Source organism: Epinephelus lanceolatus, chromosome 19 (genome assembly GCF_041903045.1).
Source record: "Epinephelus lanceolatus isolate andai-2023 chromosome 19, ASM4190304v1, whole genome shotgun sequence".
Taxonomy (NCBI): Eukaryota; Metazoa; Chordata; class Actinopteri; order Perciformes; family Serranidae; genus Epinephelus; species Epinephelus lanceolatus.
In genome coordinates, this window is record NC_135752.1 from 19,100,048 (window position 1) to 19,343,014 (window position 242,967).

Here is a 242,967-nt window from a genome sequence, read left to right on the forward strand (position 1 = left end):
AACTGACCAGGGATATTTCAAGATGAACTAGATCCAGATGTGTTGGAATTGTATTAATTTTAATGATTTTATTCTGCAGTATTCCAAAGTATGACCTCATGGTAGATCACACCTGACCTAATTAATGAAATATTTTCAATCTAACATATTTTTAATATCATTTTGTAATTCTGTAAATATTTTTAAGAATAATTTTATGTTTCTTTAAATCCAGAGTGCTGACCGCTTTAGTGTGCCCCATGCCTGCAGCTCCACCAAGACCTGTTGGGGGAGGAGGACCACTGTGAGGTAGGAAACAGGGGGGGGGGGGGTCATCAGGAAGTTGGAATGTGGGTCCCTGTGTGTGATGTGATTGTTAGCAGAAACGTGTCAGCCCCAAGCCCACCGTCACCAACCCACCACCACCACCAACCCTGAGCCCACAGCCCTGCTCAGGTTATGAAGCAGAGCTCTGTACGTGAACATGCATGTGTGCGTATTTGCGTACACACGATATACCTCTCAGCTCTGCACTGCTATGAAGGCCCAGATACCTTATCATTGCCTTCTCTAGTGGAACAAGGGTAAACTCACTCACGAGGTTGAGGGTGAGGGTGAGGGTGAGGGTGAGGGGAGGGAGGAGGCGAGGAGAGAGACTCTGGGCAGTAGGCAGACCACAGGCCCATGTGTGGCCATGCAGGGTGAACCATACTGGATTAGGAGGGAGTTTATAGCTCTCCATCTTTTATGTAGTGAAAGACAGAGGAGGATGGTGGTAGTGGTGGCAGAGTGGGAGTGCTCCTCACCAACAAGTGACGCATCAATCAGTGTACATCACTTTCCAGTCATTATAATAACCCAACCTGTAAATTTAACAATGTTTAAATGACCTCATGGCTTTTTTTATGCTTCCAGTCTTTAAGGTTAAGTCATGTAACGCTGTCAGCTCCTATTTCAAGCACAAAACTATATGCCAGATTTTATTTAGTGTTGCTGCTGGCAGTTTGGGTATGTTAGATCCAGGGGCTGGACGTTAAAGGTGCAGTCTGCAGAACAGAAATTAGCCTCTACTCTCATTACATTTTTCTCCTCATTTCACACTGGAATGTTTGAATATACAAACAGCTGAGTGCTGAGTATTCACAAGCAACTGGGCTTTATCCGCACAAGAATGACTCACAATATTCCTTTGTTTATGTCTTAGAAATTGGCCATAAAGCCCACTCCATGCTTGTGTTAGAGCCATTGATAGCAAATGAAAACACATTGCAAGCAAGACTGAATTTATACATCTCTTAAAGGAAGAGACTTCACATGCATACTTATTCTGTCGAATTAGGCGACTCCTCAGTGCCACCTGGAAAAGTTCTAAAGAAAAATGCAATCTCTGCAGCTTTTGTTTTCCTTCCCTCTCCCCCTCTCTCCTCTGGCTCAGCAGCTCCATGAGAGCCAAATTGTGGATGGTTTTCAGCCACAAACCTCACAGCTGGTCTTTGGTGCGGAGCATCTGGGCAGGCTCCCCTCCCTGATCCAGGAGTCCTGGCTGGACTGGTGGTTAGCCACACCAGCGCTTTCACCTGCCTGTCTGCTGAAGTCTCACCAGACTTTAAGCGGCTCTAAACAAGCGGTAACATCAGACCACACACTCAATAGTACTGGACAGCCAGGAGGTAGGGAGTATGTGTTTAATCCCTGTGTGTGCATGTGTGGGTGTGTTGCACTTGCACACAACTTTCCCAGCATAAAATTCACAAGAAAACTGCTCATGTTTGTTTTCTTGTAATCCTGCAATCAGCTTTACTTTTACCTGAAGCTTCAACCTTGACATTTGCACCTGGATGAATGGGATTTGTAGCCCAGGAGGAACTTTTCGTGCCACACAGTGTGCTCTTAAGATGTGACTTTAATGCGCTTTAGTCACTGTTTGCATCCAGTGCTTTGATTTTTAATGCTGCAGATTTACAGTCTACAGCAAGAGCAGTGGTGAGACTGTTTAGATGCCACCGGTCAGCATACTGTTGCTCACTGACTTCTGTGGTCCATGCATTGTATGTCTTCCAGGCTACATTTAGATTTTATGTTTCAGAGTAAATACTAATTAGCCAGCATGGTCACGCAACATGAGAGTTATTTTTTTTAGAAGTGAGGACAGGTTTTATGTGCTTTACAGTCTACATAAACAGGTTCTTTGAGAGGCTCGCTATGTTCTACCATAGAAAGGATTTGATTCAGTTTGTTAATGCAGAGAAAGTTATCCACAGATGCAGGTCTCCTCTGTGCTGCGTTGTCATCAGATGCATCAGTTTGCTTTCCAACATGATTACAGTTCCTTTCATTTAATAAAAGCATTTGCATTAAATGTAATGCATTAAATTAAATGCATTTATATATCTGTAACTTTACCTTTGATGCTCAGTCACTGTGATTTTTTTTAATCCTTAGAGTTAGTGAGGGGCTTTTTTGGGGAAAATGAGGATCTAATGTTTTGATGTATGATTTTATAGATGCAGTGTGTCGCTATAATTCTGTTTTCCGTGTGACGCATGGACCTCACAGCTTTGTGGAGCAACTTGTTTCTTCCCTTTTTTCACTTCATTTTACTTCAGTGTGACTTTAATTGCACGTATTGTATTAGGTAGCATTAGAGCTCATTTGTTTAGGCATTTAAAGTCTCAAATTCACACGTATCATGTGATTTCCTAATGAGGCATTTACCAAATGTAGTTAAAGGTGATGTGTCTATAATATGCAAATACCGTGAAATTGCTGTTTGTTTTTTAAATTTACTGAAATGTGTAGCTGCAGACACAGATGGACGCATAATCGAAGGTTTTTAAATGTGTTTTTAAAAGAATTATATTTTAGAATCATACGTTTTTTACTAGTGGATTTTATTTACCATTTAGTTTCGCTTGTTTTAATTAATTGGTATCATGTTGAATGTGCTTTTCTTTTGTGTAAGAAAGTTTTCATGATCAGCCATCCATTACTGTGGCAGAACTCCTGAACTTTAACCCGTCCAGGCCCATTTATTTTTACACCACTTGTATAATTCAACATGCATTGTTCTTGTTCGTTCTTCTTTAGTTTTTCTCGCTAGATGACACCTAGTTTGCCAATACACTCATAAATATTTTAGTGCAATAGTTGTCGAATCATTCACACAATAAAATCTTGGTTATCGTACTTAGGCTGTTTTTGTTTGTTTGTTCGTTTGTTTTTTAACGAATGCGTTTTTCTAAATCGACCTGCGTGTCTATTTGATGTCACTTTCATACCTCGTTAAATGTGTCCCCTCGTTAGGTTTTGTTTCCAAAGTTACATGTATTTACTTTTTACTTTGCTTCAATGCCATTTTTTTCCAGCTTTTTTCCGCCCAGATTTGATTTGCATGACGCACCATTAACGCGTCTCTTTGGAGGCTGCAAGTTGATTATAGTGTGAAGCTTTTCACGCTGCACCTCCACATCCACGTCATCTGTCTGTGAGTATTGCCTTTGACTCTTTAAAATGATCAAAACGTTGCATTTTGGGGTTGTTGAGCCGTAGTTTTTTTTTAACCCCTTTTACTCGCTCATTAGGCCTTCAATCAGCCTCCACCACGTGGTCTTTTCCTCTTAAATGATGAGTTGCACTGCTGGAGTGTGTTCACAGTTTGAAAGCCAATGAGCATTTTTCTTTCTTTATTCTTTCTTTTTTTTAAGTATTTGGCACTTTGCGTTTTTACTTGGTGTACTTTAACCTACCACTTTTATGTAGATGAATACAATATCTCACCTGCATAAATTATCATGCCAATTAGTCCCTATATGGCTAAAACGGAACCATGAAAAAATATAGGATTACATGCGCATACCCATCTGCAGCTGGGCTATGTAGATTAATACAAAATCTTACTATTGGAATTTGGATTCATCTTAACCGCCGATGTTTTATAGACTTTTTAGACGTTTTCAACTTTATTATGTTGACCTTACATTATAGTGACTTTAGTTTCCAGGCCCGTGACACATGAGCCTAATATCTCATTTAATTTCTATTGACACAAACTGTATTTGTTGTTGTAACGAGTTTTGTAATCCCTCCTCCATTTTTCTGTTTCGTATAATGCCATTTTCCTTTCCTATATCTATATTTGTCTTTTGTTTTTTTTTTTACCAAGTTTACCTTGGCTATTATCATGCACTAAAACAAAGTATGGCCACAACCGATAGTCATAAGTATTGAGGGATCGCGGGCCAATTTTTAAACCTATATTCTAGTTATATTTTCTCAGAAAACAACATTAGTGCGATGGAGGACTGCTCTGTAGCCTGGTCCAAGTCTTGCAAAGCCTACGTTATTTGTGTTGGTACAGTAATGGAGAAGCATGCTGTTCGGAAGTCCCTCAGAGATCTGTGTGCAGCTGCGTGAGTGTGTGTGTGTGAGAAAGAAGGAAAAGAAAGTTTCTCTGTACCTTAAAAACTTAGTTAAGTATTTTAAATATTGGAAAATTTTTACGTGAGACTGATTTCAGAGCCTCTGTTTCGTTTTTTCAGCCTCTTCGGTAAATATGTATGTTTTTGATAGAAGGGAAAGAGATATTAAAATTTGAGAAACTTTGTCGTTTGTGTGTGTGTGTAGGCTGTGTGTTAAATGTAGTTCTGGTACCTTTTCCAGGGGAATGTTGTTGGACAAAAGCCATTTAGAAGTTGCATTCTCAAAGATAGTCAGTAATTAATTTAGTCTATTTGTTTTCAATATAATTTCAACAACAAAAACAAAAATATGTTAATTTCACCCTCTGCTTTCAACACCAGATTCACGCCTGCTACTGATCGATCATTAGCCTTCTCCGCGTTTCAGTCCCACCCGTCATATCTAAGGAGTGTTTGTATTGACAGCTTGCTAATGGACAAACATCCACCTCATGCTGTCTCCCTGTATCACACGGAAGAAATGGGAAATTGACTCTGTGGGCGCGTGCGTAATGAGATAACAGCCTAAAATGCAAATGAGACATTTTACGCGCACACTGCAAAAAATGTCAACTTCAGCAAGTCGTATGTTGTCCTGTCTTTCTCTAGAATTAAATGTTCTGCGTATGGGCTGCGTTCCGTCTGTTGTTTTTGATTATTTGCTAACTTCAGGTGGAGCAAGGCAGGCCAGAGTTCAGCTCCATGCACTGAAATATAATTCAAGGAATAACGCTAATGAAAATGAATTTTGGATTGTAAAATATCAAAGGACTGAGGCTGATTTCTTATTTTACTTTTTCAACGTATGCAAAATTGAAGAGTGGGATCTGATTGCAGTGTCTCTATAAGGTCATCTATATGCGCCTGCTGGCGTGTCCAACCAGGCGTCGTCGATGCAAACATGCCCACTTAGTTTCATCTCCATATACGATGTGTTGTAATCTTTACACGTCAAAATCTGCATCCCAGTGTCCTGTGAAACGGTCCGCGGTGTGTTGCTAAACCTGTGTGAAGCCACAGGCCTAAACATAGCCTCCACCGACTGACCCATGCTTGTGTTTTTTTTTTCTGTCGAGACAAATATATCCAGTTCCGATTTATCCTCCTACTCTCAGCTGTGGAAGCTGTTGTGTTTTGCGCGAGGATATGATGGGATAGTACAAAGTTCATTCATAACATTTAGAGTTAAACTGCTTTAAACGGCTAATTGGTTTTGTTAATTGCCCAGACGCTAATAGAACCAGGCAAAATTCTGGTCGATTAATCAGTTAATTTTAATCATTCCTTCGGCCATATGCACAGACATGTTGACCTACAAAACCTGATGATGCCCTCTGTTAAATTTAGATTAATGCTAATAAATGTAATCTCTTTCTGGAGGCTGTGACTTTGAGGAAGAGGAGGTTGCGCGTAATGGCGCATGCAGGAGCAAATATCGAATGGATTCCCTCTACCAGACTGGGATTATGGAGAGGTTTAGGAGATAAACTGGGGCGGGTGCCTGGAAGGAATTATTATTTGGTGTATAAACCAATGCTATTTCTGCGCAGACTGCTCCCCCATCGCCCCCACCCCGCCTCATCTACGTCGCGGACTCCGCTTCCGCTTCGCACGGTTGGTCATTGATGCGCAGTGGAGGGTTGGAGACGGAGCGCGCAAGAGAGAGAGAGAGGGGGGAGACTTATTGACAAGGCAGAGACTGGAAGAGAGAGGAGGGGAGAAGGAGGTGACGGACCTGCTCCTTTGGGACTCGGCTACAGCGTACTGCTAGGTGCTATCACCGGGCTCGGGCTCACAAAACGATCTTCGGCTGTAAAATGCACAATTAGTCACCGAGCAGCGCTTTGTGGCTGTCACCCAGGATCCTCCACGTTCGCGGGTCCGCTTGTAGGGAATCTGGACTAACTGTGAGAGAAGGGAAAAGGGATTCATGGAGAATCCGCGCGGCTTCATCGAGTAAAACGCCTGGATTATCTGACTTGGGACTGAGCATTTTAAAGACGGTGTTTCTCTGTTGCGCCCCCGCCGTGTCCAACTCTAGCCCACGACGTGTTTTTGTGTTTAGGTAAGATGATCCCGCTCTGATCCGGCTACGTTTGTTCATTGTTGTTGCTATTCATCGTAGTGTGGGCTACTCTACGGTGCAGGAGTAGCTGCTCACGCTCTCTCTGCAGAAGTGGCACCATTTATGAGTGTTTTTTGGAGGACTGCTTTACAGGAGGCTTCGTTGTGTTTTGGACCCCAGCACGTCTCGATACAACAATAACGCTCATGTCTTTTGTTTGGGGAACATGAATAGGACATCCTAAAAGAGAGGGGGTCTTGGGGCTGCTTCAGTGTGCAGCTGAATTCTCCCTAAATGAGTCAGCCATCACTTTTAATGTCAGGAATATTAGACTGTGTAATTATATTATTCAAATAATATCTCTGTTGAATGCGTAAAATAGACAATATTCATGAGAAGCATCTTGACGTGAGCTGCCAAACGCTCAGCTTACTTAAGCAACTTAAATTAGGTTCAATTATTTGGCTCTTACTCTAAAAACATTCCGTTTTAAATCAAGCTGATATGTTAATATCTTATACTTTCTTTTTTTAAGTCTAATTTGATTTTTAAGGCTGACATCCCTGAGCTGTAGTTATTAGCCTGCACCACACAGCACTTCCGAAAATGAATAACTTTCTGGTCACATATAGGACAAACTAAAGCTCATCCGTGCCTCTGTTAATAATTATACGTATTTAAATCACTCTAACACTGTTCATAAGGCGGTCCAGGCCCACACACTGACATCTCTGTTTGGGTCTTTCAGCTGGGACAGTAGTTTTCGGAGCTCCGGTCATGGCGGACCAAGAGGAGACTTTTGCCCTTCAAAACTCTCCCGGTGGCTCGGATTCAAGGGAATTACAGGCCGATAATAAATCAGAGAAACAGAACGGGACCTCAAGCAAATCCCCATCGTCACAGACGACTTACATTCAGCAGGTCAGTATCAAGTCAGTGTGTAGGCCTCAGTGTCACTGCTGCAGGCTGCGAGCCGAGGCTGTTTAGTGGGCTCACAGCCAAAAATATAGGCCTATATGTGTGTGTGTAAACGTTTGTAAATATAGTACTATAATGTCGTTTTGGTGTTAAAATATGAGTGTATAAAATATTACGGAAAATGGCAGCCAATGGGTTTGAGTAATTCTGCTAATTTACCTCCCTCTAACTCATGTACAGTGAACTTTTTGGAGCCTTTATTTAGTCTGTCAAATGTTTATGAAGACTTCTGTGTCACAGTGTGTTGTTCAAAGAAAGTTTAGAAAATTTGAGAAGTAAAATAGGAAGTTTCAAAGTAGTTTTCGCTCATTTGGAAACTAGATTTTATGACTGAATATGAGACCGTGTGTTATGTAGGAGAATATATTAATCAGACACTATATCTGGCCTTATTATACTATATATTGTTCGTAGTTTAAATGTAAATGCTAAAGGCCCAGCAGGATGACGCAACATCTTAAATTACTATATAAGCAAGAGTCACTACGTGCCTTATATTATTAATTGTTGCGTAAATGTACAATAACTTTTTTGCATGTGTCTTGACATTTATAATTAATATTTTAATTCAAAGCACTGGCACTTAAAATGAAATTTTTGGCAGCTGAAAACATGTTTTGACACCTCAGAAGGCCTCCAAGCCATGTTGGACACCTCAGCGTAAAACCTAAGCAGGCTTATTACAACGATGCTGTGCGCACTGTGGGCATTAAGATGCTTTATTTTGAAGGGAATGGAGGGAATAAAAGTCTACCTGCACGAGAGGGAACTCTGGATGAAGTTCCACGAGGTGGGGACGGAGATGATCATCACGAAAGCCGGAAGGTAAGAGGACAAATATAAAAATTATGTTTTATTTTTGTGAGAGGAGGAGGCCGATTATCAGAACAAGGGGATTATTGACTGTGTGTCTGTTTGCTGCAATGACTCCGAACGCATTTATTTTGTATGAATTGTATCTAGGCCTAGCATTAAAATACACTACAGGCCTGGCTGGAATTTCCTGGGATTTGGAAATATACACCGCGATGAACCACAGAGAAAACACAGAGCATCTGGTGGACGCTTTAGCGCGCTGAAACACCACCAGTGCATATAGCCTACATTTTAGTCTGGGTGGCCCTGTCGGGGAAATGCAATACCATCGACCAATCAGCCTGAGAGAGCGAAAGAACAAAACTGTCCTGCGGTGTGCTACAGAGAGAGTCTCAACATTCCTTTAATATTCAGTGAAATAATCGTATTGTAGGCGCGCATGTCTGCCTTTTACAACGCTTCCTTTGTACCATCTGTGTGTGTGATACACAGACACTTCTTACACTTGTGCAGCAACATGTTAGGCAGCGACTGCACTGCACATGTGTCTCGCTGTCACTTTCGCAGTCGCCCTCAGACTGCTTCCAGTCAAAATAACCCTCGTCAGCTGAGTGTGAACTTGCATGCATGATGATGACCGCTGGTGTCTTGCTCGTGTCAAAGTGGCCGCTGGGCTGACTCACATGAGGCTGTTATAAATGATGAATATTTTATAGTCTAACAACACGGCTACATTTCACTGTGCTCTCCAGTGCGGACTGAAGGCAGTTTGTTTTCACACAGCTGCATAAAGTCTCCATTATATTCCCGTCAGTCATTTCTCTCCAGGTTTTGGCGTGAAATGATGTTACACAGCAGCTCCCCTTCGTCCTCAGCCATTCCCATTGACTCGTGAGACTCCTCAGACTTATTCACATTATGTGTTTTTTTCTAAAACTATGACAGCTACCAAATATTCAAATGATTTTCAAAACGAATCCTGAAAAAAGCCCAAGTGAACTGCGTTTTTATGACACGCAGGCCCCCTCAGATCCAACGCCCTGCTTTTAAAAATACTGTTTACCTCTGCAAACCAAATTAAGTCATATCTATGAGATGTGTATGCATGTGTATGTATGCATTATAATTAGTTTGCTAATTGCAACAATAAAAAAACGACAGTCACAACTTTTATCTTGTAAATTAATTTGTTTTCGTTCACAGTTTTGTAATCCACTGCACCCGCTGATCGTTTCAAAGTGTCTAAAGTTGGATGTGATTTTTTCCTCTACAGAGCAGAAAAGCATGCAAACACACCACAGTCTATTTTTGCCTTCTTTTTTTCCCCACTGTTTGACAGAAAAACCATATCGCGCCATAAAGCGTGTTTTGTCCTCCACAGGCGAATGTTCCCCAGCTTCAAAGTGAAGGTCACGGGATTAAATCCCAAAACTAAATATATTCTCCTGATGGATGTTGTTCCTGCGGACGACCATCGATACAAATTCGCCGATAATAAATGGTATGTAAAAATACAGCACACAAAAAGTAATTTTTCAATGTTTTATCCTGCAGTGACAAACTTTTATTTCACTTTACGCGCACATTTCACAACAATGGAGGCTGTTGTTTGCTCGCAGCCCCGCTCCCTGGAGTTTATTCAAACAGGAAATTTTATATTGTTGTCCTGATGGATGAGAATCGGAAGTGAACATATTAATTCCTAGAGATGTATGAACTGTGTGTTTTCTAATGCTTGCCAAGAAATGTTGTCAGCAGGGAGAAATGTTTCTGCCGGAGCTGTTGGATGAATGTTGATGACTTTTCCTATAGCTATACCAGCCTATATGTGCACTGCAACAAGGCTGTCTTTCACGGTGGGGCATAAACATGATGGTTATTTGTTTAGTGTCATGTCGATCTCTCTAACCTTGGTCAGGAATGCCTCGTTTTGGGTCAGCGCCTTTAAATGAGCGGATACTTATAGAGGATAATCACATGCCAATACTGCCGATAATGACCTGTCCAAAGCATGTCCTGGAACTAATTCTCCTCTTGATCTAATGATGTTGGAGAACAATGTCTACCAGCTCTAATCTGACCTCTGACCACCCAAAACCAGCCTCCTTAAATTAGTATATATAATTATGATTTGATCTATTCGACTTGAAGAAGCCTTAAAGTTTTGAGCAGGAGGTAAACATCCTGAGGCTTAAAAACCAGTGCGTAAAAGTCTTGGATTAGATTCAGTTTTCACCAGCCTTAAAGTTTAGCAACCGTGTCCCACTAATTGGTCCTTTTAGTTTCTTATTTTAGTTTTTCCTGTAAGCGCGCTGCATGTAATTATCCTCTGAATAATTTCTAAATTTTGATAATGAAATAATAGCCTTCACATGATGGGCCAATTAACATTTTTACACCACGTCCTCCTACTTCAGCGCCTGCATATAGTTGATAGCATATGGGTGTCAGTCCAAGGTGTAACAGTGTGATTGTGTTGCTGTAATTCAGGTCTGTGACCGGGAAGGCAGAGCCCGCCATGCCCGGCAGGCTCTACGTTCACCCGGACTCCCCCGCCACCGGTGCGCACTGGATGAGGCAGCTCGTCTCCTTCCAGAAGCTGAAACTGACCAACAACCACCTGGACCCGTTCGGACACGTAGGTGCCTAGGCCCTATACTATTTAACCACATGTCTGTGAATGCTTTTACAACCATGGTGCTGCGTTGGTCGAAGTCTGGGAGGTGTATTTCTCGCTTGGTGTGTTGCTCAGTGGCACTTCGGCAGGGAGGATTGCCAGTGAAAAGCGGTTTTAGCTCAAGACGTCCCTTTCTTTTTATGTTTATCACTTTTATAACACAAGTGCAAGTGCTGGTGCCCGCAGCTGAACTTTGAGTGATGGTTGTTTGTGTCGTTTGAGTTCAAAACTTAATTATGCATTTGTGTGGAAATCACTCAGATAAACTGGAGGAAATACAGTGGCGTCAAGACTCACAGAGATGAATCTGAAAAACGACAAAATGTTACATTGTGCGCACTGCAAGACTGTTTCCTAATAATATTTATTATTATTATTATTATTATTATTATTATTATTATTATTATTATTATTATTATTATTATCATCATTATTATTATCATCATTATTATTATGATTACCATAAAAGCAATATAAAAAATGTGTAGGTGTGTTTCCCCATATATTTGAATTACCAATTACGCCCACACAACTGTTGCGCCTCAGAGTTTAGAAGTCATGATTTGAAGGAAAAAAACAAACAAAAAAAAAACTGGAGAGGATACAATATCCTACTCTCTTGCCAAAATAAAAATAAAATTACATTAACCATTAACCATTAAGGCTGAATTTTAGCTTATTATATTTACCTTAAAATTTTAACACACCAGAATTTCAGTCACTCCTCCACTTCTTCAGCATCAAGCTCCATAAACTCACTTTATGAAGTTTTCTTTTTGTCCTGCTCTGTAGTTTTAATATATTTAGCCTTTTCAAATATTTTTTAAACATCTCATATCATGAAATAATTCTGTCTTTGCAACATGGCTAAAGAAGGAATGTAGACTTTTGCTGAGAGTATTTAAACACAGATGATTACAGTTTATTAGGCTTGTGGATTTTCCTGAAAACTAGGCCTACATTAATAGCTGTTGCAAAGTTGTTTTGTTGTTGTTGTTTTTTTTTAAAGTAATGCACATGATAGATTTTAAGTTTTAGATTGACTTCCAAAATCTGGAAAAAAAAATATATATATATATTTTTCTATTTACAATTATGCAAAAAGTATTTCTTTTTTTATAATCTCAGAAAAAATATTTTGTTGACTGTCTTGATGAATTTTATAAATACACCATGTATTCTTGTGCTTAATTCTTCAATAAAAACAAAATCAAACACATGTAGGTTAAGTTAAAAGAAAAGGATAGTGGATAAGCTGCAAGAAAAATTAAAACAAATGTTTAAATTCAAATAATACCTGATGAACTTTTTAAAAAGAAGAAGCAGGGGGATGACTTAACCCCGCATCTATTTTTTTGCATGCGTCACTAAATAATTTTGACAGACTGAATTTAGGCCTGCATTTAAAGTACAGTATGTAATGTTCTTCTCACAATGAAAACAGAGTACATGTCCTGATGAGAGTCTCTCTGATGTTCACAGAAAACCTCAAGTTCTGATTTCTTAGCACAGAAGCATTTGAATTCCGACTCTGCCATTGTTGACTGTAAAGTAGAACAACATATTTTGGTTCCAGCGTCCTCATTTGGTACTTTTACTTGGCCAGGTTTATTATAGCACCCCCTAGATGCATTAAAGTTGCAGACCTCCTGGAAGTCTGCTCACATAAGTAGAGGGGAGCAGTTTTTGTAGGGAAAAGGAAAGAGGCAATTGCACCCCCACCCACCGCCTCCCTCGCCAGTTTGGGACTGTATGGTACCCATTTCCTAACTTTAACTCCTCATTATTCTACACTCACTATCTGGCCCCGGGCTTTTGTGATTCCTGTCTTACCCAAAACACAAACATCACTTACTTCATCAACAAATGGGCCTGTTGGCGTCAGGTTTTCATAAAATTCAAAGTTGATGGGCACACTGAGGCCAAATTAGATGTCTTGTTGTAGAAACGGAAAAGTCAAACAATTAGTTTGTGCACTAATAGGCTCAGTTATAAAGGGAAATGCAATTATGAGGCACATCAATAGCTGTTGTGTTTTCTAAGGACATAGGTTAAATTAGGTGGGGAAAAACAAAATAAATTTCAGTTAGAAACTCTTAATCATGATGTTGGTGAAGTGTGAAGCTGAATAAGGCTCAATCTGCAGGAAGGAGGTAGGTTGTGTTCCATAAATAAGAGGCAACACTCAAACATGTTATAATGATGATTAACTTATTGCAATCATCTCTCCCACTGGAATGCATATTGACAGTTGTTTATTCAGCTACTCAGCTTGAATCTAAAATGAGACCACATATGTACCTCTACACACACACACGCCACTATCTGTGCACATGGCACCTATAGTGGTTGTTGCCTTGCCAGAGCCCAGCTGGTGAAGTGAAACTGGAGCTCAGTCGGAATGCGAGCAGTGTTGTAAATTTTGGGTTAAAGTGCATTTTTGATTGGTTGCAGTGGTTCCTGGCTCACCCTCTTTCGTGCTGGGAGACAGCACCCTGGGATTCATAAATGAAACGCTGGTGGCGGGCCAGAAATGTATTCCATCGGCTTGTTGGTCCAGCTGGTTGAAATAACTTGGAGATGATTTATAATTACTAGCAGTGACAGAGTGAGACCGAAACATACTGCTGATGGAGAATGGACCAATTTAGGATGGGCCCGAAGCAGGCGTTTCTTTCTAGAAATGTCTGGTAATTAGACACACGTCAGCCGGCTGAGCTCACCAGCTCAGGACTGTTGTGCAGGAGTGTGATAGGAAACAAGGTTCGCTACGCCCCATTGGGCCTGTGTGTTTGCATACAGCTTGTTGTGTAGCTTACTTGTAATAGCAAAGAGTTTTTGTAAGACAAATTAAAGACGCTGCCAGGGTTAAGTTTTAAAGTGACATATCATGGTTTTGAAAAGGATAGTGTGTGGATAGTGGATAGTGAAGGATAGTGGCTTGGCATCACCGGGTATCTCTTGGACGTTTCAGGATGTTTAATCAAATAGGCACATTGATGCTGTATATCTTTGTGTTTTATTGATCATATCTTACTCTTAAGGTAAAGTTCTCCATGTAGTTTATTTAACTGAGCATTTCAGCCTTAAGCGTCTTAATGCTAAAGGTCAAATCAGTTTTATGTACCACTGCAGACATGCATGACAATAAAACACAGCAGTTTGGAAAGTAACAAAGTGCATTTACTCAACTAATTAAATACAATTTAAAGCTACTTGTACTCCAGAGTCCAGTGTACTCTTAAGCGCCATTTATTGGCAGTGGCGCTGCCAAAGGGTGGCCAGGGGGGGCCACAGTGATACAATCGCTGGCCCCACCCCTATGAAAACTTTCTGGGTGCCCCACTGTTTATTGAACACTTAGCTAGTAGTTACTTTAGCAGCTTCAGTGGTTTGAATGAGCTTCCCTACAACATTTAAGTGCTGCTTGAGCAAAGAAATAGGGAGTGTTGAACTGCATTAAGGCACTTGTGGTTAGTTATAAAAAATGAGGACCCTGATGAAGACTCTCTAGTGGAAACATGTTGGTTTATCAATGTATTGATAAATGATTATTAGTTACAGTAAGAGTGCCTTGATGCATTTTTGGGCTGCATGCCTGTACATGAGTGCATTTTGCTGTTAATACTTATGTACTTTTACTTAAGTAAAACTACACATGCAGTACCTTTAATTGTAATAAAGTATATTCAAAAGTAGTGCCGCACTAAGGGGTGTAAATATGTCTTAACCACTGTACTACAGTGCTATGTGGTCTTTTTTCCTGTATTTGGATTCCTAAAAATCATTTGTTATTGTCTCAGGTTTCATACCAAGCTGCAGTTTTTTGCTTTGATCTCCCTCTCAACTCCTGGAATATTTCTCAGTGTTATTCATCCCCCCCCCCCCCCCCTCAATTTGCTCCTGCACTCGTCTCCCTGTCTTCCCACACATGTTTTGGCCAGGAGGGTGGAGTGTGAGGATCGCACTGTTTATATTTGAATGGCAGTGTGCGATGAGCAATAGATGATGGTGTACAAAGCCCGCTGATCCTGACGCTCGGGGAAACTCTCTGATGTGGTGGGACTTGAAAGCAAAGGGCAGCGGCTCGAGACCCAGAGTGATCCCTCACTATCATTAAATACTATCATCCAGGGGCTGGAAGGGGGGCAGAGATACAGGGACCCAGGCAGGGCAGCGGCTGGGCCAGGGAGACGAGGCGTGCGCTGGGGCCCCAGTGGGTGGTCTACAGTTATACCCCTACCCCCACAACACCCCCCCCCCCCACCCCTTTCTGACACACAAACTGGACTTTGGGAACCCACAGTCAGTGGACCATGCTATCTTCCAGGGTTAAATGTGCATTTAGATGTTTCCATGCAACTTCCAGTGGCAGACATTTTTAGCCTCTAAATCCATGTCATGTGGTGAATGATATGTTGGCACTGATGGGATTGTTGTTGTGGTTTGTCCAGTCTTGGACACTTCCCTGCAGACCTCAAGTAAGCCTTTAATGAATGCATGCATTGGAAAATGTTTTGTTTAACCTGCTTTTCCTCCGCACTGTGCTGAGATCTTTTTGCAAAGCTCTTTCACTGAATGTTAATGCCTCATTTACAAATCCAAACAGTATGCTAGTGTTGCATGATAGCACTTGCACAATGACTTGACTTCACAACAACCAATACAATCCTACGCTTAGAAATAGCAATCAAAACAGAGCTATCAATAGAAAACAGCAAAGAGATTTTATTCCTCCCAGCCTGAGTTTTGGTAAAACTACTTGTACCTCAGATCCAAGTGTGCAGCCCTAAAACCCCTTTACTGCAAATAGTTTTATTTATGGTGGATTGTAAAATTTGCAAACACCGAGTTTCCATCTGCAAGTCATCCACTCTTCAACAGCCTGCTTATCTAACCAAAGTGATACACTCAGCTGATATTGTCTGCATGGGGTCAGTAACTTCCATTAAATCATCTTGCATCTACAAGGTGCATGGTGGACAGTTGAAACTCACTTTTACCAAAATGTCTGCCCCTTCAAAAACCTATTGCACCATGAAATTAAATCAAGTTCAGTTGGTAATTTGACGACTATTGTATCATGTAGACTCTATGGTTCACTCGGCCCTGAGAAAGGACTTAGGTTTATGTCTGCTTAGGATGCCCCCACAGGTACAAGAGGTCAGGGCGACCCCTTGTCTCTTCTCATGCTGGCAGTGAAAGGCAGGTACAAAAACAACCTTAAGATAACAGATAAGAGGAATGCCTGTGGGACAGCGGAGAAGTGGGGGTGTGTGGGTGTAAAAAGGTGCAGGGAGTAAAGAGGAAGGGAAGAAAGTAAAGTCCCATTTTGCAATCTTTTAATGTAGCTGGATCTGATGAAAATAAAAACCATCAGATTTCCTCCAGGCCCATGACTATGACTCCCTGGTCCGTCAAATCAATTAGACTTAAGACCCGCGGATGAGAGGGCCTCAAAAGAGAAGTTCAAGGCTCAAGTTCAGCTGCGCGGACCGCATCTTAATGTCGCCAAGCTATCCACGGGTAGTAGTCATCACTTGGCATAAACTAGGTTAGTCAGGTTAGAGGGGCAACATGTCGTCCTGTCACCTAACTGGGACTAGTCACCTCCTCTGTGTGACTACTGGGGCAGAGTAATTGTAGTATAGTGAGTTTTACTGTATCTGCAACGAGTTTGGAGTTACGTAACAAGTGATGTTTTGTTTCAGTTTTGGCTGGAGTGGAATCAGACCTTCTCTAAATGAGAAGAAAGAGGGATCAAAACAAAATAAGGGCGAACGTGGGCCAATTTTATTTGAAATATTTATGAAAGCAGTAAAACTTTAATTGCATTTTGTAGTGCTGTAAAAGTTTTACCTTTAGTCAAACGAGCAGTTTGCCCAAAAAAGTACAGTAATGCAGGTTTTGGCTGAAAAAGTTCATCTTAATTTAATCTGTTGAACCTCTGTGAGATTAATGAAGTAACCCAGGTAGCTGCCAAGCCTGTTTCTGATCTCTATTTCCTATGACGTCTGAATTTACAGGAGTGTATCACAAACTTCTACATAGGCATTGTTTTGGGGCCCCTACATTTACAGCTCATCCTAGTATCTTTGTGGCCCTTCAGCACATAAGGACATACTCAGTCCCCCGTGTTCCTGCACCCCTGTGACCCCCTTTAATCTTTGCTCAATATGCTCACCCATATCATGTTTAAGTTTGCATTTTGCACTTGGTGCACCATATAAAGATGAGGTGATGTTAAGCATTCTCAGCATATCCTGTTCAGATCCCCCATCCACTCCAATAGCCAAAACTTTTCTAGAATGTTTAGATCTATGATTACTGTTCTCTGACTTCACACACAGATTTATTTGATGGGATGTCTATAAGCCAATCACAGTGTTCCAAATCATTTAAAGTGGACTGCAGTTGAGCCACGCCCCCTTTTTTAACAAGCGTGGCCAACCATGAGACAAGGCACGTTTCAGTCTATTAATTATATTATTTAAGTTCATAACTTGTGTTTAAACTGAGTTTAAAGTAAATTTGAGATGTTATATTAGTTATTCATGTCATAAAATCATATGAAAGATTTATAGCTTTTCCTCAGGATTTTTTTTAAAATATCCATCCGAGAATCCTGAGTGCCACCAAAGTGTTTTTTTAATACTATTTTTAATAGTTTTGTGAATATATTTCAGAATTTGAGGATATTTTGAATATTGATGACAGAGACAATAAAAATATATATGTGCATTGTCTTGATATGAATCAGCCATTTATTAAAAAAATAAATAAATCCCTGTTTTTTTGTTGAAAAAAGGTCTGTTAAGACCAGTAATTGTCATTTTTACTATTAGTGATTTCTGCGTTCAGATCCTCCGTCCATTAGAATGGACAGAAAAATAACACATAATAAAGTATAGAGTATACTAATCAATGAATGTATTTATATATTTATTTTGCTAATGATGTATAAGTAAATGTAGAGTAGACATCCACCATTACATTTTTTTTAATTGGGTTCTGAATGGGCAATTTGTTTTGTATGAACACATGACCAACAACAACCCTAACCTACAAATAAAGTTATGCATGCTACCAAAGAGAGATTTAAGGGGAAGTTTCAGGGTTTTTTTTCCCAATGCAAACTGCTCCACAAACCTAATGTTAGGCTGTGTATCTATTTCTGTCTCTCCTGCAAGTTTTATTTTTAGAAAGGGCTTTTTGTTGTGATGACATGTAGGCCTGACTAATATCTCACACCAGGCTCCCATTTTCTGTTTTTTTTTCTAGATCATATTAAATTCGATGCACAAGTATCAGCCGAGGATCCACATCGTGAAGGCAGATGAAAATAACGGCTTTGGCTCCAAAAACACGGCCTTCTGCACTCACGTCTTCCCGGAGACGGCCTTCATTGCGGTCACATCCTATCAGAACCATAAGGTAAGTCCTTTATGGGCTGCTTTTGGATTTTGCTTTGTGCTTTTTTTTATTGCAGTCTGTACCGAAGTAAATAGCAACTTTAAATCCACGGCAAGATTTTTATGAGGCGATTTAAGTTTAACAGTGTTTTAAACTTTGCAAACAAGTAGCAAGAATACAAACAAGAGAGCCATTTTGCAAAATAAAATTGCCAAAATGCAGAATTGTGCAGAGGTTTTATTTTCCTTTCCAAATAAAATCATGCATTCAAGAGTTTAGTTGAATTTTGCCTGTTTTGCGGAGCTTTAACGGGTCTGGAGAGAATTGAAAGGCGCTGCTTTCTCTGTGAGGTTAAAGCTAAAGCCTTGTCACTGTCAGCTGAAAACCTCTGATATCACATTGAGTCACTGACAGACGAGAGAAAACTTCAGATACCCGACTAGACGACGTCTGACCTCAGGAGACTTTTTTTCCAAGTTGCAGGCCTGCAGCGCTTTGTAGAGCCAGACAAGCTGCAGATAAACCGGATAAACCTCAGCAGGCTTCCCTATAAAAGCTAAAAACAAAAACAAAACAGCGCATAATTATGAGTTTAATTAATGATGACGCGTTTATGCCGGTTTTAGGGATCTAAATAAATAATAGGCTGCGTCGTAATGCAGCAAAGCGGTGTTACATTATAAACACTTGGAAAAAGTTTGTGCCAATTATTTATTTAAAATTTGATGTGGTGATTTTAAGATAAGTTGATTACCAGATTACTGGATTATCTCTAGATTGCTATTTATATATTTATTTTATTTGTTTAAAATAGCCATTTACGTGTTGGAGACATGCGCAACAAGTTTTTTAAAGTTCATAAAAACAGAAATGTTGATTTGAAAATTATTTTAATTAATAAAACACATTATATTGTAATATAATATACTTAATAAAATTTATAATCGTTTCCTTCTATAATAATTTTTCCAGTGAGGTTTCTGTTCTGTTGTTGCAGTCAGTTGACGGTGCAATAACCTTAATGAATAATAAATTAAAATTGCTGCGGTGTTATTGCTTATGTGAGTGTTTAAAAGCTGAAAATCTGGAAGATTTCCTTGTTTTTTTTCTCCACACAACAATTTAGAAAAGGGTAGCCTATAATAACATTAAATTAGAGTTAAATGAATGTGTGATTTCTTGAGGCCAGGCAGCCGCACACTTGTTTATCACTTCAGTTAGACTTGAGGCAGAAATAAAAACTCAATATTTACTCAGCAGAAATTTCTGAGGAGGGAAAAAAATCTTGGGAATACAGATATGTGTAAACAGCGTCTGTTTAACATCATTTAACCGTGTAGGCCCTATATGTTCTTAGTTTGGGGAATATGGGAGAGAGGGGCGAAAGCTCATAATGTCCCCGCAGCCAATCCCAAGTCTCCGCGCTTCTGGGAACAGGAAGCGCAAATGACCGGCATGCTGTAGAAACCATTCATTATTTTCAAGCATGTTATTGGGGGGCTGAGATCGTAACCCCGGGGCTAATTATTGGGGCTTTCCAGACCTGCAGAAAAAAACAAGCATTTCTGATTTGCAGGCACTTTTTACCACAACTGTCTAATCAAACAGTCTGACATCTGCCAAAGCAATATGCGCTGCAGGCATGTGTCCAATTCACCTGTTAGTCTCTCAGCTAATGAAAATGCTCAGAGTCTCTGGTTTCAAGTGTTTCCTGTCACTGCTGTAATTAAAATATTTTCCCAAACTGAGTTTTCTTTTCGTCAAGAATAAAAAAAGAAAAATTAGAACTCCATAACTTGAGTTATATTTAATAAATTTAGGTTCAAATATCCAAAAGCATCTGGAAATATATTTATAAAAGCCTCAGTTATTTTAATGAGCATACTTTGGACACAGTAAATCTGCACAGTCTTTGAAGCAATGAATGAATTTTGCCCGATTGTCTTGAGTATACTCCCAAATTATTTTTAACAGTATTCTCTGCTCTGATTCTTTCCATCCTCTGAGCCCAAGTCAGGAAAACTCACATGTGTTTTGTAAAATATTTTATTTTCTTTCTCAGTAAAGTGAACTCAGGCTATCACTTTGGTATGAGTAATTGTTTGCGTAGCTGCTTTGTTTTCTTGGAACGCCCACAAGGGGGTAAAAAGAGTGCAGACTCTGAAGTTTTTTATGCTAAACTTTGGGGGAAAAAAGATGAAACAATATATAAATGCCCTGCCAGGCTGTGTGTATTAACAAGAAGCTAGCTAAGTGTCACACAAGAGATTTTACAAGGTTTGGTGAGAGTGTCAGCCAGCGTGCAGACAAACCTCCAGTCTTGTCAGAAAGCTGGAAGCACACAAGAGCTGCCAACTAATTACCTGCCAGAAACCACTGCTCATGAGAGGGATATCCCTGGATTGTGTTTAACCTCTTTGGGATTAACTTGCTTTTTCTGTGCCTTTTTTTCCTGTTTAATATTTACAAAGAGATTTTTACCAAAACATGAAGTCATGTAATAAATCACATTAGTTACGTTTGTCAAGCATGCGCCAAATATATTTTAAGCCAAAGACTGTCAAATGTAACATTGTAAATTATTGAGACATGCTTTTATTGAATTGTTTAGCTTAGAGTCCCTAAAAGCATCTTAGGTTTCTGGAGAGGTGATCTATTATTTCATTCCCATTGGGTAACTTGTGAGCAGTCAGATGCATCCAAAAAAACTTCAGAGCTTGTCTGTATGAAAACATGTTGTAATACTGTCATCGAATGAGCCTCAAGCTGAGAAAGATTTGTGTTTTGTGAGGGTGTAGCAGATACTGACATGTTGCATTTTCTTGATTTATCCCTTCTATTTTGAGGGACAAAACATGCTGATGCATGTGTGGGTTTTAATTAGGCCCATACAACTTTTTTAAATGCTGCATAGCTGAAGATCTTGTAAGTGACACGACCGCTCAACAACTGGGTTTCATTAGACAAGATGTTACTAATTGAGTGTTTTTGCTGTTTTAGATAACCCAGCTGAAAATTGAGAACAACCCCTTTGCAAAAGGCTTTCGTGGGAGTGATGACATGGAGCTGCACCGGATGTCCAGAATGCAAAGGTAGCTATAGAAAGTTTTAAATCTGTCTTTTTTTAAATGCACTTTATATTATTCATAATGATTTTCTTTATTGATGGCCAGCTTTGATATGTGGAAACAATGACACAATCTGAATGATGTCAAATGAGCAGATAAATGTTGCAGGAATTACTGACATCCTGGTCACACTGTCACTTAACAAGCCCCACTTTAATCCTTCAATCACCCAAATGCAAGCCAGTTATGAGTGTTATTTTCAGTGAGTGTTATTTTCAGTGATGTAAGTGTAGTTCTTGATCCTCGGCCAGTTTTCATGCTGAAGACTTTTATGGCTGATCTGGCAGAACCTCTGAAACACGACTGCAACATCTCCCTTCCACACAGCAGGATGTTCCAACTGCTTATGTGTCTGCTGCATGTGTGTGTGTTGAACTGGTGGTATGGCTTGGTCCGGCAGCCAAGGCAATACAGGACCACATTGCTCTCTTGCTATTATTCAGTCCAGATGAGGGATGGAGCATGCGTCCGTGCTGCGTGGAAAACACATTTTCAAAGGAGAAAATCTGGTTTTGAAACTCACGGCCCACTTGCGCCCCCCTTTTGGGCAGCAGATACAAACGTTGTGTGTATTCAAATGTAAAAAATCCCAAATCTGAAAAAAAGGAAAAACTGGCTTTTCCATAAGGTGCTAAAATCCTGCCTCCTACCCATAACCTTTATTCTGAGCCACAGCATAAAGGTCTTTGCAATTAGGCGTTTCAGATTAATGTCATGGTTTATGCTGTGGAGAAAAATCCCTGGAAATCCAGGGAGGGATTTCCATACTTTCAAGTACTGTTTAAAAATCGCACGCTTGATTGTATCAGACACACATTAAGATACTTTAAGTAGGTGCATGCCACAATTTAATGCGACGTTTTGAGTGAAATGCATTTCACCTTTCAAAACTTGTAAATGTATAGAGCATGGTTAGAGTCCAAACCACACAATCAATCTTACATGCCGTTGTCCAATCCTGCCGCGTACAGTAAGCTATGCACGTCTGCTCTTGGTTACAATGTTGAAGGGAGAGCTTATTGCAAAACCAGGTCACTGTTTCAACTGAGGGGATCCCTGAAATCAAAGACGCAAAAGTACCAAAATGATCTATTGACGGATCCTGTGGATTGATAGGAGTGAAATGCACGCTGGGGTTTTCCTCAGAGTGTATCACTGTGTGTCCTCAGTGGTTGTGAATGTTGTTGATTGTCTGTATGGACTGCACAGGAATTAACTGTTGATGTTGTTTCCTAATAAAACTGTTTTACACTAATATTCTAGAGGGTCACCTGCAGATAATTACTAAAACCTGCATTTGTTTGTGTGTGTGCCTGCACATAGTACCAAGGAGTATCCTGTAGTGCCTCGCAGCACAGTGCGCCAGAGGGTGGGTTCCAGCCAGAGCCCGTTCAGTGGCGAGGTCCAGGGCATGGCCACCCCGAGCGCCCTGAGCTCCCAGTACTCCCAGTGTGAGAACGGGGTCACAAGCACCTCACAAGACATGCTGCCTCAGTCGGGCTCCTACCCGCTGCCACATGAGCACGGCCAGGAGTACCACTGCATCAAGAGGAAAGGTAGGAGACAAACACAGCAGTCACTATCCATATCCATTGATGTTTACACAATGGTTCTATTACAATATGAGCTGCCTTTGCAAGCTGAGCCTTTTAATTAATTGGGTAAATACACAGAGTCAGCGGTTCTCAACCTTTTTCGTGTCAAAGACCCTTAAATTGTTGCACATTAGGTCACTGATCTCAATTTAATATGATTTCGCGTCAGTGACCTCCATCTGAAAACATTTGGGTTGTTAAATATGATTAAGACCAGAATATTATAGCTGTTAACTGCAGTTAATGAGCTAACCATGACAGAAGTGAAGCCTGTAATCAGAATAGTGAGTTAGTTTTTAACATTTGTGGAGGTCACATATTAAACTAAGATGTCTGGTGGTCCCTCTCCAAACATTTTGAGCATCCATCATTTCATGTCCTGCATTCTGGTGCATTTCTAGCAGCAGTTTGTGCTTTTTGTGCATCGGTTTATGGTGGAATTATCATGGGACTTCCTGCTTCAGCTGTGTATAGTTTCTTCATCTCCTTTCCATTTTATGCCAGATAACAATCATTGCTTTTGAGGCTGAAAACAGTCTCCACCTTCTTTACCGTTGGCGTTGTTGCATCTATGAGTCTGAGTCTATAAGTCATGTTCTGGCAGTTCATCAAAATAAAAGAACTATTTTTTTATTGGGGGGTACAAATGCACATGTTCTAAATACTGAGAGGATTGTGCCCACTGCTATTACAGTTTATTATAGATTAACAATTTCCCATTTTTTTGGGGACCTCCTGAAACTCAAGAACCCCTGATTTAGAAACACTGCTCTCAGTGATATGCAAAGAAAAATGTGTGTATTGTAATTTTCTCACTAATGACCCATATAACAGTAAACATTAGTAAGGGTCACATGTGTTATTTACAATCACCTCCTATATATATGGACACGTTTCATGTAGACTGTGGCCACGTTCACACAGATTTTATACAAAATTATGCTAAATGTGTATTTCTGTATTTTATTTTTTCAGGAACAGCACACATTAATTCAAATTAATTATAATATGAATATGCTTTTGCCCAAACTGACTAATTTTCATGTGCCGTCCCATATCACACAGTATAAATATGTGGTAACAAACACAAAACAATGTTTTATATAAGTAAAACACAGTTCAAATTTGGTATACAAGGTATATAAACTATGTGCATAAAAGGGACTATAATTATCCATGCAAAAAATATGTTACAAAATGTTTTAATATATTTTTAAAGCATGTAAATGTGCATTTTAACACTTGTATATTTGTTTTTCTTGATTACCTTTAAATTAGCAGAATAGTGGATTTTTATTTTTATTTTTTTGGTGTCACTGAGACATTAAACAGAATTTAAAAACAATTTATCGTTTTAAAATGGTTCATTTTAGGTTAGTGACATAAGGTGTCTGCACACTGTTTACATGACTTAGGGATAACACTTCAGTAACACTCTGTAATTCTGTCTGCAGTGGAGGATGACTGTCACTCAGGTGAGCACAGCTATAAGAAGGCCTACCTGGAGAGCTCGTCCAGTGAGGAGGACCATTACTATCGTCCTGTTGGCTACGCCCAGAGCCTCGGCCTGGCCGGTGGGCCCTACCGCAGTGAATCCAGCCAGCGGCAGGCTTGTATGTATGCCAGTGCCTCGCAGGGTGCAGAGCCAGTTCCTAGTTTGGAGGACATCAGCTGCAACACTTGGGCCAGCGTTTCACCCTATGGGAGTTGCTCCGTCACCACCATGCAGCCAATGGACCGGCTGCCCTACCAGCACTTCTCTGCTCACTTCACCTCAGGGTCTCTGGTGTCCAGACTTGGCGGGGTCGGGGGCCACGCCTCTCCGCAGTTGGGCGACGGCCACCACGCTGCCATGTACCAGAGCTCCATGACCCACCAGACTCTGGGCCGCCAGTGCAGTCCTGGGGCTGGGATCCAGTCGCCAGCAGCTGGCCTACAGGGAAACGAGTACCTCTATACACACGGCATACCACGTACACTTTCGCCACACCAGTACCACACTGTACATAGTGTCAGCATCATGCCAGAGTGGAACGAGAACAGCTAAAAGAGCTTTTTTCCCACACTCAACAGAGAAAAAATTCAAAGGAAAAACAAAAAAGGACCAAAATAAGGCAGGGTTTAGATGAATTTATATTTATATTTCTAGAGGATGTGTTGCTGATCATCTTAATAAGATCAGGGTTGGTTCACTGACAGCAGTGGATTTTTTTAAGATGGTGTTGAAGTAGGAAAGCAAGCATCTTATCACTTAACCTGTTGTGACAGCATCTGCACTTATAAGCAAACAGCATAAACATGAACAAAGAGGAGCTGGACCACAACATACACAGAGACTGCTCCAGTGCAGACAAAGTGAATACAGTGGGAATCCAGACCCTGAACAGAAGAACAAAAAATGCTTCAGATGCTTTGCCAGCAGCCCCCATGTTGATGGGCTTCTTGTGCGGTGGTGTTTTTTGGATGTCAAATTACAAAATGCTTGTTTTGTATTCATGTCCCGAGTTTATATTGAAGAGAAAAAAAGACGTTTGTCTTCTGTCACATTATCCTGAGGTTTCATTTTCTTTTAAGTTTTTGTAGCTAACACCTACTTTGTAGTCAAATTGCTATAAGTTAAAAAATGAATAAGCAGATGGGAGCTTTTGTTGTGGCTCTTTGGTGAATTTGCTTGCTCTTAAATCTGTCCTGTTGCTGGGTACATTTACATGAACGCCCAGGATTGAATCTTAATGCCATTATGAGAAACATGACAGTAAAAATCACAAGTAGGGCAGCCCTTCAATTAATTCATTTATTCATGCACAGAAAATTTCGGGTGGACACCCTTCCTCAGCGTTCAAACTGGCAGTAGTGTCACAGAACACAGATGAGCTCTACAAGATGAAGCACAACAATGTAGCTAATGACATTGTGACATCCCAGTTTTTGCCATCATATCCAAGATTTAATCAGCTACTTTTTACCTCTCAGTTTGCAAGGTGCACTGAATTAAAGTGCAGTGCAGGCATGCCATGAAAACGTGACTCAAACCCTGAAAAACTTTCAGCTTTATTCATACTAGTGAGAGTTAATGGAGTGGAGAAACAACTGATGTGAGTTATAATCCAAAGTGTAGAGGGCTTATTGCTGTCTTACAGGGATTGTTTTGGACCAAAAAAAGCTTAATTACACAAATTAATAGTGTAATTTTAAATTGGAACTATTCCCATTGGCACCAAAAATAAAATATGTCATGATTACCAGTTAATGAATCGGCATTGGTGAAGTAAGATTCAAAACACAGCACAAGCAACAAATGTGATTTCAACTCTAAATGTGTTTGTATAATAAAATATATTTTCCATGCCATTGTTTTAACATTTATAAACAAATCTGGTCTGAAAACAGGATACAGTAATGGATTCTAGCAAACTCTGTGCCTTCAAAGATAGTTTGTTGTTCTGCATTGTCCTGCTGCAAAACCTTGCCACAGTCTTTGCGTTGTGCATGTGTGTACCTTGTTACATTGGAAGAAGAATCTAAATTTTAGTATTTATTTGGATGGTATGATATAACACATGCTCCACTGGGCAACTGGCTGTGACATTTCATTTCATAGTACAGTTTGACAAAGGTCTTTGCATCTAAATATTTTGCCCTCTCTCTGACATAACAACCCTGCAAAGTTTGAAGGAGATTGTCTGTCTTTGTGTAAGTTCTAGTTGTGTGTTTCATGCAGTCTCATGCTGTACTCAGTGAATGTTTGTGCTTTAAAATATTTTGTATTAATCCCCAAAATGGCACTTCTCTGACAATCAAACTAAATCAACATGTACCACATACAGTAGAATGTAAATTGCAAACAAAATTGCCTTGACACACATAATAAAGCAAGTCAGTTTCACCATACAGATGAGTGTATGTTAGAGGTGTGTTTTACATGTGGACAAAGGCAAATTTCTAAAATGCGTATAGTTGATGGAATGCTATTTGTCAATAGTATTTATTTTTCAACTCTGTAAATCAGCTTGCTCCTGCATCAAAGATAAATGGTCCCATTTCTTTCTTTTTTTATAGCCTGCTTCTTATGATTGTTTATAGGATTTTCTAATCATACTTATATAGAAATCAGGAGAATACTATACAGCTGTCAGAAAGTATCAAAATAAGATTGAAAAACATGGATAACTTTGTAAATAAACATGTACATAACAGAATACATGCAATAAATTTAAAACATTAAAGCGGCATTCTTTTGTCTGTTTATGCTAAAGTCTGTTTGTGCTTATCTGACTCCCACCTGTATAGGCAAACTTTCTGTTGCTGCTGTCACACAGGTGGACACAGCGCTCTGCAGCCGCTCTCCTCTCACGTCTGCCTGGTCAGCACAAGCTAACACAACAGCAGCTGTTAAACCGTCCAAAGAAACTCAGACTGACACCGAAACAGCTTGAGTCTGTCGTTAAACCTGTTAATAACTGTTAAGTAACATAAGCCATGTGATGCTAACAGCCCTGTCACTTTGTGGGTGCGGGTGCACTCTCACCAACTGTCCCCAGTGCAGAGCTCACTTTTCCTAGCAGTAGCCTCCTATGGTGGTGAATGAAATTATATAGGCTCCATTTTTATTTCCATATAGAGATCCAATCAGAAGTGGTCACTCGAGACACATGGAGATGCATTCTAACACCAGGTGTCAACCGACAGACTTGAGCTGTCATCTTATGATCAGCTCACGCCAAGATGCATGTTAGTAAACAGACTCAGGGTTGCAGAAGTTACTGAGGTCTCACCAGAAAAGGAGTGAAAATTAGCGTGTCCCCTCGGGTGCCATGTTTCTATCACTGCTGATCGAAGCTGGAGCCGATAAATATCTGTGACTACTGGCAGAGTCATTTGTCCGGGGAATAAATGGTAATTGTAACCTTTCCCACTAAAGACAAAAGCCAGATGTTAGTGGGTGTTAGTGGGAAAAGAGCTTTACTAACGCTGCTTTACTGACTCTACTGCTTGCCTCGCTGCACCTGTCAGGGCAAGACAAATCAAGTCTTTATCATTGTTATTTGTACCTGGGGTCTGGTGATCTCGCATAATCTTCAAATGGCTCCGCCCACCTTCACGCTGAGCAGAGGTCGAATTGGAATGACTGAAAACAACTGTGTGGATGTGCAGGGCCTTTAAACTGTGCTGTACGTTGTCTGTAAACCAAACATTATTTGCCATAGGACACAGACACCATGAGATAGCACCAGATAAATGCACTTGCTGGTGGCAACTAATTACTGTATATTGTTCCTAGCATCCCTTAACCCTATAGATAATCCCAGGGATTAGACGTCTGCTGTCTGAACAAAGTTGTTTGCTAGCTCAGCCTTTTCCCCTCAGTTTTGTGTAAAAAAAAAAAACTAGGTCTGTACAAACACTGTTTATAAGGTTGATAGTTAAGCAGCCAACTGTTTGTGGCAGTTATCACATCGTGACTGTTTCTGCGGCTTTCGTGGGCTTTTAATAAGCTTTTAACTAGGAAGTTATGTAGTGTGTATCACGGTTGAGTGGACATGGGCGCCCTCAGTCACCAGCGAGGGGAGCGCCTCCGCTAAAAGCTACTAATTGAGTCACTGACAATGATAATACAGTATATTGAGTTTAAAGAGTCTGTGTAAAGTTGTCTTCATATATTTACCTTCAGTGGCAACAAGTGCAACATGCTATCTAACGTAATGTTCATTTACCTCTATCAGCATCTTGTCACTGACTGAAGCCAAGTTATATCCCTCTTTCTCTGGTGCCTGTTTTATATAATCGTGTAGGAAGAGAGTGGAGGGTGGAGTGGAGGTAACACATCCCACTTGGGGTAATGAGTAAGACTCATAATTAGCCACTGATGCAACACACCTGGGGGGTGTTGGGAGTGCAACAGTGAAGATGTGTTGGTTTGTAAAACAACAACAACAACAAGGCCATTTCATAGCAGATGTTTGCATGATAGGAAAAGCACAGGTGTAAATAATAAAATTTACAATAGCTGGATTCATTTAGGTGATTCAGTTTCAGGATGATGGTTTTGTGCATGCTTAACTCACTGCACACCACCATGGCTTTTTTTGGGCAAACCATTCCTCTTTGGTGGAGTGCTTTAGTTAACTTGAAGTGGAGGGCGTAACACAAATAAAATTATTTTTACAAAAGTTCCTTCATCACAAATTTGTGATAAGTGTGAAGAATTTTAGACCAGGTTTTAACAATGAAATTCTTTATAGCATCATTATTGCCCAGTACTTTAAATTGTTATAATATATGCTATATACAGTAGCTTATTAGTATTAATAGCTTATTATTATTATTTGCAGTCTAAGTTCATTTATCTAAACTTAAATTCCTTTCACCCATGTTTAAAATAATTTATTTACTGGTGAAAGAGTGAACTTTAAATATAACCCACGTGCCAGGAGGCAGTGATCATGTGACTATGTGCTTCAGGTTGTTGTGATGAGAGAAAAAGATAAGTCAGGAAACATTAGTATAGAGAGCGATGGAGTCTTCTTAGTAAAAAAGGTTGGGGTGATGGATGAGTAAAACAAACACAGGACTTTGACCCAACAGACCAAAGTTCATGTTCCGTGTGAAACCAAATATAAACATTGTTATTTTTGGTTACGTACCTTCATAACGACATGCTGTCACAGTAAAGTACACTGTCTTGTTATGTTGCATGTTACATTATGTCAATGCCCAAACATGATTCTTTCACTCTAAAAATGATTTATGGGGTTAGTGGGTAACACCTAGAATAAAGACTTTTTTAGCATAAAAAATTACGTTTGTTACATTAATGTAATTTAGTCAGTTGACAACTTATTTTAAGAAGTTGTTCAAAATCCAAAACACTTTTGACATTTTTCAGTAGCATGGAATCAAAATGAATACGTTGGAATATAAATAACAAAATAATAATAATTTGACAACCACATAAATAATAAAGTATAAACATAAAATAATAATAATTTGACCACTACACATCACCACAACTTTTGGATCAATATTAAGTTGATTCAACTTAATTAAGTTTTTCAAGGTCAAAGCAAAACATGTTGGATGTACTTAACTATTTGAGTGTGTCACACTATACGAGACTCATAGCATTGGCTCAATAATGAACTACTTAAAAAAAAATGCATGCAAATTGTTACATTAATTTTTTAATTGAGCTGAACCAGTGGACTCATCTGTACAGTGCATCCTAAAATGGTTCATGAGGTAAGTGGATAACGCTGAAAATAAATACGCTTTTCAGCATGAAAATTATGTTTGTGACATTTATTGTGTTTTCGTCAGCTGACAACTTGGATGAATATTATGCTGATTTAAATGTTAAATTCAAAGTTTTCAAAGTCAAAGCAAGTCATGTTAGTTGTACTAAACTAAGTGAATTCATCAGATTATACAAGACTCATAGGACTTACTCTATAAGGCCAAAGTTGGAACTACTTAAAAAAGATGCATACAAATTGTTACCTTAATTTTTTTTAAGTTGAACCTATGGATTCCTTTACAGAGTATAACCTAACCAGTAGGGGTGCTAATCAAACAAATTATGTGCGTCACTTTACTATCATATGAATCATTGTATTAGGATACAGACAGGTTAAGAAAAACAGGTCACATATGAAACTGAAACATTTACAGGAAATTAGAAAATGACAAACCCTGCACTGTCCATTTCCCTTCCCCCCATCCCTTGACCCTCACAGTCTCTTGCTTTCTCTCCTATTTATCTTTCACTGTCTCTACCCATCCCTCTGCCTCTTCATCTCCTTTCCTCCCGTGATCCTGCTCCCAATCCCTCCAACCTCCCCTCCACTCTCTCCACCACCCCATGGCCAAACACAGTGACCTAGACTCCCAGCCTCCTTTGATGTGAGCGATGTGACCCCTGCGCTCCAGATGCCCCTACACCGCCAGTCTTATCCTCTACGAGAGCCGGCACAGCCCACAGAGAGGGCCAGTCATTAACCCCGCACAACCTGGGCCTCCCCTCCACTGCTTAAACACATGATGTATCACAACACCCACCCCCATGCATCCCCCTCAGATTCACCCAAACATGCATGTGTGGGCGAGGGCCGATGATGCAATAGGCTCTTTAAACATTTAAAGAACGGGTCAGCTTTTCAAAGGGAGGAGCTGGAACCTTTGGCCACTGCTTCAGTTATCATGGTCAGTGGTTGAAAGTCTGGTGATATGTCATACGGAAACAAATGAATGTCTAATGAATGGAAAGCCTGGATGATAAATGAAACTTCACACTGGTACATCGCTGGTTTATTTGGATTATGAGTGTATATCTTTGCCATACCTGTGCTGATAGGGTTAGATAGGATGGAAAAAACAATCCTTTTATCTGCTATTGATGGAATATGATGAAATGCAGCAACAATCTTAGGAGAACTGTTTATTAAAATATGTTGACACTTAAATGAGTACAAGCACATTGGAACAGCACTGAATTGCTCATAACTACGTCAAGTATCTTTCAGTAAACCCTACATCTTTTTGTTACTTCAGCAGAGAGAAAATTAAAACAAGTCATCTCAGAGTAATGATGAGTCATGGCCTCAGTCAACCTTAAATCTGAAACCTAAACAAATCATAGTCTGGGTGCCCCGCATGACAAAGGAGAAGAGTGCAAGAACAAGAGCATTCCTAGGGGTAGAAAAACGAGGGAGGGGATTACTTTATTAAGATGTACTGAAACACAGATCACCACAGATGGATGAGCGCCTCGCACAAAGAGGGTTTTCAGAGAATCAAATCCATCTCGTGCAGGAGTCACAAACATCTGTTTGAAAAGTCAAACTGTTACAACTTTGGGTCTTTCATTAGAAGCTGGGAGCCTCCTTTTGAAAACCTTTGGACAACAAGCTAAGACATCAATGTCAGAGGGCTCTGTCTAAGCGTAAAAAGACAAAGAGAGAAAGGGACAAAGAGGTGAGTTCTCCTAATAACCACAGGGCTGTGCTTCTTCATGAAACTCTAATAAAGAGACTCCAACCTGAGCCTCAATCAACAGAGCATCTGGAACATCCACGTAAGGAGGCAAATGCTAATATTGCTCTTGCTGGCAGATAAAATAAAGTCTAGCACACTTTTCCTGGCACATTTCCAGGGCAGATGTTTGATGCTTGGCTTGAGACTTCTGGTGAGATGGCAGTGGGGGTCAGTCTGGAATTAGAAGAGCCCTCCATCAGATAACACATTTTCTGGTTCATGTAAAGATGTCCGGCATATCAACGGAGACATGCATCACAGTGATGGGAAATCTGTATCTGTGCACGGCGGCCAGTCTTTGCCTCCGCAACCAGCCGAGACAAGTCCTGGGATGGGAGCGCTGAAATGGGAGCACAGACCCTTCCATCTCCCACCATTCAGTCTTTCAGCACCACTCCTGGCCAGAGGCCTGGGAGAGAGTGGGAGGAGAAGGGGGAGGGCAGGGAGTGTCCTCCGAGAAAGGCAGATGGGGATGGTGCAGCAGTGATAGGGTGAAAACCAGAAAGTGTGTTGGAGGTACAAAGTAGTGTAAAATGTGTTAAGCCACATCTACACGGTAGCAGGGAACGTTTAACTGAAACTGCTGGCTGTGTGATTTTGCACATAAGTACATTTAAACAACCATCTGCCAATAAATAACAAAATGTCCTCACAACTACATGCCTTCAGGGAGATAATACTGTAATATCCACCAGCTGCAACAGTTAAGCTTTAACCTGTCATAGTGCAATAACTGTGCCTGTTATGGACATATACATATATATATATACTGTATATATCCATAACAGGCGCAGTTATACACACACACACACACACACACACACACATATATATATATATATATATATATATATATATATATGTATATATATATATATATATTTGTATAAAGAAAATAAATCTAAATATATTTATTATGTAACTATATTTACTTAAATTTACTTAATTGTTTAACTATATTAAAATAGGGTATAGGCCTATATCATTCTTGATATAAATGAAAATACTGGTATATTTGATACTTAAAATACTGATATGTTGTTAATAATAGGGTGCAAATGATCCAGCACCCCTTAAATTATTTTTGTTTCTTTCCATTCTTCTTTCAATACATTGCAATTACAGAGCAGTTCAAACAAGTTTTGGGATTTTCCCCTCCATCGATGGGGAAATAAACACAGGACGGATGACAGATTAAACAGATTATTTTAGTGGTCATACAAATTGAGACTTATTTCCTATAATTTTATCATGTCTCTACACTCAAAATACAAATGTAGAGAGGTGGTGAGAGAGTCTGTAACCATCACTCATTTGCCAAAAAAAGGGACACTTTGCACAATAAACAAAGGTAATGCTGACTTTGACTAATAGTTTTATTACTATTTAAATATTCTATAGTTGTCTCATTAATATTGTTATTGCATTAATATCATTATTGTGAACTTTTTTGGCCACGATAATCATGTAATGAAAATCTGATATCGTGCCAGTTCTTAGATAATATTTATTTCCAATAGGACATTGCAATATCCATGTTTATACTGACGATATCATATTGTATGCCTTACTGTAAACCTGCCCTTCTCTAGGTTACAGTCTGGTTTTGATGACCATGGTACATCAAAATGTCTAAATGTTCCCATTTCACAAGAGCATGAGCCACTTATATTCCTACTCTGATCCACACTCATGGTTTAGGAACTTGGTTAGATGGAACACTGCACTCAAAACCTTAAAGTTAGAGAAAAGTTTGTTTCTCCTCTTATAACTAAAAAACATTACAGTTCACAATTGCATGTACACATAAACTAGATTATGGAGATATCCCATATGTTTATGCTGCTTCCATTACTCTTTAACCACTGGAAGTCATTTAATGTAATGCCATTTGATTCATTTGTCAAGAAAACTCACTATTGTGAGTTCTATGGTAAGGTTGGATAGTCACCACTAATATGAAGAAGGCATCAGCATCCCTGTGTTTCTACTGCCTGTATAACACCCTTAGTGAAGTTCAAAATGAACAGCCACAACACCAGACCTTCGCATAGGTTAGCTTTAAAAGTAGAACCTGGGGAGTAGTGGTGTCCAGTACTATGCACCTTAGTACTGGACTGGACTGAAAAACAAATAAAAACTTAGAGACATTCATTCCTTGGAGGTACAGTTATTGTCAATGAAATATTTGCTATTGTTTTGATAAGTGATCTTAAGTGATTATTTTAATAAGTGTTCCTGATGTTAATGATCAAGATCCCCAGATAAATAAAGCATAATTAGCAAACTAACTACATTGCAGAGAGGACCAGCACATTAGAAAACTGATATGAAGACAAAAATGAAAGAGGCGGTTAAGAGTCTCAGTGCATTTTCATCTGACAAGAAACAGATTATGGTACTGGTGAGAAAAATTGTTTTTATCATGTAAAAGAATATTGAGAAACCCAGTGTGACTCTGGGCCAAATCGATTTACAGTAACTGATGAGAGGTCTCTCTATGACAGGTAAATTATGACTGTGCAACATTTCTTATCCCAAAAGCCAGTTCAGTTGGGTGAAATATGGTGCTCTACCAACCACGCTATCCAGTTTAGTGCAAAGAACACACATCTATTCATCAATTACACAATGACATCTTGGTGGAGACTCTTTTTAATCACAGCCAGCAATTAATCAGGATTTAACATTATGTTTTCATCAAACAAAAAGGGTTCACTGTCCTGCACTGACAGGCCATTTTTAACCAAAAGGCTGCGCTCAACTTCAGCTCTCCATGGAAGATAACCAAGAGCGAGTGAAATTATAGCATTTGCTCAGTAAAGCCATCATATCAGATTTGAATGAATGGTTAACATTGCAGATGTCTCATCCATCCTTGTCATGGTAAGACCGGGCAGAGTAGACCATAAGTGTTTCAATGTCAAAGCTGGGCCCAGCTGGAAAATGGCCTCCAGCTGTCTCATTATTAGAGCTGATAAGGCACCATGGCCAGGCTCCCTCCAGTTCTCACTCAGTCCGTGGGAATTACAGGTACAGACTGAAGGTACCGGTGAGTAGAAAACAACCCTTTCTCTCATCCACCTGGGTAGTAGTTTCTCCATATGGAACGCATTTAGACTTGTGTCAGTCCTCTGAGATCTTGAGCATGCTGGTCTTTTTCAATCTAAACATCTTTATCTGCTTTGTCCTGGAGAGATCTTAATGTATTTCCTATGTTTCACAGATTGTTCAAATCTGCTCTAACCCATGTTTTGCTTAGTAATATATGGTCTTTCAATGTTTTATATATGTATAATGTTTTCTTTTTCTGTAGACCATGGAGGTAATAAAAAGTAGAAATGAAAAGATCCCAATAAGCATTGAAAGGTAAATGACAGATGTTTGAACGTCCAATCAAGACGTCCCGTTATGGTTCAAAATAGTTAAGAAATGAAAGTCGTCCAGGGGCCACCCCCACATTACCTAGCTGTCAATTGGACGTCCTTCCTGAGTGTCCTAGCAATGTCTAAGTATGATGTACGTGACCAAATACTAGATAAACATTGACACACATGGGGCTCAAACCCCAGCCTCCCAGGTGAGAGCCCTGCTCTTTATCCACTCATCAACTATTGGATTGTATAGACTTTGTCACTTTTAATACTATGTCACCCTACTTTCTAGCAAAACATCCTAAATTCCCATATACAACCAAAGACAGATTGAATTAAGACTTTTGGCTCTGGCAAACACCACAGATTTAAAAGGATCAGACAGCAACATAATTTACATGTAGATATACATAAAAGGCAATAATGTGTTTTTAATTAAAAAGCCATTGAGTAATGCTAGTCTTTAGACATGTGGCTGTATGCTGCAGCCATCTGATCACAATCATTTCACAACCAAACAAATAAATTGTCAATAAAATTATGTTGTATTAAAGAAGACTAAGGGCTGCTGTGAAACTGCGCCTACTTAGGGCAACAAAAAAGTTAACCTTAGGTGCATCGGAACAATAGACAACCAAGAATGGATGGCAGAGGAGGTACCTGCACACCAATGCATCTGGGCTGGACAGACACAAAAAAGGTTCACTAATGATAGTCAAGGACCCAAACATTTACTGCTGTTATTCGCTTTTGTATTGTTTTTTTTTTTGTACTTTGAGCAGCCCTCTTTTTGTGCATGGATGAACTGGCTTTATTTTAGCACTGATCTCAGCCTGTGAACCTTTTTTGTGGCTGTTCAGCCAGTTGTACTGGTGTGCAGGTACCTCCTCTGCCATCCTTTCTTGGTATAAAAAAAAAGATACATGCATTTTGCTTTTTCATGGCAATATCACAACAATATGCTCAATATTTCCTGGTTTGTAAGAGATGATCTGACTGGACCATTATTGGATGTGGGAACAATGTCACCATCTGACTGTCTCATAAACACCTTGTAGTTTTTGGCATCTGACACCATTTTTGTCAATGGGCATCACCATTCAACCAGTATTTGCAGGCGATAAACAAGTAAACAGATGTTAGACAACACTGTGTAAAGTTGTTTCAGTTTATTAAAAACATTTAAATACAGCACTATTGACGCTGTTACTTTGGCTGTTGCTTTGTTAATTTAGACATGACAGATGGAAACGGTCAAATTATAAATGTTAAAATTAATTGGAAATTTTTGCTAAACAAGGTCACAGGAACACTGATCACACCTAATCTGATACCAGAGGGCATAAATAATCTCATCATACAAAGCTGCTGATTGTGCAGCACTGTGACAAGAGCACACCACGCCCTTGTGCAAAAACCGTGCTGCATATTACAAACCAGCTAAGGGATATCTCAGCTGTGACTGCAGCCATGGCTCTGTAGGAATACTCAGCAGGGAGCTCTGTAACTGCTGGGGGATCAATACCATGCCTACAGAGTAACTGAACCCAAGGGTAGCGAGGCAACAACCCTGCCTGACCCCTCTGTGCTTTCAGAGACAGTGTGCCAACACAGCAGGTCAATATGTCTAGAAGCAACAGTATGGGGCCATCACATTTTGGGACAGTAAGTTGACTTATCATGCGTGCCACAGCCAGACTTGTGAAAATGGTGCATTCAAATAATGTTTTATGAAAGGTTTGAAAATGCTGTAGTATGTGCTTTAATAACATTAGTTATCAAGACATTTAATCTACTTTGATTACTATGATTTCTGCAATTTTTTTATTTTTTTTTATTTTTTTTACAATAAAACAGTATCGATCTAAATGCATCAAGTCAATTATGTTGTCTTTCATACTGTGAACACTGTAACTATTACATTACAAGGTGACAGGAGTGGATGAGCCTCTTGTGGGATTACTACAATTTTTCTTTGAAACATAAAAAGAGCCAATTTGAGAGGAGAATATCAGAGATATCGGCTCCTTCTATTAACACCAGTCCCAAATCAATAAATGCTTTTCTCCAGAGGCCTTCTGAGATGTTTATGGCAAGGTATTGATCTCCCTAAATGCAGGTGTCTGCATGTTACTCTTGGAGAGACACTGTGGCCTCTGTGTGTGCCAGTTTACTACCCAACCCCCTCCCCCCATACTTTCTCTGCTCTTTGCTTTCACTCCCCGTCTCTTTCTCCTGCCACCCGGGCTAAGCAGCCAGCGTAGCACCTCCACAGAGGCCGATGTGTGACTTGATGCCATCAATAAAACCCTCATCTGAGATGGACTTCCATCGCGCCCCGCACAGTTAGTCAGGCCCTCTGCGATAAATCACCTTGATAGAGGCAGGCCCTCGAGGAGACAAACACTCAATATCTCACCAGTAGGTTTTCTCAAATCCATACCAGTTCATGTTTCTGCTTTTTTTTTTCTCCTGCTCTGTGCTCGAGGTCTTTAGGGTTCTGGGTTAGTCAGCAACAACACTCACCAGATAAAGGCATTGTGGGTTCAAAAGTAATAAGTTGTGAAGTGAGCAGTGGGTGAATGAGAGGGAAAAGTCAAGCAGAGAAGACAGGAAAGACTTCCTTCCATGTCTTCCCTCTCTGTTTGTCCTACTATCTTTAGTTAACATAATCAACACCCCTTTTAGTTAATTCATGTGGATATAGGTATATCTCTATTGTATTTCATGGTTGTACATGGTTGCCAATTTACTGCAATACAAATATAAAAATAATAATGATAAACAAGAAAACTTGACTTATAAGAGCTGTTGCAAAAGATGTTTTTAGGAACTGAATCAAATGATCAGGGCTGTGCATTTAGTGCACTGTGAAATTTAGAGCCAAGATGTTATAAAGCTGAGGGTAAAGGTGCATTGTGGGGAAAATGAGGACTACAGATCACCAAGCTTTTTGTGTCTGTGAATCAGCTGTTCTGTTTTTATCTTATCCCTGACAGGTTGTTTGGTTTTTGTAACAGCTTATTATCTACGCATGTGAAAAAGGTCACACTTTTGTAAATGTGTGTGTGTGTGTGTGTGTGTGTGAGAGAGAGAGAGAGAGAGAGAGAGAGAGAGAGAGAGAGAGAGAGAGAGAGAGAGAGGCTGTGATATCATGCTGGTGGTCTTTTTCTTTCTCGCACTTGAAAAACAAACTGGCCCTTCGGCAAAATAAATCCTTTATAAAGGACTTTTCCACTTTTACAAGATTAAGCATCAAGATGCCACTTAAGCAGATTGTGTAACCTTTGGTCTTCTGTGAGAGGATTTAGTAGGCTATCAATTGCAAAAGCATGAAAAAGATTTTTATGGCCTGTGAGGAACATACTCAGTAACAGTGAGTAAAAGCCCCTTTTACACAGCAAGGCAGGAATGTCATGCTGTTGTTCCACCTTGCCATTCTTTATAAACAATACCATTGCAGGATGGTGGAATAAGCTGGCAATGGAGGTAGTAACAGCACTGAAACAATGTCTGTGTAAAAGGGACAGCCAGCAGGGCAGGACCATGGACAGAATGGGTATGACATTGTGATGCAACCCACTGCCAGGAGATTTAAAAAGCAGCTAATATCAGTTAGCAGCTAACTCAAAGAAGAAGAACAGCAGCCGAAAAAGGCCACAAATTGGGAAAACTATGAGGTTCAGGAGCTCCTTAACATCTGAGATAGAACAAGATCAATTCAGTTCAGTTCAACAGAACTTTATTTATCCCGAAGGAAATTCTTGTACCAGAGAATGCTTCAAATTACAGCAACACTAAGTACAGTAACCACAATTTAATCTCCACAACCAGTAACAACCAGACAACCAGTGGGTTCCCTGGTCATGGTCATTCACTGGGCCCAGTTTAGAAAGAATACAGCATTAGATATCTGGTAAAACATACAAATATACAAGATAAGAAGTGTTTTCAAGGAGCAAAAGCAAAACCAGTGCCTAATAGAGTAACAAAAGGAGTAAGATAAGTACAAGAGTTACTAAAAACTAAACTAAAATGGTAGATGATATCACACCCATCATGTGTCTTTTGCTTCCGGGATCCCGGCATGCTATCTAAACTCACACACTTTGTTTGGTTCTGTGTAAAAATGAAAAAGGTGGCTTCATAGCAGCCATACAGCATGATTTCTGTGTCAATAGACTATAGACATAAATCGAACTGAGAACAAGTCTGGACCTCTTTTATAGTCAGTAGAATAATTTGCATGTTAAAAGCATTGGTTAACAATGTGAAACAAACACTTGACAGTTGACAGTAACAATATGGAAGACACCCCACAGTCCCATATCTTAACAGAGCGCCCTATCAAGATGGATGGGTCTGAAAGGACACTAAATGGCTAACCTGACTGATAGGACAACAGACAGACACCAGCCATGATAGCCACGTCTTTAAGTGCTGCACACAAACATAACTATAATCTCCAGGTGTCATTTGGATTATACTAGTCTGGTCTTGGTGATACATGAGCCACGAGTTTTCACGCCACAAGTGACCAAAGAAGTAACCAATGAGGTCTTCTGGAAGACAAGAAAAATTAGGTGCTGCATAGAATCTGGTGATTTATGCCATTAAAGTCTGTGAAAAGGTATGATGTTACAGAAATTCCCATCATAGTCACTGCTATGTCTATGTATATCCTTGCTGGTGTAGTTTAAACAATCGTTTTTTTCTCTCCTTCTAAGATCCAGACTGTAGGTAACCTACTTCTGCAGTGTTTGGGCTCTCAGGGAGAGAGCTGCTGCACCCGGCATTGGTCCAGAATGTAGCTGAGATGGATGAGTGTATGACAGCGCTCCCCCTTTGCTCTTTCTATGGGAGGCTCGCACGGAGCCACGCAGTGTGTGTGTGCATGTGTGTGTGTGTACTAGCTGTATAAACTCACCCAGAGGGACCTCAGGCCTGTGGGAGATAAAGACCTCTCCTAAAATGTAAACACTCTCTGAAGTGGCGAGCGGGGCAGCTGTAGTTGCACACACACACATTTAGAGAAATGCAAGCCCAAGGTCAAGGTTAAGCGGTACACTCTTTCAAAGCTCACTTTCCCTCTTGACCCTCCGTCTTCGCCATTGGATCTGCTCTGGAGTTTGGGTGCTGAGACATGGGACGTCTTGACAAAAGAAAAACGGTGGGAATGTGTAGAGAGCCGGTGTTACAGAGTGGAGGTACTGCTGGCAAAAACCTCCCACCAGCACTTTAAGTGAAAAACATTAAAGTAACGTGAAAAACATAAAAGTAACAGGTTTCTGGAGCTTTAAAGCTAATTAAGATGTATTTTAGGTGCACTGGCTAAAGTGAAGAAATGTGGGGCGTCTGTCATATAGCGGCTCGGAATTAAATTAAATGGCAGTGAAATTGTTTGGAGAAAGATGGAGCAAATCAAATCATGCAAATTATCTACAAGAGTGATCAAGTTTAATTTAAAAACTGTTTTTAATAATATTACAATAGAATCATGATCATTCAAACAAAAATTTCCACAGCCTGTATTAAAGTACAAACCATGTGCACGGTACAGTATAGTATAGTTAGCATTTGCAGTGCAGAGCATGTGGACTTAAATCCAAAAAAGGTGAACTTTGGGGACCACATTGAACAACAGCAAAATTATGTCAAAACATCTGTTTGCAAACACTCAAACAACTCCTGAAGTAGCCTATAATCCAAGTCTCATTTATCCAGTCATATGCTGAGTGCTTCCCCAACTACATTTTTGCTAAAAACATAACAATATAAAACATTTCTGCCTACAAGTAGCGTGCCCTGAGTGTGCCTGAGCACCCACGTGCATATGAGCTCCGCTAGAGCAGAGTTCAAACACACATACCCGGCCAGGCACGCTGCTCGGCTGTGCATGAGACTTTACTGAAGTATTTTAAATTGTTGTGTTTCAGCAAAATGCATATGTTTGGGAAGTCCTGAGCATACAACTAGATAAATGAGACTTGCATTACAATGCACAAGTTTGTAAATGGATGTTTAAATCTAATTTTGCTGTTGTTCAACGTGGTCCCCAATGACTTCAATTCATTAGGAATGTTGGCCTTTTTTTGGATTCTCCCTTCACTATGGAGGCATGAGAGAAAAACAAAGTGCTCCCCACAAATTCAAAGTAGCACATGGTGAGTAAATGATATACAGTTGCTCATTTTGCAGGTGAAGTATTCCTTTAAGTGAGGAAAAATGTCAGAGAACATAAGTTTGATTGGAGTAGTTCATGGCAACGTGATAAAATAAACAGATCAGGATTTATATGAATGACCACAGATTAAAGCCAAAATTCTCCCAAAACACAACAACAAAAAAAATAACATTATAGTTTCAGTAATAACCATTATCCCTTTTTTCGTACTCCCATTTGTATTTCAATGAAAAATCTGGCAAAAAGGTCAAAATATTATGCATGTTCAGTTTCTTCATTCTGTAACGCTCATCTTTTTCCTTTCTCTCTCTACATCTGACATCTAAGTGCATGTTTAATAGTATAGGACAGAAAGATAGGAAGTATTTGAATGTTTTGAAATCATTACTTTGCATTAAACCGAAATGAATTTAGTAACCGTGGAAAAATAAATCACAGTGTACAATGTCTGAATACAAAGGTCTCCAAAAAGTCATATACAGATATACACAATACCACTCACTCCAGTGCTGTGTAGGTGTGCTATTACCAGGGTGATGTTTGTGTACACAGAATAACACACTTAACAAGTACTTAACAAAGTACCTTCTGCTTAGCGAGAGTGCTGTGAAAAATGAGAGTGGGCTGGCAGGAATTGCTGGTAATCTTTGCTTGAGTCCATCTTTATTATCTTGGTCAATGGACAGAAGTGGATCCTGAGGTAAAAATACCCGAGCCTGCTTCTCATCAATGTGATGCTCTTATCTGACATTTGAAATACATTCAGCAGGATGAGCGAGTGCATGATGTATGGAGCCACAGTGGAGATTTGTCTACTGCATTTATATATGGTGGATATAAATATATCAAAGGCCCTTTGTAGTTTAACTTTTCTAATTTATTCGTTAATTTGCCTGATGAAATACATGTTATAATCACTCAAACTGACACTAAATTATAGATACAATTTCTCAGAATCTTTACTCGAAAAACAACAGAGAAGAATTTGCACCAAATGTTGTGTATTATTTGTACTCATCTTCAAATCCCACAGTTTAAAAGTTGCATTTTTAGAATGTTATGAATATTTTTATAGTGAGTTTCATTTACTGTGACATCCTGCTTGACTCAAGATCAGAAAGAGAACAATGAAAAGTGAAGACAAAAGTGAAACTGTGACATGAAAAGAACAATGAAAAGTTTTCAGTTCCAGGAAATTTCAAGCTATAAACAATTTAATCAATTTTACATTTTCTAAAATGCTTTCCATACACATCCCTCTGAAGGTAACCCTTTTGAAGGCGGTAAAGCTATTGTGATGAGGGTAATTTAAAGTTTACGTCAATCTTGGAACCTATCGACTATCAATCTGACGATGATGAGGCTCTGGAGGCGAGGGTCAATATGTTGGGCTGAGCTGGTGTAGCCAGTGGAGTTGTTTTTCGTGCACCCGTCACTTTGGCTAATCTATATACACAGATATCTTTATATGAATGCAGATAGATTAAGAAGAAAATCATTATATTAAAAGAAAAACTTTCTGTTGATGTTTTTGACTTTCATGTGCAGTGAAACCTATGATAAAAAGAAATGTGGCTTGTACTTAAAGTTTATTTTTGTGACTTACAAAAAAGGGTTAATAGGGAACTGTGTCCATCTATGAAGCAACAGATATCAATCCAGCACAAGGGGGAGGCAAGGGGAAACATTAGCTGTGTTTCAGAACAACAAGGTGAGAAATTGCAGCTCACAGTCTACAATAGTTCCACTCTAGTGAGCTATTGATTTTGTTCCCAGTTTTTCTCTGGCCCTGGACACTCAGAAGCCTTTGGTGGCACTCTTTCATTCTCCTCTGGGACACGGGATGAAAGGACGCCGCCACCGAACAAGTAACTTAAATGTGTTGCGAATCATTCAGGGAAACACGTTCAGAGATGGATGTCCTTTTTTAAAATGGAGACAGTAGTCCTCTTTGTTTGCTGCTGCATGCCTAAGCTGCTCAGGGATGCAAACACTTGCTTTGAGTCGGTCAAGTGCAAAGAAGAGGAGACAAGGACCTGAAAACAAATAGGTCTGGGATGAGGAAAATGAAAAATGCAGTAAGTGCACCTTGTATATCTGCACACACATCAGGAAGAGTGTCAGTGACATGAGAAGAGAAGTAAGGATGGAGGACAAAGGGAACAAAGATCAGCCACGTCACACAGAGAAGGACTAAAGCAACCAACATGTCACAACACAAAAAGATGCACTTAAGCTGCCTGAATGTTGTAGTGTTACAAAGTTTTAGGAATGTATATAAGTTAGAAGTTTATATATATATACACTGTATATAGTAAAAAAAAAAATCTCATTAACATGCAATAGTATGCAATAAGGCAGTTGGTGCAGGGTTTCGATCACGTATTGCTCTTCAGCCCAGACGCCAGAAAAAAATGTTGTCATCGTATGTTTCTGATAACTGTGGATACCTTAAATTTGTAAATTTCTTGCAAATCATATCAAAATTTCTAAATCTAGGTATTTGTAATTACATATGAGTTGACTGTGTCATTGGTGGAGGGGAGGTGGAATGGATGGTGTGACACTTAGGCGAGACAGCTACCAACCAAACAAAACCAGTTGTTTTGGGGGTGTTTTTAGCAAGACATTAGCGGCATTTCCAGCCGTGATTCTGCCATGAAAAGCATGTGTTTTAAGCCAAAACCTGATCTTTTCCAAACCACAACCAAGGGTTTTTTTTGGCCTAAACATAACCACACATTAACCACAGCTGAAATATAAAGTGAGGTAAAGTTTCAAAATATCCACTACATAATAACGGACAAATGTTACAAATATTATTTGTATATATATTTATTCTGCCGATTGAAGCCATGTTTACACGAAAAAGATCCGAAAATGGAATCCTTTCTCATTTTCGCTTTGAAAAAAGTTCCGCGTTCAAGCGAAAACGTTTTGACAACAATCGCCGAGCACAAAGATCTGCAAAAATGACCAAAAAGTTGCTACAGTAAATCTACACTTTGCTGGAGAAGCGTTGATAAATTCAAGAAGGTGAGCAGCACAAACAGTTTAGGAGTCCACCATTGTTGTTTTGATGGTTGACTTTCTCACGCATGCCTAGTAACTGGAACCATAATGAGCATGTATGAAAAGTCTCCGTTTTTAGAGGAACTGCATATTGCAAGTTTACATGGAGACAGAGCTGTTTCCAAAAAAATGCACCCGCTGTTTTCAAAATGGCACCCAAAGCACTGCTGTCGTGTAATCAGTCAGCTAAAATGCAACTACTGTTTCCGGTTGAAATAGTTGTCATATTAACAGGACCTGAGTTGTGTTCTTATATATTGTTACTGGGTCATGCTGACAAAACATATACACTTGCACAGGTGTCACTATAACACTTAAGTATCAGCCTGAAACTCTGGGTTTATCACATTGAGTAGTTTTAATAAAGTGGATGATGAATTTGTTTTCTAAACTGTATCACCAGGAGTAATGACAATACTGTTCCTCATATCTTATCATGTTCTTCTGGCTTCTTGTTGCTTTATTTTCTTCATAAAACAATTGATGTGGGCACAGTGACCAGCACTTACAGTAAAGAAATTTGACACAGTTTCAAAAGTTGCAGATAGAGGCCTCATGTCAGAAAAGGTGGGTCAATTAAATTACAATCAGGTATTCAGCACAACAAAAATACACTATTTCCAGCAGTGGTGGATAGGCGGCCACCTAGACCACCACCCAGAGGGGCTTCGGGCACTGAAAGAGCTAGGTCTGGCACTGATTGTCAGCAAACTTAACAGGAACAAATCAAAATTGACCATGTTAAGATCAGGTCAATTTTAATATGTGCCACATTAATCAAATTGATTTGTTTTTGTATGGCATATGACATAATGATTTACAAGATTAATCCCTTTGATATCTTAAATATTCTGTTAGCTGTATCATCTACCTCATCCCATTCCTATGCAGCAGTGCTGGTAACTATGATTTAGTTTCTTCAGAGCAAAAGTCATTTTTCCTCGAAGTGTTCTTTTATTGAGTCTCTGTACATTAAGTTGTCAAAAATAGTTAGAAGTAAAAATGGCATTAGCAATCATAAGTAACAGGTCTGATCATCAGTTTTTCAGCTCTCCGCAGACACAAGCAACAGAACGGCAGCAGCGGTGAGGGCATTAAGGCAGCAGGCAGGCAGACGGGCGGGCGGCAGATAAAGAGGACTCTATTAGTCTCAGCTCATTGTGCCACTCTGATTTCTTTCTACTTCCTAATTGGCTGGCTTCTGTAGGCTTGGCAGCCATATTTCAGTTTAAAGGGGAAGGCTCCGTGGGTCACTGGAATAAAGGGGCCCATTTGACAGGTCAGCAGGCTGATGTCTACAGCATAGTCTTGGGTCAAAGGTCAAACTAACATCAAGATAGGCCGTGGCAGTGTGGGTCAGCTCCTACACCGGAGAGCCCAATAAGTAAGTCGGCAGACTGACTGGAATGTTGTATCTTAGCAAGTATATCTTTGCAAAGACAATGAGGTAATTAATTTCATCTACTATGTTATTTTAAAAACAGTTTTGTCTCATAGTGTTTGATTTCAGAAGTAAGTTAGAGGCCAAATGCAGTTTTAGTTTTACAGATTTGAACTGTAATATTCAAAAAAACACTTAATCATTATCATCCTTCAACACTGATAATTATATTCCTTTTGATAGCATCTTTTATGACACAATATGATGTCTCCTGTTGCTTTGCATGAGCCTAAAATATATAACTTAAGCATGAGGTTTAACAAATTAGCTTTTAGTCCTCCCTTTTAATGTTCATATTAGCAAAACACACATTCAGCACACAATATTTACAAGGTTTTCTTACTATAACTCTGCATGATGCAGGGAGCTGATTGATTGTGTACTGTTACATCTAATAAAGTGATTACAAAAATCTCATTTGCAGCTGTTATACATTGCAGTTAATAAAAAGCAGCTGTGAGACATCAGGTTCAAGTAAGAGACAAAATAAAATGTTGAAATTACTCATTATTTTATAATAACAGGAGCAAAGTAAGACAAAAAATAACTCAAGTAATCCAATTATGAGTAATCCATGTACTGCAGTAGTCAGAGGGCTTAAGTAACTGACAACAGTCTTTAGGAGGGATTTGGTTTGTACAACAGATCACATTGGAATCAGCACCCTCCTAACTCGATTAGCATTAACGTTCACCTCTAGAAAATGAGTAGCCCCGAAAACATGAAATTTCACCATGCACATCTGCACACACGCATACACACGTATACGTGTGCACACACACACAAACGCAGGACAGTCTGCCTGGCACCAGACAGCAGTGCACGGCCAAATGAGATGTGTGAGAGCCCCCTGCTGCCAAGAGGCGGACAGGAAGAAGAAACAAACCCTCTCTAATGGAGACATGACATGCTCGCTGGGGCGGAAACTCAAACAAACGATTAATGGGCCATGGAGCCTTCAGTACAGCAGCAAAATACCCACCGCTGTTCCCCCTCTGTGGACTCCCTCGTTCTCCCCATGTCCCGTGTTGGCCGAGGGGGTTCGACATTTCAAGACCCAGGCCTCTGCCCCGAGGCGACATATTTCTGCCAACCCCTTACCCCAGTTCTACTGAGATCCCTGAACTGAATTAAATGGACAACACGGCGTCAATATCATGAACATCTCACAAGAACCCTCATGCACTGAACACGAGTGATTCAGCAGTAGGACAGAGGGATTTTACAGCTAAGATAGGAAAACTTATCTATATATGTGCTTGGCTGCCTGTTTTTTAAAGAACCAAGAGACAGAAATGCTCTTTCACTATCAAGACGAGACAAGAGTCACGAGACATGTCTTTTGGTAAAGAGCAGTTCTGCCCCGTTTGGCCCCCAGTGAAGGTGATGACCTAACAATGGTGATGCAGCAGCAAATGAGACAACACGGCCTGGGAAAAGATAGAGAGCTAATCCACACCGAAGTGTTTCCAGCCACAAGCATGGTGGAAGGTATGGTATAAACTTTTGGTGACATCTTAGACTCAAGCTCTCACAATGTTTCATCTTGAAGTTAGTTTGTTGCTGGTAGAGGCTGCTGGAACAGCTGAGGCGCCTGAGTGAGTCCAGGAAGTGATAGAGTGGGAGTCTTCCATTCTCACGGGGCCATGGAAGTCCATCCAGTCCAGTAGCTGGTTCATTGCCTTCCCCTCTATCTCCTCCAAAGCACCAGCTCAGCAAAGAGTAGCGAAAGAGTGAATGGACAGAAGGGAAGCCCCTTACGTTCATGTGTTTTGATTAGCAGGTAATGATCTTTGATCTAATGCGCTGACTGGGAAAGTGCGGCTCCCATTGAAATCCGGTGGATGCTTGGCCGACCTGGAGCCAGTGTCACTTCTCGTTAGGGCCTGCAGCTCCATGACCTCCCCATTGCCAGTCCCAGCCCCCACCTCGCAGCATGTGCACCCCGCGTAATGATATCAATAGCAGCAGGGGTGCAATGAATACAAATCCGCGTGCAGAATGTTTGGACAAGAATCCGCTCCCAGCCCTCCCTCCTCCTGCCGCCCCACTCACCACCGTTCAACCTCTATCCCCCACACAAAGGGCTAGGTTAGGCTGTAATCTGGATGGTTGATTTCACACAAAATAGTTGACTACTGCAAAGAACAAATGCCCCCTGCTGGCTGGCTATAACTGTATGTGTTTCATAGGTAGTCTGTTTGTGCACCGCCTCCATCACAATGAGCCATACTGGGCTTAAAAATCAGCGTGTGAAAATGTGTGTGATCGCACCGAATTGTTTAAATGTATTCATGCATGCAACTCAAATCATTCAAGCTGCAAAGTATATGATAATGACGGTTACATGCTTAACTGAAAGAATACAAAACTCAGTTGTCCATTTGCATGAAATAGGGCAGCTCACAAAAATCTTCCATCAGGAATACTGTTTGTTTCACATTGTCTCAAATATTCAGAATTTCCCCATGATGCCAGGCTAAAAGATTTATTATCTATACGCCAGAGGACTCACATGTTGTTCTTGTGACCTCACTGCAACAAAATATAATTTTATTACTGTATTTCATATCATAAAATATCCAGCACCCACTGGCTGTTGGAGAGGGAAACTAATATACAGTTCCGTGACCAGGCACACAACCAAACCCTATCGAACACTCTGTCCAGTGTTGGGCCTGACATGGCAGCCACCTGATTTCCGTCTCTGGTATTGACACAGCCGTTTAAAGCGGCCTGGCCACCAGTGCCCATAACAAAGGTATGTTCATGGAACCAGCCAACGAAATCAGGGAGGAAAAGAACCAATGCATTTCTCTTCTGAATTAACAAGACTGGAAAAGCTATAAAATCCCTGCTATGAGACCTGTTTATTATCAATTACTGCGGCTAAATGCAGCCACACTGTGAACATACGTACATGTGCTGCAGCCATGTGCCTCTCTGCAAGGTTTGCATGCCATGTGCACATGCCCCGTGCGCACACAGAGTCCTCTCTTCATCCCTCGCCTGGTTCATTACTGCCCTCTGAACACACCTCTGTTGCTTTCTACAAAGCTCTCGGTTACACGGTTCAGTGTTTAATGTGCTGTGAAATGCAGCGGTGTCAAGAACAATGTCCGAGATACCTGACTTTTAATTATAAGTTTGGGAGAAGGGATAAATGAAGCAGAGGAGTCACCCGAAAACATAAAATTATAAAAGTACCTCAGTCAATTTATAGTGATTTTAAACCTGGTATAAATTATAAGTGAAGGTTTTTGTCTAAAAAAATTTAACTTACTTTAATTTGTCAATGTTTTTAATGTATTTCAACATTTAAATTGCTCCACATTTATGCAAATTGTTTCCTATACTGTACCAAAACAGTATGTAGAGAATACTGCAGCAGCAAAACAAGAGTGATTGTCAAAGCTGTTTTGTTTTAACATTTGCGGGACACATATTAAGTGGGGGTTCTGAGGGTCGACCCCCAAGAAATTTTGAGCATCAAACACTTACGTTTCTGCACCGGTGAATTTTTATGCAGCAATTTGTGCTTTTTCTGCATCAATTTAAGGTGGAAACGTTGCAGTACTTCCTTCCTCAATCTGGCATAGTTGCTTGTTCTTTCCATTTTATGGCAGATTGCAGCCATTAAGGGGTGTGTGCCCCCGTTTACCCCCCAAAATATACGCCTATGGTGACTGTTGTTAGTTGCTGACCAGCCTCAAAGAAGATGTAGGTGCTTGTTACCAGACTTTTTTGTTTCTGTGGTGGACCACTTCTCTAAATGAGCATTTTCTCCTCTGACCAGCTAGTAGAAATGAAGTGAAAACCACGCGGTAAAAGACGACACTGGTCATGCTGGGCACTCCCTCACAACTCTTGAACCAAAGCGTGGTTTATATCATCTTGTGACACAGAAGCTGCAGGCACGACTCGTGTGGGTCTCCATATCCGAGGGGTGTTCCTTGCCACAGTCTGACAGAAGCTTCTAAGCATGTGGTCTGTCATCACTGAGGATGACACTATTTAAAATCTGTTAATTGCAAACACACAAGTGGTGTGCGCTGTCAATCTGCGGCATGAGAGCCAAATTTATAACTTCTCGCAGGAACCGCCTGTCCTCTGCTTCTCTTCTAAAATGCTCTGTGTGGAAATCCTGCACTTTTCTTATTTTTATTTTGTGTAAAAGATTAATATTTTATTAATAGAAATACATACATATTTAATAAGGTTTGTCAGATGTATCAAAGGTCAGATTTTAGATCTATATTTAAAGAGGAGGAGACCACAAGTCAGTCAATGTGGACTGTTAAATATTTTATTGTGTAATGTATAATCACTCTAAGAAACCCAGCATGACATTTACACCAGTGTGAGGAGTCCCATCTCCTCTGACTCAACACTCAGGGAGTCTTTGTCTCAAAAGCTTTTTATTCCAGTACATCTCAAATGCATTAGCATTAACACGACGACAGGAAATTAAATCTTCATGTGTACACGAGGGAGCTTCCTTGGGTCACACATCTTTTGTTATACAGTGTCTACTATTGCTGCACGGATTTTCTATTATTTTTGTTATTTTATACGTGGTGCTGACAATATAGTCAACACATCCAGATTATTTTCTCATAACAAGATGTTCTCCTGATGTTTGATAACGTAATGAAAAGTGAAATGGCCTCCAACTCCATCCAGTCTAAATGAGAGGAAAGATTAAGATAAATAGCTACATCTGGCTCTCACTTGAAACTCTAAAGGAAGTCGAGATAACCAAGGAGGGTCTGGTTATTCATCACCATCCAGACATGTGCCCGTACACAACTGTAACGGCTTAGAAAAACAGACACGGATAGACGGAAACTCACCAGCCGTGCATACCCCAAAGCAGCACCTGACTTAGGGTCCTGTTTTTTGAAAACATTCACATATTAAACTGTAGAGGAGCAGAAAAGGAAAGCAACGGATTGACAGCTGGGCCAGGAGGGAACCTGGTTAATTTCACCTATCATCCAGACCCTTAGTGCCCCACACATCCCCTTGCATCTCTCCCTCTTTTTCTCTCCACTCTTGTTCTCAAGGGAGCAACTTTTCCTCCAGATCCTGACTGACATAAACCCCAGAGCCTCAGACCCCAAACAGAATTCGCCGCAGACCCCGGAGCTGCTTGTCTTCTGTCTGCTTCATCTATCTCTTTCTTCCACGATTTCCATCCCCTTAACCATCGCTCCCTTTGTTCTCACAGTCGATCGAAGCACCATAACTCAACTGGCCTCTGGTGTTTGATGTCTGAGCTCTGGATATCATTTCAACCCTTTTTGCTGAACCAGTGAACCACACTGATAATACCATGTCTCACGAACGCAAGCAAATCATGTGTGCACACACACATACACTGACACTCATATACAGGCACAATGTATATACACACATAGTAATAAAAAAGATATTGAGACAGAGGGATAACATGAGGGGGAAAAGAGGCTGCGGTAAGTCTTCATACACAGTGAGCCTGAAAACAGTAGGTGATATGTCACAAGACTTACCATCCTGTACAGCTCTCGGTTTGAGCATAAAATAATGTTAAGTACCCTGAACGTTAAAACACTCGATGGTAATGTGATAAAAGCATTCCATCAGCAACAAAGAAAGGAAGATGATGAATTTCTTATGGTTCAATTAAGCCTCCTTTAGTCACATATTACATCATAGTAAGTTGTGCCCACGCCCAGTTTGTATCAGAGCTGGTAAATGGATAAAGCCAAGTCTTTATTCTAACTTTAATCAAATCGCCTTTTTTGGATTTGAGCAGGATCTCACAAAAGCTCAGCAGGGTGTGTGAAAAATGCATGTAATGGTACATTAACTCAAAAGATTTTAGTCGATTGGCATAGACCTGCGCTTTTTAAAACTTTATCCTTATTAGGTTTGCTGTATGATGATGCTCCTTTGCAGCAACATCCTGCCTCATTCTCATGTATAGTTACTGAACGATGCAGGTAAACCACAGTTTTACCTGTTGTTCAGTTCTGAGTTTATGTGCTTTGCTTAAGAGCACCTCAGCAGCAAACAACGAGCAAAGGGCAAATGCTGCTAACCAAGGGTGTGGCTTTTGTTTCAACATTGAAGGGAACACATATGAAATAGGTTTGGGGGTCCTCCACCAGACAATTTTGAGCATCATACACTGAATTTTCTGCATTCTGATGAATTTTTATGCACCAATTTGTGCATTTTCACAATCAATTTATGGTGTAAATGTCTTTAATTTTCCAGAAATAAAAGTCCTATGCTACTTTCATGTTTTTATTAAGAGAGATAAATGTATGCTGCTAATTCACCACCCCCTAAAGATTGAACCCTCAACCTTTTAAGCAATAGCTACCTGCCTCATGCGAGGAAGAGGTAAAACAGTGGGTGTAATTCATGCTGACGGAGGGCATATTCACAAAACAAGTAACCTGCATTACTTTATGCTAATTCAAGGAAATGGGACTGTAATTTTCATATACTTAATAGTGGATTTCCTCACCTCATTATCACAATATATTCCAAAACTTTTATTTAAGCTTTACTGCCCTTTATCAGTGATCAAAAACATACAAAACCCGCAACAGAATTTATTGGCCTGTAAATGACATATTGTCCTGTTTAGACAGTAGAGATCAACAGGGAAGAATTCTTGCTGGCTGACAGCAGTGGTGAAAGGACTCAGATGTTTTACTTGAGTAAAAGTATCAGTACTACAATGCAGAAATACTCTGTTACATGTAAAAGTCATGCAAAGTTATTAAATAAATGTAATGGGGTGAAAAGTACAATGTTTGCTTCAAGTAAGTAAAGTAGCATAAAATGAAGAGACTCAAGTAAAGGACAAGTACCCTGAAATTTGTATCAAGTACAGTACTTGAGTAAATGTACTTAGTTACACTCATACAATATCGTCATTTGCAGGTGTCATTTTGAAGAATGTGGTTATTTATAATAAATGTGCTAATATAAAAATATTCAAAACAATTCACAAAGTTATTAATAAACATGTTGAAAAAAAACTTTGAATGTTTAAGTACTTATTTCTGTCACGGTATGTACACCTTGTCATGAGAAGTCTCCACAACTATCTGACAGCTATTAAGGATTTTTAAAAAACAGAGCACAAACAGCAGTTATGTTTGTTAGTAGTAAAATAGTTGCTTAAATTAACCTTACAGTCACTTTCTTTCTGTGTGGAGTGTGCCAAACACACTGATAAATGAGACTGGAGTAATGCACAATAATTTTATTTCCCAAGCTTAAGTACAAGGTGTAATTTGATATAATAATCTATACAACTCAGCTCCCTCCGAGCAGGCTGCCTTACCAAGCCGTATAGCCGTGAGAGATCTGATTTGACCTATCATGTCATGAGATGGAGGAGTGTGTTCAGGTGCAATGAGCTGGGAGGGAGTGCAGTTGTCATGTTCCCTAACGTGTAGCAGGATGTATTGCTGGCAGAAGCAGCAGGGGAGATCCAGAGTCTCTCCTGAACACTCACAGCCTCATGAAAGAATGATGGTTGATTACCTGCAGGAGATGAGCTACGCGGGCCCTCCAGAGTCACAGGATAGCACTTTAGCGCTGCTGCAGAGCTACGCTGCTGAAGACGACTGATGAGGAGGAAAATCCATCTTTGTCCTGTTTGTAAATTGAGTTTTTTTATGGAATGGTCCAGAAAAATAAGACCCCACACATTTAAGGATTTAAAGCATGATCTTGCAATTTTACATTTATTACCTGTGCAGCTTTGAGTCCATGTGTATCTGTTTATGAAACAAATGTGCTACAAGACGCAGATTTGACCCCAGAATGTTGTGGTATGTGTAAACCTGCAAAAATGACAAAAGATCTAAAACTGTTCTTGAAAATATGGCAACTTTCTGGATGTTTTTCACAAATCTGTACATAAATATGAACGCCTGAAACTGTGAATGCTGCTGAACTCTTTAATCACTAAATGTTATTACCTGTTTACCTTAAACAGCTGTCAACACTGTTACCTGACGCTGCTTTTCCTGGATTAAAATGAAAATAAAGTCATATTTTCTTTATATCTTTATGCTACAGACTTTTCTGTCGATACCCTTTTTGTGCCACAGTCCCGCTCTCTGGGAGAACAAGGTCCAGATGGCTTGGGGGCCCCGTCAGTTTCCGTCCACCAGCCACTCTGCTTATCGGCAAGTTCACTTCACTTCAAGGAACCACTGACAGCTCTGTTAATTAGCACCTTTGGCCCTTTTTTTTCCCAGACGTGAACAACACAAAGACATTCATATGTCTATTAACTCCTGTCCTCTTCCCACATATTTAGCCTGTTGGGCCAGTCGGCTTTTCGTAGGTATTCTGTCATGCAAAAATACCAAAATAGTTGAGAATGACAATCTATTTTTCATATATAACTGCCTATTTCTCTGTTTCAAGACAGAATTGAATGAGTGGGTAGCTGACAGAGATCAGAGGTTAAATAAAATCATCATATGTGCAACAAGAGTGTGATTATGAATCAAAAAGTCAGAGTTATAATTATTAAACTGCTGATTTGCTCTGTTTTAGAAGTGGATTTTTTTTCTTTAACTGCACATACTTGAAGTCAGCTTTCCATTACATCCAGATGTTTGGTGTAATCACCACAACACAGGAAAAAATGACAAACCCATGGCAACATTTTGCCGCTCAGTTTTTCTTTTGACTCCTTTATAGTCAACATTAACAGAGACATACAGGAAGACAATCCAGGCACTCTAAAAATATATCAAAAAGGAAGGAAATATTAAAAAGCCTTAATTGTAGTGGCTAAATCATTAAAGATCCAACATGTTTTGACCAGTGAAGGTCTTCATCGAGGCATTAAAAACAGACAAGGGTGTGGCCACTCAATGGAAACCAATGGGAGGCCATCACATGACCCAGATAACAAATTGAAAATAGTAAAAGCATAAAATAAAAACACAAAACAACATGAGATGAGATTACTCAGAAAAAACTATAAATATACATCGTAGATGGAAGATATAAATCCACATATGCTGAGAAAAATAGGGAAGAGACTCAACTTCAAAGCATCCAGTTGATGGATCCAAAAAGCTTTCCTTTAATTTAATTTCTGTGTTCTGTCGCCCCAACAAAGATACAATTACCACAGCATTTGATACTAACAATGCATAAACTTAGGCCATTATAAATCCATCGTCTCTGTCTCATCATTATCATCACCAGTACCACCATCTCTACACCACTACTTGTCACCAAAGATCTGCTTTGTCTGAAACTGAAAGCCATAAGACACAGTTCACAGCACAGTGACATCAGTCCAGGGTCAGTCCCGGGCCCTTGGCCTCTACCCTCAGCGGAACTGAGTTCCTGACATGTCGGTCATTTGTCCGAAGTGCAGGTTAGACCCTGGACAGGCTGCAGAGGAGCAGAATCAACCCGCAGCTTTGATCTGCTGTTACCATGGATTGGGAGTAATGAAAGTGCCCCTGCTAAATTACAGTGGGGTTCAAGGGACAAATAAATAATCATGTCCATCAGCTACAGGTGACTGGGACAGATCTATACCACGTTCTGTGATTAGATAGCAAGAATAATTGCTGGTGGATCAATAGATATCTCTGGATGTAACACAGCAGTCCTGCAAATATACTCATCTTCTGCACCCGTTAGAACGTATTTCATCCAACCTGAAAAACTAACAGATCTTTCTTAAAGTTTTCTATCAATAAAATAAAAGTGGTCTCTGTGATCTATACATCTTTATTTTCTTATTGAGAACTGGCTGTAAAACCTTATCAGTTCTCTTGACCGTGAGTGATGCAAAAATAATTTGGTAATTTATATTAAAGATTAATAAAAGAGCTGGCCATGGGTCTAATCCTCCTGTGTGTTTGAAGTGGCCAGCTGGGAGGCGGGACAAAGGGTGTTGATTGATAGCCACTTGGCCTATAGGGCCGGCTGAGCTTCCTCCAGAAGGTCACGTCCTGTCTGGCCCCTGTCCACTGCACACTTCCACAACATATCCGGGGTCTCGGCCCTCCAAACTGGCTGACGCACACAACATACACACACACGTCCACACACACACAAACTCTGTACCCCCTCGGCGCCACGCTGCGGCGGTGGTCAGGGCCTTGCGTGCCATCCAGGGTCTGGTGTGAGGGGGAGGGGAGGAAGCATGAGGGAGGGAGAGAGATGGGAAAATAGTCTTCAACCAATCACAACTCTCAGCTCTCCTTATGGAAAAGGTTACAGCACTCCTCCTCCCCTTCCCCAGTCACTGTAACTGTAATTTTAGGTCACTCTGTCTTTCACATCTGTATTACTCAACGCACCAGATGTAAAGTATATAACCTGTTAGCTCTGCACCTGGCTGTGTATATATTAGGCTTCAAGGGACTCCGAACCATTCAACCCTACAATATTACTGAAAAGTGGTGGCCACTTTTCAAAGATGCTGCATAGTGTTAAGTCTGAGTGATCCCTGATGAATGGCTCCTTACACAAACTTTTCCACACTGTCCAGTTTGGCGGCCCTGACACTACGATCACTGCAAACCCACTCAAAAAACATCCAGAACTCAAACCACGATGGGAGGCCCAGAGAAGCTCACTGGTTTCTAGCCTTCTCTGTCTGACCTTGGACAATGGCTGTAGCTCCATCTTTTGGTTGGTAATTTAAGTGCAGGAGTAAGTGAGGAAGTTTGAAAAGGCTTTTCATAGGGATAACTTTTTTTTAAGTCATTTAAATGAGAAATTGCTTCAAGAATAATAGAAACAACATACCAAAAAATACATTTTACATGACATTTCATGACAGTTAAGCAAAGCATAGCAATAGTTTTATTTAATATTAAAAAGATATTTAATTATGTGGCCTTTTATCAGCTGAAGGAAATAAGTGTAATTATAAAACTGATATTAAAGAGACCTCCTCTGTATTACTGTTTTAGTACCATTGACAAGATCATTATAATACACTATATTAGAGCAAAGAAATTTTTTGATTAATGTTAATAAAATTAGGGTTCATCACTCTGGATGAATTCAAAATGCCCCCCAACATCAAAAACTTATAATTTTTTAAACCACAAAAATCATGCGTATTACCAGTTTAACCCAGCTTTCAGATTCTAGCTGAGAATATGAATTGGGCAACTCATTTTGCTCTGATATATCCCAAAAATGCCAAAGAGGAGTATCATATTTAGCACATTTAACTTGAATTTGGCAGAATTTAGCATCATGATGACAATATAAATTTTTCCCTGCATTTTGTTGTGGTTACCATAGTCCCTAAATGTGCGTAGAAAAGCAGGAAATGGGATTTAAATCACATTTTCTTTGTGGAGTAGGACCCCCAGACCTCCATTTTATTGTGTCCCCTCCTCCTCTCAAACCAAAGTTACACCCTTGGCTGCACACACAACTTTCAATATTAAACATAACTTATAAAAACATATGAACATATGAAAAGTGATCAAAAAATAAAGCGAAAATAATAAAATGTGCTTAAACAGTTTAAAGGACCCTGCATTACTAGTTAAATGTGACTGATACAATAACTGTTTGGAGTGGCCAGCATCTCCAGAGCTCTGTCTTAAAAGGTTTTGTCATCTTGTTATCCCTGGGTTTGTCTTAAGCTTTCTCCTACTTCAATGTCCAATGATTATTTTGATTTTCTGTGTTTCTCTGATCCTGGGGAAGACAAATGAAGTGCGTAACCACAGAGAGACAGAGCGCTCACAGAGGGTGAAAAGAGAGTCTGGGAAAACATTCCTTAGACGAGGAAAGGAGAGAGGGGAAGAAAAGGAAGAACGGAAAGATGTGGTAATAACACTTTTCAATATGCTCGGGCTTGTACAATATCGAACTAAATTTAATGGCCCAGATTAGTATGCAATGTCACCGCTTAAGTTAAACCAACTATAAAAAAGGGTAAATAAATAGAAAGGTTTTTTGGTTTGACACTTTCACTTCTGTGTAGTACAAATGCATGAACTAATACTGATTGCTGTTGCGTATTATCAGAGGTTTGACATTCTACATTATCACACTCACACTGAATGTGCATATCTTCATAGGTGCAGAGATTTTAGTTCAGCTTTACACTAAAATCCCATTAACCCCAAGGCTTTGTCATGATATGGTCAAAGCAAAACACACCTCAGCTCCTTCTGTTCATCAATAATGTAAAACAGATGAGAAAGGGGACATTAGATAGGGTTTAAAAAGGGTTAAGAAGAGTGTGGCTGACATGATTACAAACAGTAATAAATTATTGTATTTAATGTGAAATTGGCACTCAGAAAAATAAAGGTGCTGACTAGAACCAAGCTCGCTTCTTTAGAGTGAGGCCATAGAAGCAGTGGCATCCCCACAGGGGGGACCGAGGGGCATTGCTCCCCCTGGTACAGTTGCTGAGGACCCCACTGGCCCTCCCTGGTGAACATTTCTTTCTTTAAGAGGCTGTGGCACGCTCATTATTTTTGTGAAAGAACAACTGGCATGGCCATTTTCAAAGGGGCCCCTTGAACTCTCACCTTAAGATATCTGAATGAAAATGAGTTCTATGGGTACCCGTGAGTCTCCTCTAAACTTGAGATGGCTTGCTCCCAGAACATGTTTTGTTCCTTTTAATCAATGAACTCCTTGGAACAAAAGCTGTACATTTGTCTTTTTGAAGAAAAGGATAACCACCCTATTTGAAGAACAATGAATCACCTAATACATAAAGATACATAAAACTCAAAATGTTAACTGTACCGGTATTAGTCTATACACATCAGATAATTAGTAATATTAACTGTAAAATAAGAAACCAAAGTATATCAGTATGCAGTTTTTAAAATCTCCATACTGATACAGTTTTCAACGAGTCAATATAGGCTACTAAAACAGCATAATCAAATTCCTGAAATTCAGTTATGACTTCTGGTTTTGGCGGGCCACCCCAAGATTTTCAGTGGCCCCATCTGGCCACCCTTGTGAAAACCTGCAGGGGCCATCACTGCATGGAGACACCAATTTCAAGATAGTTATTTGTGGACCCAGCAGGTTCAATAAAGAACCCCTTTTAGGTTCTTTAGCTTTTCTTCCACAAGTAAATGGTTATTTGAATATTGTAAATTAAATTACGATGTGTAAGGTAACAAACAAGTACAAGAACACAGCTTTTATCATTAACTTACAGTTTATAACATTTCATTAACTCATAATGTTTCAGACAAGAAAATATAGAATATATGTATACAGTTAATATGGTATAAGAAGTAGAGTGCAAGAGGAATTGTGGTAGAAGTAAATGTATTCAAAGTGCTCTGTAAGGCCAAGGGTCGGTTTAGGATCTGTGCCAGAGAGGGGTAGGAGGTGCTGACTAGATGCAAACAAGTTGGCCCCATCGAGGAGCGACAGTGAAGCTGATAACCCACTTTCCACCCACCCAGAGAGGACCTCTTTATAAGGGCTTTCTGACGGGGCCCCAGGCACCTGAGCATCCCCAAAAATAACCCTCTCTGAGTCCTGATCAGATGGGCTGTGGCTCCATGCCAACATGTTTCCCTCTTGAACTCTCGGTCATTCATACAAACAAATCCTCTTATTTTATGTTAGCTTGCTTAATCATGGATATATTGTATTGATTAGAGAATTGAAGTAAACATTTTATGTGTTTTTCGTGGACCTGCAGGATAAAATTGTCAACTTTCAACAGACTGTCTTGAACTCTGCCCTTTGGATGTATATCTAACCAACTTCACCACACGTATACATTCATGTGGAATCCCAATGATGGGTCCATTTTTCCACTTTAGAATACACATAGCAGCAACTTCTATTTTCAGAGTTTGTGGTCACCATGACACAAAATATGGAAAGTGTGGGAAGATTTTGAGGGTAATAAAAACGAAAAAGAGGTGCAAAACAGTAAAAAAAAAAAAGTGGCCTTTGCGTGCCGACTGTATTTCATTTTCATGGCACAAAGGCAAGCAGCGGAAACACTGTCTTGCAGCTTGCTTTAGACGTAATAGTCCCCACTGAAAAGCCTCTTTTCCTCTCTCAGAGGGCGCATCCAGATTTACAGCTTGACAGCAGTAACAGATCATAGCAGAGACACGACTCTCTGGCAATGAAAGATGTTCTTTACATTACAGTTGGCAGGCGGCGGTTTCAGGCGGCATGCTTTTTCCTGTTTAATCAGAAAGCATAGGATCGGCACAATATTTATGCTGTACATCTGTAAATCCTGAGTGATCTTAAATTGTCCCTGACACTTTCAAACCCACAGGAAGTCACCAACATATTAAGTATATTTCAACCTTTTGCTAAACATCCCAAAATAATAATTACAAATGAGAAGGTCACTTAAGTCATACAAGTAGAGGACATGTCAACCAGTGCACACGTGCCTTGTTTAGCCAAAATGCTGAGGGTCAGGAGGTCCCTACTTATCAGGAATCATTGAAAAAGAGAGGGTTTTTTAAAGTTAAGTGGTCGATCGTGTCTCAAAAAGTGTATTTTCATTCACAGTGTTAAGTGCTGGTGCCATTTCTGAACTTCGGTTTGTCACACCTCATCATAGAAATTTCAAGTTTTCAAAGGGGTTCAGATCTGTGTGATCATATTCCCAATCTGGTTCTTATTCGTCTTACTGTAAATGGCCTACAGCCAACACAACCCCAACAGACGTTTCTATCTCTAATTAGGACGTTTCTGGCCCAGAGAAAGTCCCACTGACTACAGCTCTCCCCTTGTGATCAAGCTAATTTAAGGCTCCCTTTAAGCGTCTGCATGTAAGGTTGTTCCAAACATCTTCATGAGCTGCCTGTTGTCCAAAACAAAGCCACAGCACTGTAATTATAATATGACAATAAACCCAGCTAACCAGCAGTTGAACCTAACAACGTTGCAGCTCCACCCAATCTGAAAGAGCAGTGCTCTATGGCCTTCATAAAAAAAACAAAAACAACAGAAAAGTTCCACCGAAGACATTCGTTAATGAGTTGTCAGCAGTTTTGGAGCATGAAATTGCTGAGGCGAGAGCGGCTAATGTCAGTCATGTTGGCCCTGTCATTCCTCAAGTGGCCTTTTGCCTCGTAAGTGATAGCCTGAGAAAGGGCAGCAATCTTATCATCGGAAGGAGCACACAGAGAGGAGAGCCAGACTGCAGGGGACGGCTGCTCAGGACTGAATGAAACAGACACAACACACTCACATATCTGCGGACAGATAATTGTTTTGATAATGGATTAAGATTAATGAGATAACTATGGGAAAATGTTAAATCTAAAAGGCAACAAAAAGTCACTGTGTAAGGTGTTTGTTTGGTTTTTATTACAAAGCTTGTCCAAATTTAAAGAACCTTTCCAAGTCTTAATTTTTTAGACCATTCACGACACAAAATGTCTCTTTTACCTTATTACTGACAAAATCAAATCATAAGATAAATTCAGTATATGTATGCATTGCTTTTAATTTTGTATATAAGAGTATCAGACAGTGGTTTTCAGTTCTGCTATGATTGGTCCAGCAGGTCCAATCATAACTGGTGGCACCCCTAAATTCCACTCAGCTTAGATCTGTTGTCCTCCCTTGTGGACACTTTAATGTGCTATCTAGTGGTAGCAAAAGCACAGTACACTATTTCAGCAATAGTTACAAGCTAAGACCCTGGTGATTAGAAAGTACTCGTTTGAGGACATTGGGATTTGGATTTTATTATTGTATTATAGCAGTATTTCACACAGGCCATTAGGTGTGACAGACTGTTCCTTCAGACAACAACTGTTGCAGTGTTTTTCCGGCATTAAACAGTTTTACACTTTATAATACACCTGTGACTATTAAAAATTAACCCAATGTCTCCACATGAGGACTTTTTTTTTTTTTTCAAAAACTACTCAATGACAGTGAGCAGACAGACAGTGCTTTGTTATTTAAACTTATTAGGTCCTAATAATAATTGAGAGAAGACAGAAATCTATACCAAATAAAAGCTTAGCTCTTAGGAGGATGACTGTGATAATGATCCTTCTTCAATCAAAACACTGTTCTGTTACATTAAATTTGCTAGGAGTGATGAATAGCCTACAGCCTCTTAAAGGTTTTGCATATCTTCACTCAACTTTTTACCTTGATTTTCTTCTCCAATCAGGCATTATAGTTATAATTAATTTCACAATGTTATGAAAATCTACTTGTAAAGGCCTGAATGCAGATGCAAGCAGAGGCTGTTTTGAAACCTTCACTGTAAGTGCACTTTTAGAGAAGCAGCTGTCAGCTCATGAGCCATGATGTCAGAAAAGGAGACAAAGAAAACATGGATGACTGAGAGGGATAATACAAATCTAGTTGTTTCCTCAATAAAAAAAAGCAGACGTGTGAAAACTACGATGTAGGAGTGTCCTTTAAAGCACCAACATGGAGAGAAGACACTGAGATAAACAAATGGGTCAATCAGTGGGCCATGGTATGAGATGGTGGGCAAAACACTTACTAACAGTAGTGCAAAGTTTGCACAGATTTGTTACTAATGAGCTAAAACTCTATAAACTGTGTCCTTTTACATAAAAAGCTTGAGTCAAGTATTTCAATTTCAGGTCTGTCAATTTGTGGATAATGGTTAGACGTCCTCTACAGCTACATCCTGCTGTAACTACAGCCCAGCATTTATATCCCCCTGTTATGAGAGCAGCAGTGCTCTGATGCTCGGGCTCTTCAGCATATCTCAAGTGGATGCTGTGTCAGTCCTGGGAACCCTAAACAAAGATAAAGCTGCCGTTCCTGATGACTGGAGAGCTGCTGTAGCGCTAGAGAGTGCTGGGACAGAGAGAGGGGCCATCAGTTAGACGAGAGGGGGGTGAGGGATGGTTTCACAGAGGACGGGATATGAGGTAAAGGCAGGCTGAAGCTCAGTATCTCTGCGTGAGGATTAACTGATATCGTAGGCAACATAACCTCCTTCACTCCAGTTTGTTCTGGTTCCAGATAGGGGACAGACAGTCCAGATGCCCTATCTGCATGTTGTTCTACACAAATAACTTTTTGTATTTAATCAGTTTCTTTTCACAAAAACATATTTTTCATGCATGTGAACGTCCAATTATCCTACATTAAATCAGCTACTATATATTTGTACAGTCTGCTCATCAAAGATGATGAATGTATAGATATTAAAATGTCAGCAAATACCATGAATAACAGTTACTGATGAGCAATTTCAAAAGTAAGGAAAAATGTGTGCATTTAATGGATTATTTCTTGGAATACTCTCATACATCAAGGTATTATAAGATAATATACACTCAGTCCAGAATGTTTTTGGGCCATTCTGCCAAATCTGTGCCTTTGATGACATGCATAACTATGCATGAAAAGTATCTGTATAAATCATTACGTTATCAAGCAATATGTCCTGCACTTTGTCCTTGTTTTTATATACATACATAATGTAAATCCATAAAAAAACTACCTTGAAATACCTTTTTTATAGACATAAAATACATTTTTTTTCTCATTAGAAATTCATATGTTCATTAAAATATACATTTTAGTTGTGTTCCCAGATTTTCACTCAGCCCTGTCACCCTAATACACTTCCCCCTTTAAAAATTTTGGACATTACACAAGTCACATGATCAACAGGAGGTAGCAAAATTTGAGTCTCTTGAAGGCCACAGGAGGTTAGTGAAGTTAGTTTCCTCACTTTAATTTTCTGTACTTTTGATGATATTATTAGTACGACTGAGAATGTCAATGTCAATGTACAGTCCTGTTACTTAAATTATTTCTTAGATGTTTGTTTTTCAAGATAGTTTTGGAAAACTATGTGAAGGAGCCAAGCGTTCTCGTGCTATTAGCATTGCTGTCATGTGGCTACATTTCATGTATTTGCTAAAGCTAGGCTAAAAACTCAGTTCTTTTATCTGTATGAACCATTTTCCATTGAGAAACCTGTAAAAAAAATAGATATAATAAATAATAAAATGGCCTGAAATTCACCATTACACATTTTGAATGGTTTTGCATATCTGTTATGAGATACAGTGCTGAAAAACTTTTTAAAAAATAAGTTTAATTTCCAAAAGTTACAACATACAAGTGGCAAAGATTCAGCAGAATGTCTCTTTTATACCGTTTTTCTGTGGTATGAGATGTAATTACATACCTGTAAATTAATGTATAATACATGAAAGTGTACTTTTTTTTATGTTATTGTATATTGAACTTCCTCTACTGTATGCACATTTGTGCTATCATAGTTTTTCCATGTGGTTTGTTTTGTTAATATATTGACAATATTGTTTAAGTTATTATAATAACATCTAGTTTCCTCTATACGAATGAGTAGCCTAACTGTAACATTATATTTACTAGTATCAAAAAGTTGTGCAAATATATGAATAATACCTGGCATTAATAAGTTATAAATCCACCTTGGATTTGTTTTAATTCATACAATATTGACACAGCTGTGGCTTGTCACAAACTGCACAGAAACCTGGAACGTTGCTTGCTTTACCCCCTAGACAGAGTATCTGGTGTGTTTTATGAATGGAAGTTATTTGGAAGATCCCCCTACTATGAAATATGACAGTGCTCTGGTGTGTGTCCCGTGACAATCTCCATGGCGACTCTGCTGTGTTTAGTCCAAATACATTACCTACCTACCACCCATCTTCCTCCATCTTTAGCAGCATTCACACAGACAACTGCAAAACACAAATCTCAGCCCCGGAGTAACTGCAGCCATGAATAACCTATGATAGCGTGTACGCCTATCATCAAAAAAAAAAACAGCAAGCACTGTAACCACATCCAGATGGACTGAGCCACTTGTCTCCGTCACTTTCATTGGTGTTGTGCTGCTCTTTCCTCCGAGGCTGCTGTGCATGTGGTCATGTTTTCCACCTTCCCAGCAGCTGAAGAAATGAGAGAATACTCCTTTGCTGGATGATGGACTATTGTATCTTGTGCAGGAAATAAATTACAAGATCATTTGACATGTGGCCAGAAGAAAAAAAAAAAACAGTCGGATGTGATGCAGATGTGAGACAACCAGTCTATTATTCATGGCAAAAAAAGTTTGGTGTAATTTTGCTGATGAATATAAAAAATAAAGATTATTATTTTACAAAGTAAAGTTAACTAGCACAAACAATGTCTTCACGAAAATTAAATTAATGGCACAACTTGTTTAATTGGATTTGGTGTGGTGAAAATGTAAATACATCAAGCCTTGATATGAAACAAATCAATTGGAAAAGCAAAATAAGCCAGTTATTATTGCTACTAAAATCAATAATTAACAGTAATTTTATGACACACTTAAATCATAATACTTACAAAACATCAGTATAATACTAGACTTAAACAAGTTTTGTTTCTAAATGTAGTCTATCAGTCTCTTAAATTCTAATATTGCAGATAAATATGTATATATTTATAAAAGACGTATATAATTGTAAACTATAATTGACACCTGACTCGTAAAAAAAAAAAAAAAAATCAAAATTCTGTTTTTTATTGCTTTGTTAAAGAGTCCAAATTAAACCTGCATGCTAATATGTGAGGCACTGATGTTGCATATTACAATCTTTATCAATTTTCCCCTTTTTTCTTCCTTTTTTGCCCCTCTATCCTTGCCATACATGACCCATGGTGAGTAAACAGTGGGACACAGCAGTCTTGCACTTGCAATTGCAGTACTACTTTTCCACCAAAAGAGTGCAGTATTGTACCTAAGAAAATGCTGCACTATTTAAAACTGCTCAATTCTTAGCAGACGATCTTACATATCAAAGAACCGGTGACTTTACCTTAACTTTAACACATAATTTGGTGAATAACAACATAATTTTCACAGCGGATATGAATAATAAGGAGCTGAACATTTTAGACTGTGCAGTCTGCCTAAAAGAAGCAGGAAGACTACGATTTGAGGTTCACAAAAAAAAACCTCACACACACACCAGTGCGTCATTTTTCATTCACATCACCCACTGGAGCACAAACTGGGAGCAGTCCAGACTTAACACCAGCAGGAAGAAACGACATACCGACAAATATGGAGGCAGAAGACAGAGAACAAAGTCACATTAAACATCCTTTCGAAGCCTGTGGTTACCCTAACTGGGCTTTCATTTAAAAACAACTAAATGTACGAAAGGACATCAGATAGAAAAAGTCAGACCACAGCTCCCCTGATACCATACGCCTGTTTAATTAAGCTTTATTGTTATCCCATATGTAGCAAGTGTGTCTCACATCTTTAAGATTTTCTTCCAGACACAAGATTTTGTTTTTTTAAAAGTTATGGACTAGAACCAGTATATTCTTGTGCAGATCTGTTTCAGGGACACCTAACAGTAACACTTAACAGTAGGGCTGCAACTAAGGATTATTTCCACTGTCAACTGATCCATTAATTACTTTCTCGATTAAATGGATTAGTTGCTTGGTCTGGAAAATATCAGAAAATTATGAAAGATGTCAGTCAGTGTTTCCAGGGTACAGCAGGTCCACATTGTCTAAAATTTAATTTCTTAAATATTAGACCATAAAAGTCATAAAATAGTCTTGAATTTGTGAGGTTTAACTGCCACAAAAATTTTAAGTAATTTAATTTCATCTTCAAAATATCCTAAAAGCTCTTTTGCAATTACATCCACCACAAATTTGTACACGTACCACTGAATCTTATACTGTCTTTACTTTATACTTGCACTTATCTGCTTAAAATGTAGATTTTCCTAAGTCACTCGCTTAACCATAGTCCTAGACAGAACCTTCCACTGCACAGAGCTACAGTACATATATACTACTTACATTTATACAAGCTGAATAAGAAAAAGACGATTTGTCCAAAAATCTGTCTAAATTTGGTTCAAAATTATCTTGAAAGGGCCTTCAAGGCATGTGTCTGATACCTGTAGACACCCTGGTTTGCAAAGTCTGACGTCCTCAAATGACATCATCCTGGGTGAGGGTCATAGACCAAAGGCATCTCATCTCCCACAAGGCCTGATGGGAAAAGTCAGGTAATGAACAATGGCCAGATAATCCTCATTTATCGTACCTCAAATTGCACCTCATTGCACTGTGCTATCAGTGTGTGAGTATGTGTAAATTGTTAACTGAGTAGCAGGTGGAAGCTTGTATGGTCACCTTGTCCACCAGTGTGTGAATGACAAGATGTGCAAAAGTGCTTTGAGTGTAAATCCATTTACCATTGCAGACTAACCACTTTTTTCACTGATTAATCTGTCGATAATTTTCTCAATAAATCGTTTAGTCTATAAAATGTCTTGTTTTCTCCACAACCCAAAGATATTCAGTTTATTCTTGTAGAGGAGTAAAAAAAACAAAATATTCACATTTAAGAAGCTGGAATCGAAGAATTTTGACATTTTTTCTTTGCAAATTACTCAAATCAGTTATCAAATTAGTTGGCGAGTAATTTAATGGTTGTCCTCTCATCAATTACTTGAGCAGATACAGTGTATGAAACACAAATTCAAGACTGAAAATGTACATATTTTGGAAGGTCACATCATAAACAGACTTCTTTTGGTATCAATATATAACTGACTGCAAATAAAGACGACACAGAATATTGTCTTATTCACATCTGTATTTTTCTGTGTTAATAATGTGTATAGAAATATCTCACAACATGAATCCGCCAACACACTTGAAATCTAGTTCACTGGATCATTCTTACTCTGTGTCAAATTTAGAGTTCAGAAGGCAATGATGGAAAAAGGTGAAGTTCATCTCTGCTTTCCTCAACTCTTCTTCTCCTTTAATCCACAACCATCAAAGATCATGGTGCCCTCCGTCTCACGTCATCATCCCTCCGCGACAGTTCTCCCCGTGTCCTCCTCAGAGTTTCTTCCTCATCTTCCCCTTCTTTTGACCACCCCGTCCAAAACCTGACTTCTTAACCTCTCCGAGCCACTGTTTGTTCTTATTACGCAGGTTCTTCAGGCCTCCACTCTGCAGGAACTGGTGCTTCTGATTTTTCTTGCGTTGCTTCAGGATCTGCTCTTTCGTCTTCAGTTCTGAGCGCACTCTGCTGCCACCAGGCGTCTGCTGCGCTCTAATGGGGCTCTGGAAGTTAGGACCATGACCGCGGCCACGACCACGACCTCGGCCACGACCTGAGAGACAGATAGAGAATCGAGGATTAAAGACAAGATATCTTTAATATTATAGTTTATGTATTAATCTAATAATTTAACCTATGAATAACAAATTCAAAAATTCAAATTATTTGTAGACCTTATTACGTATGACTTTTTAGTCCATCAGATGTAATGGATTAGTTCTAAAGAGTTCAAGGTGAGGCTACAGATGCTCTCTTACCTCCTCCTGGTCTCCTCACTCCTCGTGCTCCTCCTCGAGCTCCTCCTGCTTCTCCATCTGAGCCAGATCCTCCATCATCAATCTTGTATCTCTTCTTCCACTCCTCATAACTGACATGTCATTAAGTGATACAACATTACAAAAACACAGCTAAATATTGTCAGAGTCAGAGAAAACAGTTAAGTTAACAAGTACAAAAAAAAGGATACAAGTTCTTCTTGTTCTTCTTGTTATCGATGACCTGTCCACCATCTAGTCTGAGCTTCTTCTTCTGGTCCTCCTTTCCTGCTTCTTTCACAAAGCGCTTCCTCTTACGGTCCCTAAAAATCCCAGAGAGACACAACGTTATGGTAGGAAGAATCACAAGCACGAGGTGTCAGAAAGAGGAGAGACAGATTTAGAGTGAATTTAAGTTTTTCACCATTTCATCATGTTCTTGTGCTGGTTCAACCTGTCTCCTTCATCTCCCATGAGGTCCAGGACAGCCGAGGAGGCCTGCTGCTCAAAGGCACTGCCCTCTCTGCCGAGACTTAACCTAACACCACAAGGCATGAATCACAGGTTATAATACGTAAACAACACATTTTAATCATGTCTGATGTCTACATAAAAAAAAAAAAATCAGATGCTTCAGGCCTCACCCTCTCTCAGAGTTAAAGTCTTTGGGTCTGTAGGGGATGTAATATTCCTCATCTTTGCCTGACTGTCTGCTTCTCTTGTTCTTTTGATGGTCTTCACCATCTGCATGCTGGCCTCTCCTTTTACCTCCTACCACTGCAGAGAACACCCCCTGGTGGTGACATGAAGAATTACATGTTAAACATCGACATCCAGGTTGGTATTTACAGTGCTGTGTTAGAATTTGGAACAATACTTATTAAAAAAAAAAGGTGCCACCCTGTTTTATAAGTAGTTCTAATAGTTTTAAAAGTATTTTAGAGCTGTACTGATAAGTTAATTAATGATTAGACAATCAACAGGACGTGGATCGGCAACTGTTTTGATATACGATTAATCTTTTAAGCAATTTGTAAAACAAAAATGCCAACATTCAATCATTCTAGTGTCTCAGTTTTGAAGGTTTGCTGCCTGTCTTTATCATGACAGACATTAAAGTGAACATCTCTGGGTTTGGGGGAACAGGTCAGACAACACAAGACATCTGATGACATAAATGGCTTGTGGGAAATTGCTATTGTGACATTTTATCAATTTTCTGACAAATCAATAAATCCAGAAAATACTCAACAGATTAATCAATAATGAAAGTTATCTTTTGTAGCCTCTGTGCCTTTTGCCATATAATGGATAACTATTTTTATTTTATTCCTACTTCAGGTGAATGTGGGACAGCAGTATATGTCATTTTTCCACCAGTATGAAATACGGGCGAGCACCTTTGGTTAAAAAACAACCCCAGATGAACATTTACCAGAGTTTTGGTGTCTGTGCTACATTCTCATGGCTCTTAAATCTAACAAAAATGCTCAAAAAAAACATGCTTTAAATGCTTGATTTGAAATCATAAAACCATAGAACAGGGCTAGGCAATATCGAGAAAATCAAATACCATGAGATTTTTGACCAAATACCTTACTGTCGGCATGGCAACGACATTGTAGGGTTGACTATTGGTGCTTTCACAATATATTTACACAGTACTTTTGATAGTATAATCATATGTAATGAGGATATAATGACTCAGTGTGTAGAGGCAAATAAATCACTTCACTGTAATTTAGCCTTTTAAAGCAGAAAAGGCAACACTCATGCCATATTACCACATTACAATATCCAAAATCTTAAATGATATCTAGTCTTATTCACAATATCAATATATTATCCAGATATTGCCCAGTCTACCACAGTGGCATGACAGTTTCTTACCTTTATATCGTCCTCGTCTTCGCCTGTGGTGTGTGTGAAATTATCTGCAGTGGAAGTGGAAGTGGATGGGTTGGCAGACTGGTGCAGTTGGCTTTCTTCAGCCAGGCTGTCTCTCTGTTTCTTGAATTTTTCCACCAGCCGTGTGTCCTTGGAGCGTTTGGTCCGCATCACCTCACCAGCCTGGGTCTTACTGTTAGAGTTGATTTCAAAGATAGTCTACAAGAGGAAGAAAGGAGATTTTTTTTATCAAGTGTTTTCAGGAAATTGCAGTGCTGTGAGATATCTGCATTATTTTCTTCAGTAACTCACAGATTTGGATTTGTAGCCTTTGATGGCATCGACTAAATGAAGGCGCTCAAGTTCCATTTTCTCTAGACCTGACCCTGAAACAAGATAAAACAAAACCTGTTAACACCTGCTGTCTGAGTACTGTCACCACTGCTCTCTTCACATTTCATCCTCCTCCAAACTGACCTAGGAATGGATGGACACCCATGCTGGACAAATCTGTGCTTTTAACCCTTCTGATGGACTCAGGTGAGGGGTTTGGTCGAGACTTGAGATACTGCTTGTAGGCGTTCTCCGAGACATGGTGCAGGTTTTGCAGGTCCTGGGAGTTCTCGTGAGCCGTGATCAGATGAGAACTTTCGTCATCCAGGATACTCTGAGGGACCCGACCAAACACACCCTCTGAATCTGGAGGAGGGGAGAGATTTAGATTGGTGACAGCAGAGCGGCAACGATTCTGACAACTAATCAATCAAAGAGTTCATTCATCAGTTGAAGTCTTGGCAGGTTATCTGTAAAGCATACCCTGTGTGTGTTCAGGTGTGGCGAACTGAACAGGCCTTCCAAGGAAGAGGTGAAGGTCATAGACAAAAGGCATCTCATCTGGACAAATCATACTGTAGGCTACGCCACTGCGCCCAGCACGTCCAACACGACCTGATGGGGAAAGACAGGTGATGATTGATGGCCAAATAATCCTCATTTGTCACATTAACTGTACAAAAATATAAACAAAAAATTCACAGCTAAGGTAGGTGCAAACTGAGATCATAATTCATTATAAGCCACTCACCAACTCTGTGCAAGAAGAGCTTGGGCTTGGAGGGGAAGTTGTAGTTGATGACATTGTCCAGCATGGGGATGTCTATACCACGAGCAGCAACATCAGTCACAATTAGCACCATGGCTTTCCGATGCACAAATTTCCCTATGTTGATTTTTCTGGCAGTCTGATCGAGGGCGCTGTAGATGTAGGCACACTCCACACCTTCTGAAATCAGCAGCTGGAGATCAGAATGGCAGAAATGTAAATTTACCACAAATCAAGGCTGTTGCAGAGACACACACCTAGAGTTATTCAGCTATTAGTACCTTACCTCCTTAAGGTACTCTACATGGTGTTTGGTGGCTACAAAAACCACCGTCTGCTCCTGAGGCTTCACCACGTTCCTTAACAGGTGGAGCAGGAGTGCCTGCTTGTCGTCCATACGCAGATGGAAAAATGACAGCTGAGGGAAAACAGGAGAAATTAAAAAAATGCACAGGGCAGACAGATATGAGGAGAGGATCTAGCTCCAAGCTTTAGATGCAACATGCACCGTAACAGTCATACTTATTTAAATTCTCAAGTTATCTTAACCTTAATCTGGTCACTGAGCTTTGAATCCACATCCAAACGAATTAATACGGGTTCAGTCAGCCCTGGAAATATAAAAAAAAATTGATGATTCATGATGATTAAGTGATGATGCTCCAAACATTTTCAATCATGATAGATGCATGTAAAACATGAGTTATTGTTGATCTCACCAGCTCTGGCAAACTCCACCAGCAGTTTGGGCAGCGTGGCAGAGAACAGCAGAGTCTGTCTGGTGTCTGGGAGCCTCTGGATGATCTCCTGAAGCTGCTCAGCAAAACCCATTTCAAACAACCTGAGCGGAGGAAGAACACCAACACGTTCACACATACATGGATGCAAGTGTGGATCCAGGCTGTGAAATGAAAATGTGACACCTTCAGACAACTCCATTTCTCACCTGTCAGCCTCGTCAAACACCACGTACTCCACATTCTGCAGCTTCAAGTTCATCTCCTTGATAACGTGCATGAGACGACCGGGGGTTCCAATGATTCTGGGGGAAAGAGCAGATATCAGGATTACTACATACAGTACATGGCTGGGGGGGAAATGACATCATGAGTTAGCGCTACAACAAAACACTCACATGTCAGGGTTCTCATGAAGAGCAGCAAACTGATCATCCATTCTGGAAAAGAGAAGAGAAGAGACATTTACATTTATTTCAGGGTTAAAAGACAAATCTATAGAGGTCAGAATATGACAGAAAATTAGCAGGACAAGAATACTGAGAGGTAACACACCTGTCTCCACCGAGGATCAAGGCAGTCTTGAGGCCGGTGAATTTCCCCAACTTTAAAACACACACCACAGCGAGAGACAGACATCAGGGACAGTGCTAAATAATAATCACAGAAGCTCTTCTGCCGATTAACTAAACAACAATTGACTTTTTAATACAAAAAATATAGCTACATTTGACAATGGCAAACTTGAATAAGCCTGTTCGTCTGACCTCTTTTGTGAACTTCATGGTCTGCAGGGCCAACTCTCTGGTGGGGGTCAAGATGAGGGCCCTGGCTCCTGTTTGGGCTTGAGGGGCCTTCAGCTTCTCAAACATGGGCACAAGGAAGGCAGCCGTCTTACCACTGCCAGTCCTAGCCATAGCTACCATGTCTTTGCCATCTAAAATCACTGGGATCGTCTAAAGAGGAGAAGAGAAGAATTGTGCATAAAATATTGTGCTGTTAAAAATCACAAATGTTTGAATACAGGATCCTGAAGTGGACTTACCTTTCTTTGGATTGGAGTAGGGACTTTGTAACCCTTCTTCATGACACCTTTATATACAGGATAACTGAGACCTGAAATCATACATAATGTAGTTAAACAACACTGCCTCTGGGGAAACATGATGTCAGACGTAAATCATATATTTTCTAGCTCAAATTAACATATACACAGGCAGATTTCTAATACTGGAAGCAACCAGTGGACACGCAGCCCTATTTGTGCACTCTTCCCGGGGTCTTACCCATGGACTGAAAGCCTCCAGACTTCTTTTTCTTCTTGTTCTGTGCTCTGACCAGCTCTCTGGTGTCAGGCTCCACATCTGACAGGCAGTCTGAAGTGGTCGGGAACCGCGGGAGTTTCCTCCCTGGCTGTGTGACCAGAGACACAACAATAGCGTGTTAACAACATGACAGTTACCAAAAAGCAAGGCATTTTGCTGAATTCATCAGTTGAAATAACATGTTTCTGATGTAAGGAGGAGTACACATTTTCCCTGACAAGATAACAGTTCTAAAGTAGTTGAAGCATCCAAACAGTCTCTGAATATGGAAATATTGTTTATTTCAAAAGCTTAATTGCTGAACACAGGATTTTTATGCTGGACCACAACTGGCTAGAATTAGTTGTGATGTCACAAAATCCTGTTCGTATATGCATGTGCTAAACTCAGATTTAAGATGAGCACAGAGAGACTTTCCACCTTCAGCAGATGCATATGAAAACAGCACTCTACTGTCAAACTCAGCAAACAAATCATTCTCCACAGTGAAGGTAAAACATCTAAAAGGTGCAATAATAAGCAAAACACATCTGAGTAAAGATGGATGTAAAGAGACTGATGGATTAGCTTAACTGTTACTTGATTTTCTGTTGACTAAACTAAAGGTCAACAGAAACACAACATAAATTCATCCTCAACAATTAGAATAAAAAATGATAAGTTTACATAATGTAATAAAGTTACCATCACAATACCATAGAGGGTATTATGCTATAATTCATATAAACAAAAGTTCTGACACTTGTAACAATAAGGCACAACATTAAAACCTCTGACAGGTGAAGTGAATAACACTGATGATCTTGTCACAATACCATGCCCTGATATGAAAAATTGGGTCCTGGCATCCCAATCCAATAAAGAGAACCACAGGACAGACACCACAGGAAACCCCAATAGGTCTTGAGTCCATGCATTGAGAGGTCAGAGGTCCCACCGTGGATCGGACTTGGCTCTGACCTGCAAGGCACAAACACTGGACCTCTGCAGTACCAGCACTTCCCACAGATGCTCAATCAGACTGGGATCTGGGAAATTTGGAGGCTCTTTGTCCCTTTGGGACAAGGCACATTATCCTTTTTTATTATTATTATTTTGATAGGGACAATGCAATTTAACATAGTTCGGATACAAAGTATGGGACTGATGTGTTACATAGAGAGTTTATAGCTATTGCTAATTCTCAACTCTTGTCCCTAAATGCTTTTAGATGTAGACTTAAATGTTATTAAAAATATACAGTTTAACAACATCATACAACCACAATACACTATAAACATAGCAGGCAAAATAAACCACAATCCACACACTACAACAGACATAAACTACACATACCACAACACACCAAAACACTAACACCCCTTAAAGGTTTGAGACCATTTAGCTAAGAGTGGGTACAGCTCTGGTTTGCTGTTGGCCAGCACGTGACCTTTGTTGTACAGGGTTTAAAAACTATAATCAGTTTGACATCAGCTGGTAATATGTTACAGAGTCAACTGTACTTGTCAGTGGTTTCAATGAAGTGGCTCATCAAGGTATGTTACATGCTAATGACAGTTTTTCATGCCTATAAAAAGTCTCTCAGACTACTTTGGCTTTGGCAAACATGTACACATAATACTCGACACAAGTTACATTTTATTATATAGTATATATGAATCATAAACCAAATTGATGAAAATTATTTTCAGGGGGCATCCGGATTTGAACCGGAGACCTCTTGATCTGCAGTCAAATGCTCTACCACTGAGCTATACCCCCAGACACGTACTACTTCATGGTGAAACCTATCGTACAATTATCACAAAGTGTGCTCCATTAAGAAAATGGTTGCTTCTAAGGCCTACTGCAAGTAAGTTGTTTCTTTTCCAAGTGTTGTTACTTACAGAGTCATCGTCTTTAATTTCAGCAGCCAGCTCAAAGTCTCCGCTGTCAGAGTCTGCCTCCGGCTCCCTGTTGGCTGTGTGTCTCTTCTTCTTCGTCAGTTTCTTCTTCCTCTGCGCCATCTTGACGCTTTAATTCTCTCTTAGGCTGCTTTCAAAGACTTTACTGTACAGTTTGTTGAATAAAACAGCGTCAAACTAGTCAACACAGCTCATAGCATGTCAACACACGTAAACACGGTGGGCAGACATGTTGGATACACGTGTGGGCTTCTTCTTCGGCTTCCGTCTTCTTTTTCCGGTCTGGTGTGTTGCGTAAAGCTCAACACCGCCACCTACTGCCACAGAGCGTGTGCTGCTAAATAGTCCTATAAAATTATGTTACTCCAGCTCCACTTCCTCTTATACCAATATATTGTAGGCTGTGTGATATATCTATCATCTTTAACTCTTTATAACACCTCTTCATATAGTTTCTGATGTAACAATGTCTCATTTCTTCATAAAGGATGCACATTGGGTGAACCACACTTCAAAGCCAATAATGCAGCAGCTAAATCTAATCATATCACACAATGTTCCGGTCTTGCTTTTTTCAGTTCTCCTCAAATTAACTTCATTAATCCTGTGAAGATATTTTGTTTGAAATCTATAAGCTCTGGTGAACAGAAGCTGAGGGGCACTATCCCATACTCTGATCTGCAGATGTCAGGCTCTTTTGGTTCATCTTTAAAAAATCTGCACTTAGGATCTCATGTGCTTTTTATATCTTGCCAAACTGCCTCATTTCTGTTTATAGTATTTAATCTGCTATTGCAAGAGCAGAGTGACATCTACTCTAAGTTTCTTCTCTCTGTTTATCTATCTATTTATTGCACAAATACCAGAGAGAAATGTTGCTGTTACAAGGCAGTTCTTTTGTGTGGCCGGCTTTTGATTTATGAGAGAGAGCATACATACAGCATCCTCGCCCTGCTGCATCTTATATTGTGTTAGCATCTCTGTGTGTGCACTTGAAAGGCTGGCACAGATGTCTCGTAGCAGAGTCTTTTTTTGAATCTCAATTACACCCTAATTTTCCGCAGCAACGTCTCTGATGCTGAGATGTATTATACACAGTCCAATACTGATTTAATCGCAGGAGGTGCTTTATCTCCCTCCCTCAGTCAGTATATATAAATTCAAAATCTTTGCCACGATAATTATCTTTTTGTTTTATTTGAACCAGCTGAACACTGAAATTGTTCAAGTGAGAACAGGGACAAGTCATGTACAAGCAGATAACACGATAAACATTATTTGTCTTATGAGTTAAATGAACTGCATTAACTTGGACTTGGATTATTTTATTCATCAACCCCTTTATCTACATTTGTTAATAATATATAACCCAGATTTGTCATTTCTATGTCTGTAGAGCATGATGTGACAAAAGGAGCTGGCAGTACCCATGTCTTGCAGTTCCCAGTGTAACACTGTGCTGTAATCTCAAATTAAGGTCATTAGGTTGTACATTTTGCAGAATAATCTCTTTTCATTTTATCTGTCTGAGCAAACTGAAGAACCTTCTTTAGACATGTAGGTATGAGAAAAGTAGAATACCTTGCCCTAACATGCCTTTATTGTGATGACTATATATTTATATAACTCAAAACTCACGGTGCAATCAGAGCTTTTCTTTTATGTTGCGTAACTTTTCCTGAAGTGACTGCATAGGACATTTTGGCAGGCAAAGCCTACCCATCCATGCAACAACTGTCACACTTATGCTACTGGAATCCTGAAATATGCTACGAGGTTTCTACAAAAAAAAAAACAGATTTTAGTCCACTGCACAAACATAAGCTCAAAGACTGAATGACTAGGTTTCAGCAGGCTTTATGCACTGTGCTAATTTTAGGATTCTGTCCTCAAATGCCATATTTATTACACATGTGCTCAACTATCGTGTCATTTTTTTAAATAGTGTTTGTGTTTCACACAAATCTGTGTTTCATCATTCCTTGTCACATAATACCATTGCAGATGATGTAACAAAACAAAGCTCTTCCCCCATTCATAAATATTGTCCTGTGAAAGCTTATGTGGAATATCCTCACTTGACAGTCTTGAATCCGGTTGAATCTGTGAAGGGGGATTAAATACTAATTTCTCACTTGGGTTCCTGTACTGATTTTGCCTAAAATGGTTTAGTATAAGTTATTTTATCAAAATGTGTCCTCTGAAGCCTCCTGTAATCCACGCATTCACCTCCAAGCAAGGCCATAATTATAATATACATTGGGGAGGACAATAAATAAAAATATAAATAATGGTCCCATGCCAATAGCCCACGTGGGTGGGTTTAAAGTGGGCCCCACATGGGTTACGCTATGGCTACCTGGGCACCAAGTGAGTATGGGCCCAAAATGGGCATCTTATCTGGGGCCAGCTTGGGCAAAACCAACTGGCATGGGACCACTGTGGAACCCTTGGATAATGCCACATGGGGCCCGTTTTTCAGCTCATTTACTACCCATGTGAGCCACACATACAAATGTTGGAGGGGCGCATTCCACTGTCTGATACAATAATAACCAAATGTAATCATAAATAGTTAAACTTAACATATTGCCATTATTGCTAGTGGGTCTAGTCATAGCCCGTATAATGCTGGCCGTAGCTACTGCAGTGTCACCCATTGGTTTGTGGACTCCCGTTTTGAAGCCTTGAGTTTGGCATTTTGGCTGTTGCCATGGTTGCCATCTTGGTTTTTTTTATGGAGCCAGAAGTGACCATATTTGGACTAGAAGGTGGGGCTGTGGAGGAGCAAGGGGTGGGTCTGACTCACAGAGTGTGTTATGCAGACAGTCTGTCACTCAAGCAGCCCCCTCAATATGCATACCTTTGGGCCTTAATAAAATGTAAATGGGAGGGTGATTAAAAAAAAAATTCACCCCCTGTACTGTTGTCATGAGTGTTGAAATTAGCTATAGAGACCAAAACCATTTTTGTACCAGTGTGGAAACGTGTTTATTTGTGCAGTAAATCTGGGCATTTTAACATGGGTGTCTGGGGGATTTAGTCTGTTTTGGAGCCAACCTTTGCATATTTGTTTTTCAGCTTCACTGTCTGTCGCTTTGTTCTAGTACTACTGCAGTTTTGCATGTGGTTTGTCCAAATGGTGTTGCCATATCCCAAAAGAACAGAGCTCACAGGTATATTCAGCTTATGTTAATGGCTTAATTATGTGAAATTCATCTGAGCAAAGTGTCAGTCATTTATGTGCGTGTGTAATTTATGTAGACACTAGTAGCTTTTGTTTATTGCATATGTGTATAGTATATGTTACAGCTGTATTTTCTTAGGATAAATAATATAATATAATTTTGAGTCCATGGCTACGGCCTTGCTTTCAAACATGTTGATTATTGGGCAAAAGTAAATCTAACTGACGTTCCTGCATGTGATTTCATTACAATGTGAGGCCAGCTGCTGCTCAAGAACACAGCTGCCCAAAACATTAAAAACCTAAATGAAATGAGATGTTAAGTATGTTACTCATTAGAAACCAATATTAGGAAAAATCTCAGCAATGTTTTTCTTCCCATTTTTATTAAATGTCGTTTCTGTCTTCATCTCATCGGAATTTTTTATGAAAACCAGTATATTAAATGTGGAGCTGATTTATTACATTGTAATAATGCACATCTTCTTTTGGTCAGTATTTCTACAGCTTACAGGACTTTTTGCATGAGCTCATAACTTTCTGTTGTTTATGAGCAGCCACAGTTTAATTTTTTAAATCACCCAGTGGAAATGTGTCCTTTGGATGATAACACTGACACTAATATGGCAGCCAAAACGTGTACTGCGCTGTTTGAAGTCAGTGGGCTGATGTACAGTAAATAAGTCAACACCATGGCAACAGCCCGGAGCTAATGCCATTCATATTCCCTCACAGAGCCTGGCTGCGGTGGCCGTGAGCCAAATCTGTTCAGGGAGCTGAGAGGGGATGACACACATGCAATAGGTGCCGAGAGCCACCTATAGGATCCGCTTTTTGTTTTAAAGGTGATTTAAGTGATAAAGCCTGAGGGGGATTAAGATATGGAGCTGGCAGCGATGGCAAAGTTGTGGTGTTTTCGACTTGACATTCAAGTAATGCGGGTGTTGGCATCAGCGTGCTATCAGGTCAGCCTCCAAAGCTCCTGGCAGTGTCTTAACTCTCACTATGTCAAGCCCTCATGTTGAAAACATGCAGCTGAATCACGCTCCACATGAGTTCATTTTCTGACATTGCTTATTATTCATGAGGCAGTTTCTGTTTCTGTCAATATGTATCATGGGCTATGAACGAAAACAGAGTAGCATGTTTTGATGTTCCTGTTTGGAGCATGGCTTGATAATGCCCCACCTTTTACATATCCACTGAGAGCTCTGCCATTGATTCCACAAAGTATAATGATAAGATCTATAAATGACATAGCCTACATGATACATGACATATTTAATACTTAATGTAGGCTGAACTAAGCTGCATACTGAGCTATAGGAGACTTACAGCAGAGTATCTGACCTTTCAAAAACCTGTGGTGTAGAATGTGTCAGTGATATCGTGGATTTAGATTGTACACAAATAGTTCGCTAAGCAGTCAGTGACTAAATGGGCACTAAATGAAAGTCATTAAGAAAACAGATGTCAACATGTCTCAGGTTGGATTTTTGTAAAGATGTTCTTCAGCAGAGTGTGTGTAGCAGATGCTGCCTCTAAGCCTTGGAGATTGGGGTGGATGTTTAAATTAAGAGATTATTGAGCTGATGGTTTGTAAAGCTAAGCCTTTAAATGGGGGTAGCAGTTAAATATTCTTCTACTCTATCTGTGTCGATTTAATTATTTATCAACCGCTCTTTAAAAGGGCTGGCCGTGGGTTCAGTGGACCTTTTAAAAATAGTCCAAACATCCAATTAGCATTGCGAGTGATGTGCTGCAGCATATCAGGCATGTCCCTCCAGCAAGCCTTCAAATGCTGGTTTGATTTTCCACGCCAGCTGCTGTACATCCAGGGGGCAAATTAATCTCGGAAATCTGATAGCAGCTCCTCAAAAAGTTTAAAATAGCTGTATAAGAGGAAATATCGGCTTTGGAGTTGCATCCCATGAAATGATTATATCCCACTTGTGAAATGTGAGATTAGCTGTGACTGTCATCACATTTGTGACTGTAATCTCAAATCTGTGTATGGATTTCAAATGTTTCAAATGTTTTTTCACTCAGCTAGGCTGTGCATTAAAGATTCAGTGTGTATGATTTAGGGGGATATGCTAGCAGAAATATAATGTCGTATAATATTATGTTTTCATTACTGTATAATCACCTCAAAATAACAGTTGTTGGGTTTTCTTTACCTTAGAATGAGCTGTTTATTTCTACATATATAGCAAGATTGCTCCATATGTAGATTGCCATCTTGCACCGCCATGTTTCTACAGTAACCTAGAACGGACAAATCAAACACTGGCTCTAGTTTGGGCTATTTGCTTGTTCTTGCCAGCAACTGTATTTAGAAGCCCCTCTGCAACAAGAGCGTCTGAAAATCACAAATCACGTGAAACTGCTTTATTCAGTGTTTTCAGCAGTTTAAATCACAGGGTACGTTTGTTTAGGAGAGGGGAAGACTTCTGCTGCAGATAATCCCCCCCCCCGAACATCTGGATCAGGAAGAAGGTGAGCACACAATAAGTTATTAGGGACATATGTGAGCATGTATCAGCAGGTGTTGGGCTTGCAGCTCATCAGCGGCATACCCAACAGTGTAGGGGAAACACTGATTTGTAACATGAAAATGTTTTATTCAGTTACCAGTTTTAATCACCAGATCTATTTGCTTTGGAGAGGAAGAGACCTCTGAGGATAATTCAGCCCCAGGTAAAAAATGTCCTGAACAATGAACACTGGCAGAATTCAGGAGTAGCTGCAGCTGGTTGCAGTCTGTAACACTGTTCCATTAAATCAAAGCCAATATTTTTCTGCAAGTCCAATACAAAATATGCCCCTGGATCGTAACCAGTGTGCATCATGTAGCTGTGAACAACCTGGTGAGGAAGGCAGTGGGTCTCAAGGCAGTGGGTCTCAGGGCAGTGGATGAAAGGGTCAAAGCCTGGTCTTAGGCTCACTGCGCTGGCATGGCACTGTGAACATGATCGTGCCACCCCCAGTGGCAGCAGCAGATGGTGAGAGGGCCTCTGGGCTTTACCCTCGGGGCTGCTGGGCAGGGAAACGGAGCAGCCATGCACAAAATACGAGGCCACTGATTGGACCGTGCGTCTTAAGTTGCCATGGGCTGATAAGAGGCTAAGAGGAGCAACGCTTACATGCTTGAGAAGACGTATAATTATTTTAACCCGGTAGTTTCTGTGGACCTTCCACTTACCCATCAGGAGAGAAAGTAGCTTATTAGGTCATTGAATTGGCATTGGCTGAAATGCAGTCTGTAAAAATTGTATGATTTTTGATTTAGAACATCATATGCACAAAAGATAGAGAGCATAGTGGAATAATTTGTGCTCCTGCATTCAAAAATGATTGCACACATGCAAAGAAACAAGCTGACATTTTATTAAATTGTGGAAATGTATCAGTCACAATTTGTCTATTGAATATGAACTCACGTGAAGCAAAAGAAATGCATTGTATCCTATGGAATAACTCCGCAAATAGAAAGAGTATATTTTGTAAACTCGTGTAATAAACCAGTGCATTGTAACAAAAATGCTGGGGGGGTCATCGTTTAAACAGTGATAAAGCGAAATTCAGAAGTGCTTACATTCCCACAACTGGAGCTTAGCCTTTTGCTGAGACGTCTCCTTTGCTGTATAAGGAGAATCCAGCTTTGCACTTCCTTTAGTGTAAAACTGCAGAGGCACATACATCTGGTCAAACTTTCAATTACTTGATATTCTGGGTGCTAAAAGGCAGTTTCCCTTCAAGGCTTCAGCAGTTAATCTTACAGCAAGTGCCAGCATTAAGGCGATAATCACAGGACATGTGACAAAAGCACAAAAACTGTCCTTAAAGGAAAGCGAAAGAGACCCCTGAGGATTTCTCCAAACAGCCAAACCGGAGGGCATCAAAGTCCCTGAAAGAGAAGTCTCAAACCTCGCTGATCTCCGTGCACTTTCTGGACTTTTGTTTTGATTTAGCTGCACATACCCTGCAGAATATCTTTCCATGTTGGAGAGTATTGTGGTCAAACACTACTGGATTACTGCTCATTAAAGCTGCAGAGAACCCGCTGGGCTGTGGTTAATACACGAGACTTAATGGCCATTTTCAGTTTCATCTCCTCTACTCTTTTAGGGGAGGGTTATATGTGATGACAGATGCCCAGAATTAAAGCTCACAGAGCAGAATTAACTTTTCATGTATTTCCTCCTCACATCCTTGTTGTTTCTTTTTGGTCATTGCTTGCACAGCCGCGGGCTCAGTTCTTCTTCTGGTGTCTTAATTGCAATTTCATCAAGAATTTAAAGCCATGTAGCCTTCCCTATTCTCGTCACTGTCACTCCAAACTAGCCACCGCAGGGGACTTCAAGGGTATTTAAAGCAGCTATTGTGTGTCATAAGATAAGTCAGGAGCAGCTTGGGGAAGACTCACTTTCATCATTGTAGTACTGCCGGACCTCCTCTTCCCGCTCTTCCCCCTCCGAATCCGTCCTTCCCTCACTCTCTCTTTCATGGATTTATCACTCAAAGGCTCAAGCAGCTCAGCAGAATATAAATGAACAAGAGCTGTAGGATGGGGAAAGAGGAAAAAAGGTCGAGACAAAAATTGTATCTGCACATCAGCACTAGGACTTCTACAAGGACTGCCCTTTCATGCTTCACACCACTCAGTTCGGTGGTGTGGGTGCAATATGAAAATTACACTTTATACATTCCTCACCCATGTCCGTGACAAATGGAAATCGCTGGATGTTGAGTTGTGCGGGTGTGTGGGTGTGTGGGTGTGTGTTTTTGTGAGTGTGCATGCCAAATGTGATGTTACTTTTAGAATTATACATCCCACAGGATAAGGCTTTTATTATGGGAAGAGTTCATGTTCAAGCAAAAGTTTGTAAACATTTTTTTCTTCCTGGCAGAGAAGAAGAAAAGATTTATTCTATTCTTATGTTTGTGGGCTAAAATTGAAGCTACAGCCAGAAGCTGGTTAGCTCATTAGCACGGAGACTGGAAAACACCTGGAGACAGCTAACCTGGCTCTGCCCAAAGGTTACAAAATCTGTGTACTAGCACCCTTACTAATTAAAGGGTAACTTTGGTACTTCTTAACCTGGATCCTATTTGCCCATATTTGTATCTAAGTGAATAATGGAGACAACAATTTATGAAATTGGTCTAGACAGTGCTGCAGCCAGCAGCTTTGAAACTGGCTGCAATGGAGCACTTCAGGGCATACAGCATTGCCAATTTATGTCCACTAAAAGTGTTTGTTTTTGCTACTGAGAGGATCACTGAAAGGATCCCTGTAGAGATAGACCTCTTTGTTAAAGAGATCTTTTTTGTTTGATCAAAGACCAAGCCAATCTCACTCCGAAGTCGTTGAAATTCAATGCTTGGGCAGTGACTTGTGGCTTCAGATGCCAACAAAAAAGCTGTCCTTTAACGTTGGCATGATACACGGCAGGCCGCCTTTATAATTTAACAGTGCCCAGCCACGCCAGGGGTAAACACAATGGGACAAGAATGAGAATAGACAGCGGAAGTCTGAGTTGGGCGGGTGGGAGAGATGTTGGATGGGTCCAACAAACACTGACTTTCACCCGGGAAAGAGGTGTTTGTGTCATGTGAGATTATAACGCCAAACCCTGTTCAATTTTCCTAAACCTAAGTCCATGCTTTTGTTGCCCAAACCCAACCACATGGGTTGGTTGCTGAAGGAAAGAAATGTCAATTTGTGTTGTGTTATACCAACATAGTGTGTTTATTTTGAAAGAGACATTGATATGTGACGAGGTCTGAGTGAGAATGTGGTGCAGAGACAGACCCAAAATCACTTTCACCAAACCCACTAAACTCCATTTAGTGAATGATAATTTTATCATTTTAAAACACACTTCATTCACAATCAATAAAAACAAAATTAAACACACAAAAACTGTATTGGTTCATCTTTTCACAGTTCCAACAATACTGTTACTACACAATTACTGTTTATTTCAATGGAGTCTGGTGGGTTTAGTGATAGCATTTTTGGGGCTGTTTCTGGTAAAAAAAAATGGTCTTACTCTTTAATAAAAAGCTCTTTCTCTGTAGAGTCCTTCCACAATGTAATCAGACACTTTGAATTATAATCTGAGCCTGTCAGTGGCAAAAACATCGTAATGTGGACATATATTGATGGCGCCAAATTCCCTGAGTGGTTGCATTGTAATCTGTTTCACCAGTGGTGAACATGGGAAAGGGAGTTCAGGATGTAAAAATGCATAAGTTATCATTCATTTGTTAAATCTGTGCAAAAAACAAAGAAAGACACAAGTGCATCAGTGAGCTTTAGAAGTGCTAGAAGACAGACAGTGTCAGTCCTTATGTTAAGCTACACTTCATGAGTGGTATCAGTCTCCCCATTTAACTCCCAGCAAGAAAGCAAATAAGTGTAGGCTATTTTTCCAAAATGTCAAACTCCTATTCCTTTAAGGTTTGCATTTGCATTGTGCACGCGCACGCACGCACGCACACACACACACACACACACACACACACACACACAGGAATATCGATTAAAACTAAGCTTAAAACAGCATCTTTTCCTCCTCACCTCCTCCTGCACACACACACACACAACTGTCCACATGACCCTCCCTACCTACCATATGCTTCACACAGATAGTACACACTGCTGACATTTCTCTTCCCTCGCCCTGTTTTTCTTTCACACACACTCACACACAAACAAAATGACTCATGAATAAAAGCACAGCGCGGAGACACAACTCACACACAGCTGCACACACTTACAAATGAAAAGAGGCACATATGTGTGTGTGTGTGTGTGTGTGTGTGTGTGTGTGTGCAGGGACAAAACAAAAAGATGAACTGCAGGACATGATTGGGCATTGTTTGCTCTGTAAATTAGCGCTGATGAAAAAAATAGCTTGTCTGCAATCCACTGTAATCAAAACTTATGTGGAGAAATCTGCACTTGTCACTCTAAATATGTCTTAATATGAATGACAGCGATCATTGGCAGCCATCTATCAGGCTGGACCATATGTTGCTTTGGGTGGGGAGGGAACGAGGGCTTACTGCAAAGCCTGCCTTATCCTCCGGCATTACAGTCTCTAAGAAAGGATTTACTCTTTAATTCTTGATTAGATAGAATTTTCTCCCCAGTGTGCAAGCTCAGTGATACACAGAGCAGAGATAACCTGCCCTATTGGGAAAGTGTGTGTGTGTGTGTCCTTTGGCAACGCTCCCTCGCTGAGAAACACACACATGCACTTGCTCATGTACACGCTAACCTGGCCCCCCTGGTGTGCCATCCCATTTAGAGCCTGGGCTTTTAACACATTGTGATAGGGCTATTATTAGAAGCGATGTATTATCAATCAGGAATTAATCCTGATTGATGTGTTTTCACCCAACTGGAAAAGGACCACTTGCTACACTGTTTGTTTTTATCTCCCTGATGAGAGAAAGTGGTGCTTTCATTTTTTTTCTCCATGGGATGACATGAGAGAAGAGATTTTTTTTCCTTCTCATGATCAAACCACTTCTTTCCCCAGCTTCTCCTCAGGACGTGAGGAGACCGCTGAGGAAGACATTCATTTATTTAGTTCCCTCACTCATTTATCTTCCTCCCCCTCGTCTCTTTGCCTGACTGGCTGCTGAGCTGACTGACTGCCTGGATGGTTGGCTCCCCCTCTCACTGGACACTCACTGGCAGTTAACTCACGCACTGCGTGAGCTTCGCTGAGGCTGGGGTGGAGAGAGACACTCGGGCTGCTCGGGCTTTGGAAAGTGGGACCTCTGTTAGGCTTCTCTCTCTGTCTGTTTTGGTGGACTGTTAGATGAGAGCAGAGGAAATCTCAGGCTCTCTCTGCTCCAGCACTGACCACTGACCATCACTACTGTGCTGCATCCATGACTTTACACACCTGGCTGGTGTATGGGCTTGGAATTATCTTGGTTTGGACACTCTGCTTGAAACAGGGTGAGTAGGATGATATTTTTGGTGTTGAAATGTATGGAGAAATATGTAGTACGTGTGTGTGTGTGTGTGTGTGTGTGTGTAATCCTCACCTACACAAGCCTTTTACAGGCAAAGCAATCAATAACATTAATGTACAGCCATACAGACAATGCGCTGTATACAAATGTGTCATAAATACAGTAAAGTACTATAAAAAATCAACTTACAACATTTGCAAAATATTAAAACAACGCAGCAGTAGAATGATAAGAAATGGGCTGGCAAATGCTCCAGATCAAAACCAACTGTATGGATCACATTAATATAATGAACAACCCTGTTGAAAGGTGACTCCAATAAATATGCCCTTGTTCTGCATTTAATTGACCTGGGAGTTCAAATCTATGTCTCCCAACAATAGGTGATAGCCATAGGTGGCAAACTAAATTTCCCTACAGAGCAATAAAGATTGACCTGATTCGGCTTGGCTGCAACCTTTGTTTCACTGGGGGCAAAACAAGAAGAAATTGGGGTGATGTTGTGTGCGGAGATCCTGCTTTGCTTGATTTATATCTCAGTATTCGGTCTGAGTCAGATCACCTCTGATCCCAACTCCAGACCAGAGGGCGAAGAGAGCTCCTGGCCAGACTAATGATGATCAATAGGGGAAAATCTATGAGGCAACAAATAGCTGGCATAGCTGTAACTGCAGTGTATTATAGACTAATGTCTCTAATTTTCAAATGAATGTTATTTCTGTTCAAAGCTACACAGAAAGTCAAAAAAGGTGTTAGTATTAAGGGGGTGCACTGAACCATAACCATCGAACAACAACGCCAGAGGACAGTGAGCTTAATACCATAATAGCACACAATTTAATACCTATTATGTGTTACATAATGCATGATTACAGTAATCATCTTGAATTCATAATTAGTATAATATGTTTATGGTGCCCTAAAAGCTCATTTTGAGCATAACTTCATTTTAAGCCCCACTGAAAAAGCAAAACATAATATATAATGAGACAGGCGAGCAGTGGTGACCTTTTCTGAATTAAATCCAAATGTTCTTATGATAATTCTTAAAATCATGTTTTGTTTGTCCTCTGTATGCTGCTTACTTTTTCTTTCAAGGTGCCTTCTTCTTGAAATGTTTCCCAGAAAAAATACATATAATATTGTAATGAATGTAATTGGCTCAGTATTGCGATGCAGATGAGCTTCACCAGCAAATTTGCATGTTAAATGTACTCAATACCAATAATGGATAAGATTAAATGTCATGTCAGTCATGATAGATTTTGATATATACAGAGTTAATCAACATTTGCAATGCATACTGGCACGGGCTCTGGTTATGATAAATTGCATTTGTGCCATGAAAGCTGGAAGTCTTTCCAATATGTCCTCATTATGTTGGCAAATGCTCACATCGGGCAGCTTTTCAGTGTTTCACGAGTGTGGTGTGCAACAACATAACATCACAGTAAATTGATTGATCAGGTTGTTTGCCAGATGTAAATGATCATTCCGCTGTGTTGTATTTCCACAACCATTACCCAGCTCTAATGACATACTCCAATATTTATAAGAGCTTTGACTGCATGGTGTATCACCAGCAGGGGAGTATGACACATCCCCTAAAGGCTGGCATGTGCTTTCTGTCCCTGTGAGGCTTTACATTGATTCCAGCAGATTTCTAAAGTGATTTTTGTAAGAGCATTTGCCTGGGATTAGTTTGCTCCTGAAAGCTCCATCAGAGCTTTTGGTGGGCTATTTAACAGAGCAGAGGCGGCAAGAGGCTCGCGTCCGCTCTCTGCCCTCGCACTGAGTCCACAGGGCTGCACAGATAAAGAGGGAGGATTGGTTTCAGCCAAAGCTGATCTTCCATCTTGTGTGTGGGATTTTGGAGGTCAGGCACAGGTGTGTGAGGGGTCTGAATCTGCGGACAATCCCTTTAAGCTCTGGTGGATTTGTTCTGTTTAGGCTTAGCCTTACTTTCTTGAGAGAGATAGGCATTGAGACAGTGGCACGGGAGAAAATGGAACCAAAGATGAAAGAGGTCTTTGGAAAATTTTGTTTCAGAAAAGATGTGCTTTAAAAATCCCCAATTGTATGATGATCTAATGTGTGCTAGCTCCTCTTTTAGCAGCACAGGGACCAAACCTATTCTGGCAAATGATTATGTTAACTGATGATTTTTAGGCACCAGTTGAGAAGGAAGTGTAAACAGCATAATTAAGCTGCATGTTGATTTAGTCTCTCTCGAGTCCCTCTCTCTGTACTGTAGCTTCCACCACTTATAGGGTGCTGAGTGGTGGAGACATGGTTTTGAGATCACAAGCTGGAGCTGGCAGGCAGACAGCTTGGGATGGGGTGTACTACTGAGGGTGAGTCACCCTTAAGCACACGCTGGAGGAGAGGAGAGGAGAGGAGAGGAGAGGAGAGGAGAGGAGAGGAGAGGAGAGGAGAGGAGCAGTTGAGTACCGTCAAGATGAGAACAAATATCAAACTCCAAAGCAATGGTCCTTGTTTGAACTGTGAATTGTTTAGAAGGAATCTTGATGCCTTTGAGATGTACTTCTTTCAAAATACCATGCAAGATGCTGTTACAGTTGAACTGAAGCATCACTTTAAAATTAGCTCATTTGCACTGTTTATGTGCTGCATAGCTTCAGGGAGAAGGGCTGTGATACTGCAATTTAAGTCTACATCTGGTTGTTATAAAGATCATTTATAATTGAATCACAGTCAATGTAGATGCTTCTGACAGAGACTTGGAGTCAAGTGGTTGTTTGGGTGCAACTTGGAAAAGTTAAGCTCTAAAGCAGCAATATCCCAGCATTACCAACATAGGTGGATCTGATTAGGTTGGATGTAATCCAGCAGCAATAGTCAGTTTTATTTAATGTGATGCCAAATGTGTCAAAGCACTAGCCAAAAAAAAGTAAAATTAAATGTGTCATCAGCAACAAATTAAGAAGTTACAGTCTTGAAACTTTAGTTAAATTCATTTAAGTTCTAGACACAGACAAGCTGATGGACGTATGGCAAAGGTATGCTTGCGCAACCCAATGTGACACACATTCAGGGCCACTAAGGGCAAGCTTTCTGAGGCTGAGCCGCTAGGAGGGCTATAAGCTATGTATGCTATAATGATAATCAAATTTTATTTTGAAATAAAATATTTGCCATTGCTCATTTAAACAACAAATTTACGTTGTACAATATTCATTATTGCTTTAGTAAAATGTACCCTGTTTAATAATGAAACCCCACCCTCATGAAAATAGTTTGGGTCATTTTTTTGTATGCAACTGGGAAAAAAACATCTAATTCTAAAACAACATTTAGGCCTAGATAATGAATAGTGAGTGAATTTCCTTGCTATGCCACAACCCGCACATACATTTTGATGCCAGTATAGAAAGGAGAAGAAGATGAAGGAGCTGAAAAGGGATTTAAACCCAAATAATGATGAAATGACCAACATTTTTCAGTCAGCTCAGAAAGCTGTTCCAAGCCAGGCTAAAGAGGCAAATGATAGCCAGGAGGCTAATGTTACAGCTAACATTCCTCTTAGCCAAGAGGTAGCTAGCATCAGTGAAGGAGCCAGGCCGACCATCACCTGTTAAAATAATAATATAGATGATAGTGCCTGTGTAGCCCCCACCACTGAGAAAGTCTCTCCTAATCTACATGTATGCATTGATATGAGTAAACCTATGGAGTACACCAAATTTTGGGAGGGCCTGTTCACTGGACCACCTTTGGGTTCCATTTTGTAGTCTTTATGTTGTTTTATCTATACTACTTAATCTCTGTATTTCCAAGTGTCCTGCCAACCAATGAAGGGTTTTTGGATATAGAATAAATCTGTGCCAGACAAGACACAGGCTAATGTCTTCATTTTCCAAATCTTTCTTCCTTTTATTTGAAATTTAAATCTTTAAATCTTTATATTGATAATTACAATGGTGGTGTGAGCAACGCCTAGGGTCACCATCAGTCAGGCATGTCCAAAGACCGGCCCACAGACCAATTTTTTCCATTCACCTCACAATGGCAGGACCATGATACAGTTTGAAGACATGCACCATGTAGGAACTATGCAGGTGGAACTAATGTGTTTTCATAAACAGACAGTAAACAACCAAATTAATGGTTACCTTTAGCAACAGACATTTCCTGCTACGTAGCAAATATAGCAACAGCAAAAAAGTGTAAAGTTGTCAGCAAGGGCCGCCACTTTCAGGAGTGGTGAAAAGTTATATGAAACTGTTGCATTTGGCTCATTTGTATGTTTGCATTTGTATTTTTTTGTTAATAGTCCATATGGTGTAAGAAGCAGCTGGCTCCCAGGTACTTTCACATTATTTAATCTGACCCCCATTCACAAAGTTTGGACACCCCTGCTATAGGTCCTGTGTGGGTCTCCTGCCTGGACAGTATCTGTGTACACTGTATGCTATTTCCTCCATAACCCCCAAATAGCAGCAAAGGCGCCATTGCTTATGCATCCCAGTGGCTCTCCACAAACAAGCTGCCACATCATCTTAAATTGCACCCTAACAAGTTGTCATGGGCTGTTCTGTGTGTCCCCTGCAGTCCAGGGTCTGCAGTGCTATGGCTGCAACATCATCCAGGGCCAGAGGTATGTGGATGTGGGTTGCTCCAACCCAGAGGTCATCACCTGCACCCACTCGCACAAAGGCTTCAAACACCGTTTCTGCATCAAGACAGAGAGCAGTGAGTAAACCTCCGTGACCAATATTTAATGACTAATCAACTGAAATCACAGTTTTCTCTCCTCTTTATCCTCTAACCCAGTGAGCTAATGCATCTCTGTGTGATACTTATTTGTAGAATATTTATGGGGGGGGGGGATTATAAAATCATGATGAATTCACTCTGGCATGCCACTGGACATTGGCATAATCACTTTTAATCATACTTTCATGTTAATGTTCTTTGTCCGCTGATGTGAATATTCCATTGCTCCTTCCACTGAGGATAGTTACATAACCCCACTTTGGTGTGCTTTGATGAGTAAATTATAAGTCACTCCTTGTTTGATGTTAAGTCAAATGGAGGATGGGGACACCCATGACAGGAGAGTGATGGTCAGATGAGTAGTTCTGCTGATATCCATGGAAGCGTGGACAATCCAGCTGTTCCTTTGCTTGATGTCTAAAGGAGCCACTCATGTTGAAAGGGCTGATGAGGCACCTTTTCCGTGCGCTCGGAGAAACAGCAAGCTCAGAAAAGGACTGACGACGGCCCGTCGGAAACACAATGACAAGCACTTGTGGGTCAAAATCTCAAAACAGTGTCTTGGCGGTAATCTGTGGCCAGTCAGCCTGTTAATCTTCATGTGACCCCGCCAAACCCAAATCTAACAGATGCTGGTAAAGTTCCATAAGAGTCTTAGAGTTCTACCCTTTGTCCTCAAAAACATGACATCTGTCCTTAATCCATAACCAGTCCAGTGTCCTTCTCTCCTGGGCAACGTCCTCTCACTTTTCAGCTGCTTCCAACATATAACAGAAGTGCAAAGTTTTTGACTGGCAAAAATGTCTAGATAGGCAAGACAAAAAGGTAAGTTCAATATCTTTAGTTCATGTGGCTAAATGATTAATGGGAAAAATGATTTTTGAAACTGGTCCAGCACTGAGTGAGAGCGCTGCAGCAGGGAGTGGCGAAACAGGCTGCAATGTAACCACCCATGGCAACATGCCGGCTGCAGCACAAATATTGTACCAGTTTCAAAAATTGTTGTTCCAAGTAGACATTTAGACTCAAAAACATGGGAATATGAGTTCCAGGGTGGAAAATACCAAATTTACCATCACGAATGATCGTTATAATTTAATTGAAGAAGACAGGTTGATCGTTTCATGTTGACCTTGCTGCTCTCTTGACCTGATCGCTCTTTGTTTTCAGCTTTGGGGGATTATAAATGACAGAGATATTGTGCCAGTCAAATCTCATCACAGAAACTACCTTAAAGGTCCAGTGTGTAGGATTTAAGGGCATTTATTGGCAGAAATAGTAGGCTATATAATATTCATTACTTTTTTATTTATTAGTGTATAATCACCTGTAAATACCGTCAAACGAACCGTTATAGCCATATCTACATACAGAGTGGGTCCTCTTCCACAGAATCTGCCATGTTGTTTCTACAGTAGCCCAGAACTGACAAATCAAACACATTCACATTTTTGCGTCAGCCACCGTAGTTCTACACACTTGGAGAAGTTTCAGGTCTGCATCCTCACTGCTAGATGCTACTGTGTCCTACACTAGACCTTGAGTTGAAAAATAGTGGAGATGCTGACTCAGGTATAGAACTCCTATTTGTTTAGATTTCGCTCTTGCCGATTACACTGCTCTCAGACCCAAATTTATGCATTTTAGTTTCACTGGTTTTAAGCTGTAAGGACTCAGAACAATCTATATATCTCACAGAGTGTATTACAGTGTTGGAAGAGAATGTCCAGATCATTTGCAGCTCTCTGGATTTAGATATAGGGTGTTCTTTTTTTTAAAAAAATAAAGATGGTACTGATTTTAAATACATACTTACATATAGTCTGAATTTCATGGAAGTGCACTGGAAAGGACACAATGTCCCGTTTGCCAGAGGCTTGGTTTCTCAGCTGTGAAGACATACGTGTGGAGTGTGCCTTTAAGCTCTCTAAATGTCTTCCTCATTACACACTTGCAGTGTTTGGTGCTTACATATGCATTTATTTTTCTTGCTGAGCCAAACACCAGCTCGTCACTCTTCACTGACTGGCTGTCTCCCCTCCTGTCCCTCCAGCGGCCCTGGGTATCGTCCTGACCAGCGGTTGTGCCACATCCAGACACTGCCAGCAGCACGAGTTGCCAGGGGTGCGCATCCACTGCTGTGACTCAGATCTATGTAACAGCGCCCCCTCCTGGCATCCGTGCACGCTCCACTACATCTGTGCACTGTTCAGCCTCTTGCTGCTGAGGATGTGGTTGTGATATGGAGTCAGCCTGGAGAGGAGCATCACATCTGTGGACTATGGGAGACACAACAACTCTTATGTCTTAGCTGCACATGTTTAGGACTGAATGAGAGTTTTACTCAGTGTGGTGTTACTGGTGAGCACCTTAGCTTTTGTCACACTGTTAGCTCAGACATACAGTCAGAGCAAAGGCAAAATAACCCTGTGAATAATCAAAGTAATGATGAAGCAGCTTGCAGTCATCAGTGAATTTATTGTGCACATCCACTCACTCAAATTTAACTTGAAGTATGGGATATTATGGGACATCTGTTGCCATGGAAGAAAGATCTTTGTCAGAGTCATAATGTCAGTTCATAAAAAGCTTTCAGCCAAGACACCTTGCATCAGCAATGCAGTTAGTCTACACACTGACTTCAGGTTAATAAAGACTTACATCCACTACTACTGTATGACATGAATCAGTTTTCTCTCTTCAGCAGTTCATTATCTTTATCAAGATCAAATCCTTGTGTGCAGTGTGTTCTTTTAAAGTCACAGGCTATTTATTTTGCAAAGTTAAAGTTACTTTTTTTAGTTTGCTGTCCAGTTCTCAATGCTAAGCTTGGGAAAGCACACTGCATGCAGTTCTGTGTAGGAGTGTAAGAAATATTGTACAGTGAAAGCATGTAATGTTGTGAATTATTGTATTAAAATGTTTCATATTTTTCAAAAGAAACTGCTCAGAACTCTGCATTTTTATTATACTGAGACATACCATGAATGTCACATGCTATACACATAATCATAGCAAACTGAACAGGGTTTACATGATTTCAAGAGAATAAATTAACCTGTTAAACAGTAGGCCACATGATATGAAGTGTTTTCATGTGTGTATGAAAATGTGTAAAGCTGACATGAAATAAATAAAAATAAAACTTTTTTTACACTAATTAGAATAAAACAGAGACAGAACAACAATAATGGACTGCTATCAAATGGTCATATATTCACTAAAATACACCAGTGAACATTTACACAATAACATTATTTTCATACAAGCATTTCATAGAAGGTTTTTGCTAGTTTATCATGTACTTACACTTTATGTTTTGTGTATCACTAACCTGTCATAAATAAAACATACTGCATATTAGCCTCTACAAGCCCATAAAATCTAAATAAAAGCAGCATCATTGCCAGAGCAGAATCTCACACGAGTCTTACACAAGGACACTATTAGTACATTTGGTACTGCACAGCTTTACATTTTTAATACACAGCACAGTCCACTTACATTATGCTGGTTATTTGCATGTGACAAATGTGTAAATAAATATATGAAATATACGAGAAAGAAATCAGCCAAAGCAATGCAATGGAAAAAACAGCAATATATTGAGCCATGTCTCACTGGAATAGTTTGCCAATTTACTTATTTTTACTAATTTTTAATATATATATATATATATATATATATATATATATATATATATATATATATATATATGCATTCTTTTAAGTTGGGAGGACTGGTTATTTTATAACTATACCATTTATTGAATGTAGTGTAAATGTAACATTTGCTAATTTTATGTATTTTCTATTATGGATCTCAGGAAGAGTAGCTGCTGCTGAATGAAGCAACTAGTGTGGATCCAATCTAGTGTGGATAAACAATGAATTGATTTTTAGGCATACAACATCTATTAGGCTAAACCTTGCATCTTTTGGTGAGATTGAAATGCTCTATACATGAAGATTTTAGGTCAGCAGCCCACCTGAACAGCATCTGAACCCAGGTCACTCAGGTGTAATCAAATCCCTGAACACTCAGTCTACTATTACATGATTTCACCTATGTGATGAATTCATAATCTGATACTCCACTTAATCAGTATCAAGTGGTGTAGCAGTACAGTATGCATGAGTGCACCTGTGCAGGTGAGACTGCTTTCCATTAAACCGTGCACACTATTGGTGCACACACCACAAATCGCCGCATATGATGCTCTTTGTCCCAGAAGCCCATTGTATACAGCGGAGGAAACCCTGTGCCGTGAGCAGCCATCTTGCTTGGATAGACAGATCACTTGAGCCAGGATAACCTGCATTCCTCATCTGAACAGCTCAAGATCACAAAGCTCAAAAGACTTAATATCTGGTAAGAACAGAGAAGAGGAAACACGTGAGCACACTCGTACATAAGAATACAACGTCTGATAAACGCAGAGACGTCGGTATTTAAATTTATAAAACGGCTGGAGCAGTTTAGCTAGCCTGTTTTGCCAGGAGTCAGCTAATTGGCAAGCTAACGATGCTAGCTAACAGATGGCTAATAGTAGGTTGTTTTTATCGTCGGCTTCCAAGATTGGGATCTATAACACATTGCACTATTAGAGAATACTATTGTAGGCGAACAATTACTTGCTCGGCGGTGAGTAAATATGGGTTGACAAGCTAACTAATCAACGTATTTACCATAATCCAACCCTCGCAGCTAACTGGCAAACTAGCATGCTAAAGCTATAGCTAGCTGTCGGTAGTTTGGTGTATGGTGGCTTTTGTGAAATTATGCAGAAGCCAGGTGAATTTTCTAACATAGCAACTCATATTAGACGATCTTGACTCGATTATCTGTGTGCTAGCAAAGGCAACCGATGTACATATTGTGATTTATGCTATTCGTTATCAAGATATATCCATTGATGTCAGCAAGCAGGTAACTAACGTTAGCTAGCTAACCCAAACTTAGCTGTCAAAACAGCTGAATTAGGGCCGTGATTGTTATCAGACACGATCGTGTAGTTGGTTACTAACCAAGCAAATACCAGGTGTTTGTTTCCTCTTTCCCTTAGTAACATTGCTAGCCTTTGTGTGCTAACTAACAGCAGAGAGTTAACCAAAGCGATGCTGTCACTTTGCCGGTTGGTAAGCTAAGCTAACCATCGCCGTCTGGAAGCAGGCATGTCATTACAGTAACATATAAAAGGGTTAACATTGGACACTCAAGTCAGATTTTTGAATGTAGCCTGTCCCTTTTTATTCTGTTTCTTGCATAGAAGTGTTCATCTGTTGTACAGGGTTACACATAAGGTCCCATATTTCCTCAGCTAACAGTGCCTTAGCCTCCCCTTTAGCTTTACTTTTCCAAACAACAGAGGTGTGTAGATTTAAATCGCAAGTCGGCGACGAAGTCGATCCTGTATGTCCTGAACTATTGCAAATTGGGATAGATCTGCATTTATCTAACATAAAATGCTGCATCATTTCTGTTTCTTGTGCCAGTGCATTTTGTGTATTTGCAGGCTTGATGTGATACTTAAATATTTATGTTATTTTATATGGATTTTTAAAATCACATATAAATAAAATGTGAAAGATCTTAAAATCTGTTTGTATACATGGTGAAATTGAGCTCTGTCTGGCCTGTATACGAGAGTAATGATCTCATTATGTTGTTTTTAAGGCTTGAAAGGAGTCACATGATTTGAATAGTGGGCCCGAGCATCATGGAGGCACTGTGACTATATATGTGTCATGATTTCCTGATAGCCCAGATTTGAGTCGTGCATCCTCTCCTCTATGGGAAGTGGCTGAGAGGAGGAAGAGCAGTGATAGTGTTTTCTCTGGAGAAAGATTCACTGTGTTGGGGAATAATGCTGAAGTGCTGAGGCTGCAGTCTGGTCACATGGTTTTGACTTGCCTTCTCCTTGACGGACATTTGTGGGGTTTATTTCGAGGAAATTAGCACTGGAAAAAGGAGGCTGGGTATCGCAGCTGAATCACATTATGTTTTTACTCTTTTTGGGGATACCCTCTCTGATAGCTTACCTAACAGAGCACTGAATATCATCACAGTACAGAGATGCCACATGAGGGTCATGTGACCTGTCACATGACCCTCATGTGGCAGCCTGAAAAAGTCCCTGAATATTACTCCAGGATTTTAAGGCATAGCAGTAGTGTAATTGTATGTTCATGGTCTCTGTTTCACTTTGAAACCCGCTTAGTACATCATTCACACATCAGTTGATTTCAAATGAATTCATTGAGTGATAGGAAAAAAATATATACTAGTGTCATCATTGAAATCAGCAGACACAGCTTTGTAGTTTAAAGAAGCTTGTGCTAGCAAGTGTACTGTGGTCATTAATGTGGTATCAAAGCCATGCTCTTAACAGAGTAGTACAAGGGCAGATACCCAGATAGTGTAAGGCGTCCACGTAGACCTCGCACAGGCTGCTTTTTGCTTCACTGAGGAAGTTGGTGTTAGCGGGGGTAATTACCAAATGTCAGGTCAAGTTGCAGAGTTTGTGGAGGACTGTGAGTGTGAGCCAAGTCTTTTCTGGGGGCACCAACAAAAATGCAGTCACAGCCTGCTCTGATATGATGCCTACAAGTTGTTTACATAGTTTGAAATGATAACATTTAGCAGGTTATGCTGTTATTAGGAAGTCACGTTATTCTTCAGGAAATTAGCAATACTGAAACATACTTTGAGTTGTCTTAGTTAATTTATTTTCATTTGATTTATCTCTGTACATAAGAGAGTATTGATGTTTTCATATTATTCCCTCAAAGCATTTTACCTGGAGTCAGTATGAGTGTCAGTATGCACCGCCATGAGGGTACCTAACCCAACACCATTTTTATTAAAGCAAAGATTTAGGTGACATCTCGACCTGAATTAACCTCAGCGAAGTTGCCCTGCAGGCCCTCCTCAGTTCCTGCCCAACAAATTAATGTCTCTGATCCTCTATATTTCACCCATTTTCTCATGCTACTGAAAGCCTACACCTCCCATCTGTCAATTTTTCATCCCTGTTTCTGAAGTCCTTTTCTTTTTATTCACTTGCTCATTTTTTCATTGCTTCTCTCCTAGACTCTCATATCACACCCATCCACATTTCTTTTGGCTGTGTCAGCATTAATCTGGCCAGTCAGACATGGTCACTGAACTGCAGATGCAAAAGTATGAGCATAACGCCAGCGCCGGCTCTGATGTGGCACAGTGATGTCAGTTTCCAGGAACTGCTCTATCTGCAGCACAGTTTTCACTGAGCTGCAGATCAGAGAAAAGCACTGGTTTAAAGGAGACCATCTTCGCCAGGGACACGGAAACCATCAGGCGGCTGAATGATTATGCTCCTGATTGTTAAGCCTGAATTATTTACCCCTCTACAGCAGTTACACTGTACGGCAGCACCTTGATACAGAATTACAAAGCAGCCTCTATTCAGCGCAAATACAACATGGCCTTGATGTCAGGAGATGGCATTGCAAAGTGAATGTTATGGTTGAAATTGTTCATGAGAGAAACCGCCTGCTTTCTAAAGCAGCTTCATTGATGTCGCACATGACCCGTCCCGATCATTTATTTATGAACAAATCTGTGCATATTCCAAAAGAGCGTCTCCCCATGGCTGTTCAGCAGCTGTATTTGTCTGAATGCTTTTCTTGATAGTGTGTTAAATCTGAAGGCTTTTCCCTGCATGCTTCGTCTGTGTGCTGTGAATGGAACGTGAACAATGAAGCATCAGTGGGTATCAGATAGGTGTCAGGGCTATTTTTAGCCTAGCTCTGAGCATATGATGCTGGAGGTGTTCTTATATGTAAGTGTTACACTGTTTACTTGTAGACAGACTGTGTGCGGTGCCATCAAAATAAGCCAGTGTCATTGTGCAGCTCTGTCATTATGAGAAGAGACAGTGCGTGCTGTAGGGATGTGGATTACTGGTGGTCTTTACTCGCCTTCTCCTTGAGCTTTCTTTACCCCTGTGTGTTAAAACTGATCGATCACCTCCATTGTCTACCTGCCTACCTTAGGCTGTTGTAAGTATGAATACTGCTAGTGGTTCTTTTTAAGACTCCTATATTTAATAAATGGAGTTGTGACTGGAGTTTTGTTTGTAGACCGAAAATGTTTTGGTTTGCAAGTTATTTTTACTGCCGTGTAGTAAGATAGACATTACGGGCTGTATAATTATATCTCAGTTATTGCCGTTCAATGCCGGTCACTCTTCTTAGTGGCTGCTGAGATTTCAACCTTTGTAATCAGGCAGAGAGCTCCATTTTTGTTGGGAATACTCTAATCACCTATGCCCCATGAACTATCCACTCCAGGCCACCTACCTGATTTAATTTTCTTTCAGGCCAAGTGAATGTTGGTGCGGCACGTGAAAGGTTGTCTGAGCTTTGAGCATGCTAAGTTCAGCTTCAGCGATAGCCCAAACAATGTGACACTGAATCACCAGAATCGGCTCGAACTAATTGAAGAGGAGGAGTATTGTTTGGCAAATACTAAACTTTATTAAAACTGTACATCAGTTGGCTAACAGGTGGTAAAGGGCTAGGCAGTATATTGATATTGTGACTTGAGATTAGGTATCTTCTTAGATTTTTAATATCATAATACCACAAGTCTTGTTTTTTCCTTGTTTTAAAGGCTGCATCACTATAAAAATATGTGACTTTCTGAACTTGCCATACTGTTTTAGCTGTTCTATTATTTGTTTTTACCCAGTTAATCATTATATCCACATTACTGATCAAAAATCCCATTTTGTAGTATTTTGTGAAAGCACCAGTAGTCGATTGTGATATTTGATTTTCTCCATATTGCCCATTCCTAAGGTTGAAGTTAAAATTGAAGTCTCGATATAGATTTTGACTCCACAAAGACAGGAGTTTTGTTAATTTTGTGGTATGGGTAAAAAAAGGACTCAAGGTCAGCAAGCTGTTAAAAGTACATGGCTGTGGTTGTTTTTTCCCCTTGCACTTATTTATGTAAGCAGAAATATGAAGTGTGTGGGATGTGCAGTCATAGCATCTCCTAGTTAACGAACTAAATGAAAAAGTGTTAGTGTTCAGTTTCATTTTTGCTTACCCCTACAGTCTCAGCTGTTGCGTCATAGCAATCTAAAAGGAAGCAGATTAGCTCATGATCAGATACGTTATTTCTGGTTTTCATCTAGTTTATACTTGCTGATTTTGATAAGCACCGTATGTATAATTGGGTAATTTAAAATTGCATAATATAATAAGGTAATTACTAAAATGGTGTAACTGCAATGTATATGTTTTAATGTGTTAATTCACATTCTTATGGAAGTATATTGTTCTTATTGCTGTGCTTCAGTGTGCGTCAATGAAGCATCTGGCCTTGCCGGGCTCACATTATTACAGTCCTGTTGCTCTGGTGGGATTATGGCCTTGTTGAATAACACTGGCCCTTACACGACCAATTTAAATTCAGATGTGCACAGTACTTCCTGTGTTTTAATTTGTATTTATTTGCGTATTACCTCTGTGTATTGTCTTTTATTCTTCTATTTCTTATTCATAAGATGTTTATTTTATTTATGTGGAGAGAGACCCTTACTTAAACCAAAATAACTCCCCAGAATGGATGTAGTCAGTGTTGAGTTTTAGTGTCACGAGGGACTGTAGTCATTATTTGTATGATAATTTTTTTAAACAGTTGTAGTTGACATTAAGGTATTTGCTCTTGCTTTCATTATCTGACCATCTATGAGTAGGAAAAGAGCAAGTTGCCTTTGCTGACATTTAATGTGCCAAATTTCTCCTTCTTTTCTGTCTTTCAGAGCCACAATGGCCACCGCACCGTACAACTACTCCTACATTTTCAAATACATCATTATTGGTAAGTAAGCAGTGCTCTACAGGGAGCCATGTTGATCAGCTTGTCCATTTCTAAAAGAAGGACCAAAGAACGATGATCTTTTCCAAGTGGATCCAGAATGTCTCAGTATATCTATTATTGCCATTTTTTTTATTTGATCTTTAATAAAGCACCAGCTTTAGAGGATGTTTCTGCATGCCTGTATTCATCTACTGAGAGACAGTAATACTGGACAAACAGACAGATGTATCAGTTAAATTGACAATTGCAGTAGTCCACTCAGATATTCTGTAGTCAATGGCTTATAATGTCTTATTATATCCTTTTAGCTGCCTAATTTCAAAATGAATCACTGATACCTAATGCACCTCTCTGTCCTGCTTATTAATGATCAGTTTAGCATACACTGCGAATGTGTGATGAATTTTTAAATACCTTTCCTCTATTAGAGTTATGTTCCACTTCTGCTGACATGTTTGTTTGCGTGGAGGCTGTAAGAGAACATATTGCTGCTCTTATTTGCACATACATTTACAGACAGACATATGCATAAACAAACACACCCATAGCTCTGGGCTATTTACCCCTCTCTTCTGTGAAACCTAAAACGCTCTGCCTCAGAGCTAGCAGTTATCAGATTTGATCTAAATGGGCTGTGTGAATGAGTCTACTAGAGCAGCCTGTGGCTTGCTACTAATTTTTGCTTACACTTTTTTTCCCCTTCACTGGAACAGTGAACGAAACTTTCACAGTTTGGTTTTGAAAAGGGAAGTTTTTAAGGTCTTGTGATCCTGCTTTTTGCAGTTGCCTACAGTTTTTTAATCTACTTTAAGTGTTCTAGCAGAGTAAAATAAACAGCAAACACCTTGGTGTTTGTATCCATAAGGTTTTTAAGCATTTATTGTGTGAGAGTATCCACCAAAAGCCTCAATAATAATTCCCTAAACATTGGCACACTTTGAATATGAAGGCACTCAGTCAAAAGTAGTGTTTTTGTCAATATTGTTCACCCCCAACGCACAGATTTTGTGATTTTGTTCGCTTGCAGCATTGCTTTTTATTTCACTGAGCTGCAAACAGAGGACTCGAGTCACAGTTACACAAACGAGTCACAAAATAAATGTACCATTAATGTCAAAATGGTTCTCAACATGTAGTGTGAAATTTGGTGGGACAGTACACATTATAGTCAAGTCTTTCTCTGTCTCTTAACGCTCCACATGAAATTTTCAGTATCATCGCTGACTGTCTCAGAGGGGCTGCTACAACATGCATGGCGGCGACACTGCAGGCATGAATAGAGAATTGTTGTTCTTCCGTTATTTCCTTGGTTGACCTGAGTTTCTGTCTATGCCTCTCTCTCCACAGGGGACATGGGGGTAGGGAAGTCATGTTTGCTTCACCAGTTCACAGAAAAGAAATGTAAGTGGCGCCCTGATTTTGACTCCTATTTTCGTGTGTGCTTGTGCCTCAGCGTATGTAAGGTTGCCAGGTTCAACTGGAGTGCCTAAATCGCTTTAGATTTCTTTATGCGCCAGCGGAAGTCGGCGGCATAGAAGTCAAGTGTGAGCTCAACAGTGAGAGACTCTTCTTCTGTGTGTGAGTCAGCTGCAGACTCCCATTACCATTCAGCTCCGTTTTGTTTAGTGCTACTATTAACGGGCCAGATGCTGTGTTCCTCATTCACTCGCCACCATCACATCCTGCAAACACACACACACTGGGGGGATTCAGAAAAGGTTTTCAGTGTCAGTTAAAAGGAATTTGTCGCTTTCTGGGTGTTGATACTTTCAATTTACAACTATGAGTATGACGACTCTATAGACTATGATTAATTATTGATGCACCTGCAGCTGCTGCCGCCTAACAATGGTGTGTGTCTGTGTGTGAGTGAGGGGCTGCACATGTTCACAAAATGTATATTACAACATTAGCATTGTAAGCTAAGTTGTAACTGTCATCAACCTGATGAAGGAAGAAAAAAAATACCTGAACATTGAGGGTATGAACTAACTGACCCAAAGAATCAAACTGAATTCATAGTAACCTCACTTCCTCTCCCCAGTCATGGCGGATTGCCCCCATACGATTGGCGTGGAGTTTGGTACAAGGATAATTGAGGTGAGCGGCCAGAAGATCAAGCTGCAGATTTGGGACACAGCGGGGCAAGAGCGCTTCAGGGCCGTCACCCGCTCCTACTACCGCGGGGCTGCAGGGGCACTCATGGTCTACGACATCACCAGGTACAGTGGGCCTGTTATGTGTTAATGTATGTCGGAGATATAGTGTGGTCTGAACTTTACACCAGAGTTTAAGTGGAAGGTTAATGGAAGCAAAAGCAACTGATAAATGCACAGTTTAACCCTACAAACGCCCTCTTAAACAAACATGGATAATTTATCCTACTGCTTGTGTCCGACCCTCTTGCCCAACTGTTAGATAGTATCAGCTGTGTGACAAATAAACACACTTCATCATGTGGAATGTCTGTCCGCACCACACCCAACTCCACTAAGGGTCCCTAGGGCCCCAGTTACAGTACTTAGCTGGAATAACTAATATAAATTGTTTACATGAATCACTGTTAATGTGGCCACCTACAGCTTCAAAGATGAGTGTTCAGTGTGTCAAGCATCATTTCTGTAAACACACAGCTGATAAGTCCTCATCCACATGATCCTGTAATTAAAGGGTGTGGCTTAAAAAAACAGTTTTTATGGTTGTAACATTTCCTGTACTTCAAGTTTCATAAATAAGTGCATTAACATGACATGAATAACCCGTTTATGAGGCTCATCCGGGTAATGAACACATACAAGATAGGGTGTTTACATGAGCACAGAGAAGTGTGGTTATCCATATTGCCCGTACACATGGAAAATACTAGTATTGCGGTTATTGTATTTGCATGAGATGCACTGACTCGGATCAGTTTTTCTGTCCCTGATCCGAGTCATTTGTTATTAAGTATCTGTCAATACTGAGTCCCAATCCCATACTTCTGTTTTCCTGAAGAATACAGCTGCACAGTGCGCACTTCAAGTACTTTAAAGTTATTAAAATCAGTCCAGTGGGTATGCTCGACAAATAATGAACACTGGAATACATTAAGAAAAAAAATCCTTCATTCAGACTGCTCAATTTTTTTTTTCTTTTTTAACAAAATAATAAAGGAGGCGATCCACCGTATTCCTAGTCCCCATGATACCTTGTGTGAATTATAGGCATAACTTCCAGTGCCAAACAAGAACCAGCATTTTCCAATGATAATGATACCTAACAGTATGCTAATCCTCTTTTCTAGAGCGATTGGGAGGTAGAGCATGTGAAACACACCACCTGTTACACCTCAAACTGGATAACACGATTTTACATCTATCATCTCTGACAGCCATCTCAAAACATTGGTTGTTTTCCTTTTTAACTAACGCACCTTGCTACTTTAGCATGTTAAATTTCACAGAGCCAAAGCTAGCTTATGCTAAACATCTACTACTTTTGGAAGATTGGTAAGGATTTCTTACAAATATATATTAACAGGCCTTAAGATATTTAGCAAACCAGTACCATAATTCTGTATTAATCTTAGGTCCAAAGTGAATAAACATGATGTTTACCAGCCAATGCTCTGCTTGTGTGCCATAAGGATGCAATTTACACATTTTTATAACTGCTGATTTATTAAGACAAGAGTTCTACTGAGGGAAACATAACGCTGAATTTAGCTGCAGATCTCAGTAAGCAGTACTAAAATAAATAACTTGAAGCATTCATTTAATATGGTATGAAAAAGTATGGTAAATCAGTAACACATTCTCAGCCTTGATGACTAAACATGTAATTCAAAGCATGCTGCTAAGTATATTTAATAATGGGCAATTTTCTATTGTAGGTTGAGAATGTAACAGAGTATTCTTTGATGCAGCCTTTTGCCTAAGTCACCTGAATGAACTGTATGCTGTTTAGTGTCTGTTTTCATTTTCTGTACATTAAGTGGATGTGCAGATTACATTAATAAATTGCTCCTATTGGCCGTTTGCTCGCAGAGCTTTTAGTTGAACTTGCAGCGTGGCCCTAAGCATCTGTGGTGAAGCATGCACCATATAGCTGATGACAAAAAAGCAAAATGTAGGATAAAGTGCCATGTTTGACCACGATACTAATCTTTGAGATTGGATCTCATTGGAGCTGTGACGTTACAAAAGCAAACCAACATTAGAGATGAGAGCGACAGGAAATATTAAAAACAAACTCAGTTTCTTTATCACTCCGGAGGTGAGACACTGTTGCTGCTGCCATTTTTTGTATTTATGTTTACTCACTTGGCTGAAGCCACGCCTGTGCTGGTAGTTGGCGTTGCCCAATAACCGGGATTTCCCAGTTTCTTTCAGAGTACTCCGGGTAGCATATTCAGATTTCTCATAAATGGGATGAGGTCTCGCCAGGTTCTGAAAACAGGATATGGTGTTTACATGCTAACACATAAATGGGATACTCCAAAAACCTGATCATAAACGCAGTATTCATGTCCGTTTAAATGCAATGTAGCATATGGTCAAGTCCAGTTTAGTGGGTACAGTGCAATGAACTCCAAATATTTTTGTGTCTGCTGGAAAAAAAAAGACCATTCTTCAAAGCAGCTTGAGCGAGTTTGGTCGAACATGACTCAACATAGTGGTGCTGGAGATAGTTACGGTATTGTCAGTTACAGACAGAAAGCTGCTGGGCTGAACAGGAGTTTGTATGTTTCACCTGTGGGAAATAAATAGCAATATCAGATTTATCTTTTCCTCACTCTCTGTAACAAAGTCGCCCTGCCTGCTCTAATTGTTACACCATCACCATCCTGATGTTGTAGCAGCTGCAGACTCTTTCCTGATCTCTCCTCCGAGATGTCAACATCCTGTCCTTGCCTGTCGTCATAGTAACCCCTATCTCTTTGTTGATGTCATGCAGGAGAAGCACGTACAACCACCTCAGCAGTTGGCTGACTGATGCCAGGAACCTCACCAACCCCAATACTGTAAGTACACAAATTAACATCTTTTCATTGTGTGTGCTCAAATTATTCTGTGTATGTCTGTTGCATCTCTATAGCTATATGTCCGTGCACATTTCAGATTTCCTTGTCTCTATATATTTTTTTACTATGTTGTTTTTTTTCCTGCTGTTTCATACATATCTGTCACATGTGTTGTCATTTCCACTGCTTCATTTCCTTTGTTTCCCCTGTGTCATTCTCCCTCTCCCCTGACTCTGTTTGAAGGCGCAGAGCCCTCTGTCCATTTCTTAAATTGGATTTCTTGGTAAATATGATTAGCTGTAAAACGGACGTACGGCTCTTATTTACTGAGCCGTGTTCCTTTTTAGAGAAGTGTGTTTCTGTAATATGCCTCTTCCACTTCAAGTTTTTAAACATCAATTGAAAAATGTTTCCCTGGTGTTTAAACAGCAGATAGGTTTATTTATATCAAGCTGTTTTCCTACAAATTTATGGGTGTCTTGTTCAACTATGTTTTCTTTTGCTCATTTTTATGGATAACTATGACCACAAAGTTGTTATGAATGTTAAATTAATGATGAGTTCTAGTGGCGTTCTTTCTTACACCTCTTAACAATAACAAAGCAGAAGCCTTTTAGCCTGAGCTGTTTTAGCCTGAAGTGTCGTGTGTTGGCCACGCGGGGGCAGTGTTGTAGTCTAGTCATGGCTTGCTGCAAGTGTCAACAACATGTGTTCTGCTTCAAGAAAGTTTATTTGGCTGCTGTTGTGCGAGATGGGGAAACATAATGAAGACATTATCTGATCATTCGACTGACACCGTAATCGTCATCTGAATGAAAACAAGAATTGTGTAAGACTTCTTGGAATTTGGTGAGAGCTTTTAAAAATCAGCTCCCACTTTTCCAAATAAACAGCCAGTAACTCAAAAAGTAAGAATTGGATTAGATTATGTTTGTGCCTGTGACTCTGTTTAACGCAGTGGAAATGGAGCACTCTTCTCGTGAAATTACCTGCAGTAGCACAGTGAGGATTACTGTGAGAAATTCTGGAATAAAATAGAAGAAATAGTTGTAAGAAAACATGAATGGTTTATGCTCAAAATGCAACAGTAGGAGTCTTGGGAGAGACTGTCCCTGCTCATTACATTACATCAGCACATTACAGGTCTAATTACATCACAGTTGCTAGGGGCACCATGTAGTGTTGTAGTGTGCTGATGCGGGGGTGTCAGTTCCTTAGTTTATCTCTGTATCGATCACTTAACAGACAACTCGGCAGCATAACGACTGCTTTAGGAACAGTCTTCCCACACTGCCCCCGGCTTTCTTAGCTCTTGGAGGAAAGCAAATTTGTCATACTGTCTCACACTTCTCTCTTCTGTCCCTTAGGTGATCATTCTCATAGGAAACAAAGCGGACCTGGAGGCCCAGAGGGACGTGACGTATGAAGAAGCGAAGCAGTTTGCTGAGGAGAATGGTGAGCTACATACAGAACAGCACGTTAGGAAGACAGGAAGGAGGATTTAGGTGGAGGAAATAGGTTCCCCTCTACATTTCACCATGCTGTTAGTCTCTCTTTCACCCTTTTAAACACCACCACAGCCAGTGTTACGTCCTGGTTTTTATCTAAGCTTTCTCAGAGAATGGGGGTGTGTGTGCGGTCATCCATCATCTTCCTGTTTTAGCAACGTGTTTTTAAGTTTTAGCACAGAGTTAAGTGCTTTGTCAAAAAAAAAAAATTTGGCAAACAGTGTGGCACATCAACACTGTAAGGAAATTACTATTAAAATATCATAAAACTGCCAAAATACACTGGAAAGGGGCTGTAAGGTCTCAAAAGCTCAAACGCATTTTGCAAAAGCATCTTTCAAAACTGTGACTGTTCCCAAATTTCAACAAAATGATAATCAAAGGAGTGCCAACAAAATGTCCAAATATTTAGAATTAAAATGAGATTTAGCCTCTGTGTTCTTCTCAGCATGTTTATAATAGAAGTTCTCGTGGTTGATTTCAAGAGACAAAAGTGAAGATTAATCTCCCTCTGTATTTATACTGCTGAGACAGACGGAGAAGGTGACTTGAGGAAAGCAGAGATATTGATTAAAAGAGAGGGAGAATGAGAGCTTGGTATTTGAGGTATGTGAGCTTGTAACAATGTTTTACTGACTCTGTCACTGCATCTGTTTTATGTTTAACAGGTCTGTTGTTTCTGGAAGCCAGTGCAAAAACGTAAGTCTGCTCAGCTTCAGTGGTCTCAGTGACTGCGGAACATGAAATATCCCTTTGCTTACATTCTTAAACTCCCAGTTGCCTCCTTTCTCACATTTGTGTTTATTCTCCGCGTTCAGAGGTGAAAACGTCGAGGACGCCTTCCTGGAAGCTGCTAAGAAGATCTACCAGAACATCCAAGATGGCAGCCTGGACCTGAACGCCGCCGAGTCGGGGGTCCAGCACAAGCCCTCGGCCCCTCAGGGCGGCCGGCTAACCAGCGAACCACAGCCCCAGAGGGAAGGCTGTGGATGCTAATGACCAAGCAAACCCCCTTCATCTTATCTTCCCCTCTCTCTGTCTCTCTCTCTCTCCGTCTGTCCTGCCCACCCTCCTTCAACCATCCCCCCTCCTCCATCCATTCCTCCACCTCCATACGTTCATCCACCCTCTTCCCTCACTGCACCAGGAGCTGCATGAGAGCAGGGTGTGGAGGGAAGGAACGGGGGATGGATACCGACTTGGGCCAGACTGAGCTGGGCTGTGTGGACTACATCTCTCCCCTCTTCTTCCTCCTCTCTGCCTGTCTGTCTCCCTTTGTTGCTGTCTCACTCCTCCTCTCTAAACTCTGTCAGTGTGTTGTTGTCCCATAACTCTCCTCTTTCGCTCCCCTCCGCTCCTCCTGCACCATTCAGCCTAGTTACCTCCCCCCCCCCCCCCCCCCCGTCATAGAATGGTAGACGCCACCATGCATCACACGGGTTACTGACACTTTAGATAGATGTAACGTTCATACGATAATGATAAACCGAGACTGTTTTTTATGTTTGGTTTTATAGCTATGTATGACATGTAAACACTGCATTAAGTTTCACCCGCCACTGATTAGTTCTGTACGAATCCAGTCTAAATTATACCCTCAAATTCCCAACGTCTCTCCTGCATCGTTTACCAGTTCAGCGTTTTATTGAGACATGTGGGTGTGATATGTCGCTCGTTAATTCTGGGGGGATCAGACAGTGAAGGCAATGAAGTATCATGCAGCCACACAGGTAAAGGCCCTTAAACGTGTGTCAAAGAATGTGTAGCCAAGTGGAGCAGGATTCAAACCCGCTTGTGGCTTTTGATTCTGCTTCTGCCGCTCGACACCAAGAAAGTTCCTTTGCCAGATGTGGCGACCCTGACGTTCTCAGGGGAGAGAGGGGAAAAAAATCGAGAAAACTCGGAATTACCCACAATTTCCTTGTACGCAATTCTTTGGTCTCTCCTCTGAGATATCCCAGGAAGGAGTACTGGGTGTTTTCCAGCTCGTCTGTGTGTGTGTTTGTGAGTGTCTGTGTGTCAAGAAGTTGGATGGAAGTTTGATTCGACTTAAAAAAAGAAAAGGCTTTTTTGTTTTTGATGGAAAGATTCATTCACATTGGTTTCTTTGCACCAGCTCTCCTTCTCCTCACCCGTCCGGCCCAAAACCCCCCCCCCCCCCGGTCATATCAACAGATTCTGTCTTTACCAGCAGTTTCTTTGTCATTGTTTGTTGCCTTATTATAATTAATGTTATTACTCTTTAATCTTTATTGTGTCGCTGCACTTGCTCTTCACACTGCTGTCGGGACTCACCCCGAGTCGATAAACCTACTCTTTTTAGATTAACGATTGCATTTTACTGGAGGATAACGTCAAAAATGCAAGCGGTGGCTCACACGGTCAAAATATCTCAAAAGTTATCAGCAGCATGGTCTTAAAACTGTCAACACTCCTTTATCTCAAGTGCTGCACTGAAGAGCTGATCTGTTGTTCATTTGGGCGGTTGTTCCTCTGCCTTGTATATTACAACACCAAGCAGCATGCCCCCCCCCCCCCCCCCCCCCCCCGAAACACAGTGACATTGTCGAAATCCAATTTTATTTTATTTTTTTTTTTCCAAGTACAATTTTTCTGTACCATAGAGTGATTCCCTAATTGGACAGCTGTATATATTGCTTCTTAACTATTGGTGATGACCTCGCTACTTGGGATTTAGAAATTTATTTGCTGGCTCTGCCAAGATCTGTACAGTTGATGTGCTAGTGGGTTGCCTGTAATTCATGCTTGGGAAATTCTGTAACATAGTTTCTATTAATAAATGTATGTAAAGGACAGACACCTAGACATCCCCCCTCCAACCACCCCGTCTGCACACTACTGTACCTGTCGATTGGTTGAGGGGAGAGGAAGTGGATTGAGATGATGTGCAAACTAGTATTTATGTCTGCAAACTCTGATTCCTCTCATTTCTGTATGGAGTGGAGAATGGGGCACTTTTATGTTTATAGTCTTTTTTTTTTTTTTCCCACCCCATCATCGCTCCTCCACATGGGAGGGGCCTGCATCGCTGTCTTAACTTTTGGGGAGTGGGGATTGGTTTGTTATTGTGGGAAGTTGGTGGGCTGGGTCTTCCTTTTTCCTGTGTCCCACCTCTTTGCAGTCCGAGTGACCACTTCCTGCTTTTGTCTGTCCACAAGTACAAAAAAAAAGTACATATGTATAAATTTTTAAGGAGCTGTGCTAACATTTAAATGCGTTCTTGAGTGTATATGATTTTAAAATGTTGACATTTTGATTTTAATGACAAAATACTCTAGACAGAAAAAATAAATTATACATAACCTGTTGCTGTGTGTCTGTTTCTGATCTGTTATTGCTTCTATAGAAACTGAAAAAAGCACTAGAGTCATTGATGTATTTCAAGTAGCACAACTGCTTTGTATTTTATTGCAACAAAAATTGCACCAAGGCTAGAGAGAGAGAGAGAGAGAGAGAGAGAGAAACAAATAGGAAAAAGAAAACATATTTACAAAGGAAAGTAAAGTTTTGTCTACAAAATTGGTGAGGAGGCTTAGACATTAAAGTAGAGTAGTGGTTGGTAAAGGGGCGGAATAAAAAAAAAACAACAAAAAGAAAAGCCAACACTGACAGTACCATGTTGAAGTCAAGGCAGCTTGCAGTTGACTTATGTCCTCAGGCATCGCAGTCAGTCGGGGCACATTGGGTGAGACGACTACAGCACGAATACTGAAAATGTCCGAGAGTTACTGACGAGCATAAAGGAACGTGTGATGTTACAGTGGAATTTTCATTGGTTCTTTAAGTCTATAATGGTCAGCTTCTCACTTATACAACATTTTGTAAGACAGCAAGTGACAGATCCATAAACATTTCAGTCCAGTGTTTCCCCCAGGAAATATATATATATATATATATATATATATATATATATATATATATATATATATATATATATATATATATATATATATATATATATATATATATTTTTTCTGCTGGGGTGGAAAGGCCTCTGAAACAGCATTTAGACCACGTGACATAAACCCTTCTCCCAGGCAAAGAGTCTCTTCAGTGGTCGGAGAAACACTGTTTCAGTCTGTGATCCCTCTTAACAGATCCAACAGCGTGCTGCTGCAAGGCCGAGCTGCTACTGATGGCTTTTGTGACTGGCATGTAAAGAAAGTTGAATCAGTTTTATAAAAATAAAAAAAAAAGAAGTCCAGTCTAAGGACAACACAAAACAACAGATCCACAAAGTCGCAGATCGTGCACCCTGGTCCCTCTCCAGTACAGACTGGAGACAAAGGTTTTTTGGTATGGCAATCACACATTTAAATCCTATAAACAAATCAACCCAGCTATTCTTAACCACTTGGCCACATCTCTGCACTTTTAAAGTGGCAAGTCTTAAACAGCTCTGCCAATAGTGTTAAAGGCACTATTTGTTACCAAAGTGTGCAGTGAAGCATAGAGATGAAGGCCAGAAGCTCATTCTGCCTCATTTGTTTGCTCCCATTATTATTTTATGGCACATGGTTGCAAATACTGCAAAAAAAAAAAAAAAAAAAAAAAAGCATTCATACAGAACAAACACTGACACGTTGTCATCACTCAGCACACAACCGATCACTGACGAAATGTTACAAAGCAATGGGATTTGTTGGAGATTGTTGTTGTGATTCCAGACGCTCCCTAAATCTTACAGGTGAAAATGGAAACTATGACATCAGTCGTTTTAAGTGTTAAAAGGCATCCTGGAACAAGATGAGGTTAAGTGTTTTGTTTTTGCTCATTGTCATTGATGAAAAATCAACAGTGATGGAATATCACAGGCCTCTTTTCTACTAGTGTCATCAATAAAGGGGAGAACACAACTAGAATACATAAGACATGATCATTTCAGAAATGACTGATGAAAAGTCATGTTGATAAAGAATTGGCCCCTCGCCTCTCAGGAGGGCCACAAGACACTGTTCATGGTTAAGGCTTTTCAATATTGCAAACTCTGACAACGTCTGCTGAGAGATTCCTCTGATTCCATCCACAGTAACCACAGGCTTAAGTGTTTCAGAGTGTACTGTAGTGTGAAACCTACACTCTGCTGCTCTCCCGCAGGCTTTACCCTCACATTTCCAACACGAGCTCGGCACGGACCGCAGTTCATGCGCATGCTCAGAAAAAAAGGGTAGTGTAAGATACAGTTCATATCAGTTTTATTTCTTGGTAGGTTGAGATTTTATGGCGCTACCTCTGAACAATGTCACTGATCTCTTTGACAGAGGACAGCAGCTTGCTGAAGTCCTGCTGTGCGTTGGCGCCCCCTGTGGCAGTAGGGCAGATTTGCAGCTCACGCAGGCTGCTCTCAAGCTTGTTTATGGCCTCGCGGAAGGCAAACTTGTTCCTCATCTGCTGTATGGAGTCAACGTAGCTCACGCAGTACTTCGACAGGTTCTTTCCAGCCTCCAGCACAGCGCTGTGGCTACCCGTCTGCTCAGAGTTGCGGGAGATGGCCGCGCGGAGCAGCTCGGTGCCTTCTAGCACCATCTCACGCGTCACAGCTGAGTTAGGGGTGCGCTCAGCAGCCTGGCGGGGTGCGGTCTTGCGGAGGGAGCGTCGGGTGTTCACTAGGGGGATGAAAGCAGTGGGTGAGCTCAGATCGCCGGGGCAGGTGAGGGAGGAAGAGAAACCTCCCAGGCTCTGGCTGGAGAGGGAGCTGGTCACTGAAGAAGAGGAAGCAGAGGTCTTTAACGGTTGAGGTTTGGAGGTGGAGCCCAGGGGCAGCTTCTTGGAGCCCTCACTGACGGATGAGCGGGCTTGGTCACTGGCAGTGGTTGTATGGTGGGGTTCTGAGACAGAGGGGAGACCCTTAGCTTTGATGTCTGAGGTGGTGGATGAGGTCGAGGGGAGTTCTTGAGTGGGGCTGCGGGAACTCTTGCCTGTTTTGGCATTTGTGGGTGGTGGAGGTGGGGCTGGCTTGGGTTTCTGTAACCTTCCTCTTTCCCTGACAGATGAAGAGTCCACACTATGTTTGTTTCTGCGGGCCCTGCACTCATCTCCAGCTGCGCCTAAAGCAGGGAACACATTGGGCTTGAGAAGCTCAGCGTGGAGAGCGCTGGTCTTGGAGTTCTCCAGTCCCGGCAACCCTGGTCTCCGGACCACCTTAGGTGTTAATGCCTGGGGACTGGAACCAGGACTGGGATCACTGTCTTTGGAGAAGGTGGAGGAAACATCTGATGAGATATTCAGACGTGGCGGGGGAGTGAGGGTGCCCATTCGAGGGGCGTTCTCGCCTTTTTGCTCACTGGTTCTCTTGCGTGGCAGAGCTGGCTTGCCCCCGAAGGTGCCTGAGTCAAAGTGGCGTTGGCCGAGGTCTCGCGGCAGTGTGACAGACTTCCATTCAGTGCCATCTGAGCCAGTGGGCATGCTGGAGGACCAGAGAAACCGCTTTGAGTTAGACATGGATTCCTCCTCACTGGGCGGTGTCGTAGCTGCTTTTCCTCCGGGGCCAGGCACCGCAGGAGCTCCCTTCTTCCTGGGAAACAAAGGTCCTGGATAGGTAGGAGCCCCGTTGGTGATGCCCCCTGCCCCATTATTGTTCCCTAGGAATTTTGCAGAGTCGAGGCCATGTGTGATGTCATTGATGGCCAAAGATGCACCGTTGTTGAAGCTGTCACTGTCTCGTGGATCTGGAGTCACGCCCCTCCTGTCAGGGTGGATGTCCATCTCTCTGAAAGAGGAGCTGCGTTTGGGCGGAGCGGGTGCATACTTTTTCTTTTTCTTTGTCTTTATGAGACTGAGTAAGCCACCGCCACGTGTCTTGTCCTTGTCTTTGGGCAGCAAGCGGTCATCCTCATTCAGGTTACTGTCCAGGAGGGGGCGCTCTTTCCTGGGAAGCATGGGTGATGACACCGCTGCCTCTGGCTCCAATGGGTCTGTGGAAGAGGCCAAAAAGAAACATGAGTGATAAAGAAGAATAACCAATTTTTGAACCACAATTACAAAATACTTTGAAAGATGGGAAAAATTATTTACTATTTTACAACAAGTTGTAGCAACTCACGCAGGAGTGTGTGTGAGTGCGTCTCACCTGGACTATCTCCATCCCGGTTGTCCATGTTTTTGCGGAGAGTTCTGGTCTTGGTGGGCAGCTCTGGAGCCTGCTGGATGGGGCCTAATGTTGTCTTCTTCTCTTTCTTGCCCAGCTCCTTTTCCACCTCTAACAATAAAGACAGTCAAGATTTAAGAGTCTTACCACCAACTCTGACAGAACCATTACATGGATATCTGTGGATATTAGAAAATAACAGCAACGAATCGAGGTGCTGTGGGTATCAAAGAAAGCAGTACTGACCATCAGAGATGCTGGACTCCTGGAACATGGTCTCAAAGGCTTGGTGTGTTTCAGCAAAAGATGGACGCTCTGAGGGGTTCCACCTCCAACCTGACAGAAAGACAAAAAAATATAAAAATCAACAATTAAAAGTCCTTCCAATAGAATAGAGTGCTTCTAATCATGGTCTGCATAGATGAGTTTTGCTACTCACAGTCCCTCATGAGCTCATAGACCTTCTCGGGGCAGCCCTCCGGTCGGTCCATACGATAGTCTTTCTCCAGCAGCTCGTACACTTGGGACAGGTCGATGCCGGGGTAAGGAGACATGCCGTAGGTAGCGATCTCCCACAGCAGCACACCAAATGCTGCAGATATAGGCACAGGACAGCTAGCTGTGTTATTCATACAACAATAAACAACTGAAACATGTCCAATGACTGGAACGTAAAGTCATGGTGGGACTATGTGAAATATTATAATTAGTAAAATCGTTTCCCCTTGTTGAATAAAGAACCTGAAAGAAATTAGCTATTCAAGCAGGAACATCAGGAACACATTTCAGCGATGAGATCAAACTTACCCCAGACATCAGACTTAATAGAGAACTTGTTGTAGGCCAGACTCTCTGGAGCGGTCCACTTGATGGGGAACTTGGCCCCAGCGTGAGCTGTGTAGGTGTCTCCAGTCATTAGCCTGCTCAGGCCGAAATCTGCAACCTTTACCAGGTGGTTCTCCCCGACCAGACAGTTACGTGCAGCTAAGTCCCTGCAGGAGAGAATACAGAGAGGAGAATGAGTGGTGAACAGAGGCCATGAGGGAATCCTGACTTTCTAAAATCAGAAACAGACTATAAACTACTCCAAAAATAAAAAGGCATAAACGTATCTGAGAAGAAATAAGAAAAAATCAATGGTATGTCTTGTTACAACATCCACTGTAATGTTGCAACTCTACAGATGTTTTGTGTGGAGCAGAGTCACAAGCAGAGTCTTGTCAGGTTTAAAAATTAAAATGCAGTTTGGCAAATACCGAAGACATAAATCATCTCATCCCTTCAGAAGGACCTCATTAAACGTGCCAGAATAAACGAGCTATGTAACATGGACTTGTCTGTGATGCAAGTCTGTCCTCCTAAGAGAGCAGATGAGAACAGAGCAGCTCAGGAATGGGGACAAAAGAGAAAATGAGGACAAAGATAATGTTTTCTTTAGTATTCTTGCAGCTCTGACTCAGACCACAGCACTGTAGATAGGCTGTCGCGCCTTTTACAATGAAAACTGAAATCAGTTATCTCAGATTCAATACTGTCCAACCTCTTTGATTAAATATAGACTTGAAAAAGTAAGAGTGAGATCTACACTACCTGTGTATAAAGTTTTTTTTCTCCAGGTACTCCATGGCAGAGGAGATCTGTGTGGCCATGTGGAGCAGCACCACTGCATTAACCTCCTCTCTGTTGCACTCCCTCAGGTAGTCGAGCAGGTTACCATGGGTCATGAACTCTGTGATAATGTAGAATGGTGGCTCCCGTGTGCACACTCCTGCCGAGGAAACAGTTTAGAAAAAAAATGTATTAATATCCCCTTTAAAATGAGTTGCTAGTTGTTATAGTTATGTGTTTATTTTTACTGCATTTTTAATTTTTGTTTTTAATCCAGTTTAGTCACTGTTTCCAGAGTGGGTTTGCTGGTTTCAGTTTAGTTTTTATTTTACAAAAATGTTCGTTTAAGTGTAGTTTTTATTAGTTTCAGTATTAGTTTTAGTTTCTTTTTATTATTATTATAAACATGGACAGTATTTAGAGGCATGATTTAGGAGTTTCAGAATATGTATTACATTACAAACAACACTTTGTGATGGCTCAAAATCAAGAAGACATTCCAGTCTTAATAAACATGCACTACTGCCTCCTGACGTTTGACCAAACTGACTAAGGCTAAAACTTTTATTTAAGTTGACTAAAACGTTTTTTCACACCTCGTTTTAATTTTTAGTTTAGTTTTAGTTAACAATAATAACTGTAGTTTGAGTGTTACTTTCATTAACTTTTAGGCAGGAGGAATCTTGAAAATACATCTGCTGCACTGGACAATAAAATGTTTAACATGCAAACATGAGTACCTCCGCAAAAGACTCCGGTTAATAGTTCATCTGAGCCAAAAGAAATCTATTCAAATGCATAACTTATACAATAGTATGATATAATATGCTTTTGAAAGTTTGCATACCTAACAGTTGTACCAGGTTGGGGTGTTTGATTTCTTTCATCACAGCGGCCTCCTTGAGAAACTCTTCCACCTCCATCGTATCCTCCTGGACAGTTATGAGCAAAAAAGTGAGCAAAGCCCTGGACTGGCTGCAGTTGCATCCACACGCCACCAGATGGTGGCATTATTCAGCCAAATTGCATATTTATAACTGACCATGTTAATATGTTGTGGTATTAAGTATCAAAATGTTTCCTCTTGACTTAATGCATATAGACATAAGCCCTTTCCTCATCATGTCAAATGTATGAGCTTATAAATCCAATCTGGTCTCACACAGACCTCTCCTTGTCCCACTTTCTTTCTTACCTTTAGTGTCTTGACAGCCACAGTGAGGTTGTACTTCTTCCAAACACCCTCGTACACTTCCCCGTATTGGCCCCCTCCCAGCTTGTGTTTCATGGTTATGTCAGTGCGCTCCATCTCCCACTTGTCATAGTTGGGAGAAACTCCGTAGATGGTGGGCTTGTTGCGTTTCGGCGCCGGGTAGTGCAGCGTGGTGATGAGGCCGTCGGCCACCGTGGAGTGGTGGTGCACCAGCTCCGCCAGTGTGTTGAAACGGCTTTCCGACGAGACGTACAGCTGGAGGAGAAAGAGATTCTACATTTGAGTAGATGTACATGAGAGGTCAGTTCAGTTTAGGACAGACAGAATTTCTTGCAACTAAGTGTGATGATAATGCTACTTCCTAAACCGAATGTCTATAAATTATTTTCAGTTGGGAGGAAAATTTTAAATTCTGCAATTAGACAGGTTAAAGGACGGTCAAAACAAATGTACATACGGCATCAATATGCATTAGGCATCGGCTAATACAGTAAATAAAGTTACTACATCATCTTCATTATTCCAAAGTAAAACTTAGACTCTATTTGTGACCTCCTTCCTGCTACTCTTGTACACAAGTTCTGCTTCTGTCCTGAATTATCTAACTATTGGAAATCTATTTTCCAAACTCTGTGCCATGTTTTTGGGCAGGTGATGGGGCCTGATCCTTTGATGGCTGTATTTGGCATCTCGGGAGAGGATAGTCCTCTTAAAGGAGCAAATTACAAGATTGCATCTTTTATGATGGCATTAGCACACAGGTTAGTTGGAATAACCCAAAAACCCACTTAGGTTTTATGGTTAAGAGATGTCATACAACACCTAAAACTCGTATATTTTGTGGTTTTGCTGACAAAGTTGAGAAAATTTGGCGTCCCTTTCTGTACTTATCTCCTCACATGTAGCTTGCAGACCTAAGGTCATTGTCATTATGGAAATGTATTATATTAGGATAAACCATTTTAGATGCATCATCTCCTTTTTGAGGGGGACTCAAAATACACATTCATAGAACAAATGGAAAACAGAACAGTACAGAACACACTGTTATAGGACTTAACAATGAATAAAACAAATATTAATACAACAAACTAATGAAAAGATAATGACTAGGAGGGAAAAAAGGAGTACAACTTTAGAATAAACACAATTAAAAGAACGATGATCAATCTCTAAACAGCATTATTGAAACTACTGGCAAACTGTTTTAAGATGAGAATACAAAACATTTTTATATATGTGAAATGATGACAGAGAACAACATTTAAAGGTAAATTAATCCAATCATTTTTGGACACGTCGCATCATGAAATCACAAAAATGTGATTTGCAATGAACTTATTTGGTAAACTAAAAACCAGTGAACAATTTTTAAAAAAGGATGGAAAATAGAAAAGAGTGCACCACAGCTGTTAGGATTTTAAATAAACAAATGTTACCAAATGTTTTCATTACATGATGACTTCTTGTGTAAAAATGCATTAAAAAGTTAATGCTGACACTCCATGTCTGGAAACAATAAGTGATATTAGGGAAACATATCAGACCAAAAATAACTGGCAGTGTGCCAGTAATACAGCATGAAATAATCTACGAAGTCTTAACAAAATGACACTAAAACATTTTCTTAATAAAGAACCCTGGGTCTCGGTCTCAGCCCATTCAGAGCTCACAAGGCATTAGTCAGGAAGCTAGTGGAGGGAAGGATATTGGTCAGGGCTCAGTGGACACAGTCTTTTCCATTGTCCAAGTCTTACATAACCCTGAAAATGATTTGCTCTACAATCTGCACTGTGCATTTCTTTACTGGTGAACGGGCTCTTTGAGGAAGCTGAAGGCATGCGGGGGGAAACTGGAAAAAGTGCAGTGAAAAGACCTTTAAAATCTAAAGAGGATTTAATGGTCAGTTGGCCGCTCTCCTGGCTTAAACCTTGACCATTTACTAAATTACGGGGGGAAAAAATCAGTTTGACTAACGTAAAAACCTAAGTTATTCGGAGCGCTGTTAATCACAGAGTCAGAGTGAAACAAAGCTGCAGCTCGGGGGAGTGCTGAGGTAATCTCAAATTATTGGAGAAGTCATACCAGACTCTTGAGTTGTAGCTCAGTGGGAGGATGGAAAACAATATGAGATGGGGAACTGTGTGTGTGTGTGCGTGCGTGTTCGCCCATTTGTTTCGTGTGTGTGTGTGTGCATACTTGGCTGCATCTGTCTGTGCTAATGCATGTCTTAGCATGGGCGTCAGTGTCTGGCCGGCCTTGCGTCTGCTGGCCATTATGAGCAGCACAGTGGTGGTTAGAGGCATTCTTGTCATAGCTAGAGTTCCTCGAGCTAGCTCACCTCACTGCATCACAGACAGGAGGGTGACACAGCCAAAATGGCAGCGGCTTCTCGATTGACATAGCAATTTGGGGGAATCCCGCGGAAGACATTCAGCCGTGCATACAAATATGGCATACACTTATGGTATATGGACGTGCACTTGTATGGAGCCTTTCTGGTCTGGTTTAGTCTTCCGACCCATCAAAGTGCTCTTATACCACCAGTCACATTCACCCATTCACACACATGTTCATACACTGGTGGCCAAGGCGACCATACAAGCTGCCACTTGCTAGTCAGTTTAACATTCACACACACACACACACACCAATGGCACAGCATCGGGAGCAATTTGGGTTCAGTATCTTGCCTAAGAGTACTTTGACATGCAGGCTGGAGGAAAAGGGGATAGCACCAACACTCTTCCGATTACTGGATGACCTATCATATTGTCGGACCTATCATGATGACCCCATCAGGATGCACCTTATTTAAAAGCTCTCACTGTAACCGTGTGCTCCACGTACCCTGACTTCTTTGTCCAACCTGAGTCTTAAGCTCTTCACATTTATGACTTCAAGCAATATATTATGCAAAACCTCATAACATTTTTGTAGCATTTTAGAGACACTAAAATAATAAAAATTTCCATCTTAAGTTCCGTCTTCGCATTGGAAGTATCAGAACGATGGAAACCTGTTCCCTCGCCAACGCTGAGAGAGAACAGAATAATGCGCTGATTTGTTTTTTCAGATATTAGTGTTACTTTGTGAGTCTGTGTGATGCAGTTATATATTTCTATTTCTCAATATACGATACTCCTTGGTCACTGCAGCTGAGTATTATGTTTACTTTATATAAGTCCTTACATCTGAACAACAGCTGATATAGAACACTGCGGTCCTGCCATGTGCTGTTAGTAATAAACAAGTAATCAACTACAAACCACATCTAAAGAGGAAGCACAGTCCTAAGATTAGATCATAACATACTATATGTAACAGCCTAATGAACCTTAATGGGAAATCATAATGTGTTTTCTTATTTTCTGTCATATACATAATGTTACAATGCCAAATTTTCATCAAATAACGAGGTAAACGTATGTAAAAGTAATCCCCCTGACAAAAACCTAGGGCTTTAGACAGTTCTGAATACTCTGCTTTCAACATTTTTTCTACTTTGGCTGCAAACTGATGTCAGATAGATGGTCATCTGCTCCAGAAATGCTACTGCAAATGTCTACATTATGTAGCTTTCACTGCTACATGTAGCTACATGCTAACGTCAGTGCCTTTGTTGTTAATTTCTCGCTGATTTCTGATTATATTCCTGCTGGAACATGTACGGTTAGGTTCTGAAGCTTTTATTGGTGATTTTTTACGTTAAAACTTGCTGTTATTCTCCATTACAGTCATTCCTGGCAGGAAAGACAGCGCAAAAGATGCTGAAATGCGGAAAACCCGGAAACCCTGGCCAATCAGAGCAGACTGGGATTTTTTGGCAGGGGGGCTGGAAGAGACAGGCACTAAAACTGAGCCTTCTTGCATACAGGTGTTCCAGCACAGACGGTATGGGAAGTTAAAGTGTTTCTGAACATTAAAGCATGGAAACATGTATTTTGAGTATGAACCTGAAAATGAGCATAACAGGTTTAAGGTATTTTTTCAGCTGTCAACATACAGTAATTACACCTTTATTATTAAGTAGACAGACGACATTCTTGGTGTGTGTATACAGTATGTGTTTATGTTTCCTGATGCCTACCTTGCCGTCAGATGCAGTGTTAATCCTGTAATGGTAGACTCTCCCCTCGTACCGCAGAGAAATGGACCTCTGGCCGGGGCTACTCTCACTCTCGCGCACCAGGAAGCTTCCGTTGATGCCCGAGCTGAGCAGGTACTCTGCAGCGTTGCGTGACACAGGTCCATGGTACCAGCTGTGCTTCTCCAGGCTGTTGACTGGGGTGATGTAGTTGGACGGCACCCAACCCTGGCCATTCTTGGTCTGTGCCTCACACCACTCGCCGTTGTGGTTGTAACCCAGCACTCGCAGCTTCTCTCCTAGTCAACGTGTGAGATTCAAAAATGTAAAAACTACCCAGGAAGTACCTTGTTGGCTGCATAGCCATACTTTAATGTTATCGTTATTGGTTACAGCTCATTCCTGTTATCCTGGAAGGAGCATTTTCATTTTCTGCCATATTCTTTGCATGAACAAGAGACTACAATGACAACACTAAACTAGAACTGAACTCAGCATGTTTTAAGTCAGACATGCTGGAATTCACTGTATCTGATGTCATGTTTCCTCACATCAGAAACCCTAGCAGGGGATTTTTCTTTTCCACCAGTCATTTGGTGACCTAGAGTGAAGAAATGCACTCACTTCTTTAGTATCAATTGGATTAAACAAAAAAACCCCAAACTTTTAATTACACATTAAATCCTACAAATTGCCAGATTCTGATGACCAAACTTCAAATTAGTCCTTTATCTGACAATATAGACCAAAAGTGAAATAAAAATCATATGCAACAGCTTGTATTTGAATCAAGTGGAAAGTATTGTTGTTACAGAACATTTTCCTGTTTTTTCCGGTGCATATGTTCTCTCCTTCCTTCCTCCGCTTGTCTGTATGATCCGTCGGTGGTATTGTTTTACAGTCAATTCACAGGAAAAAAAAACACGCATGAGACCATCCTCAGGAAGTGAGAGTCAGACGGGGATGAAGACAGAGAGGGAAGGAGACGGGAAGTAAATAAGCAGATCCCCAGTTAGATTCATGACCTAACTCATATCCAGTCACTTTGCATTTCACCTCCATCATTCAAAATTCATTGGTATTTCTGTCATATTGACTCAACCATACCTGTAACCCCTGTATCAAAATGGTCTGAATCATTCCTATCTGAACACAAACTACTCTATTTAAAATTATGAGAATAAATGGCCTTATGCTTCTCTTTTACTTACCCTTAGTAATGCTGAGTGTGTTGTCACCACTGGCCACGAAGTCATATAGTGCGACAAACAGGTTGGGGTCATTCTCGCTGGGTCCGGCCAACAGGTTCTCTTTGGAGTTCCAGCGGGCGGCTTCTGTCAGACCCTGACTCTCAAAGTCTGGTCTCTGGAGAGCTTCTGGGAAAAAAAAGAAAGGAGAACACATGCTAAAATATGAGGGAAAACATCAAACAATGCATCGCTGAGAGAGGCCTGAGAGAGATCTGTAGGCGTGTGTTCGGTATGCAGCGAGACTGTGAAGCAGTTTTCCCATGATTCAGCAACAGTGTCAACTATTGCTTCTCCATGTGTCATTTAAATTCTTCTGCATCCCCTTTGACTAGGCCTCGCTCCAACAAGCAGGTCATCAGTTGCGGTCCCAACGTGGAATTAGAGTAATAAACCTGATCATGTGACCCACTGTGTCCCCGTTGTTTTTAGAACTTTTCATTTCCTGGATTATCCCTGCTTTGTTTTCATTTTCTTGAATACCGAGACAACTACCGCACATCAGACCGTGAGAATGTGTCCCAGCATGAATCTTCACTGTGACTGTAAAATGGATGTGCTTGCACTCACAGGTAATGAGCCTGGGTTCACAGCGCTTCAACTTACAGTTATGTTAATTACAGACACAGCGGGAATTATAGCAATTTTAGAGCAGTAAAACTGATGGCTAAATTACAAAATGTGGAAAATGGAAAGAATGAGGGGAAAAGAAGAAAATGGTGTTTAAGAGGGAAGAGAAAGAAACAGAAGAGCGACGTTAGGAGAGAACTTTTAACTGCAGTTTGGCCTAAACGTGAGCTTGATTGTTCGGTCTGCTCAGCTGTTGTCACACATGTTTCAGAGGCATCTTACATTTCTCACCCCCCCCCCTCCCCCCCCCCCCAGCTCACAAACACCCACATCCTTCCAACAGAGACAACAGGCTACAGCTGCACCCTGTTTTCACCTTCCAGTATGGATTTCAGACTAAGGAAGATGTGAGGGGGAAATATTTTAAATCGATTCGTAAAAAAATAGCAATAGTATGAACGAACCAAACCCTCAAAAACTGATGAAAACAGACTGAATCTAAACTTACACTTCCAATTCTCCACAATCACAGCGTGACTGGAAAAAACAGTGTCTAACTATTGACGTGTGACAAACTTAAGTAAAACTGGCCAAGCAGAGAAAAGCATTAAAAATTGAACTGTAAAATAGCTTTGGGCCTCTACATTATTTTCTTCGCTTTGTTTTTCCAGAGTCTAGGGATTTGGTAACTGACTTCTAAATATGTTTATTTGGTAATCCAGCAATTACGCCCTTCTACAACTGTAAAATTAAACACTTAAGGTAATGAAACACAATCCAAAAGCTATTATTTTTCTTCCTGCAAAAATGACAAATGAAATTAAACATATTTGCAGCTGGAAATCATGACATCACTTCTCACACACCCTGATATAAATATCAAACTAATATACTTTCTTAAACTCGAACAAATAGACTGGACCTATGAATAGAACAATGGTCTGAGGGCGAAGTTTAGCTCCAGGGGACAAACTGTAGTTGTCATGAGAAAATACCACTACAAGTTTGCCAGCATGTCTGAAATGCTGGTCACCGCCTGATAAAACACAAAACCAGCTGTCAATGACAGTTTTTAAATAAAGCATGATATCATAGCTCTTGTACCGCAGGCAGGAAAATTGTGGCCAACCTGAAGCATTTCGAACTTGCATACACACACACACACACACACACACACACACACACACACACACACACACAACGATGGAACAGTTATCCATTACGTCATCTCTGTCAACTGAAAATCATATATCTTTAAGTTGTTATTTATCATTTTGTTCCCTCTACCCTTTAATCTTAAAAACTCATCAAAAAGCTATTGAATTCACCTGATCGTGTCTTAGATGCAGGTCACTGTCGAGGCTGTTTTTCCTGAAAATGTGACAGTTTGGAGATACAAGCTCTTCATCATATGGTGGAAAGAACTGGAGCTAAACCAAGTCCCCCAGCTGCATAATGCAGCAAATTACGACTTGCTCACCACATTTATTGCATAAGTGGATGTTAGCTGAGAAAAATTCCACAGATCTAGTCTGTTTCTGCAAAAATACATAACTAAATCAGGAGTGAGATCACCTGATGTGTCTTTTGCAGACATGCTTGCAGAAGGAGTGGTCAGATCTGTCTGGTCTGAAGGAGACCAAGGTATGAAAACAACCAAAAGCATCCAGAACCTGTATAGTGTACCACAACTGTGATTTATTCACAACATAATGATTGTTGGAGAAAAGGAGAATGTGCATGAAGTGATCGAGGCACAGCTGGATTTGGTGGAAACTCAGCAGAGAGCTGATTGAGCATGCAGCAAATGGGTGTCAAAATGGAGTAGCAAGCAACTATGGATATACTCAGGACAGTAAGAAAGATGTCTTAGATGATTTGAACGGTCTGGATGGTTCATAGTGTCGCGTAACATAGCCGCAGATCAGAAATGTATTTTGGCCCTCAACCATTCAGTGCTTTATAAAGCAGCAAATCAATTCAAACAAAAAAGATGCCAGTGTAAAGATCTGAGAACTGGAGTGATGTTATCCACACTCTTGGTCTTGATGCTCCTGAATGATTGAGTCCAGAGCCTTCCCTGTACTGTGTGTGAGCTCCGTCACATGCTGAGAGAGTTCATAGTTATCCAGAACACAATACATTTATTTAGTGCTGCTGTCCTAGAAGTTATCAACATCAAACTTAAAATCATAATATATAACAGAAGATAGACAGCTGTTCAGCAAAGTTAGCAAACTAGAATTGGTTCATTCTTTAGTCAAAGTGGAAGTTTGTGCCAAATCTGAAGAAATTCCCTAAAGGCTTTCCCGAGATATCGCGTTCACCAGAACAGGACAGATGCACAGACAACCAGGAAACATAATGTCTCCGACAATGGCTATCCCTGGCGCTGAGGCATAAAAAGTTCATCTCTTCTTAGGCAGCCTGAAGAGGTTTAAAAATGCAGCTCAACAAAGGGAATTCAATTGAAAAGCAGCATTTTCAAAACAAGCATGAAGCACCTCCTTTCTTATGCACTCCAGCTTTGCTCACAAAAGTTAGGAGAAGTTGGGAGGGTTTGTTATCTTGGTTTAGCCAAACTACAACATAAAATCAAGAATGTGTTTCATAATAAAATCATCAACTAAAAATGATTTGCTTGCCACAGACCTGCACATTAAGTCTATTAAAATCATTCTTTGCCAATTAAATGTTTTTGGTGACAGGGTTGAAGACAGACTTTGGGTGACTTGGAATTGATATTAAATTTGATACATCTAGTTGAGTACAACTTGTTCATTCTACTCCTTATCAAAACAACAATATGAACATGAAGTCCTGGAGAAGATTCTGCTTCTGGGCGCTGGTGTACAACCCCAAGTGTGTTTGTGTGATGAAGGAGCTTTACAGTCACATATAGAGAAGATATCCCTTGCGGGTCCTCAAAGAAAGAGATAAACAAAGGCTTTGTAGCACGCAAGACCAAATGTAGTATAACCCTAAGAAAGTAAAACACACCATATGCTGCACAGTCAGTCACGACATTGTTGACAAGTTGAAGACATCAGTGTATCAGGAGGCAGACGGAAGACTTTCACACAACCTTTCCTGCCAAGTTAGGCTCACCAGTCTCAACACAGTGAGACAATCAAAGCCAAATGTGGTGCTTCTTTTAGGCCTAATCACAAATCTGCTATTTTTCCTGTGAGAGCATGTCAGATTCAATTTCATCTGGAGCATGCTGCCTGGCTCATACTCTCATATAAACATGAACCAAATATATATGAGTTCCATGCTAGTATTATCAATGCATGGATGTTACTGTCTCATGTCAAAAAAATCTGAACTGCGGTTTTAAGACTACAAAAGAATCAAACACAAGTATTTTGGTGAAGACCGGCTAAATTAGCAAAATAAGATGAACTTGTCAAACATTTTTCAAATGCCAGTAAACTAAGTTATTGCTGGCTAGTCATTGATACCAGTCATCACTGTACAGTAATGAAAAAGAACCAAAAACGTAATGCTTTCTTGAGGGACCGTTTGGTTTGTTTTTTGGTTTGGTCTAGCTTTATTTTTGCATGAGGCACGAAGATATTTGCATCCTTGCCAGCTGGGGGAAGCACCCTTGATTGTTACTCCAAAATGCAACAGGTCTGCCTGTTTTCAAAAGAGGAATCCATCTATAAGCACAAGTCAATCAGTATACTGGTTCTCTGACACAATTTTAACAAAGTATTTGCATTTCTACTGTGTTGGATTGCATCATACAAGTGATTAGGATGTTCCCAAATCTATATTTTTCAGTATATATCAAAAACCAGCAGCCAAAGATTTGTCTTTTACTTTATCTTTTGGGTAAACAAACAAGAATGTCATGTTCCCAGTGATTATTGTAGATAAAAAGCACAAACACTATGATTGAAGTGAGAAAGACGGCTGTGTTTTATCAAATTTGGGCTTAGGGTTAGGCCAGAGATCAAGCAGGATAGAAAAAGAGTTCCACTAGGCAAGAGCAGACCTGAGTGCCAACAAGACATACCATAAGTCCAGAGTTTGGCCTGGTCATAAAGTGTGTGGGCAGCGCATTTTAAGCAACCCGTGCCACACATGTCCACTTTACGGGCCACAAATACCACAGCTCTTTGTGAAAGGGCGACAGCATACTGACACATGGACCGTGACAACACAAGCTCAAAGAGAGGAGAAAATAGAAGACATATGAAAAAGGAAACTCAGGACGCGAGTGAGAAACAAACAGAAAAAAAAGGCCCGTTATCAGAGTCATGCAGTGGGAGGAATTGCAGCATGTCCTGGCTGCATCACTGAGATGACACTCAAAATGATTAAATATGTGTGGAACTTGTAAAGCATTCAGAGCTATGACTACACTGCTATGAGCAAGAGGAATGCGCCCAAACTCACATACTGATGCAAGACAGAAATTTATTGAAAAAAGAAAAACAGACCACTTAAAATGAAATAAAAACATTATGTCTGGTTCTACTTGGTGCCGGTGACCACGAAGCCCTCTAGCATCTCAAATAAGCTGCCTTATGCTTTGGATGAAAATTAAACTAACTAGCAAATGAAAGAAACCAGCAGCAGTCTGAGTACAAATCTAAAGACGTTTTAATACCATGTTTTCCTTCCCGATACAGATACCCATACTTAAGCTCCCATATTGGCCAATACGAGTACCAATCCAATGCCATTGTGTACAAAAAAAAAAAAAAACATAACAAAAAATTAATAGCTGTATGCTACTGGCCCATTTGCCATGTCACAAAGCAAAATAAAATGATATATTTTACCTTCTGCACCGATCTACTCATATTTAGATGGATTGAAAGTCATGTTATTCCATTGCACATGTTCTATGGGATCAGCCTGATTTGTCAACAAACTTGTCCCAATGCATCATGGGATATATCTTCCACTTAGTAGGCTTCACCCAATGGCTAACGACAACAATAATTTCTTTCAATAAGGATAGATGGATAAATAATCACTGAAAACATACACCGTTGGATTTATAATGTTTAATGTCTCTAGAAAAGAAAACACTACTGTTCCATGCTGGATTACGAAGCTCCTGAGAGGGATAGGATCGCACTGGAGCTCTCCAAGATATAGTAAATAGAGCACCTTCATGGTATTTACAAAAATGACAACCTTGGGGGTTTAAATCAAATCTATTAATCAATTACGTGGTATCAGATCAGTGCATAGGCTCACTCACTCGCTGATATCCGATCCAGCATTTTAGGCACTATCGGAGATATTTCCAATACTGGTATCGGTATTGGAATATCTCTGTCCAAAACCATGAATGTATGTGGTCCTCTTTTCCATGAAGTTGACCCAAGTTTTAACCCACATACTTCTAAAGGAATGAGAGAGGAAAAATCTCTAGCTTACATATTTCTTTTGCATCACCTGTCATCTCCTGAGTGGGAGGTTGTGGAGAGAGCAAGGGGAACAGATTCAGATCATACATCTGATATGCCTGTATCCTCTGCAGGAGATTTCATGTTAATGAGAGGATGTTGAGACCAGAGCCAGGTGGAAAAAACAGGAGATAATAAAGAAACTAAATACGTCAGAACCACCATTTTCATCATTCAGAATAACTACAAGGTGTCATAAAATATTAAAATTGCACTTTCCTGCCATTAAGCTCATGAACTATCTTCATTCTAATGATGTCAAATTGCTTACTACTTAGGAGAAAAATACAAATGAGGCCTCCACCTCTAATGAAACAGTTCAGGTCAAAAAAGTTTAATTTGGGGTGGAACATCTCAGCGTGAGGTTTGCTGTGCCTTGTACCATATGGTCTGGAAATTAGAGACTCTTTATCACTGTCATCCACTTCAGTGGGGAGCGTACCATGACTATTAACTCTATTAAATCATTTGGTTGCGCAATCTTTGGCACACACAAGACTTCACTGAGTCTTCCATTGCCAATCAATTACTGTGTTGATCGTGTACAGACTCGATGTGCCCTGGATTTCTTCAAACTCCCCTTATGTCGCCTGCATACATCATGGGCAAATCAATTACCCACTTTAAGTGTGACCAGAACTGTGTGATTAGAAGTAATGGAAAAGAAGTAATCGCTCGGCTGCACACTACAAAGAGTGAGTCAGATATATAGATCTATTATCTTTTAAAATTATTACAGAAGCAGTGAACAAGATCCAAGTCCTGGTACATAGCAGAGAACTGAAAAGGGGAGAGCAGACTGAGATTAGATCCCCTCTCCTCATAAACAAAGTTAAGCGGGACAGGACCAGGAGTCAGATTTCCTTGTATTCTCTTCTCCGTCTCTTTTTCCACTTCTTTCCTCTTCAGCTAGCCAGTGTGTCTGGCCTCCCTCACCCTCCCCTGTGCTTACTCTCTGCTCTCCCCTCCCCATTCCTCTGTTTCCACAGTGCAGAAATCATTGTTGAGCCTTTACACTGTGATACTTCATCTTTTATCCTTTTCCCTGTGTCTCTTAAGCCCCTACCTTCAGTCTCTACTTTAATTTTCCAAAGTAAACTTAAAAACTTCACAGCCTAAGTTAAAAGACAACACTACAGCCATGACAAAAAGTGTTCTTACCTTCCAAGTAACAGCTGGAGGAGGACGAGAGGCCTTTCTTAGATTTACACCCCACCAATTTCAGGCATATCTCCAACATTTTCATTTGCTTTCTTTCCCTTCCCGCTTGAAAATGTTGTTGCTTGTTTAAATCAGGCGTCTCTTGAACGTTTCCCCTCTACATGTGTCCAACAGGAGAAAAGTTCAAACACAGGAAAAAAACTGACAAAAGGAGAAGCCAAAATAGGTGATAAAATATACTGGTTTTCTTTTCCTTGGTCGTTTTCGCTGGTGTAAATCCTCTTTCCCCTCACTCCTTTCCGAAACAGAAAGGCAGAGTCTGCTGTCCGGCAAAGTCTATCAACTTTCTCTTCTGAGCGTCTCCATGTTTTTTTCCCTCTTTTGCTTTTTTGCTTTTGGTTAGCTCCACTTTTTGTGAGATACAACAACTATCCAAAAGCGCAGATTTGGTCCAAAAGCTTGCTAGACCTGTAGATGTGTCAGATGAGTGGGCAGTAGGGCAGTCTGAGTGGTGCCATTCCTCTGTCCTGTCCCCTGTGTGAGTGTGTGTGTCTGAGGCACAGGGACTACTCGTGCTACAGCTGCCAACAAAGGGCCTCTTTCAGGCTCAGCCTGCTGCACTCAATGACATCAGCTGAGCCCTCCCACCTCCAGCAGCAAACACACAATGAGAGGGAGAGACCGCCACACACACATACACACACAGGACTCACCAAGAATACAAACAACAGCACATCAGCACCCTAAATTCATGAGAACGGATGGGACAAAAGCTGCCTGATTTCAAAACTTTGAAGTTTAGGTTGAGTTCAGACCTTGAATAGCTCCTCTTCCCTTCTGTTGAAGTCATGAGATGATTACAAAAAGCTCCTCCTCCAACTTTTTAACCAACCCTCCCCCCTCTGACTGTCCCACTGCCGCTCTCTCTTCTTTTTGACCATGCTTTTTCCCTCTCATCATTCTAAAATGTTTACAGGTTGAAGACTCAGTTCTGGAAACAGGGCTGCGTTGTTTAAGACAAAGCTAAAGCTCTCAGTCAAGAACAGACAGAACAGTATAACCTTCAGCAGTCTACTCTGGACATCAAACACAACTCAAACAGGCTTATTTGCCATAGGCTATTTCAAATGGAAATAAAGTAAGCAGCACCATATTTGAATTTATTAAAATGAGAACCTTTATCTTTTGATCTTTACAAAAACATGTCTGACCATGTGATTTCAGAGAGCAGTCGTGGCTTGGCCATATCTGGAAGGAACAAATAATCCTTGGCAGAAGCCAAGCTGTCTTGCGACACAACTTTTTTTGAAATCTCTTTTCTGTCTTTTCTCTGCTGTCTCAAAGTGTTGTGATGCACAACTGACTCAGAGGTTAAGTCATACTTATGAACTAAATCGATTGCAAGTAAATCCATTGAAAAGACAGAAAATGTCTCTACAGCTGTGCCTTGAAATGCATCTGAGAATGTTGATGGCATCTGTCAAAAAAAGTCTGACTTAACTCAACAATGCACACTTCTTAGCTGAATACAGATGCACCTATTTTCCTCTAAAGGCCTAGACACACCAAACTGTCATCAAAGAACTAGCGGCGACGAAAGCCAACTGTTTCATTGCCTCACGTTGCCCGTCTCTCGGCCAAAAAGTTGCACTGACCACACCTCAAAGACTAGAGCCAACATCCAGCTTGCATGCATATTATGTGCCTGCATGAGAGGAAATAACTCTCCATACCAGAAGGTGGCGATAGTCTGTATTCGTCAATAAAAAAGGGAAGCTGGAAGACCAACAGGGTGGATTAAAGGTGCTACTTAGGCTGTTAGCACATTAACAACACCACAAATTTGTTTCAATCTCACTCCCTCTTGAATTAAGGCGTTTGTTTACTTTCCTCATTTCCATTTTTTTTCTCGTGCATTGAGGCCTATGCCGACTCAACATACGGAACTGGCCAGAAAAAGGACTGACAAGGGCCAACAAGGGCCAATGAGGGCACACCACAAAAACTAGGGACATACACTCACCGATGGCCTGATTGACACCGTACACAGTACTACACTGTCGTACGCCATTTGCAGAGGATGGGGACCATCATTACCACCCATTCAATTGACTGCAATTCAAAAGTAGCCAAGCAACACAGTGTTTTTGTTCACTTATGTTTTTGTCGGATATATTATCAAACTCTTTAATAATTCATAGCCGCAATCTACTTTTGAGCAGGATATTGTTGTGCATTTCTGTTATTTTGTCCACTCATGTTATCTGGGCTAAAAGGACTGTGTAGTCATTATGCTACAGACTGAAACCACAAAAGAGCAGCTGTAATCCACTGACTATATCTAGCAAATATTTTTCCACTGAAACGACAAACATCATTCTAGAGATAAGAAACCCAGTCAAGTGGGTGATTACATACTGGTGGGAAGCCGGCCTGATGACACCATAGCACGTAGCATGAGTGCCAAACCAGTTAACAGGCTGACCTGGTCACTGGAATTTCCAATAAGGGAGCAGAAGCCCTGACTAAAAATATGCCATTACAGGAAAATATACAATGCACAATGGCTTTAACAGCTTTTGTTTCCATCTTATAACATGAGAGCAGTGACATCTGAGTCTTAATCTATGTCTGTAGCTGACTAACAGACATTTTATGTTAACCAGAAAGCCCAGTTTGCAAATACTGCTGGGGGATAGTTTCACTGGTCAACTTGGTGAGTAATACAAGGGGAGGAAAAAGAACAATAAACAAACGTGTCTGAAGACAAAACTGATACATGTGCAACATATAAGACAATGAGAAATACGAGGAGAGGAGAATAAAAATCCCCAGATAATTACTGTTTTTGTATATCCTCAGTTCGAGATGATTCCAGTCTGCCTGCTCAATTACAGAAGGTCAGTGCCTTTTCCTATTAGCTACATGCTCAGTTCTATTTATATGGCAGGATGTAACCCCTCCATCACACAGCCAATGGATCAAAGATGTGATGCAGAACACGAACCTGGAAAAAAATCAGATGCACCCTCCATTAAGAGATTTAATAAAATCTGGGAGTCATGAATAAACTATGCAAACTGTCTACCTATAAATGGTCCTATCTGTGCTTAAATACACTATGACGCTTTTTTTTTGTTAGTTTGCTTTCTGTTTTGTTTTGTGTGCTTCTCTTTCTTTTCCTTCCACTGTTCTTTGTATTTCTGTACATGTACACCTTGTGATAATAGCTTATGTAAGTGTCTTGTCTAATAAATGGAAAAAAACCCCCCCACTAAAAATAAAGCCTTAAAAAGAATAAAGATAAGGTGATCTCTGTCAGAGGAGATGTAGCCTATTATTAACTACGTTTATGAGCAAGTTTGCTAATGGCTGGGCGTGTATCACCAAGGGTTCATTTAATATGCCTCATTATGCTTGCTTCATAGGTCACATCTGACAGTCAGAAGAGTCCTTTAATTGTGAAAAGGCGCAGGAGTTCAGAAAAGGCGCCCTCATGAAGTTGTCAGACTGTTTCCCCGACCAATGGTTAGAAGTCAAGATTTTGAACTGGGAGGAATCCAAACAACACTACACACCCACATCTTTAAGTCTTGATACCTAAAGTTATTGTATACTTGTTTTAGATAGGCAGAGATGCTCTCGTTAGCAGCTACAGATATTCTTTAACATGGCGAAAGTCTCGGTCGCTTTGCATGTAATGACCTCAATACCCTGAACATCCAGTCACATGGCACCAGGCCCTGCATCATCGCTGCAGTGCTGGTATGGCAAACATTTGTGTTCCTCTCATGCACCACCCCAAATACCAATTAAGAAGAAATGCAGGCTTCCTCAAACTCTGAGAAAGGCCCATTAACTTACCGCAGTCACAAAGTGTTGTGGAGATGAGAGGATGAAGGGAAGAGGAGAGGGGCTATAAAAAATGGAGAGGGAAAGAGGAAAAAAGGTTGCAGATGGAGAAACATGAAGCACATTGTTTGGCAGTGAGCTCATAGGAGAATCGCTCGCTCGCGTTTTATAATCCGGGCCGTGTATGTTAACAGTTAGCTGACGTACATCCACCCACGGGATGGATTTTGGCCCTTTTCCTCTCATATACCCCCCCTCCTGCTTTTCCCGATTCAGTTCTTTAAATATTTCTGCAGAGAGAGCAGGTTGTATTCCCAAATTCTGAGGCAGCAACTGCACTACGACTGAAACTATACTAGTGTTATAGCATTTAGATGTTGACATGAATCTATATGTTACATCATATTTCAAATCCTAATTATCAATATGACACAGGCATTACTTTTACGCCAAATTACTTATTTGGAACCAGAATTCGCTGAGCAAAAATGCAGCTCAAAAATTAATACTAGGGCTGCCCAGTGGATCAATATTATATCAATATCTTGAGACTAGATATCGCCTCAGATTTTTTTCATATCGGCTGCATTACAGTAGAAGATGGGAACCATCAACTTTAACCACTTAGTCATTATATCCACATTACTTATCAGAAAAATCTCATTGTGTAAATTGTGAAAGCACCAATTGTCAACCCTGCAATATTATTACAATATCAATATCGAGGTATTTGGTCAAGAACATTTTTGATATTTGATTTTCTCCATGTCACCAAGCCCTAATTCATACCATTACATGATTAACTGCTACTGATATCTGCTTTAAACATTTTGCAACGTGCTCTGCAACTCATCTTGCAGCTAATTTTTTGTAGCATAGTGTAAATATGCAATGCTCCCATTAAAAAACATTCAAAACATACGAAGGCCACAGGAAAAAATGTTTCTTTTTTGACAAGTCAAGGGAGAGCTGTAATTGCAACTGCACTTATCACCATCTTCAATGTGTTATTGTTCTATCCTGGAAGGCATTCTTCTTCCTTCGGCGTTTAATGTTAGGCTTGAACACTTGTAAGTGTATATGTTGCCCTGTCTGGTCCGCAAGATGTGCATCCCTGGCACCTTTTGTACTGGAGAAAAACAAGCACTATCACGTTTTCAAAATTTTGGCATCGACTTGGTACCAAAGAATCAGTTATTGTGACTACAAAGATATTTGAGGACTGCCTGATTCCTGTCTTACCCACTCCACATGAGGGCACACACAAACACAATCACACAGTCTCACAATTTTAGAAATATATACCAGGAAACACTTGGCATAGGTCCTGTCCATCTAAGTCACGGACCATGAGTTATTACACGTTTAAACCAAGTAAGCTTTCTAATTACAGAGGAGGATAAGAGTAGGAGACAGGGAGAGAGATGAAGCCGCGTAGGTTCCAGCACATGGTTCATCATTCCACTGTATTGCTTCACAGTCACAGCCAAGAGTACTTAAATATCAGACACTCAAGAACAAGGTATGTATGTGGTGTGTGGATGTGTGTGTGTGTGTGTGTGTGTGGCTGTTTACTCTGGGCCTTCTGGAGAATGCAGTCAGAGTGTCTGAGTTGTGTAGACTGGCATATGAGGTTAAGGGGTTTAGAGTTCCACGTAATTCTCCACTTGGTATGTTCCACAGGGAGAGTGGACACTTGAGGACAAATCAATGGCTGCTCTGGTTCAAGGTTAAGGTCTCTAGCATCAGACTGAAGTGGTAATAAATTATCAATGTGGACAACAGTGAAACTAAACATACAGAAGTTCATAAGCAAACTTGCAAGCAAATTAAAATATTTTCCAAGGCTTCTGATGTGCAGAAAAACTACCATATGCACACAGAGAACAAAAGCCAAACAACAGCCTTTATATTTATTCTCTCTGGGCTTGTTAGAAGCTGTTTTCCCCAGTGTATTTTACATGGAAACAGTGAAACTGACCCAAAGGTCATTAAACACATTTTATGATGAATTCCACTTTATGTGCATGCTCTCGTGTATCTGCTCACACACAAACTCGTTCTCTCTCCAGCCAAATCCCTCTCATTTGAGGTGACCCGTTAACAGTCCACTGTCAGCTCAGCTTTACAGCCATCTTCAATACAGACGGGCCTGCTAGCACGCAGAGCAGAGACGGAGGGAGTTAAACCCCGCCGACCTATTGGAATGGGACAGGAGGAACCATTTTATCATGATGACAGACACAAAATAGGGCAACACAAACCAGGTGACTAAGCAGGGCCTTTGCTCATTTCTCCACACGATAGACTGCTGTAGGCCCAGACAAAACTATGTGGAGCCAAAAATATGCAAACCTTCGGAGAATAGAAACGTATGCATGCTAGCCCAGAGTTAAAATTTCATACTTTGAGCAAACAGAAAGCCAAATTGAATGCACACAACTATTCATTACTTGACGGGGATACAATGCTGCGCTAATCGTCGTGTTGAAAAGGTCTATGAAAATTAAGAAAGTCCAGACAAATGGGTTCTACTCAGAAACCTGTGTTTCTTTGTGTGTGTGTGTGTGGGGAGAGGAGTGGGTGCTAATCCAGTCATTTTCAGATTTTAGCTAAACTACTCAATTTGACCCAGTGTGCTGGAATGAAAGCACAACTTTTTATATTCCATTGTTTTATGAGTGTGCAGACTCGGGGAGCCAAACTCTTTCAGGAGGGAGAGAGAAAGCAGAAAAGAAAAGGGAGCGTGTGTACATATGAGTGGGAGGTTTGCAATGCTACAGCGAGGAAGAGAAAGCTAGAACTTAAACTTCTTCTATTACTTTGGGTCTAATTTATCAGCTCAAAAGCACAAAAAGACAGCACCTTAATAAGAGGAGACAGACAGTAAACAGGGCAGAGAGTGTGTTTTTAAAGACTCTTAACCTTAAATGTCTTTGAGATGTTATCTAGACGCCTGGGGAAAGACCCCATTTGTCTGTATGCCCATTGGGGTAAAAACAGAAACAGATACATAGAAGGGTGACTCTGGCTTTGAGGCTCTCGGGCTGCAGCAGTGGAGCTGCTTGGGCTCTTCTTTGTGTCTAAGTGGATCCAGATGCAGCAAGCATAGCAGGCCTCCTCTTATAGCGCTATGAAGAGGAGCTTAACACAACACAAAGGGACAGGACAGCATACCAGTACTGTATGGCCTGGACTGGTGAAGGGGGAAAAGCAAACCAGACAATAATGTAAGTGGCCAGATGATGGATTAGTGGAAAGGATTTTATTCATTCCTACTCAAATCAAATTTTTAAAATATTTTACAAAATATAGATCTCTAGATACAGGGACACTGTCATCAAAATCAACCTCATATAAGGCCTTTCTCAAGAGGAAGGCAAATGCCCTCAAATCATGCCCCCATTTTATCCTGTAATCTGCATGGGGAGGCTCTCTGACCGAGAGGGCCCATAAATGGCTGAAATTTTTACAAAAACTCAGAGCTGGCATCCTAGGTAGCAGGTTGTCTGCAGAGAAAACAACAGCTGCATCTGGAGCTGGGGCTGCCTGCTCAGGCATGGAGAGGGGAACAGGGGGTGTTTTTTTTTCTGTATGTGAGTGTGTGTGGACCCGGGTGGCGAAGAACTGCCACTCAGCATTCCTAACCCAAGTTGGAGGTTCTCGGCATGCGTGAGTATTGTGTGTACTGTATGTGCGTGTGGACAATGAGGGGATAACCAGCAAAAAGAAGAAAAGGAAGTGCTCATGCTCATGGTCTCACTGTTCTGACTGGAAGACAACAATGAATGCCCACATAACCAATATTAAAACAAGCCAACCTAATTTTAAGCAATCTATCAGTATAGAAAATCTGACTTAGTGACTGATACACGTGTCCAGCACACACAAGGACATTTCAGTAGATCATTTTCTTGTCAGAAACTGGGCTATCGCAAGCCCAGATTTCATAACATATACTGTTGCAGACAGTGAAGTGAATCCAAATAACAAAAACCAGGGTGAGAGTCAAAGACTCACCAGGACTGTTTGTCCTAAACCGACATGCTTACACTTTCAATTGTTCTGTGCAAAACACTGTGTACCTTACGTACATGGAAAAAACTTTGGTTTAAGCTGTTGTCTCTGCCTTCGTGATTTCGTGGGAGTTTTTAACCCTTCATATCAACTTCTTTACAAGCTGCTGAAATTTCTCAATTTTAGCATTTCATAAAAGCAATAAAATTCGTTTTAAAGATTTCAAAATTTTCTGGCTTAAATGTAAGATATAACAACTGTGTCAGATATGGTGCACTGCCATTATGTTACATCAATGCAAGAACATATATGAGACAGACATAAGGAAAATGTACTTTACATTTAAAGCTATAGTGCGTAACTTCTACATGTCCGTAAATGTCCGTTTCACGCAAGCCACTACTAGAGGAGATGACACAATGCTGATTAAGCCGATCGGCTCCTCTAACATCTCGCGGTATTTTTCAATATATATCATTTTTAGTTTGTGTGTCGACTAGTGACATTCCCACGCTGGCGCACAGGAAATGCTGCGTTTTACCTCACAACAAAAAGGGAGGGGGAGGAAGAGCGGAGAGTGTCTCATAGCAAGAGGTAGAGCGCAGGTAGAAAGAGAAAGCAACATGGCAGAGAACCCAAAGAAGCGGCCGAGACACGGTTCAGAAGTGGATCCTACCACAAAGAAAAAGCCTGGACGTTCGGCTGAAGTTCTATTAGCAAAGAAGGAAAGTAACCGACGGAGAAGGCAAACAAGGATTTGTACTGGCGTTGCTTTTCCTCGGTGGAGAGCCCTGAAGGAAGAAATTGGGCTGAGGGCAGACACGGATGTTGCCTTGCTGCTGTTGGATAAGTAAGTGACTTGGTTTATAATTATATTATGAGTAGTATGTGTTGCTGTTACATGTACTGGTCCTAGTACTTTATTATTTTCTTGGAAATGGTGATATGAACGTAATGTAATGTTAGCAGCCTGGTGTTCGCCCTGTGTGTAGCGTTGTGTACACGGTGTGAGGCGAGTGTTACTCTGTGTACATGGAAGTGCCGGCTCATTTGTTGTAATAATGCATTATCTGCTGGGGGGGCGACAGAAGTTACGCACTATAGCTTTAACTTATATGTGTACACCATGTTTTCATGAATGAAATTTATATACCCCACATATATAGCAAAAACATGTAGCTTATATATTCAAGTTTTTTACATGTAAAATTAGCTTTAAAAAGGATGTGACATACATAGATCCCATTACCTACACATGGAAATATGTCATATATGCATATAATATGGTGGGCATGTATGTTTGTATTATTATTATGTATTTGTATATTAATCAAATCAAATCAACTTTACTGATCCTTTCCAGGAAATTGATTTGTTGCTGCAGCAACGCCACAACAACATGCAACCAAAAAGACAACACAATACTTGTTCAATGCACTACAGAAAAAAGTCACTAAGAAAATACTAAAATACCAGGCATGGTAGTTAAAAGTAATTGATGATCAAATATCCACAATACCACAGACTTACCAGGTGATAAATAAATAAATAAATAAATAAATAAATAACTTAATTAACCGGAATGAAGGACCTCCTGTAGCGCTCAGTCCTGCACCTCAGCGCCATCAGCCTGTGGGAGAAGGTGCTCCGATAAATAACCCCCAGGGCATGACGGGGGTGTGAGGGGTTGGAGATGATCGCTCTCAATTTTTTGAGAGAGTGTTTCTCTCCAACCTGCTGCACTGTATCCAGCTCGGCTCCAGTGATGGAGCTGGCTTTCCTGATCATTTTGTCCAGTTTATTTTTGTCTGACATACGGGCACCTTCTCCCCAGCACGCCACAGCAAAAAAAGAGTGCTGGCCATCACTGTATGGTAGACGGTGTACAACAGGGGTCGGCAGATGTTAGATCTAAGCCTTCTCAAAAAGTAAAGTCAGCTCTGACCCCTCTTGTGCACCGCCTCCATGTGACCACTCCAGTCCAGCCTGTCACATTTGTACATATATGTTCTATGTATAAATAATCATATATGTGACATAAATGTCAAAAAGTGGGTCGCGGGTCAATTCTGAATGGACCGCAAATGACTCACGAACGTGTCAACTTAGCAAAAAACACACTTTATACTGAAGTACAGTGAATTTCTGGCACAGAGCTTTTGATATGCTGTTTCTTGCCATACATTGAGTGACTAAGGGACAGCTACTTGACAGAGACAGAAAACTACCTCAACCATATGGCCAAATGCAAGTTTGATACTGAGTATATTAAATTGTGTGGACCGTAAATTAATGAGTTCGGAGAAATCTGGACCCCGTGGCTGCACCAGTTGGGAACCACTAATATATGGAATTCAATATATGTACATATATTACATTTCCGTATGGGATAAATGGGTGTTGTAAACTCAGCTCTGAGAGAACAGTCTACAATATGAGTGGAAAGTGCATCTGCAAATTTTCAAAATAAAGATTTGCCCTTCTGAAACTCAAAAAAAGAAATGTATGGTGCATAGTTTAAAATTTTATGGACTAACCAAGGACAGGTATCTTAGTGTACGAATCATTTCATGCACACCAATTACATTTGTTTTGTCACACTGCAGCTATCAACAGGCTGCAGCTTGAAAGCAAACACAGGGTGGCTAAATATCAACCGTTCATAACATAACATGAAAAGAGGCCAACCCTGTCTTACATGACAGAAATAGTTGAGGATAGCAGTTAACTATTAAAAAATGAACAACACAGACCCAAGTAACTATATAGCTTAAAACAATGTGCTTATACTCTCAACCTCTACCCTATGAAAGCTGATATACTGTTACTAATGCTTGCTGCTTATGTTCTCTTCACTTATAATTCAATTTAGCCCATTGCTCATTTTTGCTATTGTTGTCCATGTCTATAAAATGCTCTGTGAAATGTAAAATCCACTCAATAAAAACCTTGAACGAGCCCAAGACAAAGAAACAGAGACAACAGGAAGGAGAGAGCAACAAAAAGAGGAAGGGAGAAAAAGAAAAGAAAGAAAGAAAAGGGGGAATGAAAGGGGGAATGAAGGGAGGGAGGGGGATTGCACCAGTTATTTGAGGGAGGAATGCACAAGAGGTCACATTCTTCACTCCACTGCTGCGGCTTGCCCTGTGTTCAACTCCCTCTCTCTCTCCATTTTTCCCTGTGTAAAATAGGCGATATTACTCAACACACCTCTGGTGCAACAGATTACACACAAGTGATTCACTAGAAAACAGAGCGGACCGGCTCAAGAGGCAGAGGATGAAGAGGCTGTAAGCCGGAAATCTATTGATATGTTCATACACGTGATCAGATAAGTTACTACATAATAGGCCTTGTTCATGAACAGCATTTTGACATGTCACAGTAGAGAGGACACAGGTGTGATTAATAAAATTAACAACAGCTGAATTCCATTTAGCTGTTTCAGTTTCAGGGTCTTGGTAATGTGCACACTGGCTCACTGTCACAGCTAACTGGGACGTTTGGATAAAACAGGGCCTTTGTTGTTGGTAACACCTGTGCTTTACCTACTATGGCAAACCAAAATGTCTCCTGTGGACTATGCTATTAACAGCAGGAACAAGAATTATCTTTTATCAATATAAAATACTGCAGACAGACACCTTGTATACAGGCATCTTTCCATTCCAGTCTTAGCCTACAATGTTCTGAAAACCTAGCACAATTCAACAGAAATACGGGTGATGTTAAATCTCCTCATCTCAGACTGTGAGATCTGACTAAACCTAAATTGTCATTAATCCAGGTCTTAAATCATCATTACTGTGCCTCCTACTGTAAACCACTCCTGTGTAGACAAGACTGTAATTAGACAAAGTAGATTAATCTGGTTCTGGTTTGCTGTGGGAAATGCGTGGTCATATGTGTCTTTGAGGTGAACTGACTCGACTCTATCATTCAGACTTGTACCACTAAAAGAGCTGGACATGACAAAATGCTGTATATTTGCCTTGCTTTGTCTGACTTTTTTTTGCACCAGCATATTAATACCCCGAATTCAGGCCTTGTGGATCTCGATTACAAGAGTGAAAAATAGGGAACTTGCCAGACACAGACTACCTTGATTGATAAACACAGCTGTTTTGACTAGTCATCAGCTGGGGTGGTAATAAAGTGGAGTCCTTTCCAGGTGGTCAAAACTTGATGAGAGGGGAAAACACTTACTAATTAACAGGGTGTCATCCGGCAAGGGACAAATGTGTCTCTCTCTCACACACTCACACTCACGCACTTTTTCTGACACATTTAGACATCATTGCTAAATTTTGCAGGAAAACTAGTCAACTTATCAACCAAACTACACCTGGCAACAGTATCATCGCACAAAGAGAAGCTTACATCTACTGCTAGCTCACTCGCACTTCTGAGCTAGCTAACATTACAGCTCAGCCAAGAGAACGCCATTAATGTTTACATCTTGTGCTGTCATAAGCCCTAGCTTCTCCTCCATGAGTAGATGCACACTTTCTTTGATGTGATGCAGTTGGCAGGTGTAGTTTGGTAGAAAGAAATCAGTTTCTCCATGAAAATGCACACAACAAGGTCTGTGGATTATCTTTAGTAACTGGGTCATGATTCCTGGAAAGAGACATTGCTGTTGAGTTTTTCAGATGTATTTTTAGCGCTTTGAGCACCACAAGCCAAGTGCCATCTAGTTCCATTATATTCAAGAGAAGGCAGACATCTCTATGGCTGATATCTCCAACACTCTGCAGCGCACACTAAAACAATCTAGATTAATAATCGGCACTACAGGTGAGAGGAAAAATATGTGGTTTTGATTTTGAGGAGAACTGTCTCTTTAAGTAGTAAACAGATTAGGTAAGGGATAAGTCCTTTTACTTGCACAGGGTCTGTGTGTGCGTGTGTGTGCGTGTGTGTGTCTGAGAGTGTGTGCCCATTAGACTGGAGACATGGCCAGCCACGGCGAAGGACAAGCCACCAGGGGCCTAACAGCTGGCCTGAATGAGCATTACTACGAGGCGCCTGCTGCATGGGTATGTACGTGGGTGTGCACGCATGCACCCGCACTCACACAGACACAGACCCCCTCCTCCTGTCCTCAAAACCCACAGGGATCATGGGAGGAGATTTGGTGTATAGACTGTATGGATTCCTTGAGTTCCAGCCAAGAAAGAGCCAGACAGGCTAAAAGAGAAATGGATTCACTTACTGCGTAAACGCCGAATGCAGCTGCTGCAGGAAAACACACACACACACAGAAGTCAAATGATGTCACTGAAAGGCTACATGAAAGGGGGAGGAGTTAGACTGTCTAACTTTGGCCCAAATTACAATTTTTAGAAGTACATCAACCGAAATCACTTAAAAATTAAAGCCTCTTCATATGTAATTATTCACGATCAAGAAACATTTACCTGCTGCACAAGATGAGCTAGATATTAACATGACATTGTATATCGCTGTCGTGTTTACAAGGCTGGCCTCAAATATATATTTAAACGCTGCCATAATCTTCTTAGCTAGTGGTAAGTGTGATTATTAGATAGAGAGAGAGAGACAGCAGATAGTGAGAGGAGAAAGATGGGGTGCTAACACGCAACAAGGATGCCTAGCCAAACTTGAACCGGGAATGTTGTGGGTCATGGACGGCAAATAAAGACCATGAACAAGCGGGGTGTCATCTTCCTTCAGCCACACATTATAATGTGCCTTGAACATACTTAAAGCTTTACCAGTCTAGCCTTCAGGCGTCAAACAGGGAAGAATTGTGGGGTGAAGCCTGTGAGTAAAAAGAGAAGCCCTGTAGTGCCCATACTGAAACCCATCCAAGCAAGAAGCAACATGCCAGAGGTCTACATTTTCTGTAACCTAACTCGTCTGGCTGCTGACCACAGGTTGGCACTGTTCTCCGTTTGTTGTCTACAAATGCAAGTTGGCTGTAGTCACAATTTCAAACAATGAGGGCAATCAGTAGCCAATCATATGCCAAAACCACTGTCTGTTAAATCCTTACACAGTTTCCAGCTGTTGTTGTTTTCCTGTGGTCCAGCAGTTTTGTGGGGATTTACAACTAATAGGTTAAGCTTCATACAGAGGTGCATTTTAATGAAATGCAAATAACTGAATAAACAGAGGAATAAACAGAAACTGCTCTCTTGAAATTTCATAATGATGTAGTACCTTGCTGCATAATTTGCATTAAAAGGTGCACTGCATTCCATCAGTGGTGAACTTGGTCAAAGACAGCCTCCCTCTTTCATTATTCCAACCACCTTCTTGAAAAGATCAGTGTTATGATATCTGTGCATATCCAAAAACCTGTTGATATCCAAGTATTTCCCAGTGTTTAAAAGAAGGTGTGTTTCTCCTTCTGATCGCAAAATGTGGGCTTATCTATTAGGTGTGCATCTCTAACCTGTTGGCGAGCTGGTTTGTGTACAATGCATCCATGAGGACCAACAGAGCTGACTAGTATCAGGCAAGATGCACTGTGTTGCAAACTGTGGTAAAAAAAAAAAAAACCCAGCTGAGACATATTCTGAATGCTCTGTGCACATGTTGTTGAATGCTCCTAAAACTCGCCTGCATATCCCAGATATCTTAATTAGAAAATACTGCATAAGGCCTTATTTGGAATACCCAAATGGAGTATGCTGTGAACATGACCCGTATCAAATTTGTAATATGGTCATATTAGAAATAAAAGTGGAACATTAGTGTGCATGTAAACGTAGTTAATGTCTTCTCTAGCTAAGCCTGACCACACACACAGAAATGGCACAAAAACAATACTGTGATATGGCTCTTTGTGGGTTTTAAACTTTCACTGGATCTAACAGCTTATATTTTAATAACTCAATGTCTAATTTTCAATGTGTGCATGTGTGCTTCACATTAAAAGCCTTTTATTGCTTTACTGGTGAAATGCATTTTACAAGAAGCAGCAACAGTGCTAGCAGCTGCATTAGTAACATGGCAAAAAGTGGGAGCAAAAATATGCGGGAGAAGAAATCTTAACGTGTTTTTGTTGTGGGACTGCATCTCTGGGACATTGTTATCTCCGAACGCTTAACGGAAAACACCCACAAAAATAACACTGAATAAATAAGCTCTGATTATACCATGCTATCACGTTCTCTATGATAAACTATAGATTAGGTGAAAGCAAAGGGGATTAATGAGGACACATATACTTATAAGAAGTATTCTTTTGGAATGGAAATGGTATCTAGGTCACAACTGATATGTACTCCATTACAACACACAAACCCCATAAACAAATGTAACCACCAGGGGGCAAGTATCCCTTTAACTATCAAATGTGGGCACAGGAATTGCTGGGCTACCTCAAAATCAGACAACATTGTTGTGATCCTCTTTCCTTTGAACCCTCCAACCTCCAAATCCCACTCTGCTTTCCTCTTTCCTCAGTCAGCCCTTTTCAGGGAATGGCAGGAAAACATATGAGAGGCATCAGTCCTTCGTTGAATACTTTTACACAGCAAGTCCACTTCCTGCATACTAAAATTAAAGGAGGAAGGAGGGAGGCGCAGATTTGACGGAACAAATTTCACTTTAGTGAGTGTAATAACAGAATCTCTGACTAAAGCAAAGCTTATTCTGACACTGATCAGGGTTAGACCATCTTTGTTGCAATTATTTTATTTCAGTTTAATTACTTTTCAACTTTCATAGCCAAAATTAGCACTGGTGTGGCAGGGACAACGTGCAGTCTAAAGTGTACAGATATAGTAATAATGGGTGACAAAGGAGAAATAAGTGTCTGATCATCAGCAATGACCGCAGCTGAACACACGTTGTCAAACCAAGATCTATTTTGGTATCTACAAGTAAACATTATACACAAGAGACATTTAGACTACAAAGCAGCGATCAAGTACGCTCTTCTGCTGTGCTCAGACCTGTTTCTTAAACAGGCCTGGTAACCTACTGCAGCTTGTAATCTAGTCCATGATTCATCGACTTTCATGGTCAACTTGGGGAGATACTCAGTTATCTAAACCACACACAGAGAAAAAAAAAAACTGGAAATACAGTGTGAGTTGTGGTTCCAGAAATTTACTACCCTGCACGATCCCTAAGATCTATGCTAGCTAGCCAGTGAGATCATACCTCCCCACTGTACAGTACACAGAGATGCCAAGAACAGAGACAGGTCTTTGCTTGCCCTTCACTGCCTCCGTCTCTCTCACAGGCAGCTGCATGCAGAGGTCTCAACCTGCCTGCTGAGAAGCAGCATGGCGCTGGCTAGCTGAGTGTTAACTAGTTGGGGCTCACCAGGAAGAAGAAAAAAAAACACATCGATGTAAAATCATGTGTTGATATTGCTCTCATCTTGCACTATGACTCACATCCCCTCTTGCAGTCTAACCTGCTCATCACAGGAGGAAAAGGGGCAGAGAGGGAAAACAAGTCACTGACCCTTTGCCAAATTCAATCCATTTACCGGCAAAGGCTTTCATTCTGTTTTTCTGACCTTCCCTGTCCTGTCCCCCTCTGTGTTATGCAAGACTTAGAGAGTCAGTGGAAAGTATTCCTGCCAAGGCATTCACAGCCCTACAGACACATTTGGTAAACTTATCAGTAAGCTGGATGCATGGCATGCATCCGGTTCAATGGCAAGTGATCATTTTAAAATGTCAAAACAGTTTAGCTCTATCTCTCAACTGATGCATTTGTTTTCCTGAACTGGTGGCAATTTTATATGAGAAACTGTCCTGCACTGATTAATATATATTCTGTTTACCTCCCAATACTTTTTCCACTTATGTCTGGAGGTAGCAATGTTAAAACTCACCCCTAGATCTTGTCATTTTATTGCCTTCACCTCCCTCTGAGTCAAAATCAAAGCTGAGGCAGTTCATTAAAAGACCAAGCCAAACAAAAAACATCTATTAGGTTTTTTGTTTTGATTTATGATAGAGTTTAGTACAAACCTCCCTGCACCTTGGTTATACTGTGTTGTGCTGTTCTTGGCAATATATTAAGACATAAACCACCATGAAGGCACTTTCATAAGCCAAAACTAGTAAATAACAAACCATTGACTCTAAAAACAAAAGTGAAGTAACCATTGATGTCACCACTGGTTTTATGGGTCATGACTGAAGCTACATAAGACTGCTTTCTGCCATGCTTCCTGCTTACTGCCATGCTTGTTTTAAAGATCGTCATTTGATGTGGCATTAAAAAGAACAAAAGCCTCTAACCAGGAAGGTAAACAAGGAAACAGATGCACTGCTTTATAGAGTCATAGACTGAAAAATACAAAAGCCAGAAAGGAAACATCACCAGGTAAGACAAGTGTGATACAGTGGATGCTGGGTCATTGCTTTGCAAAGCATGGTGAGGCCCTGTGCCAGCAGCAGGCTAGGCTTCCCCAGAGGCAGAAGAGGCTCCCTGAGGAGTGCAGCATGGGCGGGATTAGCTCATTCAGACAGGGCCATATTGCGGGTCTATCTGTGGCTGCCACAGATAGACCTGCCATGTCTGTCCAAAATTATCCACTAACAATTATAGGTATCCTTTTCTCTGGCAGCCATGTTAATTAAACATGCACTGTGGGATCATTTGAATATATAGGGCAAATAGTTCTTACTAGAGATTCACCAGCTTCTCTGTTGTGATTATTTGCTGCTTTTCTGTGTCTTATACAATAGTAAACAGACTATCCTCTTATTTGGGATGTTGGTCAGACAAAAAAGTCAAGATATCGTCTTGACTCTAGTAACTATTTATGGAAAATTTTGACTATCCACTGACATTTCATTAACAAGACAACAAACTGAATTACTTACAAAATAATCTACAGATGAATCGATAATGCAAGTACCTGGTAATTGTTAGCTGCAGCCTAATTTCAGACACAACCTGTATGTTCGCTGCCACATCCAGAATATCATACAGCATTCTGTAGCACACACTCCACACCATCCTGTACAAACACAGGAGGAGGAACTGTTGAGCTCTGCCACATTACACATTACAGGAGGTATTCCTTAATGATTGTTTCTGACTCAGTAGATTTAAAGGGGCAAGGGGAAGGATGGGAGCAGACTTATCTTTTACCATTTGCCCTTTGCTTAAAGCTGTCCCACAGCATCCTCTGTCCATATTATTAGTTACACAGGGAATAGCCTGAGTGCACTTTCCCCTACAAGACTGCTATAATTCTCTGTGATGGGAAGTTGTGAGTAGCCCATACATCGTTAAAAATGGAGTGTATTACCATAATGTTATATTAGTCCATCTATAATGCTTCAATCTATAATATTGCCTTGTATCGTCAGTGGAATTTTTGAAATAATAAACTTCTAAAATTGCACTCTCAGTGTAAATGAAACAGATAATAGAAGCTCTGAATGTACAAACAAAAAGCTTTTTCAAACTTTTTAAAATATATTTGGTGGCAAGAGCATGCCACTCTCTTATCGTGGTAAAAGTCCCAGAAAACATACACTATATTAATAAATGATACGATACTGCCAGATGAAAACTGTAAATGTACTCAAAGTCAATGGGGAAAAAAACTCCAACACAGAAGTTACTTCTGTTAACATTTACTGTTATAACAGCAAATATAAATCAAAGGCAGATAGTATTCATATCAACATCCTATCTTTTTAAAAAAAAAATTAAAAAAATAACAGGCTTTACAAAAGTATAGAGTTGGGGTTTAGTTACTTTGAACTGGTACCAGAGACTAGTAAGTCTATCAGTGTGTTCAAAACATTTGAAACAACGTGACAATGGATGTACCAGTGTAGGACGCTGATATAGAGTCAGTATGGCCCTCGCTGCACCATCACATTGAGTGTAACTCATTTGTATATCATTTTACCATGCCAGAGATACCAAGTGACCCAATGTAGCACTATAACAGGTTGCAGTTTACCGTTCATTACATGCTTGATTAAAGGCCGCCTTGCCAGCAGCAGTAAGTCGTGTGTTGTTGTGCAGCATTACAAAATGAAGCACACTCAGACAGCCAATCACACAGCTAATGGTACAGATTCATTATACCATCTCTAGGCTCACTCTGTGTCAAATTTTATGGCAAAACATTGTTTTATGAGCTGCTTGAATTATTAATGTGTGGTAAGTTTAATTGTAAGCTGTTAAAATGTATTATTGCATGCTGTGAAATGAACAGCACTTTCACTCCTTCAGGTTATGCAAGCAAGTCTTATATTCATTGGCAAGCTGCATTCTCGATGATGCAACCTCAGTAGCGTTGAGGCTATATGTAAACTGTTGCCATTTCTAATTACACATCCTAAGATCTTCTGCATCTTGGACTCTGGTGTTTTCACAACAGTGAATAACATTCACTTTGTTCCCTATACATTCTGTGGTCAAGCCAATGTACTTGTTTTCGCTATGTAATTTACATTTTTGAAAAGTAATGCTGCACACAGACTAGAACAGGGTGTCTCAACATTTGATCGTTGGCATGTGGGGGCACATGATGCTCGAAGCAAACAATTTATAGCATTAAACAAACTGTTAACATTTTGATGAATTTGCAGTCGATGAAAAGTAACCTTAGAGGAAATATTTTTCTTACCGTGCACAGCAAAAACGTTACAGGGTTGGGTCCCATGGCGTGATGACTCTCTCTTCCCACCCTTGATGAAGGCCGGCAGACTAGGTCTCCTCTGGTCCCCTACAAACTTCCCCGGCTGCTGCCCCATAAGGGCAGGGTGCCAGGCCGCAGCCCGGACTCTCCAAGCTGAACTCAGTTGCTCACCGTCCAACAGTTGACCACCAGGCTGGGAGGGGAACTGGAGAAGACAGGAACCCCTTTCCCTGGCTCAGCCTGTCCTCTCCTGGAGTACGGGTGATACAGGTCACCTATGCAGATCCGTGTTACTCCAGTATGTCTCTGTTTATCATGCATTAATAGATCCTGAGTGTTTCAGAGGTCAAAGAAAGGAAGTTCAAAGTAATCTAGAGGAGGGAAACAAACAAGAATGAATCACTGATGAAATCATCAAGAGTGATATGATTGCATTAAAACAGCTTTAAAACTATTCAAATTATCCTGAAATTTAAACTGCAAACACCCTCACACTAGTGTAGTAAGGGTTAAGCATGTGCATCCAAATGCTTTTCTATGCCAAATAATCTACTCTATGCTAAACTTGCTATAAGTATGCTCTTCCTTGATTTTCAGCAGTCGTAAACCTATATTACCTGTGCTTCCTTTGGTGTACAACCACATTTCCTTGTTATATCTAGGATATACACCCACTGGATTTCCTCTTTCTAATGCCATTCAAGCATTTAACCTGCAGGCTACACACATGACTATCAGGAAATTAAGTGTTGACAATAGCAAAGTGCTCAATACAATCATCAATAATCATCAAATCATCTAAAACATACACAATTGTACAGCAAAGAGATCACTGAACTGCAGCAGAGCATTAATAAGTGTTATGCTATTGTTCCTGTGCAACTTTTTCTTGCATCAGCAATGTCAAAAACACCAAATCACAGCCATGGGCTATAAAGTTAAAATGACACACTTCTATCACACAACGCAAACTTACACCATAACAGTTAGTTACAAACTTATGGGGTGATAACAAGTGACTGGAAACTTACATTGAAATATATATTTAGTTGGTAAGCTGGCGACCTCAAGCTAATGTTGAAGGTAGCCATGGAGGCTAACTAACGTTAGCTGGTGGTATGCAGCGCGAGACCCTTAACTGCACATCGAGCACTCAACAGTTGGTTCTTCCTGGGTCGCCGTTAACACGCTGTGTCATAAACGTCGGACAAGTGCACTCAAACGTCCCCAAAAAACACCACAGTTCAAAGCTTTGCAGCTGGTCTCCCCAAAGCCAGTGTTCAGTTTGTTTCAAACTTCCGTGTCCAGTCTTCGGAGTTTCTTCCCCCTGTGGTACCCGACTACAGAAGACACTTCAATCAAGGAGGTGAAGAGAAATCGAGGAAACTCTGCCGGCCACAGACCGACGACTCTTTCTGCCAGCCCAACCCTCTGCTTACACTCGCCGAGCTCTTCGTTGCCGTCCCCTCGGTTCGCGTACTTATTCATCGCTCTCACGTGAAAATCTCAGCAGTAAACTTTGGCCGAGGAGTAGTTGTGTCGCTGGTGCCGCCATACTTCCATAAGCAAGGTGGTTTACAGAAAAATGTGGGTGGGGCGACGTGTGACGTAGCGTGCGTGCGTAGGCTAGTACAGAGGAACCGGAGCAAAGGTTTTATTATGCTGGGAGTGCAGGACATAACACCTCCAACTCCACTGAGAAGGCATATTCAAGGAGCATAAACTGAAGGAAAACCTACCATAACCTACTTTCCAGACCACTTTTACTTTATATAATGTACTGGCTTCAAAGATGTGTCAGTTACAAGATGATATAGTATAAAAAATCCTGAAATGAACATCCTATGTGATGACAAAATTGGGAAGTACCTTAAGTGTTTTTCCTGAGCTGCAGACTGATACTGATAATAAACCAATATAATCCAAATATTTGGTTGGCCTCATCACTTTCACCAGCTCAGCTTTTAATAGTAATAAGTCAGTACTGACAGTCTTATTCAATAAAAAAGTAAACATTTTATGAGGATTTAAAGGGACAGTTCATCCCAAAATCAAAATTACATATTTTTCCTCTTACCTGTGCACTATTTATCAGTCTACATTGTTCGGCTGTGAAATGCCGAGTGTTGGAGATATAAGCCGTAGAGATGTCTGCCTTCTCTCGAATATAAAGGAACCAGATGGCACTCAGCTTGTGGTGCTCAAAGTGTCTAAAACATACATTTGAAAAACTCAACAGCAATGTCTCTCTCTCATGACCTGATTACTCAAGATAATCCACAGACCTTTTTATGAGGAGTTTCATGTAGGAACTATTTCCTTTCTGCCAAACTACACCCGCCAACTGTATCACTGCGCATGCATGCATCTACTGCTAGCTCACCTAGCACCACTGAGCCAGCTAATGTTACAGCTCAGCCGAGGAGGACACCATTAATGTTTACATCTTGTGCTGTGCTGTGCTAAGCACCAGCTTCTCCTCCATGACTAGATGCATACTTCAGTAGAAAGAACATAGTTCCTACATGAAACTGCTTAAAACAAAGTCTGTGGACTATCTTAAGTAACCAGGTCATAACTTCTTGAAAGAGACATCACCACTGAGTTTTCAAAGTATTTTTTTGGCACTTTGAGTACCACAAGCTGAGTGCCATCTAGTTGCATTATATTTGAGAGAAGGCAGACATCTCTACGGCTGATATCTCCAACACTTTCAACTCCCACCAAAACAATCTAGATTAATAAACAGCACTACAGGTGAGAGGAAAAATATGTATTTCTGATTTGGGGGTGAACTGTCCCTTTAAGTCTCCAGACATCTTTTCCTTTCTGTTTCTTCATTATTCAACACAACACACCACACTGACAAGTACTGGATATTTATAGAAAATGTATTGCATACAACAGTTTTTGTATATAACCACATATATCAAAAGTGTTCCACTATACCTCTGTACAATGTAAGAACAGCTTCTCTAGTGATTTCTAAATGCTGCAGAATCATCAAACAATAGTCAGCAGTCTTGTTACATCAAATACATTTGAAGCCGTTTAACTGCACAACAGTAAGGTCACAAAAGGAAGGGTTCTTTGAAAAAGGCCAGTTCAGTCCTCGGATGGGCGATCACTTCCTGACGTAGCTGCTTGATGTTAGGATTTGTGCACTTTAACCTTCCTGTTCAAGCAACTTCTGTTGTGTCAACATCACAATCTCCTCCATCACTTCTGGCTTCAAGATGTCCTTGACCTACAGAGACATAAAGCAGAGAATTATGGATCAATCACGGCAAGAAAAACATCATATGGATCATGGTGAACAATATTTTCATAGCACAGCCTTTATTAACAAAATGTAACAAAAACAAACCAGCAGAAATTATGCATACTGCACAATTACTCTCCTGTTTTTGAATGCAGTAATTCCTTCAGTGATCTTAGCATTAATGGTAAGCATATTTAATTTTGTTTTTTGTTACTGAGAAAAAATATAAAACAGTCTTTAGGAGTTATGTGTTCTTCAGTGTACTATGGGTTGCAGCTTAAGAGGAGACTCCCCATGAACCCATAAAACTGTGCAGATGCGTTAACAACATTATGGTGATAGCATATTTGCTAACAAACTGATATTATATAAGTGCAATATTTACGAGAAGCATTTGTGAATAAGTCATCAGTTCCCTGCCCAAAAGAGCAATGAAATCAACCACATCTTAAGAACAACAGAGTCAAAGTTGAGATCTGCAATCAATTGTTGCAGTAGGTTCTCAATGTGGCCACCAGATGGCACAATACATCACAGAAAAGGTCCACTTTTTTATTGTACTATCTTTTCATTGCCATCATTTTAAAAATAAGAGGCAGAGGGTGCAATTCAGAAACAATCACGTAATGTTGAAAGCTGAAATAAGTGACTGTCATTAGAGTCTCTCACTTTTTTCTGATTGCTTCCTACCTGGTGTTGAACTGAAGATTCGTAGCAATAGAGAACACTGGTGTCATACAAAAGGACCTTGTGTGCAGCCAAAGCCAGTAGGCAGTTTCTCAACCGTGAAATCACCTCTCGATCTGACAGACTAACAGGCTGAAGGGACAGAGACAAGACACAAACAAGTTCAATATATATACATGGAAAAACAGTTTGGATGCAGTAGATTAAAATTCATAAAAAAGAAGTGTCTCCTTTCTCTCGCAGGACCAGGTAAACTGTTAACTTCTTAATTTAAATCCAAGTTTGTATTCATTGCTATGATGACTTGTGAAACTACAAAATAATGATCTTTGTGTGTTTCTTTTCCCACCTCCAGGCTGGTGTAGAAGCCCCCAGCCTCCACTTCCTGTTGTTCCGGTGTGGGATACAACCACACGAAGCCGTTATTCCCGAGAATGATGGATGCACCACATGGCAGGTTGTGGAAATGTGTTTTCTGCCTCTTGATCAGAGAAGGAGAAAGCTGTACCAGCACTCCTTGACCCAACTGATGGTCCAAGAAAGTAGAAACAGGATATTAGATCAAATAAGGAAGAAGAAAAGTATTAATAGGGGGGGAAAAAAAGTAAAACTACAATTTGTAATGCAAAAATCATAGTACATATCAAGGTGCAAAATCACTGTGGTATTCTGTCTGTGATATAGAAATGATTAATTACACTGCTTTACGCCTTGCTTTAATTGTACAGGTCTTATTTTCATAACTCCCTGTATTCATTTGACCGTTTACAATTGTTTGACCTCTTTACTTTAATTGATGAATCTCACCAGAGTACAGAGGAGACAGCAATGACAAGTGGAAGATCTCTAAGTAGTCACCCATTTGGCACTCATGTAACATATTTAAACATTCATTATCATCTCCAAATAAAGGTGTAACTACCTGCTGAGTGAATCACTTCCTGTTTATAGAAATGTGTCTTTGATGTTTGTTTTATTTAATGAATTTGTACTCATCTGTCTATTGCTTGTTAGACTTGTGACATTGTTGAAAAAGAGAGATACACAGAAGTGTCTACATTCCCAAAATGTGCATATTATGGGAGTTCCAAAGTTTGCAAGCCGCATCTGTGACAGCACTGTCCACCCACAAGTTTGTGCTCGCCTTTTGTTTACATTCTGATTTGTTTGATTGAACCACAAACAGTGAGTCATAAAGCAAACTGAAGCATTATTTAGTGGTAGCATCACAGCTGTACTCTGCACTTGTCACTGTTTACACTAGCACTGTTAACTTACTTTTCCATACTTTAAACTACGGGTGTGCAGGGATAGGGCTCCATCTGCGAACACAGACTGCACCTCTGCCTAAAAGCACAGGAAAAGAGCAACAAGAGCATTATGAGTGAGAATAATAAGATGGTGTAGCCAATTAAATATCAAATACTGTCATAAAATGTGGGTTACACTGATGAGATCGCCCTCCTGAAGGTATTCTCTCATGGTGAGCTCATCTTCTGCTGACCGTCTCCTCTAGAAGAGAAAATCAAACACAGATTTTAAGCAATAAATCAAAGTTGACAAGACAAACTTCCCTGTCCAAACCCATTTCCCCTATCCTTTAGGTTAATGCTAGTTCAGCTAACAGTGTAATACACAGAATATTTCTCCCAGTAAATCACATTTCCTAGTATCTCACCAGCTCTCCACCAGGCAGATTGACAGAAGACAACAAGAGGACAGAATCCAGCCGGGAGTTGGTCTCCACCTTCCACCGTTTCTGTTGTACCTATACATATAACAAACAAAAAAACATGATAAGATGTCTTAAAAGCCAAATAACAACAGCATGTTCCAACCTTATATTTTTAGGGAAGACAGACATCCTATATAAGAAGATACGTGGCAGCTGTGCCTTACCTCTGTGATTCTGCCAACCACCACATCTCCAACCTCACCGTTAAACCTGCGATTCAAAAACATACCCCAAAAATGTAATTACTTAACTTCTGCAAAACCCACAGTAGTTAAAACATGCATGAATCAACTCAGTACAACTAGGCCCAATTGACTTTTTGACTGTAAATGTTTCACTTACCTGGTCTTGAGTGGTCTGACACAGATCAGCTTGTCTACTCTCTGCACCTCTCCAGCAACTGAAGCCGTCAGCTTTTCTTCATCAACATAGGTACCATGACCCCTGGGGATAAATAGTATATACAGATGATAATGAGAAACAAAGCCAAACAGTAACATGCTAAAGAAAATGCTTGGTTATCTATGACCACCACACAGTAATCACAGACAACATAGGCATGATTTAAATGGATTGAATCTTTCATAAATTGGTAAACTGCTAAACCAGTATTATTATGATCAGACTACAACCAGCATAGCTGACACTAAACCTTTATAGGGAGGTAACTGCCAGCTAGTGCAGCCAGCATATTATAATAATGATGCTCCTAATGATGCCAATCCAGATTATCAAACGCCTTGTAGTTTATTTCCTTTCATGACAGTATGGTGCGGTCACGATACACAGCAGCAGATAACACCACCAGTTCACTAACCGAATGCCTACCTCATGAAGCCGGTGTCTGATGTGATAACATCGCCGGGGACGACCAGATCTTTTCGGTCAAAAGCAGAAACTGATAAAGACACTGGTTTTTGAATAGTTGGTAATCTCATGTCAGCAGCCATGCTTCCTCTGTTGCTTCTTCTTCTCCCCTCTCTGGCAGTTGGGAAACAACGGTACGTGTTATACCGCCACCTACCGAGGAATGAGTCTGAATGTTTTTCTCTCTGACGTTACTTGGAGTTAAAACAGTTTAATGAGTGTAGAAACATGAGAGAAATGGAAAATATTCTGTAGCATTGAAATCGTCTTCTCAGAGATAGCGCTGGTCTTCTTCTTCTGCTTCTTCTTCTTCTTCTTCTTCTTCTTCTTCTTCTTCTCCTCACTAACGGCGTTAAAGGCGCATTACCGCCACCTGCTGCTTCGAAAGGTGTACCACAGATTTTAATATATCATTATTTACTCCTACTCTTTAATAACAAAAAAGAAAATACATGCGACACTTCCTAATGCATTATACAGTACACGAGCCTGTTAGATGCACCATTATCCTCTAAGAATTATCATAACAATAATAGTTATCTTTCTCTTCACCCTAATAGCAGTGGGATTTGGAAACGAAGAAAAATTAAAACAATACATCACAAAGTTCATATGTCTGCTCTCGCTTGCTTTATCAGCTTTTTAACGAGGACCTGAAGAATTTGCCACACTAATATAATCGTCTTCAGTCATATAATGGCACCATTCAGTGCAAATGTAATTGCATTTAGGAAAGAAAACTCACCCACCAGCTTCCTGTATGTCCTACTCAATCATGAGGCTCCCCTGATTAAGTAGGATCCTGATTAACACTGCCTTCGACACACCCTTTCTCGTCTACACGGCGCCTTATTGCATGAACAACAAACGCCTCCTTCATAATTTTCTGTTGTCTGTGATGACAATACAAAGATGAATATGATCAGAATTAAATTTAAATAACTTTAATTTTTTTTACTTAATTTAGAATAGAAAAAAAATGAATTTAAAAAAAAAACAAAGTTGAAGGTGAAGCTTTCAAATTTCCGACAGTCCTTCGACACATCATGTGCAACAAAGGCTTCTGTCAGAAATAAAAACAAGTCTGAGCTTAAAATATTGATATTTCATCAGAATCACTTTATTCTTCATCTTATTCAAAATTTGGCCAAAAATAAACTGTTGTGAAAATGTTTGTTTGTTTTGTTTTACTCCAAGATTTTGTCTTCACCTTTTAACTCCTAACTTTCAAACATCAAAGGGTAAGTCATAAAAATCTAATAACTAATTTATGGTGGAGGGAAGCTCGTGCATTTTCCGCCTGTCACTTAAGAATAAAAAATAAAATAAAAATATCTGTAGCTTCAGGGAGGATAAATAAAAAAACAAAAAAAACAAAAAACAAAAACGAAGGCACACCCCAGGCACATCTCTGATGATGACGAATTAGGTTTGATACAAATGAAGATGAATAGATAGCAGTCCCTAATGTAAGAATTGCATAATGAAGAACTTTATTCATTATACATTACAGTAGTTGTATTTCTAATTGGAAAGCGGTACTCTTTATAATCCTCATGTCCTCAGTTTTACATTATTATTAACTTGTTTATAACGGTGATAGATTGACAAGTCTACCAGTAGTACAGTATAATGTAATATAATGGTAGACGTGTCTTTTCCTTGCATGGTTTCACCACTAGATGTCAGCATCGTGCCACGTTGCCAATAACGCCACCGTGTTTGAACCGTGGTTTCACATAACGGAGTGCTGACGTCACATGTCAACACCACGCAGACGTCTCCGTCGTGGCCAATCAGCGTAGAGCCACACAGACTCTGGTAAAGATGGCGACGGTGAGGCACAGAGGAGTGAAAACTGGACACTGTACCGTTATTAAACGCCACTGGACCAGACACCGTAAAAACTGACAGGGCAGCGGGAGCGAAAGATAATCGACCTATTAGTCAGCAGCAGCTTCCTGTTTGGTCCTGCGTGACGTCGCTGCGGTCCTGTCCGCTTTTGTTTTCGGTTAGACTTTCGATGCCTTGGATAGCTCGTTAGCTTCAAGTTGGAAAGCGAATGCTAGCCCGGGCTAGCTGTGTAGCTCCATCGGCTGCTGGGAGCTCTGTGTACGGCATTCATGGATTGATAGCCCGAGCAGTGTGAACACACAGCATGTATGTACCTATGTAAAGTTTTAATTCGTACGGGAACAGCGCCCATGGCTCGCTTGGATTAAAAACACTCGAGGAGGAATAAGGGGCACCGACATTGCGACACTGTTTGGAGTGTCCAGGCGGAGTGAGTTTGCCGTCATGTATTTTCTAACCGGCTGGCCCCGGAGGCTGCTTTGTCCGCTGAGGAGTGAAGAGGAGCCCTTCCACATCCAGCCCAGCTCCCAGAGGTTTTACTTCGCCGTGCTGTCAGAGACTCAGCTCAGCATCTGGTTCAGTCGGGTAAGTGCAGTCAAACCAGCCGCAGCTTGGCTTCAGTCATGCTCACGAGCTCAGCTGTCCCGATAAAAACAATGCGCGCAGTGCTACTTTGATCCGAGCTATCATCAGTATGTTTCACACAGTATAACTTACACGATTGGACTTGCTTCTCCAGCTTTATCCGCCATCATTTTAGTTTCAAACGCGTTGCATAACTGCGTGGCAATCTGGCTGTCTGCCCTTCATGTTTATTAAAAAGACAGATATTAAACACAGAGCAGCAGTGGTGTTAATGATGATGGGCGATCTGGAGATATGAGTTGGCAATCGGTGCCACCTACACACCTATTACATAGATGACAGGTGACATTGTTACGCACCAAAACAGTTTGTACATCCGTATACGTGTGCTCTCACACAGGCATGCTTGTATCTGAATGGTATTTCACGTGCGGCGTTCCTCCCATTTACTCCCTCATTCATGACAACAGCTTTTCATCCTCTCAGCCGCAGGATCTGAATCTCACCTGATGAATGCTTTGTCAGGCAGAGAGTAAATAGTGTGCACTGGTTGAGATTCTCGTACGTTCAGTACTTGTGGTGACATTTTCTATTTTTATCACCCTGCCTCAAAATGCCTCTCAAGTCCAAAGTTTAAGTGACTATCAGGGGAGGATTTCCAATAGTGTTCATAACTAAAACTCACTGACCACGTGTAAACTGGTGGAGTGTCTTAGGTGCAGTCTGTGCTACTGGTGATTTTTTTCAATTTTAATCAGCCTGCCTCAAGTTCAAAGTTTAAGTTATCTTTCGCTGCAGTGTTTAATAGTGTTCAAAACAAATAATCACTGACCGCATGTTGTGGTTTGTTCAAGTCAGGCAGCAGCTCAACACGTAGTCAAGATCATTTAGGCTGCCAGAGTTAAATGATTATGTAAACAATTGTGTCAGCATGTTATGTGATCCCTTTATTTCCCCCCACAGCAGTATAATACAGAAGAAAATATCACACTGACTGAAAACAAAGTCGCTCTTTAACAACGTCCTGTCTACTGATGCATCATATTATCTCAAAATGTGCTCCATCTGAAGGCCAGTTTGGACTTACACTATTTTTCTGTTTATTATGACGGTCTTTTTATCAATAGGATCACTTTTTATAGGTACTCTTGACCCAAGGCCTTTACCAGAGGGATGTAAGTCATGAATTTAACTGATATGACTTCCCATAAGAGAGCATTGTGCTGAAACTGGTTCTGTAACTAAAGCTTGAATCCTTTAAAGCACTGTCACATCCAAAACTGCGGCTAAATTGATTCCAGTATGGCTCTGGATGTTGCTTGCCGATTTATTTAACCAGGAAGTTTCACTGAGACTGAAAATATCTTTTACAAGAGAGTCCTGGCCAAGGTAGCAGCCAGTCAAAACACATTTAAAATGCAACAAATACAACATATGATACAAAAATCCACAATGAAATTATTCACTATTCACATATAGTGACCTCTCAAGAAAAACAAGCACAGGTCTCTATCATCACATTCTTTATGATGCCTTTAAATTCAATAAAGTGTTTCTAATTTACATTTTTTGAAGATTGCTCCATGTCCAAGGTGCATAGTAAGAGAATGCAGTTTTCCCAATATCTGTTAAAACCCAGCATATATTAAAAAGAAACCACTTAGAGATGAGTAGCTGGTAACTGCTATAGCTGAGACACACAGAAAGGTGCAGAGGTAGGCGGGAAGTTTGCCCAATTGCTTTATATATCGCTTTATAGATAAAAAAAATATACCAGTGCTGTTGTCTGCGAGTGGTCAGTGATGTCCAACTCACCAAGTCATAAAGAATGCAGTGATGAGTAAGTGACTTTGCAAGCCAGGGGACTTGTGATGTATAGGAAATGATCAGCAGCACTGTAAGCCAGTGGACTGCAGGGTTGGAAATGAACTTTTTTGCCCCCCTGCCACTGTGGCAGATGAATTCCAAAATCTATCAGCTAATCAATAGATTATCATTTTTCAGGCTTGTGGGTAAAGCAAATCTAGCAGACACTTGCATATTTTACCAGCATTTGGCTGGTGGCTGGTGCTAATTTCCAACCCTGGTGGACTGTCAAAGAGATGAATGCTTTACTGGTTATCTTTCCTCTTTCTTTTCTCCTGTAGGAGGGAACAACTGTTTCTATAACAATGGAACAAATCATCAACAAGTTGACTCAAACTTTAAAAAGTAGCATTTACTGACTAGAAATGTGAAAAAGAGCAGTGGAACAATTCAGTACAGAAAATAGTTTTGATTATTTGTAGTCAGTATTTGGATAGAAGGTGTCGGCTGACAGGCAGTGAGGCGATGTGCGAGACTGTGGCGGCTACCACTGATTCTATTTTCACCACTGTCTATATTTATTAATTTGCTCATTAGATATTTTAGCTTCGCGAGAAAGAATGACCTATGGTCTCGGTGTGGCTGTCATGCCATTCATTAACAGGGAACTTCAGTACGGAGAAATAATCAAGTTAAAAATTTTGTGTAGTGCAGAATGGCTCCTGAAATATTTTCAGCACCAGCATCTGATGTAGAAAAGACCTGCGGAATACCATTCATAGCCCTGTGCACTCCCGTCCTCATTAGCTTGAATTCATCAGATTCTGCCAGGCTGATATGGAGAGGGGCTATTTGATTGGATAACATGCAGTTGAGCACATTGTTTAAAGCGGTCTGTTTTCCACACAGCTTTGTATATTATTGAGGTGTAGCAACAATGGATCAGGGTCACTGTTTATTTCCTGAGGCCCACACAGGATGTGACCATGTTTTCCTTCCCCTCTTTCTTAAGACCTTTGCCTGCCTGTGAGTATCAATGAGGCGTCCAGGAAGAGAATCATGTCAGGAATGTTGATCGGAGCAACTTCTTCCTCGTGACATGCACCCTTCACATCTGCTCTATCCATCATTTCATCTCAATGCATTATGTAGCCCAAGTCTGCACACAGGGATGCAGTGGAGGGTTTTGTTCACACAGTTTTCTCAAGTAATATATTTTCTTTAGCTTTTTGCTCAGGTTATTTAGTGAATCAAAGTGATTATAAATCTGCCGTTTCCCCTCCCAGCTCTCTCGCCCCTGTTGTTCTCAGCCATCGTTTTGCCACCAGGTCTATCCTCCTTAATCCCATCTATCCTCGACCTCGGCCAGTGCAGCCTGAGCCCGAGTAGTTCAGTCGAGGCGCTGTCATTTAATCCGTGTAGCCGGTATCTTAGCCTTGTAGTCGTTCTGTTCTGTCGCCCTGTCGCCCTGCCACGGCTGCATGGGAGCTCAAGATATCTAGGAATAGAGAGAGATGGAGTTTGATGGTGTGGTGGCGCTGTTATGCTGTAGTAGCACTGTAGTTGGCGCTGGGTGCCTGCGAAAATTAGCAACAGTGTGTGTGTGTGTGTGTGTGTGTGTGTGTGTGTGTGTGCATGTTTGGTTGCACGTACTGTAATTGCGTGTGTAATTATTTACACTCCCCTGGGATTTCTTCAGTTACACCAGCTGACTGCATGTAATTGTGGTGGAACATGGGAAATGGCAATGCGGGAGAAACACATGAGTTTGAGCCACGACTACCAGACAAACCATTTCAGTTTTAGCTCAGTTGAATTTATGCAGGCTGGTTGTTTATTTGGAATGTTGGCATGCAAACTCAGGTCCTTCGGTGTTTTTTTTTTTTTTGTGGGCAGGTGTGTTAGGGGGCAACACACCTGCCAACGCCAATGTTATTGATGGATGATAAGAGTTTTTTCCCTCAATCTTATTTATACCTTTAATGCAGATCAAGTTTGATGTATTTGTGTTCCAGAGACTGATCCTAAAATACTGTCAACAAGTGTTGGTTTGAATTTAATGACTGTAGAAATGATAAATTAACATAGTGGAGGAAGGGCTGACTCAGTGGAGTGAATGTGAGTGGTTTTCAGGTAGAGGGCAATGACCGTAGAATCTCAGACAAACTTTGGTATAGCTAGGCTAACTATTTGTGCAGCTGCAGAGAAGGAGTTGAACGGGTTTGTAATATATCATCTATAAGCAAACATATACAGTATGTCTGAGTTCATTTTTGGACCTGAGGAACTTTTTGTGTAAATATTTAAAAATCTTTATAAACTGTTATCACATCAATCGATAAAGGAAACACATCATTTTAGCAGATACTTTGTGTATGTGTTAGGAACATTTCGACAGTTTATCCGATGTTAAATTAATGGTAAAAATCATAATTTGAACCTCATTCACCTTGTTTAATTTCAAATTCAGTGTACTGGCATACAGAGGCAAAACAAGGCTACCTTAAAGGTGATCTTTCCTTTAATTTACCAAACACATAATGACATTGTTCAGATTATAATCTGATATCATTGCAATTACTAATGAGGAGAGAGGGTTCTCCTTCTGTTTCCCACGCAGCAAGCTTCACCAGTGCAGGTATCATTGGCATTATTAAGATTTCATGCCACGAAAGGCACACTATCGCGTCGACATACTTAAAACCCGCTCTCTCATTACGGCGACTGGGTACGAGGTCTAATGTTGCATAGCTGGAATTACATGAGATCGTCCCCTGCTTTTGTTACCTGATCATTCAGTGTTCTGTCCTGGTTTACCTGTAATGTCAAAGACTGTTACATGTCTGAAAACTCAATCAGTATTAATTCATCTCCAGTAGTAATGTGTGATATTAAAAATTGGATTAAGTAAAATTATAAAGGTCTATAACACAAATGAACCATGGATTATCTGCAGGGGGTTTCCACTGGTTGTTGAATAATGCCAACGACTCATGAATAAGGCTTTGCCAGGTGTTGAGGCCAGTGCTCCTCTTCAGAGACACCTGTTGACAGCCGTTGGTTGCAGTTACACATTTATAAATCATAAGTCACTCATTGATTCTCATTTGACTGCAGATGAATACACTGTGGCTTTATATTAGGGGATTGGAACGAACTGGTAGCGATGATTGTTATCAAGGCAAATATCTGATGTAGTGATTCAGGGGTAGAGGCAACTTAAGGGCAACTGCTTCAGGCAAAGTCTGTCTGTGTATGCGGGCTCATGTTTCTATCAGGGTTGCATGGTGTAAACAGTAGCCTGGCCTGAACATGTTTTTGATTGCTGGGCTGAAAGATATTTTTCAGAATAGATGTGCCTCACAAGGTGAAATAGCAATTTAGCAGGTATCGCAGTCATGGTGTTCTTTCAGGGGAGACTTTTATCTGTGTTGCTCCCTTTGCCAAAGAACCAATGTTTGAGGCAATGAGATGAGTGGTAACGAGTCCCCTTAGAGCACACTAGTTGGTAAACACAGATACCACCGCCAGCCAGTGCTGCTTTCTTTAAGGTTACTTTTCAGATTGCTCCAGCAGTCTCATTAGGACATGGAACTCCAATGTCTCATTAGGACATTGATTTTAGTTGTATTTTGGTTTTAATTTAAATCACAGTTTAAGTAAGAGCCTCAAGAAATGTATTAACCACTTGCCATAAATCACACTTACATTCAGACCTAGATTAGATTCAAACCTTATTAACTTTGTTTGTTATGTGTGGATGAAAGGGCCAGACTTTCATATCAGTCTACAGGCATTTTTGGCAGTAACAGTATACATTCTGATGTGGATGTTGTTTTTGTTATTATATGTATGGAGCAGTCAGATGTATGTGACTTGTGGTATGTTTAAAGTGCTCATTTTCTTTTCCATATCCCTGTTCTCCACCCACAGCCCAGTGTTTTGATAGTCAGCTATATCGAGTCTGCAAAGGCGGCTGCCCAGTTTGGCTTCTACCAGAAGGCAGAATGGAAACCAGACGACTCCATGATAGCTGTGGCAGTAAGTACACTACCTCACCGTCTCATCTCGGATTTGCAGTTTTATTGACGCCTTCTGCTCCATGTCAAAACACAAACAACATGTATGTGACCATGTAAAAGCCTTCAGTTTTACTTTAATCAGTTTTAGATACTCATTTGTTTATTTATCATCTATTAAATACCTATCATCTATTCAATAGTTTGATGGCTGCTGGACTAAGGACACAAACTAAATTTTAATTTCTCGCTGTTGTGCATGCAAGGTATACATGTGCATATAGATATCTGTCCACTGAATATCAGGCAACTTGCTAATGTCTTTTATAAATTTGATAATGGCACACGGATCTGGAAGTCACCATTTGTCAAAGTCAGTTTGTTCAGGTAGCATTTGTAATCTTTGGTATTTAATGCCTTCACATAGCTTGACAAACTATTGCGCTCCACCACACTTCTGTTGCACCCATACATATGTCATCATTGTTTTCAAACCTTAAAACTGTCTCTTCCTCTCTCCTCCATTTTGTTTTATTTCTACTTTCAGTAACTGTGATTTCCTCTTATCACTTTATAACCACGTTGATTTGTTGCATGTAGAGTTTTTCTCAGTGGGTAGACGAAGCTTCAGTAATCGATCAGGATTTTATTAGGATCCTTCTGTTATAGGAAACCACGGAAGCAGCTTCTCTGTAACTGCAGTGCATCACAGTAGATTGAGCATGACCAATGCTGGAAAGAGAAAAATGAAAGTGAGGCCGCACTTCACTAAACAGCAGAGTTTGTCCTATTTTTGCTGTTACGCCGAGCTCCAGATACAAGGAAGGTATTCCCGTGGCAGTGAGAGCGGAACTGAAACAGGCTCCCTGAGCTCTCTACGTCATGTAACAACTTCACTTTCAATCACACGGTCTTCCAACACAGCGAGCAACAGTGTGACATGAGTGTGAAGCTGCAGTTTTTAGGTGCTATGAAATAACTGTAAAGGCAGTGGAGTAAATGTTGGCCATAGGAGCTGACTGTTCATGAACACAAGGTACAGTGGACATCTGTGTGACCAGCAGTTTAATATGATTTCTTGGCACCTGCTGTGTGTTTTGATTATTCGGTACATGTGTTCATTGAGGAACTAGTCAAAAGTGTTTCATTCATTTTACTCCAGGTTTTTCCCTCAGTCATCATAGTTTATGATTTCACTGCCAATTTCAGATGTGCAAAAAGAATATACAGTACAGGCCAAAAGTTTGGACACACCTTCTCATTCAATGCGTTTTCTTTATTTTCATGACTGTTTACATTGTAGATTCTCACTGAAGGCATCAAAACTATGAATGAACACATGTGGAGTTATGTACTTAACAAAAAAAGGTGAAATAACTGAAAACATGTTTTATATTCTAGTTTCTTCAAAATAGCCACCCTTTGCTCTGATTACTGCTTTGCACACTCTTGGCATTCTCTCGATGAGCTTCAAGAGGTAGTCACCTGAAATGGTTTTCCAACAGTCTTGAAGGAGTTCCCAGAGGTGTTTAGCACTTGTTGGCCCCTTTGCCTTCACTCTGCGGTCCAGCTCACCCCAAACCATCTTGATTGGGTTCAGGTCCGGTGACTGTGGAGGCCAGGTCATCTGCCGCAGCACTCCATCACTCTCCTTCTTGGTCAAATAGCCCTTACACAGCCTGGAGGTGTGTTTGGGGTCATTGTCCTGTTGAAAAATAAATGATGGTCCAACTAAACGCAAACCGGATGGGATGGCATGTCGCTGCAGGATGCTGTGGTAGCCATGCTGGTTCAGTGTGCCTTCAATTTTGAATAAATCCCCAACAGTGTCACCAGCAAAACACCCCCACACCATCACACCTCCTCCTCCATGCTTCACAGTGGGAACCAGGCATGTGGAATCCATCCGTTCACCTTTTCTGCGTCTCACAAAGACACGGCGGTTGGAACCAAAGATCTCAAATTTGGACTCATCAGACCAAAGCACAGATTTCCACTGGTCTAATGTCCATTCCTTGTGTTTCTTAGCCCAAACAAATCTCTTCTGCTTGTTGCCTCTCCTTAGCAGTGGTTTCCTAGCAGCTATTTGACCATGAAGGCCTGATTGGCGCAGTCTCCTCTTAACAGTTGTTCTAGAGATGGGTCTGCTGCTAGAACTCTGTGTGGCATCCATCCGGTCTCTGATCTGAGCTGCTGTTAACTTGCGATTTCTGAGGCAGGTGACTCGGATGAACTTATCCTCAGAAGCAGAGGTGACTCTTGGTCTTCCTTTCCTGGGTCGGTCCTCATGTGTGCCAGTTTCATTGTAGCGCTTGATGGTTTTTGCGGCTCCACTTGGGGACACATTTAAAGTTTTTGCAATTTTCCGGACTGACTGACCTTCATTTCTTAAAGTAATGATGGCCACTCGTTTTTCTTTAGTTAGCTGATTGGTTCTTGCCATAATATGAATTTTAACAGTTGTCCAATAGGGCTGTCGGCTGTGTATTAACCTGACTTCTGCACAACACAACTGATGGTCCCAACCCCATTGATAAAGCAAGAAATTCCACTAATTAACCCTGATAAGGCACACCTGTGAAGTGGAAACCATTTCAGGTGACTACCTCTTGAAGCTCATGGAGAGAATGCCAAGAGTGTGCAAAGCAGTAATCAGAGCAAAGGGTGGCTATTTTGAAGAAACTAGAATATAAAACATGTTTTCAGTTATTTCACCTTTTTTTGTTAAGTACATAACTCCACATGTGTTCATTCATAGTTTTGATGCCTTCAGTGAGAATCTACAATGTAAATAGTCATGAAAATAAAGAAAACGCATTGAATGAGAAGGTGTGTCCAAACTTTTGGCCTGTACTGTATGTATGTATTTGTGTGATTCCTGAGGCTAGACACGCTTTGACTTGCACAGTTGTCACTTCAGGTGTACATCTTGCAAAAGTCCGCAAGTAGCCCCAGGCTTCATTTTACTAGAGAAGACTGGCCACTTACAAAACAATTTAAGCTTCGCATGTGGTGCTTTAGGCAAATAAGGCAGTACTTGAAAGTATACTTCTGGCTTTTGAAGTTATTACCTGCCACAGAACTGTGACTGACGAGGTAGTCAAGGTTAATTTAAAGGTACAGTTCACCCCAAAATCAAAAATACATATTTTTCCTCTTTCCTATATTGCTGTTTATCAGTCTAGCTTGTTTTGGTGTGAGTTGCAGAGTGTTAGAGATATCGGTCTTCTCTAGAAAATAATGGAACTATGCTCATTTTTTTGTGCTCACAGCGCTGAAAAAACAAAATTTAAAAAATCAACAGCGATGTATCTTTCAAGAAATCATGACCTAGTTACTCAAGATAATCCACAGGCCATGTTCTGAGCAGTTTCATGTAGGAACTATTTTCTCTCTACCAAACTACACCAACCAACCGTATCACAGAGTGGAAAGTGTGTGCATCTATTCATGGACAAGAGGCTTGTGCACATGACAGATGTAAACATTATAAGCATCCTACTTAGCTGAACTGTAACATTGGCTAGCTCAGTGGTGCTAGGTGAGCTAGCAGTAGATGCACACTTCCTTCTCCGCGTTGATGTGGTTGGTGGGTGTTGCTCGGTAGAAAGAAAATAGTTCCTACATGAAACTACTCACAACAAGGTCTGTGGATTATCTTGAATAACCAGTTCATGATTTCTGGAAAGAGACACTGCTGTTGTTGAGTTTTTAAAATGTATTTTTTTGGTGCTTTGAGCACCACAAGCCGAGTGCCATCTAGTTCCATTATATTTGTGAGGAGGCAGACATCTCTTTGGCTGATATCGCCAACACTCAGTGTCATGATAAAAGGATTAGGGTTTACACAGAAAATGCACGTTAAAAGCAGGGACCACAAAAACAAACTAAAGAGGTGATGAGGTGTGTTCATCAGTAGAATCAGTGGTGAAGGTGTGTGTCTGCATGAGTGCTGCATGTAGGGTGAGGTGTTGGAAGTGTGAAAGTAAAAATGTGTTGAGGAAAGAGAGCGTCTCAGTCAGAGTGACAGGGTTTTACAGCCTGAGAGCACCGGCCCTGGTGGTCATACTCAGCAACTCACACCAAAACAGTTTAGACTGATAAACAGCACTTCAGATAAGAGAAAATATGACGTACTGTTAATTTTGAGGTGAACTTCACCTTTAACTTTTGGAGGCTCAACATGCTGCCACAAGAAGAGAGCACGATGGAGGGAGGGGATGAGGAGGATTGAATTAAAAGGGTTCAGCAGTGACATCCTGAAATGGCAGCAAATTTGTAGCAGATAAATCAATAAAGGTCACAGAGCAAACTGGCCTTTAACATGTTGAGATAACATTTGAATGCTTCAGATACACTTTGCTCCCTATCTGAAGTCTTGTCATACTTTGTCCTGTGCTGATCATGGTACTTTCTATTTGACTGTGAGTCAATCAACTCAAAGTGAAACAGTAGCTCTCTATCAAACTCTGTTCACATATCAGCTTTAATTTAACTTTACGATCAAAGTCGGCAGATAACCTCTTTTGGTGCCTCTGCCCTTGAACCCTGACCTCATTCTTAACAGGTCAGGCTTGTGGCCGAGCACTATACTGGGAGTAGATTACATCAGTCTGAAAGGATCTAGCCACCTCAGCTCTTTTGGGAGATGGAGAGGGCCTCATTTTTGTGTGCTTTGCGAATCAATACAGAATAACCCAAAAGCTGAACTTGATGAGGGGATGATGCACAGCCTCTGTCAGCCTGATTTTTTTCTGTTTAAGTAATCATGAAATATCTCCCCGAGGATCTTCCTTCCTGTCATTATAGCCCTGCATTGTGTAAACTCCCCAGAAGGACCTACAATCAAAAAATATGGAAATTATCAGCCCACAAAGCTTAAAAGATGTAATTTTAAAAATTCATGCTCATTTCCATGGAGATGAAATGTTCTCGCCAGCATGTTGCTGCATGTAAGCCCACACAAGCTTACTGATGTTAGCTTAGCCAGACCTTTGCTCCACTGTCACGCCTCCATTCGTATCATCAAATCAGTTCTCTGACCATATCTATCACTCTTCAAAATCTAAAACGTGAAATTCAGGTATTGTTCATGATTAAGTTTACGTAAACCTGCTGTAAAATAAGAAGCTGTCAGTTTTTTGGCCTTTTTTTCTCCAGCACTGCAAATCAACACACCTACACTGCTTTGAAGCAAAAAGCACCACCATCCATCTTATATTCTGACAGCTGCACTGGCCTTGTTGTGTCCACAATTTACAACACAGGCTCCACTGAGGCTGAAGCAAACTAGGTATAATTTGCACATAATATGGCCTTGTTGAGAGAGAGACAGCAGGTTCCTGATACCTTCAGGGAGCAGAGTGTCCCTGAAGGCAGCAGAGTACATCACGGCTGGATTTATTAGCTGCTGTTATTTATTTTCAGGATTGAATGCAAATCGTTCATATCAAGTGTAATCCTTGATAACGGGCCTCATCTGTGTTGAGCTAATGTCTTAACACCAACCGCGGGTTCCGAGAGGGAGCAGACGGATGATGCATCTGCCGTGTCAAACAAATCGAAGCAGACAAAGAAGCGGTGGCGGAGTCAGATTGTTTATTTTCGGATGTTCATGTAATAAACGGAAAGCTTATGAGGATAAGTGTGTGACAGAAGCACAAATTCAGTTGGCATGTGCTGCTTGTGGTCTCATGGAGTTGTTTATGTTTCTGGTAATGATTGTCATCTAGTTTCAGTGTTCACCTGAAACAAAAGGAAAAAAAAATGCACCACACACCTTTTTGCAAAATTGTGAAAACTGTACTTCAAGCAACATCAGCCGCTGACATTCTCTGCTCTTTCTACCATTACTCATGATTGTTAGTTGAGCGCACTGCAGCTAAGATAGCTGTGTGAGGGAAGTGTCTCATTGAGTAATCTCACACAAGGCAAGCGCCCGAGTCAGCAGGTGACTCAATCGGCTTCCAAAGGCCATGTGATTAGCAACTCACAGGACTTCTGCCAAGACCCGGGACAGAAGCAGACAGCATCAAAACAAACAGCACACAGAGAATTGATTCATTAGAATCATTAGTGCTCACTGGATTGTTGTGCTGCTTTGTGTTTGTGTGTGCTTGTTGTAGCAATGCCTACAAGTGTGTGGACTCGGTGAGCTGCCTGGGGGACAAAAGTACGACTGAACATTAGAAAGTTTAACTTTCAGTGTAACCAAAAAACAAATGAACACAGCTCCCTCAGAGTGAGCATTTGTGTAAAATAGTCAGAAAATATCATTTAGGCAGTGTAAGCTAGAACAGAAACCCAGCCATGATTGATAACATAACTAATGCTGGGTTTTCCTCACCAAATAATCATGTCTATCTAATTAGTGGGGTATTCAGTCTCAAGCAGTGCTGGGTATGGTGTTGTAGTCATCCACATATTGCAGGACCAGGATATTTCCTGTGCAAATGTTTATGTTCTGTGGCCTAGTAATTTCTCCATGGACAAGCCATATTTGGTTTCTTTTGTATGTACACATGGAGGCAGGCAGACGGTGGACGGCAAACCGGATATCATTTTAGTGTTGGAGAGCAGCACGGTAATAAGAGATGAAGCTGGGGGAGAATAGCGGAAACATATAGATGTTCGAAGTTAAAATATGAAAACTTTTTGCCATCCCACGGGATGGAGTATACAGCTGGATGTTTCGTAGCACCTTCACACAAGAAGAAAATATAGGCAATGTGGATGATTACTGGACATTACTAGAATAATCATATAAAATATTGAACATAAAATAATATTATTAAATATATATTATTGCATTCTTTGTAAACAGTTTGCAGTATATCATCCTGCATGTTTTGTTTTTCCTCTGTGTGCCGTCTACCGTCTGCCTGATTACATGTAAATGCAGCATTAAATGCCGCTTTGTGGGAAAACAAATAAACAAATTGATTTAAGTGTTTAAAAAAGCATTTCCTTCATTATTTTACGTATGATCAAATCCCTCAGTCCAGCCAATCCTACATCTTTTTGTAAACACTGCTCGGAAGTATTGTCAAGGACACTGGAGGCTGTGTGGCAGAGAGGCGTTGATGTTTCTCCCAAAACATCACCATTTGTCCTTGATGCCATTCAGCTGAACATTCTTTATCAGGTGTTAAAGGGGCTACACACACATGCAGTAGTTTATTGTCAAATTGAATGTTACAGAGCACTTGAAGCAGAAATGTATTTCTTAAATATTTGTACTAAGGTCAGGAATGTCTTCAGAGCTCCAGATAATGCACCATTTATTATCAAGACTGTTGGAAAAATAATACAGAGAAGTCTAATGGGGTCATATAGATGCTTTAACTGCCAGTTCACGCCAACAAAAAATGGCAGATTGATTTATAAAAGTGAAGACACAACATAACTTGGAGAATATTAACACGATGACCTCTTGGCCTCTTGGAGTCCGTTTTGCCCCCCCTCTTTCTCCGTCCTTCCTTTCATCCCTGCCTCACCACGAAGCCAAAGTACACATGAATGAATGCTGTGAATGTGTCTGGGAAAGCAGTAAGTCAAGCTCAGTCCCAGGCCCACCCAGCCAAACACAACAGGGAGCAGGTGGAGGAGTTAAAAATAACAGGGCACGCTCGCACACTCACTTCCTGGGCTCCTCAAACACAGAGTTCGATTCTAACTCATGACTGGTGAAAAGTATTAAATGTTAATGTGGGGAGGGCTGGCTTTACCCCATGTGTGTGTGAGAGAGAGTGCAATGTGTTGACAAAGTTCATTTATGTAGCAAAACTGTGTATTGACAGGAATAACCGCTGTCACAACCACAAACTGTGCGTCATTTGCAGTAGAAATCCCTTTTTATGCCAACAGTGTTGCAGCCCAATGTGAGCTGCAGCTCTTATTGTAATGAGGATTACATACTCATTATCCTTCAGTCCCCGACGATTAACTCAACTGAAATCATTTCATTTAATCAAATTTGCCCTTTGGGAAGATAGTGTTGTTTTGCCTGGTGTTTTTGCTTTTCTTGTTTTTTTGCCACTTTCACTTCCTTTCATACAGGAAATGTTTAGGCCAAGAACTTGTGAACTTTTAAGCAACAGTTTTGAGTGTCTGCATACGGTTCTGTCTCAGAGCACTCAGTGGAAGTCAACTCATAATGAATACACCTCACTTGAGACTGCTCTTCTCATCCCAGTGACTAATAGTTGTATATCTAAAGTTGTTGCATTTGCAGACTTCCTGAAAATGCAATTGGCTCGAACATCTGGGTAAAAGGAACAAGTTATCCGGAGTTTAATATGTAATGTTGCAACAATCTTTTTTTTTTAAGATTTTCTTTTGACATTTCTGCTTTTTATTTAGCTGGTATAGAGAGAAATAGAGAGACAAGAAAGGCAGGGGAGAAAGAGGGGACAAAAGGCCGCTGGCTGCTGCAGTGACGACTTGGCTTTGATGGTATGCACACTACCTGGTGAGCTACCAGGTTTGCAAGCCGCTTCAATTTTTCATCTATCTGTTACTAAAACTGTAAAAAGAAGGCTTCTGGAACGGCGCCTTGAGTAAAAAAAAACACTATATTCTACAGAAAGAAGATGAAAACGTCTTTTGTAGCCAAGAAATGACAGTGGTCTCAGCAGAGGCTGTTGTCCAGTCAGAAAGTATTGAGAGAGAATAATAATATGCACATCATATAGGTGCAAGACTATCAAAAAACAGCATGTGTGGAAAAAAGTAACACCTGCCCACTATTTTATGCCACAGAGGTTTAATAAGGACAATGTTTCGATCCCTCTTCAGGGTTCAACGCTAAGGGTTTTTTTCACTTGCCCGGTCAGGCAAGTTGGTCAGAGATCTACTTGCCCGAAGTCAGCTTTTACTTGCCCTATAAAAATTGTTTAATTTAAGCGGCTATCAAATAACAAAGACTGCAGTTATTTTTATGTTATGTAATCTTTATTCATACTGTATTTATTAATTAAAACAACATATGTCATGTATTGTAGCTTAATTCCTACACAAATATGACAGTGTCAGGGCTTAAAGTGAAAAATTTGTCAATCGTTCTCCGTCTATAATTTTGCGCCCTACTTGAACTATGCCCACCTCTATTTATTTTTTACCCCTCTCTCCAGTTCTGCTGTATTAACACCAGGTTTAATATATTTTGCTTCCATCTCTCTGCCCTGCCCTGCTCTACTCTACTTCAACGCTACTTAGCTCTCTCTCTACTCTACCAGTAGACTACCACATTCACCTGTTGCACAAAATGCACACAGCAGTGTTTCCCCTAGGATGGAGTTGTAGCAGCGGAGGTGAAGCACACGCATGAAAAATAATTTTCACATGCGTGAAACTTTTTTGTATGCTTGCAAAGCACAGCCTGCTGGGATGTTTCTATGTCTCTACAGTACATGTGTGCACAGTAATGAGCAGGTGAAATGTCTGTCTAGCTTACATATGAGGTGTCTCAAGATTTAGGAACATACAATTGTACTGAATATAATAACAGTAAAAAGTCACATGACATGCTGCTGTTTTGTGCTATGACCTATTTAAGTGTTGGAAGTTGTTATTTACGTGACAACGCCTGAACGCAACACAAGTTCAGGCATGAGTGCCGTGCTACGCTGCTCATCTGTGCGTAACAGCAGTCTGTTGATGGTTATTTAGGCTACACACTGTCCATAACAATAACTTTGTCAGCTGACAAACTGCACCGGGCTCGGGGTCAGGTTTGGTCAGCGTGCTCACCTGTGTGTGTGGCGGAACTCCGCCGTGCGCGATACAGGGAGCAGAGGAGAATTGTTAACGCATGACCATGTAGAGACAGAAATGACACGATGACATAACACCATAAATAGTATATTGTTATGTTATTATATGAAGCGTCCGTCACGCAAAATAATATCAATGAGGTCTGTGGGCAGGACATTGAGCGCATTTACATGCACACTAATAAACCGATCATTATCTGATTTCTGGAGTTACCTGATTATTCAAGTGGCCATGTAAACAGCATAATCCGATAGGCTTTATTAGATAAAAGCCATTATCTGATTACGAGAAATCAGATAAACACATCTAGCTTTTTCCCCAATAGTCAGATTATTCAGAGCATGTATACCCTTTAATCTGGTTTCTTTCAGGTTTTGCTATTTTATACTCCCACTCCACTACATTTTAGAGGGAAATATTGTACTTTCTACTCCACTACGTTAATCTGACAGCTTTTGTTTCCTTTCAGATAAAGATTTTACATAAAATAATATATTTTTATATTCTCAGTGTTTAACTTGTCACTTTTATTTTATCTTACTTATATGTTATGCACTTTGTGTGACTTTTGTGTGAGTTTATATACAATACACTTGTATATTGCACTTGTACTTTTACTCCAAATCTACCCAAAGTATGTAAAATTGGCTCCACACTGATAAACTACACATTAGAATGCTCTCACATGTATTTGTTAATGATAAAAACAAACAGTTTTTTTCAAGGATATGAGTACCTACTGTAACAGGAAGTTTCAGTTTTATGTCATGTACTTGGGGAGAAATCCAACTGAAGGACTGAATCATGTAAACCAGGTTTTTCTGATTATCAGATTATTGAAGTGCACGTAAACGCGTCAAATCGGATTATTACCATTACCTGATTATTCCCAGTTATCTGATTATTGTGCGCATGTAAACGTGCTCACTGTTATGTGTGCCTGTCACTTCAGGCAGAGAGACCGCTGCATCAGAGCTGAAGGAGCACGTTTTAAAATACATTTATTTAATCAATTAGTTATTAACTTTTACTATTTTTAGCAACTTGCCCGATCGGGCAAGTGAGTTGTTAGTTTACATGCCTGACCTTGAGTTTTACTTGCCCCGGCCAATCGGGCAATCCTTATTGTTGAGCCCTGCTGTTGGATCAGTCAAAACATATTGCCACAAAAATGCTTTAATATTTAATGTATAAGATTGAAAGGGATATGCAGGCAAAAATGGAACATAGTATAATAAGTATATTTTCTTTAGTGTATAATCACCTGAAAATAAGAATCGTGTTTTTTATTACCTTAGAGTGAGCTATGTGTTTCTACACAGGAAGTGGGTCCTTGCCATGTTCACTGCCATGTTTCTACAGTAGTCCAGAACAGACAAACCAAACACTGGCTCTAGATTGGGTCATTCCCATTTTCACATTTTCATATCAGCCAACATAGTTAGAAGAAATTAGAATCTGCAATAAGCAGCATCAGAAAAACTCTAATTTGTAACGTGAAACTGCTTTATTAAATATTTTTATCGGTTTTAATCACCTGTGGTCTAATTTATAAACATTGAGTACACGCAAAACGAGCACTTAAAGAGGCGTATGCCATTTCCCACACAAAAGTTCTGATCTGTTAAAACAGACTTGATGGGAGAAACTTGCCCCCATGCTTACAAACATTTTGGAGATGGAAAATTGGAAATACATGTGATGAGGAGGAAGCCTAATTGTAGAAATTGTTGAATATTTTTTGGTGCGTGCCATTTTCAGCTTTTGTCTGTACATACATTTTTAGTATGGAACCTACGCACTGTTTTATAAGTGAGATCCCTGGTCCATTTGTTTTGGAGAGGAAGATACGTCTGCAGAATAATGAACTCTAAGGGAATTCTAACCAGAAGAAGTTTAGGCTGGTTGCGTTCTGCAATCCTCACAGCTAGACACCACCAAATCCCCTAAATTTGAAACACTTAACCTTTAAAGTCCCAATAAAATGGGTGTTGGAGTGTGTTAAGATTCCGTGCTATGACGTAGTTCCCACTGAAACAGAATAGGCTACTAGAGCACTGTACAGTTACAATAGGGATTTTAATCAAATCCTTTGCATTAGATTGGACTGCTAAAAAGTGGGCGGGCTTAGACTTTAGTGCGATTTGGAGCCACATTGGACTCTTGGCTTCACACAATCATCCCTCGCCTGTTGTTAGATCATTTGGATGAAGAGGGGTAGATGAATGAATAAGACCTCCGCCATGTTGTTTTGGACATGAAAACAAACTTTTTGCCCACTTATGTTAAAACCTCAAACACACATCTCCTCCTGTCTTATTCCATATTGTTCTGTTAGCTATTACAACCCACAAAGGATGAAGTGCGGTTTTAAATGACCAGTGTGGCTTTACAACGTGCAGGATGATGCATCAAACATTTGAATCTTTTTTACATGAAGAGAAAAGACAGACATTGATAAAAAAACAAAACAAAAAAAACTCAGATTCTGATTTTACACATGTATGTATTTAGATAAACAATTGACAAAGGGTCACAGGGTTTGAAGATAAAACAAGGAAAAGTAACTCCACAGCAGACAAGCTCATAAAGTCTACTGTAGTGGGAAATAAACCAGCTGAATCCGAAAGTGGTCCCATTGTCAAAGAATAACCATGATAGGGTTGATGTATGCCTTTATATTTGTTGAGCAGGCCTGTCATTCTGTCACCCACTCACTCTCAGTTGTCATAAATTCAGTAATATAACTCAAACTGGAAAGGTTTATGATGACATACACCCTTTTTACACATTATATTTATGCCATAAAAGCCATGGCATCTTAACATGTTGATAAGAAGCCAGTTTTTTTCCATCCAAGCACAAAAGGTTATGATGCCATATACACATCATGTCTGCTACGTCTATGTTGCATATAACCCGCTGGCTATGTGGTGTCTTGACAAGCTGGGTTTTTTTTTTTATCTCTTAGAAGCCATAACATTTCTCACCATCATTAGCATTGTAGTGTAATTATAGGGTGAGCAGACTTTTAGAAGTCAGGGACTGCAGGACAATAAAGTCCAGGGTTGCCCAGGCAGTAGTCTTCTTCACTTAAACTACCAGTTGTTTCCCAGATGTTTGGCTGCTCACACACCCTGCAGACCTTGAGGCTAACGTAATCACCCTCATAAACCATGCCTAGGACTATCTTTAGCTTGTGTGTGTGTGTGAGAGCAAGAGTGCAGGAGAGGCGGCTAAAGCAATTGACAGAGCGAGAGGGATGGACTTTTTCGTGTGGCAGGAATCATGAAAGGATCTTCAAACAGGGGAAATACTTTATAGCATTTAGCTCCTCTTGTGTGTGTTTTGGGAACCGTCCGAGGCCAAAATGTTCCTGCTCTGTTTTTAGACTCTCACTCAGCAGCGCTCAGGAAAGTGTTTTCAACCAAGATTTTTTTCTATGGCACAGATGTAGTTTCATTTACATATGAATGCATACTATAAGCTTATGTAAATATGAGCATTGCAAGTATTACGAGGTTTAAGGTAAAAAGAATAATAAACTAAGTATGCAAATATTTTACCGGCACTTTTACTTGTAATTAGTCGTTGTTCAGCTGGAGTCAACAGGGTGACAGAATGTTTGAAAATAAGAAGCAGACTCAAAATTCAGAGTCAGCATTTTTCTGCTGCAGTTAATGTTTTCTGTAAACAAATGCAACCCTCAGGTTCCTCAGGTTATCTCTAACACATACACACACATTCAGGATGTGGATGCAATAACAGGAGCATACCTCAAGCTCTGCAATAAACATAATTGTGCTGAGACTGCATCAGAGAGGATTTTCAACTCTGTATATTATTTAGGCTTTACTTTGTGTTGTGGCCGCCCTGGGTTAGATGTTTCTTCTCACCGTGTTCCCTCCTTGATCACATAGAGCCGGTAAATTCTGTCTTGTTGGAAAGGGACAGTAATATTTTACCTTCAGGTCTTAACTCCAGTGTATGTATCACTTCTTTACTATGTTAACGTTTTTCCTGTACTCTAATAATCTCCATCAAACATCAACTAATCTCAGCTTATTCCACATACTATTGGACCAATCAGCCTAATTTTTAGTGTGAACATTTATGAATTTATCTTCAAGGACCTCTTGTGGTTTAGGTGATTCACAATTGTTTAAAAATTTGCTCTGTGGACTGTTTTATACAGTCATAGACTGCTCAGTCTTCACGCCTTTAAACCAGCTGGTAGAAGCTGCAAATCCTCCAAAGTCAAGCATTTCCAAAAGCTGACATGCACAAGAAAGTTTTATCGTATTTTAAACCAGAACACTTGCAGATTAATTTTATACACAAAATGTTCTGATCCAGGAATGTTCCGCATGTTACAAGATGAAATAGCACTTGTTTTTTTCTGTATTATTTTTTGGCATTTGCCGTTAATAGGCAGACTTAAGCGTGAAAAAGGGAGAGAGAGGGAATGGCATGCAGCAAAGGTCGGCAGGGTGGAATCTAACACACAGCTGCTGCGGCAAGGACAATGCCTTTGTACATGGGATGCCCACTAAAACCAATGAGCTACTTGGCACCCCAAATAGTCCCCATTTTGTTATCTTCACCGCCATCTGGATTATAAGGAAGCCGGGAGGGACACTTCCATCAGCCACAGCTGTGCCGAGGTTTTGTTCCATCCTCCGCACGATGTCATACCACAGCGGGAGCGTTTCAGATGTGGAGCGTTGTGCCTGCCCAATTTTGTAGACTTGCAGACTTTGTAGATTTGGTGATTTTTCATGTTATGATCCACCAAAGTTAGGCATGATACGATATGAAATAGTCCCTGTTTTTGTTATTTTTGATTGTAAGGGAGCTGGGACGGACAATTTCACCGGGCGTACCTTCACAGCGTGTATTGCCTAAAGTGGTTGTGATCAGCTCCGGCAGCCACCTGGCATGTAGCTGCACTTTTCTAGTTAAAATTAAGAGTTTACTCTGGCTATCCACTTTTACTCTTCTGCTCCCGATGACAAGCAGGGATGATAGAGATTTATCTATCTACTGTACATAATTCCTTCCCTGATAGGAAAAATAAAGCATGACTGGGATGTAATGACTCATGTTAAACTCTGAGGAAGAATACTGATAAACTGGCGGAGATTGGTGATCATATATCTTCAGTCTTCTCATGCTTCAGGCAGGGCTTCCTGACAGCAGTGTACTTTCACATGTTGCAGTGATGCACACATTTGCATCTGCCATTGCAAAGTGGTGTAGCTGTTCCACAGCAAAACACATCTGACTTATTTTCACTAAGTTTTGCAGTGACAGCCACTGGCACCTAATATCTGTGAAGTGTGTGTGTGAGTGGTTGCATTTTTTTTTAAAGTGCACCTAATTTCAGGGAGCTACTGCAGATATCCACAGGCCACTGTGAGAGAGAGTGTGTTTGTGTGTGTGGACCTCCAGAGCTTGTTTAAACATGCAGAAAGGATGCCTCAGTATGCTATTACATGGTGTACAGTTTTCTGCTGACTTGCTACTTTCTCTGCGAAAACCGCTGCTTTCATTCTACTTGCAAGCCCGAACTCGAGTAGTTTCCAGTCAGCTTTTTTTCCTTCTTCATTTCTATTCATCTGTGTCTTCACAGCAGCATTAAGTCAGTCCTTTGATGTCGGCCTCTTTCAAATGCAGCATCAAGTTGTAATAGTTGGTTTGCGTAGTGTCGAAGTGCCAAGGGAAGAAGAGGAAGTGTTACGTGACAAGAGCTAAAGCCCTGTCTTAAATCCTATAATACAGTATCATTTATTATGTGCCTCTTATATGCCAGTTATTGAGTGTGGATATGTGCCCGTAAGTTGTTACGAGAAACCAGGCTAAAGCAGGACATCATAAAATACATTTTTGCTTCTACAGCATTGCCCTTTAGTCAAACGTATACATGGCCAGGAAATCATCCAGCTGTATTAACCAGATTTCACTTAATCCCTCACTTAGATTTATGGAGGAAACCCAGTTTATTGATTATATGACATTTTGAAAAACCAGGTCAGCATGATGTTAACATTGACCTCCAATGTAGCAGTGTTTTTTAGTGCTATGAGGAAGAGAGAGGGTAGGTCAAAATAGTGAATTGGCCACTTGAAACTGAGCTGGTCCTGGCATCACTCAGGCTCATGAGTGACCCTTGATAGTACCACCGGCTGGTTCAGGAGCTGCAGCTCTTTGTTGCCACTTCCATTTGTCATAGGACATAAAGAGAAAGCTTTTTAAACCCCCTCCTCCCATATTGAGCCACTGGATGCATTTTTCCTTTTGCATTTTAGTGCCCGTGTGTGTATTGGGCCTTGGTTGACAAAGGCTGGCGTCCTGCCTCTTCCTGCATCATTATCTCTGCATGTGTGAATGTGTCAAGAGCACCAAGAGTCCTGGAGACACGGGACATATCTCATCTGTGGCCTTCTCTTCTCTTATCTCTCATCCCTTTCATCCACAGTTTTTCCACATATTTGACAAGCTGAGTTGAAGTAAACCTGATCACAGTCCCATGAAGAGATGAATGGGTGTGTGAATGCTTTCACGTATCTAATGTGATCAAACTACAGATGAAAGGGATGAGATGTTGACAGTGGGAGACACTGCTGAAGTTTTTCCTAGGATGCCAGATAGTTTTCCTGCCCCTCCCCCACCCATCTTTGATACTTAACTGAGATTCCCTTCCTTCTGTAATTGACATGCTTTTGAAGTACAGTAGCTGGCTAGTCACACTCACATTTCCTCTCTGAGCCCCCTGCCGGGAAAGAAGCCTGTCTGATTCTGTGAATATAGGGGCACAGTGGGGGGCTCCTGGGATTGAAGACTTGACAGGCAGGACTTCAGACGATTTGAACTTTCTTTCCATCTTATAACTGGATATATGCAGGATAGAGTATTTCTGCTGGCCTGTGCACTGTTCTGCTGACGATGGTTGCCAATTAAAAACTGGTGGGGAGTAACTAAATGTAGATTTTCTCAAGAACTATACTGTAATTAAGTAAAAATTTTGAGGTACTTGCCATTTTGTTACTTTTATACTTGCACTCTACTGCATTTCTGAGTTCCAGTTTCACTGCACTGCATGTATTAGAGAGCTATAGATACAGATTAAGATTTAACATTAAAAACACAAGGTAAAACTTAACACACTGTCAAAATTAAACCAGTAGTAACCAGCCATTTGGCCCCTTACAAAAAAACATCTGGTAGGATCACTGTGAGTTGTTAGGAGTTCTTCTAAAATTCTCAGATGGTTTCATTTAATAACCATCGAATGTGAATACTCCAAAAAATAAAAACACATTTATGTAGCAGAACTTTCATCTTTACTCTCCCATTAATCATGTCATGACCCCTCAGGTTTATGTGGTGGTCCTCAGGAGGGGCAGCTGGACTAAACTACCTGACACGTTGTAGCATCAGTTTTAGCAAGCTCATATTGTCATATAAAACAATATCACAGTAACAAGGCATTTTTTGCAGAACCAGTAATGTTACTTGATGCTTTAAATAGATTTTGCTGATAATACTTATGTACTTTTACTTAAGCAAGATTTTGAATGCAGCGTTTCACCTGTAATGGGATATTTTTACATTGTTATATTGGTTTTCTGCAAGGGATGAGTTTAAGTTCCATCATTGTTTCAGCCCATGAGAAAACTGAATACACTGACAATTTTGCAGCCATTTCTGTTTAATTCCCTGTTTTAATTTCTTTATTCAGTTTTGTCATTTATATGTATGCAAAAGTGTGTATTTGTGAGATGCACATGTGTCTAAAAATCTCACTAATAAGTATAGTATATAATATAAGTCTGTTTAGATGCAGATCTGGAATCAGATGTAGATAAAAAAAAAATCTAAATATTTCCTATTGATTTAGCAAATATGGAGAACTGTGCAGCCATGGTGGAGATAGATAGATAGATAGATAGATAGATAGATAGACTTTATTTAATCCCCAGGGGGAAATTTAAAATGTCCTCAGCAGCAGGGGCAATAATGACAAAAAAGACACAAATCACAAGAACACAGCACACATACTGACACAAGAAAAATCCTAAAAGTACATAAGATCACAAGGTGTGAATAAAAGGTATAAAAAGGTGTATAAAAACAGTACAATAGATGTCTTTGTAAAAAAAAAAAAAAAAGGAGAATGGTTCAAAGTGCATATGAATTTGATCGGAGGGAGGAGTTGTACAGTTGTATTGCTGTGGGTATGAATGATTTTTTGTAGCGCTCTTTTGAACAGCGGCGGAGTCTGTATCTGGTGCTGAATGTGCTCTTGAGTGTGTCCAGTATTTTATGGAGAGGATGGGTGGTGTTGTATATGATCCTATTGAATTTGGCCTGTTGGCATCCTTTTTCTTAACACCCGCCCCCCAGCACACCACAGCAAAGAAAAGAGTGCTAGCTACAACAGTCTGGTAAAATATTTGCAGCATCTTGTTGCATACATTAAAGGACCTGAGCCTTCTCAAAAAATACTGCCGACTCTGGCCTTTCTTGTACACTGCCTCTGTGTTTGTGGACCATTCAAGTTTATTGTCCAGTAGGACACCCAGGTACTTGTACTGCTCCACAATCTCCACGTCACTCCCACTGATGCAGACAGGAGAAGCTGGAGGCTTTTTCTTCCTGTAGTCCACCACAGTCTCCTTTGTTTTTGCTACGTTGAGTAGCAGACAGTTTTCCTCACTCCACTGCACAAATTTGTCTATTGGAGTGAGGAAAAACTGTCTGCTACTCAACGTAGCAGATACACGCTCTACAATTATTATTTGTATTCTTATGTGGACAGCATGAGCATGTTGGGCTATATTAACTAACTAGGTCATTGTGATGAGACTGTGTCCTACTGTGATCATCTAGAGCTATATATAAAGTGCTTATGTGAATATGTTGAGGTGGCTATTTTATCTGTGCAAAAAACTTTTCACAACACACTAAAGTCAGTGTAACAGTGATTGTATCTCCTCCAAGTCTGTGATTCACTTAGACAGTAAAGGTCATGTTACAGGCACTTTATAATCAGTAGCACCTTGTTTGTAATATCATTGTTCATCACACCAAACTTTACTGACAGTGATTTAGTTAATTATCACGTCATTTTTTGTTAGTGATGTCTTTGAAAGATGGTGATTTTGTGCACACATGTGCAGTATCACTTTCATCATGTTTAGCAGTTTAGCATTAACATGGGGATCTAGTTTTGTGAGTATTGCCTACAATAAAAGATGGTGACTTCATATAGTGTGACGTCAGCTCAGTAATTCAGCTCACCCCATCTGGGTCTGAGCGGCTGATGGCTGACTGCTAATATGTATATGTACCCTGTCATTGATCTCTGTCTCATTAAAAATATTTGAACTGTAATATTTAAATATTTTTAGTGTCAGAGATGAAGCTTTGAATTAGGTATGGGATGATATAAATTTTTATGTCATGATTATCCTGGCCATAATAACTGAAATCCATGCTGATATCACTATGGTCACCATCAGTTATCGTCATCTCTTAAAATGGCACTGAAACATACTGGAATCAGTTTGCCTGACATTTAGTTGTAGGAAACAGATTTTTTATGCATCACAAATAGGACACATCTTTTTTGTGAACATCCTCTTGAGTGAAAAATAAACAGTCTTAATCTGGATAATGGAAATTCACTGTGTGACTTATTGTGTATGTCCACATAGCGCTTTCCTTTGGCAGAGAAGTGGTGGCAGGGCACTGGGAGTGCTTCATCCCACATGTGGGTTTTGTGACTATGATTACAGTATCTGGACATTAATGTAAGCCAGGTAGCTAACATAACGCTACATTAACAGAGGGTTGACTACACAGCTAACAGCAAGCTGACAACGCCTACAGTGATAAAAGTACAAGACTCACCAGCAACATTCAGTGTCCCGCTGATCTTCTCCCAGAAATGGGCTTTTCTGTTTTTGTTGTGACAGTTAGACAGTAGCCTAGCTAAAGGAGCAGCAGTGCTGTCGTCAGCGCTTTTCTGAAAAGTTTTGAGATTTCCAGCTGGGGGTGCTCGGATCAGCTGCACCAAAAAGCCGAAGCGATCTGAAAAAGAGACCTTCGACATGGTGTTTTTTCTTGAGGCAGCTGCATACACTTTCTCCTCATTGGGAACAGTTGAAAAAAACCACTATGTGGACACAGACCCTTATGGTGTTTTCATCACAATCCGCATTAAAAAACTAATTTGAATACTGAGCCACAACCTGTACATGATTTTTTGGAAATGACCATAATCACAGTTAACCTTTGTTGTTCTTTATATAATTAGTCCTCAACATTACCCTATAATTAATATGTTGAACCTGTATGTAGATTTAAAGTGTATTTTTTCACATTTAGATATGTTGTATTTAAAAGATCAAAAGGCTTTATGCTGACAAGTTGCACACTCCTCAGCACAAGCATTACAAACTTTTGAGTCACTGACAACTGGCATTTATTTTATTTTTTTAAGTAGATTTGATGCAGGCTGGACTGTTGTTGTTCGGCAGTTTTTGACTTTGTAGCTCATCCGCGTCTTTGTGAAGCTCCAAGGCTGTTGATGGGTTTAGCAGGCCTCAGCTTGGCTCTGTCTTTTCTCTGGCTGTGGCTGCTCTTTTCGAGTCAAGCTTCATGTTGCTGCTGGCTCCAGCCTCTCTGGTTTGGGTTTTCTTATTGCTATGGTAATGTGTTGGCCTGCTACTCAAAACAGTGTCACCACTCTCAAAAAGTCAAGGGTTACTCGAGTGCTCTGCCACCAACTATAATAGTAATAATAGTATGAGCAAAACATCATCCTACAGTGAAGCATAACCGGAAAAATACTGTAAAGAGTAGAATAATGGGTTGTGCATTAAGCTCACTCTAGGTGACTCTGTTGCATAAATGAAGTCCCTTTATGTGTAGCCATTGTAAACCCATGCTGCATTGCTGCAGACAGTGGAGTTAAGATCAGGTTTCGTGTCATGTTTCAGTCTACGGGCTCAGTTTCAGCACTGTGTGTCTGCATATGTGCGAGTTGTTGTGGAAAAAGCAGTGTTTCAGTATTGTACTCACATACAAGTATTGTGTTTTACTAACATCCTGACATTGTAGATAGTGTGAGCTTCCCCACAGAGGGAAGCCTGGAGCGAGTGTTTCGACTGTTTTAAAATGCTGACAAATTTGTTTTGGAGCATCATTATCAGCAACAGCTCAGCCTGCTCAGGATTGTGCAGTGCGGGGGAATGTCAACCATAATTCCCTTTGCATACAAATATTTTCTTAACTATGACAGCTGTTGAGTTGCAAATGCTCCCCATTTGTAACTCATAGCTAGGAGATAGAGAAAAACATGAAATATCTTAAAATGCAAGTAGTCATAGTGTTACTATAATTGTTTGTCAAAGCATGGACTCCTCTAAGACACATCAAACAGTATGGGTGTGGATTTTGTTTTCTTGAGATAACCAGCATGATTAGAAGGTCCCATTTTAACAAGGACACACAGCTTAATATTGATCTGTTGCCATCTCCTCTATGATGGTAATAGATGATGTTTTTGTTTACTGATGAACCCTTTTTCTTTCCTCCTGTCTTCTCATTAATTCTCTCTCTTGCTGCCTCAACAGGCACTGAGCAGCTTTGCAAATTTGCGATGACATTCAAAGTATAAAATATTAAATTCTCCTTTTAAATCCCCATTTGCATCTCCATCCATTTTACAGTTTCTTTATCTCGAACATGTCGTGGATTTTTTTTGTGTGTTCTCTTTCCATCTCTCTGTCTGATAATAAAGTAGTGGCTGAGCAATTGTATTGATGTTTTTTTTAATGACGGTTCTTTCTCTCTGTTTTCAGACTGCCAAGGGCTACATCCTCTTGTTTGATGTGCTGGGTGGAGGGGATGACAAGTACCTCTATGAGCCTGTCTATCCAAAGTGAGTACAGCACGCATACAAACTCTCATACATATTGATAAACATATGCCGAGGTAAAGGGAGCAGAGCTGGCAAAGCTGTAGCTTGTAGGGAAGTTACACCATCAACAAGGGCTGGGTGGTATGGACACAATCAAATATCACAGTATTTTTGACCAAATACTTCAATATCGATATTACAGGGTTGACTGTAATAATTAAAAGTTCAGAAAATGTCTTCACTCTACTGTAATGCAGCCTTTAAAAGCAGGAAAAGACAACACTTCAGATATCTAGTCTCGTATCACAGTATCGATATACTGATAGATTGCCCAGCCCTACCATCAAGAAATCATTTGTCCTTCAAGAGCCATTTAACCATCATTAATATGCATGCTATATCAGTCTTGAATGTTAGCTGTATCTGCTTAGGGTTACATTTGAACAGTTGAAACAGTGGACGTCCCAATATTAGCCCTGCTAACGTGCTGGTGTTATGACTGCACATGACAAATTACAATGACACTGCTGGTTAGAAACAACCACAGCATTGATTTATATAAACACTTAGTGTCAACTGCATTTTTTCCCCCCTCTTTCGGGATCGTTTGCCTGCTGCAGTTTGTCTCGTTAGCAATCACCCGGCAGCTGTCTGTCAGTGCAGCTGGTTAACTACGCCAGTAGGAATACATTAGGGCTTTGCTACTTAATCCTCTTATGTAATATTGTGTTTGCTCTTGACTAAATATGTAATACATCATTTCCTGTGCTTACATGGTTGATAAAGGCAGATAGGAAAATTTTAGCTGCTAATTGCTGTAGCCATCACTGGTTAATAAAGGTGACAAATACACTACATGGACATGGCAATATAACATCCATATCTGATTAATGAGTATCTCATTGTCAAAGCATGAGGAATCAATATGCTGCTTTAACAGCCTCCGATCTCCTGGGAAGGCTTTCTAAACGACCCTAGATCTAAAGTACGCACACGTGTGTGCAAAGGGGTGTCTGCATGCTTTTCTGTCTCTTTTACCAGTGCTTCCGTTGTGCTTTGTATCCGATGTCCATGCCTTGTGTGTATGTGGTGTTTGTATGCCGGTGTGTCAATAGTGTGTGCGGATATGTGTCTTTCACATTCCTTGACAGCATACCAGGCAAGTCAGGGCATGCTCAGCTATCTTTTTCAGCTCCAAGTTAAAAATAAGTTGCATTTTCTGGATTTCAACTGTTTTCCTTACACATCACACAAATATACATATTTGTGTGTTGTACAGAGGAAGTCCTCGTGTGAAGGTGACCCCGGGTTACAAGGAGGAGCAATGTGCCCCCGCTCTGTCTTTAGAGATGAAGAAGCCTGTGGATCTGGAGGCCCCCATCACCAGGTAGGAAAGAGTCATATCATCCTTTCGTCTCTTTCTCTGTTGTTCTCTCCCTGTTTGTGTTTCTCTCTGTTGTGTCTGCCCGTCTGCCATTCCCTCATATCGGCCCTGTATACACCTAGTATAAACATGCATCTTGGGTGACTGGATCACAAGTAGACATCTCAAAGTACAGGTGTGAGTGCACCAGACGTGTCCTCCATGCATCTTGAGATCTGATCACAGAGACCACATTCAGAGGGAGTCTGGGCTGCATATGGCCACATTCCTCTAGCAGTGTGTATGCTTAATGCCCCACTTGCACCAAATTAGCTCTGGTCCGTGAACTGGTTAAGTCTCATGGAACCTTGGTGCTATCTAGTGAACAAGCCTACAAGCCTTTACCAATTTTGGGTGGAACCATTGTAATCAAGGATGTGTTACAAACATGGACCAAGTATTACCTCAGGTCAAGGAACATTTGCTATTTTTTGGTTCTAGCTGAGAACAACAGGTTCTGAACTAATTTATTTTTGGTCAAAATGGTCTGAACAGTTAATATTAGGTTCCATGTTGGAAGAAAACGGGTAAAGGTGTACTGGGCCAGTTGAAGGCTGCTTACTCAGCTGACGTCCTGGCTTATCTGACACCCCGCAGGATAAGAAAAATTTCTGTTGCTGCCGTTACACACTATAACCACCAAAAGATATGCTCACTATGTATTTTAATGTGAGAGCTTCCTGCAAACTAAGAGACAGCACAATTGCTGCACTGGTGCACAGCTTCTTATTTCAAATAGTTCATGTCAGGCAAGATGTCTCCCATTAAAACCGTTAAAAACTACAAGTCAGAACAATGTCATGTTATTCCTGATATAGATTTACCACTACTGATGTGGATTTATACATTTTGTACATTTTAAAACTTGTAGCTTACACTTAGGATTTAAACTGCAGTTACATTGTCTTAGCTCACACAGCTCACCAGTGGATATTTCAAGAATTTCCATCATAGCTGCAGCTGTTAAAAGTGACCTGCTCTTTGTGCGGCTGTGAAGGGCATTTGGCTCAGAGTAAAAACTTGAAAAATTCTCTCCTTCCTCTCATGGAAAGTCAACATTGGCAGTGAGAGGCTAAGCTCCTCCACTCTGTCAGTTTTCAACACAAAGGCCTGCAGAGAGAAATACAGGAATCTGCAGAGATGGAGGGGCACTCGGAGAGAGGAGAGTGATGGGCAGATGAATAGAGGTGGGTGGAAGGGTTTAGTGATGATTGATTAAAGGATGACAGAAGGAACTATTTTAATTTTGGTTTAATTTTTGTTGCTTGGAGCATAACTGATTCAAATCAGCCTCGTGTTTTCTTGACAGTATTTACTCAGATGACAAACAAGGCATGTTGGTAATTTGGTTCAGTGAGATTGATTGCTTGTCTTGTTACCTCATGCTCGCTCGTTACAAATTCAGAATGTGAATGTGTTTCTGTTTTGTCTTCTGCGTTTCGTAGTCAGCTACGTAAAATGATAATTGAAGGAAAGACTTGTCACCATTTTGGTGGATTAAGCTGATTTTTACATTTTTAAATCAGCACCACCTGTATGAAGACAGATATATTTTCAGCCCCTACCTGTTGCAATGCATAGCGCTCAGGCCTGCCACCTCTCAGCATCTGAAGTGTACCTAAGTGAATCATTTGATTTTCCTTCAGGCCTATTATAAGTTGACTGTGCACTTAGAAATAAATATGGAAAAAAAACTCCTGTCATTTTTACCATAGAAGCTCTTGGCGGTTTAAATGAGGATCTCTGAGGGCCCTTAAACCCCAAGCCAACAATTGGTCAATGTCAGGCCATCGGTTAGCGTCTGTCGCCCTAGTTTGTGTGGTGTGTCCCACACTGTTGGCACTATTTGGCCCTTGTTGGCTGTTTTCAGCCAATTCAGTAGGATGAATCGGCAGCAGAGCCCATCGGTGAGAGGAATCACTCTGATACACTCTTGGCCATTCAACTGAAGTGAATCAGTGCATGAGGAACTTCAGTCAAGAAGGCTTGCGTTCAAAACATTTGTTACATTAGATGAGGGTTTTTTTTTTGCCATTGACGTCTTTAGCAGAAACTGTTCGTTGTGGTTTATCTTAGTTTGCATGCAAACAGTAAATATCACTAGTTCTTTTAACATTGGGTTGCGTTGTTAATGTGCTAATGGGCTAACTAGCTTCTTGAATCCGTCCTGTTGGTCTTCTTGTTTCCCATTTTGAATGATGACCACAGACTACCACCACCTGCTGGTGTGGAAGGTCATTTCTTCTCATGTAGGCGCAGAGCATACATGCTAGTTGGCTGTTGGGTGTAGTCTTTGCGGTGTGTCCATGTCCAAACTGACATGAACAGGCAATGTGAGGCAACACAACAGTCGGCCTTTGTTGCCACCAGTTCTTTAATGTCAATTTGGTGTGTCTGGGCTTTAAAACCAAGTCCCCAAATTATAGCAACATCGATGAGAAGAAATTATTAAAGCCAAAGAAAAACCCTGGAGTCTGTTAGATAAGAGGCAGTGTCTACGTCCGTCTTGTTTTCTTCCTGTGTGGTGGTTCAGTCTTTGCTAATTGCAGTTCTTTTTTGAGTGTCTTGTCTTCTTCTAGTTTTTCAGCGTCCTGATTATCACCCCCACACCCTCCAACTCAGCGTCTTTGTTTGCTGAGTGAAAAGAGTTATTCTTCTTTTTGTCTGTATTTTTGTTTATCTTGTGTTTGTATTGTTCGCATCCTTCATGTCCTCGTGTTCATCTGTCACATCTCCTCCACTGTGTGCACTTGACAGAGATTATAGAGTAGTCATCTGAATGAGAGCACTCTGCTGGCATTTCAAAGGCACAGCTTGATTGTGCAGGAGATGAGTGGGTGTCTCCTGCTGTGAAACTACAGTAAAAGTTGTTGCCTGCTTCACAGTTAAAAATCCACTGTGCTCGACACCCTCAACTCCCTGTCATTTCGCTCTTGCTTTCCTCCTCTTGCTTGTCTCACTGTGCCATCTTCGACCTCTCGTGCTATTTGAAAGACAATGAAGCGTTTTACACACACACAAATACAAACACACTATTGTTTGTTCCCTTGTGTGAAGACAGTGAGAGTTGGCATTGGCAGCTATATGGCCTCATCACAGCTGGAGGGTAAAAGTTTCAGGCTCCACTCAGAGGACACAGCTGGATGATGACTAGTCCACTGTTTCCCAGTACTGCTGCTTGTTATCTTGTTCCCACTCTTCCTACCTACCGTCCCCGCCTGCTCTGTCTCTTACTACCTCCTTCTCCACAGTTTCTTTCTTGTCTTTTGGACCTCAGCGCTCATTTCTGTGTTTCTTCTTCTTCCTCCCACCAGTCTGCAGTCCCTCCAGGAGGACTTGTTGGTGTGCACCGCAGACGGCTACCTCCACGTGCTGCACTGGGACGGGCTGGGCAGCAACGGACGCAAGGCCATCTGCCTCACTACAATCCCCTTCTCGCTAGACCTGCAGTCTGCTCGAGGTTAGAGAGGACTCGTGCACACAGCTAAACACAGGAGAAGAGAGCAGACTTTATGCTAGTTGACAAAGTTTTCAGTCACTTTTTAATGCTGGGAAATAAGCACATACATGTTCTGGCCACAGTTGCCCCCACCTTGTCCAATGTTTTAATTAACTTCAGCTCCAGATTCAGCCATTAGAATACTTCAGCTTCTGTATGTGTGTGTAGGTGGTCCTTCTCTTGACCTGGAAGGAGTGCATATCCGTTGTATGGAGTATTGTGTGACCCTGGACGGCTTCGCTGTGGTACTGAGTGATGGGCGCCTGGGCTTTATCACACCACTGAGCAACACCATCACAGCAGATGTAAGAATACTCACAGACACACACTAAGTTTAAACATGCACACAGTTTACTAAAGAGCAAACACAGGATCCAAACCCAGATTATGGAAAATGTATAATAGTTATGGCATTGAAGGCAGCTCTATAACTTAGGCCACCGATATGCATGTCAGCATATGGCATCATCCGACCCCATGACATCAGGAATCACCGCTGTCCTATTTTAATCAGGAAAATCCCGGATTGTATACTGATTTTTCTGTGAATAAATTGAATCTTGTCCTTGACTTTTGAGGAATGGCTCCAATTTGGGTATCAGTTAAGGATCAGATATAAAGACTAATGGAGTAAGTAATAGATAAATTGAAGCAAAGTGAACATATTGTGTTCTCTTTGGGTTTTATACAAGTTTTAAGATAAGTAATAGAGCTGTTAATGAATTTTCTTTTTGTGTTAAGTTTAATTTTATGACAAGAGAACCCGAACCTCAATGTTTCAGAGGAGAGATACACAGAAACAAGTAACTCATGATGCAACATAATCAAGTTAACAGGCTTTCAAATTTTATAAAAAGGCCAGCACAATATTTTTATTGAGGATTTATTGAAGATTTATTTTATTAATGTCATGATGATATGATTCAATACAGGGCTTGTGGCTATTGCGTTATTTTGGCAGGAGCTAAGCAGTAATGATATCTGTAAGATATCTGTTCACATCCAAGAACGCAAGAGAAGCTCACCATTAATGCGTTGTTCTAAATTTTTGGCTGAAATGATGCTCTTGAAATTGGAAAGTGGGTGTTGAGGTCACCATCAAGATACAAATGTGTCCAGATATAAATGTCAAATCAAAATCGTGACCAAGCCGTCTGCTGATACTATGTTCATTCTCTGCTGTAGAGTTTGATTTAGACTAATCAACTCATTTTGAAGTTAAATATAAGTGATGTGATTAAAGGAAACAGCAGGGGAAACACGCTCGGCTGACCTGCAACTGCCATCCTACACACATTCAGCTATTCATAAATGTTTTGTGTGCGTGTCCAGCAGCTGCAGGGCGTCTGGGCAGCAGATGTGACCGATGGCACCTGTGTGGCTGTCAACAACAAGTACAGACTGATGGCCTTTGGCTGTGCCAGGTACGTGTCTGCAACTGCCTCTCTGAGTGTATCTTTACAGGACAGTGTTGGGAATAAAACTTGTGTGTGCGTTTGTTTGCATCCGTGTGTTACAGTGATTGATTGTTGTCCATGCGGTGTGTGTGTGTGTCCAGTGTGAGAATCTGCCAGTTTGTGTTTGCCGAGGCCTACCTAGTGTGTGCTCGTCAGAAACTCCCAATGGATTGTGCAATCTGCCAGGTTGGCAGGAATCTCTCTTCCTCATTGCGCTCTCTTCTTCTCCCTCCTCCTTCATCTTCTTCTATGTTGTACCTCTCTGAAGCAGCACTCTTCATCTGAGTCTTTTGAACATTGTTTGAATAGACCTTTGAAAACCCTCCTTGATAAAAGTGCTTGTTATGCTGTTGTAGATCGCTGTGATTTTTACAGCTGAATGAGCAAGAGGTTAACAAACAGTCTTTAGTGAAGAAATTAGATTTAAGCCTCTGTGATTAATCATTTGTAATCACACACACAACAGAAATAATGACCTTGAGTTGTTCTTCTGTTGTTGGTATAGATGTATTTACCTGTGTGTATGTGCAGTCAACAAGAGGTGTAGCCTGGAGGCTCTGCTACAAATTACAGCCACAGGTCACTTGTAGTAGCTGTTTCTGATTATGTGTGTTACCCCACAGCCTTTACTCCCCCAGGCAACAAATTATGGCCGTTAAAATGTGTTTGTTTTCACCACAGCGGCTCAGTGCTGGTGTACATGATAGACACCACGACAGGATCCATGCAGTTGTCCCACAAACTGGAGCTCACGCCAAAACACTACCCAGGTATCACAGCACATACGCCCCATCTCACTCTTTTCTCCTTGTGGTCTCTCTGTGTCACAGCCCTGCACACATTCCTGCATGAGATAACTTGCATTCCTTCAGCTGTCTCTCTCTTGGGTGCACATGCCTGCGTTTCCCCCTAGGTCACATCTGTTTCAGTCAGACGCCTGTAATTGGACATAAAGCCATAGCTCCACCTAGTGGGGGAACTGGCAAGAGAGCCATCACAATTCTAACAGTCAGTCTATCAGTTTCCAGGGTATCTGCAGGTCTTTAAAAGTCTTAAACAGTTTAGTGTATGCAAAAACGGCCTTAGTTGGTATTAAAATGTCTTAAATTTAATTTACATAAGTCTTAAGTATTTTTTTTCTTGCCCTCTGTAGGCAGTAATATTAGTTATAGAATGCTTTTGTATCTGATTATGGGCTGCCGCAAGATGTGACACACTCATAAACTAAAAGCGGGATTGTGTATCGTTCCTACTGGTTTTTAGCGATGTATATCCCTAGATTCATCACAAAATGATATTACATTCTTGGACAATGATACAATATTTGCTGATATCACACAGTTTGTCAGGACACAATTTCGACTGGATTCGATTCAGGGGCCTGTGATTGATATGAAACACTATCAGTACATATCATTTCCATGCCCTGGCGCCAGCACTGTTAGATTGTTTGGGAAGTAGGTGTGCTTGGACGAGATTAGTGACACATACATAGACGCCATAGGAATTTCGCAATAAAGGTGCATCTTAAGGATGATTATATGTATTAATGTTTTCACTTAGCACAGATGATATTGGATTGTTGATCACTGAATCAGTATACGGATGCAAATCAATGTATTGTTACACCGTTACTGGTTTTCCGTTGTACTTTTATACTTTGGGCAGAATGATTGTGTAACAGGTCTTAAAATGCATTCTGTGTGTTATTAAAAAGGTCTTAAAAAATCTTAAATTTAGTCCAGCAGAAACCCTGGTTTATCCTCTTGATGTACAATTAAATCTTAGCACTAATATTTGAACACCTGCATCGTCTTAAATGTGTCTTATTTTGTTTGCAGTGCATAAAAAAAAACAAAATATAAGCAGCATTCTCCAATAGTGATGATCTCAGTTACTTTTTTATTATTATTTTTCAGTCCAAAAACAGATCCTGTGTTAATTAAGTTGTGTTTCATCAGAAAGTCACGCTCTAGAAAGCTGTGATCCATGTGGAAATAAAAAGTTATTTCGAGCTAGCATGCAGGCAAAAGGAAAGTGCATTATAAAACAGTTTGCACAGCTACTGCCAGAGTTTTCATCAAATAGTAATATCTCTCTGTAATATCAAGCTCTGTCCTGTCCTGCTAGTAAAAGGCCAGATATTCATAAGCTCAGTGCACAAAAAGAATCTTGGCCACAAACTACAACATGTGTGAATAAAACAAGGGGTGTTTGACAATGTTCCCAGATTACCCTTCTATAAAGAAGAGCACAGTATAACTTGATTCAGTGTCAAATATGAGACAGTGCTTCCATCGCACCATTTGCAGAACATTCACTTTTGTATTTTTAAGTACAACTATAAGAAAAGCTTTGTGAGCTCTAATAACGTATCTGCATTCTTTGCTTGTCCAGACACCTATAACAAGACGGGCCCAGTCAAGCTGATCTGCTGGTCACCTGACTACAGCGTTGCCATGGTTACATGGGAGTGTGGCGGCCTGTCGCTGTGGAGTGTCTTCGGAGCTCACCTCATCTGCACTCTGGGAGAGGACTTTGCGTAGGTGTACACACAAATGCACTAGTACAACCTTCATTCAGTGTGAATTCACATCAACCTTTTTCTTGGTTTTTTTTTTTTCATGTTTATTTTTTGTGTCCTCTCCTCAGGTATCGTTCTGATGGTACCAAGAAAGACCCCATTAAAATCAGCTCTATGGCAAGTGGATCTGTTTGTTACTGTCACACCATCTACATTTTAACATAAAAAAGGATATCTAGATATTTAAGTCCTGAATTTTAATGCTTATTTAAGGGATAATGATACTGAACTCCCTACACATGCATACTGACTTGCACTTCCCCCTTTCCAGAGCTGGGGAGCAGAGGGCTACCACCTTTGGGTGCTCCCTTACAAACAGGATAGGAAGAGGCAGGAAGAGCAGCAGGAGGAGGAGGACATGGACACACCCTCTCACCCCTCGCTGCAGGCCGGCATACTGCAGTTCCACTTCATCAAGAGTGCCCTCACAGTCAACCCCTGCACGGTGAGAGGAAACACAACATCAGTGTTTGTGAATACACACGTACGCACACGCACACACGCATTAAACATTCATGCTGTTTGTTCCTCCCTCCATAATACAGAGTAACCAGGAACAGGTGTTGCTCCATGGTGAAGACCGCCTCTACCTGACCTGCGGTGACCCCTCGCAGGTCCACAGCACCTCTGACACACACCCGCACGCACACTTACACCCACACGACGGCAGCCCGCTGCACCATCCCCCCAACCCCGACTCCTCTCTCTCTCAGGGACTCAGCACTTTACTGGGACACAAGCACTGGCACGTGGTCCAGGTAAGGATGCACAGTCATCACACCTGGTTTAGTTGGAGTTATACACCAGTGGCAAGAGTTTTGAAATATTTCTTGGTAGAATATTATATTTCATTGCAGCCTTGTTCAGTGGATTGAGGTATAGTTATTATCTTGTATTTCTCATGGCATGTTTATGTTCCTCTAGATTCACAGCACATACCTAGAGAGCAACTGGCCTATTCGGGTAAGTATGGGAATGTGTGTGTGTGTGTGTGTGTGTGTGTGTGTGTGTGTGTGTGTATGTATGTCATTTTGCCTCCGGGACACATGGGCATCTGATGCTACAAACATTATGTACAGATATCATTTCACCCATGTGTGCTCAGACTCTTGAAGCTGCGATATTGCTACGTTTACAGAGCAGTAATGTTTACAAAGTAAACTAACCATGCTGCGTTCACAAGTGTGTACATAAGCAGAATTATTGTTTTACAAGGTGTGGGAGCGAGAGAAAATGTATAGAAGTAAGGTATAGTCAAATTTGCCGTCTCGTGTCGGAGAGCTCGGGTTGGGTCGGGAACAGCTGCTGCTGTGAGCCTATAAAGCCCATTTTATATGATAGATGATTATACAAACAAACTAGACTTGTCAATATGTCAGTGTACTGGTAGCCAATAAAAATGTCTATAAAACTTAAGTTTTCTGTGTGTGTTTTTTAATCTGTGTCAATACATGACATATCATTTGCCTTATGGAAATCTGTGTGTTTGTGTGTGTACAGTTTGCAGCCATAGACACAGCAGGCCAGTGCATGGCTGTAGCGGGGAGGCGGGGTTTTGCACACTACTCCTTATTTACAAGGAAATGGAAGCTGTTTGGAAACATCACTCAGGTATGTGACATTGTAGACTGAAACATAAATAACATGTAACCTTCTCTGAAGGACTTAAGTAAAGTTCTCAATGAACAACTGGTGATAGGGAAGTGTTACCTCTGGGAAAAGTTTTGATATATTTGTGCACAAGTAAATAATTCTAACCTGTGTTGTTGCATTTCCCTATAGGAGCAGAACATGACAGTGACAGGAGGTCTGGCTTGGTGGAAGGACTATGTGGTGGTGGCCTGTTACAACTTTACAGACCAGCAAGAGCAGGTGAGACTGAAGCACCACTTACTCACTTCCCCACTATTTCATATAAATGCCCTTATTTCCTTCTAGTCATCGTCATTCTACTTGTGTAAAGTCTCGTTACAACCTCTCCCTCTCTTCTCCCTGTTTACACTAGTTGCGGCTCTATCAACGCTCATCCAACCTGGACAACGCCTTTGCATCTGTCACCAAGCTGCACTCAGACACTCTGTTGCTCAACGTGTTCAGAGACATGGTCATCCTGTTCAGAGCTGACTGCTCCATCTGCCTCTATAGCATAGAGAGGAGGAGCGACAGGTGAGCTACTGTGTGCACACATTATACTCTCAGTCTTGTCTTAAGAACGTAGCACTCACCGCTGCATATATGGCATTAATCTTTTCCTCAAGGATAATCTATTGTGTGCATTGTGTTAGGCTTTTATTTGTCTGACTTTGTCTTGTAGTTTTTTTTTCTATGTCAAACGTATTTCTTTTTCATGCTTTTAGGCTTTTAAGCAGGAGTGAAGCTCTCTTAAGTCTTAATCTTGAATAATAATTTTAAGTTAAAAAAGTAACAGTTTTATTTAGTTTTCTGTACAAAAATGAAGGAATGGCTGCTTAAAAAAGTTTTCTTACACCCCTTTAAGTCAAGAAGGCCTTGCGACCCCCTGTGAAGCTTTAGTGACCCCTAGTGGGGGTAGAGACCCACAGGTTGGGAACCAGTTCTCTAAACCTTTACCCACCGCTTTGGCAAAAAGAATTCAAACTGACAACTGGGCAAAATTCTCTGGATGAACTAAATACTAGTCTCTATGTTCAGCACACTGTTTTCCCTTCACACGCTCCAGCACCAGGGAAATCTCTGGCACCAGCAGTCATAATAGTGTTAGGTAATAGTGTTACTCAGCCACATTTTCCCCTGGGAAAAGAGACTTTAAGTTAACGCTATTGACCTAAAACCCATCACATGACAGAGCTGGGCCGCAGCAGTACTTCTCGTATTTGAGAGTAGACTTTGATTTTCGTGAGCAGTAGTTGACCAGCCTCAGAAACTTTAAACTTCATCAGAACTTTAAGGATTTCTGCTTACTTTAGTATTTTTAGTGACCTTTATTTCCAGTCAAGTACAAGGAATATATTGAATCAGGGACTCTACCTGAATAAAATATTTTAGCAAGCGGCATGCCAGCATTTTAAAACATTGACTGCATAGACGTTCAAAGAAAATAAGAGCAGTCAAATACTGTCACCTTTCGTACTGGGGATTTGTTCAAATACCTTAAAGTTAAAGTCCTCCAAGTCTTTGCCTTGGTTTTTTTCTTTCTTCATTAGTGTTTTTACCTGAAGGCCATGATACTAAATTATAATATGCTCACCTCTTTTTCACTATATATAGGGTACATTTTCAAAGTCAATAGCAATCCTGTGTAAATCTAGGGATATATTTAACCACGAGGCCCTGTATATAATTTACTACTCACTTATACTTCCTAATAAATCTCACTGTGTGGAATTTTTGGAAAATAGCTTACATTGCTAATGATGTAGGACAGGAATATACAAGCTTTTGCCTCTGCCTAATCCTTTTCAGTCACTACTGAATACATAGACTGTTGATTTTGTTTATACTGTTTGTGTTTTTTATACTTTCTGTATTATGTGTGATGATTAAATAAAACACTATACTATACTATGTTCCAGTCCACACCCGACAGCCAGCGTTGAGTTGTTGCAGGAGGTGTCAATGTCTCGCTACATCCCTCACCCTGCCCTCGTGGTCTCCGTCACGCTCACCTCTGTGCGCACAGAAACAGGCATCACATTGAAAGCCCCGCAGCAGGTAACACACGTACACACACACATATACACTGAACTTTCCTGTCTCTTTAAGTGTGTTCGCATTCATGTTTTACGTGTGTGTGTCCATCTCAGGCCTGCATGGCAGAGAGCATCATGTTGAATCTGGCTGGCCAGTTGATCATGCTGCAGAGGGACCGTTCAGGACCACAGGTACGAGAGAAGGAGACGCCTGCCAACAACAAAAAGCTGGTGAGTCTGAACAATAGGCAGTGCAGTGGTCTCAAGTTACACTTTTGTGTTGTGCACCAGTGCTTCAAGAACTTGTTTTTTCCCTCCTGTGCTTTTTCAAAAACAAAATGCAGGAAAAAATGCGGAACTAATATTAATGCAGCCTTCTTCAATTTTACAAACAATCAAAGTTGTGCAACATTTAACATTTAACACTTTATGTAAACTGCCTAACCAGCTTTGTATTATAACAATGTGGGTACTATCTGTAAAAAGATTATGGTACTCTTCCCTCCATCTTACCAAGAGCCAGATCTCGCTGCTCATCATCTCTCAGCTAAAATTTGCTGGACGACCTGAATACATAATCTGGCGGATTTTCCCAGGCTCTTGGGCTGTTGTTCAAAGTATTGTAATTCTGCATTTTCATATGCCCACCACCACAGACACAGAGTATAGAAGCAGCTCAATCTGTTAGTTGTTGTTTTTTTACCTCTTGAGCAAATGCCACAGCCCCTTTCCTCTGTTTTTGATGGTCATATAGAGCCAATTTCAGAAGTATTTGCGTCTTTCGACTGCATAGACAGTCCAGTTTTATGAAAAGACATCTTTTCAGCAGTGGAATACTTCTTTAAGGTGAGTCTTCTACAACCTCAAAGGGACTCTATGCAAAATTCAAAGCGTATGAGTTGGCAACAGTGCTGACAGAGCTAACGGTGTTAACTAGGGGGAACAGGAGGGTGGGCGCTAAGCTTTCACATCACTGTCACCTCGATATCAGTGTTAACTGCCGTATGTGCGCAGTGCAAGAGCGATGGGCGAGTCAGTGGGATACGCACATGCACTGACTGACAAACCACAGAGGAGCTGGGATTGCAACACACAGAGGTAGTTGAAGTCACTCTCTGGTCAGGACAACATTACTCCCCTGTACATTTGCATAGCAAATAGTGGTTTGCTGCTATTTTACATTCAGAACATGAATATAATATTAATGTCTGAGATTGTCTCTGAATGTCATATAGAATCTAAAGCAGCATGTTACCCATATGCTGTGTTACATTTTTATTATTAAATCCCTATAACACTTTCTCCCTTAGCTACCATTTTGTCCTCCGGTGGTGCTGGCCCAGTGTGTGGAGAATGTGTGGACCACCTGTCGCTCCAACAAGAAGAAGCGCCACCTGCTGGAGGCCCTGTGGTTGTCCTGCGGTGAGGCAGGCATGAAAGTCTGGCTGCCGCTGTTTCCTCGAGACCATCGCAAGCCCCACTCCTTCCTCTCCAGGCGCATCATGCTGCCCTTCCACATCAACATCTACCCTCTTGCCGTGCTGTTCGAGGATGCCCTGGTGCTGGGGGCAACCAATGAGACTGTGCTCTATGACGGGCTGCAGGGATCCTCCGAGCCACTCGAGGCGCTGTTTCCCTTCTGCACCGTAGAGAGGACTTCCCAGATCTACCTCCATCACATCCTGAGGCAGCTGCTTGTTCGCAACCTGGGTGAACAGGTACATGAGGCTTCCTATCTCATCCCCTCAGCTGGGTCAATAAGTGGTGGTGATACTACCTGTGGTTGTTTGCACACCTACAAAGTCCAATATTTCTGCTCTTTAATGTTCCCTCTCCCGCAGGCTTTGATGCTGGCTCAGTCATGTGCCTCCCTCCCCTACTTCCCCCACGTCATGGAGCTGATGGTGCACGTTGTGCTGGAAGAAGAGGCAACGTCGCGGGAGCCCATCCCAGACCCTCTGCTGCCCACCGTGGCCAAGTTCATCACTGAGTTCCCCCTCTTCCTCCAGACCATCGTCCACTGTGCCAGGAAGACGGAGTATGCCCTGTGGAACTACCTGTTTGCCGCTGTGGGAAACCCCAAAGATCTATTTGAGGAATGTCTCATGGCTCAAGACCTGGACACAGCAGCCTCCTATCTGATTATACTGCAGGTAGTGACACACATATTCAGTTAGCCTTCCACAGTGTAATGCAGGGGTTATCAGACAGCCTAGGACAGAAACATGAAAAAAGTCTCAGTCATACTCCCACCTCAGATAAAATCGTCGCCTGACTAAATCTGTTTAGGGTGTCATGATATCATAAAATGCTCACATAGTCTCCACCTTTCTCCGTCTCTTCCATTTATCCATCTGTAAAGAATATGGAGGTTCCTGCAGTGAGCAGACAACACGCCACTCTACTCTTCAACACGGCGCTTGAGCAGGGCAAGTGGGACCTCTGCCGGCACATGATCCGATTCCTCAAAGCCATTGGCTCTGGGGAAATGGAGACTCCGCCCCCGACACCTACCACTCAGGTAAAGAACTTCAAATAATCTCCGCAAACATTAATTTCCTTTTCTTACCACTTTTCGTAGACTGTCTATAGGTATCAGTTAAGGAAAAGTTATCAGGTCTTCAGGCAAATGAACTGAGATCACATGTTCAGTGTTTTCCATTTCAGCAGATCAGACACCCCATCATGCTTTGTACCGACAAACATACTGTAAACATAAAATAGTGAACTGTTAATTTTTGTCTTTAGGAACCCAGCTCAACAGGCGGTTTTGAGTTCTTTAGAAATCGAAGCATCAGTTTGTCACAGTCAGCAGACGCCATCACTACGGGCAAGTTCAACCTGCAGAAGACTTTCAGTATGCCCTCCGGACCCTCTGCTAAAGGGTATGGACACACACACACACACACACACAGTGACACAGAGTCCTGCATGGGTCTGATTTTGAAGACCCAACCTAAAGCAGGACTTTGCATTAATTCATATTTTAAGTACTGGTGCTCTTGTGTTTTGCTTAAATTGTTCTCATCTAAATGTTTCCACATTTTCTCTCTCTACCTCTCCTTCTCCCTGTGTTAATTCCTGTCAGTCGGGATGTGGAGTGCGCAGAGAACATGTATATCGACATGATGCTCTGGCGCCATGCCCGCCACCTCCTTGAGCAGGTACGCCTCCGCGACCTGGGTTGCTTCTCTGCACAGCTGGGCTTCGAACTCATCGGCTGGTTGTGTCGCGAACGAAACCGCGTGGCCCGCGTTGAGGATTTTGTGTCTGCATTGAAGAAACTCCACAAGGATTTTCTCTGGCCCTTCCCAGTTATTCCTGTGGGAAGCATCAGCTCACCTCTGAAGAACGGACGGTGTCGCACAGGTGAGTGACACAGGACTCAGGCAGTACAGAAGCTGCCCAGAAAAGGAACCAAATCTTGAGGAGTCTGTTTTTACAGAAGTGCTGTTTTTCAGCTATGTTGTTTTACACATCAGACATCACTGAAAGCTCAACATTGTAAACCTTAAATTTAGACTGATTAGTGGCTGCAGCAAATGAGGAACAGATTGATTTGTTAGCGAGCTAAAAAGCACACAGAAAGGGAACAAGCCATACTTGCTTTATTTTATACATTATTAATATCAATATGTGAACTTGGGTTTCTCTTTTCCAATATATCATGATGTTGTTTTCTTGTCACTGTCAGTGCTGAGCACACGGCTGTTAAAGTCGCAGTCAGCCGACAGCCTGTTGAACAGCGACATGGACACAGCACCCCCTCAGGCATCTCCCACCAACCACACCTGGCTGGACGGGCTCGGGCAGAGGCCCAAAGACATGGACACGGCCTCGTCCGCTCACTCCACCCAGCACTCGCCACAGACGCATGACGCGTTCCTGTCCCTGCTCACCAACAAAGGTAATAAGACTTGAACTGTTCAACTATTAACACTCAAAAAAGGGACTCACTAGTTGTCACCAGCTTTTATTTTCCATAACCGTCCTTCTCTTGTTCATTTTTTCACCCCTCTAGTGGAAGAGTACAGCGTCGGCTCAGCCACAGACTTGACAGAGACCAGCTCAGTGGTGGATGGAGATTGGACGATGGTTGATGAAAACTCCTCCACTCTGAGCCTGAGCCAGGCTGAGCTGGAGCACATCTCCATGGAGCTGGCAAACAAAGGACCACACAAGTCGCAGGTGCAGCTCAGGTGAGATATCGTCACTAAACCTCACTTCCATGATCCTGCTGCTCTCTTTGTTTGACCCAGTGTGAATCTAAAGCAGCATTTCTGTGTCCCTCAGGTATCTCCTTCATGTGTTTATGGAGGCGGGCTGTCTCGAGTGGTGCGTAGTGATTGGTTTGATCCTTCGGGACGCCGGCGTCATAAAGCAGGTGATCGGCTTCCTGGACAGCCCCGAAGTTCCCCAAGAAACTGTGCAGAGTGTTCGTAACGGCTTATTAGCTGTCGACGCATGGGTCTCCACTGACTGGTGAGTGTGGCAGTCATGTTTTATGTTTCTCTGGCTCCTCGTAGTGCTCCTAATGGCATTTGCAAGAATCCAATAATGAAGACAGCTAATCAGAGCTGAGGAGTCTCAAATGCAGCTGTTAATCAGCTGTGGTGGATTCTAGAAAATACCATCAGAAGCACTAGGAGGAGGCAGAGGATCATGATTTTTTTTTTCACAGATTATTTGTCTTATGTACTACTGTCAGGACATGGTAACAATTTCAGTTGTTTTTATAATGATGTGATGAATGTGTTCGGCTGTTCTGGTAAAATAAAATCTTATATAATGGTGAAGAACATATACCTAGTTTAACCTTTTCCCATCCTTTGTCCCTCATCTTTTTCCAGTCTGGGATACAAACCATTTCTCAACCTGATCCAGCCGCAGCTCCAGCAGCTGATGGATTCAGCAGCTGAGCAGGTGCAGCCCGAGGCCTTCCAGCCCACCAGCCAGAGCTCCAAGCTCGGTGGCTCCGAGGGGCTGGGAGGTGCTGCGGTACCACGTGCAGAGGACAGTAGAGGAGTAGCGGCTCCGCTGGGCCTGGCCCTGCCCTCTCTGGAACCTGCAGGGGGTTTTCCCCGTCCCCCCTCTGAGGACTGTCCTCCCGAACAGACAGAGGAGCAGGGGGATGAAGAGGGAGCCTACGACTGCACCTTGTCCTGAAGCCCGGAGCCTCCTCTGGACTCTGAACTGTGAACTCGAGGCAAATAGAGGAGGAAGCAGCAGCAGCAGTGGCTGACTGGAAATTTTTGAAGTGTGCGTATGCCTGTGTGTGTGTGTGTGTGTGTGTGTGTGTGTGTGTGTGTGTGTGTGTGTGTGTGTGTGCGCGCAGAAAGTACCTCTCCTGCAGGTTCTTACTCCAGTCAGTATTATCCACTCTCCAGAATCACCCTTTGTGTCCATTAGAACCCCCATGTCTGTCGCTCTCTTATCAGCTCGGTATCCATGGGGGTTCTAATCACCCTTTGTGTCCATTAGAACCCCCATGGATACCGAGCTGATAAGAGAGCGACAGACAGCCAGGCTGGCACAGAGACACCACAGCACAACCGGAGATAGGGTTCAGTCTGATGGTTCCCCTCTAACAGGCCTCGTTTTACCAAAATGTGCTGTTAGACAAAAGGCCGCCAATGTCAGTTTGTGTGTTTATACATCAGGTTGTGGTGTTTGGAGGCTGTAGACCAGCACAGGAAAGCACCAGTCTTTTTTTTTTTTTTTAATTATTATTCCAAGACAGATGTTTTGTGTGCGTAACTTTTCTTTGGCACTCATCCAAGTGCAACCTGGAGACTTTGAAATCTTAAGAGCTCCATTGTTTCCTTTGGTTTAATGCAAACAGTGCAAGAATCAGTTCAAAGACAAAAAAAACAAAACAAACCTGAGTGTATTTGCATCATGCTACATTGCTAAGCAAAATGTAGAACAAAGCTCTTGTCATGAACCATTTACAGGATGCACTGAAGTGTGTCTGAGCCTACAGTACAGCGTGCAGTTCTGTTTGTGTGCACAAGAGGTGTTTCATACTTTCATACCTCATATGATTTAAAAATATTTTGTGATACCTTTTTTCAATAATGTAACAGTGTACAAGATAATATTATTTTTCTATCAATTACAGCTTGTCCCTCCCTGTACAAAAGACAAAACTCATGGTATGAATTCTATGTAATTCTTGAGAAGTGACGACCTTAAGATTTCTAAGAAAGTGCTCTCTGAGAAGAATCCACTGTTGCGAGTGCAGACTAGTTTTTTACCACTGATCAGTACCTCTGTTCAGATTTTTTTCCCCATGCACCAATGCCCTGACTTTGTTGAAGTCCATGCCCAGAAGTGTCTGAGCCAGAATCAACCCGTCTGATCGTCTTCACAGTCCAGACTTTAAACAACAAGCAGATCAGTGCTGCGCCTTCACTAGGTGAGCATATTTGAGGCTGTAGTGTAAAAACCAAATCATGTGATGCTTTATCCAGCTTTTAAACACACTTTTGCTTTTCAGTCTCCATCTGGGAGATTCAAAATGTGTTTCCTATCATCAGAGAGGCAGATTGATAATACTGTGTTATTAAAGCCATCCTATTCTGTAGATGTTGTACCTATCCCTTGTTAAAAGAGCATCATCTCTGTCATCGGTAGTGTTAACGGTGACACGTCGGCATCATTTTTAAAGTGTGGATGAGATGGTTGTGTATTTGAGGAGTTCTTGTGTAGTTTGACCCTCATTCTCTGATAAGGACTTTATATTTCATCCAGTCCAATATGCATATCACATCCCTGAACCACTTGAGACAAGTAGATTAGCGAGCTTCTGTGTGGATTTATGAGTGTGTGTACCACATCGTATTGAGAACGTGTTGACATGTTTGGTGACTTTCATCGCATGCGAATTGATTTTATCGTATTAGTCCTGATCATTATTATTATTTATTGGCATCATAGCTGAGTGGTAATTACTGAATTGATGCTCGGTTGGTTTTTATGACTGATAACAGACTTTTCCCCCTTTAGTTAAAGGTCCAGTGTTTAGGATTTAGGGGGATATATTGGCGTACATGGTATATAATATTCATAACTGTGTTTTCTTTAGTGTATAATCACCTGAAACTAAGAACTGTTGTGTTTTCGTTACCCTGAATGAGCCCTTTATATCTGTATACGGAGCAGGTCCTCTTCCACGGAGTGTTCTACAGCAGCCCAGAACAAACAAACCAAACACTGGCTCTAGATAGGGCCGTTCACATTTTCGTGTCAGCCACCATAGCTCTGCACGCTTAGCACACAGGAGAAGTTTCAGTTGGTTGCAATGTTGCAATCTCACCGCTAGATGCCACTAAATCCTACACACTAGACCTTTAATCAAAGAAGTGTATTGGCGTCTACCACAAGCACTAAAAGGTTCATCACAGATTTGTCAGTATTATATTGTTCAATGTATTGAAATGTTACTCAGCTTTATTTTTTTATGTTCACTACTTCTTTTCCCCGGCAGATTGCTTTTACGTTTCACGATAGACCAAATCCTGTTTTGTAGATACATTTTTGCTCTCTTGTCGGCAAGTGCAAGACGAGTCGGGTGTGGGTGTCTCTTGGAATTTTCCTTTCTCCAGTGGTTTCTGTTTTATGAACTGCCTGTATTGTTAGAACACTCACTTTTCACGAAAGGGCAAAATGATGTACTGTCGTCACTCAACGTAAATCCCGTTCCAGCGGGCCCGCCTCCACTCTGAACAAGCCTACAGCCACACTACGCTGCTCTGCTGTAAGCTTTACTTGACTTGAAAACGGTAACATGACGAACCAAAGACTTTACGTCCAGAGGCCTTCTGTTTTAACTGGTTGCTTCGATTGAGCGTTTGATTCATTATGCAGAGGAGGGAAAAAAAAAAAAATCACACATCCTTACCCCATCCCTCTCATCTGAAACATAACCATTGATGCTCAAAACTAATGCTGACGGCATACAAGACAATTTCCTACGGAAATGAATATTGCAGATCTTTTCTGGTTTCTTTCTCTGCGGGCGAGGAGTGGTCGGTCAGGTGTGTCTCGTGGTACTCGGGTGTCACGTTCACTCAGAGGTGGACTGCGCTCCCTTCCTCCTGTGTACAGTTTAAAAAGTTTTGCCTGCTTCTCGACTCAGAGTATTATTTCTGGGGCAGCAGTAGCAAAGATCCTCAATGCAGTGTAAAGATACTCTCTTGTACATTTGCCTTTTCTACTCATGTTTGGTTTTCTACTTCATTTTTTTCCTTGTACATAAAGACCAATAAATTATTTTTAAAAATGGTTTGGCTGCCTGTGTTTCTAATTATAATCTAATCCGCTGTTTGTGTGTACATGTGGTGAATGCAATACAACCAACAACATAATAAGGGTTTTTAATTGCTGTACAAGTGCTAATTTAATTCAAGCATTTTGCATAATGTAAAATCATCCCGTCCATTCAATAGATGGATACCCTGTAACCAGATCAATCCCACTAATCCCAACAGTCATATCAATCACTTAATTCCAACAGACAGACAAATATGCAATCTTTAAAAAAGCAAAACAGCAGTTCAAGGAGTTAAAGTGTCAAATCAATCACAAAAAAAGAAAAACAATGATCAGTCATTTAAAAAAAAAAAAACACTCAATTTAACTCTCAGAACAAAAACTGAACAGCTAGAGAAGTAGGCAAGGGTGAAAAGTCAAGATGTTGTACAATAAAACACAGTATAGTACTATAACAAAACTGTTAACAAATTAAACATCTTTTTAAAAAATAAAAGGACATCCTCCGACAACAGGCATTAAGACATTTCAATGTGTATCCCAGAATAGATTTCAGTGAAATTGCTTATTCCTCGAGCTGATATGAACATCCGTGTGAGTGACTGATTTTAGTTTCCTTGACTGACTGTTACACTTGGACGTAGCTTTATCTTCATCACATGTGAGTTTACACTAAACAACAAAAAAAACGCTGCGCAGTGCATGGTCAGCCTTTCAGTCTTGACCATGTTACATTAATACATTAGATTTTGTCACAATTTGATTTCACTTTCTTCTAAAAGGAGTTTTTTTCTACGTTGAGCTCTCCAGCAGCGCTCGGTGTATGGTTCAGTCTAACAGTGGGAGCACCAACAGCGTTTACAGCAGTTCCTCGTGCATTCGTGCTTTTAGAATAACAACCCCATCTCTTGTTTTATATCAACCATCATCCCATTTAAAGGAGCTCTATATGATATTCAGAGCTTATCTGTGATTCAGAGGTTGTCTACACATGACTCTCAACATGGAGGTTTCTGAGCCAACGGCTAGCAGCTAACGGTGCTAACAAGCAACAGTGCTGACAGAGCTAATGGTGTTAACCCGGGGGGAGGACAGGAGGGTGGGTGCTACGCTTTTGTGATGCCATGGCCCTGATATCAGTGGTAACTGCCATATAAGAGCAGTGCAGAGCAGCAGCAATGAGCTAGCCAGTGGGCTTCCAATCACAACAAACAACAGAGAAGCTCAGACTAAGACACACACAGGGAGCGCGACTTCACCCTGCTCAGGACGCCATCACTCCACTATATCTTTACATAACAAATAGGTGTTTACTGCTGTATTAACGCTCTGAATATTGTATAGAGCTGCTTTAATATTGTAACTATAAACCACACTCAAAACAAAATGGCTGCCTCATCTTGAGATGATCTGTTAGAAACAAGTGGATTTTTAACAAACTGTGATGTTGGTGGAAATATGAACAACTTTAATACATCTGAAAAAAAAAACACTTTTAAACCCATCGTGTGTTTCCATGATGTCCTTTAGTCTCTTATAAAAATCAACCTCTTTGCCACTTTACAACAGATTTTTAGAAAAATATCCATTTACACTTGTTAATAAAGCTTTATCTCCCATAGACACTCTGCATATCAACTGAAGCACGTTCAATAAAGCAGATTTAGACCACTGTCTGTCACTTAAAGCAGCGTCTGTATCGCCGCCACACAGCACTTATGGATATCTCCTCACACTGATGTACAGTGAGTGTGTGTTTGTGTTTCTGCTGCAGACTGGTGTTGACTCCATTATGAACAGCTGTAGAGCAGCACAGAGTTACAGCGATACTTCAGATCCTTTAAAGTGGGGCTGTTTGAGGTACTTATTCATTGTGATTGTATTACCTACAGTAGATGGTGGTCAGCACTCTTCCAGTTTGGAGAAGCAGGCAGGAGTACCAGCGCGGAAGCTGAGCAATATACTGCTGTGGACAATCAGTGTTAGTTCAAGTGTATGCAATACTGAGAGTATTTTCATCACTGTACCTTCCTGCAGACGACCGTTTCTGACAGGAAAGCAGTTAACTGCTTCAGTTCCCCATCTATGCTCTTGTCAAAGCCAGACTGCATTGGCAAAAATAGTAATTTTAACTCACTGAACATGGAAGCTGCTGGTCTACCTCTACCTTGATCAGTTAGTTTAGTTGTTATATTTTGTGACTTCAGTGAATCTGACCTAACCCTTTGAAAGGCCAGAGTCACACAGTAACAAACAAACTAGAGATGCACGGTATTGTATTTTTTGTCGATATCCTATATGCTGATATGTAACAACTCATTTAGTCTGAGTGGGTGGAAGTTCACTGCATAGATCAGCCTCTCATTGGGTGGAACGAGCCACCCGCTGAAATCCCGCCCTACCACCTCCGGTTGTCATAGTCGACAAACGTCCTTTACTAACTTTTGCGGTGTTTGATCTTCGTTATTTTTGTGGGCGTGTTACACCAAATCTGTTTCCCTCTGGCAATATTTTTGCAAGCGCACCGTTGCTGTGGCACTGCCCAGAACGATTGTGATTTGTTGAAAGAAATAAAAAAAGCCGGGGCGTTTTTTTCCTCCAATCTTAAAGTGAGAGTTGGCGCAGCCAGACCCTTCTTTTCTTGAGAAAGGTCTGGTGAGCAAGACTACAACTCATTTGACCGATAACCAATATCAATATATCCACTTTTTTTCTCTACCTAATTTTAGTAATCATCAAGTCTCCTCTGTAGTGGAATTAACATCATACTTTGCATGCATACTCTTATTGTGATGGCCCACCAGCAGATGGACACATGAAATACAATACTTTTTAATAAATGTAACATTCATTCATTGCGCAATATAAGAAAAAGCGTGTTGGCCAATTCTGATAGTTAATTTTAAACCCGATTTTGTCCTATGCCGATGATGTACTGTTATTACAGGCATGTTGGCTGATTCCGATATTTTATTTTACAGCCAATATCAGCTGATACCAATGACGTCCCGATATTATCGTGCAACCCTAAAACAAACTAACCTACCGAGGCAGCGGTAGACCAGCAGCTGTGTGCTGTTTTTCTCAATGGAGTCTGGCTTAGAAGAGAACGATACAATAGCTTCAGTTCCCTGTCGGAAGTTGCCGTCTGATGGCTTAGTAAAGCAGAGAAAAAATTCTAAATACAGTGTACATTTAAACTGATAGATAAAAGGACCTTCTTTTAGGTAGCTTAAATACATTTTGTTGCTCACCTTTCCACAGCAGTACTTGCTTAGCTTCCATGTCAGTACTCCTGCTTCTCCAAACTGGGGGTGTAGCGACTGCCATCTACTATAGGTAATACACGGACTATGAATAAGTGCCGCCTCATATAGCCCCACCTAAAAAGATCCAAACTATCCCTTTAATGCAGCAACATCTGTTTCAGGAAGAAATGGTTAAAGATGGACCATACTATTTTCCCCCTTTGTTTTAGCACATTTACATTATAGCCGACTATTTCCCATGTACAGTATTTTTCCAGCAGGCAGCTTTCAGTCTCTGTTAGACATCTGGAAAAATATATCAAAGTGAATAGCATGTCTTGTCCCACTGCTGTCAAGGTTACAGTTATTTGACGTATATATGATCTGTGGTAAATGGCTGAAATGTACAACAAAAACAAATAATCCCACAGGTATGGTCCTTTAACAAAAACAGTGGAGGAGAGGTATAAAATCTCTAGTGTTGACAACTATTTCACCGGCCAATTAAATGTAACATCTTCTTTCCAGTCAAAGTCAAATTCGTAGCAGCAGTTGTCTAATGTTTTGCTTGTCGAAAGGACGCTAACATATTTTCATACTGCAGTCAGCTGATAAGACCATCTGGCTTTTGACAAAAACAATGTCACCTGCTCTGGAGCTTTCAATTGTATCACACTATCTTCCTCAGCAGATTGAGTTAGAGTACTTTGAGGACTTCTCGTTACACATCGTGCATAAAAGAAGGAGCATAGTAGGACGATCTGTTTTTCTGTCCGCCAAGTGCTGTCGAAGGCTGTGATGGATTTTACGTTCAAACTTTACAACAGACAAAAATTCACGTGCATAAAAACTCTGTACAGTGCAGCACCTGATAGCTTTTAAGACCACTGAGACGTTTGTGTCCACAACAGTAAACATTTTGTGTTTCTTTGGAAGCAAAATGTTAAGGCCTCCGTTATGTCAGCATTTCTTATTTTTGTGTGTGACTGAAGCCAAACGGACAACATGGATCACAACAACACGTCACCGGGTGTAACACAAAGTGGATGAAAGACGATTTTGCTCAGTTGATCTCCCAAGTGCAAACAATCTCCCAAGTCTTTTACAACCCGATGCCACCTGTGATAACATATGAGAGGAGTCAAACTGCTGACAAGCAGCAACGTGACTTTTGCGTTTAAAAGATTTCATCAGAGTGTGGGACTGACAGCAGGGAGGGGACGGTCTGACTAAGCGATCAAAAACACGATGGAACCACTCTGCTGTTAGCAGAAAACAGAGGTAGCCCAGAGACAAACATGATGATGCTTTATAATCCATCAATATAATCTCTCTCTAACATTAGTTAGCTAAGTCATTTAAATCTTTCCAACAGTAACATTCAAACCAGTCTTTACGAGAACATTAATAGCTGTTATCTTGGTGTCGGACACTAAGTTTGATCATAGTGGAGGTAGTGGTGACACTGAAGGGGCCTTTATACACTATCAGAAGGGCTTGTCAGATGGTCGCATATAGAGGCAAAGTCCCTTTCCTTCTGGCGGACCACCATGGCTCCTTATTTCGGAAAAAAATATGTATGGTAGTCAATGGCAAGAGACAAATCATCATCTGAATTGTAGCAATATTATGTTGCAGTTGTAGTTTGTTGTAAAACAGTTTAAGTATAACCCTACATTCATGTGGTGTAGGATATTCTGAAAACAGAGTTCCTGATTGGGAAAATTCCCATGACCACCCCCTCAAATCTGAATGACAATTTGGGAAGGCTGCAAATTTGGAACACAAGTTGCTGAGTTGATGTCATATATGCAGAAACATAGCAGATGAAAGTAAATGTTGGGTTGGTGGGAATATATTTGGTATTAGTTCACATTATGAATGTCAGTTTTTGTTTACATGTAACTTGTAATATGGTATTAGGTTATAACAGTCGCTGCCCACTTCGTGACCCAGATAAGCTAGAAAAGTTAGTTATTAGCAGTTATCAGGTAAAGCAATATTTCAGTAGTTTCGGGGGATGTGCTGGTGCAGCAACAAGTCTGGGACAAAATCACTTTATGATGTAAAGCTTCAAACTGTTGTCAAAGTATTGTTTAAATGCTCTGACACATCTATGTAATGGCTATGTTTTTCCACATTTCGACCTTAAGATCCTGATCACACTAAAGTCAGCGATACCATTTCCCGGCTCAGGAAATAGGATCATTGCAGAGGAGCACATGAGCACAGCCTTAGACTGTAAGAAGACATATTTAGAAGGACAACAGAGGATCGCCAAAGTCATGACATAAATTTCTCTCTTGATAAAGCTGTGATGACTCTGTGTTTTGTACCAGGATGTTCTCACAAAAGCACCGGCTCTTGCTTATTCTTGAACTTTCCGGTTGCTTAAAAGGCTTGGAGTCACTGGGTAAAATGCAGCAGGTGAGATAACAATACATTTGTGTATGGAACATAGCTAAGTTAGCCATAGCGTTGCTAAAAGCTAGCTAACTGGGGTTAGTTATATTGTGTGAGACGAGATCTACTTCACTGAGCAATTTCACACAAAACTAAATGGCATTACAACACTGTGACTTTCTTGACTTGCAAATTATCTTTTAAACTGGCAAACATCACGTGTTACTCATTGCGCAATTGACACAGGATCAAAAGTCTCTTGCCGTTGACTATCATATATATGTTTTCAGAAATAAGGTCCCATGGGGGACACCAGAAGTGGAGATGCTTCGCCTCCCCCGACACCTTTCTGATGCCGGGCAGTGGAATCTGTGTATGACCCTTTCTATAAGCTTCCAAAACCAGCATTAACACCCATTTCACACTGGGCCTGGTGGAGGTGAGAGAGGAGCAAGGGATTGACCTTTTCTTTAGCTCTCTTTTTTCATTCCTGACTAAACTATTTCTGTCACTTTTCATGTGAGCAACCAAGTGCAACACTATGAAGGCCTTCCAAGAGAGACTAACCTTTATCCCCATGTTTAAACAGCTAGCTTTTCACTCTGCCCTCCAGTGTGTGAAGACAACATGTGGTACAAACCACTTCCTTTCTAGTGTAATCCGGCCCTGACGGTAACACGGTGTTCTATGTGGTCAACTTTGTGAAGTAGACACGTAGCACAGGTCATATTAACAAGGTTGTGGTTGTGATACTTGGGCTCTAGACAATAAAAAGATGCAGCTCCACATGAGATGAGTGATATATAAAAAAAAATATTAGCAACACACACCATAAAATGAGTGGACAACAGTTACTGGTAGAAGCGTCCGCAGCAGCATCAATGCATAAATATACATTCACAGAACCATTTCAGCACAACTTGAAGGTCAGAAAAGTTACAGTAAATGAACAGTTTAGCAGAGTTCAGCTCCTCACTGGGTGGATGCTTAGCTAGATGTTTCTCAGTTGAGAGTTTACATGAGCAGAGTGGGCTAACAAGCTTCATCTACTGCTTCCCAAACGGATTACCGTTTTACAGCTCATTCTTGATTCTTTAACGCCGTCTCAATCATCTCTCTCTCTACAGATAAGATTATTTATGGTAAGAGAATTTAATTCCACCTGGAGCTATCTGCATATAACTGCTTTTCATAATGCTTTATCTTACAGGTCTGTTATTTCCTTATAATTTTCCATTTCCTGGAAATAACAATGCATTTTGGTACTAACATTGGTACTAACATTAGGGGTGTTAATCACAAGTTTAATCATGGTACAAAATGAAACTGATTGTTAAGAAAATACGATATTTGCTGATAGTACAAAGTTGGCCACTGTACTACTTTGATTCGATTCAATTCAATCTATATGAGATGATATCAGTAATTATCCTCAGTCTTTTTTTTTGGCTGCTTGCCATTATCGCCTGCACAGTTTGAATGTACAGGAAAGAGGTGCACTTGGATGGGAATGGTGACACAAACAACCTATGGGAATTTGAAAATGAAGGTGTATATTAAAGATGGCGATATGTAATGTTTACACTTGTTGATCACTGAATCGATATGTTGATTCAGATCGATGTATCATTACACCCCCAGTAAATATTCTTTTTTTATTATCTTATTCTTCAGATGTGTTGAAATGTGTGTTTGCCTGTACAATGATTTACACTTTTTGCACAGTCAGCTGGTAATTAAACAGGATTAAGTAATTGTGAGCATACTGATTGAACATGGTCTGCATAGTTCATTGCAGGATACTACTCGAAAATGATTCTGAAAATTCAGACCCATAAAATATAGCTTCACCCATTTTTTTTTCACTTGGATTAATTAAATATTTATATTGCTATATTGAGTTGTTGTAATTTGTATGTACATAGTTTTTACCTGGTTTAGTTTAGTTTATTAGGATCCCCATGAGCTACGGCATTGCAGCAGCTATTCTTACTGAGGTCCTGATGTTTAAAAATTTTGTTTTAATGCCATTTAAGTGAGAACAATTAACTCAAAATTCATAAAGGTCTGATTAACTTATCTCCATCTGCACTGGATAACTTTCCTCTAGGCCACAACTAAGGATTATTTTCAAAATTGATTAATCTTCTGTTTTCTCAACTGTTTAGTTTATGACACAGACATCCATTGGTGCTGCTGAGGACAGCTCGTAGCACAGACCAGAAGTCAAGTTTGAAAACAAGTACAAATACTTTTACAGTAAATGTCAAGAACCAACACCTCCACCTGAGACAGAACAAGCTGCCACTGGTGCTGTTAATGAGCGTGGAGTTGCATTGCTGGTTTCCCACCCAATCACCCTCAAGGCTCGGGAAATAGTTTTAAATCATAGGACATTCAGACGTTTCCCTGTGAGTTCTGGTCTCATCGAGCCCAAAATCACTACAAGTTTTCTTGAACACATCAGGCTGAAAACTTTAAGACCTCAACATTGACCTCTGCACAAAATCTTCAGGTAAGCTACTCCTTTTAAAGGACACATTGACATTTTGACTGAAGCCAGCTGTTTTCATTTAACAGGCACAGTTTTCTGCCTCTGCATGCCAGATTCTCTGACAATTAAAGCAGATTGTTGGCATTCCTCGTTGAAACACAGGCGTACGACTTGCTGCAAATCAGTGGTGTTATTGAGGAATGATAATGAGCGATTTCACAGTTAATACGAAAACTATTTGCTCAGAATATGAACAAGTGCATGTTGATGAAAAGTGACTTTTAAAGTGTCAAAGTTTCCAGTTAAAGTCGGAAGAGGGGTCGAACAAAAACTGCTCTCTTTGTTTCCCCTCCCAAACGGATCTATCAGTATGTTACTACACCTACAGTGCATATAGTGGTGGTGTCATTTCTGCAGAGGAAGCCAGAGACGCATCTAGTCTGAGAATAGCCCGAGTGGTTTGCTGATAAAGAGAGAGCAGGGGAAGTAGCCATGCGACGTTATTCATTCAGGAAGCATGAGAGAGGAAGAACAGGAGGAAGTGAGCAAGAGGGAAAGTGAGAAGGGGAGTTAGATGGATTGAGTAAAGCAAAGGCACGACAGATTGAGTACAAAAAAAAAAAAAAAAAAACTTAACCCCTTTGTTTCACTAACCCAGGAGTGAGCACGAGGCTTGCGGTGGCCAGTGCATCGGTCATCGAGTTAGTCAAGTCCGTAAGCGAATCGGCTTACCTCTGGCGTGTCTCAGCGCGTCTTCCTGCTTGGTTAGCTACTAAGCCTACTGACACAGTGATGGGGGTCTCTCAGGCAGGCTGGGAGGGAGCGTGAGTGTGTGTTAGAGTGTGCGTTTGTGTCAGAGAGAAAAGGCGTCAGGGCTGGTCCTCAGTATTGTTCCTTGAAATCTTTTCTATCTCACTCTGGGGCCCCTGCAACCCTCAGCTCTCCTCAGCGTCGGCCTCTGTGATGTGTGGCATCCTCAGTATCGGTACATGTCATAGGTACTGACCCAAGACGAAGGGAAAGCCCATGTGGGAAACTTGTGGAGGATTCCCTCCAGTTGAGCAGTCCTTCTATCTTGTCCAAAGAAATAGTGGGAAGAGATGGCAACAGAGATCATCCCCTCAGGGCCTGATGGGTCCGGATCTCTGGGAGGCTGAAAGAAGGAACGCCATGAATGTCAGACCAGCTGTTTAACCAGGCCCTACGAAAAATCACTTTGCCTTAGCTTTATTATGCTGCATGTGTTTCAGCTTATGCAATGGACTTTAGAAGAGTCTTTAAACAGTCATGGAGTTCGCTTGAACCCATGCAATTGTTAATGCAATTCAAATATAAGTCTCAAAAATTGGAGTTTAATGGTGTTCACATGACAGCAACACAGTCCAACTGTGTCCTGCCACGAGTTAATCTCCTGCAGACATCACTGACTGGGACCATGAGGTGAAGTTTTGCTATAGCTAGAGCTAGATATGCGAGGAATGAAAAAAATGGCATAAAAAACTAAGCATCTGTCTGGATACTTAAGTCTGTCAAAGGTGCAGCAGTACCTGAGGATTTATTGTGGGCAAGGAAAACCATCTTAAAGGGATAGTTTGACATGGTGGGAAATATGCTTATTTGAGTTAGATGGTTGTGTAGATATCTTAATTTCTTATTAATTTCTTATAACCAAAACTAACAGGTGACAGTGACAAACTGATGCTTTAACAGATTATCTCCTCTCCAAAAACAGAAAGCAGTTTGAATAATTCACATGACAAAAACACAAATAGCAGCAACATTAAATGTTAATAAGTACAACAAGTACAGAAAGCCCAGTAAGATGCAGACAGTACCTGTATTTCAAACCAGAAAGTCCACGTAGGGGCATCAAGGCCGTGGGAATAGAAGACAAAATATTCTCCGCTCAGGTCGAACTGAGGCGTCCCGTCACCGAAGGACCAGGTGGAGAGGCTGGCTCCTCGGTGAGGCATCAGATACAGGGACATGTGACTGGGACCTGCACAGGACAGGACACAAGTTAACATATATGCACACATACACACCTAGATCAACCAGCTGGATAATGAGTGTACACAAATGAAGCTGTTCTGGAGCTTTTGAGCGTACCACATGATCTTCCTCAGCAGATGGCGTTTGCTCAGTTGACGTATAAATTTGGGTGTTTACGATCCTTTTGACGAGATTTTTTAAAGCCACCACGGATGTGTTGATATGTCCTCACAGTGCTCAGACATCTACATCTCTATGACATCTCAGTGTTGAGGCTGTCAACTAATGTTTCCAAGATCAACGCTGAACTTTCAATCAATCATTTAACGTCTCAAAACGTCTCAACAGACATAATGTCAGTGCTGATGTAAACTCTCCATCCCATTTGATGTGTCTCTGGATATTTTCAGTATGCACAGCCACTGCTGCCTGCCCTGTCTGTGAATATGCTGCCGTCACCAGCCAAGATTCTTCTGCACTGCTCATATGGCTCAAGTCCAATTTAAGTCACGTAACATTGGTGTTGAGTTGCAAGTCTTTTTTATCATAGTGTTTCTCTCTACCTGCAAGTCCTAGAAAGAAGGCACCATTTTAGACGTAGTGTCCATCCATACTAACACGCCTGAAAATGCACATCACATGACTCATTTATTTGCTTGGAGTGATGACGAGTTTGAACTGTTACTGAAATTATCATAAGGCCGTCAAGGCAGCGGAAAACATAAACTGGGAGTTGTTACAAAGCAAATACGGCGACATATTGAAGCAGTACAGGGAGCATAATCCATCACCTGAGGGAGCTGTGGCGATGGGAAAGGAGCACTCACAATAAAAGGATGAAATTATAAAAGTTATGTTTTGGCTTGACATATTCTGTTACTGTTAAATTCTGATTGGGAAGCAAACATGGGTGTCTGCGTCATTGTTTTCCACCTATCCAGACTCAAACAAAAACCCCAGAGCAACCTCAGGGCAAAATGGGTCAGCCGTGTTTTTCAAAGGTCTCTGGTTTGGGAATGTGGACAAGCCAGAGAAGTTTGGACACTAGGCATAAACGTAGCAATAGTTATGCTTTTTAAAACAGAAACATATTCATGTGGATGCAGTCTTAGTGTATTTGTGTTGGTTTGGCGACATAAAGTGCTCCTGACCTTTCACACTGAAGGTCATCTTGATCGTCCCCCAGCTGGTCTCCTCTCTCGACAGCAGGCTGAACTCCACAGGAGAGCTGGGAGACACCTCTGGAGCAGGAAGGTACCAGTTCTTCCTGCAGATAGGAAGAATATAAAGTATTAAAGGTCCATATGTGAAGACAATTACATCAGAGCATGGAAACAATGCTGTCAGCTACAAGGCTGTGTTACTGACTTGCTGAGGAACTTCACAGGTAGGAACCAGGGGTAACCACAGAAGGGCCGGTCCTCACGGCAGCTGGTGCGAACGCTGTCGTTGATCTCGGGGATATGTGGTTGGATGTGCTGTATGCCTGTGTAGTCAAAACTATTGATCCACAGACCTGAGTCTTTGCTCTCCACCTGGCCCTGGAGATTGTGGAAGGTCCGTGTTGTATGCTGCAGGAAGGTACACGAACATTTTTCATTTATTTTTTTTTAGCGCACATCTTCCTCCAACCGGCCTTGTTCAATAGCTGTTTTAAAGAGTGACTTTCTGCCAAAATTACTCTCTGTGATTCACATCAGCAGGTGGAGGAGTGGAATCAAAGCACTTTTATTTTATCACAAAAACTCATGGAGAGATGTCATGGTGTGCAGCGTCCCAGTTACAAAAACATGCTATATACAGTAGAAGCTTTGTATTTCACCTGCTCCCAACAAAAGATTTTAATCATGTAGGCAGAGGCTGCTCTGCGGGATAGTCACTTGAGGCAGAACAAAAAAATTGACCGAACAAAATGCAATATAATTCTGCAGCAGAAGTGTTTTTTACAACATTAAACTGTTCATGTTGGATTTTTACCACTTTGAATACAATTTTTTTACAGAGCTGGAAAAGAAAATGGAAAAGACAACTTTAAAGAATCTGAATGGAATGTATGACTCCCATACTGTGGAGAGAAAAAATTTGAATATATGAGGCGTTTCCACGTCCTTTCCCGAACAAGATTTAGATGCATGTGTTTCTGTGTGTATATTTGTGCTTCTCTATGTGTGGTGTGACTCTGAACCTGAAGGAAGACTCGTTTCGGCCGCGGGCTGTCAGGATTGCCTGAATAAGGAAAGAGGAGGCCACAGGACATCAACAGGAACATGACGATGAAGACCGAGCCCAGGCCAGCCAGGATCCACTTAGTGCTCCGTACCAAGTAGATAAAATGCAGCTGAGCGAGAGAGAGAAATATATTATGTTACCAGAGTGGAGGAACAAGCTACGCTGCAGTCTTTTTGAAATTACAACAAACATCAAAACACTTTGGTGAAATGGTAGATTACACACAGAGGTTAGTTTGCTTATCTAAAGTCACACATTTAATGTCAATAAACTGCTCAAACAAAACTGCTGCCTTGAGCTTAATACAGTAAAACTGGTTTGGTCATGTGTATTCTGTCCTGAATACACTCTCCAATGTGATCTCAAGGTTATCCTGCTGACAAAAAAAAAACAGATTTGTTGTTCATTGTTGAATACTTACAAAGAAAGATGAGAGAAAAATGGTTGCTAGGGTGACCAGGGAGGCCATCACCACTTCAGGAGGTATCTCGGTGCCGCTGCGACCCATTATGGGTGTGAAAATCTCAAACACCACCCAGATGAGGAACATGAAGTGAACGTAAGGCAACGCCAGGCCCAACAGATAGAGCACACTATATTTCACTGATGCTCCTGCAGAAAAGACGGAGAGGATGCTGTTAGTCACAAAAAAACTGAACCAGACAAGGATCCTTTTGGTTGCCCCACAGCTATGAGAATCACGCTTAAAAGAATACTTCACCCACAAAGTGATCATTTGTATAGCAATTACGTTGACTTGAATGTTTTTCTCACATGTCTCCAGTTAAAAAAAGAAGGCAAAAAATGGGGAAACTTTTGATGACTTAAAGTCATACCAGTCCTCATTTAACACATCAAAACTTTATCAAAACATCCGTCTACAAAATCTCACACAACTCGTGCAGCATAATACAAGTGACATTTATCTAGTCATATGCTCAGTACTTCCCAAACAGTACGTCCCAATGAGGAACTGAACTAAAAGTGAAACTTAATCTGCACTCTCCTGGGGCGTCGGTAGCGTAGTGGATAATGCCAGCGCCCCATGTACAGAGACGATGCCTCGATGCAGTGGTCGCTTGCGGCTTGCAACCATTTACTGCATGTCACCCCCCGCTCTCTCTCTCTCGCCCCATTTCACTCTGTCCTATACATTAAAGGCAAAAAAGCCCAAAAAATAATCTTTAAATAAAAAAAATAAAAAAATCTACACTCTCTTCAAAACTGGACAACTTTGGACACAAACAGTAATTGTACCTTGCTGAACATGGGAGCTACTGGTCTATTGCTGCCTCAACTGGAAGTCTGTTTGTGTTATTGTGTGACTTGGTGTTTTTAAGGACTAGTTTGGATTCACCAAAGTCACACAATGACACAAACAAACTACAGATCGTGGCTGCAGTAGACCAGCAGCTACCGTGTTCAGCAAGGTAGAATCAGAGTGTTTGTTAATGGAGTCTGATGGCTTTGATGAGAGCGATATAAGGGCTTCAGTTCCCTGTCGGAAAGGGCTACCAACAGCAAGATGATGTGGTGACAATATTCTAAATGTAGATTTTGAGTGGGCCTTTTTTTTAGATGGCTACAGCACATTTTGTTGAGCCTCATGGACAAGAGGTGCACCTGCACTATTTTTGCGAAAATGTTTTAAATAGTAACATTTTAGCAAAAAAGCTTGTGTTAAGGAAATATTGAGCAAATGACTGGATTATACTGCACGAGTTGTGTCAGACTTCGTAAATGGATCTTTTAACATAGCTTTGTTTAACGCAGACCCCTATAACTTCAACTAATCAAGAATTTTCTCAGTTTTTGGATTCTATGTTCACCGTGGAGGCATGCCAGTTTTGTTCACTAATTCAATGTAACACAGGGTGAGTGAGTAACTGATGAAAAAATGTCATTTTGGAGGTGAAGTACTCTTGGAAACCTAATAAAACAGTATCATTAAAGTATCGTACACATGAGGATAGGGACACACACTTTCAGACAGTTGCTCCTCTGAGGCATTTATCGCATTTGTTGAACTTTGTTGTACACGTGTAAGTTATGAAAGTAGCTGTGTGATTCATAGAACAACAACAGAACATAATACTTTTATCTCTGGAGTCTGAAATTTAGGCATCACTTTTGATTCTCAATTGAACTTTGAACCACATGTCAATAATCTCATTAAATCCTGCTATTTCCACCTATGAAATATCATCAAAATTAAATCAGCTGTGTCTTTTCCAGACCTAAAAAAAAGCTTATTCATGCTTTTGTATTCTCGCGCCTTGACTATTGTAATGCACTGTTTTACATGCCTCAGTAAATCTTCAGTAGCTCGGCTTCAACTAGTACAGGACACTGCAGTTCATATTTCTAACTGGTATAAATCGTAGGGTCACATAACACCACAATTCTCACCTCCCTCCATTGGTTGCCAGTTAACTTCAGAATTGATTTTAAGATTCTTTTAATCACTTTTAGAGCTCAACATGGTTTAGCCCCAAGTTAAATAGCTGACCATGTGACTTTCTAGTATTTTTACATACCTATATATAAACATTTTTTGTAAATAAAGTTGAGTTGAGTGTTTACCTCTGTGTTTAAATTCTTTCGCCAGCATCAGTCTGGTGGCCAGGGGGAAGGCCACCATTAGCATGGGCACATAGGCTGAACACAGGCCCTGCTGGGTCAGCCACACCAGGCTGCAGCACCACAGCAACAAGCTCACGTCAAAGTAGAGATCGCCCAGCTCCACCAAACGGACACCCTGCACAGAGAACACATATAGCAGCTTAATATAGAAGGGATATGTATGAGCAGATTAGAGGAGGTTGCCCTATGATGCATGCTGCTTTGAGAGGCGAGGAACCAGCTGATGTGCATTTGTGGAAAAATCTAACTGTTGCTTTACGAGAAGAAAACTTGGGATTAAAATTTGTTGACATAGAGGAATGCTTAAAGTTTTTGTGTGTGTGCCATGGCAGCGCGTACTCCTCACTCATCAGATAAGCAGCCTCTGAAATGCATCTGTTTAATTAAGGAATAACACAGAGCTGCTGAGGTTGTTTTATCGGCTGCTCATGAGGAGATCGAGTGTGTTGGCCAATACCTGGTGTTTATATCTAGACTGTATCCTCAGTCCCGGCCTTATATACTTAACATCCATCACGAGTAATATTACATACACCTTTTTACAAATCACAAGACAATCACTCACTCATCATGACTGCTGTGTATAAATACTAAACAGGAACAAAGAATCAATGACCTGATTTGAAACTTCCCAGTTCCTACAGCAGGGACTTTACACCCTGGCCTCACTTGTATTCTGAAACTAAATCTATAAACTAAAAAGGAACATCATTAATTACTACAGGAAGAATTCACTGACCTAATTCACCATGCATTACTGTAGGATGACTGAGAGGCTTGCTGCAATATTTGGTTACGAAGCACAACATCCCACAAGTACACAAGGCAGTATTGTTCCACTAATATTAACATCAAGATCACAGCTTCACTGAGAGGCATTCATCCGGTTCCTCTCACACGTTGCCTTCTGGTTGAATGACTTTTTAACTAGATGTAATATAGAAACCCCTCTATACACAAACATAATCTGCACAGCAGCATATGGTCATGCAACACTGCCATGCAAATAAATCTGAAGAGGGAACTTTGTACAGCGGATTTTGGTCTTGACTGATGTGGGACTAGAACCGCTTCAACTCTCTGCATGTACTTTTGCAGCAAAGAAGTGATGATTTTTGTGTTACCTGCTTCAGAGCCATTGTGGTTAAAGCAGAACAGTGACTCTGAACCAGGGGTACTTGTACTGCAGAGAGTACTTCAGTAGTTGCCAGGGAGTGCATGGAATTATTGTGCTAGCTACTATGGTAAAATAGAATTTATGACTTGAAAAAAGAACACACCTACATATTTATTCGACTACATGATTATTTGTATCCCAATTACTCATCCCAAACTTTGTTTTTCTTCGCATGCCTTCTCAGTGAATTAAGACTCTAAAACCTAAGAAAATTCTTGATCAGTTGAAATAAAAGCGGTCCATGTTTTTTCAATGTCTCACACAACTCTGCAGTATAATCCAAGTCTCATTTTTCCGGTCGTATGCTCAGTACTTCCAAAATTGACAGCCCTTTCCAAAAGGGAACTGAACTGAAAGTAAAACTTACCCATGCTCTCTTCAAAACCAGACTCCACTGACAAAAACAGTAATTTTACTTCGCTGAACATGAGAGTTGCTGATCTACCGCTGCCTCGATCACTTAGTTTGTCTGTGTTATTGTGTGACTTTGGTGTATCCAAACTTACCCCTTAAAACACCAAAGTCACACAATAATACAAACTAACTAACTGATCGAGGCAGTGGTAGACCAGCACTCCTGTGTTCAGTGAAGTGAAAGTACGGTTTTGTCAATGGAGTCTGGCTTTGAAGACAGCCAGGCTCACCAGAGGCATGCAAGAAAAACATTATCTTCATAAATTTAACGTAACACAGGGTGAGTAATTGTTACACAAATGTTCGTTTGTGGGGTGAAATATTCCTTTAAGTGGTAGAAATACAAATGCAAACTTGACCAAACCAATCTTAACTTGGACATCTCCACTGAATGAAAAGAAATTCTACTATTCACCATTATATCCACTTTTATATCATTTAAAATCAATAGAAATGAGCACATTTGGAACATGATGGGTGGTGTTGATGAAGCAATACTGTACATCAGGCAAAAAAAGGTTGGAAACCACTGAATCAGATGACCAAATGAACAACAGCCAAAATTTTAGTCATTTATAGATGCAGGCATCAATTCATCTTCTTTTATGACTCATGTCTGTCTGTCTGCTTGATTCTAGACTCTTCTGTCAAAGAAAATACCATTTAAAAAATGAGGCCAAACATATATTGTGCTCTTTCAATAGAGATTTTGTTTCACTGGAGATGAAGCCTTATGTGCTCTGACTGGCACAAAGGTTAGTCTGTGTCCTTTTCTGGAAAATGGCCATGAAAAGCTGGAGTTCATTATGTGGTTAGCTCAGATGAAAATAAAGTTTCTGTGATGGTTTCAATCTCAAATAAACGCTTATATTTACTAAATGTCAGACGTACAATATGTCAGTTGAATTGCAGCTAGCTGCCCCTAAAATGTACAAAATGTACAACACACAGAGAGCTCTCTGACTGCCTCTGGAAATGCAAGAACAGGCTTTGCTATCAGCAGAGATGCTACCATTTGATAGCTGGAAAACCACAGCAAGACAGGTCCAGTGGCTCCCAGTCTCTTATCTGGCAAATGATTGTGCACATGTGACTGACAGATGACTGCTGATCAGACACCTCTACAATTTAGCAATCACACACAATGAGCTGTTGTTCTGTAACCACCAGGGACGAAGAGGAACTGGCTTTCTCCTCTCTGCACTTTAGTCCCCATTAAATGTGAGCTCAGTGAGTCAACATGAGATATTAGGCTCAAGTGAATAGTGATCTCGAACAATAAACAAAAATGCAACGGAGGAAAGTATCGCTTAAGATTTTGATCTACATCCAGCTGGTCGACATTCTTTCCACTTGAACTGATCAAATATGTTAACACTCTCCTTTTGTATAGACTTATGGCTCACACTTCATTTCCCTATTCAACTTTGAAGTTAATTGGCATATGTTATTTGTACTGAGGATTCAGTGAAGACTGACCAGGGGTACTCAGAGACATCATCTAAAATATTAGAAATTTCTGATCTTAAAAAAAAACAATCCCTACTATAAAACACAGGTGTAAAACCATCAAGTAGATGGTGACTTGAAATGATTCATATCTGAAATACCCACATCTATCACCTTTGCTGCTCTGTGTACTAAAATAATTTCATTTTATAATGCATGGTTATATTCTTGATTGTTTACTGTAAACTACTTAGCCAAAATTTTGCATGTACATAAAATGTCTGCTCTTAAAGTTAAAGTCCAATGTCAAAGAAAAGGTTAAACGTTTGGGGGAATAGGATTACTTGCTTTCTTGCCAAGAATTAGATGAGGAGATTGAAACGATTCTCATTTCTGTCTCTTCAATATGAAGCTGGAGCCAAGAGACAGTTAGCTTAACTTAGCATAAAGACTGGAAGCGGCAGCAGCTCCTTAAGGGATGGTGGAAGGTGGATTTTTTTAGGGGGAAACAGACTAGCTGTGAGAAAGAAAATAAATGTATTTAGCAAAATTTCTAACCACCAGTGGTAGGAGGCCCAGGGGTGCTGGAAGGATTATAACGCTCATCTGGCCTGGGAATGCCTCGAGACCCCCCAAGAGGAGCTGGAAAGTGTTGCTGAGGAGAGGGATGTCTGGACTATCTTATTCAGCCAGCTGCCCCTGTGACCTGGCCCCGGATACGCAGACGAAAACGGATGAATGGATGGATGAAAAATGTCGAACTATACTCTTTAAAGGGCCTCAATGCGAAATTCATTAGGTACCAGTTGTCTGGACTTGGTTCTCAATATGGAGGTGGCTGAGCCGGCTGCTAGCAGTTAACAGTGCTAATTACATTACAGCGCTACACAACGGCAACAGTCCTGACAGAGCTAACACTGTTAACCAGGGGGTAATAGGAGGATGAAAAATTCTGCAATGACGCTGTCCTGGTATCAGCACCCGCTGTATGAGCGCAGTGTAAAGTGGTGGTGATGAGCTAGCCAGTGGGATACATTCATGAACTAGCATGCACACAGACCCCGATCAGCTTACCACAACAAACCACAGAGAAGCTTGGATTACAACACTCACAGAGGTAGCTTGAAATTTTTTTCTGCTCAGGACACCATTACTCCACTATACCTTTACAAAGCAAACAGTGGTTTAAGGCTGTGAATGTCACATACAGCACCTTTAAAGGAATTCTCCACTTACTCCATAGTACACGTTCTTGGCCAGCGTGTGAACGAGGATCATCTTTCCCGTGGCAGCAGCACCATACAGGCAGATGGAAGCGTAGAAGTGGTTGTACCAAAACATGGAGCGGCCCAGCAGAGTGACAAGCAGAGCGACAATCAGCACTGACAACAGGGTGATGAACCAGCTCAGGACTGCTACGCCTGTCGCACAGGCCAGTTCTCGAACATAGCGTCCACCTGAGAGAGATGGAGATGAATGAAGTAAATGAAAACCAACCATACAAGAACAGCTCATCCAAATCTTCTAAAGAAAAATGACAAAACATTTGGAAAACTGGGATTGGACAATTCTTTTTCTACAGTTTGCAAGAAAAACACTTGAATAAGCCAAAAAATGGAAAACATGCAACACACACATCCAGCACAGGAAATGGCATAACATGCATAGACAATAGGGAATGGCGACCTACCTCCATTGCCTGGCAGTGAGGCTTTCTTTGCCAGATAGAGGAAGGTGGCTGTGGCTACCATGTAGTTGAGGATGGTGCCAACGCGGGCTGGGTAAGCCACCACAACCACACCCAGCAGGTCAAAAAACACCATATTGCCATGACGATACTCTGAGGAATCGGCTAACTTCTCTGATGTCACCAGGTACCTCAGGACTGCCAGGATGTTGTCGCCTGAAAACAGGAAGTGAGTTTCAAGGTGAAGAGGTTCAAAGCTGAAATGTAACACATTAAAGCTCTGTTGCATTTAGCTGCATTGTTTCCTGCAGTATAGAGCAGGAGTACAGCAGCTGGACAGACAGACAGTACAGGCAGGACATCCTAACTTAAAACCCAAACTGGATAGGACACAATAGGAATTCGTGGAAAGGGAAAAACTGGGGAGTAAATACTGAGCTTCCTCTATTGTGGTTTTTGGTTTCCACCATTTGTACATCTATCCCGACAATCAGGGGAAGGAAATGGTTAATATGACTGAATATGAACGTGATAACCTCACTGTAAAAAAGGCTTGATCTTATAGAGCTGACACATCATATGCAGTGGACACAGTTTATTGATGACTCAGTATAACCCTCTGTCCAGCAGGGACAGGCTACACTGAGGTAGTGGCCTTTTTCTTCCTGCACAACCATACAGACAGTGTTTGCTGCAGCAAAAAGACCATGTCTACATGAACAGTAATCAATATACTAGTAAATGAAGGTGTGTTACTGTGTACTGAGCCTTACAATTTCTGCTTTAATCCGCAGATACTTTACCAACTAGAGATGCACCAAGTTATCGTTCGAACATTAGTGATTGGCTGGTATTCTCCTTGCTGACTGCCATCAGCCAATAAGCAAATAAGATGACATTCACAAATGGCAGTGGCCAGTGTTCATCTATTACGTCACATCAATTTTGCACCAGCTAAATGTTGTTTTGGCTATTTGCGGAAGGACTTGGACAACCCTAATTCGAAGAAGAAGCAACTGGCTAGATGTGAATTTGCATTTCCTGGTATAACGAAACCTTTACCTTGCCACTGATTGGCTTACCCTAACGTTCTTAACCTGACCCTAATTAATCTCACCGGTCTCGCCTAAACCTAACCAACCCAAGCAACAAAGGCAACAGGTAATAGCCAATCAGAGGGAGAGTAGAGCAGGTCATGCCTTCATTATCCTAGGCAAAGCAAATTTGCTGACTGGACAAGATTCTGGTATGACATAAGAGCGAAACAGGTCCTGTGCAAACCTGTGGCTCCTTAACAAGTAGAAGTGAAAGCAAATATCAGCCACGTGGGAGCAGGTATTACAGAAAGAAAGATCAGTGACATGTTGTTTGCATAGTTCCCATTTCCAGAAAAGCGACCACTCTCGGATATTGGAGGAATAATCACCTCTTTTTTCTAGTACTGGCACAAATGGCACAGACATACCCATGTGCTCCATGCACCAGCACAGACAGTGAGCAGCTGTTCAGCTCAGTCTCACATCTTAGATGCGAAGAGAAGCAGATTAAGCTGCAACAAGGCAGAGATGCTTAAGGTATTTTTAGTACTTGTAGTTAGTATAGGTATATAGGTAGTTGTATAGCAGGCTAAAAAGGCATCTGAGGCTGTCATTTCCTGTGACAGATGACTATATTAAAGGCTGTTTCATAAATCTGTACAGCTGAAATTTTGCTCAGTCAAAGATAATGAAGGACTGAATGACTTTTTAAACAGTTTAGTTATTTTTATAGTGAAGATGTCTGTGTTTCTCTGGCACAAAAGGGGAATAAATAACACCAAAAACAAAATAATGAACGACAAAAAACGTCTGTGATGGCATCAGCTATGAGCCAAATTGTTAAGTTAAACACCAACATCAATACCAATCCAGAATTTCATAATCGGTGCATCCCTATTACCAACTATATTTACATTCAGTTCAAACATAACATGTATTTTATTGATAATTACACTATATAAACTGTTGTTGTTGTTGTACAGAAGACATCAGACTGTAAATCATACACTGCTCTAACAAACAGCTTTATGGTCTTGCACATACAACACTAAACTCTCCCACACACACCTCGAACACCCTCGTACATGTACAATAACACTCGGCATCCAGCTCTCCTTCTGTTCTCTAAAACAAACAACTATACTTTTATTATTTCCCATGACAGGATATGTGCAAGACGAAGCACAATTTCACTCACTCACACACAGTCGGCTGTTTCAGATACACTACACTGCCATGTTTAATGGTGTGTGTGAGAGTATGATGTGGGTGAGCAAATATGATTTTATGCCCCAAGCAGTAGAGTGCCAATGAATATAGCGGTGTATGTGTGAGGGCAAGTCTGATTTATGGCCTAAATGTTCCTCTCATAGTTATACAACAGCTGTACACCAGTATACGGGACACGTAGAGGACTACACACGGAATTGGCTAGAATCATGATGTTGAATGTAGATGAAAAATTTGGCGACGTGAAGGATCAGAGAGAAGTCGCTGTTTGGGTTACTGCTGCCCGAGGCCGAGTTTCTTTTATCTGTGTTGCCCTATGTACTGCTGCCTGCATGTCTGCACAGTTAACGGCACACACATACACAAACACACACACACACACACACACACACGAGACAAAGCTTCATTGTTCTTCCGCCTGGTAGGCTCACTGTGGCCTTAAAGTGTAAACAACTGAGTGTACAACATCTACTTGTTCATGTTGGGTTCACTGCTTAGCTACATGATTCTGCTTTGTGATTTACCCACGGCTTTAATTTCTGATTTCAACAAGAAATGACATTTTATTTCACAGTAACATTTACAACAGTTAGATTGCCATGCTCTTGTTCATATATCGCCACAATAGCTTTAAAAATAGATCCAGCTTTGGAACAAAAGTGAATCTACACTAGAGCAATGCTAGCCTTCAACTTTTCCCACTTATTGAAAAGCAGAGCTGGGAAAAAAGAGATATGAATGAGGCGGGTAAGGCCAAAAAACCTGCTGTGTTCATCAGAGGCATCAACAGAGCAGAGCTACTGGTGTATCTCCCTCCTCCGTTGCCCCTGTGCTGTACCTACTCTCCACCATACAAAACTGTTCTGCATCCTTCTCTACAGACTAAAAATACCTTCTACCTACCTCTGAAATTTCACTTTCTCTCTCTAATAATTCATGCCTTTCACAGTTAGTTACTGTACACAGAATGAGAGGAGGGAGATGTCCAGTAGCTGCTGAGGGAGAGAGGAAAGATGCCAACTGTCTCAGGTTTTTAGTGCTGACTGACTAGATTCTCTGCTAAGTAAAGCAAAAATAATTCAGCAACACAGATGCACGAGGTAAATGAGGGCAAGTGAAACAGTAAAAGTCTGTAGCTGCAATGTATATACGTGAATGCATTTCTTAGTTCTCGGGGAAATAATGAGATCAGCTGAGTGCACCAGTCTAATGCTGCAGTGACCGCTCTCTCCTTGACAATCGGGCACACCCACCCACTAACAAACACTCAATCTATTTGCAATGAGTGTCAAATAAAAGCATAAGGTGACACCTATTTAAGTTTGGCACACGTAGGGATACGTAGGTGTATGTGTGTGCTGCGTACCGGCTCTCTGTATCGAGTCTGTCAGAATCCTGTCAGCAGTGTCGTACTTTGTATGATAGATGAAACCATTTTCAATGAAAGCCAAGTCAATGCCTGTAAAAATGAAGTACAAACATACACAGAATAAGATATAAAACATGGAATACGGAGGGCGAAAAAGACAAACAATAAAAGCATCTCTGCTTTGCACCAGATTATCATTTTTCACTGTGACAAAGAAAGGCTCTAAACTTCCATTACTAATTTCTATAATGTACTCAATGTGTCTACAGCTTTAAACAAGCTAAATGTAAGACTTTTTAAGACATTTTTAATACCACTTAAACCACCAAAATTTGGGAACAAACTTATGATGGAAAGATGCACCAAAACCGAAAAATATTCTCCGTATAAGAAAATAAATTGATGCCAGTTTAAAATTATCAGTAAGGCAAGATGACACTGATGATACGCTATGTCAGCGGTTCCCAAATGGCTGGTCACGGTTCAAAAGTGGGTCACAGGTCCATTCTGAATGGACTGCAAGTGATTCGTATCAAGTCTGTAAAAAACACACTTTATTTTTAAATACGGTGAATTTCCGCAACAGAGTTTTTATTTTAAAGTGCTGTTTCCTGCTGCAAACAGCAAACCAACTCGATGGCATGCCCAAACACAAGTATGACACTAAACCTAATAAACTGTGTGGACCTTGAACTAATGACTAAGGAGAAATCTGGACCAAGTGGCTGGACCAGTTGGGAACCAGTGCTCCGTGTGCTTATGGCTCTGCATGTGCAATTCCACTGCCTTGACCCCCCCATTGTCCCAAGTTTGAAACACCTCTAGCATACAGTGCAGGTTACTTTGTATGCATTTCCAGGAACTAGTTACAATCACTAGAGGTAATCTTAATTCTCAAGTCATTTATCTTAAACTTCAATTTGACCATTTACATAAACTAACAAGCAGTCTAACTAACAAGGCCTCAGATAACGCAGTGGGTCTGTATCATTGAACTAAGTGCAAAGAGGGGGCAAAAACAGAGACACTGCACACATACAGGTGTGATGTCGAAGTCTATTCCCCTATCGAACAGTGTTTCCCTCCTGTTAACATGGTGTTTCTCAAAACGCCAACAAAGGAAGTTCACACGATGACATGAATCAAAAAAATTTAAGACCCATCCAATCTGAATTTAAGACAATATAATGCCTTTTATTGGTAAATATGTATTTCAAGACATTTTAAGACTTTGTCTGCATTACCTGGGATGTTACCAAAGTCCCTGTAGATGCGAAAGTCAGTGTCAGAGGGGATGATGCCACTCTGGAAGACCTCCTGGCCGACCACAGAGGCAAAGGGGTGTTTCGCTGCGTGAACGTAGGCCTGGACCAGCCACGGGTTCTCTGGACCTTTTGGGAAAAGAAAGAAAAGGTCTCTGGGATATTTTAGATAATGGACAGTTATCTCACTCTCCTAGGTTCTGTCAAAAAGAACAATCATTGTGTAAAAGAAGGTTTTACTATGAGAGTACTATAACTCTGCTTCCTGCTGTCTTAACTACTTCCTCTTCGTGGTTTTAGTGATGTAGGCATTTAAGCTTGTTTAATGTATAGAGTACGTGCATCAGATAGTGTCTAAAATATAAATATAATATTACAGGCACCTCAGGAATCATAATAAGGCTGCTGGTAATCCATATAGATACGGAATAGTAGTAGCATGCCAGAATGCAAATGATTTTAACAAGGGCGTTTAATGTACACTGCAACATTGTCTCAACGTCAGACAGTAGATCTCTGTAACAGCAAAAATGGCATTGGCACAAATGCAAAAAACATGCAAAATAAACACAGAGAACTCCTAAGAATAGAAAATGCTAATAAACAAACTGGAAAAGTTCGTTTGGTACAGTACCTGTCTGAAAAACAACTTCCTTGCCCCCAACACCTGCAGCCTCCAAGTTAATGAAAGCCCGCACCTGCTTGGCCCACGGATGCTGAGTAATGAAACCGTGACTGGCCTGATGGAGAAAAGCAACAAAAAAAAACAGAGCAAAGAGTTAGTGAGAGAGAAAATAAGAATGTAGCGGAAGAAATAAGACAAACAAAAAAAGACGGCACTTTTTTTCATATTAAATGACAACCCAAAGTGGTGACGACAGGCTTGTCTGACTTTCAAAGTGTAAAGCATGTGTTCTTGTCACTTCATTTCACCTGAAGGATATTTTCTTCTGCCCCATTAAAGAGGAAAATAACTCCATGATGAAGAGGAGTAGACTGGTTGGCCAGAGAATGGAGGACTTCCAGCATCACTGCACAGCTCACTGCATCATCGCTGGCACCTAAGACAAGGAAACCAGTGTATGTGTGTCAAAAAAGTACTAAAAGAAAACCTGCTCCTACCTGCTTTTCACATTTGTATCAGGCAACAGAAGCTCAGCTTCGCCTGGCATTTACACACAAAGACATGCGATCGTTCACCCAGATCACCTGCCTGTCCCGACACAGTGGCTCAGTTTGAGATTAGAACACATGCAGGAGATAGAGCCGATAACATTGATGTACATTAGACTAACACAAACACATGAGAATGAAGGGTGTAGGCTCTGAGTGCAAACATGTGAAGAATGCGCCTAGCTGGTAAAAAAAAAAGAGCTCCCACTGCTTTGGTGAACACAAAGGAAAAAGGGTAATAGCGAGAAGAAAAGAACACGTGAACAGGGCATGTGATGCAGAAAGATTAGACAGGTTAGTGGTAAGGGACACAGTTTACTGGGAATAAATGCCCAAAGATCAGAGAGTAAAACTGAGACATCATGTGCTGCAGCTTTCTGTCTTGAATGAGTTCACGAGGTGGGGGTGGGAGTCTGTTCGCTGTCTGTCTGGGTACCATTCATGCTCCTGTCGCTGTCACTTATATCAGCTACATATTAATCCTTGTCCCCGAAAAGCTCTGTGAGAGTTAAAAAGATGGCGGGTACAAATCAAACCTCAATGGTTCACCTGTGCACCAGAAATAAAGTAATCATAACTACTCTGACTTCTATCATCAGTGTGCTGTGCTGACCATATTTACGTGCATTAAACATGTGGACAAAAATATGTGCAAGACACAGAGCTATCCCTTTAGTCTTTCTTTTTTTCCCCTTTATTATTTTTAGCATAAAAAAGTGTTTAGAATTCCCAGGAATCAAAGGCTTGGCAGGCAGCAGTGGACGTGAATGTGTATCTTCCTGGTCCACACCTCTTGGCTGAATTTCCTTTTGCTGGTGAGGCTGTGTGTGCACGTTTGTGTGCATGTGTGCGTTTTAAGTGGGAAAATATGTCCCTCAAAAGGCTTGAGGGTGTGGAGCGAAGCAGTGAAAATTCCTGATTTAACAAAAAGACAAAGAAATTAAGACCGTGTTATCTATCATCAACAAACACTGTTATTACCGTGCGGTCTAGATATGATTCCCTTTGGCATCAGAATTTTCTGGATTGGCTACATTTCACAGTTTGGTCCACATGACTATAGTGCACAGATGGGGGTATTATCATCATAAAACACATGAGGACGTGCATGATGAAAAACACATGGCTTGTGCACACTGTGACAGGAAAAATGCAGGTTTGTCATGGAGTCCATGACACAGAGATGCTTAAACCTGTATGCTCATATCAGCATGCTAACAATGGCGAGGCTAGCATGTTGATATTCAGCAGGTATAATGTTAAACATATTCACCATCTTGGTTTTAGCGTGTTAGCATTTGCTAATTAGCACTAAACTCAGGGTACAGCTGAGGCTGATGGGAATGTCATTAGTTTGCAGGTGTTTAGTTTGGGGATGCACCGATCAGACTTCTTCAGTTCTAATATCAATACCTAGGCTTTGGTTATCAGCCAATACCAGGTACCAATCCAATACCAAATGGACTGCCTGGAAAATGGACTGTAGGTGTATAGTACCTTTCTAGTCTTCCAACCACTCAAAGCGCTATTACACTACGTCATATTCATCGATTCACACACACATTCACACAGTGGTAGCAGAGGATACCAAACATGGTGCCCCCTGTTACTCAGTAACCATTTACATGCTTTTGCACACTGAATTTAAATGCCCATATAAAATAATAGAGTAGCTGAAAATGCAAACATAGAATTGAATTGAATAGACTGGCCCAACTATCACCAATACCAGCTATCTGAGTCACTATCGGCCCGATATCCTGTATCAAGATTGTATCGACGGACCCCGAATCAAAGTATGTCTCAAAATTTTGATTTGATGATAGCACTAGATTAAAAGTGAAGGGATCAGAGTTTGAAGTGCATTTTCTGGGAACCACAAATGAGAACCTCATAGTGGCGCTACAGTAAAAGTCAGGGAATCAACAAAGTCAGTGTGCTTTATCCTCTGCAGAATATGAATGTCTGTACAAAATTTCAAGGTAATTTCTATAGCTGTTGAGGTATTTCAGTTTGTACCGAAGTGGTGGACCGACAGGCTGACACCGCTACAGTCATGCTGCCATGCCAATGCCATACAAAAAAACAAAGGAATTTTCTGTAAAGTGCTCTTTAGATGAGTCACAGGACAGGACACAGCAGTTAAACCCAAAATGAGACACAACAGCACAAGATAGCTCTAAAGAGTTGCAACAGCAGATTTGAGAAGTTATAGGAGATTGATGTTTGACAGCCCTTTTCTTTCGGGTAATTTAAGTTTGGCAGGTGTATGAATGCTTTCTGCATGTGCCTACATGCAAACTGAGTGCTGAACCTGTTTGTCTAAAGCTCAATATTCATCAGTGTCAGTGCCTTCTGTCAGAGCTCACCTACAGTAGGCAGAATTCTTCAAGAGAAGGAGGAAAGTTTTTGTACCTGGACTGTTAGCCACTGTGTCAAAGTGGCAATTGGCTAGCATGAGATGCTGCGTCCCACCCTTAGGCTCCAGCCTGACAGCAATGTTGGTGACCCGGTCATAGAAGCTGGTGAAGCCTCCAAGAAAGTCAATGGAGAAAGTGCCAGTGGGACGCTGCACATCCACCGTGAGCTGATGGGGACCCGCTGCGGTCTCTGCCCGGATGCTCTCAATCTGCTCCAACAAGTAGCTGACTGTCAGGACTTCATTCTCCTGGCTGCCCACTGGCCGAGGGCCGACGCTGGTGATCTGCTCCAAGTGCCGTCTAGATCATGAGGTAAGAGTGAGAACAGGGAGAGAGAACATTGGGATGCTGTTAAACTTTGATGGGGTGGAAAACCAAGTCTACTTGTTCCATCACAGCAGTGTAGCATCTTATTAATGTCCTGCTCTTCAATGTTACTATTGTTACAGACAGTGAATCATTGTACATATGTATGGACGGATGGCTGAATGAGGTCACAGTCCATAGCTTTGATTTTATAACTACCTTGAGGTTTCAAAACTTAAACGAGGTTACATACATTTCCTGATGGCGTGGGTGTTTTTTGCTGACAGACACAGTTTGCTCATGTGAGTTTGTGAAAGAAACACCTCTTCTAAATTTTACAGATGCACTACTCAGGAGAGAGGACATACTTAAGTGCAACAATTGCAGATACTTCTGCTTGCTGACAGTTAAATGACGAAATGAAACCAGGTTCAAGTTCAGATATCTCTACAGACTCGCATCTTTTTTTTTCACTTATGTCAGACAATGAAAGCTGTGCTGGATGTGATAACTGTGAGCACTTTAGCCAAAATACTGTTGTATACTCTAAATGAGGTTTTCTACAGGTTAGCAATGCCACTACATACAACACAGTCTGATATTAGAGTTTTATTGGTGACTTCAAGACAGTATACGTAACGCTGGATATGGAGGAACTTATGCTCTGATTCCGTCAACTAGAGCTGAAACAAACAGTTGCTTAATCCATTGGGCAATCAACGGAGGATAAACTGGAAAGAATTTTTGTAATTGATAAATCATGATCAATAAAGTCATATTTCAAGCAAAAATGACAGCCAATGTTGTGATTCCAGCTTCTCAAATATGACGATTTGCATCCTTTCAAGTAAATTGTGATAATTTTTATGCCTCTGCGCCAGTGATAGCCGTGGCCAAAGGCATTATGTTTTCAGGTTGTGTGTATGTGTGTCCGTCAGCCGGTCTCAGTCCCTATCACAAGAAAGGGATTTCTTTAAATTTGGCACAAATGTTCACTTGGACTCAACGATGAACTGATTAGATTATGGCTGACAAAGGTCAAAGGTCAAGGTCACTAGTACACCATCCGTCTCATTCTCATGAACATAATAACTCAAAATCACCCTAAGGGAATTTTTTCGTCCACTTGGACTCAACAATGAACTGATTAGATTAAAACTAAAACTAATTTCAGTGGTAAAATGTCACTGTGACCTCACAGGGCCATAACTCAAGAATTCATAGGCTAATAATGACAAAATTTCACACAAATGTCTAAAAGAAGTTATGATATTTTCTGTCCAAAGAGGTCATTTCTGGTCATTATTCAGTGTCATAACTCAGGGACAGATGGGGAGACATTTGGTTGAATACTGAATTGGTGACACTAATCTTGGGTGTCTTGAAACTGTGCTGACTGTACAGATCTTCTGTGCTGCCGGGTTGAAGATGTGTGTGAAGCATCCACGTTTTAGAGTTTGTTGTTTCTTTGCAGCACCTCCATATCTGAAGGAACATTGTCAACTGTCATGGCTACATATGAGTCTGGACAGACATTCTAGTTTTCACTATTTTCTAAACCAAACAATTACTCACTTCATTGAGAAAATAATCAGCAGATTAATAAATAATGGAAATAATTGTCATCTGCAGTCCTACATATTACATCAAAAGTTCAGGTTTTTTAAGAGAGAGTGGGACATCTTCACAAACACTGACTGGAGGTCTTGAAGTTGAGGGATTAGCAAATTGGGTGGCATCCCTCTTCGACATAATGAACTGAGAAGAGAGGATCTTTCCAAGATGAAAAAGATGACCCCACAAAAGACGGAACGAGAAATAAAATGACTTTTTTCAGATTGTTTTAAAAACAATCAGAGTCTGTCTTTGTTACAGTATGTTTTCTATGTCCTGAGTCTGGACCATTGCCCTGACCTGCTCAGGTTATAATATCCTATGTCTCTGTAGAAGTCTGACCTGATCTTCCTCGTCTCTGCACAGACTCCCTCAGGAGATAGAAACAGGAAATTAAGCCAAGCAACCCATATAGTAAGGAAAAACAGATGCTTTTCCTCAACTTTTCTTTAAAGAAGCAGCTGCCGGTCATGTTTGCTGCAGCTGTTCAAAAAAGGCCAATGTTACAGAAGCTCCACTGCCCACACCAGCAGAAGTGCTGCTGTGCTGGCTGATGCTCACAGTGGAGTCAACAATATAATGTCTGTCATCTAACCATGGTGGGTGAGGCTTTGTGTTGGTCTCATTACAAGCATCGATCAAATGCATCAAATGCTTGTGTTTCCTCTGCTTTTCACAAGTCCTCCCTAATATGTTGTAATATGTTTTAGCTTTGTTGTAGTGATTAAGTGGTACCAAATGACATTAAAGACATCTAAACTCTGGCTTTCATTTCATTTCTACAGCAGCGTCTGAGGCATTGTTTTATGCTCAGGCTCATAATTCAAACCTGGACTGGCAGGGCATGGACTCACAAAGCCATGATTGTGACCAAAGAAGCTCAGAGCCCTAATCAGTTCAATGCAGCATGCCTGACTCATTTATAGAGCAACCAGCCAAATGATGGCAAATCCCATCGCCAAGCACTTTCAAGAGCTCAACCGCAGCCCTGCGGACCTCAGATTCAGCACCATAATCCCCATCTCTCTTTCTCGCAGGGACTGGAAATCTGATAAAAGCTGTCGCCCTGTGCTTTTTAATCTGAAAATGTTGCATCTTCTTAGAAAGAACAGGATGTATAATGGTTTCTATAATCACACAGGCTGCATTGTATTATCTATTAATCTGTCTTATATGTGTTGGATTATTTTTTAATGTTCATATTCATGTTCTGTTAAATGTACGAGTACCTGAAGTGAGGCTTTGAAATTGCTCATTTTGTCTGAGAAGTCAGAAAAAACAAAGGCATTGGAGAGACAAATATGTGAAACAGAAAGACAAGTTTTTCCTCACCATTTGTGGAAGTACTAATAAACGTGCACAATTGCTGATTTTCACAATAAATTCTGTATTGTCGCTCAAATATAATAGACTACTGCCCATAATCATAGGGCAGCAACCACTAATAATGTTCATTATCAATCAACCTGGTGATTATTTTTTTAAATGATTGTATAATCACTTAGAAGATAGTAAGATATGACCATTACGACTACCCAGAGCCCATATTGGCATCTTCATATTGCAAGATATTTAGATTACAATGATTTTAAACTGATAACAGCAGAAATTTCTCACAAATCTTTGGGATTTTTAGCTTGATATTAACCTGAACAACTAACTACATGTAGATGCAAGAGCTATGTGTACAATGAGACTTTGATAAGCCTTTACGGTTTAGTTTTTATGCAATGACTCAAATAATTTATTGTCCTTTTCCTGTCTTTTTGATTTTGTTTATAACCCACTTCCTGTTTAATGTCTACCTACATTATGTGAGACACTTTGTATTTCTTTTGGGTGTGAAATCTGTCATAAAAATAAACTTGCCATGTTACGTTAACTGTCAAAACATCTATAACAGGTTTAAATTAAGTTTATGGAGTAATATTATTGTTATTGCATCATGGGGTCATTATGCAAGCTTCACGCAGGAGACTTTGACTTGATTGAGGCTACATTATTTAAAGACCAGTGCTACATGCTGCTGCACCTCCTCTCTCCTGAGCTGAACTGGTGTTCAAAACACCTGTCCGCCCCACAGGTTACCTTGGAGGTAATAGGTGGAGGTGTAGGTGGAGGGGAGGGGACACCCGGTAGTGGTTTCTAGGCGGGTCTGTTGCCCAACTAGAGGAAAGGTTAGCTGTGTCTCTGCTTCTTCGAGACCGTTAGCCAACATACAAACAGCAAAGAGGTGAGTGTTAGGTACAAAACTCACCTGGCTCTCACTGCGTTGAAGTCGCCTGTTGGCTTTCCAATGACGAGCTGCTGTAACGACAAATGAACAAGTCCCCACAGCACCAAAATAAACACAGAGACCAGGGAAGCTGCCAGCCCTTCCCGCAGCAGATATAGGCTCACTTCGGGCTTCCTCTTCGGGTCACCGTTGTAGCCGTTATCCCCACACCGGACCCGGGAACCGTCGTTGTCCTGCGCTACATAATTCTGTGTCCCGAAGGGTTTTATTCTCCTGACAGTGGTGTCGCTCTCCATTTTTGAGCCAGCGGTATATCAGCTGCAAGCGTCGCTCTCAGGCGTCGCTTTTTTTTTTTTTCCTCTAGACGACCGACGGATCGCACTGAGGGACAAACTTGAGTGAGAGGGCGGGCGACTGAGGCGCTTGAAAAATGAAAAGCAGAGGAGGAGAGATGATATTCCACACACTGGGATCTGGTTCTCCCACATGACATGAGCACAGGATAAAATTAAGTAGATAAGTAGCTGGCATTTGTCTTGTGACATTTTGACGGAATAGTTCGTCATAAAGGGAAATGTTCACTCTCTTGCTAACTATGCTAAATAACAAACTAGCCATCAGCTGTTTAGCTTAGTTTAGGGACTGTTCTTTACTTTCAGAGGAGGGGTTGTAACTGGGGTGACTTTGTTTTTTTTAAAAATTTATTTATCATTATTATTATCATATGATTATTATTTATTTATCTATTTTACTTGACCCTCCCTACCTACCCTCACCGAAGCGACACATATTTTTCCTTGAGCCTCCCTCAGTGGTAGGCAGAAAATGCATGACCCTCCCTCCACCATGAAGTAGATACTGGATTTTTAAATTTTACCCTTTGACGTATTGAAGTTTTTGTTTTTTTCATAAGTCAAATTTTGATTGATTTGGGTTCGGTTGGTACATGACGGTTCTAGATGTCAAATGAGACATTCAGTCTTGACCAACAAAAATAACACAAACAGGCTAATACAGATCCGTACAAGAGGGGATACAGCACCAGTCCCACTCCACCATAAAACAATCAAAATAATAAAATAAAATTTGAATAAATTAACACATTAAAATTGACAGTGAAATAAATATATATTAAAAAGGGAATAAAAACAAAAAATTGCCAGGGCAAGACAAAACAAAAATCACACTCACAGGCCCCCAAACCATAAAAAAATAATTATGTTTTAAAGTTAAGAGTTACATTTTGAAGATGAAATCCTAGAATTGAAAAAAGTCTTGGATGTTCACTCTTGTCATGCATGCTGGTTAGGTTTATTTTTGGCCAAATTTGAAATGAGACCTAGAATAAAGTGGGGGGTTCTGACAGAAGCATTTGTAGCACAAAATGTTAACTTCAGAAATGTGAAAATCCAAAAGTTATTTCTGTTTTTACAGTTTCTGGCCATGATAAATGGTGTAACTTTGGCGATTAAAAAAGTACGCCTGCAGGTTTTAAAAGAAAACGTGTTTGGAGGGCATGTTTTCTTTAAAAATTGGTGTTAAAATAAATACAAAATACCACCATTTTAATTTGTATGCCCCTCTCCTAAGATAGAAATTAAAAGCAAAACTACCTCCATAGTGCTTAATTTTTTTTTTTTTTTTTGACATGCCTCCCCCTTTTTGCACCACCCCCTCCCCCTTCATAAGTAACGAACAGTCCCTAACGGAAACGAAACCCACCTACTCCCACCCCGCAGCTCCAGGAAGTTACTGAGCACTTGCCCCACATGCCACAGCAATAATCTGGAACATAACTCCTGTCATCCCACACCTCGTCATTTTTACTCTTCCTCCCTTGTGTGGATCATTAAACAAGTAACATCTAACGTTAATTAGCGAGTTTTAGAGCTTCTGGTAGTAGGATTGTTTTTGCTTTGGGGCAAGCCTTCTTTGTCCCAAGCTCAGCTGACTGGCTGCTAGCAAGTTTCATGTAAATGATAATAATGCAATAATATGCAGTACACTCGGAAAGACACTATTCTATCTGCATAAAAGTTTCAAATAATTCAGTTTATATTAATATGACTCGACACATCTGGGCTTTTCTGTTGGATTGCATTAGCCTACTTGTGAAGAGGGGTTCATTGAGTTCATGTTAAAGGAACAATGCAAAATTTCGGAAAACATTTGAGAGGATATAAATAAGAAGAGTACTACCAGTCTATTATTAAGCAGCGTTTAATGTTGTAGGTGGTCTGGATATTTTCCTCTGAAATGTGGTGTAAGTACAAAGTTGCAGGGGGTGGAAATATTCAAGTATATCAAAATTAAAACGGTACTTTGGTACATATTTATATTTAACCTCATTACATTTGATTTTTGGAGTTGGAGTTGAAGTTGACTCACTTAGGCCTATTCTTTCATTTCAAGTCTGCAATGTGGTGTTTAAATGTATGGTAATGCATTGTATTGAAAGGTGTTTCAATTACTTTGTCCAAAGAAGTCGAACCTTTCTTTTATATTTGTAAAAAAAATATATATGAAATGTGCATTTAGTGGCCTTATATAAAGAACTGATGTCATTATAATTTAATTGGCTTGGATTTATGTTGTTGCTGGTTGAACTAAGATTATGATGTGATGTGATTTGACACTGGTGCGATGCAGTTTTCTGCTGCTTTCTCACCACCGTGTGGACGAAATGGGAAACGCAGACGAGAGGTACTGGCCTCACAATACACACTTTATTCATTACTAATTGAACACTGACTTTTATCATGTCACCATTTTGTATAAGTTTTAGAGTTCCAAGTAATACTTTAAGTTTGTTACACCTCATTATCGTCCATTTATGTGAGTAGAGTTTGTGAAATATAAAATATAGGGATTACAACCTGATAATTAAGTAAAATAGCAGCACCAAACAATACTACCTAACTAAAGTTGTCAAAAAATGTAAAGGAATAACTATATTATTTAACACTGAAATATAATGGAGTATAAGCACAAGCCTAAAATGACAATATTAAGTTTAGTAATGTAGGCTACTCCCCCACTGCAAAATACCAAAACACACAAGCTACACTGATAAATAAATAAACTAATTGCTTTTTTATGGGCTAAGTGTCCAAATGATACCGGGGTAAATAAGCATATGGAAATCATTGGCCTTTAATGTCTTTGTTTTTCCTCTGTGCTCAGTACTTTTCCATTAGACGCCGTCATGTAAATAGCTGCTAGGCTAACGGCGGCTAACACAGCGTAACGGCTAAACTATTTGTTTTGCTAAAGGGAATAAGCGAGAAGAGCACGTAGTTTGTTTTGACATTAAAATTAATTGAATTATATACATAATAAGCTAAGTTTAGCGACGGCACTCTAGTGTCTACTGTCTTTATTTTTTTTTTACAAGTGTTCATAGGACTGAGCCAGT

At 40.7% G+C, this 242,967-nt stretch overlaps 8 protein-coding genes, 1 long non-coding RNA gene and 1 other non-coding gene across 11 annotated transcripts; 5 read left to right on the plus strand and 5 right to left on the minus strand.

Moving 5' to 3' along the window:
- Window positions 1–6,081: 6,081 nt before the first annotated feature.
- Window positions 6,082–27,332, plus strand: tbx5a (T-box transcription factor 5a). The gene is made up of 9 exons (XM_033646415.2): window positions 6,082–6,501; window positions 7,250–7,422; window positions 8,210–8,304; window positions 9,677–9,796; window positions 10,786–10,933; window positions 18,254–18,406; window positions 21,386–21,477; window positions 22,837–23,069; window positions 24,563–27,332. Exons 2-9 carry the CDS (start codon window positions 7,279–7,281, stop codon window positions 25,153–25,155), a joined length of 1,578 nt encoding a protein of 525 aa, XP_033502306.1. The 5' UTR covers window positions 6,082–6,501; window positions 7,250–7,278; the 3' UTR covers window positions 25,156–27,332.
- A 40,502-nt stretch (window positions 27,333–67,834) lies between these two features.
- ddx54 (DEAD (Asp-Glu-Ala-Asp) box polypeptide 54) lies at window positions 67,835–75,817 on the minus strand. Its single transcript, XM_033645962.2, has 20 exons — window positions 75,521–75,817; window positions 73,596–73,722; window positions 73,355–73,425; window positions 73,077–73,265; window positions 72,865–72,914; window positions 72,708–72,749; window positions 72,519–72,614; window positions 72,292–72,413; window positions 72,122–72,183; window positions 71,859–71,990; window positions 71,555–71,765; window positions 71,287–71,418; window positions 70,948–71,169; window positions 70,783–70,856; window positions 70,474–70,689; window positions 69,228–69,376; window positions 69,008–69,121; window positions 68,796–68,906; window positions 68,587–68,696; window positions 67,835–68,381 (listed from the first exon to the last, which is right to left on the minus strand). The coding sequence occupies exons 1-20, from the start codon at window positions 75,638–75,640 to the stop codon at window positions 68,104–68,106; spliced, it is 2,628 nt and encodes an 875-aa protein (XP_033501853.1). The 5' UTR covers window positions 75,641–75,817; the 3' UTR covers window positions 67,835–68,103.
- On the minus strand, window positions 75,324–75,395 carry trnac-gca (transfer RNA cysteine (anticodon GCA)). The gene has a single exon. It is a non-coding gene; the product is annotated as a tRNA-Cys (tRNA).
- Window positions 75,818–86,465: 10,648 nt separating the features above from the next.
- On the plus strand, window positions 86,466–94,406 carry LOC117270054 (uncharacterized). The gene is made up of 3 exons (XM_033647479.2): window positions 86,466–86,709; window positions 91,299–91,439; window positions 93,517–94,406. Exons 1-3 carry the CDS (start codon window positions 86,640–86,642, stop codon window positions 93,702–93,704), a joined length of 399 nt encoding a protein of 132 aa, XP_033503370.2. The 5' UTR covers window positions 86,466–86,639; the 3' UTR covers window positions 93,705–94,406.
- Window positions 94,407–95,692: 1,286 nt separating this feature from the next.
- Window positions 95,693–111,175, plus strand: rab14l (RAB14, member RAS oncogene family, like). Its single transcript, XM_033647284.2, has 8 exons — window positions 95,693–95,834; window positions 101,278–101,336; window positions 102,684–102,737; window positions 103,381–103,558; window positions 106,272–106,338; window positions 107,706–107,793; window positions 108,515–108,545; window positions 108,665–111,175. Exons 2-8 carry the CDS (start codon window positions 101,285–101,287, stop codon window positions 108,840–108,842), a joined length of 648 nt encoding a protein of 215 aa, XP_033503175.1. The 5' UTR covers window positions 95,693–95,834; window positions 101,278–101,284; the 3' UTR covers window positions 108,843–111,175.
- A 1,779-nt stretch (window positions 111,176–112,954) lies between these two features.
- abl1 (c-abl oncogene 1, non-receptor tyrosine kinase) lies at window positions 112,955–150,011 on the minus strand. 2 transcript variants are annotated; one of them, XM_033647177.2, is made up of 11 exons: window positions 149,735–150,011; window positions 123,074–123,238; window positions 121,866–122,161; window positions 117,758–118,030; window positions 117,410–117,494; window positions 116,545–116,722; window positions 115,762–115,946; window positions 115,394–115,546; window positions 115,201–115,290; window positions 114,937–115,065; window positions 112,955–114,781 (listed from the first exon to the last, which is right to left on the minus strand). In XM_033647177.2, exons 1-11 carry the CDS (start codon window positions 149,859–149,861, stop codon window positions 113,094–113,096), a joined length of 3,369 nt encoding a protein of 1,122 aa, XP_033503068.1. In that variant the 5' UTR covers window positions 149,862–150,011; the 3' UTR covers window positions 112,955–113,093. The 2 variants fall into 2 exon arrangements, with proteins under 2 accessions (XP_033503068.1, XP_033503070.1); XM_033647179.2 differs by lacking the exon at window positions 149,735–150,011 and adding an exon at window positions 130,273–130,826.
- A 2,605-nt stretch (window positions 150,012–152,616) lies between these two features.
- On the minus strand, window positions 152,617–156,623 carry exosc2 (exosome component 2). The gene is made up of 9 exons (XM_033646433.2): window positions 156,259–156,623; window positions 155,773–155,874; window positions 155,595–155,640; window positions 155,374–155,463; window positions 155,142–155,207; window positions 154,974–155,042; window positions 154,045–154,221; window positions 153,699–153,827; window positions 152,617–152,993 (listed from the first exon to the last, which is right to left on the minus strand). Exons 1-9 carry the CDS (start codon window positions 156,378–156,380, stop codon window positions 152,913–152,915), a joined length of 882 nt encoding a protein of 293 aa, XP_033502324.1. The 5' UTR covers window positions 156,381–156,623; the 3' UTR covers window positions 152,617–152,912.
- Window positions 156,624–158,098: 1,475 nt separating this feature from the next.
- Window positions 158,099–207,181, plus strand: ric1 (RIC1 homolog, RAB6A GEF complex partner 1). The gene is made up of 27 exons (XM_033646693.2): window positions 158,099–158,736; window positions 164,476–164,583; window positions 186,206–186,285; window positions 187,544–187,651; window positions 191,002–191,147; window positions 191,355–191,491; window positions 192,519–192,610; window positions 193,325–193,413; window positions 195,041–195,185; window positions 195,296–195,344; window positions 195,499–195,672; window positions 195,773–195,985; window positions 196,152–196,190; window positions 196,728–196,838; window positions 197,010–197,099; window positions 197,233–197,393; window positions 198,779–198,917; window positions 199,010–199,126; window positions 200,206–200,613; window positions 200,737–201,048; window positions 201,258–201,416; window positions 201,644–201,780; window positions 201,984–202,264; window positions 202,590–202,802; window positions 202,917–203,094; window positions 203,189–203,377; window positions 203,746–207,181. The coding sequence occupies exons 1-27, from the start codon at window positions 158,596–158,598 to the stop codon at window positions 204,059–204,061; spliced, it is 4,332 nt and encodes a 1,443-aa protein (XP_033502584.1). The 5' UTR covers window positions 158,099–158,595; the 3' UTR covers window positions 204,062–207,181.
- A 76-nt stretch (window positions 207,182–207,257) lies between these two features.
- ermp1 (endoplasmic reticulum metallopeptidase 1) lies at window positions 207,258–239,898 on the minus strand. Its single transcript, XM_033647392.2, has 15 exons — window positions 239,574–239,898; window positions 235,392–235,696; window positions 232,737–232,864; window positions 232,438–232,543; window positions 231,786–231,932; window positions 230,539–230,631; window positions 226,909–227,121; window positions 226,455–226,675; window positions 222,119–222,293; window positions 219,957–220,147; window positions 219,492–219,644; window positions 218,675–218,877; window positions 218,458–218,573; window positions 217,150–217,313; window positions 207,258–216,467 (listed from the first exon to the last, which is right to left on the minus strand). Exons 1-15 carry the CDS (start codon window positions 239,846–239,848, stop codon window positions 216,291–216,293), a joined length of 2,667 nt encoding a protein of 888 aa, XP_033503283.2. The 5' UTR covers window positions 239,849–239,898; the 3' UTR covers window positions 207,258–216,290.
- Window positions 235,560–239,124, plus strand: LOC144458753 (uncharacterized). The gene is made up of 3 exons (XR_013488139.1): window positions 235,560–235,708; window positions 237,683–237,730; window positions 238,102–239,124. It is a non-coding gene; the product is annotated as an uncharacterized LOC144458753 (long non-coding RNA).
- Window positions 239,899–242,967: the final 3,069 nt, after the last annotated feature.

Coding starts and splice junctions, on each gene's coding strand:
- ddx54 (XM_033645962.2), bottom strand. CDS start 75,640: ATGGCGCAGAGGAAGAAGAAACTGACGAAGAAGAAGAGACACACAGCC. Junction 72,184..72,291: donor GGTGGAGTTTGCCAGAGCTG/GTGAGATCAACA, acceptor TTATATTTCCAG/GGCTGACTGAACCCGTATTA. Junction 70,690..70,782: donor AAGGCTACAAATCCAAATCT/GTGAGTTACTGA, acceptor TTCCTCTTGTAG/ACTATCTTTGAAATCAACTC.
- LOC117270054 (XM_033647479.2), top strand. CDS start 86,640: ATGACTTTACACACCTGGCTGGTGTATGGGCTTGGAATTATCTTGGTT. Junction 86,710..91,298: donor GACACTCTGCTTGAAACAGG/GTGAGTAGGATG, acceptor TGTCCCCTGCAG/TCCAGGGTCTGCAGTGCTAT. Junction 91,440..93,516: donor CTGCATCAAGACAGAGAGCA/GTGAGTAAACCT, acceptor CTGTCCCTCCAG/CGGCCCTGGGTATCGTCCTG.
- exosc2 (XM_033646433.2), bottom strand. CDS start 156,380: ATGGCTGCTGACATGAGATTACCAACTATTCAAAAACCAGTGTCTTTA. Junction 155,464..155,594: donor TGGTTGGCAGAATCACAGAG/GTAAGGCACAGC, acceptor TTATATGTATAG/GTACAACAGAAACGGTGGAA. Junction 155,208..155,373: donor ATCTGCCTGGTGGAGAGCTG/GTGAGATACTAG, acceptor TTTCTCTTCTAG/AGGAGACGGTCAGCAGAAGA.
- ermp1 (XM_033647392.2), bottom strand. CDS start 239,848: ATGGAGAGCGACACCACTGTCAGGAGAATAAAACCCTTCGGGACACAG. Junction 232,865..235,391: donor CACAGTGGCTAACAGTCCAG/GTACAAAAACTT, acceptor TCCTTGTCTTAG/GTGCCAGCGATGATGCAGTG. Junction 232,544..232,736: donor CAGAAGAAAATATCCTTCAG/GTGAAATGAAGT, acceptor TTTCTCCATCAG/GCCAGTCACGGTTTCATTAC.
- ric1 (XM_033646693.2), top strand. CDS start 158,596: ATGTATTTTCTAACCGGCTGGCCCCGGAGGCTGCTTTGTCCGCTGAGG. Junction 191,492..192,518: donor GCAACACCATCACAGCAGAT/GTAAGAATACTC, acceptor GTGCGTGTCCAG/CAGCTGCAGGGCGTCTGGGC. Junction 202,803..202,916: donor GTCCCTGCTCACCAACAAAG/GTAATAAGACTT, acceptor TCACCCCTCTAG/TGGAAGAGTACAGCGTCGGC.
- rab14l (XM_033647284.2), top strand. CDS start 101,285: ATGGCCACCGCACCGTACAACTACTCCTACATTTTCAAATACATCATT. Junction 101,337..102,683: donor TTTCAAATACATCATTATTG/GTAAGTAAGCAG, acceptor CTCTCTCCACAG/GGGACATGGGGGTAGGGAAG. Junction 106,339..107,705: donor ACCTCACCAACCCCAATACT/GTAAGTACACAA, acceptor TCTGTCCCTTAG/GTGATCATTCTCATAGGAAA.
- tbx5a (XM_033646415.2), top strand. CDS start 7,279: ATGGCGGACCAAGAGGAGACTTTTGCCCTTCAAAACTCTCCCGGTGGC. Junction 7,423..8,209: donor AGACGACTTACATTCAGCAG/GTCAGTATCAAG, acceptor TTTATTTTGAAG/GGAATGGAGGGAATAAAAGT. Junction 10,934..18,253: donor ACCTGGACCCGTTCGGACAC/GTAGGTGCCTAG, acceptor TTTTTTTTCTAG/ATCATATTAAATTCGATGCA.
- abl1 (XM_033647177.2), bottom strand. CDS start 149,861: ATGGGGCAGCAGCCGGGGAAGTTTGTAGGGGACCAGAGGAGACCTAGT. Junction 123,239..149,734: donor TAACGTTTTTGCTGTGCACG/GTAAGAAAAATA, acceptor TTTTTTTCCCAG/AAGCTCTCCAGAGACCAGAC. Junction 118,031..121,865: donor ACACTGCATCTGACGGCAAG/GTAGGCATCAGG, acceptor TTTCTCCTCCAG/CTGTACGTCTCGTCGGAAAG.